A 286,019-nucleotide genomic window follows, 5' to 3' on the forward strand; every position below is an offset into this window, starting at 1 on the left:
TCACCATGTATCATGCAGTCTTGGGTTTCATCCTGTTTTGGGCACGGGGCCTCTCACCTTCCTCTGAATCAGGGTGCCTGGGTCTGAGCCTTTCTGACTCGTCCAGAGAGCAAACACGTCGACTCCCGCTGGTAGGAGGGGAACACTTGCTGTGAGGGTTAGAAAAATAGGCCAGGGAGGGGCGGGCGTCTGACAGCTCCTTCTACAGACTCCCAACCAAATCCACCAACATACAAGCATCCTTCCATTTCTCTCATTAAAAACACACCTCACTTCCACTCCCTTCCTCAGCTTCTGATCTCATCTCTTCCTTTTATTTACAGCAAAACTCATTGAAAGAATTGTCTTCTGCCCAGTATGGTAGCCACTGCCTGCATGTGGCTATTGAGCACATGTGGGCAGCCAGCCGAGATGGGAAGGTAAAATGCCCACCAGATTTCAAAGCCTTGGTATGACAAAGAACACAAAATATTTCCTTAATAATTTTCATGTTGATTCCATGTGGAAGTGGTAAAATCTTGTGCGTATTGGGTTAGGGAAAACCTTTTACTGAAATTGATCCCCCGTTTGTTTGTTTTTTCCCTGTTTTAAATGTGGCTGCCGAGAACTTCCTACGTAGCTTGCATTCTGTTTGCATTGGGCAGGGCTGGTCTGAACTCATGCTCCAATTTCTCCCTTCTTGTACCCTCTCGACCTCACTCCGCACTGGCCTCCACCTTGGCCATTCCACTGAAGCAGTTCTCTTACGGGTCACTGACCACTGCCAGGGCACTGACCCCCAGTTCTCGAACCACAGCGTGACCACAGCTTGCTTGTGACGCGAGCCACTTTCTTTCCTTGAACTCCAGGGCACCACAGTCTTCTGGTCTCCCTCCTACCCCTTAGACGGCCCTGCCCCGGCCCTTTGCCCAGCCCTCCACCTCCCCCACCTCTAGGTGCTGCCACACTCCAGAGCTTGGCCCCCGGTTTTCTTGTCTACCCATACGCATTCCCTTGGCGATCTCATCACTCTCACAGCTTTAAATACTACCTGTACATCACCGGGGCCACCAGCCTCGGCTTCTGCCAGCCCTCCCCACCCTGGCTTCCTTCCTCAGACCCTGGAGATGCAGGCCTGCCCCAGGGCCTTTGCATCTGCGGCTTGTTCCCTCTGGTGGAATACTCTGTCCTCAGCTTCCTGAATCACTCCTTCCCTTTCCTCAGACAAGGCTCTACTCACCTTCTTGGGGAGACCTCCCTAGCCACTCTGTCTAAAATCGCACCCCTCCGCATGCAGTACTTCCTATCTTTTCTGTCCCTCGCTTTCCTCCTGAGCTCTTCTTGCCGTCGGATACCCTGTTTCACCAACTCCGAGTCTGCCTCCCCAGCTAGAATGCAGGCTCCGTGAAAGCCCCGCTCCAGCACAGCCGACCTCGACTGGACTAACCCTCCTGCTCCAGCCCCGTCTTCCTTGCTTTCTGGAAAGCCGATGCCCCCACTCTCGGCACCTTTCTGGGGTGCTGCGCTGCGCTTCGGGGAGCTCATTGTTGGCAGGCAGCCCCTCTGCTGGCTCTCGCTGTTTGTCTCTTCCAGCCTTCCTCTCTCCTCATCCTCATTCCACTCCCAGCGCGTCCTGACATCTCTCATCTCCTCTCACATGTGCTTTGTGCTGGTGGGCTGATGTCCTTTCCCTGCCTTTTCCTTTAATGAGGTTTCAGAAGGAAGCAGAAATAAAAACATTTTTCAGCCGACCTCATTTAGCTGTTAAGTCCCAACGTACTATGGCGGGGGACACCTTTCTACCCTTGATTGTATAGGGTCTTTGTCCGTGTGCACATGTGCGTGTGCATATGTGTGTGTGTGTGTGTGTGTGTGTGTGTGTGTTTCCATTGTAATTGGCTGCATGGGACTCTGCTGTGTAGACAGACTATAACTTATTACACTAATTCCCAGCACTGGACTATTAAAGTTGTTTCTAATTTTTTTGTTATGATAAAATACTATAATTCACATTGTTATAATGTATCCCCTCCTATCTGTATGATTATTTAAATTCTCAGGAGTGGATTTTCAGAGGCCAAAAGGCATGTATATTTTTAAGCCTTCTGATACATGTTGCTAAATTACAATTCCAAAAAATATTCCAATTTACAGTCCTCCCAGCAACAATTGGGGAGGGGGAGGAGCCTGTTTCTCCCTGCCTACACCAGCAGTGGGTATTATCATTATTTTAAATCGTGAACAATGCGATAGGTGAGAATCTATCTCACTGTTATTGTAGTTTGTATTTTCCTTAATTCCTAGTAAGGCTGAGCATCTTTTCATAGCTATTTGCCTTTTATATTTCTTCATCTGTTCATGACATATTGTAAAAGATAAAAACAGGTTACAAAACATTATGTATGATGTGATCCTATGTTTGCAAAAAAAACCCAGTTTATCTGTGAGTAGAAAAATAAGACGGGCAAGAAATAAGCTAAATATGGACCATGAATGAGTTTTATTTTTCAAACTCTTGTGTATTTTCCAAATTTTACACAATGAATGTACATTATTTTTGTAACCAAAAAAAATGTGATTTTAAAAGTAGCCATTACAGTAATCACACTAAAGCAGCCCAAAGTTTTAAGAATAAAGTTGGGTAACCACAGCAGCCACGGGTTCATGCAAAAGCCCAGCAAAGCCCCAAGGACATCAAAGATGGGTTTCCTTACAACTGCAGAAACCGTGTGTGATCTATTCTGCCTCCAGAAAGGGCAAAGGTGGGCGGCTGGGGGCGGGGCAGCGGGCCCAGGATGTGGCCAGTGGATACCAGGCGCTCACAGGCATCAGTGGGTAATTACATCTCCTTTTAACGCATGCAAATTGTATCAGTATTATTTATATATTCAAAGCCACGGATGAATAATATATGCATTTATGCAGAGGTAATTGCCTTAGCCAGGTTCTTCCTGGGACTTTTATTGTCTCCCCAGACACTGAATATTCAGCTCCCCTCTCCTATCGTGGGGGTGGGGGGCGGGTGGGGGGGTGCAGTGATCATGTTCGCAGCCCCCACCTCTTCAGGGAAGGGGAGGAGGCTGAGCAGGGGAAGGAGACCCCGATTCGGTGTGTGGGGGCAGTGGAGGCCAGGGCGCTGGACTTCCCACTCCAGCTGATTCCTCTGCGGCACCTTTGGGAAGGGGATTCTGGGGCCGAGGGACAGGTCTTGGTTCTGAATCCCTGAACCTGGCCCCGGGGATGACACTCGGCTTCGTTCTTTGGTGCAAACTGTTAGTCCTGCAAGTGTCTTAGTGAACCCTGGACGTCAGCCCTGTCCGTGCAGCAGCTCCCTGTAAAAGGCCTCCGCCACGCTTGCTCTGTAGACAGTCATCTTTCTGAACCTCCAACCTTGACCTCTAGCCTGTGCCTTTTTCAGCCTACTCCAGCCAGACTGGGCGGGCTGGCTGGGACTGTCGAAGGCCTGTGGTCTCTGCCGGAGCCTCCTGGGTAAAGATCTCCCCGTCTTCTCTAGCCCCTGCACCCCTGGCCATTTCCTGAGGGGGTGCAGGAGGGAGCTCCGAGGCATCTTCAGTGAAGAAATGGGAAACCAAGTCAGGCTGCAGTGGGTGAAGGACATGGTAGACTGTCCGGATCCACGGTGGAGGGACAGACCCGTAAGCCGGGCGCCGCCCTGTGTCACCTTTTCTGCGCATCTCATGTCTGAGAAGGTGCCACGTTGGGAGAATAGGCTCAGGGGCTCACCTGTCCCCCTGGCCCCCCACCGCCCGACTTCCCTCCCTCATATGCCGGGACCAGGTGGCAAGCCCACGAGAGGATCTATGTGGACTATTTTAAGGGAACGGGCGGAGAAAGGATTGAGAGATTTGATGGAAAGAAAAATATGCTCAAGAAAATAACTTAAGCCGCGGCTGGTGTGGCTCAGTCGGTTGGAGCATCGAATGCACCAACGGAAAGCGGAGAGCCCTGTGTCCTTCTGAGGCAGGAGGGCCAGGGCGGGCGTGTGAGTGCCAGAGATGGTGCGGTTCGTCAGCTGGAAGCTGGGGAGCTGTGGTCTGGGGCCCTGTTCTGTCCACTAACACGAGACCAGATGGGCCCTTGAGCCAAAACCGGTTTGGCTCAGTGGATAGAGCGTCAGCCTGAGGACTGAAAGGTCCCAGGTTCGATTCCGGTCAAGGGCATGTACCTGGGTTGCGGGCACATCCCCAGTGGGGGATGTGCGGGAGGCAGCTGATCGATGTTTCTCTCTCATCGATGTTTCTGACTCTCTATCTCCCTTCCTCTCCGTAAAAAATCAATAAAATATATTTAAAAAAAAAAAAGATAGGCCCTTGAGAGCGGGTGAAGGGGTGAGGAGGGAGTAGACTGGGGAACATGGTAAAAAAAATTGCAATAACTTCTGAGGGAGCGGGAGAGGAGTCCCACATTCTCTCGCATTCGCCTTTGTCAGGAGCCATACTTTCAAAACTCATCCCGCGCCCTGGCCAGGTGGCTCAGTGGTTGGAGCGTCATCCTGTACACTGAGAGGTTGTGGTTTGATTCCTGGTCAGGGCACATACCTGTGTTGCGGGTTCCATCCCTGGTCGGGGCACGTGCGGGAGACAACCAATCAATGTTTCTCTCACATCAATGTTTCTCTCTCTCCCTCTCTCCCTTCCTCTTTCTGAAATCAACAAACATACCCTTGGCCCTGGCAGGTTTTCCAGTGGTTAGAGCGTCGGCCTGTGGACCCAAAGGTCACAGGTTCGATTCCTGGTCAAGGGCACACAGCTCGGTGGCAGGCTTGATCCCTGGCCCCGGTCAGGGTGAGTGTGGGAGGCAGCCAGTTGATGGTCTCTCTCACATTGCTGTTTCCCTCTTTCTCTTCCCCTCCTCCTCCCTTCCACTCTCTCTCTAAAGATCAACGGGGAACCCCCCCCCCCAATATTTGGGTGATCCGTGGATTAAAAGTACATACATACATACATACATACATGCATCCCAAAGCAGACCACCTCTGACGGCCTTCACTGCCACCACCCTGGTGCAAGCCCGCACCCTCTCTCACCTGGGTGGCACAGGAGCCTCCTCACCTGTCTGCTCCCGTCCAGCTTCCTCCAGGCAGTCCTCCGCAGCAGCCAGAGGCTCCTCCAGGGGTCTCACCTCACAATCCAGTAAGAGCCAGAGTCTTGCCAAGGCCTCTGACGCCCTACAAGATCAGCTCAGCACACCCCTCCCTGCCCACTTCTCTGCCATCGTCTCCGACAACCCCACCCCAGCTGTCCCTGCCTGGGGCTGGCCTGGGCCCTGCTTTGGGTTGTGGGTGGCAGCTGCTGTGGTTCAATCATCTTAACACTCATCTGAGGTGGTGTGGAAACCCACCTGCCAACACCACACCAGGAGAGGCCAGGACACGGCCAACTGCACAGCCAGGTCATGCTCCCACCGGGGCAGCGGCTGTTCGCCGGGCACAGGCCGTGGGGGTGTGGGGCAGCCGCTGGGGGCCCTGCAGATGGCAAAGGGGATGCCATGAGACAGGGAGCAGCAGGGGCCAAGCCCGGGCTTGGGGAAAATGATGGGGAAGAGGGGTGTTTCTAGGGTGTATTTAAAAAAATAAATTTATCATGAAAATATTCAAGCATTCTAAATTGCAAAGCATAATGAACACTCTGTACCCATCAACCATTTCCAATTATTATCAACTCATGGCCAGTTTTGTTTCATCTATATTGCCATTCACTCTTCCTCGGTCATTTTGAAGCCCATCCCAGACATGATCATAGTTGAACCTTAAATACCTTAGCAACATATGGGGTTTAAATTTCACCCAGAGCTGCCCCCTGGGCCAGGTAATCTCTTGCTTCTTCATTCTCGGGACCAGACTGGGCTCAGAGTCCAGGCCCCAGGCTGGGTTAGGGGTTCCTTGGACACCCCAGCCTTCCCCCTCTGGGCTAGGTTTGCAGTGAAGGACAGTGTCTGGGGTAGAACGCTGATCTTTCAGGAAATGATGTTGCCAAAGAGGGTGGTTGAGGGTGGCTGCTTGGAAACAGGGACTTCCAGTGCCACCCTGGAGCTCGGGCCACGCTGGCAGAGGGGGCTCAGAAGCAGGGGTGGGGACCAGGCAGCCTTCTGGGGCCCTTTCCAAAGTGGCCTACAGCAAAGCTCAGATCCTCCTCAAAATCCCAACCGGCTTTTCAGTTGAAATTGACAACTGGATTCTAAAACATTTATGGAAAAATAAAAGACCTATGATAGTCTGGCCAATCTTATAAAAGGAAAATAAAGTTGGAGAAATTATTCTACCTGATTTAAAAACTTACTATAAAGGTATAGTAATGAAGACAGCAAGATCCGGCATAAGGGTAAATCAGATGGGTCAACAGAACCAAATGGAGCCAAGAAACCACAATGAAATACCATCACACCACACACAGTCAGTTGGTTTTTTGTTTGTTTTTTACAAATATCTTTATTGTTGAAAGTATTACATTTGTCTCCTTTCCCCCTTCCCCCCCCATTGACTCCTTCTAGCCCTCACCCACCCCCCACCCCCACCCGAGACCTTCACCACACTATTGTCTGTCTCCATTGGTTATGCATATATGCATACAAGTTCTTTGGTTGGTCTCTTTCAATGTGAATAAGAAAAGCATTTTCAATAAATAATGCTGGAACAACTGGATAAAGTTATGGGGAACAAAAAAACCCCTTGACCCCTACCTCACACCACACACAAAGATTACGTCAAGACAGATCATAAAAGCTATAAATATAAAGGAAATACAGGAGAAATACATTTGTGACTTTAGCATAGGCAAAATTTATTAGAGAGGACACAGAAGAACTAAAAAAGAAAAAGTTGATAAATTGGACATTGTAAACATTGAAAACTTTTTATCAAGGGACACTTATGAAAATAAATGGGTAAGGCAGATTAAGAAATAATATTAGCGTTTATCTGGCAGAGGACTTGTATTCTTTCTAAATTTTTTCTTATTGGTTGATTTTAGAGTGAGAAGAAAGGAGGGAGAGAGGAAGGGAGGGATGGAGGGAGGGAGAGAGAGAGAGAGAAAGAGAGAGAGAGAGAGAGAGAGAAACACTGATTTGTTGTTTCACTTATTTATGCATTGGTAGCTTCTTGTTATGTGAGATCGAACCTCAACCTTGGTGTTTCTAGACAATGCTCTAACCAACTGAGCTACCCAGCCAGGGCCAGACTTGTATTCTTAGCATATAACTAATGTCCTACAAATCAGTAATAAAAAGGCAATCTAAATAAAATTGAGCAAAATACTTGGCCACTTCACAAAAGAAAATATGTAAGTGGCCAATAATCACATGAAAAGCTGATCAATAGCATTAGTCATAAGGAAATGCACATTAAAACCACAACGAAATACCATCACACGTCACAGAACAGAGAAAAGGTTTAGAAGTTGACAATATCAAATGTTGGCAAGGACATGGTGCAACCAGAAGACGATCTTTGCAGGTGAGAGTGTAAAATAGTACAGCCTTTTGGAAACAGTTTGAACGTTACTTAAAAAGTAAGAGACACTCGCTCTACTGAGCAATTTCCCTTCTAGGTATTTACCCAAGAGAAATGAAACGTATTTCCACACACACGTTTGTATACAAATGTTCACGGAAGCTACTTTTCATAAAAACCACACATTGGGAACAACTCAAGTGATTCTCAACAGGTAAATGTACCCGTCAGCGCACTGTTGTGTAGTCATGCCATGTGGTCTTACTCAGGATACAAAGGCACAACTTGCTGATGCAAATCACAGGAGAGCAGACTATCTGACTTCATGGACAGGAAGTTCAAGAACAACTCACGTATTTATGGCAAAAAAAAAAAAAATCAAACAGTGGGGCTAGGGGGAGAGAGTTGACTGCAGGGGAGGAAGACAAAATGTCACAGGAGAAGGCAAGTGTTCTGTGCCTTGGTTGGGATGGTGATCTCATGGGCAACACATTAGTCGGTATTTAGGATTGTACACTTCACATCTGTGCATTTCATTCTGTGCAATCCCTTTCTCCCACCCAAAGCTGGGAAACTTTCAGATGATTCCCCTCAATCCCTGAGACCCAGAGAAGGCAAGGCACCAGCCTAAGGCCACACAGCCAGTTGGGGCACAAGTAAGTGCTGGAACCCAGTCCGCCCCCCACCCCAACTCCCCCATTGTGTCCACCAATTGGGTCACCTCTGACTTCCCTGGCCTTCTGAGGTCTCCCGGGGAAAGAGCTGAGAGAAGAAAGAAAGAAGGATGGAGTGAAAGAGGGACACCCCCCACCTCAACCCCGCACGGCTTCCACAAAGCTGGGGAGAGGCTTCTGCCGGCCAGGCTTGGGCAGCCTGACTATCCTCTTATGTTAAGGAGAATCCGCAGTAATGAGAGGGTTACCAGGGCACCCACGGGTGGTGGGCACAGCCCTCCCCACCTTGCAAGGGCTGTGAGGATGCGCCTGCACAGTGCAGGCAGGGAGGGGGGCTAGGTGAGAGCGGGGGAGTACATGGGAGGGTCGGCAGGGGGGGGGGGAAGCCGTGCTCGGGAAGAGGCGGCCGAGCAGGAGCCTCCAAGGACTGGTTCGCCCCTAAATCACCGGCCCCATGAATAATAAATAAGGACCGCTCGGATCCTTAATAGTAGTCGCATGTCTTATTAAACTAATATTTCACAAACTTTTATTCTCCCTGTGGTTGGAGGTCAGGAACAAAGCTCCCCCCCACCCCCCCAACACACACACACGTGCGCACACACGCGCACTCACACACACACACACAGTGGGCGGGTGGCCTGCAGGGAGGACTGGAGGGCTGGAGGCAACTGGGGTGTCGGGATGTGCTTAATGAAATGCACACCCCAGCCTGCCCCCTCCCAGAGGGCCTGGAGGGGACCCATCAGTCTCCATCATTTGTTCATTCATTCAGTACATGACGGGGTTCCTTGTCAGTGCCAGGCCCGGTGCAGGGGACACGGAGATGGGTGAGGCCCCATTTCTGCTGTGAGGGGCTCCTGGGCGCAGCAAGGGGGTGACAGACCCCTAAGCAAACCTTTGTCCTTGGGAGTGAGCAGTGCCCGGCATGGAGGCCCGAGCTGCTTGGAGGAGGGACAGCGCGGAGGGACAGCCTGTGCAGGAGGTGGGAGGCTTTGCAGAGGACAGACCTGTCGCTGAGTCCTGGCTGCCAACCTCAGGACAAGGGGACACACGGCAGGCGGGGGAGCCGACCTGGTGTCAGCCCTGCTTCTGCCACCAGCCACGTGGCCTGGGGACTGTCTCCTTGCTGTCCGAGGGTCTAGAGAAGACAAGGGACAATCCCAGAGAGGCTGCTGTGCAGGGAGCCGGGGGGCCCCGGAGACCTGGGGGGCTCAGCCAGGAGTGGAAGGCAGGGACCCTGGGGAGCCCGAGGCCCAGGGTGGGGACCCAAGCGTGCCCCTACTTTCCTCTCCGCCAGGGATTGTTTTCCGTAAAGATCTGGGCTCCAATCCTGGCCTGTCACTCATCGGTACAAGCAGACTCCTAGTCCGCGTTCACCTTGTCTCGAGCAACTTGCAGGGTTGTTGAAGGAACAATTTGATATTAAAAGCACACAGTGGTGCCTAATCCATGTCTGTTCCCATCACTCCCCCTTGCAACCAGTCTTCTGTCCATCCCATCCACCCCCCCCCCCGCACCCCCCAGAGGCTCCAGTGGATGGGCTCTGGGTACCAAATCCAGGATAGCCCATCCCCACGGCACCGCTGACCATGGCTCTCCCTGCCCAGCCTGCTGACTGGCTTGCTCAGCCCCATCGCTGTCCCTGCTGGGGCCGGACCAGCCCCGCGCCAGGCCCTGTGTGAGCCGCGGGCTCTGGGCTGGGGGGAGACACAGACGTGCCCTGAGGAGCTCCCAGCCTTCCCCGTCTCCCTGGGAGGCAGCCGCCAAGGCCCACACCACCGCCCGGGGGAATGCAGGTCCTGCTGGCACCTTATTCCCTCTAGTGAATCTGGCCACCAACCCTGCGGTGCCAACCCCAGGTCTCTATTTCCAGCCCAGACCATTCTCCTGGGCATCAGGCCCTGTCTCCAAGGCCCCCCAGATGTGATGTCTCCCAGGTCCTTCCGACTGGACAGGGCCCACACTGAATTCCCCACCTGCCCCGCGGCCTTTACCCTTTACGAATGGCGGCATCACGCCTCCATGGATGGGGTTCCCCACCCCCAGCCCCATCCGGGCAACCGAAATCCAGCCAGTCCTGCCTCTGGGCGGACTCTCAGACCTCTCCTGCCCTCCCACCTGCTCCCACTGCCCCGGCACTGGCCTCTCCTCCCTGCCTCCCGCCTTCTTTCCCCAGACCCTCCGCAGTCTCCCTGCTTCCACTCTCCCCCAACCCCCTTCCTCTTACACCCACTGTCAGCTTAATCCACCAACCGCTCAGGTCGAACCTCAGCGAGAGTCCCTGGCTCTCCCCTGCCCGCACAATGACACTCAGGCTCAGGAACCTACATTCCCCACAAATAGCTGGTCCCGACCCGGTACTCTATAAACATACAGCGTGGGGCAGAGGTGGGTTTACAGTTGTGAGTACGCGAAACACAGTTTATTCTTGTATTATTAGTTATTAATTATTGTACTGTTTTCCATATGAGTAACTGTAACCCTCCTTTTACCATCCCTGTAGTTCCCTCTACACCCACGCCCCCAATAGACACACATGCGTGTGTGCGCGCGCGCGCACACACACACACACACACACACACACACTGGTCCAGTCACCCATTGTGAGCTATGTCCCTTGGATATATATATATATATATATATATATATATATATTTTTTTTTTTTTTAATGCAGAAGAAGAAGGAATTAGAATAGTATAGACCAGTGATGGCGAACCTATGACACTCATTTTTTTGGTTGATTTTTCTTTGTTAAATGGATTTAAATATCTACACTAATAAAAGAGAAAAATGGTAATTGGCGTACGACGATACCCTTTTCATTGGCTAATCAGGGCTATATGCAAATTAACTGCCAACTAAGATTGGCAGTTAACTGCCAACAAGATGGCAGTTAATTTGCATATGTAGGCACAATGCAGGGAAGCGAAAGGGAAAGCAGGAGGAAGCCCCCTGCCACTGACAGTGATCGGAAACCCGGGGGGGGGGGGGCGGGGGGCTAAGAGCTGGGGCCGCCTTTGCCCTGCCCCCCAGCCATGATCGGAGAATCAGGTGCCTTTTCCGCCCTGGCCAGTGATAGCAGGAAGTAGGGGTGGAGCCAGTGATGGGAGCTGGGCACGGTCGAAGCTGGCAGTCCCAGGAGCTAGGGGCCCCTTGCCTGGGCCTAAAGCGAAGCCCACGATAGTGAGGCCGCTGCAGCTGTGGGTCCCCGCTGCCTGGGCCGGACGCCTCAGCCAGAGGCATCCTGCAGAGGCAGGGGCGGAGCCCACGTGATCGCGGCGCCCCCCGCCCCCCTCCCGCTGCTACTGCAGGTCCCCGCTGCCGGGGCCGGACGCCTAGGCCAGAGGCGTCAGGCCTGGGAAAGGGGCCGATCCTGTGATTGGAGGGTGATGGGGGTCAATGCCTGAGGGCTCCCAGTGTGTGAGACGGGGGAGGCTGGGCTGAGGGACACTCCCCCCCCCCCCCCCACACACACACACAGTGCACGAATTTCATGCACCGGGCCCCTAGTATAAAATAAATATCAAAAATATAAGTCTTTGTTTTACTATGGTTGCAAATATCAAAAAATTTCTATATGTGACAGGCACCAGAGTTAAGTTAGGGTTTTTCAAAATGCTGACACGCCGAGCTCAAAAGGTTCGCCATCCCTGGTATAGACCAATAAATTGCATTTCTTGGAATGAGCTATTTAACCTTTCTGAGATTCCTCATCTATAAAGTGGGAAAGCAATGAACTATTATCAGTAACAACAGTATCATTGTATGAGTTGCAGTATCTCACTTAAGATTCTAGAGTGAAGTGTAAAGCGATGATCTGTGAGCACACACGAGGAGGAAGTGTGCCAGCCCAGGAGAGGGATGGGTTCTTAAGAAAAAGCCACCTCTGCCAAAACCGGTTTGGCTCAGTGGATAGAGCGTCGGCCTGTGGACTGAAGGGTCCCGGGTTCGGTTCCGGTCAAGGGCATGTACCTGGGTTGTGGGCACATCCCCAGTGGGAGATGTGCAGGAGGCAGCTGATCGATGTTTCTCTCTCATCGATGTTTCTAACTCTCTATCTCTCTCCCTTCCTCTCTCTGTAAAAAATCAATAAAATATATTTAAAAAAAAAAAAAGAAAAGAAAAAGCCACCTCTGAGTGGCCCGTGTTCGTGTCGACAGGGTGGCCACTCTAGCAGCTCAGAGAAGTGAGGCTGAGGGAAGGAAGCCAGGCTCCTGGGAGGTGGGACACACTGGTAGAAGCGACAGGAAATGTGGGATGGACAAAGAGTCAAGTGAGTAACCACCAATATGGCAGCCTCTGTGCACAGGGGGCTCTGGGGGAGGGCCCAGGCTCGGTCTACAGCTGTCTTCTCAGTTCCTGGCGCATGAAGGCGGAGGGAGCTCTGCTGGTCCCAAGGGGCTGGGAGCAGAGAGAGATGCTGGCTCCGAACCAGGGCAAAGAGAGATGAGCTCAGTCGCGTCAAGGCATGAACCAGGGACCCATGGGAGCTCTTCTGCTTGGAAATGACTTAAAGGAGAGAGTCCCAAGCTACCCCGTGTGCAGGGGGAAGCGGTGGTGGTGGGGAGGGTGATAATGACAGCCGCGGCCCCTGATGGGGCTTTCCCTCCGTTGTTCGCCCCTTATACTCACAGGCTCTATGATCCTAGAGCAGCGGTTCTCAACCTGTGGGTCGCGACCCCTTTGGCGGTCGAACGGCCCTTTCACAGGGGTCACCTGAGACCATCCTGCAGATCAGATATTTACATGACGATTCATAACAGTGATGAAGTAGCAACGAAAATAATGTTATGGTTGGGTCACAACATGAGGCACTGTATTTAAAGGGCCAGAAGGTTGAGAACCGCTGCCCTAGAGGAAACTGGGGCTCCAGCAGGTCAAAGGACTTGTGCAAGGTCACCTGGGCATTGAGTGTCGGGACCAGGACCCAACCTGGGACACACGGCGTTAGCACCTGCTGCCCGGAGCTGCCTCCCTTGGGGGGGGGCGGGCAGCCCCAACAGCCTGCACACCAGGGGTTTTCATGCTCTTGACAACGCGAAACAAATCACAGAAGAGATGAATGGGAGAGGACTCCGTGGCTCCCCGCCAAGAAGCCTCAGGGCCCCAGGGAGTACTCTGAACCCCGTGCATTGAGGGGAAAGAGGACGCGCGTTTCCTGGTAACTCAGAAGTCACAGTTTGCCCAGTTAATCGCGGCACGTACAATCGTCCCCCTCCGGCTTTCATGAAGAAAGCAAGAAGAATGGCTCAGCGAGGAACCTGGCATTCTGCTGGGTATATTTCCCCGGGACTAAGACAAGATCTTTTAAAGTGTAAAAAAGTTCAGAAAGAACCCCCTCCTCCCAATCTTCAAATAAGACGGATTTCAGGGGGGGGGGGCTGTTGGCTTTCTCTTGTGGTTTCATACATACCTGGCGCGTGACTCCGAGGGGCCCCGTCCTCTCGTCGGAGGAGCACAGTGCCAGGGAAAGAGGCTGGGGAACGTGTCCCAGAATATTGATTCCCGAGCCCACAGCACAGGACAGGGGCGTGTTGAACATGGTATTTACGGAGGGCCTTTCCTGGATGTTGTCTCCATGTATCAACAGATAAAAACGAGTGCCAATTCGGGGCCACTGTGGTCTGGGAACCACACATCTTTATTATTTTTTTTTAATATATTTTATTGAGTTTTTACAGAGAGGAAAGGAGAGAGATAGAGTTAGAAACATCGATGAGAGAGAAACATCGACCAGCTGCCTCCTGCACACTCCCCACTGGGGATGTGCCCGCAACCAAGGCACATGCCCTTGACCGGAATCGAACCTGGGACCCCTCAGTGCACAGGCTGACGCTCCATCCACTGAGCCAAACCGGTTTCGGTGGGAACCACACATCTTGCCACAACACGCTTGGAGGCTTTTATTGCATCTGCCTAGAAGGATATCGAGCCACAAACAACAACAAGACATTCATTCCCAACGACGGCACCTTTTGCACAGAAGGGGGCTGTGGCAATGGCAACTGGGTGGTGGCAGGTCAGTGTCCAGGATTTGGCGAAGTGAGAGGGCAGGGCCAGGACTGGTGTGATTTAAGGGAGGGACTCTGCTGTAAGAAAATTTGTTTTTGTTTTGTTAATCCTCACCTGAGGATATTTTTTTTCCATTGATTTTTAGAGTGGAAGGGAGGGAGGAATAGAGAGAGAGAGACATTGATTGGTTGCTTCCCGAATGTGGCCCAAGTGGGGTCAGGGATTGGACCTGCAGCCCAGGTACATGACCTTGACTGGGAATCAAACCTGAGACCCTTCAATGTGCAGGCTGACCACCGAGCAATACCAGACAGGGCATAGGAGTGAGATTTGGACATGGCCTGAGTATTAGTTCGTATTAGAGAATTATTGTTAATTTTATTAGCTGGGATAATGGTGGCATTTAGGATAATATTCTTATTTGGGGAGACACATGCTCAAGTATCTGGGATATTATGAAGTACCTTGTGTTGTTAGATCTGTAAAGTACTTTAAATGTAAATAATTGTTCATTCTTGGGTGTGGGTCTATGGGAGTTCAGTGTAATGTTCCTTTTAATTTTTAAAATACATTTTTATTGATTTCACAGAGGAAGGGAGAGGGAGAGAGAGATAGAAGCATCAATGATGAGAGAGAATCGTTGATTGGATGCCTCCTGCACACCCCACCCTGGGGATCAAGACTGCAACCCAGGCATGTGCCTTGACTGGGAATTGAACCATGGCTTCTTGGTTCATAGGTTGATGCTCAACCACTGAGCCATGTCTCTGGGCAGTAATGTTCCTTTTCCTGTTCTGTGTGTTTGAACATTTTCATAATAAATAACAAGGAGGGGCCTTCAGAGATGGTGTGTCATCTGCAGGTTCCTGGAACCCCAGATGGGCTGTTTGTTCTTGGGGTGACTGGCATGTACCAGCTTGTGCACATTGACCCCTAAGGTCCCAGGGGCTGGGCACCATGATGCTGGCTCCCGGGAGGTCAGAGTGCCGCTCCCATTAGAGCTGTGGATCCACCTCCCACAGGAATAAGTGAGGAGTGTAACTTTGGGAACCTCAGTAGCTTAGGGGTCAGTTTTCTGGGCATATGTTGGTCGAATACAATGGGGTGGGCAAAACCCTCCTAATTTTCAGTGGCCCCTGTATTATCTGACCTCTACTTACATCCTGCCATGATAGTATAGCTCTTTGGTTTTCTTAGAAAATCTTTGAATAGTAATGAAGAGAAAAGGCAGGAAGAGACTGCTGATTCTAAGATGGGTTTGTACAGACCTAATGGCTGCTTAAAAGCTTTATTATTTAAGGTTTCCAGGGAAAAGAAAGGGAGAGGAGAACATGGCATCTTCCTGACCAAGAACCACAGGTTCTGATGCTCTGATGCATTCTCCCTCTTGACCTGTACCGAGGTAAAGATCCCTCCAAGGGTCCATTTGATCTATTCTTGACACAAATGAGCACATTCCTTCAGAAAAGACATTTGTTCGATTCTGGTGAAGGGCACATGCCCAGGTTTGGGCTCGATCCCCAGTGTGGGGCATGCAGGAGGCAGCCGATCAGTAGTTCTCTCTCATCATTGATGTTCCTATCTCTCTCTCCCTCTCCCTTTCTCTCTGAAATCAATGGGGGTGGGAGTGGGGGGGGAAGGGAAGGCAGCAATTTTTTTTAAAAAGTACCAATTTAAAACAACTTTACAAGATGATGATCTGGTGTTCAGTTCATTCGATACACATTTCTCATGCTCTTCTGTGTGCTAAGGCTATGCTAGTGGGAGGTTAATTTCAGGATAAGGTATCAATGGTAGGTAAGCAAAGGGTGCTTACTGGAAGCCATAATCCACAGGGCACTTATCTTGGAGGTGGGAAAGAGAATGGGAAACTTACTGAGGACATGATACCTGAAATTGTTTTCAAGGTTGTGGAATTTGCCAGGAAAAAAAAGTTTTTAATATGTTTTATTGATTTTAGAGAGAAAGGAAGGGAGAGGGAGAGAGAGATAGAAACATGAGTGAGATACATCAATGGAGCCCGCAGCCCTGCCTGACTGGAAATTGAACTGGTGACCTTTTGGTGCATGGTCGACGCTCAGCCACTGAGCCACACCAGCTGGGAACCAGGAAAAACTTTTATAACTATGTCACTATAGTTCTCACGGATGTATTCTACTTTTAAAAAGATAGAAAAATGAAGAAACATTCATGCAAGGGTTAAATAGTTGTCAGCCTAATAAGAACCAATCCTCCTGGGAAAAAAATCTGATCTGGGCCCTGCTTCTATTTATTCTACTTCTTGTAATTATTTAGTGACCTTTCTTTTTTTTTTTTTTTTTAAAAAAAATTGAGTTATAATTCACATACCATAAAATTCGCCCTTTTGAAGTATACAGTTTAGTGGTTTTTAGTATATTCACAAAGTTGTACAACAATCATCACTATTGAATTTTATAACATCATCTCCCCTCAAAGAAGCCCCATGTCATTCATTCACAGGACCTTTCCTCTTGAGGTCTCCATTTATTGCTTGGCGAAAGCTGATGGATTACTTCTCTTGATATTGAGTGTCTTTCAGAATCACAGTTGCCACAGGCTGTGGATATTAGCTGGGGCAGAGGCTTAGCAAGTTTTGGGGTATCAGCAGTTAGCCACCGTTTGCCTGGAACCACAGGATGTGAGTCATAGCTCTAGAATTAGGAGGAATCCTGTGACCAGATGTTTCTCATACTTTGCAGAGTTCAGGTCAAATTCAGGAGCTGGTTGCAGGTAGCCTCTTTGGATGTCACCAAGGATGGATGACGAATGAGTGCAGGGGTTCTAGTTGTGGGGAACCTGCAGATGTTCTGACCCCCAGGGCGGCCCCCCTGAATGACTCCTGGGGATCATGGAAACTTTGCCATGTGCCACACCCTGGAGGGAGAAGCTCTGGGGCACTTCCAGGGTGAGGGTGCTTTGACTTGGGTGGGCCTAGAGTAAATAGAGAGAAATGAGACTGCTGTGGACATAAGGCCTGGGGCTGGCCTCTCCCAGCCAACGGGGCCTTAGGAAAGAACCTGGGGTATCCGTTTGCTGTCCATGGGCAGCGCCCCCCTCCCTCCCTCGCCTCTTCCTTCCCCCAGCGGCGCTCCCCCCTCCTCCCTCGCCTCTCTCTCTCTCTCTCTCTCTCTCTCTCTCTCTCTCTCTCTCTCTCTCTCTCGTCCTTGGCTGCATTCGAACCTCAGGCCCTTCAATCCCCAGGCCAATGCTCTATCCACTGAGCCAAACCAATCTGCACTCCTCTACCTCTCTTTTTTTTTTTTAGGGCCTAAGGTAGAGGGTTTCAATCACCTTCTTCTTTCTGGTAGACTCAACTAAGACCACTTGTTGAGGGTGAAGCACTCACATTTACCTCTTGTTGATCACTGAGAGAGAAAGAATTCTACAGGGCCCCTGTAGTTACATTGTGAAAACCCTACATGAGGAGAGAGAAAAGGAGAATATGTCATTTCTTTCCATGTCTCTAATATTCAGAAATATTCCCCCAAGAAAATTGGGGAGAACAGACAGGGAATAAGGTGATGTGTGCCTAGCTGCTGAGAAGCCTTCTCAAACCCTGAAAGAATAACAGGAGAACTCCCTGTGCACTAAAAGGCATCTCTGGTTCGCCTCGGTCTTAAAGAAAGTCTCGGCTTAATAGTCCTTTTCCAGAGAGCAGGTTGCCTAACTTAGTGAAGAAGTTGCACCATGGGTATGTTTTCCATCCAATTCCTCTGACCTCATCTTCTTGGATTTCTTCTCCGCAAAGCCAATTGAACAGTTGTATCTCAAACCTCTCGGATGAGTTGTCACACCTGGATACTACTCTCACCTCACCCTGGCATAACCATGTGTACATGTTTATCTACATTAAAAGATGGTGAGAACACCAAGAGAGAATATTGGGAGAGCTATGGGTATATTGACTACTTATTATCTCATCCTAATCTCTATTATTGCAGTTCTTCCAGAACACTAGTATTTTGCTGTGCTTTTCTCTGAAGTTTTCCCTGCCCCTTTGCTTCACCATGGACTGCACCCACTTTACAGGGACTGTCATGTGTTAAAAGTACAGTGTAACTAATAGAAATAAAGAGTGCAATGCCCCCTCCCCTGAGGTACTCCTTCTACATGGAGTCTCTCACGGATGGTCAAAGACAAACAGGGTAGATGCATGGTAGAGGGTTCAGTGGGAATGGGTAGCAATTGGAGAGACAAAACCTTAAAAGAATGGTTCTTTCTCTTGTTCTTTTCCCTTTCTCGCTTTGGAATGACCCACCTGTTGCAACTCCAGTGTGACTGGTTGAATGAGAAGGGACTGGGATCTTCTCTCACCTGTAAGAATGAGCTTCCCTTCTGAAATGCTCATCTACTAAGACTTTATGAAACGCTGATGGTGGGGTGGGAGGGAGAAGACTGCTTAGACCTGCCAGTAGGGAAGGGAAAACATGTTGAAAGGGAGAGGAAGGTGACATTATGTCCTTCTTGTGAAAAAGACAACCCTTAGATTCTGAGAATATGGGGTTCTCGTAACAGAAACAGGGTGGATGAACAGCTTGGAAAGAAAGGTTCTGAGTTGGATTATATATATGTTGATTTTATTGATATTTTTGCTGGACATAAGTAGGTGGATTGTTGGTTCCCAGGAAACTTCTCGTTGAAAATACCCTTCATAGCTCACCCCTTTCTCTGGGGAATCCTTTTTCTTTCCCCACCTTCCCCTCACACCTACACATAAAGCAAAAATGCAGTCATGTGATTTGTCTGGAAGCAGCCATTCTCTTACTTGACCCTGTCTTCTTGACTTTTATCATGGAATAAGAAGAGCACTTGACTCATGTGGGACCTCTCTTGGTCTCCACAGTGATTGGATCTGGGACTGACACATGACTCAGCCTGAACCTACGAAATAAGGGTGTCCCAAAATTCACGCAAGAAGTAATTTTGATAGAAAACACAGGTTTATAATTAAAAATTGTAAATTTTTTATTGATTCATAAAGTATACAGTATAGGGGTTATGTATGGAATAGCATATCAGGTAAATGGATTATCATGTTGCGATAGTGAGCACCATTAACTGTTATTGCCTGAGCAGCCGCATTAAAGGGTGACGGCATTAGGAAGGTTGAGAAGCACTGTAATTAGAAAAGAGGATCAGAGTGATTATTTCCATCCAATATGACTAGAACCATGACAGAGATAAGCACAGGCTAGCACTGGGCCCCAGGGGAGAGGACCTGGCACAGACAGGAAAAGGGAATTAGAAAGACTCTCCTGGAGTACATGCCCTTGACCAGAATCGAACCTGGGACCCTTGAGTCCACAGGCCGTCGCTTTATCCACTGAGCCAAACCACTCAGGGTTCTTCTCGCTTTATCCACTGAGCCAAACCACTCGGGGCTCTTCTCCTCTCTTCTTTTTCCCTAGAAGAAGGAAAGGAGAAAGGCAGAGGGTTTGAATCCGTACCAAAAGGAGGGAAAAAGAACTCTACATGGACACAGAGCAGTCCAAGTAAGACCCCAGAGGCTTGAAATAGTGTACAGCTTGGGCAATTAGGATGTGTTCCAACCGTAAAGTGAAAGAAAGGATGGAAGGAGATGAGGTTGGAGAAAGGGGGGGTCTCAGGCTGTCCTCACATGGAAGTCATTACAAAGCCTCTCTTTCCCACACTCCCTCCTCACTCTCTTTCTCCCTTTCACCAGGTTCACCTATTTGCTTTAAGATAACCCCTCAATTGAAAATTGAAAACAATTCAGGCCTTCGTCAGGATTTTCACCTTTATCCTGAGAACAACAGGAAACCATTTGGCAGACTTAATTACATGAGTGGTCAGAGCAGGTTTTCTTTTTAAGTTTATTCTCGTCGCTGCATTGAGAATGATCTGAGAAGGAATGGACAAGAAAGGTTTGCACAGAGCAGTCCGGTGGTGACAGGTAAGAGAGATCCTGGTGAACTGAAGTGGTGGGAGCAGTAAGATAGAAGGAGGATTGGGCAGGTGTGGAAGTATTTCCAAGGTAGAACTGATAGGTCTTGCTGATGGGTTGAATGATCTTTTACCCTCTCTGCCTCCACCCCCTCGGGCATTTAACTTTGACATGTCCTCTGCCTCTGTCTCTGGACTTGACCGTGTGCCTGGCTTTGGGTAAGAGAAGGAAGCAGAAGTGCAAGTATGGTGCTTCTAAGTCTACAACTCGAGAGGCCTTGCTCTTTCCTGTGTTTCTGTCATCTCCATGGGGACATTCCTGAGGTCGCCTCCTGGCATGGAACAGATACGTGGCAGAGACTTGAAGTGCCCAGTCAGCCCAGTTGAGACTCGTCTAGACTCTAGCCCAGCCGTGGGCAAACTACGGCCCGCGGGCCAGATCCGGCCCGTTTGAAATGAATAAAACTAAAAAAAAAAAAGACCGTACCCTTTTATGTAATGATGTTTACTTTGAATTTATATTAGTTCACACAAACACTCCATCCATGCTTTTGTTCCGGCCCTCTGGTCCAGTTTAAGAACCCATTGTGGCCCTCGAGTCAAAAAGTTTGCCCACCCCTGGTCTAGCCTGTCTGCCCTGCTCAGCATGAAGCAGGTCCCTGTTTCCGCCCTTGGAGGCCTGGCTGGCTGGAGCCGCTCGGGGAGTAGCCAGCACCGGGAGGGGCCTGGCTGGCCAGCCTGGGAGGAACACTTGGAGCAGCTGAGAGTGATGGCACCTGATTGTCAGGAAGTGGGAGGGGTGGGTGCTGTGACTAGCTCCCAGGTACAGGCATGAATGGGCAGGCCAAGGCGGGGAGTGAGAATGGGGGCAGCACATCAGTTCGATTTTAAGGAAGGACTTTGTCAAGTCAGAGTTCCTCAAGGATGGTAATGAGTTCTCCGTCCCTGGAGGTGGCCAAGTGAAGGCTGGGTGACATTCTGGGGAGATCAAGAGGGGATCCAGGTATTAGTGGATGCACTGGGCCTTCAAGGGTCCCTCCAACCTGGGAATTTCAGAGGGTTTCCCGTAGACCGAGCCTGCCACCGGAATGCCTGTCCTTCCAAACCCACCTCAAGGCCCACATCCAGCTCTGCCTCTTGCAGGGGGCGTCCCTGCCGCTGCCCGATCAGATCCCATCTCCTTTTCCCGGCTCATTCGTGGTGAACTAGATGCCCTATCAAAAGGGAAGAATCAAGTCAAATGGAATTGCGTGGAGCTGACCAGAGCCAGGCCCTACAGTCGCACCCACTCCGACAGCAAACGCTGGTGCAGGCCCAGCTCGCTCGCACGCTGTCTCAGCCTCTGGCTTTGTGCCTTTCCCCCTCTCCCTGCCCTGTCTCTCTGTCCTCACACCTGCCCCTCTCCCTGCCCTGTCTCTCTGTCCTCACACCTGCCCCTCTCCCTGCCCTGTCTCTCGCCGCGTCCCCGTCCCCTCCGTCCTCTGTAACTCCTGCCCCTCGCCCCGCAGAGCCGCCACAGGGCCCACTCCCCTGTCTTGCTGGTGCGTCTTGGTCTTCGTGGCCAGTCCGGGCCGCTCTCCCTCTCTCCCTCCATTTATGAGCCTGTGTGCGAGTGGACAGGGCAGTGGGCTGGAGGCCACTCGCTAGTGACCCGTCTCCGCGGTCACCTCATTATTTATCACCAGGGACGCCAGTGCTTCCATAAATTACCCCGGCCCGGAGCCGCCTGCGCCGGAATCAATAGTCGCCTCTCGACTAATATCCAATTATTAATAACCATGGGGAAGGGTGGCCAGCCGCGGCACTCTGGGTCCTGGCCTGGTGGGGAGGGGAGGGGAGGGGAGGGCTGGGTGGCGCTGGCACCCCTGTTGTGAAATACCTGTGCAGGGCACGAGGTGGCGACCAAGGTGCCCACATTCTCTCCAGGGCTGGGCGATAGAAGCTCAGACATGGTTTCACCCTGAGGTCAGAGGGCAGGAGGCAGAGCCCCATCTTCAAGCGCCTCCAGTCTGAGGGCGGAGACACGTCATGCCCTGAAGTCTGCTTGTTGAGGGCCTACCCGGGCCCGAGAAGAGGTGCAGCTTCCCCAGGGAGGGGAGCTGTGGCAGGACCTCACTCTGCAGGCACACCGGAGGCTGCTAGAGGCAGGGTGCTGGGGAGGGGGTGGGTTCCAGCAGGATAATGGGGTCAGCAGGGACTTGAGCCCTGCAGGTACAACTGGATAAATACCTGAGCCCTAGGGGAGGGGCGTCAGAGAGAAAGCTGTAAGGGCAGGGGAGGGACAGGGGTTCCCTGATGGGTAGAACCAGGGGCCGAGGGGTAGGAATCAGAGCAGCTGTCCATGCAGGTGATGGGGGGGCGGGGTAGAGGCCAGCGGAGGGGAGACTGGGTCTCAGAGGTCCCTAACCTTGAGATATCCAGCACCCAGACACACACCCCTCAACTACTGGCTCTCTCCTAACTGCACCCAGAGGCCCAGTGGGAAACACACCCTTAGATCAACACAGTCACAAAGAGAAGGCAGAGACACTAAAAAACAGAAGTGCAGAGAGGCAGAAAGAGATGACACAAAGTCAGATACGTGCCCTGCTAGGCACAAAGGCACACACACACACACACACACACACACTCAGAGACACACAGATAAACAGGGACACACAAACACACCCAAACACAGAAATGCTAACACACCCTGGTACCTACCCATGGAGGCATTTCCTCCCACACACACATGCCCACACGTGTGGACACAAGTGCACGCTCGCAGTCCGTCCCGCACAGCCCGCTTTGTGCACACACTGGGCACGTGCAGCAGCGAAGGCCTCTGAGGGCGTCTTGCAGGAGCCAGGATGAGGCTTCTGCTCCTCCGGAGCCCAGTTGGTGCCAACACTGCCACCGTGTGGCCGCAGGGGCACAGTGCAGGCCGCAAGGCAGGAATGCCAGGAAATGCCTGGCCAGGGGGACCAGGCTCAGAGGGACGCCACCTAGGCCTTGCCCCCAAACTTGGAACATTTCATCTACTGGCAGATGAGCCCAGTTTGGCCACCTCCCAGTGAGACCAGACGCGGTCTGGGAAAATGGGGGTCAGATCGCGTGGCAGCGGGGGCCGGCTACTGTAGACCGGTGCTGTCCACTCCGGAGGGCCTGGCCTGGGCGGCCCCCTCGGCTGGTGCCTGGGAAAACTGTGGTTGGTGCCAAGGGATAACCAGGCGGCACCCACGCTAGTGTAGACTGGGTGCCAGGTTGGCTAACCTCTCCCAGAGGGACGGGTTCAATCCCAACTTGCAACCTCATCATCCATTCACCAGAATGTATTGACGTTGTAGTCTGTGTGCAGGTACAGTGCTGGGGTGACACAATGGTGAGCCCTGTGTTAATGGTGAGCATTTCCTAAATGTCAGGGGCCCAACACTGAAGACGTAATACAGTAAATACTTACTAGGTTGATAACAGGAAACTGGCATGAGTGTGGGGCCAAATGGTCAATGATTGGCAATTACCTGTGATCCACCCTAACGACGATGGGTGTGTAACTATTACAGAACAAGACAGAGGCTTAACCTTAAGAAGGGGACCCTCAGCTGAATCTGGAAGGATTAGTAGAGGTTAAGGAGTTAACAGCAGTGGGAAAGCTGTGCAAAGGGAAGGCTTGAGGCTGGAGGAAACCAAGAGCTTAGAGCTGAGAACTAAGAGGTGAGGGGTGTGAGGGAAGCCGAGGGGTTTGGCGTGATCCTAAGTTTGCCATCTTCAGGACTGTGGACTCTTCCCCAAGGGCCCTGGGGAGACATGCAGAAGAGGGTCAGTCACAAGCAGAAGAATGTCACAGGCTGCCCGGTGCTTTGAAAAGCTCACGGTGGCTGCCGAGTGGAGCAGGACTCGGGGGGGGGGGGGGTGCAGGGAGTGGAGAGGAGGGGTGCTGGTGGGAGCAATGGGCGGAGTTGAGATCTTGGGCAGTCACGCTCTGAGTGCAAGCTTTGTCCTCTCTAAAGTGGGGCTGTAATTTCCACCTTTCAAGGAAGATGAAAAGAAAGCCCCGGCTGGGGTGGCTCCGTTGGCTGAAGGGTGGCCCCATACACCAAAAGGAGGCGTGTTCGAGTCCTGGTCGGGGCACACACCCAGGCTGCAGATTCGATCCCTGGTCGAGGCACAAGTGGGAGGCAACCGATTGATGTAAGAAAGCATTTAGTAGGTGCTCGGCAAATGGCCGCGATGCTGCCTCATCTTCTTGTCACTAGAAACCCAAAGGACCTCTCACTGTGGGTCCCGGTGGTTTGTGCCACTTGGGGCCAAGCTCACTTATGGGGCCCAGAGCCCACTGAGGCACAGATGTCCTTGCTCTGGTTCCCAGGTGCCCCCCCCCCACCTCCAGCTTCTACTCCAGATCTCCCCGCGGTGGCTCCCTAGGGAGAACAGTACCTTTCAGGACCAAGCCCAGGCTCCCCATCCTCTGAGATAGGGCAGTGCCAGGGCAGACACTCCGCCACACTGACCTATACGATCCCCCCCACCCCCCCTACAATAGGAAATGGAGGCCCCAGGAGATGGTCACACACGGCGTAAACCTCCCGCTGTTTTCATGTCTCATTGCAGACAGTTGCGTTATTCACACGTCTCAGTTCCAGGCAGGGCGTTCATGGGAGGTCAGCTACTCCCAGAGCCCCATGTGCAGCAGGCTCAGTGACAGGACCCCGAGCTGAGGACCCACAGGTGGCTCAGCAACGGTCCCTTCCTTAGGGAGAACATGCGTTTGCATAGCCAAGTCCTGGGCAAAGAGCTTTATCTCCCCCTCTCCCCCCACATGCTGATGGGAGGAATTTATCTTAAGGAAAATAAGGATGAGGGTGTATAAATGTGTTTGTATCAGAATGATAATAAAAAATGCATGCCCTTCAGTGAGGAATAAATGTACATCGTATATCAACGTGATGGAATACTATGCAGCCATTAAAATAGATGGTGTGGGTATTAATTTATTGATGCAGAAAGATGGCCAAGCTTTGCTGTTCAGATGTTTAAAAATTAGGCCATAAACAGTATTCATAGATTACCGTTTTGAAAAACAGATATACACTTACATTTTCTTGAATCTGAGGTGTACAAGTTTTCACATCTTAAATTTCTGAAATCAGGATGACCTTGCAATTAATATATATGTTTGATGCAATAGTTCTTTTCTCCCTGAAGACCGTGCAGTTAAACCAATGGTGCCTCCCAGAATCAGTGATGTCCTAGAATCAAGAAACACACACACACACACACACACACACACACACTTCCAGAAAGATATCAACCAAAAGGTTCAGCCATTCATTTTAGTTGCTTTACACTTTCTTTTTTTAAAGCTGAGCACCATTTATTTCTATAATGTTATCTTTAAAAAGTTTTTATTGATTTCAGAGAGAGGAAGGGAAAGGGTGAGAGATAGAAACATCGATCAGTTGCCTCGTGCACGCCCCCTACTGGGGATCGAGCCCGCAACCCGGGCATGTGCCCTGACCAGGAAATCAAACTGGTGACCTCCTGGTGCAGGGACCAATGCTCAAACAATGGGGCTGTAATGTTATTTTAATATTTTAAAAACCAATTTTTATGTTGGAAAGCAAAGGCACAGCTCAAACAGCCAAAGCTGTGCGTACACAGCAAGCCAGAGCAATTGCTAACCCGTCTCCAACATGAGCTGAGGGGTGCAGAGGAAGGAGGGGGGAAGCAGGCAGACTCGTGGAGAGGGGTGCCGGGGGAGCCGGGCCTCCTGAGACAGGAAGACCTGGGTGCATGGAGAGCAGGAGGGGAGACAGCCTAAGCAAAGGCCCGGGGGTCCAGAGCTGTCCGCCGTGCACCGAGGCAGGTGGGTGGTGTGGCCGCACAGATGACAGTGGTGGTGGCAGCACAGCGAGTGCAGCAGGAACACAGCTACCCCAGAGTGCTTGCTCAGGCGAGGCACTGCTCTAAGTATTTCATGTGCATTTACTTATTGTTACAGGCGGAACTGTATTCCCCCGGATTCAAAGGTTGAAGTCCTAACCCTCTGTACCTTAGAATGTAACTGTATTTAGAAATGGTTCTCTCCCCTCCCCAGTTTTTAAAAAACAAAACAAAAAACAGACATATTTTTTATTGATTTCAGAGAGGAAGGGAGATGGAGAGAGATAGAAACATCAATGATGAGAAAGAATCATTGATCAGCCGCCTCCTGCACACCCCCACACTGGGGATCGAGCCCACAACCCAGGCATGTGCCCTGACCGGGAATCGAACCATGACCTCCTGGCCCATAGGTCAATACTCAACTACTCAACTACCGACCCACATCGACCAGGCCCCTCCCCGGTTTCACTGAGATAGAATTGACATATGAGACAGGATCTTTAACGAGTCAATAAGTTAAAATGAGGTCGCTAGGGTGGGCCCTAACCCAGGATGACTGGCATCCTTGGGAGGAGAGGAATTAGGACACAGATGTATGAGGAGAGGGTTGGCCTCTAAAGCTAAGAGAGGTCTCAGAGGGAACCAAACCCGCAGACACCTTGATCTCAGACTTCCAGCTTCCAGAACTGTGCGAGAGTACGTTTCTGTCGTCTAAGCCACCCACCCGCTTGGTGGTATTTTGTTACAGCAGCCCTAGCAAACTGAGACACTTCCTTACCCCTCAGCCACCCTCCGTGAATAGGTGTTTCAGTTCCCTTCTGCTGCCAACACGCTGCCCCAGAATTTAGTGGCTTAAAACAACAGCTGCCACGTATTTTGCTCTAGGGCTTGGCAGGGTCCGCTCATCGAGGCTCCACGTGACATTGGCCGGGGCAGATGGCTTCAGGCTGGCCACTGGTGCCTGTCAGCCAGGACGTCCGCGTGGCTGCTTGGCTGTCTCACAGCGTGGCCGCAGGATTCCAGCAGTGAGTGCCCCGGGAGAACAAGATGGGAGAACCTGGCATTTCTACGATCTAGACTCAGGAGTCACGTACCCGTCAGGGCAGTGAGGAAGGCCCACCCACGTTCAAGGGGAGGGGACACTGTTCCCAGGATCCCCGGGGGAAGTCGGTGGTTCTTGTGGGAAGAGCTTATGGGCTGGGATACACATCACGGCTTTGGAAAACGCGTCTGCCGGAGGAGGCACTGTCATCGCCCCGTTTCACAGCGGAGGAGGCTCAGGCAGAGAGAAGCTTGAAGTGTCGGGCTAAGGTCAAGCTTGTCAGTGGGGGCACTGGGTAGGTTGGTGCTGGATCGTGAAAGGCCTTGAATGGCGAGTTCAAGGTTTAGGTTTCAAGCAGGTGGGCACTGGGGAGCCACTGAGGGTTTTGAAACAGAAGGTGAAGTATTGGATTCTGTGTCGAAGCAGAATCACTCGGGCTGCAGAACAGAAAGAAAGGGAGGAGGAGGGCCCGGGGGTGCCGAGGAGGCTGTGCCCACAGTTCCGTCCGGAGTAGATGTGGCCCAGCCCAGGGCAGCGCTGGGAAATGGAAGGGAGGGCCCAGCTGCTACTCCTGGCCTCAGGGGGGTGAACAGCACCCTTCCCACCCCTCCTTGGGCTGGCCAGGCTCCAGGCTCCCTGGGGTCTTCCAGGATCCACTGCCTCACAAGCTGTCTTGCAGGCGGCCCTGCCACCACCTTCAAGGCGCCTGGCCAGGTCCTCCCAGTCCCTTTCACTGGCTCTCACCACCCGCTGGTTTGATCTCACTGCACATAATCAGTCCTTAGTATTTGCTGAGTGAACAAATGAATGAGAGAATAAAGACACGAGTGCATGGGAGACAAGCCACACACAAAAATCCTAATAAACGATGGGACTAAAAGGGAAAATACGCTTTAAACATAACTTTGCACGGAATAGCGTATGGGGCGCTGCTACAGTGTTTTGGCCAGGATCAAGCCTCGGACTAATGAAAGGACAGGGTCCTCTCATGGCCACGTGCAAGTCCCAGCTGGAGGCCCGGGCCCTCCCAGCACAACTATAGCCAACAGCTGTGGTTCTAAGCTTGAACCTGTGGTCCAAGCACGTGGCCCCACGTGCCTTGTGCTAGAGTTCAGGTGCATGTAGTTGAGTGAGGTTGGAACTCACGAGAACGCTGTGAACAACGTGATCACGCCCCTACTTTGCCTTGTGGGCACTGTCTCCTCCTCAGGGAGCAGCGTCCCAGGGAGACCCAGCTTTCATCCTCTCATCTGTCTTTCCTTAATCCTTTCACACCCCCACTCAGTTTACCTTTGGCCGCAACAATAGCCGAGCTGGAGTTTCTCACTGGAAACCCCGCAGGAGTTTAAACCGCATCCAGAAACGAGCAGAGAAGAGAGACCTGAGCAGAAGCGGGGTGAGTTCTGATTGGATGCAGTGGCATCTTGGAACCAGAGAAAGATGGGGTACCCTCACCTAGGTCCCTCGCCCCAGGCACCTCTGCTTGGGCTCCTCCTGAGTTAGTCCCTATAGTTTCTCCAAAGAGCATTCCTTCTGGACTCAACCAGCCTGGACTGAGGGGGGAGGAGGGGCAAAGAAAAAGTAAATTTCTCTCCCGTGGGCCCGGAGGGGGGGGGGCAGCTGAGTGTCCCTGGCCCAGCCAGTGGGGGCAGTGGGTAGTGGAGACAGTGGCAGGCGGGTACCCTGGAGGATGGGCCAGGGGCGAGACCGTGCAGAGCGAACCCAAGAGAGGAAGGCCCAGAGGCCGGGCTGGTGCTCCTGGACCCCCATTCTCCCTGGGGCAGCTTTACCTCCAGTCCTGGAGCCCACCCCTCCGTGGCCCAGCCCTACCCTGGTGAGGCCCCCACATCACACGTTCCTGGGGCGGCTCTGGGCAGGACTTCAAGCGGAACTCATCCACCTCGTTAGCCTCATGCGGTCTTCTCCCACCTGGCATCCCATGGCCCCTCGGCCATCCTGATCCGGGCAGGAAGCTCAGCAATAGGCCCCAGAACTGGCCACGCTGCCTGAAGGCCATCAGCAGCCCCGCAGGCCCCAGCCTGGCCCGTGCCCTCTCCAGCTGGCTCAGCTCAAGGCCAGGCTCTTACAGCCCTTTGGACACGGGTTCAAACAGCTCCCCGTACAGCGGGCTGGCCCACAGCCAGGCCAGGTCCTGAGAGATGCTTCCTTGCCTCCCCCCGCCCAGCCCAGCTTGTCCAGAGCCCCCATGCCCCCCTGCTCCCAGAGCCTGCCTCCCCCACTGATTGCTGTTGGACTTGACATTCGCCCTGTGGCTCAGACTCTAGGACCCCCCGCCGCCCCGCCTGGGGACCCTGCCTGGGTTCCAGCTGGCTGGCGAGCCCAGCCAAGCGTCACGGCTCCCGCGACATCCCTGAGTGACAGGAAACAGCTCGCTCCTTCCAAGAGGCTCGGCTCTGACAAACACTCACTAGGAAATAATAAAGTGGCAAAATAATTCTGCATCGGACACACTTACCAGAGCAGAAAGCGTCTGTGGAGGAGACAACATCTTGTACCATCTATCTTCCTTAAATCCCCACGCTGTGACAAAGTGGAGGGCAAAATCATGATGAATGATCGGACACATTTAGCCAGTACCTGGGCTCTGTAACGCGCGCGGCCCGGGAAGGGCGCTAATGAAGATCTGTGCCCCCCGCCCCAAACCCGGCCTCGTCGGAAACAAGTCTCTATTACGACATTGGTGCCTGGTTCTCCTCCCACGGCGGGTGGAGGCCCGAGGTGTGACATGAATTAACGCCGGCACCTGCAGGGTCAGCCCAGCCCCCGACGGCGGTACAGAGACAAACGGGTTCAGCTCCCGCCACCACCCTGCGTCTGGTTGACAAGGCGCCAGTCGCCTTCCAATTGTGCGGGAACACGCCTGGGTTTTGTTCCTGCTCGGCCCCCCATCATTTATTCTGCTGCCTCATTTGAATATGATGAATACTGTAGTCCTTTATTTGTTCACAACAACCAAATAATTGTAGATCCGTGGGCTTCGGGGCAATTAATCACATTTTTCCCTCCACCAATCCACTATAAACATGACATTGAACAATAAAGTACATTAACCTCTGCTTTGCACAAAACTTTGCTTATTTAAACACTGCGAGGCTATTTGTTTTCCTTCTTGCCAGGCCCCTGCCTCCAGGGAAGGGTGGTGACAAGAGAGGGCCCGCCCCACACCAGCCAAGCCCCTCCAGCCCTCCCTGGCCCAGCTCGGCCATGCACGGGGGAAGGAGCGTGCAGCTGTGGCTGCAGGTGCTGGAGGAGGCATCTCCCGGGCAGGGCTTGCAGCTGTGAGCATGTGTGTGTGTGCACAGGTGTGCCTAGGTATGACGATGGGTGTACCTGTGTGAATGTTTCTGTATTAAATGTGTGTTGATATGCACATATGTGTTGGTCTAAGTCTGCTCTCAGAATAGAGGTTCTGAGGGCAAGGCCTAAGTGTGTGTATGCACACGTGTATGTTTACAGGTGTATATTGTGTGTATGTGTGTCATATATGTGTGTGCATGTGTGTGACCACTTTAAATATGAGTGTTACTTCCTTCACGTGTCTCCCATCAGGAGGTGGGTCCGTGTCCCCCGCCCCTTGGATCTGGGTGGAGCTGTGACTCTTAGACTAAATGAGAATGAAGGGCGTGATGCGATGTCACCTTGTTCACGGGACACTCACGCTTGGAGCCCTGAGCTGCCCTTTAAGAAGCCCGGCGACTCCCAGGCCACGGTGCTGGAGGGGCCGGGGAGAGGCCCCACGACCTCAAGGGAGGGGAGGCGCCTGATGAGCACCAGCCATTAGGCTGCCCGGCCCAGGCGGCAAACATGAGGGAAGACGCCTCCAGGCCTGAGTCTTCAGCGGAGGCCCCGGCTGTGGTGGGGCAGGGACCCGCCGTCCCCACAGAGCCATGAGCAAGTGAAGTGGCTGTGGCTTCCAGCCGCCATGTTTGGGTGGTTTGCCTGCAGCAGTAGATGACTGGAACTGTAGGTATGTGTTACATGCATGTGCGCATGTGTATGTACATGTGCGAGAACTGACCATGCATATGCATCAGTATGTCTCAGAATAGAGATTCCCAGGGCAGGGCCTGAAAGTCGAAGCATGTATGTAAAGGGCATGTACATGTGCGCCTCCGTATATGTGCAAATGGTATCTGTGAGCCTGCATGTTTGTTAGTGTGCATAGGTATGCCTGTGCATGTGTCTGCGTGCATTTTTGAATGCACGATGAGCTCAAATGGGTCTGTGTGCTTTTGGATATGTTTAGAGATAACACTTGTGTCTTTAAGAAGAGCCTGAGTGGGTATCTGTCTGTCTGTGCGTATCTGTGGAGGGACAGTGCTACAGAGGCCAGCCCCGGCCAAAGGGCTTGTGTTGGGTGAGTGGGGTGGAGGTGGGGTTCTCACAGGCAGGGCTGGGCCCACGGAGTTCATGGGAGCAGCATCCTGGGGCAGGGAGAACCCCTTCATCCAGGTCTCATGGAGAAGGAGGTGCTGGAAGTGATGGGCCTCCATGGGTGGGCCGGAGCGAGCGGCACAGGTGGTGTCCGCAGGCTGACAACAGGGCCTTGGCCAAATGGATTGGGCATCTCCAGGGAATGGAATGTGAGGTGGCCTCCTTAAAAAAATGGCAGCTTCCAGAAATAGTTTATTATTGGGAAAATTCTCCCCTAATACTGATAAAGGTAAAAGGCAGTTCTTCCAAAGAAAAGAGAAGCCATCAGATGCATACCCCCTCCACTGACAGCCACCCCATATGTTGGCTGTGGGGTCCCGTGCCTGCTGGCTGCTCTCCTCCTTCCCACCAGGCTGAGCAAGGACCTGCCCCTCCTCCCGAGGCCTCCCCTCTTCCCCCAAAGAACCTCATTCCGTCCGTCCGTCAATCACCATGGCCCTGATTGCAGTTGCCAGGTAGGGCACGGTGTCGTTGCTGGGGTGGGTTAATAAAGCCTCAGGTACGTGGTATGTGGCTATTGATTCGGTGAACTCATTCTTTTCTATTTTGATCAGAAAAGAGCATGTGAAACAGAGCAACCATAGTTATTTGTAGGTTTGCCCCAGGGCTATGTTAACTCTCCCATCCTCTGTCATAAAATAGCCCAGGGAGATCTGGACTTCATCCAGGTGGCACAGAAGAATTATGTTGATCTATTAACATCAACATGCTGATACGAGCGAGCAAAAGGAGGCCAGTTCGAACGCTGGAGGCTCGGGCAAGACCCACACACACCAGAGGGTGTGCATGCATTTACAGTTTACGTCAACGGCGTTGTGGAACGTTACCGTTCTTTTATTTTTTCAATTGTCACTCTGTTTTTAAGGTCTGTTTGTGTTATCTGTACGAAGGATCCTTGGCTTCATAAGAATAGTGTGGGCCAACCCAGATTGCTAATATCTCTCCTTCCTCCAACAAATCAATTTGTAGATTTCACTTTGCGTGCGCCTTAGAATTTCTTTGGGTCCCAGGGTCTGAGTGTGGTTAATTTGCATAAGTAGTTTGGGACCCGCTGTCCAAAAAGACTTTACTAAGTTGCGCTCCCAGGGGCCATGTGGGAGGGAGACGATCTTCATCACTTCTGCCATTAATTGGTATTACCCGGCATTCTGGTTTTTGCCTGTCGGAAGGTGTAAAGCGCGATCTCGCTTTAATTTGCATTTCTTTGACGACTAATGAGTTTGAGCACCACTTCGTGTGCTTATTAGCTTTTGGGGCTTCCTTTTCTGTAAATTGCCTGTCATATCACTTGCCCGTTTTGCTATTGGAGTTGATGTTTCTTCTTGTTGCTTTACAGAGTTCCTTGTATAGTCTAGATGTTAACCCCTTGTCAGTTTTAGACTTTGAAAAAAATCTCAACCCTATCATCTGACTCTTAATTGGCCCATGTTTTTTTTTTTTTTTAATTAAGCACAACTTCTTAATTTTGATGTCATGAAATTCAGTGAATCTGTGCATTATGGTTTGTGCTTTTAATGTCTTGTTAAATAGTAAGCCTCCTTGCCTTTCCCTAAGCCTAAAGATAATCTTCCCTTTTTTGTTTCTATTAAACCTATGATTTTTAACATTCACGTCGAGATCTTTAATTCACCTTCAGTCCCCCTTATACGTGAAGCTAAACAGGGATTCAGCAATAATTTTCTTAGTAGATTGAGCCCAGAGGTTTTACAACCAGAGAGACAGAAGTGCTGGTTCCTGAGACGGGGAAAAACAGGAAAAAGCAATTTGGGAGTTGAAATGCAGAACTGGGACTCGGTTTGGGGCACATGATGCTTAGATTCGGTTTGATCAGTGCAAGGAGTAAGGGTGCAGGGCAAGAGAGGGTGGGATGATGGAGGAGGGAGGTGGGCAGGTCCAGGTAACTCATCTCAGAGACCATGAATATTCTCGTGAGAGCGTTGGGAAGGAGTGTTAAGCAGGAGCTGGTCCTGGTTCATAATGAGTTCTAGGAACACCACCGACTCCAGTATGGAGAATGGGTTGTAGGAAGAGGGAGCAGAGAAAGGAGACAAGTTGGAAGGGACTGGCTTTACCAGACATGGGGCACCACCAGGGCCCTTCAAGCCAAAGGAGCTTACATTTGGCTTAATGCTTTGCTTTCTCTATCTTGACATTCTTAGTCATTTCGTCTTCCAATTTGTGCTTTGTAAGTCAGGTGCTATGGGACCAGGGAGCAGGTGCATGAACAAGGGAGATGTACACAGTATATGTATGCTTGCCACGATTCCTGGCTGCCCGTTTGTATATAGTGTGTGTGGTACTCCAGGAGCACAGAATTCCGATGGACCTACAGTCCAGGGCGTCTTACGTGTTCATTACTATTTGGTGGGTAGCCTTTAAGTTTGAACTTGCCTAAATGTAAAATCTTTGGCCCATTTCCCCACGTCTGCATTTTTCAAAGCATGGCTTCATTTCTAAAACATTAAAATGTTACTGTCTAGTATCTTGATGCCATTCTGATTTTCTTTTCCTCAGAAGTAAGTTGGACTTAACCTGAATGATGAAAGGATTTTTATTTTATCTCTAAGGAGCAGTAACATCACTAAGCTAAGTGTCAGTATTGATCAGTCTTGGTTTGTGCTCATGGGACAGAGTATGCCCTTTTAATACTTAGATTCAAGGCTTCTATTTTAGGAAATGGTTTTAATTCCATTTTTAAATGTTTATTCTGTTTCAGTGGGTAGGCTTTATTCTTTAGGACCCTCAATTATACATCGGTTGGATTTCCTTTAGCTACTTCTATATCACTTTCAAGTCCTTTTAATCTCTTTCATTTCTGCTTGATTTTCTTTACTTATCTGTTCTACATACTCCATATTCCTTACTGTTCCCATCAAGGTGTTTACCCTCCCTTGTGTTCCTTCTAAATTAATCTTATTTCTGGGTCGTTTCTCTCTCTCTCTCTCTCTCTCTCTCTCTCTCTCTCTCTCTCTCTCTTTCTTTCTCTCTCTCTCTCTCTTCCAATTTGATCCGATTGTTTGAAATTCCCCTGTATCCCAGCCATCTCGTTTCTGAGTGCTTTGATTCTGTATGTGCTGTTCTTTCACATTTTCTGAATTGCTTTCCACTCATTCAGCTTTGTGTCCACATATGTTCTCTTTGCCTACCAGGATAGTGTTTCATTTATTTCCATTTCCATCTTTTTATTTTCTTGTAAAAACCTTTGCTTGCAGTTATATTGTATTTTTCTTCATTTCCTGAATTTAAAAAGATGTTTATTCCTAGATTCTTGGGAGAAGGTTGCCACGGAAGGGGCAGAAATGGGCCAGGTGGCTTTCCCTGCGTTTTCTGTTGTTGCTGTGAAACGCTCAAATGGTGGTTTCTTATGTGTAACTGTTTTTTCGCTTCTCAGAACTGAACCTGAATCAAAAGGCTTCCTGCCTCCCTCCCTGGGTTTCCTATTGCTCTTTAAGGCCATGCTCTAATCTTTGCACTTTCCATGTCCAGTGAACTCGCCTGTAGCCACATGCGGCTACGGAGCCCTTGAAATATGTGTCATCTGAATTGAGGTGTAAAATACACACCAGATCCCCAAGACTTAGTATGTAAGAGTATGCCAGCTCATTAATCATTTTTATGTTGATTACATGTTGAACCAATATTTTGCGTATATTCAATTAAATCAAACATTAAAATTAATTTCACCTGCTTTCATTTACGTTTGAATGTGGCTACTAGGAAATACGACATGCGTGGCTTACACTTGTGGCTCAGACAGCTCCAGTAGACAGCTGAGCTTTAGGCTTTATATTTTGCTGTTATAAGACAGCAACATCGGCTTCCTATCAGTGACCTCCTCCCTGTTCTCCGAACCTCTTCGCTCACTGCCCCTGAGTGTTCCTTCCTTGTTCAATGAGTTTTCTGCTTCCAGCCGTTTTCTTCCAGGCTTTCCCTCTGGAAGTGAGTCTTTTCTGGAAATCTGTGACATCCCTGAGGACTCGGAGTCCCGTAGAGCCCACCCCTCTGCACCACCTTTGTGGACCCAGCTGCAACTTGCAGTTTGTGGGGGGGACATCCCAGCTTGGTTAGTGGTCCTCATGTCTGCTGGCCCAGAGCCCACTCAGGATGGAGTGTTTTCCCCTTGGGTGTGCGCATATTTCAGAGCTCTGGGGCGCCGTGGCCATCAGGAGTCCACTTTCAGTTCCTGGTGCTCCTGATTCGCGGCTGCGGCCCTGTCCATGCTTTCTGTCGCTCGGTCGATCTGCGACATCTGCCCGCACACTGGCCCGATGGAGACTCGTCATCACCTCGATTTGTGGGAGAGATTGTCTCTGGATTCTTTTACGTTTGCGGCTGTATTGATTTTGAGGAAATGTTTTGTGTTATTGAAAAGCTACACTGCTGCCAGTCTCACTCTGACTAGAATTCTCTTATTTTCCATATTCAGCTCTTTAATCTATCTGAGATTTAGTTTGATGAACAGTGTGAACTGGCTATCTTTCCCCCCATTTTTAAGCAGTTTCACCTTTTATTTTTATTTAAGTTAGATGTACATATTGAAGAAAACATGAATGAGCCAAAGGGGGGAAAAATGAATTATAATCCTGACACCTGGAGAGAACCATTTTAACATTTGATCTCTATGCTCCCAAGCATTTTAAGTCGGCTGACCTGGGGCAAATCACTTACCATCCTTGAGATTCAGCACTGTCATCTATGAGACAGGGAAATGACATATTCCATTAAATCTAATATGCCATCATTTGTAAGAATTACCTTTTTTGCCACTGAGAAAGAAAAAAACACACTGCCAATTAAACTATGACTCATAAGCAATCAATTTTAGGTATGTCAATATATAAAATTTAATCTTAGAGTCAATTCAAAATGGTAATAATGACCTTATGGGACTGTTATAGGAGCAAAATGATATAATGTGTGTAAAGTATAAGAAATTATAAGTGTTATCTCATTACATAAGGCAACATTTATAAATGTAACCTATTGTTCAACATGTAGGTTTTCTCAAGTTTTTAGCTATTATAAACATTAATAATTTATTAATAGCTAATGCAAATGATCAAAAAATCTTAAATCTTAACACTAAGAAATGCAAATCAAAATGGCAATGAAATACCATTTCACTTTTCAAATGAGTAGGATTCTTTCACTTTAAAGCAACATTAGGAAAACCTCAATACCTAGCAATACAATGTAACTAAATAATTGTGATTCAGTGGTATTCTCAGCCATAAAAAAAAGACAAAGGTGAACAATTTATGTTCAACTGCTGCAGTTCATAATGAAAGCACAGTTACGCATATCTGCGCACTGAGCAATAGGAGCTACAAGGAAAAACAGAGACAAATTAGCAGTAGTAGGCTTTAAGTCGCCTCGGCGTATGACATACATTAAAAAGTAATAATATAAAACACCTAAAAAGATAAAGAGTGAGTTAAGTCTAATATGTAACCACACTGACGAATCCTTAGAAACAGTGCTTCCACATGCCTTTCAAGTACTCCTGTTGGTTCACAAAATTGGCCACATGTTAATCCAAAAAGAAAACAAGGGTAAGAATGGTGGTACAATCTTCTCTCATCACCATGCAGTTAAAGTAAAAATAACAATACTCAAATGCAAAAAAAAAAAAAATTTTTTTCTGACTATCAAATTTAGAACTTTCAAACAATTCTTAGGTCAAGAAGAAATCAGACCCCAGACTTCAAAGTATTTAAAAAAGAGTGATAACAAAAATCCTAAATATTAGACCTATGAGATAGAGTTAGAACAGTGATCAGAGGAAAATTCATAGCCTTTGATTTGTATATTAATAATCAAGTAAGAATGAACAAAATGCATCATGTTTAACTCAAGCAATTAGAAAGAATAAACCTTTAAAAATCAGAAGGAATCATAAAGGGAAAAGCAGACACCAATAAAATAGAAAAGAGAAGAAGAAGAAGAAAAAGAACACTGCTGATTCTAGATGCCAGTTCTTTGCGATGGGAAACAAGTATTTCTGTGATCTGGTAAACTGATTAAACAAATGAGAAAGTAAAAACACACAAAGTAATCATGACAATTGTAAAGTAAATACAGAGGCAATTATAAGGATTGCGAGAGACATGTTGCTCAACTTTATGCAAATACATTTGACAACTAGAAGAAATCGATATTTTTATTAGGAAAAAATAATTTATCAATTTATCAAAACTGACTTCAGAAGAGAAAGAAATAATAAACAGACAAATTACCATAGAGGAAATAATAGAAAATGCTCTTAAAGATTTATCCGCTCTCTTGAAAAAGAATCTGTCCCAAACAGTTTTACAGGGGAATTCTACCAGTTTTCTGAGGGACAAATAATTGCAGTGCTACTAAAACTGTTTTAGTGCCTAAAAGTCTTTTTTTTTTCAGTTCAAATTGTTTTTGTGAAGCAAACAAAGATACATGGTCATACATATACATCACTTGTACATATATTTTTGTACATTGCCTCAAAGCCAAATTAAAACACTAGCAAACAAAATATAACCATGCTTATAAACAAAACTAATATACTATGACCAAGTCTTTACTACAGTCATACAAAAATGGCTCAATATTTTAAAATATAATTTAAGTCTGTTATGTGATAAAGCAAGGACAGTAACATGTTCATGGTAGAATGTAGGTGGTAGATATGTGCTTTTTGGTGTAACATTATTTCAACTTTGGTATGTTTGAAAAATTTCATAATAAAGTGGTGGCAAAATATTTATTAATATAATTCATCATATGAATAGGTCTAAGGAGAAAGATCCTAAGATCATCTTCATAAACACTGAAAAGGCATTTGACAAAATTCATTATCTATTCTTAATTTTTAAAACATTTCATAAAATAGGAAGATATAGTGATTTCTTTAACATATAAAGTAGATTCATCTTAACCCATAAGCCAGCATTATGCTTAATGGGGAAAACACTAAAAGCATTCCCGTTAAAGTCAAGATAAAACAAAAATGCCCAATATCATTATTGGACTATTATTTAGCATTGTCCTGGAAGAAATAACCAATGTAATTAAAGAAAGATATTAGAGGTATGAAAATAAGAAAGTGGGACATTAAATTATCTTTATTTGCAGTTGATAAGATAAGATGATATAATTATATAGCTGTAAAACCCAAGAGACTCAACTGAAAAACCATTATTAAAATAAGGTAGCTCAATAATGTGGTTGGGTACAAAATTAAAAGAAACATCAAGAGTGCATGTATATCGATACAACATACGCCATGAGTCTTAACACACTCAGTGTTTTGTCAAAATAAGAAAGGTGTTATATATATGTGAATAAAATTTTAAAATATTGAGGATCACAAGTGATAACTTGAAAATGAAAACTTATTTCATATTCTTGGGTAGAAGACAAAATAAAGATGCCAGGTTTTTTTTAAATTCATTTGTAGTGTAATGGAACCTTACTAAAATGCCAACAGAATTATTTAATGAAACCAGATGATTCTAAAGTTCAGATAAAAATGAGCAAACCAAATTAGGAAACCAGGTTTTTAAAATGTCAAGAAATTAGTGGGAAATAAGGCACCAAACCATAAAACATATTGCAAGGCTACAATAAGTAGAACCGTGCAGCGATAGTCCTTGCACATATAGGCAGATCAGTAGTACAGACTGAAAGTTCAGAATGGGACCCAACGGGTTAGTATAGCACAGAATTGGCATTTCATACCAATGCAAGAAAGATCGATATTTCAGTACTATGTCTTGAGATCATTGAAAAGTCATCTGGGGGGAAAAGTTGGATCCCCGATGTGGTGGTAAGAGAGAATTTTTATGAGTTTTTTTTTGAGTCAAACTGACAACAATTGCCAGGAAGCAAAACCTCAACAATGGAGAAAGTGCTCCAGAGAATGGCAGTTTTGCAGCTTAATTTATACATTAGAATCGAAAGAGGAGACGTAAGGAAAGTGGCATTCCGAAGGTATGTTCTTTTTGATGCAGAAAGGCAATGGACGGGCTCACTTCAGGGGAAGATCGGCCTTTGTCAGGGAGGCTACAGGCGGAGGCTGTGGCTGCCGTGACTCGCTTGCCGTGGGCGGTTTCTGTCTTCAGACCACCCGGGTGGTGGTTTTCCATCTCTGAGTGTGTAAGGCCCACACACCCGCCTCCTGCCAGGTTCAGAATGTGGCCCCTTTTCCGTCCACACTATAGTTTGCACCTTACACCAAAATACACTTCAGGTGGGTCAGAGATTTAAACCTGAAAATGGAAGCAGGAGCCACAAAACAATGTTTGGATAATTTTGGAATGGCAAAGGCCTATCGAAGTGACCAAAACCCAGAAGCCATAAAAAGATTGATTAATTCAACTACATTTTTAATTCAACTACAGGCAAAAACCCACCAGAAAGCTAAGTCCCAAGAAACTACCAACTGGGGGAGTTATTTGCAACTTCTATCACAAAGAGCCGGGTTCTCTTGCGTATGAAGCGTCCCTGAGAATGAAAAGAGCCAGAGCAGCAGCCCCATGGTGGAGAGTATGTGGAGGCTCTGAAGCGTGCTTTCTCTCCCAGCGGGTGCAACGTCGCCCCCAGCAGGGCACAAATCATTTCTTAAAGGGCAAACCCTTATGAATTATAATGCTTTGTGGCCCTCCAATGCTCAACTCTAAGGAATTAAATACTTTCTTCTTAGTATTTAATTTCTTTAGTTAAGAAAAAATTAAACTTGCCCTAGCTGGTTTGGCTCAGTGGATAGAGCCTGCAGAGTGAGGGGTCCCAGGTTCAATTATGGCCAAGGGCATGTGCCCAAGTTGTGGGCTCAGTGTCCAGTAGGGGGTGTGCGGGAGGCAGCCAATTAATGATTCACCATTGATGTTTCTATCTCTCTCTCCCTCTACCGTCCTCTCTGAAATCAATTAAAAATATGTTTTAAAAGAAGAAATTAAACTTAATGTTTTAATTGGTCATTTAAACAAATTTATTAATGATAATATAAATGAATATAATAATTTAATAATTCAAATAATCACCGGATTAATTTAATTTATTAATTAAATGAATTAAACGTTTCTCCTTATGGAGTTGATAATAAAAAAGGGTCTGCAAATATAGATCTAAACAAATGGTTGATAGAAAATGAAATACAGGCGGTTGATCATGTCATAGGCTCGCACAAAAAATGTACATAAATGATCGCAGCATGAATAGAAGCCACAAGCTGGAAACAGCTCAGATGTCTATCAACTGATGAATGAATAAGAAAATGCGATCTATTCACACAACAGAATATTACTCAGCCATGAAAAAGGAAATACCGGCACATGTTGCAACATGAATGAACCTTGACCACACCGTGCCAAGGGAAAGAAGCCAGTCGCAATGGGCCACTTACTGTATGATTTTATTACTATGAAATGTCCAGAAAAATCTATAGAGACAGAAAGTACGTGAGTGGTTGCTGAGGGCTGGTGATGATGGGTGTTTGGGGGATGATAGCCAAAGGGTATGGACTTCCATTTGGGGTAATGGCTGCACAACTCTGAGAATATATCAGAAGGCACTTATTTGTATATTTTATATATTTTTTATTGATTTCAGAGAGGAAGGGAGAAGGAGAGGGAGGGACAGAAACATCCATAAGGAGAGAGAATCATTGATCGGCTGCCTCCCGCATGCCCCACACTGGGGATCAAGCCCCCAACCCGAGCATGTGCCCCAGCCGGAAATCAAACCGTGACCTTCTGGTTCATAGGTCGATGCTCAACCGCTGAGCTATGCCGGCTGGCCCTTAGTTGTACATTTTAAATGGGTGCATTGTGTGGTATGTGAATTATATCCAGTAAAACTGTTGCAGAAGAAAAAAAGAAAAAGAAGGGATCAATCATAGAAGTTCTTAGTCTTTCTTTGGAATAGGTCACTGGGGGAACTCTTAAAAGCAATGATACTCCCCTAGAAAAATCACATGTGCAGAGATGTTTGCATTTAATTCCAGTGACTTTAAGGACCCCCCTAGACTCACTCGGAGTCCATGTGGCTCAGATTAAGAACTTCTGCTGCGAAATATTCAGTGATGTGGAAACCTATTAATTGTCATTAAGTATAAAGCACTGGTCTGTGAAGGTAGAATGGTAAGCGGGAGTCCCTTTCTGTGCTGTGTGTGTGCAGGCGTTGAGGAGAATAACCATCTGCAGAACATAGCTCTTCCCCTTCCTGAACATTCCTCCTTTATTCAGGTCCCCTGTTATGCGAGGTTTTATGGTTCTCTTCATATGTCTGCACATTTTTTTGGTTGTTTAATAATTTGGGTTGCTTTTTTGAATTGTATTTTTATTCCAATATTGCTTTATAGACTTTTATTGCTGCCACATTTATTTCATAAGCTGCTACCTTACCGAATGTTATTAGTTTTTTTTTGACTTTTTACCCCTCCATTTTATTTAATTTTCAAAATGAAAATATCATTATTGTTTTCTGAATATAAAAGTAATACATGTTCATCATTTTCAAATTCAAACCGTTGAAAAGATTAGAAAGTGAAAGTACCTCGATAATTCTCCCCCTAGGGATAGCCACTGTTTCTTATTAGCTTTGAGTATTTTTCAGTTAATTATCTGGGGTTTCCCAGATAGAAAGATCATATCATCCTTAGTGAATGTTTGACAAGGATAATGTTTTGAGGATATTAAACCAATGCATTTTCTTTAAAAAGGAATTTTAATTATGAAATATTTAAAACATACAAAAAAAGTATAGAAAATGATATAACAGATATCCATTTCATCATCATTGGAGTTTTGGAGTCTCTTCCCCCTCCCCCAATCGTTTCTTCCCCTCCTTCCCCCATTGACGAGTATCATTCCCATATGCTTACATTACAAGTATATATCCATAAGCGATACATAGAATCCTTTTGTGTGTTTTAAGTTTACATGAATGGTAGCACACTGTGCATACCTTTTTAAAACCTGGCCTTCCCTGACCTACTCTCTTAGCAACTTTCAAAGATACAGTACAGTATTGGTAACGATAGTCACGTGCTGTCCATCAGAGCCCAGAACACACCCATCTCCCTCTGGAAGCTTGTACCCTTCGGCCAACAAATAGTCCTTAGGAGATTCTGTGAACTCTTCTCTCTTTCCTAGATAACGTCTCATAGATGAGCATGCAGTGTGTGTGTGTGTGTGTGTGTGTGTGTGTGTGTGTGTGTGTGTTTATATTTTCATTGATTTCAGAGAGGAAGGGAGAGGAAGAGAGAGGCAGAAACATCAATGATGAGAGAGAATCATTGATCAGCTGCCTTCTGCATGCCCCACAATGGGCTTGGAGCCCGCAACCTGGGCACATGCCCTGACTGGGAATCGAACCATGGCCTCCTGGTTCATTGGTCGACGCTCAACCACTGAACCACCGTGGCTGGGCAAGCACGCGGTTTTATCACATGCTTTCCCCCTCATCTGTTGAGATGACAATATGGTTTTTCGCTTTTACTGTATCAGTGGGCTAATTACATTAATATTTTTAAATGCTACAGTATCTGTGCATTCCTCGTGTGTGTGAGTGTGTGTGTGTGTGTGTGTGTGTGTGTGTGTGTACTAAAGAGAGAAGGAGAGAGAGAATTGATGTCTGTATTTTGAAAATGTGGGATATTTTATGCAGGATTTCTTGGAAGGTTCCAGGTGACAGCAGAAGGGCTCCTCCAGCACCTCTGCCGGCTGTACTGAATGGTATCCAGACTGTTCAGGCATTTATGTACAGGAACTTAGGAAAAGAATCGTTTCTTTGGCTGTGGGTTTTTTAAAACCATATAAAGCATCATGTTGTGTGTTCTGCACCTTTCTTTCTTTGGTCGATCGTAAGCATCTTTTCCTGCCCATGTCTATACATCAAACTGATTCACTTTAACGACTGCAGTGTACTGCGTAGTATGGATTTAATATAGTTGGTCCAACCGCGTTCTGTTTGATGGGCATCTGGATTGTTTCCAGGTTGTGCTGTTACAGAGTGCTGCCGTCGACATCCTGCGCAAGCTGCCTTAGGAATGTGGGCCAGTGTTTCTCCCAGGGAGAAGCAAACATGTGGAATTGTCATCTCACAGAGCGTGCGTTTTTTCATTGTGGTCCCGTCCAAATGCCCTTCGAAGTGGAAATGCCATTGTATGTACATTTTCATAGACACTTTATATTTCCCCTCAAAATGTATGAATCTATTACCCCATCCTGCCAATACTTGTTATAGTCACACTTGAAAAAAAAAAGTTAAACTAATGAGTGAGAAACAGTATCTCTGTTTTACTTTGCAGTTAGTTCCCCGATGACTGGTGAAATAAACATCTTTTTTAAATCTGATTACTGACCATTTGTATTTTATCTTCTGTGAGTTGCCTGTTCATATCCTTTGTCCATTTTCTATTAGATTGTTCATCTTTTTCTTATGGACTTAATTTAATTCTGTATTTATTCTTGATCCTAATCCTTTGTCTTTTAGTAATAAATGGTCAATATTTTTAACATTTGTTATTTTTCAGAAACTTTTGTGGTTTCATTTTTTACACCACAATTAAAGCTTATAGTGTCGTCAAGTTTATTAAACTTTGCATTTATGGCTTTTGATGTCTGTGCTTTGTCTAAGAAACTGTCCATTCCTCAAGTTGACAACACAGCCCCCTCTATTTCTTCTGACACAGTTGTTTTGTGTTTTGCTTTTAGGACTTTGATCCATTGGAATTTTTTCCTTATGGATAGTGTGAGGTAAGGACCTAATTTTATATTTTCTCAGTGGGAGGCAGTTGTCCCAATATCACTTATTGAATGATACGCAATTTCTTCATGCTTTTGACATTGTATCTTATTTAGATTAATACATCAATGGACAGGATGTATCTGAACTCTCTACTCTGTGGTATTATCTATTAATTTAATAGTCTTTTCCTGCACCAATATCACACCATTTTAATGTCTATAATTTATAAAGTTATTAGTCTGATAGAATGAAAAATAGATTACGTTTAATATTTATCTGGTTGATTCATGCACATTTGCTCTTCCATATTAATCTTGGAATCAGCTTGTAAAATTCCATGAAAAATCCTATCGAGTTGCAACTGGTATTATATTGACTTTAGAAATTATTTGAGAGGAAATTTCTTTTCCAAATGCTTTGAGCTTTCCATTTGTTCGAACTTTCATTATAAATTTTTTATTTTATTGCATCTAAGTGAGGAAATACAGACTTCCTCCAACAATAATGTTTATTGAGCATCTACTTTGTAGCAGCAGCCATGCTAGGCACTAAGGATCAATGCTAACAAGTCAGACCTGTTCTCTGCCCCTGGTGAGGTATTAACATTTCCTTTGTGGGCTGGAAAATGTTTCATTTTTTAAAATGTTAAGTAAAATGTATTAAGATTGAGTATTCTATGTATGTAGATTACAGGATTTTAAATATACCTAGTAAATAACCTTATTAATGAAGTTATTCGTATCTTCCATATTTTTATTTCTTTTCCTACTTGATGTGACAAAGATAAAGCGATGCAATACTATTAAGGTATCCTATTAAGGTTTTGATTTTGCCAAATTCATCTTGGTATTTCTAATAGCTTTTGCTTTGTATATTGCTTTTTTTAAAAAAAATACTACTTATTAGATTTTTTAATAAAGAAGGTGTTAAAGAATATCCCATAATCCCACCCTCAACATAATACTCAACAGTTCCAAAACACACACACACACACACACACACACACACACACACACACAGGAAATTCAAATTGTACAGAAAACCAGAGAACAAAAACTCAGGTTTCCTGCTCCACTGTCCCTCTTCCTAAAGGTTGCCTCTCTTAACACTTTGGGGAATTTTGTCTGAAGTCACCTCCCTTCCCTGCAGCGTGGTTCCATGGAGCCTCATGTTTCAGGAACGCCCGTGGTGAACGGAATGGGAGCTCTCTCTCAGGACACAGCCCCGCGCACTTGAGCGGGTGTTTCCGGAGCGGGTGTGCCCCAGCTCCGGCTGCCAGTGCCTCCTGCTGTGGAACTGCTTAGGCCTAAGCCGCCTGCCCCCCAGAGCACTGCCTCTCAGACACGTCTGTCTGTCCCAGTGCCTGGAGATACGGACACAAAGCAGATGTTAATTCACTGGGTCTAAGGCAGTGGATCTCAACCTTCTGGCCCTTTAAATACAGTTCCTCATGTTGTGACCCAACCATAAAATTATTTTCGTGTTACTTCATAACTGTAATGTTGCTACTGTGATGAATCGTCATGTAAATATCTGATATGCAGGATGGTCTTAGGCGACCCCTGTGAAAGGGTCGTTCGACCACCAAAGGGGTTGCGACCCACAGGTTGAGAACCGTTGGTAAGATAAGCCCTGAGCTTCTGTATTGCTCATCAGCTCCCAGCTAATGCCCAGGCTGCTGGCTCATGGGTCACATTCTGAATAGCAAGGCCCTATTCTTAAACATGGCTACACTTTGGAATCCTCTGAGGTGTTTTAGGAAAATACGGATGTCTGGGTACCACCCCCAGAAATTCTGATATAATTGGATGTGTTGTGGCCTGGCCATTGTGGCTCAGTGGTTGATCACTGACCCCTGAACCTGAAGGTCACAGTTTGATTCCCGGTCAGGGCACATGCCTGGGTCGCAGGCTTGATCCTCGGTAGGGGCGTACAGGAGGCAGCCAATCAATGTTTCTCTCATTGATGTTTCTATCTCTCTGTTCCCTCTCCCTTCCTCTTTCTCTAAAATCAATTAAAAAAATAAAATATTAATTGGATGGGTCCTGGACCAGGTAATCCTAATGTGTAGCGAAATATGAGAACCACTGGTCTCAGGAAACTGCCTTCTCCATCACCACACCTACTTGGCTGCAGAGCTGCTCTCAGCAGATGCCTGAATGAAAGCTGTGATTGACGCTCCTGTAGCCTGTTCTGCCGGGATCTGGTGAGGACCAGGACCTTGACCGTGTGCTTTTCAGGCACAGACTTCACTTTGGACCTCAACGGAGACTTTCTACCTTGCCTTTTTCTGCAGTTATAGGCTATGTCCCTGCAGTTTCATGCCCCTGTGTGTTCCCTTTCTCCTTTCAGGAGGCATTGTTTTTACCTTGTGGTAGCTGAGAGAGAGAGAGAGAGAGAGGAGAGAGAGAGAGAGAGAGAGAGAGAGAGAGAGAGAGAGAGAGAGAGAGAATGAATGAGAATGAACTCAGAAAGTTCTGGCTGTGCTAAAGGCATTGGTTGAGCAAACCAATCTTGCCCATCTTCACCTCCTAAATGGGACAGTCCTGGCCAGATGTTGTCCATCAGCCAGTCCCTAACGTAGGCTTGCCTCCGTCTGTCCTTGTCCTGCTGGCCCCCATTGTTTGTCTCACCTTTGCAGGGCCTTCCCTTAGTAAAAGCGGTTCTCAACGTGGGGTGCATAGGCAGCAGTCTCAGCATCACCTGGGAAGTGCTTAGAAATTCAAAAATCTCAACCACCACCCCAACCCTATTGATCAGAGACTTTGAGGGTGGGACCTTGAAATCAGTGTTTTATCCAGCCCTCCAGGGGAGTATTATGCCCACTCAAGTTCAAGGACTCCCCCTCCCACATTGATCCACACCTGACCTTCAAAATTGTATGCCTTTGTGAAACTTGCAACACAGGAGGGTCCCTGCTGGGGTCCAGCCCCAGCAGGTCCAGGGGTCCCCAAAGGTGTGGACGGAGTCAGCGAAGAAGGAATGACACGGAGACAGCGTTCAGTTGATCAGCAGTCTAGCCAGGATCTCCAGCCAAGTTCTGGTCTGGATCTCCAGCGAAGTTCTGTTTAGGATCTCCAGCCAGGTTCTGTGTTCATGTTCTCTTGCTAGGTTCTCCAGGTTCTCCAGCCAGGTTCTGTAGCCATGTTCCCTCGCTAGGTTCTCCAGCCAGGTTCTGTGCCAGGTCGGTAATTTGGGAAGAGGGTCAGCCCAAAACATTGCAACTGGAAACAAAGTCTTGAGTTAGAAACACAGGTTTGACATTGCCACTCCCTTGGAGTCACTGAGGAAACCCTCTGTGCCTCCACGTTGCTCTTGGGAAAAGTTCCAGCCGTTGAAGGTGGCCCGTGTGGCCTTGCCGGGTCTGGTGACTGCTCATCTTGCTCGTCTCCTTTCAAGCCGCCTCCTGATTTCTTTTTCTTAAATTGAATTTTAAAATTCATACCAAAGTGCATGTACATGCTTTAAAAGAGTCCAATAGCAGCATAATGCTTACGATAAAAAACGGTGGTCCCTGCTAGAGCTTCAGTTTTCCCCTCCCACGAGACAACTTTCAACTCTCCAGCCATCTCTTCTGCTATTTAGCTTTGTACTATATGTCAAAACCACTTCTTATGCTGATGGTTCCACCTTTTTGAAGAACCATAAATTGACTTTCTAGTAAGAATGCTGAGGTCTTAGCTCTTTACATCACACTGAACATGCCCTCTTCACATCCTTCCAGCATAATTACATCACCATGTTTATTAGCTGAATACTCAATCTATATATATAAAGGCCAAGTGACCGTCCGACCGTCTGACCATCCGACCGGCCAGTAGGTATGACGTGCACTGACCACCAGGGGGCAGATGCTCAACGCAGGAGCTGCGGTGACTTGGCAGTGGCGGTTTTCGGGTGACGCACCCCAGAACCAGAGAGGAGGGAGCCTGATTCCTCGCGGGGCCTCCCAATTCCACCTCCGGCCATGGGTTATGTTGTTGCTGGGGTACTATTAGCCCCAAATCTGGTTTCCTGTTGAGCTGCAGTGACCGCAGACACCCTTCAGATGCACCCAGCCAGGGAGGGACCACAGGAGGTTGGCTCCATGTGTGTCCGGCCCTGTCTAGCCCAGTCCCACCCCCACCCCCACCTTCTAACTAATTTCCTTTCAATGTGCACAAATCCATGCACAAGGCCACTAGTGTTTATATAATTGGGGCTATGTAAATATTGGCCAAAGCTGAGCCATGCAGTATACTAGTCATACATTCTTTTTTGTACAACTTTCATTTTTCCCAGAGTTAACACTTGCCTTGTTTTTTTCACTTGCCTAGTTTTTGTGACTCTTTCACCACTTCAGCCTCAAACTTGCCAATGAACTCTAAAACGCCTCCCAATATGGTCAGACTCCTCGGGTAACCTATCATTGCTTTTTCTTCATTGGACTCAGCCCTCCTGCACCCTTCCAGGTTCCTGCCATCATCCGGGGTGGTTTGTCCCAAGGCTTGCCTGGTATACGACTTGTCATCCTGACACATTTCCTTCCCATTGTTTCAGGTTTTCCTTTTGCCTTTCTATTGGATTCCGTTCCCCATGCCTCATGCTTTCCTCTTTCTTGGTTTTCTCCCTCATTTAGCTATAGTATGTCTTCCAGTAGCACCCTGAGGAGAAACACAGAGGAGCTAAGATATTTGTTTAATCTTGCATGTCTGAAAATACCTTTATTTTTCTTTCACGGTTAATGGATGACTAGGTGAGGTTCAGAATTCTTGGTTGGAAATTATTTTCCTTTATAATTTGTAAATCTTTGCTTCATGTCTTCTGACTTCCAGGGTTGCTATTGGAAAGTTCAATAGTATTCTGGGTTCCAATTCTTTGTACACAACTTTCTTTCTTTCAGGAAGTTTCCAGGATCTCTCTTTATTCCAAGTGTTCGGAAACGTCACAATAACATGACTAATTGCAGGTCATTTTTTCAACGGGCTGGTTTGTTTGCTTTCAATCTACAAATTCGTGTCCTTTAATTATGGGAAAGTTTTTGGTAGTATTTCTTTGGTAACATTCTATTTTCTGTTTTCTCTTTTCTTTCTTCATTAAAAAATTATTTATTGATTTGAGCGATTTCAGGAGGGAGTGGAAGTGAACACACCCTCAGTCATCCATTTTGCCTGAAGTTCTAGATACCTTTCTCCATTACTGTCTCTGCTCGCTCTCTGACTCTTAAGCATCCTCAGTTCTTTCCTGCCTCTGGGCCTTTGCACATCCTGTGCCCCATCTCCTGACCCCTCTTCCCTTCTTTCACCTGCTCTTCACCTGGCTAACGGTGACTCGTCCTACATGTCTCAGCTTAAAAGTCACGCCCTCAGAGAGACGTCCCCGATCCTGGGCCTTCTATCTGCGTCAAGTACCTCCCGTGGCCACCTCTGCATGGGCCAGAGCTGCTTCCCTGATCTTCTAGGTCCTGCCTCCTCCTCTCAGACCCAGGGCTTTCAGAAAGATGAAGGAAGGAGGAGAGCTTCCTTCCCAGAGCCCCGAGCATCCCACTAGAAGGCCACGCAAGCCTGGCCACCGCCTCATCCCCCCTGTGACCATATGTCTGCTGAGCTGGTCCCTGGGATCCCTTCCAGCGGCCGGCCAAGAGCAAAAGGTCAGGAGAAACAAGGCCTTCCTTTTGTTCCCACGGCCTCGCCACACATCTGGGACATTTTCCTCCCACCCTGTTTTTCTTCGTCTCTGGCCTTCTCTCTCTCTGGGTCTCTCTTTGTCTCCACCTCAGGGTCCCTCCCCCTTTCTCTCTCTGGGCCCCTCTTCTCTCTGCACCTCCTCCCCTCCCACCTGCTCTCCTCCCGTTCGCTGCCCCCCCTTCCCGTCCACCCACCTCATTTTCCCTTTGTCTTTCTCCACATTCCTACTCTGGCTCTGGCTCTGGGCCCGAGAACACCTCTCTCTCCCAGGCACCCACACAGGGCTCCTCTGCGCCCTTCTCCTCCGGTGCATGGGAGCGGGGCTCTCCGGCAGCAGGGCCCCAGGTGTGGCGTGGCCTGGTGGCCGGCCGGACCGCCTGCTGTCTAACACTCTTGTAAGGTTACTATTTATCTAGTGCAACCAGAGTTGGCACACACATCTGGCGCCTGGTACTTAGTGCAATTATTTATGATTTCCACCAAGATTTAAAAGCTCATCGCCGGCCTTGTAATGCAGTAACTGATTGCGCTGCTAATGTAATTAAGAAAAGATTATGATGTCCACGTGGCGTACCAGATGGTGGCATTCATAGCAATCGGCGTGCACAACTGGCAGACAACTGCACAAGGGCAGCCGAGCGGAGGCAGCTGGAGACCAGCGTCTTCCTCCCGCCGCCACCGAGCAAGGATGGGAGGCTGCTGGGAGGGCCGGACAGTGCGGGGCGGGCAGGGGAGGGCGGGGACAGGAAGAGGGAGGCGTGAGGAGGCCTGGAGAGGAGAAGAGGGGCCCATCACCCCTGATCTGCTGCTCCTACGTGGGCCCCTTTTTATTGCTCCCCACCACACACACACACACACCAGGGTTTTGCTGTGCACATACGCACAGAGACACACAGACACCAATACTCAGACTGCCATAACTAAGGGACTTCCTCTACTAAACAGGGGTGAGTAAGCGACCAGTTGTGCTAAGCCCTGACTATGTCGACAAATAAAGCAGATGCGGTCCCCTTCCTCGTGGAGCTCAACAGACTAGAAAAGGAATAAACCTTGATTCGGTCAAGGGCTCGTATCTTGGTTGCAGGCTCCTCCCCAGCCCGGGCCCTGGTCTGGGCGCGTGCAGGAGGGAGGCAAGCAGTCGATGTGTTTCTCCCTGTCTTTCCCTCCCTCTTACACTCTCTCTAAAAATCCATGGGGAAATATCGCCGGGTGAGGACGAACAACAACAAAAAGTCAAGAGGAAGAAGGAGGAAGCGGCCGTGTGTCTGGAGCAGATCCAGGGAGAAGGAGCAGGACGAGGCTGGAGAGGAACCAAGCCAGGCCGGCAGGCCGTGTGCGGAGCGTGGGAACCACGGAAGGGCCTCAAACAAGTCGGTGGGAGTGGAGGGCTGAGAGGTGGTGACCTTTTTGCATTTCACGCAGATCAGCCTGGACCTTTGTTTAAAGATGGCTCATTTCCAGGTGTGCTCAGCTCCTTTCGCTGCTGAGATGCCACCCGAATGAATGGAAAGACATAAACGGGAGATAAACGTTCAGCGGTGAGAACAACCAGAAGAGATCTTGGGGGCCAAAAGCTGTCACTGAATTTCTGGAAGCCAGAGCGTGGAAGGGAGAGAGGGGCTGAGGCAGCGGCTCAGAGGGACCTGCAGCTCCAGTGCAGTGCGAGCGGCTGACGCTCTAACCACTGAGGAACCCGGCCGGGGCTAAAATAAAGCCTCTCATCCATCTCCCTAACCAGTGCATTATGAAAATTCATGTAAAAACTTGATATGAAAAATGGAAAATGTATATTACAATTTTGGATAAATTCTTTTTGGGAATATGAAAGTGGTTTTATTGGGGTGGGAAAAAATGGGGTAAAGGAAACCTCATCTTGGAAAAGACTATAACAGATCCACCAAAAGTTGGATGAATGAATGAATGAGGGAGGGACTAGGGCAGGGATAACCGAATGTATCAAGAGACAAAGTGGGAGGATGAAGAGCAGGCGTGTGAAATGCACTTGCTGGTTCTACAGTCTTGAGCTTGACGACCTTGTTTTTAAACCATATTTTAAGTCATTAATCTTTATTTTTTTTAATAAAAATGAGCCCTTAATTGAAACAGAAGTTAACGGTTAACTAAGGATGCAGGTGGATGGAAAAATCTTAATATAAAAATGTCCATTCTCCCAACACTAATGTATAAATTTTATATAATCCCAATTATAGTACCATTTTAATTGGATAAAATGATCATAAAGTTTATGTGGGAAAGTAAGTGTCTGAGAATGGCCAAAAAATATTTAAAGGAGTCCATCTCACCTGATAGATATTAAAATGTACTATAAAGCCACTAGAGACCAACAGTATAGTGTGGGAATAGGATTGTTGAATTGACAGAAAACTTTGGAACAGAACAAAGAGCCCAAAAATACATCCCAGTATATATGATAATTCAATACATAATAAATATTCCACCTCAGTAAAAAGAAAAGGTGAATTAATAAATAATGTGAGAGAAAAGCACCTTATCCATCTGTAAGACAGTGCAGTTGGAGCCTCACCTCACACCATATAAAATATTAAATCCCAATGGATTAATAGGACAAATGTAAAAATAAAATATAAAAACCTTAGGAGAGATTGCCAGTGAATATATGCAGAATCCAGGGATTAGAAGGGACATTTCTACCTGTGACAGGAAAACCTAAAGTCTATTTAAAAAAATAGAATCACTTTTTACTACATAAAATTTAATCTCATCCAGTTAATTTTTTATTTGATATTATACGTCTTGGCTGTAGAATTCCCATTTGCTTATTTTTATAGTCTATCTCTTTGCTGAGTTGTTCTATTTAAGCATTCATTACTGGCATATTTTCCTTCATGTCCTTCAAAGTTATGGTTCTGCTTGCTGCTTTAAAATGCTTGCTTCTTAATTCCAAGATCTGGGTCACCTTGAGGTTGGTCTCCACGATTGCCTTTTTTTCTTGAGTATGGGTCACATTGCATATTTCTTCTTATGGCTGGTAATTTTGGATTGACTCCTGGGCGCTATCCATGGTAAGTTGTAGGGACTCTGGATTCTGTGATGTCCTCTGGAAGATGGTTGATTTTCTTTTTTTCACTAGGCAGTGAACTTGGCTGAACTCCAACACCAAACTCGGTCTTCCCTGTGGTGGGCACCGCTGAAATCTCTGTTCAGACGGCACAGGGAGGCTTCTCAGAGTTTTTCCACTGAAGTCATAGTTCAGAAAAGACCTTGAAGTTTGGGCCAAGTTCATAAGCAGAATTTGAAACACCCGCTCCGTGGATGTCTCCTTTCTGGGGTTTCCTCCTTCACTTTCCAACTCCTATGGAAGCCCCAAAACTTGTCCTCTGGTTCCTCAACAGGTACAATGCAGGTTCCTATCCAGGTTTTAGCCGCTCATGTGGCGCTGCCTGGGGCCAGCCCGCCTTTGGGCACAAAGATGCAAAAATGAGAAACTCTTCCAAGTGTGAGTCTCCAGTTTCGGCCTGATTGTGATCCCGTTCAGAGCCGTAACATAGCCTTTTAAATATTTTTTAAAATATATTTTTACTAGAGGCCCAGTGCATGAAATTCCTGCACTGGGCGGGGGGGGGGGGGGGGGCGGTCCCTCAGCCTGGCCTGCACCCTCTTGCAGTCCAGGAGCCCTTGGGGTATGTTCCACTGAAGCCATCAGTCAGACATTCTTAGCGCTGCCCTGAGGCCAGCTTCTGCCTAAGCTGTGCTTACCCCGTGGGAGTGCACGGACTACCAGGTGCAGCTCTTGTGTTGAGTATCTGCCCCCTGGTGGTCAGTGCGTGTCATAGCAACCAGTTGTTCCACCATTCGGTTGATTTGCCTATTAGCCTTTTATTATATAGGAATTGATTTCAGAGAGGAAGGGAGAGGGAGAGAGAGATAGAAACATCAATGATGAGAGAGAATCATTGGTCGGCTGCTTCCTGCGTGCTCCCTACAGGGGATTGAGCCCACAACCTGGGCATGTGCCCTTGACTGGAATTGAACCTGGGACCCTTCAGTCTGCAGGCCAATGCTCTATCTACTGAGCCAAACCGGCTAGGGCCCTTTAAAATATCTTGTCCAGGGTTTAGCATTGTCATCTGTTGGGGAAATCACCTTTTCCAAGGTATTCTGTCATTGGAGGTGGAGCTCTCTGATGACATAAAATTTAAACTTTTTTTAATGGCTAAAGCAGCCGTGGGCAAACTACGGCCCGTGGGCTGGATCCGGCCTGTTTGAAATGAATAAAACTAAAAAAAAAAAAAGACCGTACCCTTTTATGGAATGATGTTTACTTTGAATTTATATTAGTTCACACAAACACTCCATCCGTGCTTTTGTTCCGGCCCTCCGGTCCAGTTTAAGAACCCATTGTGGCCCTCGAGTCAAAAAGTTTGCCCACCCCTGGGCTAGAGGTTTCCATAAACAAAATTAAGAGACAAATGCAAAGTCGGGAAAAATATATTTGCCTTGCATATGACAGATAAAGAGTTAATTCTGAGCTCTTACAGATTGTTCAGAAAAAGACAAAGCATCCAGTAGAAAAAGTCTCCAGGATATGAAAAGGCTCAAAGAACAGTAAACCCAAATGGCCAGTAAACATATGGCTCAACCTCCTCGTACTCAGGGAAATGCAAATTGAAGTAACTCCTTGCCCGTCAGATTGGCAACATGCCAAAAGAATGCTAACACCTACCACTGATGAGGTGAAAGGAAAAGTATATTTTCGTATGTGACTGGTGAAAAGGAGAATTGACATTGCCTTTTTGGAAAGCAATATGGGGGGAAATCTATTGAAAACATTCAAATGTACATTCCCTTCAGCCCAACCATCTCACTAATCAGAAGTTGCCCCGTGGAAGTAAACAGAAGCACTCAAATGCAGAATCTACAAAGGTGTTTAGTGCAGAAATACTTATAGTGTCCAAAGAACTAGAAAGAGTCCATAATTGGATAATATTGAAATCACAGAACATTTGTGCCATGGAATAAGATGTAGCCATGAAAAAAAAATAGATTCACACTTGCAAGAGTTTCCACAATATTATTAATTAAAAAACTAAAGAAATATATGCAATATGATCCATTTTGACAATGACTTGCAAGCTTCATGTATATATGAGTGCATGGGCACATAAGAGGGTATGAGAGGATTCAAATCAAATTTAACATTGGCTGTTGGAACATTAGGGAAGGACCAGGGAGATGGAAAAGGGGATAAGATAAAAAAAAAAAGTGTTTAAGCAGAGTTTTAAAAGTGTCCATAAAAGCACGTATGAATTGATCCATTAATGTACAAACAGGTGTGTGGAGGCAGAATAACAGGAAGTGTTTGAGGAATGATCATCAAAATGGGAGTGGTGAGGTTTGGGGAGTATTAATTCGTTCCTTCTATATGTCTGTTTTTTTTAAAAAAGTCTTTTTTAAAGTATATATAAATCACATAATGGAAAAATTAAAGCTGTTTTTTTAATCATGAAAATGATTTTAAAACTACAGAGGTTGACTTCAGCCCTAGATGGCGTCATCCAGCCCAGGGCTACCTGTATACTCATGCCTCTTGAATTTTCATCTCTACTTCTAACCACGGTCAAGGGCTACAGGTTCATAGACTAAGATATCTGTTTGACAACTCCACCTGTATGGGCATCTCACACTGGACAAAGCCAGGCAGCCTGGATGGCTTCATTGTCACTTTGTCAATGGGCTCTTGCTTCAACTTTTCCCTTCTTAGCAAATGTCACCAGCATTTAATTAGCTGATCAAGCCCCAGTCTGGAACGTCATCCCAATTCTTCTTGCTCTCTTCAGTCCCATGTTCAATCCAAGGGCAACCCCTGTCAGGTCTACGTTCAAAACGCGTCCTGTATCTCACCGTCTGCCATGCCAACGTAGATCCCTTGCTTCCGGTGGTGTCTGCCAGATTCTGCCTCTGCAAAGGAAACTTTTCTTACTTGAAATTGAAAAGTAATCTGTTCAGTGATACTTTGAAATGGTGTGAATGTCTTGTGTCCCCAACCTTTTATCCAACAACTCTGACATCCATTCGTGAGCCTTATTTGAATCAGTTCTTGCAGTGGTGATTGAAAAATGGTAATTTTTCTAATTGTATCATTTCTTCTGTTTTTAGTCTACATTGTTCTGTGAAGCATTTTCCCTCCTGTCCTCTCTTTGAGTACTGGTCTGGCTTCATGGGTTATTTTATAATTCAGTGTGCTGTCGTCCAGTATTGCCATTATTCTTTTGTACGCTCAAATTGTTCAAGGTTTGGCCATCATGTGTCCATTTGACACGTCCTTGCCATTCTTGCAAGACACCCTTGCTTTCTGACACAACAGAACTGGGATAATTGGGAAAATTTGACTAGAAACTTTATATGAGGTATTATTTTAGCGGATGTCAGACTCTTGGGTGTGATCATGGTATTGTGGCCGGGTAGGAGAAGGTCCTTGCCCGCTTAGAAGATACTCGGAAACCTCCTGGGGTGAAATGGTGTGATGTCTGCAACTAACTCCCAAGTACCAGTAGTTGGAAAGGGGATGAAACAAATGTTGTAAATTCTAAACGGTTGGTGAGGCTGGCTAGCGTTTATTAAAATGACACCTTTCTGTCAACTATTTCTTAGGGTTGGACTTTTTCAAAATAAAAGTTGTATAAACGATAGGTCCTGTCTTGGTCACTGGTGATCCACGCGCCCCCCCACCCCCCCGCCCGCTCCCCCCGCTGCCATAGTGACTCTCAGTGCCGTCCTCGCTGGCCTACACTCCTCGCTGGCCCTGGCTTCTTCCATCCCTACCGTCCATTTCCAGGGAGCTGCCAAAGGGAGTGTTTTCGGATTTAAATCGGAACTTGGCATTCCCTTGCTCAAAGCTGTCCCGGGCTCCTGAGACAAAATCTCAATTCCCTCCCGAGGACTCCAAGGCCCCCTGCCCCCTCGCTCTACTCCAGCCCCGGGGTCCAGGGCACCCCTGACACAGGGCGTCCCTGCCTTCTGAACACTCCCACCCGGGTTTGCACACGTGTTTCTTCGTTCCATTCACACTTTGAGCAGCCCTGTCTGCCCCTCTCACTTAAATCACCTCTCCGTTCCACCCAGTCATACCCTACCCTCAACCCACTTAATTTTCCCCGTAGTGCTAGTTTTCTGTCTGTCTTCCCTGCTGGACTCTAACGTGCTCAAAGCAGAGGCTTTGTCTATTCAATACGACATCCTTAGCATTGAGAACAAAGCCTCACACACAGGTGCACGATACATACTCACTGAGTAAAATGGTGCGGATGCTCACTGACACAGACGCACATATATAGATGTGCTTGCACAGAGGAACACACACAAATGCTATGAGGAACACGCAGAGAAACAAGGTCGTATACAAACTCCCGTGACCAGACATACAAGTATAGTTTCTATAATTCTCTCTCTCTCTCTCTCTCTCTCTCTCTCTCTCTCTCTTTCTCTCTCTCTCTCTCACACACACTCATACAGGACATACAAAACAGATACACTCACACAACGATACACACTTATCTTTAGACATATATCCACTAATCCATATACATTCAAGCATCGACTCATTGGTGTACACATTTTCACACACACGCACGCACACACACACACGCACACACACACGTGCGAGCATAGGGGCATACAGTGAACACCTGCCACCCTCTCGCACGTGTGCGGGTGCACACACTCGGCCTTTGCCTGACCTAACTAGGCCTTCACATCCTTGCTAAGCCTGGTTTGGGTGGGCACTGCCGGGCCACTCTGTCCCCCTTGGCCAGGAGCGCCCCAACCCGCCCTGCAGTGCTCCTGTCCCCGGGACAGGCCACCCGGGAGGGGTGGGAGCCGCTGGGTGGCACCCCCTGATTTGTGACTGCCCCAAGGCCACCGTTTGAGCAGCAATGTCACGGAGGGAGGCTGTTAGCTGCCTGGGCGGAGCCGTCAAACATGCCTGGCATGGCACCTGTACTCTGGGCACACTCACCTCTGCGCTCACCCTGCCCCATGGATGGTGCCTGAATGCCAAGGCAGCGGCCTCTCAGAGCCGCACACTCGGGAGACAGGGGCAGAGGGGAGTCCTCAGGACTCCCAGCTGCAGGGGTGACCCTCTGGGGTGGGGGTCAGAGGGTCATGGCCCTCAGCAGCTTGAGACAAACTGGTCTGTGCTCTGCCCTCAAACAGCTAGAGCAGCGGCTGGGTCGGGAGAGGCTTTGGCTGCCAGGAGAGGGTCCGAGAGGGCACCTGGCCCCCAAGATGCACACGGCTGGTGCCTGGAACTACCAGGGTACATTCAGTGCCAGGCACTGGGTAGCAGACCAGCCCCGGAACCAGTAGCTGGTGGCCCCACCCGTGGCTGAGGACATCCAGGCCATGGGCCCCGAGGGAATCTCCGTGGCCAGCCCCTCGTGGCCTCCTGTCCCTACAGGGCCTCTGGGGAACACCCTCTGCTGGACTCGGGAAGGGGAGGGGCGGGTCCGCTCAGGGTCCCACCCGTATGGAGGCTGGAGAGGACGGGGTGTCCCGGGACTCTGTGACACAGCCGTGAACGAGGGCCAGGGCCGCGGAGGGCCGGGTGGGGGCGGACCGGTGCACAGGACTCCCAGCGGGGCAGCTCACGTGCCTGACCTCCCCTGGGGACACACCCACCCCATTTTACAGACAAGACTGGGACTCCGGGAGTGAAGCCCCCTGCCCAAGTCCTCAGGGGGGCTCTAGCCGCAGGCAGAAAGGCCTCCGAGAGCACGAGTAAGCAGCCGAGGTCCTTCAAGGGTAATTTCCATCCTTGTCTTCATGCCCAGCGAGGTCCTGAAGTTCCCAGAAAGGATGAGACCCCGGGGAGTCGGACCAAGGGCCCGGCGCCGCCTCCCCCCAGCCCGTGATTAATGCCTGACAGTCCTTCCCCTCGCAGGGAACTCATCAGACTAATATTTCCTGATGTGAACTCCGCGTCGCCCTAGAATGAGAAATCCCAGCCCCCTCGCGTTCCCGGCCCCAGATAAATGGGCTCCCGTCCCGGGCCTGTGAGCGATGCGGCAGGAGCTGCAGAGGGAGGTCGATAAAGGCCCTTCATCAGCAGAACGCGGCCTCTCCGGGCGGGCACGCCGGCAGGCCCCACTCCGTCGCCCTGCTGATCCCCGGGGCTGGCCCCGACTGCCCCTCGGACATGGGGAGGCGAGGTCAGTGCCCAGCGATGGGCAGGGAGGACCGGGGAGGGGGGAGGGAGGGGCTGGCCTTCTCCAGTCCTGCCACAGAGTCAGGCCCTGGTGGGTGGGAGGGACGGGGAAGGGTCTGCTAACATTTTGCCTTGACTTTGAAGCTCTAATGAGCCCAAGGAGGCTTGAAGCTTGTAGTCCAAGGCTGTGAGCAAACGCCTGCTTAAGGCCAAGTAGGACCTCAAAGGCTGTGTGGAGGATGCTGGAACCAAGGGGATTCTAGGAATAGGAACACCGGTGGTTGTTGCCTTAGTAAGAGAAAAATAGGGATAATAACCAATACCATTAATTGAGTGCTCTTCCCATGTGCCAGGCATGACCCCAACATTGACATTCATTGTTGCGTTCAGTCCTCACAGAGCCCCATGGAGTAAGGTGGCATGACCCCATTTTACAGATGAGAAGAGTGAGGCTTACCGCAGTTAAATGATACTCTAGAGGTGTCAGGATTCAAGACTAGATTTCCTACCTTCACACCTGTGCTTTTAGCCATTCATCATCCAATCTTTCTACTATTTGGGCTTTTTGTTGTTGTTGTTGTTTTTTAATATATTTGATTGGTTTTTTTACAGAGAGGAAGAGAGAGGGATAGAGAGTTAAAACATCGATCAGCTGCCTCCTGCACAGTCCCTACTGGGGATGTGCCCGCAACCAAGGTACATGCCCTGACCAGAATCGAACCCGGGACCTTTCAGTCCACAGGCTGACACTCTATCCACTGAGCCAAACCGGTTAAGGCTCTACTGCTATTTGTAAAACGGCATCTTTGTGCCCATCATTGAGAGAGTTCTGGGGATACAGGAGTCAGGCAGCACCCTGCCCTCATGGAGCTTGCTGTCTCTTGGGAGACTGACATCAAACAAGGTGGCGGTGGTGCCTCATCGGGAGTGCGAGTGGGAACAGGGTGCTCAAGGCATTTCCTGCCAAGAGGAGGGGGAGTATCTCGTCTTGTCTCACACGGGGAGAAGCCAGTCCACTCCCGAGCGGGGGTCTTGAGGACAAGTCCCCTTGAGGTGGCCAAAGGTGGAAAGAATCCGGGGCTGAAGGTCACAGCGTTGGAAGCCGAAGCCAGAGCAAAGGGGGTGTCCCTCCAGGGTAGCCAGGATGCGGGTGCGGGTGGGAAGGAAGTGGCTGGAAGGGGCGTCCTGTACAGGAAGCAGCTGTCATGAGCTGAGCTCTTTGGTACCTGGCCGGGGGCAGGTTGGATTGGCTTGAAGGTGGATGTTGACAAGGACAACTGTCCACACCTGAAAGGATGTCTCCTCCTGAGGGTGTCCTCCAACAATAATAGGAGACACTCCGGGTCAGGTCACAGTGCCCGCGTGATAGGCTTATGGGTCGTCCCAGGCCAGCAGCCAGAAGCTCAGGGAGCAGCTGTGACTTTGGGGGTGGGAGCTGGCCTGGTTGTGCAGGGTGGGTTCAGGGCGGAGTCATGGTCCAGCAGGAGAGATGAGGCTGAGGGTGGTGGCCACACCCAAGCCCATCCAGAGCCAGAGCTCAGGGCAACAAGAGTAATACTGGACGCCACCTGCTGGTGGCGCTGGAGCCACCCACTTGCTCTCCAGATAGTCAGGATTGCGTAGGTGGGGAGCTCCAGGTGGGAGGGGCTGGGAGGCAGGGTCTCCCATGCCCAGGGCTGCCAGGGGCTGGGAAGATGGGGAGGGAAGGGACCTCAGCCCTGGCTGCAGAGGGCTTGTCCTTCTCTGCCCTTTGCTAGCGGTTTGTCCCCAGAACTTCAGCATCCTGCATCCTAAAGTCTGGGCCCATTAGACCCTCTCACCCGCTCCTTCCCTGAGCCCCTCCTACATGGTTCCACCCTGATTCTGACTGTGCCCTGAACCTGACCCCCAATTCATCCTTGACCCTTATCCTGTCCCTGTCCCCCATTCCTGAGCCCACTCCAACCCTGAAATTTCTTCCATCTCTGAGCCTCAGCTCCTCCCTGAACCTCCACCCCCCCTCATCCCACCCCAGTCTCCAGCTTCACCCCTCCCCCACTCAGTTACCCATCTTTGCCCCCGCCCCCCGCCCCCATCTCATACCAATCCCAGATTCTTTCTTTCCCCTCCTCCCTCACCCTGCCTCTGAATTGGGGCCAAAATTCCGTGGGAAGCTTGGGCGGAGAGACGAGAGTATCCGTTGCTCATATTCCTTGTACATTATTTTAAAAGTGAGAGGTTGCTGTTTTCTTTGGAGGCCAAAAGTCAGGTGGGAATTTCAAAATGCCCTCATTAAAATGCCACGTACAAAATCCACCCACAGCTGGAGACGGCAGACTAGGGGTCACCTTGGGGGGGGGTGGGGGAAGGGCATAGGGGCCATCTGGGGGAGTCTGTTCTGTTTCTTGACCTGGGTGTTGGGTACGCTGGTGTATTCCGTTGGCAAAGATCGATCAAGCGAGACGCTTATGATCTGGGCACTTTCCTGTAACCGTGTTATACTTCATAGGAAGTTTTTCCAAAAAATGCCCCATAGTCTGGGCATTTGGGGTCCTCGGGGGCAATGGAGCTGGCTGCAGGGTCCGCGTGTCGCCTGGTTCTCAGTGCTCTCCGGACAACCTTCATCCCAATGGGACGCTGACAACAAGCCCCCTCCCCCCCCCCCCCCCCGCAATACCCCACTGTCCACTGGGACTGCCTTGGTGCCAGCTGCCTTTCCTACCCTAACAGCTGTATTTTTCAGGTCCAATATGACAGGCTCAATCTATTCCCGTTATATATTTCCCAGTAAATGGACAAGGTGAACACAGTGTCAGTTCAAATCACTATCATGACACTTAATTCTGATTTACTGTACCTTTTGCTGCAATCTTGAAAGTGCCTGCGTCTGTGCCGAGCTGGATTGCCCAGGCAGGCCCTGGGGGTCGATGTTAAGATCAGCTTCAATAAAAGAATTTAGGGTAAGGCGGCCCCGGTGGGCAGGGGGCAAGCCGGGGCCCAGAGGACCAGCCAGCAGAGACACCGAGGCTGCTGCCCTCCCGCGCCTGCCTCCCAGAGACTCTTTGTCCCCAGCCCTGTGTCTGCAGCAGCTGGGAAATTTATGGAGGCTCCATAAACGGGTTTTACAGACAGCTGTTAGAGCGTGCCGAGCAAGGCTGGGTTGTCGGGGGACCTAGTCGCAGGCTTACAGCCAAGACACTTAAATATTATGGCCCCACATATATAAAAACTGTGCTGTGCACGTCCTCCACTCCCTCCCTCCTCCTGACCCAGGAGCAGGGGGTATGGCCAGAGAATAGCGGCTGCTTCCAGCTGCTGGGCTTGCCAGAGACAAAATGCCCACAACCCCTTGTTCCAGCCCCTGCAGCCGAGGCCAGGAGCCTCTGGCTGGGCTGGCAGCTCGGATGCAGCAGGGTGACTGGTCCAAACAGCCAGCGGTGCCAGGCATGCGCTGGCCTCCTCCCCCACCCTCCTGGCCCGCTGTGCTCAGGCTCAGCTTACCACCTCCTTGCAGCCTCAGGGCCTGGCTCCAGCTGTTTTCTCTGCCTTGAAAGCTCTCCCTTTCCCCCTCCACCCACCTTTTCTTGCCCTGGCCAGTTCCTGCCTCCCCTTCCAGAGCTCAGCTGGAATATTGCTTTCCCGGAGGCGTTGTCCCCATCCTCTCAAGTCAGGTCCCTTGTTGTAAATGCTCATATCCCCCCGGACTTCTTCATAACATTTATAACAATTGTAATTAAATAATTAGTGGTGTCATTATCTGTTTAATGTCTATCTTCCCCACTGGACAATAAACTCCGGGAAAGCAGAGATTCTATTTGAATGTATCCCTAGTGCTGTGCACAGGGCCTGGCACTCAGTAAATATTCAATGAATGAATGAATGAATGAATGGACGAATGAACAAATGAATGAACCAATGGAGATGCAGAGATGAATTCCACACAACCCTCAGACATAGCACAAGGCAAAATGCGCTCAGATCCTCTGAGCAGGAGAAAGGCTCAGTAAAGAAGCCACTTCGACAGGAGGGAATCAGTGGGGGCTTCCAGGAAGAGGTGCCATCAGACCTCCTGCTATATATATATAGTAAAATGCTTTCATTCAGAAGTACCAGCCGTGAAGCTTAAAATGTGAGTCAGAGGACTAATCCCTTAGTCTCACTGAATTTCAGCTTCCCCATCTTTAAAATCGGGCTAATGCCAGTGCCTATGTCACATGGTTGTTGTGAAGGTTAAATGTAATTAGCACAGCTCACATAATAAGAGTTCCTTAAGCTGTGTTACTACTGTAGCTAGAACTTGGTTATTCCCGGGGAAGGACACAGCATGTGTGCCGGTATTTATGAGGGACAAAAATCATTTCTCCCGGTGCTCTGTGGCCTCCAAGTCATGTTTTGTACCTCGTAACCTTAGCCTCCGCCACTTGACCTGGGAAAGTGTCTGACCCAATAAAAGCTAATCATACATTGGCTTGTAACCTACGGCCTGTGGCTGGGCCAATTAGATTACCTTTCATGGGTGTCTGATTGGAGACCTGGGAAGAATTGGCAGGAGAGCTGAAACTGGGAGTTCCATGTTGGAGATATCATTGCACAACAACGGGGACATTAATTAAGAACAAGGAATCTCTAGGCAGAAACTCTTAAGAGCGAGTTCATGGTTTGCCACACTCTTTCTTGCTGAAAAGATGACCACGACCAGCAATGTCCCAGAGGCGGCTCCAGAAGCTTCAGTCCTGGAAGAAAGGAAAAACATTGCCAAGCCATGGCCACCATGCCCTCGACATGGTAGCATGAGTGACAAATAGACTTTGGCAATTATAAGACCCTGGAATTTTGGAGTTGTTTGTTACTGCAGCATAGCCTGGCTTATCCTGACTAATAAGATGCTATGCAAATAGGTTAGCACAGAGTCTGGCTCAAAATAAATGCCATCATTTTTTCCCCTGTCTCTCTTTTAATTATTATTGATTTCAGAGAGGAAGGGTATGGGAGAGAGATAGAAACATCAATGATGAGAGAGAATCCTTAATCGGCTGCCTTCTGCACTCCCCCTACTGAGGAACGAGCCCACAACCCTGGCATGTGCCCTTGACCAGAATTGAACCCAGGACCCTTCAGTCCAGGGGCCGACGCTCTATCCTCGGAGCCAAACCGGCTAGGGCTTTTCCTGTTTCTTAAAAGCCAAAGGGTCATACCCAAAGGCAGAAAGTGTGACTTCGGTTTGGTAAAGAATTCAATGTAACTGGAGTGAAGGTTACATGAAGGGGAAGAGTTGACAATAAAGTTGAAAAAGGGAGGCCAGATCATAAAGAACTTGGACTAGAAGCCATATGTCTGGCTTACTCAGCATAGAGGGCATAACATCGTCACCTTTTAACATCCAGTGACTCTCAGACCTCCATCTCCCATCCAAGAGTGCCTTTCTTCTCTTTTCACAGCACCTGCTCCCTAAGTCTCCCCTCCTCACCCCGTGGTAAGCCGGAGATCCTCAGCAGGAGTCTGTTGAAGCCACAGCTGTCTCAGGGCGAGGAACAGAAAGTCCAATCTGTCCACCAGAGGGAGGGCCTATGTTCCGGCTGCTGCTTTCCCTGCCTCTCCGTATCACAGCCGAAACCGGCCAAAAGCAAGCAGTGCACAAGAAGCAGTTGATAGATCTCACTCTACTAAAATGTAAAACTCCTAAATGACAACAGATACCATAAACAAGCTAAACACAAGCAATAGCCTGGGAGAAAATATTTGCAATTTATATAGCAGAGAAGGGATTAGCATCCAAAATATATAAAGAATTCTAACAAATCAATAAGAAGAAGACAAATGGCCCAATAGAACACTCAGCAAATACTAAAATCAGTCGATTTATGGAAAAGGAAATTCAAATGGCCAATAAACTTGAAGAATGTTCGGTTTCACTAGTAATCAAGGAAATAAAACATTAAATTACCATGAACTATATGTCACTCATCAGATTGGCGCGCACACGGAAATTAAAGTTTGATGTTAAATGTTAGTGAGGGACCCTTGGATTCTGCTGGTGACGACGCAAATTGGCACAACCACTTTGAAGGACAACAAATCCACTTGCTAGCATCTCCCCCAGAGAAGACGTGTGTGCGTACGCACGAGGAGGCTTGTTTGTGCAAGCACATCTACTGCAATATTGTCCAGAGGAGTAAAAGGATGGAGCAAACCTGAATGCCCATCAGCTGAGGGTTAGCTACATAAACCATAGCATGGCCGTACTATGGAGCACCATGCAACTTAAAATTTAAAAGAATAAGGTAAATCCCTGCCATAACATGAAGAAGTATCGTTGCGTGAATAAAACAAGTGGCAGAAAGAACATAAAAACAGGACAACTTTTCATGAATAGACACAGAGAAACAGAAACACGCACTACACTTTTTAAAAATTTATAGGCACAAATGTAGCAAACTATTAGAAAGGATGATTCGAAGGGGAATCAGAGTAGCAACCTGTGAGGCTTGGAAAGGACCTGGTAGCCGGGAGGGAGTGGGAGAAGTGGTAGGTAAGTGGGAAAGTGGGAAGGAGTCAAAGAGGACTTAGCTTTATTGTTGTTATTTCTGTGTTGTTGTTTTTTCCAAAGGAGAGAAAGGAGAAGGTATTTAGGGACTGCTCGTGCCATAAAAAGTGAATTATTTATGAAGAGAAAAACAGGCTGTCTGGCTTATGACTCCCCTCCCCACTCTCAGACCAGGGGGGACCAGCAGCCCACACACATCCCACCGCCGATGGGCAATCATTCTTCAGGTGCAAGGCGGGCAGAGCCTGTGCTTTAGGATAAGCTAACAGCTCTACCTGTGAACGTGCCCTCGTGATGCCAGCATCCTGGCGTTAGGTCAGCGGGAAGGATGGACTTCTAGCCACTGCGCGCTCTCTGCCACGGGGCCCAGAGCTGGACCACCTGGCAGGGCGGGGAGGCCGAGGAAGAGGCCAGGGAGGGCCGTAGTCTTTCTGAGGAAGCAGCCAGGTCCCGGGAGGAGTTGCTGTGAGCAGAGGCTGTTGTGGGTGCGGGGACATGGCCTGGGCCTGCAGGGCCGATTCACGGGCAGGCGACTCTGTGGTCACACTCACACTCAGGAGAGCCATGAGCTTGGCTTAGGGCTTTGCCGTTGCCATTTTGAAACTCTGAATACGTTGTTTAGGTTGAGGTATAATCGGCATACAACGTTATGTTAGTATCAGGTGTGCAGCACGAGTCGATATTTGTGTCAATAATTCTATCTTTGAACTTGCGTTTTGTAGGTTAAGTCCAGCGGGTTGATGAAGCGTGCACGTGAGCAGAGGAGATGTGCGCAGTGTGCCAGCCCCTGCTCCTTGCCTCCCCTGTGGTGTATTGTGTTTGCCATGCCCCAGGAGCACGGAATTCCAGGGGATCCCCAATGCCTGGGAATCCAGTCAGACTCAAAGCAATTAGAAGGTAAGTGTGTCATTTTACCAGCTCAGTGGAGGTGCCCACAGCCCCAAGAGGCCACACTTTTCCTTCAAATAAGAATTTTCTTGGGCCCTAGCAGATTTCACTCAGTGGATAGAGTATTGGCCTGTGGACTGAAGGGTCCCAGGTTCAATTTCGGTCAAGGGCACATGCTGGGTTTTAGGCTCAATCCCCAGGAGGGGGCATGTAGGAGGAGCCAGTCAATGATTCTCTTTCATCATCGATGTTTCTATCTCTCTCCCTCTCCCTTCCTCTCTAAAATCGATAATATATATATATATATATATATATATATTTAAAAAATGGTTTTAAAAAAAGAATTTGCTTGGATAGAAGGCAAAAGTGTCCTCAGAAACATGAGCTACCAGCAACCCTATCATGTTCTTTCTTATTCATGCTACTTCCTGGGGTTAGCCAAGCACCCAAGCTGAAAGCCATGGCGCAGGAGGGAAGGAAAAGCCAGAGCAGCCAGAGTCCTTGCCCTCCAGCCCTTCCTTGCTCATCAGTCAGCTATGGGTGGACAGAGGAGGAGAAAGTGCGTATGTCAGGGAGTGAAATAGAATCAGCTGAGCTCGTTTTATGCAGCATTCCTACTGTTCTGGTAGGAATGAAATACGTGTCTAGCGGGTACAAAGTATGCGTGCTTTTTGGTGATTCCACCTACGAGCTAAATGCTCTTGTATTTGCATTTAAAAACTGGCATTGCAAAATATAAAGTAAAATTTATATTTACATTACTTCTTTACTTAGAGTGGCATTAAATAGCAAATAAGAATATTATGATAAGTAGAGAGGGAAGCCACTGAATAAAAGAAAAAACTTTCTATTTTAATATTTTTTATTGCATTTTCCCCCGAGTTTTGAACAAGAGGGCGTATGTTTTCATTTTGCACTGGGCCCCACAAATGCTGTTGCCAGCCCCTGCGTGCAGGGTTTTGCCTCGCACCTCAAGACCCAAGGAAATTCTGTGCCCGTGGAGAAGCATTTTGGCTCACTTTCTCCTGGACCAAGCGTTTGACCTCTTCTGCAGGTCGGCCCTGTCTCTGACCTGCTGGCAGATAGCTCCGTGGTTCAGAGCTAGGCTTGGGCCAGGCCGCCCTGATTCCAGCCTCAGCTCTGCTTTGGTTGGCGGTGTGATCTCAGGCAGGTCACTTGACCTCTCTCTACCCGGTTTCACCAGCTCTTGAACAGGGATTTTGCTAACAGTACTGACCTTGAAGGAGAAGGTTGAGAAGGGTAGATGGATTAGTGCCCGCCAAGTGTTTGGAGCAGCCCTGGGAACCTACAGCTGTGTGAGCCCTTCTCATTATAGCACTTTCCACGATGTCACTGTCCAGTCAGGAAGTCCCTGGGTGCCTTCTCCTCTTGCTGGGAGACTGGACAGGACTCAGTCTCTGGGAGGAGGAAGGTGCTGTGGGGAACGGGGTTCGCCAGCAGGCCCCGGGCTTCTGGCCTGTGCATGCGGGGGCTCAGTGCAAGGCTGGGAAGGAGGCGGTGGGTGGTGTCCCCAGGTCTGTCTGAGCCGGCAGGGCTGCCAGGCCAAGTACCACAGGTGGGGGCTTAAAAACAGAACTGTATTGTCCTCCCCGTTCTGGAGGCTGGAAGTCTGAGCTCAAGGTGTCAGCAGAGTTGACTTCTGCCAAGGCCTCTTCCCTCAGCATGGAGATGACCGTCTCCTGCCTGTGTCCTCACAGGGTCATCCCTGTGTGTGTCTGGGTCCTAAAAGGACACCCATCGTATTGGATTAGGGCCCAACCATGTGACCTTAATTTCCCCTTCAAAGGAAATTTGTCTCCAAATACAGTCACAGTCTGAGGTGTTGGGGGTTAGGCCTTCACCATGTGGGTTTCAGAAGGACACAGTCCAGCCCAGTATCTGTGAGCACATGCTGTTCTGTGGGTCCCTGTGAGCACATGATTGCACATCTGGGTTTCTGTGTCCGTGTCTCTGTTCTTCAGTGTCTGGCCTTTGGGGACTTTGTCCTTGTGAGGGACGCCTGGTCCTGGGAATCAGCGGGCCTGTGTTCATGAGACCCCCGCGGTGTTCTGTCGGCCTGATAGTGCCATGCGTCTAAGTGGGTCGGTAATCCAGGACGTCACAGTCTGGGAAGGGGGCAGGAGGCTGTAGGAACGGGATCTGCTCACCTCTGGGTCTCCGTGCACGTGGGTCCTCTGCTGGGTGTGTGTGTGTAGATCTGAAATCTGACCAGACCTGTGGCTGGAAGGCAGGATCTGAAAGGAGAGGGGACGGATCATGTTAACTTGAGACTTGAAAGAAGACAGTGTGTTTACAACAGCAGAAGGACAGCGAGTTAAACAGATGTTGGTGATGACGGCGAGAGGACGGCAGCTGAGGCGGGACTGGCTCCGGTGTGAATTCTGTGGCATGTTGGTGTCTTCAAAACTGTCACAAAACCAGATACAGGAGCAAAACAATGGGACTGAGCGGAATCTGCGGAGGGGGCAGGGAGAGGGGGAAGCCGCAGGGCTGGGAGGTGGCGGCATCCTGAAGGCCGCTGTGTCTCAGCCCCGTCGGAGCGCACAGAGCGCACAGCCCAGCCTCCAACTTCGTCTCACTCTCCACCCACTTCCCAGCTGAAACGAGCCCACACCCTGAGCCCTGGAACAGTGGGGTGGGGGTGGGGGTGCCTCTCACACACACAGCTCCGGCTCAGGCTGGCTCGGTGCTTCACGTGCATTTTCTTTATTCCTCCCTACAAGCCTGCAAGAAGGGAATCATTATCTCCACTGAGGTGAGACCATGGAGACTCAGAGAGACACAGGGCCTCGGTGAAGGCTGTCGCAGCTGGGATTGGAACGGAGGCCTGCTGACTTGCTCTTGGGATTCTTGGGATGGTGTTTGGTTAAAAAATAATGAATGAATGAATGAATGAATGAATGAACGAATGAACGAATGAATGAATGATACAATATTCCTGTGCTTTGAGGTAGAGTCTCTGCTCAGGCCCTAGTTGATACCCTGAAAAGTAGTAGGTGATCCTTACTTCCTCCTCCACACCTATCAGTTCTGCAAGATAGCGGTTGGTCACTTGGACTTATTTTTTTTGGAAAGTCAGTGGCAGTTGACAGACGGTGGACACTGGTGGCGTCTCATCCAGGGAGCAGACTTTTGCTTGGAAAACAAACAGGGATGGGATGGCCAGGACAGAGATTTCTTTGTCCCCCGCCGGTCCTCCGACATGCAGACCCGAGGTGCCCGCATTGGACTGGCTCAGCTGCGGACCTGGGTTCGAATATCGGCTCTGCCCCACACTGGCCGATTTTCCTTACACTCCTTGCCTTACGTGTCATTCCTCCTTTGATTTCATTGAACAGGTTGAAACGCACGGCTCTTTCTGGTTGTTCTTTTCTCTCGGGTCTTGGGGTACAAATGGCCCCTTGGATGTACCCACAGGGCCTTTGTCTTGGTGGCTTGTTTCCCTGAGTGCTTTGTCACTGTTGTCCCCAAACTCACACTAAGGAGCGCTTGTTCCCCTGGGAGTCCCTCGTGCCCAGGTCGGATCCACAGAGCAGTGGGAAGCTCGCCTCCACTGGGCATCCCAAGGCTCTCTGTGGTCCCAGGCGAGGTTGCTTATTAATTCTCCAGGGTCGATCTCCGTGGCTCCAGGCTTTACAAAGCTGGAGCAGGTGCAGCCCTGGATTCCTGTTTTCTTTTCTACTCTTGGCCCAGGCGAATGCCAAGTCTTTTGGCCTCTTTTGCAGACCAGTGGGCAGAATCCACCCCCCCCCCCCATAAATTTTGATGGGTAGATTTCTGCCTTTATTGCTAAGAATGGTACTTTCTAATTACCATGACGATGTCTTCTTGAACCTGCCAGAATCCAGAAATGTCCTTGTACGGGCTCCTTTTTCCCTTTCTGATTCCCCCGTTTGTGTTGTCCTAAGGAGTGCTGTGTAGCCTTATTTGCAGCCTGACTCTTCCGCACAGATTTTTTTTGAGGGTGAAAGTCCCTTGTAACCATGGCTTTGGCTCACAATCTACACGTTTTGATAAGGAGTGTGTTCCAACTCGAGCATCCTAATGACCCTTCATTGATTTACAAGTGCTTTGCTTACCTTCCGAGGTTTCCTTTTTCTTCTTTATCTTTTGTCAGAGCTAACAGACTTTTAGAGTGGATAGTAATGAGAAAGGACAACCCCGGGTGTCTAGAGATGGTTTGTTTAAGGTGCATGCTTAAACAAACGACAGTGCTGACGGTCAGCACAGCGGGAATCACGTGGCCAGGTCGGTCCCCTGCCCCAGGCCTGACTTAGTCGTGTCACTTGGATGTTCCAGCTCCGCTGAAGGTCATGGGGCCTCTGGCTGCTCATGGGGGATCGGTGGCAGGAGAAGCCTGGGCTGAGTTGTCCTGGTGCTGCTGTCTCTTAGCAAGCACTTCCCTGGGGCCCTGGCTTTGTGCACAAAGCTCAGTTCCAGCCCATTGCGTTCACAGGACCAGCTGCTCCCCAGCCCAGGCAGCTCCTCAACCTCGGGTCCTGCTCATCTCACCAACATCAAGTTGCCTCTTTATCTGGTACCTGGGGCATCTTCTTTCTTGGCTTTAAATTCGGCTATGCATTTACATTCTGAGGTTATATTTTATCTAGTATTTTAATGTGTTTAGAATAGGATATGGGATTTCCCATATTGGCATAATGTACCACATTAACTAGAAGTTTCTCTCTCTCTCTCTCTCTCTCTCTCTCTCTCTCTCTCTATATATATATATATATATATATATATATATATATATATATATATATATATTTGATTTTAGAAGGAAGGGAGAGAGAGAGAGAAACATTAATCAGCTGCCTCCTGCACAACCCCTCCTGGGGATTGAGCCTGCAATCTGGGCATGTGCTCTGACTGGAAATCTGACTGTGACCTCCTGGTTCATAGGTGGATGCTCAACCACTGAGCCACACCAGGTGGGCTAACTAGAAGTTTCTGGCATGATTAGCTATTATTTGAGCAAGATACTTAAACTTCTCTGAATCGGTTTCTTCATCTATAAAATAAGTAGGCCCTATGATAGGAACATCTACAGAATAGGTTGTTATAAGGATTATGTGAGACAGGTACACAAAGAATTGGGCATATATGGTGCCTGGGACAGAGTAGGTGTCCAATAAATGGTAGGTGTTATCATTTCTGATCCTATTTTGCATATAAAGTTTTGGGGCTCAGAGAGATTAAGTAACTTGCCTAAAGTCACACAGCTGATTGGTGGACTAAGACCCCTATGTTTTAGTCTTCCCAGTCCAGAGGCCAGACATGTGAGTGAGTAGGTCTTTAGAATAACCCAGGCCCTAGGCACCATCTGAATGTACGCTCATGAGACACCCCGAGTGAGAATTGTCTAGCAGAACTGAGTCAACCCCCAGCTTCATGAACAAAGTAAACAATTGCTCTCATTATAAGTCACTGTGGGAAGCAGTGGAGAGCAGGAACACTGTCCCATTGCTTACTAAGCACAGCTCACCCTTTGGGCAGACAGCAGAGACAGCGCTGTGTCATTTGTTCATTCATCCACTTACACAACAACCGTAGATCTTTTGAGCCTCAACTGTGCCCCCAGGCTCTTCACCAGGCACTGGGGACTCAGTGGTAAACAAGACAGGCAAGATGGGAAACAAACAAACAATTAAATTAAAAAAAGGAAATACCTGGTAGTGATAAACACCGGGATGAAAATAAAACATGATGAGACGGAGTGACAAATGGAGGCTTTTCAACCGGGGTGATGAAGGAAGGTTTCTCTGAGGCAGCTGAGATGAATGTCAAGATGGAGTAAGATCTGGCAGCAGAATTTGCAGGTAGAAAGAATCACCAGTGGAAATGCCCACGGTGTGAATGATCTCGGTGCGTTTGGGCCGCCTTCAGTGGCTGCTGTGCCTAGAACATAGTGAATGTGGGGACAAGGGACAGGAGAGGAATGCCGAGAGGTAGGCAGGGGCACAACCGGTAGGGCTTTGTAGGCCAAGGAAAGTATTTTGGATCTTTTTCTGAACGCATTGGGAAGGCACTGGTGGGTGTTTTAGCAAGGGTGTTTGTCAGTCAGAATAGGATAGGCTACACTGCAGTAACAAATAAGCACTCAAATCTCAGTGGCTTTCCACAAGAGAAGTTTATTTCACTCTTATGTCACAGCTTACTGTGTGTCTGGAGGATTTCCTCTAAAACAACTAAGGAACTCAGCCTGCCTCCATCGTGTAGCTCCATCATCTTGTAGCTTCAAGTTCACCCTGATGTTATCTCCCTGGGGACAGGTAGAAGGAAAGGAGAGAATGGGGAAGGCACACCAGATACTTATCCACCTGGAAGTAATACCCATCACTGTGCTCATATCCCATTGGTCAGAACTAGTCACATGGTCAACTAACCACAGAGGCAGCTGGGAAATGTAAATGGGCACACAGATACCTTGGTGAGCCCCAGCCGTCTCTACCATAGACAGTAAAAGAATCTGATTTATATTTCGAATTGGCACTCTGGTTACTGTGTGAAAAATGTGACTCATGGCAGCAGTGGGAATCCCAGCTGTGACTCGGCTCTGAAATTGTAACCCAACTCCTTCCCTTTGGATTTTGTCACTTGTGGCTTTATGTGTTTGTTTATTTATTTATTTAATGTGTTTTTATTGATTTCAGAAACAGGAAGGGAAAGAGAGAGAGGAATGGAAACATCAATGATGAGAGAGAATCACTAATTGGCTGCCTCCTGCATGCTCCCTATTAGGGATGGTGTCCACAACCTGGGCACGTGCTCTGACCAGGAATTGAATCGTGACCTCCTGGTTCATGGGTTGATGCTCAACCACTGAGCCACATTGGCCAGGCTCACTTGTGGCTTCAAATGTTATGCAAATTTTACCTCTTAGACCAAAAAACACAGAAAGTTGTATCCTGGAGGGACGCTCGGGCCAAAACTGGGGTCCAGAGTTCAGAACCAAAGTTTAATCAGGGAGGCCCTGATTCCCAGATTTTGGGATCTTGGATTGGTAAATTACAAAGTAATTTAGAAGCTAACAAAGAGCAATTTTTGTCTCAGAAGTCTATACTGTCATCGTCCTTTCACAAAATAAAGGAAATCTTAATATTTATAAGCCAGAAGGAAATAATAGCACAATAAAGAACATTTCTTGCCCTAACTGGTTTGGCTCAGTGGATAGAGCGTCAGCCTGCGGACTGAAAGGTCCCAGGTTCGATTCCGGTCAAGGGCATGTACCTTGGTTGCGGGCACATCCCCTGTAGGAGGTGTGCAGGAGGCAGCTGATCGATGTTTCTCTCTCATCAATGTTTCTAACTCTCTATCCCTCTCTCTTCCTCTCTGTAAAAAATCAATAAAATATATGTTTAAAAAAAAGGAACATTTCTTTCATAGAAAAGACAGTTGGCAGCTTTTCACCCACACAGACACATACACACACATGCACCAAGCACATGCATGACACATTAGTGGGTATACATGGATACTATACATTAATTGGCTTCCTGGAATTGCCCATAGAAGCTTTTATCATCATTAAGTAAGTACGCCTGTGCCATGACCCACTGTGGACCTGTTCAGAGTTGCATGGGTAAGAAGCTGCTTGAGGCAAACGACCACTTTTCATTCAAAGAACGCCTTCGAAAGTTTCAAGTTGGGAGTCACATTTAAAGTCACTGCTCATCTTCTTTTACTGTGACATGTTAATGCTCACATCATGTGGCCATGCCTGTAGCTCTCAATCGGCAGTCTCACAGGCCTCTTATTGTAATAACTGCTTACCTGTTTGGGGTGTCTTTCCCCTCCGGCCCCTAAAAATAAATGCTGGGCTCGCCATGTGGCTTACATTTTGAGCCAGAGCATTCCAGACACTCCCCACACATTCACTATGTCCCGCCATCTTCCTGTGAATGGGCAGCGTGCAGACGGAAATGCAATTCTGCTTCTACAATGCTACCTTGTCCTTGATTTTCTCATCTTCCTATCTGGAATTCCTGTCTCACTGACAAGGCCTGGCCCGTGGACTGGTACTTGGAGGCTACACGACTGGGTGGACAGCAGCAGCCAAGGTCCAGAGCCAAACACATAGGCTTAGGAACAAGGCTGCCGAGAGTCAAGGGCGCCCAAATGGGCAAAGGCTGGGAGTCTGGGGGAATGCTGGAGGAGCAGGCAATGCATTGGGAATTAGGGACAGGCCCTGGAGGGACCTGGAGAGAGAGCTGGGGGCAGGTACAGAACCCTGGTCAGGACCTGAGCAGCTGGCCAAATTCCACCCACTTCTCCAGCCTCACTTCACCCGGCCCCTCCAGTCAGGCTCACCTCCTTGTCATCTCCATGCAAGATCCCCTCCTATTTTTGGGCCCTTTGTGCTTGTCGTTTCCACCCTCCTTCCTGTGCCCAACCCCACCGTTTCCTGCCTGGCCCACTTGTATGCACCTCCCAATGGAGCATGCTCTGCCTTCTCCCACAGATCAAAATGAACTGGGCCCTCGGTAGAGGCACCTCCTTGACCATCCTGAGCCTTGAGGCTGACGTATTGGATGTGATGCATAAGAGAAAAAGGGGAGGCAAAGATGGCACCCAGGTGTTTGGCTGAGCAACTGGAAAGAATGTGTTTCTAGTAGATGAGACGGAGAAGACTGGGGGAGGAGCGGGTGTGGAAGCGATGCTCAGGAGCTGAATTCCAGATGTGTTTATACTGGAGATGCCCACTAGCAACCCAAGGGCATGTCAGGTAGACGATTGGATACACACGTTTGGAGTTCAGGGAAAATCCAGGCCAGGGACATAAATTTGGGAGTCACCAGTACAACTGCCATTGAGAACGGACACTGTTCATTCAAGAGAAAAGGAAACAGCTTTTCTTCAATGCCTTCATTTAAAAAAAAATATTTTTAATTGCAGTTGACATATAATATTGTATTTGTTTCAGGTGTACAACCCACTCATAGATATTCTAGAACATACTAAGTGATCATCCCTATAAATCTAGTGCCCACCTGATACCGTTCATAGTTATTACAATATTATTGCCTATACTCCCTGTGCTGTATTTTACATCCCTCTGACTATTCTATTACTATCAATTTGTATTTCTTAATCCCTTCACATTTTTCACCCAGCCCCCCAAGGCCCTCTCAACAGGAAACTGTCAGACTGATCTCTGAATCGATGAGTCTGTTTCCGTTCTGCTTGTTTATTTTTTTTTTAGATTCCACATAGACGTGAAATCATATGGCATTTGTCTTCCTCTGCCTCATTGCACTCAGCACAATACCTTCTAGGTCCAGCCATGGTGTTGCAGATGGCAAGATTTCATTCTTTTTTATGGCCGAGTCATATTCCATTGACTATATGCACCATTTCTTCTTTATCCACTCATCCTTTGATGGACACTTAGGTTGCTTCCATATCTTGGCTATTGTAAGCAATACTGCGGTGAACATATGGACATGTGTCTTCAATGCCTTCTTTGTGCCATCTCTCGGGTCAAGCTCCTCCTGATTAAGGAGGCTCTGGAAAGAATTACATTGTGGGTCTGTCATTATGTGGTGCCTCCTTGTGTAAGTTTAGGGTATGCAACATGATGATTTGATATTACACTATTGTGAAATGATCACCACAATAAGGTTAGTTAACACATCCATCACCTTACAGTTACATTTTTTAAAATTCTTTTGCGGTAATCCTGCACGTGGTTATGGTTTCTTAGTTTCAACAGCACCGTTTGTGGTTATTCTGTGCTTATTTTTCACATCCTTCCAGTCAACCTCTTGTGAAAAGGAGCCAGCCACATGTATACACCTGCCCCACAACACGTTCATCCCACCTGCTTGCCTCCTGCTCCCGCAAGCATCCGTGTTCAATCGGAGAGCGCAGATCAGATCAGAAACTCCTCAGACCACAGACAGGTTCTGTGTAGCTGGCAGGGCTGACAGCTGATGAAATTTTACTCTCGCTCTCCCAAGGCAGAGTCAGTCCGTTCTGGGTCCCACAGATCAATACCAGACACAACCCTCGGAGTAAGGATGGAGGGGGCCCTGAAGAAGGACAAAAGTGAGTGGTGGAGAGCTCGGGTTCAGGAAGCTGCCCGAGCTGGTCCTTGACCTGCGTGGGCGAGACCTAGTAAGCAGAGAGGACCTGCTCGCCAAACTGTGGCCACACCTACCTACTTCTCTTTCGGGACAAGGAGCTTGTGGCATTGAATACCTCCTGGGATCTCATCACGTCCGAAATACGTTTACATTTTTTTCCTGATTGTAAAAGTTATATATGTTCATTATTTTAAAATTTTTAAATCTTAACCTTCCTCCCTGATAAGGAAACAGTGATTTTTTTTTTTGAATCTTCTTTTTTTCAGCTTTATTAATATATATTTGACATACAGCATTGTGTAAGTTTAGGGTATGCAACATGATGATTTGATATTACACTGTTGTGAAATGGTTACCACAATAAGGTTAGTTAACACATCCATCACCTTCCAGTTACATTTTTTAAAATTCTTTTGCGGTAAGAACTTTTAAGATCTACTCTCTTAGCAACTTTCAAATATACAATATAGAACTGTTAACTCTAGTCACCATGCTGTACATTACACCCCCAGAACCTATTCATCTTATAATAGGAAACTTATACCCTCTGATTACCCTCACCCACCTCCCCATGCCCCTCACCCCGACTCCTGGCAACCGCCAATCTACTCTCTGTTGCTGTGAATTTGGTTTTTGTAGATTCCACATATAAGCGAGCTCACGCAGCATTTGTCTGTCTTTGTCTGGCTTATTTCAGCTTAGCATCATGTCCGCAAGGCTCACCCATGCTGTCACAGATAGCACGATGGCCTTGCTTCTTATGGCTGAACAATGTTCTGTTGCATCTATATCCCACATTTTCTTTGTTCATTCATCCGTCAACAGACACCCGGTTGTTCCCATGTCTGGGCTATTGTAAATAATGCCTCAGTGAACAGGGGAGGGCAAATATGCCCTCCGATATACACCCAGAAGAGGAACTGCTGGATCACAGGGAGTTCTGTTTTCAATTGTGTGAGGAACCTCCACATTATTGTCCAAGGGGACGGGGGTTTTTATTGGCCTGACAATATAACCAGCCTCAGGAGATGACCATCATCGATAAAGCCGATTTCCTAGCCTCCCTTGCAGTTAGGAGTGGCCATGTTACCCATTTCTGGCCCGTGTGAACTTAGCAGGTCTGCTGGGGAGTTTCTGGGAGAGATTTTGCTTCCCACCCAATCTCCTGCCATGGGAGAGGAGGCCATGACTCTGGAGCTGGAGGAGCCATCTGTGCCCATGAGGCAACAAACGCAAACATAAAACACAACCATCCCGAGGATGTCAGCAAAGGATGGAAGGCATGTTCCTAATGTCTTCATTCTCCTCCAACAAGAAGACTGAGGTAGATGACTGCTGGCCTGTCAAGTCAAGGCCTACTGTTCAAGCCACTGTTGTTGGGTGTTCTGTTACTTGCATCCAAATTTCTAAGCTATGTAGATATAGATATGCTGAAAGAGAAAATAAAGTCTCTATCTTCCCCACAGATATAGCTGCCATTAAACTGTTAATGTTGGTGTACATTTTCCCAAGTATTTTACACATAACCACAATTAAGTATAAAATTAATGGGCTGGTAGAATAAATACATTCTGTTCTATAGCCTGCCTCTTTTACTTAACAAAATACCATGGTATATTTCTATGTCATTTTTTTAATGACTCAGTCTTCTAGTGCTAGACCTTTAGGATATATTCAATATTTCACCATTATCAGCAATGCTGAAATAATTATCCCTGAACATACATTTGTGTGCACTTGCCTGATTGTTTACTTTGGATCATTATTGGACATGGGCAAAGGGTATGCACATATTAAGTGTTGACACATCTATCTTTTACTGAGGGGCTAGTCTGGGTGGCCCATTTATGCTTAACAGACAGATACCTTGGCGGAGCTTTTAGTCGGTGGGGAGACTGACAGTGGAACAGGTGAACAAACAGGAGGTGGTTACAAATTGTGATGAGTGATAAGCAGAGAATGAACTGATGGGGTATGAAAACATCAGGGACCTACTTAGATGACCAGTGAAGGCTTCCAAAGGAGGTGACATTGATGCTGAGAGTTAAGGATGAGAGGGCCCAGACGCTGTAAAGATGGAGAGGAGGAGCGCTCCAGGTGAAATCCCCAGGGAGGACAGAGCTTTGATATTTAAGGATCTCAAAGCAAACCCGTGGGTCTAGAGCAGCTGAGATGAAGGTGGAGGGTCAGGCAAGGTCCAGACACCATGAGCTCTTGTATGTCACGTTGGAGCATTTGAATGTTATGAAAAGCCATGGAGGGCTTTAAGCAAGTGAGTGACTTGTTGCATTTTATTATTTTTTTAACATGATCATTCTGGTTGCTATTTTCCATTGTTTGGCTGGAGGCAAAACCAGGAGACCAGTAAAGAAATTATTGAAGTGGTCTAGGCAAGAGAATATAGCTCGGAGTTGGGTATTAAGAGTACAGATATAGATCAGTGAATAAAAACAAAGCATTTATAAACAGGGAATTTGATATATGATAAAAGTGTGTATTTCTACACACAATACTGCTGTACCATATCAAAATGTAAATTTTACATTATATTTTGTATTCATTATTATTATTGTAGTGTTATCATAATAATAATATAATTGGTCAATTTCAAAAAAAATAATTCCTGGATTTCCCCCCATATTTATTTATCAAGATAAGTTTGAAAATAATTGTCATGTTCCATTGTACCCAAGCCCCCCGAATCATGTTGGTTCTTTGATTTGGATTAAATTTATGAATTGAGTGGGGAAGAGATGACATCTTTGCAATATTGAGACTTCCTGCACCGAGATTTGTTACACTTTTCCATTTATTAAGGACTTCTTGTATGTCCTTATGTAAGCTTTTATAGTTTCTTTCTGTGCCTTACTATTTCTTGCTAAGTTTATGCCTAGGTATTTTATAGTATTCATTGCTAATGCAAATATATATATATATAATATATATATAATATAATATATATATTATATATATATATATTGCTATACTTTTTGAGTAGAAATTACTGGTATTTAGTGTTTTATTTAGGGGTTCCTATAAGCAATACTTTGCTCTCTCCTTTTAGTTTGGAAGACACTGAGGCATAGTTACAGGAAAGAGACATAGGAAATGAAAATACTTCTTTTATTACTAATAAAGCTGACTGGAAACTATAGCATTTCAACTGTAGCTAAGTGGGGCTTTCTGTATTTCCCCCTGCACTGGATAGATTTACTTCTATAGTAGCAGGCATTACTGGACAACACTATCTCTCTACCCCAGGAACTTACTACACAGTGGAGAGTACATGAAAATATTTGCTTCATGCCATCAGACAATGCCAAAAAGAGAACTCAGAAGCATCTATTCTTGTCTGATTCCTTCTCCCAAACTCACGAATCAGACAATCATTCATCCTCCCCAGGGTGGAGAAAGGCGAAGTTCTTCAATACGGAGAAGAAGGCTTTTCCCTTAGTATTTAGGAAAGCCATTGATTTTGATGCTTACCTGATAACTGGCCACTTTACCAAAACCTCTAAAATTTTTAGTTAATTCTCTTCAATTTTTATGTATGCACTTACATCATGAAGAAATAATGACAATTTTGTCTCTTCCTTTCCAATATTTGTATTTCCTATTTAGTTTTCTTATTTTATTGCATTGGCTACAGTTTTTAGCAGTTACAGCAGGCATCCTTGTTTTGTTTTTTACTTAAATGAGAATACCTTTAGTGTTTCACCATTAGAATGTTTATTGATGGCTGTTGATAAATAAACTTTGTCATGCTAAGATGTTTAAATTTTCTCCCTAGTTTACTAAGAGGTTTTTAAAAATTTATAAGTAGTTGAAGTTTATTCAATATTTTTCAAGCATCTATCCTGTTGATAAGATCCTGTGATTTTTTTTTTCTTTAACAATGCGATGAATTTACAGATTTCCTAATATTGAATTATCCTTGTATTTTTGGAATAAATCTTGTTTCTTCTTGGTGGGTTCTTATTTGTTTTTCAGCAAGCTGGATTTGTAAAACTACTGAATAAAATTGCTAAAATTTTACTCAGTTTTACAACTACTATATACTGAAGTGGGTTGGTCTATAGCAGTGATTTACATATTGGAGACTGATCAATAAACTTCTGGTCCTGGCTCAGATGAGTTTAAGAAATGCCAGGTTAAACAGGTTTCTTCACTCCTGTGTCTCACATAGACCTTCATATACTAATTCTTATTGTGATTCTCCAAAAAGTAGACTATAAATGGTATGCACCATTTCCTCAAATTATTTGACTGCCAAAAATATATATTAGCCTCTCAGGGAGCTAGTGTTCTATATAGACCTGCCCTTCTCTTTCCTGGTGTTATCTCTCTTGGATTTGGGTATCGGGTTGTGCTGAACTTGAGAAATGGCATTGAAAACTTTTTTTTTCTTCCCTGTGTAACCGTTTAAATAACGGGTGGGCCAGGTGCCCCTGCAAGAGTCCACCGTGTGTTTGTGTGTGTGTTTGTGTGTGCATTTGTGTGTGCATTTGTGTGTGTATGTGTTTGTGTGTGCATTTGTGTGTGTGTTTGTGTGTGCATTTGTGTGTGTTTGTGTGTGCGTTTGTGTGCATGTGGGGGCGTGGGTGTGTGAACGGTTATCCAAGGCTCCAGGATAATAGCATAGGGATTGTCTGTCCGTGAATGGTTTGCTGGAATCTGCCGGTGAAACCCTCTGAACCAGTGCCATTGGAGCAACACAGACACCTGCACGGCTTCCCCACGGGACCTCTTCTTCCACAGCCAATTCTGCTTGGCACCCTTTTCTTTAGGATCAGACAGCTGTTTTGGAAAAGCCTAGAATGTGTGAAAATGGGACTTGATGCATTAGCAAATTGATGCAGGTCACTCCTGCATGGGCTCAGCTTCAGATATTCCAGCCTTGTGACCAGAGGGCTTTCAAGTAGCACCTGGCCCCTGCGTGGGGTGCCTTGCTGGGGCTGTGCAGGGCGTATTTGGCTTGTCCCTTTCCCCTAGTGCTGGAGGGTAGGCACCTCTGCTTACACCCCTCCTACTAGATCAGGGGTGGGGAACCTTTCTTCTGCCAAGGGCTATCTGGATATTTATAACATCCTTTGTGGGCCATGCAAAAATTATCACCTTAAAAATCAGCCTGCTATAGTTGGTCAAACATTTAACTAACTCACCCCTAATGCCTTGGCAGGGCCAGACCAAACGATTCCGTGGGCCTTATAGGAACCTGTTCGAGATGCTTCCCTGAGGCTGGCTCTGGGCCTGCGTGGGTAAATCATTTGCCCAGCATATGGGCATGTGGACAATTGCTAGGAGATGGGGGTCTGTTTGGAGGCCTGGGATGAACCGTGGGCTCTGGGGTCTGACGGAGCTTGCGTTGGGTCAGGTGGGGCGGTAGGGTGCCCGGGACTGGAGTGAGCTGAGCCAAGAACTGGCCTGGGTTTCTAAAGCCTAGAAGGGCTGGGTGGGCCAGGTGCCCCTGTGTGCGTGCATATTGTGTGTGTGTGTGCGTGTGTATGTGGGGGCGCGGGGTGTGGGGTGCGGGTGTGTGCGGTGTGTGCACGGTTCTCCCAGGCTCCCGGAGGCCGGGGCTCAGGGGGAGGAGGCAGCGCGCCGGCTGGTCTAGGGCACCGCCAGGCCTAGGGGCGCCCCGCGGCTGGGGGTCCGCGGCGAGGCCAGCGTGGGGGAGGGGCCGCCGGGTCCCGGGCTCCTGGGGGCCGGGGCTGCACGGGGCCGCCAGCAGGCGGGGGGCGGCCGGGCGGCGGGGAGGCGGGGTGGCGGCGCGGGCTCCGGACGCGAGTCCCCGGCTTCCCACTCCCCGCTCGCGCCCGAGCCAGCCTGGGGCGCCGCCGGGAGGCCCGCAGCCCGGCCCGCGCGGGGAGCGCCGCCGCCGTGGTCGCCGCCAGGCCGCGCCCCGCCCCCGCCGCTGCCGGGGAGGCTCGCGCTCGAGCTGCGGCGCCGGCCCCGCCGCCTGGGCCCCGGCCCGGCCCCTCCCGCGCCGCCCGGGCGATGAGAAGCTGCTTCTGCGTGAGACGGAGCCGGGACCCGCCGCCGCCCCAGCGGGGAACAGTTAAGTGAGGCCGCGCGGCCGGGCGGCGGGGGCTGGGCGAGCCGGCCCTGCGGCCCCGGCGGGCGGGCGGGCGGGCGGGCGGGCGGGCGCGGGCCCCGGGCCGAGGGGCGGGCGGGCGGGCGGAGCGACGCGCGGAGGCCTGCGGGCTCGGTGCCCGGCCCGCGCGGGGACAGGCCCTGCGGCCGCTGCCCGGCCCTGCGCCGCGGCTTCCCGTGCGCTCGGCCTTGCAGCGCGCAGGCGGCGGGAGCTCGGGACCGAGGGGCGCGGCGCCCAGGGCCGGGCAGGGCGCCTCCCGGGAGCCCGGCCGGCGGGAGGGAGGGGAGGCGGCTCACCTGTGCCCGGGCCCGGGCCCCGCCTGCGGACCGCGGTCTGTCCGGCCCGGCCTAGGGTCCAGCTCCCTGGAGTCACGTGGGTGCAGCCCTGCTTGCACCTGAGCCTCGGGCGGCGTCTGGGGTGTGGCCTCCTCTGACCCGGGCACCCGGGAGCCAGGGCACCTGTCTGCAAGATGAGCGCCGGGCCTGGGCGCCGGAGACCCGGGGTGCTCACCCGGATGAGCACCCACGGGCGCTCCAGCTCAAGTGAGGCTCGAGGGCAAGGGGATGGGACCAGAGCTATGGCCTAGCGGCAGGGGGGGAGGGGGGGACACCAGGTCCCCCAGACAGGCAGACCCCTGAGCATCTTTGTCCTCTTTGTTTCCAACACATCACTTTCCCCAAATCAGAGCGGTGACCCTGTGCTCCCTGCCCCTCGGCAGCCTCTTCAGCCGGGCGTGGGGCAGAAGGCAAATGGCCGTTGGTTGCCCCTTCTCCGCTCCCGCCCCCAGCAAGAAGCAGCGCCCACTCCGATTTTTCTGCCACAAAAGCAGACAGCAGGCCGGTGCCTCCTCAGCGGCCTTTGTCTCTGGTGGTTCCTTCTCAGTAGAATCTCATTGTGCATTTCCCGACAGCTGGCGGGGTCTCATCTCGTTTTAACGGGGCTGGGACATCTTATCAGCTGCACCAGAGAAGCCTGAGAAAAGTCAGGAGATAAGCCCCGTGGACGCCCAGACTAACCGGAAACCTCCGTGCGCCCGGGAGGGGAGCGCCCCGAGATGCGTGACACCTCTCCTGCCCTCCAGAAATCGTGCCGGGCGCGCTGGGACGCGGTGCCACACATAGAATATTTCAATGGGACCTCGGAGAGACAGGGCCTCTGCTGGGACCTGGGCCCCCGGACCCAGGTGACGCCGCTGACATGGCAATTACGGGTTCACTTGAGCCTAGAGTCGTCTCCGCTCGTCCACATGTTTCATTCCTTCCTTCCTTCCAGCTTCTTGGCCACACTCCTGATGGATGCTGAAGGCGTGTTCCCTGCCCCGCCTGCATCCAGCTGGTGCGCTCCCCCCACTCCAGCTGCAATAGTGCGCCGTGCATGTTAGGTGCAGGGTGCTGTTTTGAAATAGGCCCCGTTGGAAACCTTGGCTTTCCTACTCGCTGGGTGTTCTTGGGCAAATTCGTGAGCTTTTCTGAGCCGCAGTTGCCTCGCCTGTAGAGTGAGGCTGGCGATGCTCGTTCTCTCTCACAGGATTAGGGTGAGAATTAAATGAGATGAGACAAGAGTCGCGCTTAGCTTCATGCCTGCCGCAGGTCAATAAAAGTTAGTGGATATTATCAAGGGTTTGTTAACTGATTAATCAGAAGAGTAGCTTCATTTTTCTTTTTCTTTTTTGGAATGCCTTTCTAGTTGTTATTTAGCTCTTCTTAGGGCAACCTGGAAGGGATGGTAGAGTAGAAAGAATACTGGGCTTGAATTTAGGGGCTTGGATTTGGATTTCCCCGTACCTCCTGGAACTCAGGTGACCCTAGGCCAGTGGTTGGCAAACTCATTTAGTCAACAGAGCCAAATGTCAACAGTACAACAATTGAAATTTCTTTTGAGAGCCAAATTTTTTAAACTTAAACGATATAGGTAGGTATACTGTTATTAACTTAATTAGGGTACTCCTAAGGCTTAGGAAGAGCCACACTCAAGGGGCCAAAGAGCCGCATGTGGCTCGCGAGCTGCAGTTTGCCAATCACGGCTCTAGGCAAGTCATGGAACCTCTCTGAGTCCCTACTTCCTTATTTGATAAAGTGACTTAAGAATAATTCCTACCCCGCCAGGCTGAATGAGCTAATGTACGTGAGTCCATATGACGTTGTGGAGGATGTGCGGTCCTCGATAAATTTAAGTGGAATTTGGGGACAGACCCCAGTTTTGTGGGTCTGCCATTGAAACAATATGCATGTGGGGGGAGTGGCTGTAAGAAAAAGAAATACAAGACTATCTCCCTTTAGTACATTTGACAAAAACTGCATGATCATACGTATTGCGGGATCCCCTCTCAGGGTCTTGGAAGGGGTGGGGTTGGGGATGTGCTTTGATCTGGGTTTCACAGCAGATCAGCTTCTAGGGCAGTGATGGCGAACCTATGACACGCATGTCAGAGGTGACACGCGAACTCATTTTTTTGGTTGATTTTTCTTTGTTAAATGGCATTTAAATATATAAAATAAATATCAAAAATATAAATCTTTGTTTTACTATGGTTGCAAATATCAAAAAATTTCTGTATGTGACACGGCACCAGAATTAAGTTAGGGTTTTTCAAAATGCTGACACGCGAGCTCAGAAGGTTCGCCATCACTGTTCTAGGGCCTCCGAATCCAGACGTCCAGGCCCCTCCGCCCTCGCAGGTTGAAGTACTGCATGCTTCATGCCGAAAGAGCGTATCCTTGCCACACTGGAAAGTAATGATGGTGTTGGAGCCAACGTGGGAAGTGTCAGAGGTGCTATTATGATGACGAAGATCACAAATGACTACATGGCTGGACGTGGTGGGCTGGGACACTGTGTTTAGCGGGCTGCGGTTGAGCGAGCAGAGTCTCCTTTGCTCATGAGGCTGTGGGAGGGAGGCCTGGGTTCCTTGAGGAGCTGCCTCTCCCCCCGGCGGTTCTTGCTCATGGTTCTTGCTCACGCGGAGGCTCTCCCTGGCCGACGTTTCACTGGCCCCAGGGGCTCTCCTGGGCCTGTGCTTGCCGGGCTGCACGCGGGGGTTGTGGTTTCTCTGGATCGTCTGTGCTGTTGGCAGGGGGTTGCCCGCAGCAGATCTCTCCCCGGCTGCTTGGGAAGTAGAGGCACTCGCTGCAGGGTGTGCTTGCCACCAGCTCCTTGTTGGGGCCGTCGTGTGGCCATGTTGGTTTACAGGATACACTTGTGGGGAGATGCAGAGCTTGTCCAGGCTGAAATGGGAGAGGCCCGGGCACCTGGATCCCAGGGGTGACATACTGGAGCTTTGTGGGCCACACTTGCCTGAGGACTGGAGGGCCATCTTGCTGAGCCTGTGGCTAGAGCCAACAACACCAGGTCATCACACACACACACACACACACACACACACACACTTACTTAAAAAAAACAACAACCAGGATACTGATCAATAAAGCAAAGTGTTCAAAGAATATCCCTTGACCTTCAGGAGAGATATATAAATGAATACATAATGAGCTAAACAGCCATAGGATGTTTAGGAAAATGCAGATTCCAGGATGTCAAATCGAGACCCGGAATCAGAATACCTAGGATGGGGCCCCCAAATCTGCATGTTTGAAACAAAGTTCGGGTTGTACTGAGGCCTATTGACATTGAAAACCACAATTCATGATGTGTGTTTTTGTTTGACTTCTCACCTGAGGATATCTTTGTTTATATTTTTTAAGAGAGAGGGCAAGGGAGAGGAAGAAAAACATCGATGTGAGAGACACACATTGATTGGTTACCTCCTGCACACACCCCAACCTGGGATTGAACCCGCAACTGAGGTATATGCCCTGACCAAGAATCAAACCCGTAACCTTTCCATATCTGGGAAGATGCTCCAACCAACTGAGCACACCAGCCAGGGCTATAGATGCGTTTTTAAAAAAGTTGTAAAATATACATAACTTAAAATTTGCCATCCTAATCATTTTTTAAAAATCTTTTTTTCACAGTTTATTTATTTTTTAAATTGATTTCAGCAAGGAAGGGAGAGATAGAAACATCAATGATGAGAATCATTGATCCACACCGGGGATCGAGCCCGCAACTCAGACATGTGCCCCTGGCTGGAATCGAACTCAGGACCCTTTAATCCACAGGCCAACGCTCTATCCACTGAGCCAAACCAGCTAGGGCGATCTTAATCACTTTTAACTGTACAGATCAGTGGCATTAAGTACATTCATGTTGTGCAGCTAATCTCTGGAACTTTTTCATCTTGAGAAACTGAAACTCTATACTCTTGAAATAACTCTCATTTTCTCCTCCAGCCCCAGGCAACTACCATTCTACTTTCTATTTCTATGAATTTGACTACTGAATGCCTCATATAAGTATTTAAACTTTTGTGACTGGTTTATTTCACTTAACATAACGTCTTAAGGGTCATTCATATCGTAGCATGTCACAATTTCCTCTTTTAACACTGAATAAATACTGCATTGTATGGATATACCACATTTTGCTTATCCATTCCTTTGTCCTGGACACTTGGGTTGCTGTCACCTTTTTGCTCTTGTGAATAGTGTCACTAGGAACATGGATGTACAAATATCTCTTCGAGACCACGCTTTCAATTCTTTGGGTATATCCCCAGTGTAATTGCCAGATCATATAGAAATTCTATTAAAATTTTTTGAGGAATCACCATACTGTTTTCCCCAACAGCTGCATTTTCATTTCCACCAACAGTGTACCAGGGTTCTCATTTCTCCACATCCTTGCCAACACCGATTTGTTTGTTTTTGATACTAGCCATCCTTATTGATATGAGGAGATATCTCATTATGCCCTTGGTTTGCATTTCCCTACTGATTTGTGATGTTGGACATCCTTTCATGTGCTTGCTGGCCATTGTATGTCACCTTTGAAGAAATGTTTAGTCCGGTCCTTTGCCTGGTTTTTCATTTAATCATTTCAGGGTTTTTGTTGTTGTTGTTATTATTGTTGTTGAGTTATAGGAGTTCTTTGTAGATTTAGATTTTAATCCCTTATCAGATATATTGTTTGCAAATGTTTCTCCAATCTGTAAATTGTCTTTTTCACTGTGGATTGTGTGTATCTTTTATACAAGTTCTGCAAGTTCTTTATATATATTATAACGCTGCAGAGAAAATAGTATTATTTCATATCCCAGTTTTATAGGGATGGAAACTTAGGCCCAGTTTAGTTAGCTTGCCTGGGGCCACACAGCTGTAAGTGTCAGGGCTGGCATTCAAACTTGGGTCCCTCTGACTCCGAAGCTTGCAGCTTTTTCATTCCTCTCCTTTACCTCCCATGCTCCCACTGAGCTAATAGCATGAGGAGGCCGCGTGGGGGTCTGCAGGAAGTGGCATGGATTTGAGAAGCATTCAGTTACAAGAGAGGATGGACGGAAGACTTGGCAATTTTTCCTTTGGGCCATTGGGTACTCCTTCCTGTAGGCCTGTGTCATTGCTTAGACCTGAGAAAGAGCAGAGACGTGCAGACTGTTTTGTTTGTTGGTTGGTTTAAACATTTCATAGGCTTGTTTCAGAGCCCATCTGCTAGTCAGGGTTCCCCCAACCGTCCGCGTTTGCTCACACTGCTGCTGATGCCACGCCTTCTGCCTGTGGTCCCCTCTCTTCTCCACGTGCACGCTCCCTCTTCCAGGGAGGCCGCTGGAGTGGCAGCTCTTCCGTCGCGTCTCCGTGGCTCACCAGGCAGAAGCCAGTGTCCCCTCATTGGTAGTCCCTTTCTATTTGTCACTGTATCACCCAGCACCGTGGCACTGTCCAGTCTCGGCCCCAGACCAGTTAAATCAGAACCCAGGGGTTGGGATGGGCAGCTGTAGTCCTTACTCCATGGCGAGTCTGCTGTGCAGGCAGCCGGAGCTCCGCCGGCCACTGCCAGGCCCCGGTCCAGCGGCGTGAACTGAAACTGCAGAGAGTGCTGCCGGGCCTCCCTTCCGCTGCAGGTGGCCGTCCTGCAGTTGTGCTGTGTGTCCTGCATGGGCTGCTGGTGCCCTCCTTTACCCAGGGAAACATGGGTGATCTTGAGGGGATGGTAGGAACTTCATGCATCCACCTTCCTTCCATCTATCTATCCAAACCATTTATTGAGTACCCACTATGAGTCAGGCCCTGGTGAACATAGCACCTTGGAACAACTTACATTCTTCTAGGGCAGGGGTCCTCAAACTTTTTAAACAGGGGGCCAGTTCACTGTCCCTCAGACCGTTGGAGGGCCGGACTATAGTTTTTAAAAAAACTATGAACAAATTCCTATGCACACTGCACATATCTTATTTTGAAGTAAAAAAACAAAACGGGAACAAATACAATATTTGTATTTATATTTGCATGTGACCCGCGGGCCGTAGTTTGAGGACCCCTGTTCTAGGGAAAGTGTGTTATAACCTGAGTGACGAGGGTGTGTGTTCGCGTGTGCACATGTATGTGCACTGACCGTGTGCTTGGACTGCACCACAATGCTCAGGGACAGCACCTGTCTGGCTGGGCAGTTGGGGAAGTTTGGGGCTGAGTGGAAGGTGTGTCCCAGGTTTGGAATGGTGGGGGGAGTGTCATAGGGAAGGAATGAGGGGACCTGTGCTGCAGAGGGGGCGACGGGCTCTCGTTCTGAGGCTGTTCCTCAGGTGACCTTCAGGGCCTCTCCATTCATTTGTTCACTCATTCAGTCAGTCATCAAACACCCCATGAACACCTGCCATCTTCAGAGTTGTTATTGGCCAGCTGTGGGCCCGCTGTTTGAGCATCCCCGGGGCTTGTTAGAAATGCAGCTTCTCGGGCTCCCTCCTACACATGTTGACTCAGTACCTGGGAGTGGGTTCAAGACTCTGTTTTAACAAACCCCCCAGGTGACTCTTAGGCTCGTGTTTGGGGACTCCTGCTCCGGATTGCTGGGTTTCCCATCCTCATCAGTGCACACCCTCCCTCCATGCTCAGCGCCGAGGTGCTCCCTCCACATTTGTGGGCTGACTGCTTTGCATCGGGTCCTGATAGGTTCTGGGAGTGTGGGAGCCCCTCCAGGGGGAGGACGACAAGGCCCGTGAGTCTGAGGTACTCATGGGACAGGCAGTTGGTGACAGACACTAGATACACACCTAGCTTCGGGAGGTATTTTGGAAGTCACCAGCATACGGGTAGAATGATTAAATGCCCAAATGTATGCAAGGAAACTCTCAACATCCATGTGAAAGTTGGAGGGGGTGGTAGTGGTGATGGGCGGGCCTGGCGACCTGAAGCCATGTGTCCTGATGATTCTGGCCTGGGGGCCCATGTGCCTGGTGTTGAGATGAATTGGCATTATTTTTCTCTGCAGACACTGTAGCCTTCAGGGCAAGGGGTGACTCATGTCACTGAACATCAAGAGAGCATTGCTCTGGGGCCTCCTGGGATAGTTTCATGACCTGAAGGGAGTGCGCAGGACAACCCCCACTTGCAGTCATGTGGGCAAGTCGGTGCAGGGCTCAAGTGTTCTGGAGAATGCCACTCCCCCCACCAGCACCAGGAGCCCCGGTTTTGCAGAGTCAGGCTTGGGAGGGGCAGGACTTGGGCCACTGCAGTGCTGTAGAACTTGATCCCGGGTTTATTTTTGGAGTGAATTCCGGGATCTAGCACTGTACTGTACTGGGCTGCCGCAACCTGAACCCCCGGCCTGCCTCACGTGGTTTATAGGAAATCTGTTTGGTGATCAAGTGGTTAATGTAAATCTAATCATAGGTCAGATGGCGTGGATGTGTTTCTACACCAGATTCTTCTATTGGAAGCAGCAGACCTTTACTGGGGGAAAGGAAGTGCTTGCCATTGTTAGTGCCTGAGCTGGAAAATTCTTTGATCGAGGTATGCTTAGGAAAATATTTGCTTTCGTTTCCCAGTATCTTAGCAGCCTTCCCAGTAGCCTGTGGCTGTTGCCACCAGACCACACTCAACAGCACTTGTCAGAGTGACTTGGCTTCTGACTGGTCTCTAGATAAGTGGTCCAGACCAGAGTGCAGGAAGCACCAGGATGCCATCCTGAGTCCACAGTGACGCCCGTCAGCCTGTGCACCGTCTGCTGATAGCAGGCTGGCCACTCGCCGGGGTGCTGCATGGAGGTAGGTCTCTGCACCTTGGCTGTAAGGGAGGTGGCCCCGTGTGTGTGTTGAGGGGTGCATCGGTGAAGCCTGGCCATGGGCTCCCTCTCGTGGGGTGGGCAGTGTCCTTCTGCGCCCTGCTTAAGTTTACCAGCAGAAAGATACCCGTTATCCTGGGCGACAGACAGGGGCATGGATTCCTGCAGACCCCCACTGCCGCTGGGAAGCAGGCAAAGCTGGCAGTCTCTCAGTAGTGAGACCCTGCTCTCAGGCCATTTCCCACTGCGAGTAAAATACTTATACACTGCTCTTCCCGGCCCTGCAAGCTGGTCGCTGTGGGCAGACACTGGATGTCTTTTGTGCCCTTGACTTTGGATTTCAAACAAGCTGATCGCAATTTTGTCCTTCTGTGGGGACTTAATTAACCCACTGTTTTTGTCATTTCAATTACAGTAGCCCAATTTAACCGGCCTCCCGCCCCCCAAATAGTTTGAAATTACTCTCCTCAAAAGTTGTGTGCAAGTCACGCCTCAGCCTTGCGGGCAGTGCTGGCTGGCGCTGCTTCTGAGCTGCAGGGAAGCCACGTCGGGGTTCCTGCTGCTCCTCCTTTGAAGGCCCCGCTCCCGGCCCCCTGCAGTGTTGTCCCCCATCTTTAAACTCCTCGGTCTGCACCCCACCCCGCTGCTAAAGGGGCCTCAGTGGAGAGAGGTCTGAGCTCTGTTAGTTGGGGTTTGATTTCAGTACAGGAGTTGATAAAATGAGATAAACCCCAGGCTCACGGGGCCGGGGAAATTAAACAGAGATGATATCAAAGTTCCCCTGAGTTTTCAACTGTGATACAGTAGCTTAGTTTTCTCCCAGACTGGGGCCGGAGGCACGCCTTTGATTCTGAAACAATGTTCAGCATCAGTTAAGCCCAGCACTGCTGACTTTTAGGGATTAAGCAAACTGTTGTAGTGATTCTTTGATCAGCTACAAGGGAGCAGTGTGCTGTCTGTATGAAGGGGCTTTATAGTTAAAGTTCATTTCTCTGTGAACCTGGGATGACAGCATTGGCGAGGTGCTGCAGTGCTGGGAGCGGGGGCCTCCCCCAGGCACTGTTTGCAGCATTGCAGGCAGAAGCAGGAAGCGGTTTTCTTCTTCCGCCCTGTGTTGTCGCATCGTATCCATCCGGCATGGCATGGAAAGAATCCTCTGGCTTGGAAAACACACCTCACCCTAACGGGACCCCAGCTGGTCCTAGTATGTACATGCAAGGCATGTGTGCGCCCACGCACGCACACACACACACACACACACACACACACACATGCACACATGCACACACGCACTCCCACCTTGCAGAATACAGGAAGAGCTGCCCAGAGCCAAGCTCTGCAGCCCCCCAGACTCGCAAATGATCTAGCAGAGGCTGCCTGGGCGCTGACGGTAGAGATTGGGATGGGGATTGGGACCAGATGGCCCAGGAGGTTCAATTAGGAGGATAAGCTCAAGGTCAGTGTTGCCACCACACTCTCTCCACGCCCAAGAGCAGACCCAGCTCCCAGGTGCTGCCGCCACCTTCATCCTTACCTGGCATTTACTGAGAAACTACTTAGTTTCATGTCGGCTCCGTCCCGTGATGCTCAGTAATTTCAGCATCTGTTGCCATCTGAAGTTCTGGGTCCACCTTGGCTTTCGCTGTAGAGACCCGCCTTGCAGCCACAGCCAGGATGGTAGAAGTTTCTCAGATTGCTCCCTCCCCCCGTAGGTCTGCGATTGCAGCTGTAATGGAGCCCCTGTGTGCTGTCGATCGCTCGCTCCGCACCATGCGTCAGCCTCGTCCCTCTGTGCAGCGCTCGGATCTCCCTCATTAGGCCTCAATTTACCTCCGCCCTACACAAACATGGCCTTAGCTCATTTTTATTGTTGTAAATTATTTATGAGGGAGATGCTGAATCTTGAAACGAGGTCCGAGGGAAATTAATCCCACGTTACTTTTATCTTGCTGTACTTCTCTCCCCCTGCTTCACTTACTGGGCTATGGCCAGAGGAAGAAGGGCTTTCCATTTTTACTATAATTAGTGTCGAAACTGGTTTTCCAGTCGGATATGGGATGGGATGGCGGCGTCCCTCTGCACAGAGTCATGGGAAGCAGACCTGGCGGGGAAGGAGGGCAGAGGTCCTGTTAGGCTCTGCCTCTGCCAGCTGCATGGTGTCAGAACGCCAGGCCTCAGCTTGCCCTCCTGTACCATAGGGACAATGCAACCCAGCCACCCCCCGGTTTGGTGTGGGCATCGGTGGAGAAGCAGCCTGAGAAAGCTTCGTGAGGATCGCAGGGCTCTGTACACACATGCAGCAGGGGGGGGGGGTGTGTAGCAGGGGTGCGTGTGCAGCAGGGGTGTGTGTGTGCAGCAGGGGTGTGTGTGTGTGCAGCAGGGGTGTGTGTGTGTGCAGCAGGGGTGTGTGTGCAGCAGAGGGGGGTGTGTGCAGCAGGGGTGCGTGTGTGTGCAGCAGCAGGGGTGTGTGTGTGCAGCAGGGGGTGTGTGCAGCAGGGGTGTGTGTGTGTGTGTGTGCAGCAGGGGTGTGTGTGTGCAGCAGGGGTGTGTGTGTGCAGCAGGGGTGTGCGTGTGCAGCAGGGGTGCGTGTGCAGCAGAGGGGGGTGTGTGCAGCAGGGGTGCGTGTGTGTGCAGCAGGGGTGCGTGTGCAGCAGGGGGGGGTGTGTGCAGCAGTGGGGGTGTGTGTGTGCAGCAGGGGAGTGTGTGTGTGCAGCAGGGGTGTGTGTGTGTGCAGCAGGGGTGTGTGTGTGTGCAGCAGGGGTGTGTGTGCAGCAGGGATGTGTGTGTGCAGCAGGGATGTGTGTGTGCAGCAGAGGGGGTGTGTGCAGCAGGGGTGTGTGTGTGCAGCAGGGGAGTGTGTGCAGCAGGGGTGTGTGTGTGCAGCAGGGGTGTGTGTGTGCAGCAGGGGTGTGTGTGCAGCAGGGGTGTGTGTGCAGCAGGGGTGCATGTGTGTGCAGCAGGGGTGTGTGTGTGTGCAGCAGGGGTGTGTGTGTGCAGCAGGGGGGGTGTGCAGTTAGAGATGGAGGATGCAGGTGGGGAGCTGCTGAGGGCGAACCGGGAGTTGTGGCGAGTAGGCCCTGGGATCGTGCTCTAGACCAGCATGGCCTCTTGCAAGGCAGGTTCATGCTGGTTGTGAACACCCTGCGCGTCCTCGCCCTCCCCGGCAGATGTGCCCCCTCGCAGGGCATCCACGCCTCCCCCCCCCCCCCCCCCCCCCCCCCCGGCCTGGCCTGTGACCCCCCAGCTCCAGGCTCCACAGCCCGCAGACGCGAGCGCCGGTTAATAAATGGCCTTTTGTTAGGAGGTCAATTGAAGTGACGGTGGAGGCGCTGTTAAAAGTAATTTGCAGTCAGAAAATATGTAACTCAGGGCGGCCGCCGAGTGATGGGCTCCGCGTGGATGTCTTGGGCGTTTCTCATTAGCAGCTTCCGCCGCCGCCACCGCTGGTGCTCCCTCCGCCGCCCCGCTGGCCTCGGCCCGGCGCATTTGTCTGCGTTTCACAAAGGCTGCCCGGATCCCCGGGGTGAGCAGCCGGGAAGGAAAGCCGGCGGCGTGCGGGACGCCCCGCAGACACGGAGCAGCCTCCCTCCTGCGGGCTGGGCTGCGCCCGCGGCCGAGGCCCTTTGTCTGCCCGGCCGGGAGCGGCCATCTTGGACCCGCTGCGGGGCTGCGCGGTGCACTCTGGGAGCGCCTCCCCGCCACCGCGGTCCCCGCCCGCACCTGACAGCGGCGCCGAGCAGAGCGGAGCCATTGTCATCAGTGCCTCGTGCAGGATATTGGAACCCGAGGACGCGAATCTATCAGCAAATAGAATATTTCTTCTTTATTCCCAGGCTCACCTCCCCCTCCTGCTCTCTCAGATAGTAGTAGAGGCAGTACTATCTTAATAAAGAAAAAACTTACCTCGCATGTTCTTTATTAAATTCACAGCGTGATGTTTCAGCACTAGTAGAATTCGTACATTCTGTTAATGAGTTGTTAATTGCAAAGCATTTTGGTAACCAACAGCAGGTACCCATATTTTGCAAACTGCAGCATTGTTGTTGTTAGGTTACCGATAAGAGGGGATTTTCCAAGTGAAGATACTTTTTGATCAGTGTTTGCTTGGGATTGTGCTGGTGCAGATATTTAATGACAAACCTTCTCTTACTGGGGGCATGCGTGGGCGTTCATTCATTCAATAAATATATACTTTAAACCTCCTGTGTGCGGGGCGCACTAAGCCCGGTGCTTTATGCAGATAACCCTACCTGATAAATGACACTTTAAAAAGAGAAAATGATGCAGTGATGCAACGTGGTATCCTGGGCCCTGCCCTGGGCTCCCAGAAGCTTATTTTCAGCAGACTTAAGTAAAGCATAACTTGGTTTGCTTTTGTCACAAACAGACGCTGAGAGTGCAGCTGCTGCCAGGCTAGGAAACACCTTGATCGGAGATTGTGTTAAGTCTGTTTCCGGAGCCTTTTGTGGGGTCCTGGATGCTGATTACATGGGGGACTTGCATATAGCATTTTGGTTGTTCCTGTTTAGGAGGCAAACTCCTTTTTAATAGCCTCTGCCTTTTCTGATTCTCGGCTGAGAACTAAGAATATTCCTCCTGCCTGCCGAGTTAGGCAGGGTGTGCGGTTTGCTTTCGAAGCAGTAACCATCCTTGAGAGATCTGGCAGACCTGCAGCCAGTAGAACTTAATTGTTGCAGAAGGAGGTGGAATTTAACTTGCTCTTTTTCAAGGCTTGTCCTTTTAAAAGTCCTAAAAGTCATTTACATAAGGTGTTACCTTTTTTATTTGCTTTCTGGTGCACTGCCACTCAGCTGCCCAGACCCAGTGCTCTCTATATACTGCTTGTCTCCTCTGGTCACATCAAGGGGCGGTCAGCAGCAGAATAATAATTCCATTTCCCCTCCCTTTCTCCCCAAGTGCCCAGCAAGAACTGCGGCCATTGTTAGTGTTTAGCTTTGAGTAAATGCCCACGACCTGCAGGATTAAACACAAAAAAGGGACCTTCCAGTCCTCTTGGGAGTGATGCCTACCACGTTTCTGGTCAGTTACCCTGGGCATGTGCACCCCAAACCCCACCAGCCTCATCTGCTCTTAGTTGCGTGCCCACTGTGTGCAGGGACCACTCCAGGACCTTCCTGTACGTGACTCTTGGCTCTCACAGCAGCTCTGGGACTGTCAGTACCAAGACTCGGTGTCGCTCAGGCTGTGGAGCCTAGACTGGAACCATCCCTTTGCCGCCATGCCGGGAGACTTTCTTCCAGGCGTGTTTGCAAAGCTCTGTCCGCTGCGCGGCCCCGCTTGGCTGTGGCAGAGACTGTAGGTTTGGAAGTCTGCGCCTCCGTAGGAGCTAGTGCAAGGGAGGGAAATGCAAGGTGGGGTTAAGCCTAGTCACGTCTGACTTATCCGCAGAGAGGCTACTGGTGTCTGTTCAGAGGCAGGCAGCTGGGAGGGAGATTTGAGAATGGTTTGCCTTTGGGTCTGAGTTTAAATCACATGCATACTCAGCAGGGACAAGCCCTCATCAACTGTGTTAGCTCAGTGTTCAAGGCTAACCTGAGACAAGCGGAGGCCAGTGATGTTTTGAATTCTTGCTCCGAGGAAAGAATCTGGTGGGGTCAGGGCTCCGTTAGCTCTTTGAGGAAGTGGAGCTCAGCTCAGGATATTGGCCCCGCGAGTCCGGTTCTGTCTGTGTGAGACTTTTCATTGTTCACGTTCAGCGCTGAGTTTGAATCCTGTGCTTCCTTTTTCCTTTTCGGAACCAGGACAAGTCCACCATGCCTGAAGTCAGAGACCTTTCAGAAGCCTTGCCGGAGACGCCCATGGACCCCATCACAGGCGTGGGGGTGGTGGCTTCGCGGAACCGCGCCCCGACAGGCTACGATGTAGTAAGTCAGGACTCTGCTTTGTACCTTTTGTTCACGGATTCAACAGATGTTTACCGCCTGTGTTCAAGACCCTCTGAACCTTGTGTGTAAGATATGCTTCTTCCCTCTAGGAACTTAAGCAGGGACGGGGAGAGCACCAGTGGGCAGGCAGGGGAGTGTGCTGGACTGGGAGGCAGAGGGCCGGAGCCTGTCGGGGCTGTCCCTGGCCGAGTCCCTTGACCTCTGGGACGCTCACTTTCACCTCCTGTAAAATCCAAGGGCTGGATTCATTGATTTCCGGTCACTTCTCGTTGTGACATTGCATGAAAGGATCCAAGTGTCTGGAAGACCTTGGTGATTGTCACAGAGTGTCCCCCACGGACACACGTCACATACAATCGTACCGCTCTTACCGCGTCCAGAGCAGTGTCCTCCCAGCAGCTCATGGAGCTCACGGCTGCGCTGGGAGGGCCAGTGGCTGCATCTCTGCTGCTGAGGAGAACCCGGGCTCCGGGAGGTGAAGGACAGAGTCCGCGTCCTTGGGGGCAGTCAGGACCCGACCCCCCCCACCCCCAAGCCCAGCCTCTGACTGACCCACCACCGCTGGCAGGAACGTGCCGTGCGTTTCGGCAGGTGTCGGTGGCGGTCAGTAGACTGATGGCCGGAACTGGTTCTTCTGCTGTTTCCATAAATAAACTCCGACTTGGGTGGAGCTTTAAAAAATGCAGAGTAACATCAGGAGGGTGTAGTAGACACTGACCCTGGTCCTGGTTCTGATTCCGAAGTGGCCTCGCTTCCCTCTTGTTTCGGGCAGCGTTTTGTTCTTGTTCGTTGGGAGGGTGTACCAAGACTCGTGAAGAGGGAGGGCCTCAGCAGCCAGCACTGTGGACCTGCCGAGGTGATGAGATGAGTGTCTGGCTCCCAGGCGTGGGGATGCCAGGCCTGGCTCCGAAGGAGCCCTGCGGCGGCGTCTCTCAGCCTTGGCATGATGGGCGTTTTGGGCCTGACAGTCACATGCCTTTGTGCTGTGGGGCTGTCCTGTGGTCCTAGGATGTCTCGCCGCTTCCTTGGCCTCTACCTACCAGATGCCAGTGGCACCAACCCCCCAAATCGGACAACCAAAAACGTGTCCAGAAATTGCCAGGTGTCCCAAGGCTGAGGGGTGGGGGGGCAGGATCAGCCCCCGCTGAGAACGGTGCCGGGTGCAGGGGTCAGCGGCACTGGGTCCTGTGGGCGGGGAGCAGCCTGTTAAAATGCTCCGCGTTACTTTCCCAGCTGTTTGAAAGCTTATAAACATTTTAAACGTGAAGGGACGAGGGAATCTTTTTTTGACAAAGATTTGAGCCTTCCTGCTGCCTGACTTCAAAGCACTGTTTGAATGTATAACTTGTCATAAAATAGAATCATTAGGTATGGCTTCGTGCCATAAAACTCTTGAGGAAGCTAATAAAGCTGTTCCCGATTTGAGCAGCCAGTGTCTTTTGATGAATTAGATATGAAGCAGCACGCCGTGGTGGGGCAGGGCGAGCGCTCGCCATCTCTGGGGGGACTGGCCCTGGGTTGCCCTCCTGGGAGGGCTCCTGCTGGGCTCACCCCCTTGGCGCGGGTCTCCCACCTTCGTGCTCTGCCGTTTCGCTGATCTGTGTCCTTCACATTCTGCTGGTGCCTGTGGGGTCGTCTCGGATGCTTGCTGGTGGGCGGCAGGTGGCCTTTGATCGTCTGGTTTTCTGAAAGTCTTGGTAAGTTTGACAGGAGCAGAATCCATCCCTATCATTTTCTCCTAACATCGAGCTCAGGGCAGAGGGGCGCAGTGTCAAATGAGTGAAATTAATAAGCACGTCTCATGATTATGCCGCGCGTGCATTACAGTGGAAGGTGAGCAGGGCAAGGGGCGCCAGGGTCGGCCTGGCAATTACCCAGCCTCCGCGCCGGGACGAGCGCGGCCGAGCTCCTCCGGAAGCCCTTTCCGGGAGAGAGTTGGAATTGTCTCGCTGTGCTGACCTCTGGACTCTTCTAGATACACAGCTGGTTCCCAGAGGCCTGACCCCGAGTTCAAGGGCAATGAGGGGGTTTGCTTTTATCTGGAGTTTTGTGTGAAGTCAACATCCAAACCGGAATATAAGGTGTTTGACTGTGGCTGGGCCACGGAGGGGCTTGGAGCCGCTGCTTAGAGCCGCTGCGGGTGGTGGCGAGACTCGGCCTGTCCCACCCGCTGGGGAGCGATCTGTCCCTGCGCAGTCACACTGGGCACCGGGACAGCCACTTTCACATGGGCACAGGCCCTGGTGCTGCTTCAAGTAAACGATGCCCAGCGTTTGCTTATGAACATTTAATGTTATAACTCCTCTCCAGGTCAGGGGAAGCTGCCTCTTAGGCGAGGGGCTGAGGATTATTTGCTAAACTTCTTCATTTATTTTCCTGATTCCTGCATTCCTCTCTGAAATAATGCCCCCCCCACCCCCCCACCCCCCCACCGTTCCATGGCCTTGCTCTCTGGTCTTGGAGTGGCGGCTGCCGGCAGAGGGCGGGTGGGTCTCGTGATGTGTCCTTGTGATGCCACCGCACCTGTATAATGACTCTTTAGATGCCGGGTGTTTGCTGAGGGTAGTACATGCTGTTTTTTTTCATACGTGGATGCTTCAAAGTTGCCTAAAGGGTGAGTGAAATGAGACTGGAAGGTGGAGGTGGCTGTGAACTTGGTGCCAGGCCCATGAGCAAGATTGGAGTGGACTGACGAGCCCAGTGGAAGTGGGAGTGACGATGGGAGGCCGCGTGACGACGGCCTTTAAAGGAGGAGGATAGAGGGAAGTGGTCCCTAGAGGACGACGTGGGCTCATGGGTCTGTTTTTCTTTGTTTAACGGTGGAAGGTGTTGGGCACGTTCAGTTGCTGATGGGAAGGAACGGAACGGGCAGTGTGTGTGTGGCCGGGGGGGGGGGGGCAGTGTAGGACAGAGCTGCTGGCTGACAGGGCAGAGGACTGGCGTCCTGAGCTGCAGAGTGAAGCCAGGAAGTCATGTTTTCTAGCTCTTCTTCCTATGGCTGGGAAGCCAGCTGTGACCTGTGACCTCCGAGGGGGCCTCCCGGGGCTGTGCATGGGCCAGTCATCCGGAAGTCCCCGCTTTCATTCCTTCCTTTCTGCTTTCTCACTCCCTCCATCTCCCTTCCTCTCAGCACTCCTGTTCATTTCTGAAACCATTAGACCACAGAACATTTCTTAAAAACCATGGGCCTGTATAATTTGTATGTGCCCTAAATGTGTTTGGGAGTTTCTAAATAATTGGAAGGTTCAGTTGCTTGAACGGTCAAGTGTGAGGACTTTGGGGTACCAGGAGCGATCAGCTCCCCTCTGGACCAGTGGGCCCTGTCTAGGGGGCATAGAGAGGAATATCTTTAAAACCCTAAACCTGCAAGTAAGGTCCTACATTTTACTCACCAAAGTAGAAAAAGAAAAGAAAAATCTTGAAAGTGCTGATGCAGATTCAAGCAGGCTGGTGTTTTTATATCGTGCTCAAGATATTGTAAAGGTCGCACGAGAGCACGTGAAGGTGGCAACGATGTCTAATTAGAAACATGGGGTAGATAGCGAGCGAGTGGAGGCTGTCCCTCTGATCGCAGCTGCCACTGTTGCTCCAGAAGCCGCAGTTGGGGAGGAGGGCGAGCAGGGCAGGAAGCCACCTCTTCCTCCTGGCAGAGGACCGGTGGCCCACAGGCTCCAGGGCTGTCCTCCGGGAGCCCTGCCTCTGAGAAGCAGAAGCAGAAGCAAGGCCAGCAGCTTTTTCCTGCTGCCTCCAGTTCCCTCCCCACGTGGCTCTGCCGTCAGGGCTGCTCCCAATTCGGAAATAACCACAGGCTGAGTCCCACCTCACACGCTGGTTTATTTTCAGAACCAGAGCTTGTGCTGATAAAAGGTACCAGGTGTTCCTCCCTTTAGTTCTGTTAGAAAATACATTAAACTGAGATTTACTGGAAACACGGAAAGCGGTTTTATGACCAGCCCCTAGGCCTTTGTATAACTCTGGCATCTCCCCTGGCCATTGCGCTTTGCCCGGCAGAGCTCTGGCCTCGGGGCGTGGAGCGAGCCAGAGAGGAAGCACATGGGCTACTTGTGCCTGGCATCCAGGAGGTGGGCAAGAAGCAAACATTGGCCTTTGTTAGGATGAGTCGATCAGAAATAGTCCAGCCTGGGTGGCTCAGTGGTTGGGCTTTGGCCCAGGAACCAGGAGGTCAGGGTTCGATTCCTGGTCAGGGCATATGCCCAGGTTGCAGGCTCAATCCCCAGGAGGGGGCATGCAGGAGGCAGCCGATCAATGATGTTTCTCTCTTATGGATGTTTCTAGTTATCCCTCTCCCTTCCTCTCTCTCTCTAAAAATCAATGAAAACATATTTTAAAAAAGGAAGAGAGAAAGAGTGCCTTAAACTGCCTCCTTCTGAACTTTTCTCCCCGACCAACTAGGAACCTTGGTTTTTGACCCAAAGATTGCAATAATGACTTATTCCGTAGTGAAGGGGACCCCGGGGCACTTCCTCTGTTCACTGGAACTTCCTGTCCATTATTTAGAAAAGCTTCTAACAATGAAACCTCAGTTGGTTGGATTAATGGAAAAGATGAGGGACATGCTTTAATTTTCCTTTCATTGTTTTCAGTTAAACTTTCTATTTTGAGATCATTAGAATCCGCGTGGAGTCTTAAGAAGTAGGATGCAGAGATCTTGTTTACCCTTTCCCCAGCTTCCCCCAGTGTAACACCTTGCAAACTGTAGTACAATCTCCCAACCTGGATGTTGACACGCATATGGTCAAGACACGGAACATTGCTGTTTTTAAATGTACTGAGGACTTTCTCTTTATTCCGGTGTGGCAAGGCCCACAGATCAGGAGACAGCTGCCATCGAAAAGATGGTGTGTTCTCATGGACCCCAGGGGAGGGGCACACCACTCCACACAGGACCGCGAGGGAGGGAGGGAGGGGGTGGAGGCTCCAGGGCCGGTCAGGAGGCAGAGGAGCGAGGGGAAAGCTTGGGCAGGAGCCTTTGTGTGGTTCCGCAGGAGAGGCAGGAGAGGCAGGCTAAGCAGGCTGAGGACTGCCCAGCGTAAATGTTTCCAGTGGCTTTGGGCTGCAGAGATGGTCTCTAGTGGTCAGGTTCCTGGCCCTGGGTGGCTTAGGCGGGGAGAGTGTCCCAGACCAAAGGAGCCTGATGAAAGGAGGCGGATAGAGATAGGGACTCAGGATTAGTTGGTTTATGTTCAGAAGTGCTCATCGGTAGGTGGTTTACTGGTTCTAGGAACTAGCTAACCTCCTTTATAACCACCAATTCGTTCTCCATTTCTATAATTTTGTCATTTCAGAAATGTTTTAGAAACGGAATCATACAGCATGTAACCTTTGGAAATGCCCCCCCCCCCCCTCAAAAACAGCATAATTCTCAGGAAATTTATCTGGAGAATCTATTGCATGCAGCAATAGTTTGTTCCTTTTTATTCCTGGACAGTGTTCATTGACAAACCTGCACCATGATTTGTTTAACCGTGTACCCACCGAAGGACATCTTGTTTCATTTGGAGCCATCATGAATAAAACTGCTACCGATACTCATAACAGGTTTTATGTTAACCGAAGTTTTCATTCCTCTGGGATAAGTGTCCAGGAATACAATTACTGGTCATATGATAGTTGCATATTTCGTGTTTTGTTTTGTTTTATGAAAATGCCCAACCACTTTCCTTTGTGGCTGTAACATTTTACATTTCCACCAGAAATGTACCAATGATCCAGTTTCTCCCCATCCTTTCCAGCCCTTGTCATTGTCAGTATTTTTTGTGTTAGCCATTCTGATAGGTGTGTAGTGATAACTCACTTGGTTTTAATTTGTGTTACTCTAGTGGCTAATGATGTTCAACATCTTTTCATGTGCTTATTTGCCGTCTCTCTGTCCTCAATAAAATGCCACTTCACGTCTTCCTCATTTTCTAACTGAATTGTTTGTGTGTTTTTTTACTGTTGAGTTTTAAGAGGTCTTTGTATATTTGGGTATGAGTGTTTGGTTGATTATGTGATTTGCAAATATTTTCTTCTGGTCTGTACTCATCTTTGTATCTTAATAGGATCTTTTACAGAGCAAAAATTTTTAATTTTCATGAAGTCCAATTTGTCACTTTTTAAATTTATCAATCATGTCTTTGGTGTCAAATCTAAGAACTGGTAGCCTAGCCCTAGATCCTGAAGATTTCTCCTATCTTTTCTATAAGTTTGATAGTTTTGTATTTAACATTTAATTTAAGTCTGGTACATTTTGACTTCGTTTTATATAAGGTGTGAACTTAGGTTACAGTTCTTCTGCCCCCGCCGCCCTATAGATGAACAGCTGCACGGTACCATTTGTGAAAAGGCAATCTTTCCTTCTGAATTGCTTTTCAAACATAAAAAAAAAATCAATTGGGCATATTTGGGTGGCCCTCTCTTCAGTTCCATTCTGTGTGTCTAGCCCTCTGCCAGTGCCACACAGTATCGATTATTGGGGCTACACTGTACGTCTTGAAATTGGGTAGAATGACACCTCGCACTTGATTCTTCTTTTAAAAAATGTTATAGCTATTCAGGTTTCTTTGTGTTGTTCCATATAAATTTTAGAATAGTCTTGTCTACATCAGTAAAAATTTTGCTGGAATTTAGATGGTAAATATTTAAAAGGGAGTTTATACCCAGTTCCAACATGGGTCTAAATAAGCGGTATGTTCAACAGTTCTGACACTCGCTACCTGGAGACAGCGCCCGACTCCACAGGCTAAGGCTCAGCCCCATAGAACAACCCCTGCCTCACTTCACACGCCAACTGCAAGTCCCAGTTGTCCCCTGTGCTTCTGCCAGACCAGCTATGGATCAGAAGTTCAACGACCCCCTTCTCGGGTCTGACTAATTTGAGTGGCCCAGGACTCAGAGAAAGCTTTTCTTTACTAGATCACTGGTTTCTTGTAAAGGATACAACTCAGGAGCACGCAGATGGAAGACATGCATAGGGCACAGTATGTGGGAAGGACACAGAGCTTCCGTCCCTCTCTCCCAGCGTGTCACTCTCCCCAAATCTCCACTGTCATGATCCTGGAAGCTCTCCGTACTCCATCCTTTTGGGGTTTTCAGGAGGCTTCATTACATTGATTGAATTATTGACCACTGGTGATTGGTTTAAACACTACTCCTCTTCTCTCCCTGGAAATCAAGGGAAGGATTGTACTAAAAGTTCCAAATTTATGTGTAGAATTATTTGTAGCATTCTCTTATTATTTTGGTGTCTGCAGAGTCTATAATATTCTCTGATTCTGATATTGATCACTAGTATATTCTCTCTTTTTTCCTTGTCAGTCTTAGAAGTTTGTCAATTATATTAACGTTTTCAAAACAATCAACTCTTTGTTTCATTGTTTTTTACCCTATTTTCAATTTCATTGATTTCTGTTTTTATATTTATTATTTACTTCCTTCTGCTTGTTTTGGGTTTATTTTGCTCTTTTTCTAGGTTCTTAAGGTAGGAACTTAGATATTGCATTGAGACTTTTCTTCATTTCTAATATATACATTTAGTGCTATTAATTCCCCTCTCAGCACTACTTTAGCTATGTCCCACAAGGTTTCATATATTTTATCTTCATTTTAAGTCTGTTCAATATATTTTTAATTTTTCTTTAGATTTCTTCTTTGACCTATGGGTTATTTAGAATTGTGTTGTTTAGTTTTTAAGCATTTAGAGCAGTGGTTCTCAATCTTCTGGCCCTTTAAATACAGTTCCTCATGTTGTGACCCAACCATAAAATTATTTTCGTTGCTACTTCATAACTGTAATGTTGCTACTGTTATGAATCGTAATGTAAATATCTGATATCCAGGATGGTCTTAGGCGACCCCTGTGAAAGGGTCGTTCGACCGCCAAAGGGGTCACGACCCACAGGTTGAGAACCACTGATTTAGAGATTGTCCAATAATCTGTTATTGTTTTCTAGTTTGATTTCATTGTGTTTGGAGAACACACTCTTGTATGATTTCAATTTTTAAAAATTTGTTGAGGTTTGTATTATAGCCCATGAAATGGTCTGTTTTAGCATATGTTCCATGGTCACTTGAAAAGACTGTGTGCTCTGCTGTTATTGAGTGGAATTTTTAAAAAATACTGATTAGATCCTCTTGGTTGATAGTGCTGTTGTGTTCTTCTTTATCTTTGCTGATTTTCTGTCTAGTTATTCTCAGTTTTAGAGAGAGCGGTGAAGTTCCCAACTGTAATTTTGGAATTATTCTTTGTTCCTTTCATTTCATCAGTTTTTGCTTCACATGTTTTTCAGCAATGTTGTCTGATGCATGTACATTTAGGATTGCTATCTCCTTTTGGTGTGCTGACCATTTTATCATTATATAATGTCTCTTTCTGTCTTTTAATTATCTTAGCTTCCAATGTATGTTTTAGCTAATATCAGTATAGCTACTTCTGCTTCCTTTTAATTAATGTTTTTATGAGATATCTTTCTTTATACTTTTTCTTCCAATCTGCTTATACCGTTATATTGGAAATAAGTTTCTTGTAGATAGCATACAGTTAGATCATGTTTTTAAATCTATTCCTCTGCTAATTGGTGTATTTAGATCATTTATATTTAACATAATTATTGATATGTTTGGGCTTAAACCTGCCATTTTATTTTTTATTTTCTGTTTATTCTATGTTTTGTTTTGTTTTGTTTTGTTTTTAAATATATTTTATTGATTTTTTACAGAGAGGAGGGAGAGAGATAGAGAGCTAGAAACATCGATGAGAGAGGAACATCGATCAGCTGCCTCCTGCACATCTCCTACCGGGGATGTGCCCGCAACCCAGGTACATGCCCTTGACCGGAATCGAACCCGGGACCCCTCAGTCCGCAAGCCGACGCTCTATCCACCGAGCCAAACCGGTTTCGGCAATTCTATGTTTTTTATTGTTTCTGTATTCTTTTTCCAGCCTTCTTTTGGATTATTTGAAAATTTGTTAGAATTCACTTTGGCTTATTGAAATGTTTTTGAGTTTACTTTGTTGTATAGCATTTTTAGTGATTGCTTTAGGTAGTACATTATGTGCGTCAGTATCTATGTGTGTGTATCTGGTAACTTAATTTTACTAGTTCAAGTGAAGCACAGAACCCTTACTCTCCTTCATGTCCCCTTATGTTCCCTTACTTATAATATAATTGGCTTAAATATTTCCATACCAGACAGTGTTATAATATTTGCTTCTACCATCAAACATAATTTAGAAAATTCAAAAGGAGAAGTCTATTTATCCATGTTTTTATATACCATGTTTTTTATTTCCTTCCTGATGTTTCAAAGTTTCTTTTAAAAAAAAAATCATTTCTTTTCTGATTAGAGAACTTTTTTAGCAATTCTTTTAGAGTATGTCTGCTGGCGAAAAATTCTCTTAGTTTTCCTTTATCTGAGAATGTCTTTATTTCCTGTTCATTTCTGAAGGATATTTCACTGAATGTAGGATTCTGAGTTGACAGTTCTTTTAGCACTTGAAAAATGATGTGTTATTTCCCTCTGGCCACTGTGATTTCTAATGAGAAATCTGCCATCATTCGAATTGTTGTTCCCCTATAAGGAAAGTGTTGTTCCATTCTCAATTCTTCAAACATTTTTCTTTGTCCTAATTTTTCAAGAGTTTGGTTATGATGTGTCCTGGTGTGGATTTATTTGGATTTATCATCTTTAGAGACTGCTTACCTTCTTGACTCGGTAGAGTTATGCCTGTTGTTAAATTTAGGAAGTTTTTCGCCATTATTTCTTCAGGTACTTTTCCAGCCTCACCCTGTTCCTACTCTTCGGGAACTCTGATGAAAGGAGTGTTAGGTCTTTTGTTATAGTCCACAGTTCCCCGAGGCTCTGTTCATTTTTTGTTCAGTCTATTTTCTCTCCGTTGTTCATATTAGGTCATTTCTATTCTATCTCCCAGTTCACTGATTCTTTCTCTCTCTCTTCTATTCTGCGGCCGAGTCCATCCGTTAAGTTTATTTCAGTTATTGCATTTTTCAGTTCTAAAGTTTCAATTTGGTTCTTTATATTTTCTGTTTATTCACTGAGACTTTCTATTTCTTTGCTGAGATTGTCTACTTTTCATTTGTTTCAAGCATGTTCATAATTGTTCAGTGAAGCATTTTCCTGATGGCTGCTTTAAAGGTTTTTTTTGGCCTTTCCCCCCAGATAATTCAAACATCTCTGTTGCCCTGATTTGGGCTCTGTAGATTTGTCTTTTTAAATTCAATTTGAGATTGTTGTTTCTTGGTGCTTTGCTTTGATGAGTGGGTTTTGACTGGTACCTGAAAAGGTTGGGTGTGTATCATGAGACTCCAGATCTTATCTAAACCTTGTATTTTGCCTGCCTCCTTCTGACACTGCCCTAGCAGAAGGAGGACGCCATCTCTTTACTGCCAGGTAGGAGTAGAAGTTCAGTCTCCCCACTTGGCTTCTGTTGACACTCAAGGAGATGGGGCTCCTTGTTACTGCTGGAAGGTGATGGAGTTCTGACTCCCCACTAGGCCTCCGCTGATACCCCCTGGTGGGAGTGCCTCATTACAGCCCCCGGGTGGCCCCCACTGACATCACAGGGGTGAAAGTCCTGACTTTCCACAAGGTTTCTCCAGTATCACTCCACTGGGGAGAGAGGGAAGCCTCACTGCTGCCTGGTGGTGATGGGAGTCCTGGCTCTCTAGTGGGCCTGCCCTGACCCCATCTCATCAGAGACGTTGGGATGCCCCGTTAAAGCCCTGTGAGGGTGGGGGTCTAGTCCCCCTACTCTGGCTTTACTGGCAGGGTGGGGGTGGGCCACAGTGTTTTAGGTGGTGTTTGGCTGGAGTAGATCCGTTGTTGGCTAAATGACCTGTTACTGTCTAGAGAAAGCAGGCTTTTGTTAGGGCTTTTTGGTCTGTATCTGTTGCTGCTCCCGGTGTGGGATATGTGGGGCACAAGAAACCACAGGACTCACCACATTATTGCTCCTTGGGTCCCGAGGTCCCTGGCTGTCTGCCTTCTTCTCTCACCCTTTAGAGGCCACTTACGTTACTTTCATGTAATGTCCAGAATTTTTTGTTGTATTTAGTGGGAGGAATAGGAAAAGGTGTATCTTATTTCATATTCCTGGAAGGGGAAGTCCTGGATTGCTCTAGTTTTATGTTAATTTGGGGTTAACCAGAGAATCTGTTTATTTCTAAGCCGGTCAGAAATCTTTCCTAAACATTGATGTTCAGCCTTACGTACAGAGGCAAGAAAGGTGCTACTGCATTGTCTATAAAATACTTGCCAGTTATTCCTTAATGTCTACAAGATTGAAAATGCTTTAGGCCACCCTTCTCAATTTTATGGTCCACAGTGATAGTATTAAGAGACTGCTTGCGTGAGGGATGGTGCGTATGGGGAGGGGAGCTGGAGCTGGAGCTGAGAATTGCGGGAGGTGACTGTATTATTGAGAGATGGAGGTCACTGAAGGGGACAGACCTCCCTTACTGTGAGAGACCTCCAAGTAAGGAGATGAGCCTAGGAGGAAGAATCGGCTCTAGTTCTTGAAGTAGTCAGACATTCAGGGCATCTAGCAATCAGTTCTATTAATTAGTTGATTATTTGTTAAGTGATGTTTTGTTTTATTAATAGGTTAACAGTTTGGTCTATCTTTCCAATCCTTTTTCTATGATTATGCAAATACCTTTCCATACACACACACACACACACACACACACACACACATACATATGCACATACATACATACACAGGGTGGGTTAAAAGTAGGTTTACAGTTGTTCACATGGAAAATAATACAATAATTAATAAATAATAATATAAGAATAAACTTTTGTGTACTCACAACTGTAAACATACTTTTGCAGTGCTGTGATAAGTATCCCTGTACATATGGCTCTGGATGTGTGCTGATGGGTAAAAGGATGTGCGCATTTAAATTTTAGTAGCTACCACCCATAGCCTTTCAAAAATGCTTTACTAACTTATATATACTCCCAGTAAGTGGTATACAGCAGTTTCTATTTACCCTCATTCTCACCATCACTCTTTATTATCAGTCTTCTTACTTTCATTTTTTCCAAACTAGGAGCACATTGTGTGAATTTGGAGTTCTGTCATTGGTCAGGAGGTTGAGCATCTTTTCATGTTTATTGGCCATTTGTATTTTTTCTGTTAATTTCCTGTTTTTAAAGTTGACTCATTTGGTTGGCTTTTTCTTATTGACTGGTAGGATTCCCTGATATATTCCCTGATATAGTCAAAGAATAATGTTTATTCTTTGACTATTATATATGTTACATGTATTTTTCTCTCAGTCCATTATTGCCTTTTAACTTTGTTTATAGTATCAAAGTTTGTTGATTATTGTTCATCTTATCAAAGTTTTAGTTTTTACTAGTAGTCACATCTGTCAATTTCTTTTTGGTCTTAAAAGATATAGCTAGATGTTAAAGATACTAGGTAAAAGTATTATAAGAAGTGGTATATTTACATAGTCTCAAAGTATCTCTCACAAAATACTTAATTGAAAAGAATAAAATAAAGGTGGGGAACCAAACAGATATCTCTAGAGCCTGCGGGATATCCTCTTATTCATTCCTAATCATGATCACTGGTGTTATCAATTTATTGATCTTTTTAAAGATATTAACATTATAGGGAATCTGTGTAAAGGGTAGTACACAGGAATTCTTTGTTATTTTTTGTAGCTTACCTCTAAATCTTAAATAATTTCAAAATAACATGATATAGCTCTTCATTTATTTTAAGTCTTCTTCAGTTTCTCTCATCAGCCATTTTTAGTTTTTAGTGTATAAATTAAACAGATATTTTGCCAAATTTATCCTTAAGCATTTCATATTTTTTATGCTATTGTAAATGGTATTCAGTGTTACTTAAAAACATTTTTTTCTTTATTGATTAAGGTATTACATATGTGTCCTTATCCTCCCATTGCCCCCCACCCCACCCCCCACTCATGCCCTCACCGCCCTGGTGTCTGTGTCCATTGGTTAGGCTTATATGCATGCATACAAGTCCTTTGGTTGATCTCTCCCCCTTACCCCCACCACTTTTTAATGCCCAGTCTGTATGCCCTTTTATTTCTTTCTCTTGCCCTAGGGCACTAACTAGAACATTCAATACACTGTTAAGTTGAAGTTTGGAAGGCAGACATCCTTGCCTTATTCCAGATTGTAGGGGAAAATCACACAGTATTTCACCACTTAAATGTAATATTAGCTGTAGCTTTTCTTTCTGTCTTTTTTTTTCTGGAGACACTATTTAATAAGCTTACTAAGTACCCTTCCAGAGAGTTTTGATCATACATGGATGTTGAATTTTGTCAAATGCTTTATTGAGATAATCATATTGCTTTTCCTTTTTAGTCTCTTAGTATGATGAAATATCTGATTGATTTTTGATATTAAATCAAACTTAGATTTCTTGGATAAACCCCACAAGGACATAATACATTGCTCTTTTAATGTATTTTTAGATTTGATTTGCTAAGATGTTGTTGAGATATTTTATGATATGTAGTGAGAAATATTGATTGATCTGTGGTTTTCTTTTATTAGAATGTTTTTGTCTGGTTTTGGTATTAGGGTAATGCTGGTCTCATATAATAAATTGGGAAGTGGTTCTTTCTCATCTGTTTTCTAGAATATTTAATGTAAAACTGGTATTTTTTCTTTAAATGTTTGTAGAATTTACTAGTGAAACTATCTGGACCTGGACCTGGGTAAGTTTTTAGCAACATTTCAAGTTTTAAAATAGATATAATTCTATTCAAGTTTTTCCATTTAAGTTTTTCAGTGCCTGGGCATAAAGTTATTCATAATATCTTCTTATATTTTTAACTAGAGGCCCTGTGCACGAAATTCGTGCAAGAGTAGGCCTTCGCAGCCCTGGCTTCATCCAGAAGGGTCTCTGGACAGTCGTAATATGTCGATTTACATATTATGCTTTTATGATTACAGATATCTCTAGAACCTGTAGGATGTCCTCTTATTCATTCCTAATCATGATCATTGGTGTTATCTCTCTTTTTTCCTCCCCAGGCTGCCTAGATTTGTATCAATTTATTGATCTTTTCAAAGAACCAGCATTTGGTTTTATTTTCTTTATCATTTTTATGTATTCTGTTTTATTGTTTTCCCTTTATTATTTCCTTTCTTCTGCTTACTTTGGGTTTAATGTTCTAGTTTTTTAAGGGAAAGTTTTGATTATTGATTTGCAATCTCTCTTCATTTCTAATATAAGCATTTTAATGCTATGAATTTCCCTCTAAACTCTGCATTAGCTGTATCCCTGAATGTTATTATTTTGTGTTTAAATTTAATTCTATTCACAATACTGTTTAATTTCCTTTTGATTTTTCTTTGACCCATGGGTTATTTAGATGTGCGTTGTCTTGCTTCCATGAATTTGGGGATTTTCTATATATTTTTTTCTGTTATTGACATCTTATGTAATTCCATGTCATCAGAGAGAAAACTCAGTTTTATGGCCTAGAAAAGGAGTTTTCTGTAGAGGTCCAGATAGTAAATATGTTAAGCTTTGCAGGCCACATGTGGTCTCTATTGCATATTAATTTTTTAATTCTTAAAAATATAAAAACCATTTGCAATTCCTAGGCTGTGCACAAAGAAGCTACAGGCTGTAGTTGGTCTGTGGGCTGTAGTTTATCGACTCCAGTCTGGACTGTGATCTGTCCTGGTAAATGTCCCCTATACACCTGAGAAGAATGGATTTTCTGCTATTGTTGCAGTTGGAAATTTTCTGGGCATTATTAAAAGAGTTCTCCTTCACCTCTCTTTTTTTCTGAGGCTCTAATTACAGGTATATTTTCCCACAGCTCAAGAAACTAGAAAAAACACATGGAAGGAAATAATAAAGATAGAAGAGAAATCAGAAGCAAAAGGAGGGAGAATTGGTAATTGAGAATTGATCCTTTGTAAAAAGCACAATAGATAAACATTTTGGCAAATATGATAGTAAAAGGAAATAAATATAAGCAGAATTTAGATTGAGAACAGGGAAGTAAAAGTATAAGGAGATTTGAAAACTGTAAAAGACTATGATGAGTAGCTCCTTTGTGTAACCTTATGTGACTAAAATTGAAAATCTTGATGAGTTAGATCATTGCCACAGCTATTTAAGAAGAAGAAATCCAATAACAAACCTGTATCAAAGAAAGAAATTGCAAAAGTCATTAGAGAATTATTTCCAACAAAAGCACTAGGCCTAAATTGTTTTAAGGTAACATTCCCTAAAATTGTCAAGGAACCGGTAATTCCCACATTCTGCAAACGATATAAAAGCTTTGAAAAGGGATGGGAAGCTTCTGAGCTAGTATAGAGGAAAGCTTATTTTAAAAAAAATAGTAATTTTCTTTTGTCTAGCAACCTCATTGAATCTTTTATTGTTCCGAATTCCAACCTACCACTCACCCCCACCTGATTTCTGGGCTATTTCCTGACCCTTTGATCATGGTTTAAGCTGACGTGTTTGGAAGGTTTATGTGATAGGAAATTATGTGATTGCAGATTCCACTGTGTTTGTGGAGAGGACCAGACGAGAGGGCAAGAGTGTGAGAAGGGATTGATCCGTTGACTGAGGAAATATCCAGCAATTCTGTTCTCAATTTCCTTCCTTACAGCCACTGGAACTGTCCCCAGTGTGGCTCCCTAACTCCGTCCCAGCCTCACTTCCCTGTAGCATTGCCTGTGGGAACTGTCGGAAAAGCCGCACTACTCACCTGCTTAGAATTGCTCTCCAGCTTCCTATTTTTAGATTCAAAGGCAAATTCTTTGTTTTATTTATTTCTGAGTGTTCAGCAACTAGCACTCAGAAGGGGTTTATCAAACGGATGGACTTCTCTGGAACCTAAGACTTACTTTGATCTGCCCTTTGCCTTCTCGCCCTCATCCGATCCCCCCATGAACTCTGCGTAGTTTCTCAGCTGCGCTGTTCCCATGCCTGCCCGTGCCTTGGCGCATGCACGCCGTCCCTCTCCCCGTGGAATGACGTGGTAGCGCCTTGTGCTTTGATGGTGGGTGTGCTCTCCTCTATTGTGGCTCTTACCACTTTTTAACCACAGCTGTCGGCTGCTGTATACGTATCTCGGCATCGCAAGGCGTCTGCCATAGGGCTGCCCCTCCAGTACCCAGCCGTGCCTGGGTGCATACATATACCACCGGGCATGCAAAGGAGGTGTATTGAATGGAGTTAGCTGGCTCCTTTCTCTTTTGCCTTTCTATGTCTGGGATATTGGATGCCAACATCCAGCTAAGTTATGTTTGTGTTAAACATGAATTGAAATGCAATTACAGCTGGCCATGTGGTTTGAGAGCTGAGTAATAGAGTCAGCAGGAAGGGTGACTTAGTCACAAGTGCCAGTTCATCTCCTTCGCTTTCTTGCTCCTGTCATTGAGCATGACTCATGACTCACCAGTTCCACTCGTCTCCTCTTAATCCCATCACTTTAATTCTTCCTGTCCTCCTCGTCTTGCTGGGTCTCTTTCAGGGCCCCTTTGTTAAAACCAGCCAGCAGCCCAGAGCCCGGCCTTGCAGTCTGAATGGTTTCCTCTTATCCAGCAGGAACCTGTACCACCACTCCAGGTGGTCCATGCGGAGAGCGTGGGCAGGGGTGGAGCCAGCAGCGTCGGGCAGGGGATGTGGGGGAGGCTGGGCCAGTGCACAGATCCGTGTCCTTCCTCAAAGCCTCGGGGAGCCAGGAAGCATCACTGGATTTTCTGCGAATCCCAGGACCTCGAGTTTTCACTGTTTTCTTAACCATATCCTGCTAGGGCCCTGGCTACGGGAAAACGGTGCCATTTGTTAAAGGTGTTGCCTTCGTACCTTAGACCCACATTGTTTTCATAGGCGGACTGAACCGCATTCAGAAATGATGGCTTATAATTGGGCCGGCCTTGAGGGCTGGTGATTTGGTTTCATAGAAAACTCCCTTGTTCTTAAGAAGGCACTCAGATGTCCTGGAGTCTCAAAGCGGGGTCTGCAGGTCTTTCAGACTGTGCCGTGCTTGTTGGTGAGCACTCTCCGGCCCCCCCGCCCCGGCGGGCATGTCCTTTACACAAGCCCACTCTCCTGGGCTCGGAGGAGCTTTCCGTAAAGTCTGGAGATGGACGGAGCAGAAGAGGGGACACATGCATTCACCAGCAGGGCCTGTGCCTGGCACTGGGAACCGTGAATCAGAGGTGGTCCCTGTCTGCCCGTAATTTACAGACCCGTCAAGAGGGAGAAAGTGAGAAAGAGGTGACACCGGTGGAGCCCCCGTGGGCGGCCCTCTTCCTTCCCAAATGAATCCCCCAGGGGAGGTCTCATTGCTACTTCCTTCTGTCTCCGTTCTTGCTTGTTAATCCTCCTTGTGTAAATCCATTCATTCTGTCCGCATTCTCTACCCCTTCCCACACACACCTGCTGCTGTCCCCATTCCTAAAAACGAGGAGATGTTGCCACTGCCGCCATCCTGTCACCTCCCCAGCTTCCAGCCCTGTCTTTGTCAGTAAGCCCTGCCTGCCCAGGCCTCCTATTGCCATCTCTTTGTCATTATTTTCACTCGCCCCTTAGTTCCTAACTGTCTAACTCAGTAGTTTTTTGTTTGTTTGTTTGTTTTTTCTAATTCTTGGCCTCGTCTCAGCTTTGAATGCTATTGACCAATGTCTTCCTTCTGTAATGTGTTCATTTTCTGAATACAGAACTAACACATGCTCTTTGTAGACAATTGGGAAGACGCAGAAAAGTGCAAGACCGATAATAAAAGTTACAGAATCTTACCAACCAGAGGGAGAATGCTAATAACATTTTGACAGAGACGCGCATTCATTGCTTTTGCTAAAAAGTATTAGACATTTTCAACTGAAGCTCTGTGGCCAAGCTGAGCTCTCCATTCAGGATACAAAGTGATACGATGCAAACGAAATCAGAACCAGAAAAACACCTGGAGTTCTTCAACTCAGCACGAGCCAGGTCGAATGGCTCTTTCCCCTTCATGGTGTTTAGAAGCACCTGGGGCACCCCTCCTGTGGGATCCGAGGATGGCTGCGCGGCCCCTGCCTCCCTGTGCCTGCACTGCTCCGGTTGAGAGCTGACGTGGCTCCGTGGTTGGCCACTGACCGGGCCGACTGTGTTCCACAGTGCAGGCTCTCACACATCAAGGGCTCTTTGAACTCCATTCTTATACGTAGTGTCAGCCAGATATTTCCTTTGGAATGTCTGCAGAGTTTCCGGGCCCCTGTGATTGCTTTCTGTCTGCCAAGCACATCTTTGAACTGCGGGTGGGCTCTCGTAACACACCGGGGTGTGAACAGGTTGAGGAATCTGGTGGTTAGCTGTGGTCTTTCAGGAGCTTCTCTTGGGCAAAGTGCTGGCCTGGCCGGGGGCTCAGCTACACAGCTGCTCTACAGTGTTTCTCAGGCAGATCTTCATTTCTCCCCGCATCAAATGCAGTCTTTTAAATTGTTGGTTTTCTTATGATAAAAGTTAGATAGAGTCAAAAGGCATAAACTTCCAGTTGTAAAATAATCAGGTCATGGGGATGCAGTGTACAGCCTTGTCTGAGGCCTGTCATTTCTCCGTAGAAGTGTTAGCGGTGGTTTTCTAAATCCCAGATTTGGTGGGATTCTGTTATTCTGCTTCGGGTAGGACTTTTCCGTTCACTGTGGTGGACACTCAGGGTCGGCTACCCCCTCCCCTCCTGCCTTGCCTCCCGTTGGCCGGGGTCGGAGGGCATTACACATCTTTGCTTCATTGCAGGTGAGCTGTGGCCTCAGGGCAAGGCCTGGCCTTTGGTTTGGTTGTCCGTTTATAATGCTTCTCAGACTCGGTCCAGGTGGAGAAGGGGGACTCTGAGGACGGGCCGGCCTGTTGCCCTCACTCTGCTGCCCCGGCCTCTCCATCTTGTTCAAGTGTCTTCTCACTCAGACAAAGGGAAGTTCTGCCAGTGGCGGGAAGAGGGAATCGTCATTTCCTGGAAGCAGTAGCCTGGTGCCGTGCACACCCACTCCTCCGCCCCCCGTGGGAGCTGAGGACACAGCCTTCTTCCTTCTGGGGTAGCAGCCTGTGGCTCCTCAGACGTTGAGGGTTCTGCAGACTTGTTTTTAATGTATTAACAATAATGCATTTATTATAGAGAAACCAAATAGGTTTCAGGTGGCATGGAGTTTCTTTGTTCCTATACATTTTTTATTTTCACATTTTAGTGGTTCCGAAATTGGGATGCACCTAAAAATAGATTTGTACATTTTGATATGATACTATTTCTCTTTTTTTCTAAAGGGGTATTTCTTTAAATCTCTGAGTGATCCCCAAATGACTCCATCCTAGAATTTAGGAAATACAGTAAAAGTAGAGTTTGAGAAAAAAAAAATCTTTCAAAACATGGGATCCAAGGAAGAAAACACACCAAGAGGTCCTTGGCAGTGGCCAGTTGGGGCCACTGCGTTAACTCTCATGTTTTTCAAGAAACTTGATGTGTGACCGTCACGGGAAAGTGCTGATGAGGTCCCATCCCGAACTAGCATCTTTCTGTGGGGACGACATCGGTGGAGCGAGCGGTTCCTACATTATCCCCATACATTTCTTCCAGATTCCAGGCCACACATATTTGCATATTTAGCAGAAGTACCTTTGTCCATCTTTCCCTTCGTAGCATTTGCTAATTGACCATCGTTGGGTTTGAAAAAAGGCATTTTCCTCTGCCTGTGGGGCTGTGGGCTTTCCTGGGGCAGCCTCCGAGAATGGCTGTGGGGCTCCGGCACCCCCGCTGGTGCGTGCGACTGGGCCGCTGTCGGGGAGCTGCTCCCCTGTGGGGCTGACGCCAGCAGTGTCTGTGTGAAGGAAGGAGATGCTCTCAGTAGTTTGTCAGCACAGCCCAGAGGGCGTCAGATCAAGGACTGCAGCCCGAGGCTACGCCTCTCAGGGACGAGCAGGGAGACACCGAGTGCACCCCGGCAGGGATGCTGCTCCCTGAGCCTTCCTGGGGTCCCCCCCCCCCCGGGTGCTAGCTGAGGTGCTGGAGGCCGATGAATCCTCTGACAAGATGCTGGTAAGACTTGTGTTAGGCTGCTGAGCGGAGGCAGACCCAGCCCTGCCAGGCCCCCCGGAAGCATCTGGAGGTCCCTGTCCTCCTCAGCTCCTTCCCCCTTCCTCCCATCTCATCACAAGCCCTTCCCCCAACCTCCAGCCTTCACACCTGCCCCCACCCGCAGCCAGTGCACAGGTCCTGTGAGGCCCAAATCAAGGCTGGCTTCGTCCTTGAACTCTCCTTAGAGGAAAATGCCTGCATCTGTACACAAGCACACGGCTTCCTAGTGAGGCTGTAAGCCAGGAACTGGGTCTGCCTGGTTTTTCTAACATGATGCAGTTTCCGGCCTTGAATAGCACTCGCAGACCTGGTGCCCAGAAGATGCGCTGAGGAGCGGGTTTCCTGACACCTGCCCCGGCCCCAGTGGACCCCACTGACAAAGCACCTGGTGGGCCCCAGGGTCCTGGAGCAGGGCCGCGTCAGCCGCCCACAGCGGTGCCCTCTCAGGTGGCATTTCACACCCCATTGGACTTTTTCCTGCACCCCTACCGCGCCCCCCCCCCCAAGTGAGTGGTAATGAGCAACCTAATGTGCTGACTTCTCCAATCCCTCCTTGGTCCATTACAACAAAAGTTGCTCTTTTCTCATTAGAACCACTTTTGTCAGGGTGTCTTTAATCAATTGCTTCCCCGGGGACAGTATTTTTAGAAGTTGTGTTTTTCACACTCTCCCTTTTCCCCTTTTGGAAAATCTCTTCCCAGGGCCCAGTGAAATGAACTAATGAGATGCCAGGAGAGTTCCGGCCGGTGTTAATGGGCACAGGTACGAAGAAGCGGTGCGCGCTCCCGTTCCACCGCCTTACCTGCGGTCCTGTCTCTTTGGTGTAGGTCGCACAGACAGCAGATGGTGTGGACGCTGACCTCTGGAAAGACGGCTTGTTTAAATCCAAGGTTACCAGATACCTGTGCTTCACAAGATCATTTTCCAAAGAAAATGTAAGTCTTGTAGCGCCTTTCCGTCTGCTGAGTGAGCACAAGCCACGCGTGCTCCTGCCTGAATTTCCTCCCCTGTTTGTTGTGGTTGATCCTCATCACCATCTTCACGTCTCTGTGGTTTCAGTGAACTGGGTAGAATCGGCAGCTCGCGCTGCGCTTCACTGATGAAGAGTGTTATTGACCAGGTGCCCCGGTGAACCGTGAATCCCACTAAAATGTTCTCAGGGAAACCAGGAACTTCCTCAGCAGCTCCCCCGTGCCCACCTTCCCTCTGAGGAGCAAATCCCAGGTGGCGGGGACGGAGAACATTCCGGCGGAGCCGGATTGAAAGCTGCCCACACCTGGAGGCGCAGCTGGAAAGGCGCTGCATGGTCACCCCTTTCCACAGCTTCAGCCCTGGCCCCAGAATGAGTCTTCCCCCCGAGTCTCTGCGACGTGGGCATTCCATTGTGTCCGCAGGTCGGCACACACCAGTGCCCATTCCTGTTAGCTTTTCATACTCGGGCCCATAAATGGGGGAACTTTTGATGATACCTGTTCAAGCTTTTCCAATAGTGTTTCAATGGGCAGCTTTGGGAGAAGGAGCCCGCTTTCCTGAGTATGTCCCCTGCGTGGGGCCTGCCCTCATCTTCCTGCAAGTAACCCTCCCCGCTCCTGGGACAGCCACCTGGAGCCTTCGCCCTTTCCGGAGCTCAGCGTTTGGGGCTTCTCCAAGGTCACCTTCTTTCCTCGCCCTGAGAGGGAGCAGGTTTCCGTTCTCAGGGGAGCCTTTTTATTTTGGGCCTAAGTGTTCCTGTCTCTTTCCGATGCAAAGTTTTTTTGAAATATATTTTTAATTTATTTTTATAAATTTTATTATAACAGTAAGCTATGCTATGGTTTAAAAAGGAAATAAAAACGGGGCTCTAGCTGGTTTGGCTCAGTGTATAGAGTGTCGGCCTGCGGAATGAAGGGTCTTGGGTTTGATTCCAGTCCAGGGCACATGCCTGGGTTGCTGGCTCAATCCCCAGGAGAAGGTGTGCAGGAGGCAGCTGATCAATGAGTCTCTCTCATCACTGATGTTTCTATCTCTCTCTCTCTCTCTCCCTTCCTCTCTGAAATCAATAAAAATATGTGTTTTTTAAAAAAGAAAAAAAAAGAAAAACAACTTTAGACATCTTCATTCAGAAGCATGAGCGGGAAGAGAAATGGTCTTTCTCCCGTCACATAGCCCCACAGCCCACGGTCCGGGCCCGGGGTCCCGGCCTGTCCCTGCCGCGTTTTCTGGCTGGAGACAGTCACGTGGTTCTCTGGCCGCCACTCTTCCACCTAACATGCCTGTGCTTATGGCAAAGTCCTTGGAAGGAAGATTACTCATAGCATATGCAGGGCTGGGGAGAAGCCATTGCTTTAATTCCCCCCTTAATTATGAGGGTAACGTCTGCTTGTTGTGAAGTGCAGCTTCTAATGGAGGGGGCACAGTCCTGGTGCTACACTCCGACATCCTTCTCACCAGACAGGCCGGCAGGCGGCAGCTGCGCCGCAATGAGTCTGAGCAGGCCCCGGGGCTCACCGTGCCGCCGAGGACATGGAGGGCTGGTCTGCAGGCCAGGTTGACATCCCCCCTGCCCCCCCTTCCCTCTGGCATCGCATTCACACAGGGCATCCCCGCCCCTTTGTGCCGGAGTTACCTAAACCCTTTTCTGAAACTGTTCATGTGTTTAACTTTCGTCACCCCTCTTCTGTCCCTGGCCTCCCCTGTGTGCAGGGGTCAGCGTGCTCACTGCCGCTCGGGGCTGAGGACGGACTCTGAGGACGGACTCCGGGGACGCCCTCGCGCTGCTCAGTGGCTTCACGGTGTCATTTCTGATCCCTGCTCAGTCTTCCCCCATCGGGCCTGAGGAGGCTTCGGCTCAAAACGGTGGCCTCCCAGGACAGCCATGATCTCGTATACCACTTTTTATTGTTGGTTTGTTGTGTGTGTGTGTGTGTGTGTGTGTGTGTCTGTTGTGTGTGTCTGTGTGTCTGTGTGTGTGTGTCTGTGTGTGTGTCTGTGTGTGTGTATGTCTGTGTGTCTGTGTGTGTGTTGTGTGTGTGTCTCTGTGTGTGTGTCTGTGTGTCTGTCTGTGTGTGTGTCTGTGTGTGTCTGTGTGTGTGTCTGTGTGTGTGTGTTTTCTTGATTTCTGTCTTTGTTGTGTTTCCCCCGAAGGCTGTGGGTTCTTGGTACTCTAGGCCAGAGTCGTCCCCGACCCTTCGTGTGGGGACAGCGACAAGTCTGAAGATAGCAGATGAGTGGCCTGCGCGTGCTAGCTTAGGTGTCACGGTAGACCTTCTGCAGAGAATGCATGAGTTGGTCGCCCTTCGCTGAACACTGACAAGGTGCCCGTTGGGGGCTTCCTTTGTGTGTCTTCCTCCAGGAGGCCCAGGAGGCGGGTAGGGATGTGGGATGAGGACGAGGCCGTGGGGGACCTCTGCCGCCCCTTTGAAGCAGCGTAGGAAATAGGTGTGTTCTGGTTTCAGAAAAAGAACGAATGGGTCCTGTGGTGACATCCAGAGGGGCCCCCGGCCGGCCAGGAGTGGACAGGAATGAGGCATAGTTTAATCTGCCGCAGCCGTCCGGGCCGGCCCTGCTGTCAGGGAGGACTCGGCGTGGCATAATTTGTACGGCCGTGAAGGAGGGCCGGGGATCTCAGGCTGGACAGATTCTTAATTAGGTGACTTGAGACTCCCAATGTAGGAGTTTGGGGAGACTCCTTTGGAACTTAAATTTCCTTCCCCCAGTAATGCCATTAATACAGAAACCTGGCTTTGGAGTGACATTGCTTCCTGGGGAAGGATCGAGATTAATTGCACTTTTCATGCCCTGTACTTTCTGCATTACCTGTAATAATAATGTACATAGATTAGGTAGGGAGGATATTAAACAGAAGGATTTATGAACATTTGAATATTAAGTTGGTTATCTGTGGCTACCTTAAATGCAAGGTTGTCAAAAATAATTACAGTATACTAGCAACACTGGCTACCAGAGGCAATATAAATACCCTGAGTCAGTGCATATTGGGCCTTTGGCATGAATCATTTGCTCAACAAGGATTGGGAATACGTTCTTCATATTTATGAGGAGGAAATGAAAGGGAGCACGGGATGGGGGTGGGGGGGAGAGGGACACGCGAAATTAATGGTGTCGCAGACCCACTGTATTAAACCCGAGCGCGGAGGGGCCCCACGCGGGCTGCGGGGAGCTCTGCAGTGCAGCTCCCGTTCGGTAGGCATGCGAGGGTTTGTGATGCTTTTAAAACGGCCACACCACCCGTGTTCTGCTTTCAGGATCGGGGACATTTGTAGAGTGTGGAGGGTGCGGTCGCTAAGTGGTTTGCAGTTGACTTCCGTGAAACCCAGCTTGTCAAGCAGAAGACACCTGCAGAGGATATTGATGAACGCCCATCCATCTCCGGGGCAGGGACACATACCCAGTGTTAATTTCTCAATGCAGAAAGCAGTGATGACATGGAAACGCAGCTGCCATGAAAAAAAAAATGATGATCGATTAGATGAGGCAGCTCTGGAGGCAGCTCATGTCTGCGAGTTAGGCTAACAGTTCAAACCCTGCACACGGTCAGAGAAGTGGTCCGCGCCCATGAGGGTCCCCAGTCCGCCTGCCGCACTGCACTGGGCGCTGCTTCCCTGAGGCAGCCACTGAGGCAGACTAGTAGGAAGCAGTGGGCAAGCAGAGTTCTGTGAGAAGGAAATGGTTTTGTGACAACAGGCCCTGGTGTGCACGGATTCATGCACCAGTGGGGTCCCTCAGCCTGGCCTGTGCCCTCTGCAATCTGGGACCCCTAGGGGGATGTCGGAGAGCCAATTTTGGCCTGATTCCTGCAGGCCAGGCCGAGGGACCCCACCGGTGTACAAATCTGTGCACCAGGTCTCCAGTATGCATATAAGATCTTAATCTCTACCCACCCTCCCCACTCCCTCCCTCCCCTCTGAGATTCATCAGTCTATTCCATGTTTCCATGCCTGTGCATTGACCATCTGCCCCCTGGTGGTCAGTGTGCATCATAGCTACCAGTTGAACAGTCAGTCACTTAGGCTTTTATATATATGTAAATTTAATATATATATATTAAATATACTTTTAATGTTTTTACTGGTAGAGTTTAGATCAGCCCTGGGCAAACTACGGCCCGCGGGCCGGATCCGGCCCGTTTGAAATGAATAAAACTAAAAAAAAAAAAAAGACCGTACCCTTTTATGTAATGATGTTTACTTTGAATTTATATTAGTTCACACAAACACTCCATCCATGCTTTTGTTCCGGCCCTCCGGTCCAGTTTAAGAACCCATTGTGGCCCTCGAGTCAAAAAGTTTGCCCACCCCTGGTTTAGATTCATCATCCCAGCAAACCCAATCTGATTTCTGACTTTGAGCAGCCCACCCAGTTGAAAATGTACCAAAAAACATTAATTTTTTTCACCAAATAATGACTGACCACCTATTGTGTGCCAAGAACTGTGCTGGGCTTGGATTTACAGCAGTGACAGATAGTTTTGGTCCTGGTAGTTCTTAAACTCTAGGAGACAGATGTTAAATAACCTTGAAAATGTGCCATTATAAATTGATACGAAGGAAAATAGTGCCAAGAGAGAAGAGAGCGGAGAGTGTAGATGGAAAGAACTCCCTGAGTGGCCTTCAGAGAGCGTGTTCGCTGGCATTGGGCAGAGGGCAGGGGTTGGCGCCCATGCGCAGAGACAGACACAGGCCTGAGGAGGTGCTGTGGAGGCCAGAGTGACGGCTGGCCATCTGGGTGCTTGTCCTAACACAGAGCAAGAGCCCGAGCGTGCTTACGCGGGCGAGGTGCTTCTGGGAAATGGGCACGCAGAGTGCGTGGCTGGCATCCTGACTGGGGAGATGGGGATCAGCAGCCATCCGTCTCTCCTTAACTGGCTCTACCGGAGCGGGGGCAGTAACTGCAGATTACGCGGAAGGCTTTAATGACGTCTTCGGGGTAGCCCCAGTATTGAAGTTGTAGGGTAGCTATCTTTAGAGCTCGTTTCCAGTGCGTTCACTGATAATTCTCTCTCGCAGTTACAGGGGGTGGGAGCCGTCTTCGGAAGACGTTTTTGCACTGGTTACAGCAACTGCGCACCATGGACCCCATATACCACCACTAAATAGAAGCTTTAAGAGGCCCTGGTGCGTGTCATTCTGGAAGATGTGTAATAGTGAGGCAGCAGGGCTTTTCACGCTGTATTTTATGATTCTTGGGATTTTACAGAATGTATCTAGCAGCCGAAATGTGTGTCGATATGCACACTTAGGAGTGTGGTTGGTTCTCTGTTCGGTTTAGACACAGCTCCCCGCTCACCCCCCCCCCCCCCCACGGCTGCCCCAGGGATTTGCTCTCTCTAACCTGCTGGGCCTGAGAGCTGGTCCCAGGACGTGTGCACAGCTGCCCTCTTCTGGTTATGTCTCCGGCATCTCCTGGCTGCTCGTCCACCTAGCCAAGGCGTGCCATGCCTGAGTGAGTGCCTTTGAGGTTCTGCAGATGAAACTCCTTCCCGGGCCACCGAGTCCCCGTGTGACCGCTGGGGAACAGTAAGTGGCACCCACCCTAACTAACCTGCTGTCGTCAAGCTGCAGGAGTCACGGTGTAAATATGCATCTCGAAGCCAAAACAGCAAACCCACCACAGGCGTGTTTGGATTAATCGTCTGTCTCTCTCCTCTTTCCTCCCAAGAGTCATTTAGGGAACGTGTTGGTGGACATGAAGCTCATTGACATCAAGGACACTCTGCCTGTGGGCTTCATCCCGATCCAGGAGACGGTGGACACACGTGAGTGCCCCTTTAGTACCGCTCATCGCAATGCCGGTTTCCTTCCGCCAGGTATATTTTTAGGTATTTTTTGTAAGCATTTTTCTTTGGAAATATTTTAGGAGTCCCTACTGCTTGCCCAGGAATAAACTCGTGTCTGACTCAGTTCTCCCAGGAGTTCGTAGCGTTCCGGTTAGCACCCTGTAAGTGGGCCGATGCCCTTTTCCCCCAGAGCGGGCTTCCTGCTGAGCCGGTCGCTCAGGAATGGATGGAGAGGCGGGTGGTAGTTCGTCCTCAGTGCGTCCTCGGCGCTGCTGAAGCCAAGCTTGGCACAGACCCAGGTGCAAAAGGGAAAAACCAGAAGATTCCCAGCGAATACAAGTGCACTACTGTCCCCATTTGGGGCTCTGGGAGCTCACAAGAAAGGCCAGAACCAGGAAGACTGCCCATCAGAGGACACAGGATTCCGTGTGAGCGCTGAGCAGAACTGAGCAGAAGTCACTGACAAGTCAGAAGCTTCTTCAGGGTCCGTCATGCACATGAGCTGTCATGCAGCGCCGGGAAAGTACTCATTTTGATGTGAAATAACTTGTTTCATTTTTAATTACTCTTACCAGCTAAGTTTAGGATGCCCACACCGTGAAGCAGTAAAATAAAAATGAACACAGAGACTCCTTTCTTTATGACACGTGATTTCTCTGTGAAGTTCTGTGTCTCATTCTGCGTCATACATATTTGAGTTTTCCATATTTAGCCCCACTGGGACCCACTATTTTTGCTGGGTTTTTACTAGCATTTCATGTAGACCAGACTTTTCATATCTGCAGAGGCCAACTGTATATTAAAATGTTCTTACAACTCAGTTAAACAAAGACAACCACTGCGTAGCATATTTTCATTTTCTTAATAGTCTCCTCACTTTTGGACATTTTGTTATTACTTGCTTGTAATTATATGCATTAGTTAATAATTATAATAGCTGATATTTAGTATGTATTTTCTGTATGCTAACCCCTGTGATAAATGCTCTACATACCTGATATCATTGAATCTTCAGAGACCTCTCTTTGGAAATGGACATTATTGAACCCAGTTCACATCTGTGATAAGTGAGACTCAGTAACTGCTTAGGGGTTAAAGAATTTACCCAAGGTCACGCCCCTCGGAGTGGGGAGTAACCAGACACACACGAGTCTGACACCAGCCACCCTTCTAACCACAGTGCCACTCGGCAAAAGCATGTGTTTAAGCACCTTTTACAAAAAGGTTTTATATATTTATGTATCGGGGGGTTTGGTAACGCTTTAGTGGATATACCAGTAGTTCAACACACCATACAGTTTACCCATTAAAGTATACAGTTTAGAGGTTTTTAGTCTATTCACAGGGTTTGCAAGCATTGCCATCAGTTTTAGAATATTTCATCCCTTCCCCAAGAATCCCAGCCCCATTAGCAGTCACTCTCCGCTTCTCTCCACCCCTCACCTTTGCACCGGCGCTAGCCCCAGGCAGTCACCCACCTGCTTGGTAGATGTGCCTGTCCAGGACATTTCATGTAAGTGGAATCGTGCAGTCTGTGGTCTTTCGTGATCAGCTCCTTTTACTGAGCATATGTTTTCAAGGTTCCTCCGTGTTGCAGCATCTATCAGTACCTCATTCCTTTTTATCGCCAAATAATCCGCCATTTATATGGATATGCTACACTTTAAATATCCATCCAATTGATGGATGTTTGGGTGGTTTCTGCTTTTGGCTGTTGTGAATAATGCTGCTATGAGCACTCGTGTACAAGTTTTTGTGTGGACATATGTTTTCATTTCTCTTAGGTGTCTACTAGGCATGGAATGGCTGGTCCTATTCTAATTCTGTGTTTAATTTTCTGAGGAACCGCCACACTGTTTCTAAAGGAGCAGCACTGTTTTACCTTCCCACCAGCAGTGCGCGGTTCCGGTTTTGGCACAGCTTCCCCAGCACGTGTCACTGTCCTTGATTCCAGGCGTCTCCGTGGGTTCGAAGGGGTCTCCCGTTGTGGTTTCGGTGTGTGTTTCCCTGTTAGTTAATGATGCTGGGCATCTTTGCATGTGCTTGTTGGCCGTGGGTGTGTCTTCTCTGGAGAAAAGTCTCTTCTGATCCTTTCCCATTTTAAAGTGGGTTGTCTTTGTTTAACTGAGTTATAAGAATATTTTAATATACAGTTGACCCTTGAACAACATGGGTTTGGACTGGGTGGGTCCAGTTATACACAGATTTTTTTTTTTCCAGTAAATACTGTAACCATATTTTCTTAACATTTTCTTTTCTCTAGCTTACTTTATTGTAAGGATACAGTGTACAATACATATAACATACAAAATATGTATTAATTGACTGTATATGTTATTGGCAAGGCTTCCAGTCAACAGTAAGCTATTAGTAGTTATATTTTGGGGGAGTCAAAAGTTATACCCGGATTTTTTATTATGAGGGGGATTGGTGCCCCTATTCCCTGGGTTTTTCAGGGTTTAACCATATTCTAGATGTAAGGTTTGCAATATTTTCTCCCATTTTGTGGGGGTTTTTTTTCCACTTTCTTATTGTCCTTCAAAAAGTTTTTTATTTTGATGGAATCCATTTACCTTTTTTTTTTTTTTTTTGGCTTATGCTTTTGGTAACATACCCAAGAAGTCATTGCTAAATCAAGGGCACCAAGATTCGTGCCTATGTTTTCTCCCAAGAGATTTGTAGTTTTAACTCTTACATTTATGTCTTTAATCCATTTTGAGTTAATTTTTGTGAATGGTGTGAGATAGAGGTCCAGCTTCATTCCTGTGCATGTGAATTTCCGGTTGAATAACCGTTCTTCCTCCACTGGCTTGTCTCAGCGTCCTTGTTGAACGTCAGTTGACCATAACTGCGCAAGTTTGTTTCTGGATCCTGAGTTCTTTCATCGATCTATACGTCTTTCCTTATGCCAGTCGTGATTGATTACTGTAGCTTTGTAGCAGGTTTTGAAACTATGAGTCCTCCAACTTTGTTCTTCTTTTTCAAGATGACCTGACTATTCTGGGTCCCTGGAATTTTCATATAAATTTTAGGATTTGTCGGTTTCTGCAAAGAAGCCAGCTGGGATTTTGATAGGAATGACGTTGAGTCTGTAGGTCAGTTTGGGTATGTACAGATTTTGAATAATTTCCTTGTGATAGGTTCCCAAGTACTTGAGCCTGCTGGGTCCTCGGCCTCTGTGGTCTGCCCAGCCTTCCTCCACAAGGTGTTCCTCATATTCAAACACCCTCTGCTTCACCCAAACCGAGCCACGTGCTGTGCGCTCTGCAGGCTCCTTTCCTTGCTGACTACGTATTTGCTACTGTTTTCCTTGCCTGAAATGCCTCTTCCCTCAACTCAGAATGCCCACACCCCAGATCTTTCTGGCTGAGCCAAAGTCCTCCCACCTGCATCAGGCAGTCTGTGGTCCCTACACACCATTGTGGAGCAAGCTCTCTCCTCTCCACAGTCAGCAAAGCTTAGTGGGTGCCTGTGGCATTGCAGGCTTCGGGATGTGAAGGTGACGATGATATGGCCCTTTCCACAGGGACCTTAGTCTAGTGGGTGACCTGCGTGTGGCAACAAGAAGCTGCGTCAGCACACACTGAGCCAGGGCTAACCAGTCAGAGGTCAGGTCCCCGTCTGCCTTCTCAGTGCACACACTCACTGAAGGGCAGGAGGGGAGTAAGCCGTGCAAGTCAGTGTGGGAAGCCCAAGGGCGTGATTCTGCCTCTGAATTCCCATCGTTACCTCCACGAGGACGAAGTGCAGGGTGGCCTGTGGAGAACTTGGGCTGTGGAGTCGAGTCGCCTGGTATTGAGCCTGGCTTTGCACTTACAACGATAGGACTTCACCCTCCTGGGCCCCAGTTTCCTCATCTGTAAAATGGGGAGGGGGGCTTTATTTACCTCATAATAATGTTTCTAGCTGCATTTTAGCCATTGATGTGTTTGCTTCATGTCTTTGCTACTTATCTCTTTCTTTGAGGGCAAGATCCGTGTTTAATTCATCTTTGAATTGCCTAAGGCAGCGGTTGCCAACCGCTGGTGGTCCATGAGGTCCGAAAGGTTGGCGACTCCTGGCCTAAGGTACCCATTGCGCACAGTGCCATGCTCGGAGGATGGGCTCAATAAAGATAAGCGCTATTACTCTCTGTTGCCAAAGTAACTTCCAGAAACACCAATTCACGGTGCCACTAATGACACAGGTTTGTACCTGTTCTCCACAGACCTGCCAGCATAGGCTTTAAATTTTTTACTTAGTTTTGCTATCCCATTTTATTGAATTTTCATCTCGTTATTTATTAGCAAGACTGAACATTTCACAAGTGTGTGCTTGCTACCTTTGCTTATTGTTAAATGGCTTCTCTGCTTGAGAACTAAAATTGCCTGTAGACTTGCGTTAATTTTCCACTCCCCCCCTGCTTTTCTTCGTTTTAGAATTGGTGTTCATTTTTGACAACTAATTGACTTACCGTGTCTTTATGTTGATACTGCAGAGCCACAAGGGATTTCCCATGCTGCACTTTCCTCTCGTTGAACCAGTTCAGCGAGGAAGCCCAGGTTGGGGGCCTGCCTGGGCCACAGGCGGTGTGGCTGCCGTGGGGTGAGCCTGGGCCGTGATCCGGGCTGGGCAGCCTCTCCCCGTGACGGGGGTGCAGTTGTTGTGCCGTGGACTTTCTGAGGTTGTCCAGGCCTCTCCACCAGGTGTCTTATCTCACGAGGTGGGTGGGATCGGGGTAGCCTCTTCATTTCAGGTCACACGGCCATTTCCTGGAGACTTTACCAGGGGACAGGTGCATTTTGGGTGCATGTAAGGCCCTGATTTTAGAAAGTCAGCCGAAAGGAGGAGACTCCTGTAATCAATTTAAAATACAGTTTGTTGCAATCCACATAGTGCTTAGACACTGGAAGGCTGTTTGTTTTAGTAAAGTGCTGTGTCCTCTCTGTGTTCATTAGCATGGCTGAACACATTTCTATTGACTCTGCATAATATATTTACTTAAAACCAGGCCCGCTGAAGCGTGTGTAATTAGTGGCTCCATGCTGTAGGGGGAGGAAGGGAGCAGAGAGCAGCGGCAAGAGCAAGTGAAATACCTGCATTCTCACCTGCGGTGCGGGATCTTCCAGGGTGCGTGGCTGCTGTTGGGGTCGGGATTCAGGGCCTTGTTACTCTCGGTTGTAGGTCCCATCCAGCCCTCGGTGTCCTCACCAAGGAAGAGAACCCACAGTTTCTGAGTGCCATCTGGCTCTTACCACCCCCCCAAACAACAACACAGCACCCAGCACCTCTGATCCTTGGTAAAGCCCAGACGGCCGCAGGCCTGCCCTGCCCTCCTCATGCTGCTCCCTGATTTGATGCCTATTTCTGACCCGAATGGAAAGGTCTTGAAAGTCAGGGCTGAGCCCTCACTTAAACCGTGTGCTGGAGGCTTCCTTGATGGCGATAACGTTCATGCTGTTCCTTATTGAGCTCGTGCGTGTGCCAGGCACGGGCTAAGGGAAGCCTATGCCACCCCACTTCATCCACCGGCCACCCTCCGGGTGGGGTTTCATTCGCCCCCTTTTACAGACAGCGGGGCAGAGCTCGGAGCGATTAAAGTCACGGTGTTGGGAAGTGGCGGAGGTGGGGTTTCAACCCAGGTCTGTCTGACTCATGTCTGAGTGATGCAGTTAATTGAAACTCGTGTTTAAAAACCACGGAGGAGCAAGCAAACACCTGGCTGGGCACCGCGGGCGGGGGCTGCGAGGGCACAGACTCATCATGAAGACTTGATAAAGAATCACGTATTTATCTTGTTTTCTATACAACATATTTCAGAGAGACCAAGTAATTGAAGAAAAGTTTTTTTATATAGAAGAATTCCAGCTAAAAATGGGGAAGGATGACAGATTTAGAAAATCGCCACTTTGAAACCTTTAATGCAGTGGTTCTCAACCCTCCTAATGCCTCGACCCTTTAATACAGCTCCTCATGTTGTGGTGACCCCCAACCATAAAATTATTTTCGTTGCTACTTCATAACTGTAATTTTGCTACTGTTTGAATCGTCATGTAAATATCTGGTATGCAGGATGTATTTTCATTGTTACAAATTGAACATAATTAAAGCATAGTGATTAATCACAAAAACAATATGTAATTATATATGTGTTTTCTGGTCTTAGGCGACCCCTGTGAAAGGGTCGTTCGACCCCCAAAGGGGTCGCGACCCACAGGTTGAGAACCGCTGCTTTAATGAAATGATGGATCTAAGCAGCAGTCGTCAGGGGAGGTGAATACTCAGAGAGTAGCTCCTGGGGACTTCATCACGGGGGACAGGCCGACACCCCCAGAAGCCGAGGGGGTGAGCTGTCACTGCAGGATGTACCTGCACCACCAGGGAAGTGTTATTGCCTAAAGAACCCTAACTTGCCTCTTACTGGGCCTTTAGCTGTAGCTGCCAGTTCGTAGGTACAGGGGAGTGACCCAGTTTCTCCAGCACCAGCGCCCCGAAGACAGGGAAGGGGAGAGGCTGAAACAGAATAAAAGGGACTTGAGAGCCCTGACAGCCAGTCAGACACGCCAGCAGTGAAATGACATTCTTGAGATAATGAAGGGAACTTGAATACAGACTATTTATTGGATGATATTAGGAATTGTTGTTCATTTTCTTAAGGATGATCATGGCATGGTGATTGTGTTAAAAAAGATTGTCTGCCCCAGATGCCTACTGAGCTATCGACAGGTGACAAGACACGGTGTTAGGAATTCATCTTAAATCCTCCAGCCAGGCCACGCGGGATGAAACCAGCCTGTCCACTGGGGGCAGCGTTGGAACTAGATGACAGGAACATGTGGGGTCATGCGCTTCTGGGAATGTTTGAAAATTTCTACGATGAAAAGGAAAAAATGGAAACAGTCCGTGCAGTAACGTGTGTTCACGCGCAGGTGTCCGTGTGCCTGTGTCTGAAGGCTGCTGCAGTGAGCAGGTGCGGCGTCTCCTCGCAGAGGGGGCGCACCCCAGGAGCCCCTCTCCGCGGGGACAGGCTGCGCTCCGGCCGCACACCCGGCTGCCCGCTGTGGGCCCGGGGAGGGCAGGAGGCGCAGGGCCAGCCCTTCTGTCGGGCGCTTGGATGAACAGCCCCTTCCGCCACCAGAAAGGGAACGTTACGGGAGACCTGATGCTCCCTCCGTATAGAGCAGCGGTTCTCAACCTTCCTAACGCCGCGACCCTTTAATACAGGTCCTCATGTTGTGACCCCCAATTTCATTGTTACAAACTGAACATAATTAAAGCATAGTGATGAATCACAAAACAATATGTAATTATATATGTGTTTTCCGATGGTCTTAGGCGACCCTGTGACGATCCCCAAAGGGGTCGCGACCCACAGGTTGAGAACCGCTGGTATAGAGACTCACACCTTTCCTTGTTCTTTCCTGCAGAGGAAGTGGCTTTTAGAAAGAAGAGGCTGTGCATTAAATTCATCCCCCGGGATTCCACGGAGGCGGCGATCTGTGACATCCGGATCATGGGCCGGACCAAGCAGGCCCCCCCGCAGTACACGTTCATTGGGTGAGTCCATAGCCAGGCCCCGCCTCCTCTCCCTGTGCGAGCTGCAGCCGGTCCAGACCACCACGCTGTCCACCCCCGCGCTGTCCACCCCCGCGCCTCAGCTCGTGCCCCTCGCCGCTCTCGGGGCCTTCCGTGCCCTTGTCCTGGTGTTTATCCTTGACGCTCTGTGGGCCTTTCCAGGCGCCCCCAAGCCCAGGGGTTCTCTCCTTTGGGACCCCTGAGCCTCGGCTCTCGGCAGTTTATTCACCCCCTGAGTTCACGGCACCTTCGTTCCACGGCCAGAGACCCTGGCAGGTGGCGACTGAGGCAAACGAAGAGCCTGCTCTCAGAGTTGTGTTCTGACAGGAGAGGCGAGCAACAAACAGGACATTAATGATGGTATCATTTTAGGGAGCAACAAAAATGAGACACTACAGTGAACCAGCGGCCCCTTCAGCGAGGGGGTCAGGTGGGGAGGCTTGAGCAGAGACCTCCAGCGTGAGAAGAAGCTGCCCTGCAGAGTGTGAGAGGCAGGGCCTCCGACAGAGGAGGGGACGCCCCGTGGGAACGGGCGTGGCATGTCCGGGAGCAGCGTGGCTGGCTGGGCGAGCGAGAGGGAGTCGGGAGAGGGGAGGGGAGCGGCCACCAGGACCTCGTGGGACATGATCGTGGTGTGGATTTTCTCCCAGTGCACCAGATGCCAGTGGGGGGCTCTGAGTCGAGAAAAACGTGCTATTTCATGACCACATGGTAATTCCTTGTGCAGTTTTCTGGCTGCACGTTCGTCTTCCCTGATGAGCAGAGGGCTGGTTCACCGGTGGCCTTAGTATCGGCACAGGCCTGGCTCTGAAGCCATTTCATAAGCACGAACGAAGTACAAGGAATCTCAGGTTTCACTCTGGGCTCTTTTGACTGTGGGTGAGAGGGAACCCAGACCAGGCTGGCGAAGTGTGGCCCGAAGTAGGTGCTCGGAGGACATCACTAGGATGTAGTTTCTCCCTCTCTCCTCCTGGCTCTGATTCTAGGGGACCCCATCCCTATACATGTTCTCCCCAGTGGGGGAATGGTGGCCCGTTTGGTTCGCCTACTTTTCCTCCAGGCTCAAGTCCCGAGGCAAAGAGCAAGTCTGTGTTCTCAGTCATTCAAACAGAAGTGCCAGAACTCAGTCTCATTGGTCTTGATGGACGCCCCTGGGGTCCTGTGCACCCCGGCCCTGTCACTGCTGCCTGGGAAATGTCGTTCTCTCTCCCAGGCCCGAGCCATTGGAACTCAGGGACCAACAATGAGGGGTGGCTGCCCCCAGATGCAGAGGGGAGATAAAAAGTCAGACTGGGGAGTGAATGGATGCTGGGTGTCCTAAAGACAATAAGTGTTCATTGTACTCAGTCACCCGAGACCCAGGATTTCATCGTGGGGTAGATGGTTGTCGGCCCTCGGCCGCGTGCCTCTCTCCCTGGCTGGCTCTGCAGGCATCTCGCTGGACCCCGTGGGGCCCCACAGATAAGTTCTCCTGTTGGCTTTTGAGATTGCCTCCTGGATCTGGGTCATGTTCTGTTTCTCTTCTTGTTCATTTAATCAGACCCTCCTCTTTCCCCTGAAAGCCAGGCCTGTGCCCATCGGCCTGGCACAAGCTGGGTGACAGGCAAGCTGTGGTGTTTGCTTGACGTGCGAGGGGAGCCGGTATCACTGAACTAGAAGTGGGGCTTGAAGTGGATCGTCATGTAAACACCCACAATTAAATGACAAAATGAAAAAAAGTTTAAAGACTGAGAACCAAGGAAAGTGCAGTAGGAAGGCAGGAAGGCCAGCTCCGGACTGTGACACCCAGGGCCCAAGGGGGTGATGTGACCAGCCTGTGGACAACAGTTCCCTGGTGTTTGAGGCTGCGATTCTTTTAAAGGAGTTGGTTTGCCTTGTCGCTCAGGTAAATGCTTTGTGCTAAACTGCGCCATGAAGTTTTCTCTTTTCTCCTACAGGGAACTGAACAGCATGGGGATCTGGTACCGAATGGGCAGAGTTCCGAGAAACCATGACTCATCTCAACCCACAACACCTTCCCAGTCGTCAGCTGCTTCCACCCCAGCCCCCAGCCTTCCCAGGTGAGGCCTGGTCCTGGCATCTCGTGCTGCGATGCATGTTACAGTCACGTGGTCTTGGGCTCCAGGGCACATGTTTCAGAACCCCTCCACTCAGTATCTGCTGAAATCGTGCAGAAGCAATCTACCTTTGGAGGATGTTTTAAAATCCAATTAGAAATCTTTGCATTACTTGAATGTAAAGGCCATTGTGTATTCTGTCCTGCACACGTTCTGAAGGCCCCTAAAGTAGCAGAGCATGCAGCTGGAAGGGCTGGTGGCTGCACGCAGGCAGGGCCCGCAGCCCCGTGGCTGGAGCCTGACTGGAAGAAGTTTCAGCTCCTTCTCTGCCTGGGCCAGCCACTCATTTAAAACCCAGGAGGGTTGGTAAGTAATTGTGTTCATTTTCACATTGTTCCTTTTCCCAATGAGTAGAACTAAGACATGAGCAGTCTGGGTTTGAGAGAATAGTGAGAAGTTTTTCAGGAGATGTTAGTTTTAATCATTGTTTCCACAAAGAAATTCCGGAGAGCAACCTGGGCACTCTGCAGCTGATTTCAGTCGGAATCGAGGTGGACACGGTCTCCACTTTCTGCAAGACGGGGGTGGGAAAGGAATCCTGTCTCTAAAGAAACCTCGAATCACTAGGAGGAAGTTATTTGAGGACAAGGAACAACAAACAGTGATGATGGATTAAGTTTGAGACGGGGATTACAAAAGTAAATAAAACAAGAAAGGTTTGGCAGGGCAGTGTCATTGGGGATTGATGTAACATAAATGAGAATGGATCTAGAAGCTTCCGTGTGGGCCAATAGAGATGAACACAATCTGTCAGGATCAGGGCAAAATGGTCACTAGCGGGCTCCCCCTCCTGATCCACGATCCACGCCTTGCCCGTGGAGGTGCAGGGGTGGCGAGGCTGCACTGGTCTCTGAGCGTCCGCCTCTCGGAAGAAGCCAGCAGCTCCGAGGGCTCCGTCCTTCAGCTCATCCTCCATAAAGACAGTCTGGGCTTTCTCCTGACAGACCCACAACCAAGAGTGGTCCTTCAGCTTAACTACCCCTGGAACCGCCTGAGGCTTCAGAAGCGGTTTTCCAGTTCACTTCGATGGGAAAAGACACAGCGAGTGAGTAGCCAGAGGGCAGGTGGAGCAGCTGAGCGTCTCTGTCTGGTTTAGGACAGGGGTGGGGAACGGCCAGCCATGGGCCGTATAAGGCCTTCGAAATCGTTTGGTCTGGCCCTGCCAAGTTGTTAGGGGAGTTAATGAATTAAATGTTTGCCCAAATACAGCAGGCTACTTTTAAGTTGATAATTGCTATGGCCTTCGAATGATGTTGTAAATTTCCAGTGGCCCTTGGCAGAAAAAAGGTTCCCCACCCCTGGGTTAGGCGCTCGAGGCTAATGCAGCTCAGTTCAGCGCTTGCTCACTATGCAGGGCACGGTCAGAGGTACAGTTACCATGGTCACCTGTGCTCAGGGCAGCTCAGGCCCATCACCTGTGGGCGGGTTCATTTAGGCTCATCCCTGGGGTAGTTACAGCTGCTCCCTGTTGACATCATATGGCTTGGAAGGACCTAGAAACGGGCACAACCTCAGGGCAGGTTCTACCTTTCTGTTGGGTAAAGAAAGTGCTGCTTCTCCCAGGGAGTTAAAGCAGAAGGCTGCCGGTCAGTGGTGGAGCACGGTTGCTGGCACTGAGGTGAGAGGGCCCGAGACACCCGGGGCGGCACCGGGCGGAACTGCAGGTGGTGTTTATAAGGCTTATATATTTTATAACCTCTTGTTGTATAGTTTATGGTTTACAGTGGTTGTAAGGAAATTGGATCAGTTTTGTTTTACTTGCCAAATAAAACAAATGTCAAAATAGTCAATATAAAATGTATCCTAATTTGGCTGAGTTAAGTCAGCCAGTAGGCAGTAGGATAACTGAATGTTACAGTAGTGCTTCCCAGTCAGAACCACTGTCTCTCCCAGCTCTCCGCTGCCGCTGGGCGGCGGGCTACAGGCGCCTGCGCACCTGCCGAGCCTCCCGAGTCATAGGGCTTCTGTGCCTTTGGTTTCTGTGTTGTTTTCTTATCCAGCGTCTTTGATAATTTTTAAAGATGAAATGCTGATCACTTACTCAAGTTTTCCATTGAAGATTGATGAACGGATGAGTGCGTTACTTTACCCCTTGAGGCTTCAGGTCTCTCTGACCTCCCAGCAGAGGAATCTGGCAGCTTCTGCTCTCCCCTCCCCAAGCCTCAGACCTTACGCTGGCCTGGCAGCCATCTTCTTCCCTTCCTGTTTCCTGCGTCTGCGTCTTTGCTCATGTGACACCTGTGCTATCAGCTCCATGCCCCCTCTCCCATTAAGCCTTCCCTGAACACCAGGGGCTGGGCCTGGGTCTTGGCTTTCTGTTCTGAGCGCCTGTCGGCTGTTAAGCGTTCACTCTGTGCTGTGCTCATGTTGGGACCTCCTCGAGGCAGGGCTGTGTCCACTCCGGGATCTCCCAGCGCTCAGCGCAGGTCCAGGCAAGTACTCAGTTTTGCAGAAATGCTTCTCCATCAGCCTAGGGACCTCGTGCTGCTCTCATCCACCGCCTCCCTCCCCCCCCAAAACTCCCGAGCCCCTGAACAATCTTGGGGATTTTCTGATTATGAGAGTAAGACAGACTTGTTGAAAATTGCCAGAATACAGAAATAACAAACACACAGAAACCCCATTTCCGTGAGCAAAGGTGCATCATTGTCATTTTCCTGTGCACTTTTTACACAGGTGATATCACATCATAGCAGGTTTGTGTTTTGCTGCTTCTTACTCCTGTAGTATTGAACCACAAGCATAAGAACAACTCCCTCAAGCCGGGTCTTTGTGTGAACCAAGGATCAGGTTGCAAGGCCTGGGCTGGAGTGAGAGTGTGGTGATGCAGCGCCCTCTACCGGCCAGACGTGGAGGCGGCGGCGGCAGCGCGGAGGCCTGGCCGGCTGGTTCCTGAGCACTGGGCATCAGCCGTTTCCCCAGCAAATCCCTTGTGGGGCCTGGAAGGGAACGAGGGAGCAGGGCCAGGAGCAGACCTCACTGCTTTCTTGAGCTCCAGGCTTTGTCTCAAAAGTTAAAATTGTGTTGCTCTACCCGTTTCTATGTTGTCACTCATGTTTAAAAGAATTCCCTGCCGTTTTTTGGTGAGCTCTGATCTCCAGCTTCATTCAGACAGAAGGGGCAGTTGGTGGACCTCTCCAGGAAGAGGGGGTCATCACCGGAGGGCCTCGTGCTCCCAGCAGAGCTGCCTTCTCGCTCCGGAGGCCGGGGCTGCCCAGGATGGGTGCTTTCTGCCCGCGTCCTTCCTGTGGCTACCACAGTGCCAGTCCTGGGCCGGAGACCACGCTGTCCTTTCACGGTGGGCCTGCTGGAGACCGGAGACGAGGCTGCCCCCGGCTGTGTCCACTGAGCTGGACACAGTGTTTGGTGACGTTTGTGGCAAAAGGCGGGATTCGGTCTTGGCAGAGCTGCCCTTCCTCATTCAGCGACTCTCTCGCACTCATCTCCACACACGTTTCTGAGCTTCCAAATGGAGAAGGTGATGTCGCCTCTCCCAGGAGCTCGGAGCCTCTGTTTCCTCTCTGGGCATCAGCCCCCCCCCCCCCCCCCCCCCCGCGCAGGTCGGCTGCAGGATGGCGCTGGCCGTGGGCTGGGGCCCTGACACCTCCCCTCCTCTTCTGGGCAGGCCAGGCCTGAGCTCTCCAAGTCCGCTGGTGCAGGCCTTTCCGGTTCTCTTCCGTGCTGCTGCCTGGGGGCTGGTGCAGATGGGGAAGCACCTTCCAGCTTCAACCGGGTCAGCCCTCCACTCCTCTCACACACGGGGTCTCACCCGCGATTCTGCTGAGAGAAGGTGCCGCCGCTGCCGGCACCAAGGTGTGGAGACGTTCTGGGAGGCGGGTGCATTCACCGTGATGGGGTCCCGCAGCCCTGGGGTGTGGGTGAGGGGATGGTCTGTGTCGTCCCAGCAGGGCCCTGGTGCGCTGCACCGCCCGGCGGCTCAGCTGCAGAGCCAGTGGCTTGATCAGACCTCAGAAGCCTGTGGATCAAATGTGCAGATGACAGAGTTGTTGGGGAGCTGAAGTTCTGAGTGCCAGAGCCGATCCTCCACCACTCGCTCCTCCCCTGGGAGGGTCACCTCACCTGCACGCACACCTCGGGAGGCCACCGCCTCCAGCACTGCCTGAGTGTGAGGCCTCGCTGCGTTCAGACCTGGTGGAGGGAGACACGGCAGCTGGCTGCGGGGGTTTGCATGGTCGTCATGTGGGAGGTTTAAACATGGAGGAGATGTCAGTGGTGTTTCCAGGTGGGGAGGGGTCATTGAAAGCCCCGGAGGCAAAATTAGATCAGGAAGTTAGAAGGCGGTAGATCTGGGCTTAACATTTTAAAAAATGAGCAAAGAAAACCTCCCCAAAGTAAAAACTGCTTGGCCTCGGAGAAGCCATCTTAAGGGGGGGGAGTTCCCAGCTGCTGGCGTCAGTCAGACAGCCTCTGGATTCCGCAGACGTTATGCGATGTCATATTCCCTGCCCCACGCTCAGAAGTTCAGGCTCAGGAGACCATGTTAGGGCCGCACGCACTTTGCCAAGGGGCCCTGGGAGCTCCATGGGCGGGGAGGGTGCCGAGCAGTAGGTGTCTGTCCCCGAGGTCTGCTCACCCGACTTGTAGCTGTCACCTTCTGAGGTCCCAGAGCCGGTGTCAGAGGAGGCCAGGATGACCGCAGAGTGACTGCCTGACCCTCACCACGGCCCGGCCCAGCCTTGGCACCGTGAGCTTGTCCCTTTCCGAGTCCATCTGAAATATGCAGTCCGGACTCGAACGCTGGAATTCTCAGGACACCTCCTGTTTATGTGGTTGTTGGGCTCGGGGTATCCTGGAGAATGTGGTTCCAGTAGCTCCACCCCGCCCTTCCCGCCGGCCTGGGGCGCTGAGACTTGTCCATCCTGCTCCACAGAGACCTCAGGCCGTGGGCTGGGCCTATGACCCTCCTGACACTGTCCCTCCCCTGGAGAAAGTGCCACCCTCCCGCCCAGAGCCACAGAGCAGCCTGTACCTGCGCGGCGCCCCGGGGCCTCTCCCAGGGGCCGGCCAGGGAGCTCCCTGCAGAGGGTGTGTGGCGCCCCTGAGCTGTTCACAATCTCCCGGTGATCTGTCAGCTCCCAGCGAGATGTCAGTCACCGGTGCCGAAGTATGTTTCTAGTGACAGACATAATTGTACTTAACTTTGTGCGTGGATGTTATCAATCTGTGACAGGTACTCTGGGAAATGGGGCATTTTGATTGCAGAGGATCTGTCGCATGCACTTACTCTTCCTCTCAGGGACACCCGGGTTCAGTCACAACTTTTGCATGTCGATGTCAGGTTTTGAGAACATAGATCCTTGCTGACCTCAAAAACCGTTCCGTCATTCCCACCCCAGGGCTGTCTTCTGAAAGGTTAATGGCTCCTCCTGAAGGAGAGAGAACCAGGCCGCGGTGATCTGAATTCAGGCCACGCGCCCAGGCCTGTCCCCGTCGGCCCATTGTCAGAGCCCATGAGCTGCGGTGTGTCCAGCCTCGCCGGCCCACCTGCCGAATAAGCCAGTGACGGGCGGAGCCTTAGCTCAGGGCGGGCGTCCTGCTGTCCATGCTGACAGCCCCAAATCCTCAGGCTGCCTATTGTCAGTGACAGTGATAAGATGCTCTTTGTGCCACAGGTGACACCTCACCTGCTGTTGCTGCCGGACTTGAACGAGAGGCCCCAAGTGGCGCAGATCGGGGGCTGTGTCCTCCTTTTCCTGTCCAGGTATTTGCCACCCGACCCGAGTGGCAGTGGGTTTGGCGAACCTTGACCATCTGCAGGGCTTGTCCAGGCGTAGTAGCCGTGTCTGGCTTCACTTGGAATAATTCGCCCTGCTTTTCCTTCACAAAGAAACCACACACATGTTTATTGCTTTGTTTAACCGAAGAGGACACACATTTTCCCATTCTTCCTCGATGTGACGCCTCTTGCAGATTTCTTCTTTGTTTTTGCACAGGGACACAGGCGGGCATCGTGCATTGCGCATGTGACCTGTCCTCTCTCTGAAGTGCCACCTCCCACCGACTCCAGGCGAAAGTACCGACAGCCGGGGTGTCTCACAGAGCACCCTCGAGGGTGGGGATTCCAGGGGCTCAGGTGTCATGGAACGGCCCACGTGGACTCTCCCGTAACCTTAAAGTCCCAGGCCTCCTGCCATCCTGGTGGGCTTTTCACACGCACAGGTTCCCTTTCTGTGTGGAACCTTCCCTGGCTTCCTGTTGTCTGACGTGTCTCCCACATCGACTCACGTTAACGGGGAGTCGCCTCTCGCCCCTGAGCACGGCATGCTCATTCCGGAAGCCTCTCCGCTCCGGCCAGTGCTTATGCCTCGCCTCTGCCGCACCTGCCCTCCTGCGAGGCCGGCTGGACCCCCGCGTGCCGAGCCTGGCCTGCCCGCCCCACACCTGGGGTGCCCTCGCCTCGTCTGGGAAGCCCGCGCGCTCTCGCTTCCCTTCCTCTCCTGCCGTCACCGGGCACAGTGTGGCCTGCACGGGCCTGTCTCGCTGCCTGCCTGTGTTTGTCTTACGGCTACACTGGCGGGCTTGGTGATGACAGGGATTCTCATGCTCCTCCTTCCCTTTAGAGCAGCGGTTCTCAACCTTCTGGCCCTTTAAATACAGCTCCTCAGGTTGTGACCCAACCATAACATTATTTTCGTTGCTACTTCATCACTGTCATGTTGCTACTGTTATGAATCGTCATGTACATATCTGATATGCAGGATGGTCGTGGGCGACCCCTGTGAAAGGGTCGTTCGGCCGCCAAAGGGGTCGCGACCCACAGGTTGGGAGCCGCTGCTTTAAAGCCCCGGGAAAGGCTAGTGGCACAGAAAGAGCAGCGATGGCAGCACCGCATCCTGTGCCCCCAAACTCAGCGGTACTTTCTTCAACTGTCGTTTCATTGGATGCTCACGGCAAGTGCTCAGGGAGGAATGTGTGGCCTGGAAATATTCATTACACATACACAGTGCGCTGGCTTAGACACATGAGACGGGGGCTCACATACTAGTATTTATACGTGGCTCCTTTCACCTGTTCTTCCGTCCCATCAGCAGACTTACTTGCACTTCTTCGGTGTCAGGCCCTGTTCCAGGTGCTTGATGAGCAATAACTCACTTCACCCCAATACAGCGCCGTGGGCCCGGTACTGTTATCACCTCTGTTCTGAGATGAGGAAACGGGGGTCAAGGAGGTTGAATGCCTTTCCCGGGGTCACACAGCTGAGTGTTGAGGTGGGATCTGAACCCAGGCAGATGAGCTCCCTTGGGGTTACACACTGTCCCTGCGCCCTGATGCTGACGGTCGCTGGTCGTCCCTGGTTGTGAATCACTTCATCAGGGGCCGGTGGTGGGTGCAGCCACTCCAGTGCGTGTCCCAGCCGTCTTCACACGTGGCGTCCCCGGGCTCCTGCCCAGCAACTGGGAGACAGGACTGCCCGGCGCGTGCCCGTGGGGGTGGGGGGCTCACCCGCTTCCCTGTCTGCGTCCCCACCTTTTGGGAGACGAGCAAACGCCGGCTGGGGTCCGGTCCCCTTGAGGTTTAGATGGTGACCGAGGGAACAGGCACAGGCCTACACACCAGGGTCCCGGCGTTGGGTCCTAGGGCCCTTGGGTGGCTCCCGAGTCCTTGATGAAGCGAGGCTACAGCCGTTGGATTTGTTCTGGTGATCAGCAGCATGGTGGGCAGAGACCTACAGGGGAAGGCTCTCCGAGGGTCTTTCCAGCGCTGTCACAGGATCCCACTTAGTGGTGGAGTCACAAGACCGTTGAAGGCGCGATTTCACCCGAATGCAGGTTGGTTTTGTTAGACAGGAATGATGAGCTCAGGCTGAGCGATACCCTTTTTATATCAGTGTTTCCTGTGGCTTCTTGGGAAGCCAGAGCTTCTGTTTAAGGAAGAATGGACTATTGGTCTGTGCAGCGCCCCCAGAGCTGGCCTTCTCGGCCCCCCTCGCACCTCCAGTTCTGACCAGGCACTTGCTGCCTGGGAGTGTGTTCTCTCTGTCACGTCTGTGACTGTCCGTGGTTTTTCTTGGTGGCTCTGGTGGTGATGTGTGCCCCGTTGTCCTGAGAACAGGGCTGCAGACGTGGGATGGCTTTCTCCCGTGCTGGTTCTCCGTGCGCCGGAGCGCCGTGTGCAGTGGGGCTGAGCCGGGGCTGGGAGAAAGGCCTTCCTCAGGTTATGAAAATAGTTCTCCGTGTGTCAGGACACATTTGTCAGTTCCCTTCAGGGTCGGTTTTGTGAGCCGGAGCATTTAGAGGCGCACATTTTGCCTTTTATCAGAGTGGAGGCTGACAGTCTATTTGCAGGTAGCTAGTCTGTGGAATATTTCACCTCGTCTCTCGGTGTGAATTTAGCTGCCAAACAAAGTAAAAATGGGTGTTAAACAAGCAATATTTCCCAGGACTTTACCACCCTCCCCCCCCACCACCACCACCACCTTGCCGTTCTATTTCAAGACAGGGTTTCAATTATTGGATATTTAACAAAATCCTTGCTTGCAGTAATTTTTCTAAGGCCCTTCTGATTGATTTGGGGTGGGCTTCTGCCCACGGGGAGGGCAGCATTGAACTTGAGCAGCAGGTGTTTCATTTCCAGTTGAATAATAATACTAATTATTATTATGAGAATAAACACAGTTATCATCATTATTATTTCAGCTACAATTTTTTGAGCATCGTGTGTCAGGCACCATGTAAACATTTGGTGTGTGTTGTTTTAATCTTCATAACTGGGCTGTGAGGTGAGTCACAGGTCCTCCTCTTAACAAGGGAGGAGACTGAAGCTTGCAGAGGTGGAGACTGACTTACCCAAGGGCAGAGCGTTAGGATTAGAGGAGGCAGGATCGGAACCCAGGTCCCACCATTGCATCTCCCCGCCTTCCAGGAGCCTCAAGGCTCCCTGAGTTTGGGGACTCTCTGCCTCAGAGTGCGCTGCACCCAGTGGGCACCGCCGGGCACCAGACGTGGCCACGAACTGTTCCAGACCGTGGCCAACATCCCCCCCATTAGTCATGGCTGTACTTTGCTCAGCACATTGTCTTCTCCCGATCTGGGGACTGGGCAAGGACGGGGCGAACGTTGCCGGAGGTTCTTTGTTACGGTCTGGTGTTTTCTGTGGGCTGTTCACCGCCTGCCCTGCGCTCTCACGCTCGCGGCCTTTTATGAATCTGAGTTTGGCAGCCTCACTCCTCTTGGAGTTTGGAAAGGGGATATTTTAGAAGGCTGGAAGGAGATGAAAAGCTAGCTGTGTCCATATGTTCCTTGTTTTTAAAAGTAGGGTCAGTGAGGTTTAGAGACTCCTTAAATATTTCAGTTTTTAAGATTAGACCCGATCATCTGGAGTGGACGTGCGGTGCCCGCGGCCCCAGACGGGCTTTTTTCTTCATTTCTTTTATATGGGAGGTAGGTGTCTGGGCATCGCAGGGTTCAGTGTAATAAAACTGAAACGCGGTGAATAAATGCCATGATTCGGAGCTGCTGCAGCTATGAAGCTCCGTTTCCTTTTTTTTTTTTTTAGTAATCAGTGACTTGAAAAATAGCAGATTGGTACAAGGATGATAATTTAAAGAACCGAAAACTCCAAGCTTCAAAGGAGTACAGTCCTGGGCGTTTTTCTAAGGAAGCATTTTCCTCGCTCACTCAGGTTTTCCCCGTTGAGATTAGACATCCATTCTGAAATGTGAATGGTTCAAATTCAACATGTTAGTTAAGACAGAGCGGTTGTGTGCCCCCTTTTCTCCTGAGTTATGAGTGGGAAATGACATGGCTGTTTTTCTTGATCCCAAGATCCTTATAGAAGCCCAGAATCAGAGTGACCGTCGGGCCAACCCTGAGACTCCAGTGGGGACCTGGGCAGAGGCCTGCTGGCCACACTCGGGGAGAGGCATAGCGGGCCCGGCCCGGCCGCCGTCCTGTGCACCTGGCACTTACACGCTCCACCCTGAGGTGAGACCAGAGCGATCTCACTGCCCGTGGCCACCGCATGCGCGACCTGCTGGAGCCAGAGCCTGGGGTGGGTGGCCGTGGTCACACCCTTGGCCTTGACTGCCTCCCAGGGCCCTGCCCCTCTCCCACACAGAGGAAGCGGAGCGCTCTGCCCGCTGGCATCCTGTCAGGTTCTGTTCACTCTTCATACCTCTTCCATCCTCAATTTCAGATGTGATTTGTCAGTTTAGAGGAGGGAGTCATTAATAACCATTATTTAGAACTGTCGAGTCTTCCTCTCTGTGTGTGAGCGTCTGAGTTAAGCATCCAAAAAATTGGCCTTGTTGGTGGCAAACGGGGCCTCCACGGGGACAGGGCCGACCGCCCCGCCCCCACCCGCCTTTCTCGCGTGCCAGTTGCTCCAAGTCTGTCTTTAATCACCGAGGGGCAGCGACCGAGTGGCTAAAGCACGTCCTCCTGGAATTCATTAGTGTTATTACCAAGGACCGTGCTGTAAATTGTTGATTTTTTTTAACTGCTTGGAAAAAATTTCTCCTTAACTGTTTCATTTTAATGTGCTTCAAGAAAGGAAAGTTTTTTCTTGTCAAACATTTGAGACAAAATTGTTCAGAAACCCTGACTTCAGTTTCCACTGGGCATGGGCTCGGAGCCGTTGTCCGAAACGAAGCCGGTGCCCTGTCATCACCGTCAGGCTCGGGGGCTGCGGAAGAACCCCCAAACCTTCCGACGGTGGTTAAGGAATCGGCATTCAGTGTATCTGTTAATGCACGTTGTTATTCTTTAACATTAAAATTCCACTAAAGTACTAATAATTACTGTTAATATCTTCCCGTGGAAACTTACAGCAAAGGAGCAATAGTAGAAACAGTATTTAAGGGAGAGCTGCCGGCATGATAAGAATGCAAATAAGTGTTATTAGCCTAATGATTTTGTCGTCGCCATGGCTGTGCGGCGGCAGTGTTGTGAATATGTCATCCGGCACCCGTGAATTTGGAAAGTGTGTCAAAACACAACTTCAATTAGTTTGCTCTAATTATGGCTCTGGAGAGTTTGTAACTACATCACTCCTCATTAAAAGAGATTTTCTTCTATGGATTAATGCAATATACAAAGGAAAGTTTCAAAGTTCTCGACGCCATTTGCTCCCGCCAGGAGCAGGCTTGGAGCAGGGCTGACGGATGCTGGGTGCCCCCTGCCAGCCTGGCGGGGTGTCGGGGTCGAGCCCAGGGCAGCGTGGGCCGCTCATTCCTCTGTCCCACGATCAGCTTCCTGCTCAAAGTGGCCATCGCAAATGGAGCCTCCACAATTTCCAAAAGAGGGTAATTGAACCCATCTCCAGCTTTTAAGGAAAATTTGCTAATCTGAAATGATTGGCATGCCCCTCATCGTGAGCTTCTCAGGGGGGCGTGGGGACCTTCAGACCTGCCATTTCCAAGTGCCGCGCGCAGTCAGCCTTGGTCCTGTCCTGGGGGCCGGGAGGAGGCTGCGTGGGAAAGTGTGTTGTTCTTGGTCACGCAGAATCGCATGGCGTCTATGGAATGTCAGTAAAAGTGTTCATATAGTGAAAAAGAGGACTTTAAGGAAATGTTAATCTCTTGTCTAAACTGATAGTTATAAATGCTATTGTTGAGCTGTTACCATTTGGAGAAGAGAAAAATAAATTCACACTTTCTTGTCCTGTTACCGACGTTCCCCTCCCCTTGGACACCAGCGGTGTTCCCACCGTGCCCGCCTCTGCGAGGGTGTGGATGGCGTCTGTGTCATGGGGGCTGGACCAGGCTGGACCTGGAGCCGCTGCCTCTCCTCACCCCACACCACCCTGTGACTCCACTACATGGGCAGCGCAGGGTGCATTTTTAATCCAAGTGTTAAACTTTAGGGTGCTGGCTGAGGCGGCCTGGGTTTTGGTTGCCCCCCATCCAATTTATTTGTGCAGTGCCAAATATCCACAAGACAGCTGTGAGTACGTTTTTGTTGACTTTAAGTGCTCTCGTTGTCATTATTTTTGGTGAGCACAAGGGGTGTGTGAGATGAGTGACTCGGCCACCTTTACAGCACCGTCCCTGTTACCGCCTCAGTTTCCTCTTCTGTAAAATGGGGATGAGAACCCCTTCTTTGCAGGGTTGTCGTGAGAACTAAGTGCCCCTCCAGGCACACAGTGGGCACTCACACATATGCTTTCCGCCCAGAGTTCCTTCCGGAGCTGAGTCCCGGCACAGGCAGCCCACGCCCTCAGGCCTTGCTGTTGCCACCGTTGGCTCCTTTCTGCTCCGGGGTAGCGTCAGTCACCAGCACTCTGAGCGTCACAGGCCAGCCTGTGGGCGCAGGCCTTCTCCCCTGCAGAGCGGGGGCAAGAATCTGTGCTCACGGAGAGCAGCTGGTAAGGGGTTAAGATAGTAATTGTGTAAGTCTTCCAGGCTTTCTCCCAGTTCTGCGATAATTTGATGAAGAACTTCACCCTAATTAAATATTCAAATTAGGAATAAGTGTCAATATGGCTTCCCATTGCCTGGAATGATGATTTATTGTATTCGAAACTCTAGTGGCTCACTGTAATCTAAGCCGAACCGTGGCTCTTGATTATTTCTGCACCACACTTGCCATGCCTGTGTTTTAAGATTTAAACTAGTAATTGATTTGCCATATGCTATCGAGCTCCGCGCGGAGGAACTCGGGGAGTTTGGAATTGTGATTTCCTCCGTCTTCCAGGGGCAGCTTTTCTTCCTGGTCCGTGCGGGGCGGTGTGTTTGGGGGTGCGTGCGTCTGTGTTGCCCAGGAGGAAAGCTCATTACACAGCCCGGTTGGCAGTTTGAAGTTATACTGACCCTGGCCAGTGGGTTGCTCGAATGGAAAGTGAGCGAGCCTGCGTTTGTGCTTCCTTCGTGCTGGCGCCACCTCGCAGCGGAGCATGGCATGGGGGCAAACGCGTACGCCCACCTGCGCGGCCCGTCTCCTTCGCTGTGTGACCGTGGGCACGTTTCCTACCCTCTGAACCTCCTTTCCCCGCCTGTAGAATGAAGCTGACCTGCTGGGTTGGGAAGGTTAGAGGTGAGTGTGGAGCGTGAGGAATAGTGCAGGTGCTCAGTGAGTGGTTGCTGTCATAGACCCCCGGGTGGCTTCAGGGGCAGGGCCTTCAGCCCCCTCCCCCCACCTTGTCCTGCAGAAAGCCACTCCCGACCTTCCGATCAGAGGTCCTCTCGCATTGGCCATGCAGAATCACATGCTGTCATGGTCCCCCGGGTGGCTACGTGGGAACCTCCATGCCCATGTCTTACTTTGTGGCAGCGCTTGGGTCTGTCTGGACCCTGGCGTTTCCTGCCACACTGTGCTCTCTCCTCCCGGCCGGGGAGCCGGCTGCCGTGTCCCTGGGCGCTTCGCAGGGCCTGGTGCAGTGTCTGCGGTCGGTGCTCAGTAGATGTGCTCCTTTTGTTTTACAATGAAAGCATGTAGCCGAAACCGGTTTGGCTCAGTGGATAGAGCGTCGGCCTGCGGACTGAGAGGTCCCGGGTTCGATTCCGGTCAGGGGCATGTACCTGGGTTGCGGGCACATTCCCAGTGGGGGTATGCAGGAGGCAGCTGATCGATGTTTCTCTCTCATCGATGTTTCTAACTCTCTATCTCTCTCCCTTCCTCTCTGTAAAAAATCAATAAAATACATATAAAAAAAAATTTTTCTTTTTAAAAAAATGAAAGCATGTAACCTATAGTCCTTTATTTGCATATCGTCCGACATTTAGAGCTTTTTACCTCCGAATTTAGGGATTTGTATATGTTTCGATTTAATTTCCTAAAGGGGGAAAGCCATGGGTCTCATTTGTTTTTGTTTTCATTTTTTTTAGTTTTGTTGTTTTTTATTTTTGTTTTCATGTTTTGTTCTTTTAGAGAAGTTTTAGGTTTACATCAAAATTGAGCGGAAGGTACAGAGATGTTGCATATGCCTCCAACCCCATTATCAACGTCACTCACCAGATGGTACTTTTTTTTTCACTCAAGGACGAACCTGTATTGACACGTCATAATCCCCCAAAGCCCATCGTTACCTCAGGGCGCACATTGGTGCTGCACATCCTATGGGTTTGGACAAATGTGTAGCGACATGCCTGCCATTATAGCGTCACACAGGGCATCTTCACGGCCCTAAAGCCCTCTGTGTACTGCCCCTCCTCTTCTCCCGCAACCCCCGCTGGCAGCCACTGATCTTTTCACTGTCTCTATAGTTTTGCTTTTTCCAGAAGGTCATGTAGTTGGAATCATACAGTGTGTAGCCTTTCAGCTGGCTTCTTTCTCTTAGTAATATACACTTATCATTTGGTTTTTTAAAGTGTCTCAGTGCCAAACACAGTGCTTGGCATATAGCAGGAGCACAGCGTCTAATTAGAGCCGCCTGTGCGCCTGTCTACACCAGGCTCAGTCTCCCCTGGAAGGGCATTGTTTCATTGGGTGTATTTGGAATTAAGTTTCGGGTCTGGGCATAGAACTTTATGAATATAATTGTAGAGGAAATAGGTCTGTTTTACGTTTTGCAAAACCTCACTTGATTTTCTTGGTATCATTACAAAACAAAAACAATGTTTCATCAGACCATGAGAAATGATAGTAAACTTTGCACACGGAGATTTCTCTCTGAGGTTGGCTCCAAAATCAATAAGGGAAAATAAAGAAAGCCACACCTAAAAATATTTTAGGGCCTACAATCATGAAAATCACAGCATTTCTGGCCCGGCCGGTGTGGCTCAGAGGTTGAGCATTGACCTATGAACCAAGAGGTCACGTTTCGATTCCCGGTCAGGGCACATGCCCGGGTTTCGGGCTCGATCCCCAGTGTGGGGCGTGCGGGAGGCAGCTGATCGGTGACTCTCTCTCATCATTGATGTTTCTGTCTCCCTCTCCCTACCTCTCTTAAATCAATAAAAATATATATTTTTAAAAATCATAGCATTTCTGTTTTAGTGGAACCAAGTTATAAGAAAAAATTTGCAAGATTTTCTCCATCTCTGGGTCTTTAGAGATCTGAATCCTAACTCGGAATCTCAGTGTGGAAGCCAAGGGACCTGGAGCGGGAATCCAGGCTGTGAGGTCTTTGAGGGGGTGCTGGTCAGGCCCTTTTGGCGGAAAATGATTCATTTTAATTACCTTCCAGGGTGATCGGTACCTGAGCATATGGTCCTTAAGAAATAAGTTCCCTGAACTGTCAGCGAGTGTGGGCAGCGGGCAGGAACCTGGTCTGACACCGCTGACCAGCCTTGGAGAGTGGATGCTGGAAAGGTGCTTATTAAAATGCCAGCAGGTGTGGCTGCGGCCCCCGCCTGTGGCTCCCGCACGCTGCCTGTGCCAGGTGTTTTATAAGAGCCTTTTTCTTCATTAAATGGCATTCATTAAGCACGTCCTTACACCTGGCACGGAAGCTGCGCGTCACAGATGACTTCTTCCCAGTGGTGTTTGCAGGAATAAAGTGGAATTTCATTTAGCCATTTGCTCTGTTCTTGCTCCCCCTGACCACCGTAACTCAATTAGTGTGGCTTTTGCATGTTCCTCCCCCAACCCCAGTCTGTGACTTTCCTCTGCACATTCCCGCTGGTCCTCGCCCACCAGCAGACGTGAAGCTAGAAAACCAGATGTGGCTTGAGCAGCAAGAGCTGCGTGCTGTCCTGTACAAGCCCATCTAACGCTCCCAACACGTGAGAATAGCTCTCCTACTTTTGCCATCTCCTTTTCCCAATAAATAGAAAAGATAGTTCTCATTGGAAAAGAAAGAGAGAAAGAAAGAAAGAAAGAAAGAAAGAAAGAAAGAAAGAAAGAAAGAAAGAGCTCGTAAGAGAATGCAGAATCACACTCCCGTCTCAGAGACTTCTGCTGGCCACAGTGCGAGCACCGTTCCTGGTCACAGCCCTGCCTGCAGCAGGGCCACCCCTGCTGAGGTGGCAGAGCCTTCCCACCTCATGGCATGTATGTAGATGTGTAACCACAGAAAAATATTGTACGTGTGGTATTTACATACTACATGTCATTCTGCAACTTGGTGTGGTTTTTCCCCCTTTTTTGACCTAACATGTGTTCTTTGAGATTTGGTCTTGTTGAAATAGAAATGTCTGGCTCATTCTTTCTCCTTGTTCTGTCCTAGTTTAGTGTTACATGAACATTTCACCAATTCGTTGCTCTTCACGAATGCTGCCCAAGGACCCAGTTCCTACCTCTTCTGCCCAGATCGCCCTCCCCACTTGGTCTGCACCCCGATCCCTCTCTCAGAGCCATGGCATAAGCACCCTCCGTCAGTCCTACCCAGAACACCTGTAAACATCACTTCATGGCTGCCGGCTACTCTGAATCGGACATAATGTTGTTTCCGGTATTTGAGTAGAGCATCATAATTCGGAGCTGAACTTTGTCCCTTTCCCCATCAGGGTTCACATCCAAGCTGTGCGCCTTGGGCAAGCTGCGGGACCTCTCTGAGGCCGTCTGTCAGAGACTTCTCAGCGCCCCCAGGGATTGCCTGTGCGGTGAAGGGTGCCCCTCCACGGTGCCAGCGGGTGGTTTTATCGTTACTTCCTCAGGCTGGGTTCCCCCGGGAAAGAGTCAGTGCCGGTCCTTTGGTCTCACCTCCTCCGCATCCTGAAGTCTTAATTCTGAATCACCAGAGCCTGTTAAACGAATTCCTTTCAGAGAAAGGGCCATGAGTGGTCTTTCTGTGTTGTCGCCTTCACATGCGAGGGACAACTTGGAGGAGGAGATTTCTGACTCGCGACTTCCTTTCCCGCCCACATGCTGAGGCTCCACCATCCTCAGCTGGTCTGAGGGGTCATCTCTCCCTGGCTCTCTCTTCCCTCCCTTTTCTGCAGTACGGTGGGCCCTATGGCTTCTTTACTTAGGGTGTATCTTCCCATTTCTTTAGCGCAGGAAAGCATTTACTGAAGTGTACTCAGTGTAAAGTGTAAGTTGGTGCTCTCTCCTGGGAGCATGTCCACACCACAACTTTTCATTCCTCCTTTCCTTCCCCCAGAGGCCTGCATCTCCTAAGCTCTAAGGGACCCCACAAGGCTTGCAACCAGAGAGCAGTGGACAGCAGCAGCTCGTCCCGGGCCAACCCCCTGTCCCCGTCCCCAAGACCCCCTTTTCTCCAACTTCTTAGTGAGCCAGAGCGGCCAGCCTGGGCTCCCTTCCCACCTAGCTCCTCTCCTGCTGCTTCTATCCTAGGCCCTTCCTTGTGTCACTGTCTCCAGCTTCAGTGAACGTCCTCTAAAAATCCCCTGGACTGTCTTGTGTGGGGGGTGAAACAGGGCCGCGTTCAGCAACCTCCGTACTTGAGTTCTGGCCAGGAAAGAATTCAGAACCAGGACTCAAACGATAAGAGAACATTTATTTGTAAAACCACAGAGGTAATTCGTAGAGGAAATGGGCTGAGGAAGCAAGTTTTGGAGGCAAAGGAAAGGGCCTTGGAGCGTGGCAGTGAGGAAGGTAATGGTAATGCACCTGGTGGGGGGAGCAGGAGAGGAAGGCACGGAGCACTCAGTCCTCGGGGTTTTAAGGGTGGCGATTTAGGGGAGGTTCCAGGGAAGATCTTAATAGAATATTCAGCCACGTTCCAGGTGTGTCCTTTCAGGGTCTAGGTCTCCAACGATTGATTGGTCAGCACCAGGGCCGGGGTCATTATGCCATGCCGCTGCTCCTGAGGTCAGCCTTGTCTGGGTTTGCTGCTTTTCTGGGCCTGGAGCTGAAGTACAATTGAGGCCTAGACATTATCTCTAGGGAGGAAAGGTCAAGGGGCCCAGACTGCATGGCCAGTGATGTGCTGGAGGAGGAAAGGTCACCCTGGGGAGAGGAAAAAAAGAAGCATAATTTGATGCGCTTGTCTAGTTTGTGCTTTTTTGTTCCTATTGAAGACGTCTTTGCCAAACCTGAGGGCACAAAGACAATCTCTCGTGGTTCTTCTAGAAGAGCTCATGCTGTTCTTGTTAAATCGAGATGCATTTAAATAGAGTAGCAAGCCCTCGGCCTCCTGGACTTCATCATTTATTCCTTCCCTTTCCTCTTTTCCAGAATAGCCCCATGAATCTCTTAGGTAATTTTTAATATGTGTGTGTGTGTATGGGGTGAGGCAAGCATCAAGGTTTGTTTGTTGTTTTAACATGTGGTTATCCAGTTGTTCCAGCATCATTTACTGAGAAGATCACCCTTTCCCCATTGAGTGGTCTTGGCACCTTTGTTGAAATTCAATTGATCACATATGTGTGGCTCTGTTTGGACGCCGTTCTGTTCCATTGATCTGTGTGTCTATCTTTATGCCAACGCCACCCTGTCTTGATTACTGTAACTTTACACTAAGTCTTGAAATCAGGATTGATTTAGTCATGAGTCACTTTATTGATTTTGTTTGGAATGTTGGAAGCCCTATCAGCTTCTATATTTAGTTGTTTTATTTTTAATTCAGCAAGCTTTAAACTTTTTAAGTTGTTACTTCTCTTAATTGTTCTGATTTCTTTCTAACACCTAGAATATTTAGGTTGGTCTATTTTCTCCATATCTATCATGGTTTTCTCATCATTGTCATTTCTGGGCTCTTTCTCTGCATTCTGAAAAATCGTGGTGGGCTTATCCTACTATGCTACTAATTTAGATTTTTGAAATTTTATTTCTGCACAATTTCTAATGCAGATCATCTTTCTACACCCAACAGTAAGTTGTTTTCCCAGAGGAAATGTTCTTTTCATCTTGTCATGTGACACTTTTTAAAAAATATATTTTTATTGCTTTCAGAGAGGAAGGGAGAGGGAGAGAGAGAAACATCAATGATGAGAGAGAATCATTGACTGCATGTCCCCAACCGGGGACTAAGCCCGCAACCCAGGCACATGCCCTTGACCAGAATCGAACCTGGGATCCTTCAGTCCACAGGCTGACACTCTGTCCGCTGAGCAACACTGGCCAGGGCTCGTGTGGCACGTTTTGGGTGCCTTCACGATGATGTATCCCCAGATGGGTGTTGGCCAAAAGGCAGGCTGTGTAATTCTTCCTCTGCTCCCTCATCTCACTTGGGTGCTCATTATTGGTAGATGATCTTCTGAATCTTCATTATCTTTCTCTGTTCTCATCAATTTTGTTGTTGTTTTGTGTGTGTGTGTGTGTGTTTTTGTTTTGTTAATCCTCACCTGATTTTTTTTTTATTGACTTTAGAGATAGTGGAAGGCAGGAAGGGGGAGAGAGGGAGAGAGAGACATACATCAATGGGAGAGAGAGACACAGATTAGTTGCCTCCCCTGGGGCAACTAATATCTCGTGTCCCACCCCCTACACACTAATATCTTGTCTTGCTTATTTTGTCTCATAAACACAGTTGTGCTCTCTGATGGGTACAACCCAGGTACATGTCCTTGGTTGGGAATCGAACCCATGACCCTTCAGTGCTCCGGGCCGATGCTCTAACCATTGAGCACACTGGCCAGGGCTCTCATTCATTTTTGTAGAACCTGGGTGACAGGCTGGCCCTACAAATCACAGAGACCTGGTTTCTTTTTAAGGCATGTAGCACTTTATCCTCCTAATTTGAACTTTTTCAGTCTTTTAAATATTTTCAACTATTGATCCTTTATACCAGTGGTTGTCAACCTATGGGTCACAACCCCTTTGGCGGTCGAACGACCCTTTCACAGGGGTCGCCTAAGACCATCCTGCACATCAGATATTTACATTACGATTCAAAACAGTAGCAACATTACAGTTATGAAGTAGCAACGAAAATAATTTTATGGTTGGGTCACAACATGAGGAACTGTATTTAAAGGGCCAGAAGGTTGAGAACCACTGCTTTATACCATTGAAAGTGAATAAACTAAATGTAATTCTTCGTTACTTGGGGAGATGCTGTTTAAATATCTTGTCTTGCTTATTTTGTCTCATAAACACAAGTGTGCTCTCTGAGGGGTCCATCACTGCCACTAAGAAAAGGGATCCCCTGGCTGTTTGGGGACTCGAAGGTGACTTGTATGAGGAGCAGCAGGATCCAGGGTGAGCACCACATCTGGCTCCTCCTCACTGGCTGTGATTTTCCAATCGAGATGTATTTAAACAGAAGCACCAAACCCTGGGCCTGGATGTATTGCTTTCACTCCTTGGCTTTCCTCTTCTCTAGAACAGGCTCAGGAGTCTCCCGGGTCATTTTACATTGTTAGTCCTGCTCTGCCTTTCGCCCTTGCACAGGTTCAGGCACATGAACAGCCGGGAAAAGCAAAACCCTCACATGTCTCGGGCTTCACAACCCAGGCTTTTGCAGAGTCACATTCAACACATTGTCCTACAGCAGTGGCTTTCAAACTCTTTGGTGTAGGAATTTTATAGTCTTTAAAATTGAGGATTCCAAGGAATTTGTGTTTGTGTGGGTTATGTTTATCCATATTTACCTTATTAGAACTGAAATTTACTTCAGAACAATGACACCATCATGTCACGTAGCTTCGGGAACATTCTGTCTGATGGGAGAGGATGAGAGTGAAAGGCGGGTGATGTCTTGGTATTTTCATAAAAAGGCTGTGGCCTTCTGGACTCTGAGTCTGGGGAGCCCTCAGGGGTCCGTGGAGCACCCACTGAAAGCTGCCCCAAAAGGAGCATTATATAGGGTGTCCCAAGATTCACGCAAGAAGTAATTTTGATAGAAAACACAGGTTTATAATTAAAAATTGTAAATTTTTTATTGATTCATAAAGTATATAGTATAGGGCAGGGGTCCTCAAACTTTTTAAACAGGGGGCCAGTTCACTGTCCCTCAGACCGTTGGAGGGCCGGACTATAGTTTAAAAAAGAACTATGAACAAATACCTATGCACACTGCACATACCTTATTTTGAAGTAAAAGAACAAAACGGGAACAAATACAATATTTGTATTTGCATGTGGCCCGCGGGCCGTAGTTTGAGGACCCCTGGTATAGGGTTATGTATGGAATAGCACATCGGGTAAATGGCCTCCACGGCTTTGCTGGCACATACGCAAAGCCGTGGTCTTCATTGGTCTTCATTGTCCCTGCTCCTGGGCCATAATTGGTACTTGGTAATGCTTATCAAATTGAAGGGATTGAAATCAAAGGGCAACAGATATTAGAATCTGATTCAATAAACCAAGTCAAATTAGGCTTTGTTGTTGTTGTTAATGCTCACGCAAAATTCAAATCTTGCATGAATTTTGGGACACCCTATACAACACTCAAGCCCAGAAACAGGACGGGAGCTGTAATTTCATGTCTCAGAGTTTGTTTTGGCTGCGTGTGTGTGTGTGTGTGTGTCTGTATGTGCATGCATGCATGTGTGTGCAGGCGCGTGTGTGTTGGGGTGGGAGATAACAGTGACATTTGTCTCTGTGAGTGGCCGCTGTCCTCTGACAATCTGAGAGAACAGAGGCGTCTCCGGTGCCTGGGCAGAGCCATCTTCCTTATACGTGGCCACTGGGTCCGGAAGATTAATGGTCACATTTTAAAAATTCACACAGACCTGGAATCAGCACTAGAAAATACAGATTTAAATTAACAAGGAAAAAGCAGAATCCCATCAAAGGAAATAAATCGTGCTGGCAACTATTGTCACATAATAAAATGTATTCTGGAACTGAAGGGCTTTCATATGGAGCTGTCTGCAGCTTCGTGGCCATGTTAATTGAATAAGGTGCCTGACTGGGGGGAGGCAGGGAATGAAATTTCCCTCAGCATCTGCTCAGCCGAGCCGTTGGCAGCCGCGTGTGGGATGCTGACCTGTTTGTCACGGGACAGCCCTCGCTCCTGCAGGGAGGTGGCGGCTCAGCAGGGGCGGCTCCCTGGGTGGGGGACAGAGAACGCTCAGTAACGTGCCCGAGCACTTGGGGGTGCTCTAGTTAGAATCCTCCCGTTACCAAGCGGGTGTTAGAATATTAATTCATCATTTGAGTCGAGTGGCAGAAATCGTTGGCCTCTGACGGCCTGCCCCTTCTTCCAACCGCCCAGGGCCTGCGGGGAGGTCCCAGAGGCCTTCATCTCGGCGCCACGCCAGGGAGAGCCGGTTTCCTGGCGGCTTCTCCCTTCTGTTCAGTAAATGTAATTATTCCCACCTTAGAAGGTTGCTGAGAGGATGAGGCAAGGTGATGTGTGTGAAGGAACCTAGCCCCATGCCTGGCAGGTGGGTCCCCACCAGACACAGGGGACTAGAATGTCACTTCGCTGAGACTCAGCTGACTGCGGAGCTCCCCTGACCCTGGTAGGCTCATCCGACAGGCGGAGCCCGGGCCATTCTCCTTCGGCAGGTGACTTCCATTCAGCTTAACCACAGGTGATCGGTCCCTCGGCCCAACCTGTTCCTTCTCATTAACAGGAGGCCTGATTGCCTTCTTCCCCACCTCCCCTCCTTTCTGGGCCCCGGAACAGCAGAAGCAGCTTTTGCAGCGTAGGAACTCTTCTCCCCGGTGCTGCGGGCCGAGGCCTGACCATTCTGCTCTCTGAGAGCTGCCCACCCCCACACTGCTGCATCAGCCGCTATAGCTGGAGTTTCTGGCAGCTTGATTTCAATTCAACCAATACCTATTGAGCAATTACTCTATAAAAGAGAGAGAGAGAGAGAGATGTGAGAGAGGCACATCGATTGATTGCCTCCCACACACCCCACTGGGACCAGGGATCGAACATGCAATCCAGGTATGTGCCCTTGACTAGAAATTGAACCCATGACCCTTCATGCATTGGGATGATGCTCTAACCACTTACCCACACTGCCAGGGTTTGAATCATCTTTTGATTTTATTTTTTTTATTTTATTTTTTTCATCTTTTGATTTTACATTTACCGTATCACCAGACATTGCCTGTGGCATGAGATCAGAAATGTCCCCCCCGCCCCCCTTGTAAATTCCTGGCTGCTGCCGCCACTGACTTCTTGTTACATTATGCCTGTTTTCCTCCATAGCAAAGAGGAGTGGGGTGCACGGTATAATGGATCTCCCAGAGTCCTTGAATCTAACTGGGGAACACACACATGCAGAAATGAAATAATAGAGGCTCACAGCACTTCATGTCCAAGAAGGGCCCCGGGGGTTTTCATGGAGTAGGTACAACACTGGATTTGGTTGACAAATATTCAGTAATCTAAGGCAGACATTGCCCTAGAAAATGGGGTACAAAAGCGATGAGATTTGGCCCTGCTCTTGAGGAGGTCACAGTCATAGTAGGGAGATAGGCTTATATCAAACTAGAGGCCCGGTGCACAAAAATTTGTGCACTCGGCAGGGAGAGGAGGTCCCTCAGCCCGGCCTGTGCCCTCTCGCAGTCTGGGACCCCTCGGGAGATAACAACCTGCTGGCTTAGGCCTGCTCCCGGGTGGCAGAGGGCAGGCCCAATCCCTAGGTGCAGCCCCTGGTCGGGCTCAGAGCAGGGCCAATTGGGGAGTTGGGGTGCCGCCCCCTGTCATGCACAGAGCAGGGCGGATCAGGAGGTTACAATGTCACCCCTAGTCACGCTCAGGGTAGGGCCGATTGGGGGGTTGGGGCACCGCCCCCTGTCACACTCAAGGCAGGGTCGATGGGGAGGTTGCAGCGCCACCCCCTGTCTCGCACAGAGCAGGGCCAATCAGGGGGTTGGGGCGCTGCCCCCTGTCACACACACAGCAGGGCCCATCAGGGGGTTGGGGAGCTCACCCCTGTCACGCACAGAGCAAGGCTGATCAGGGGGTTGAGGAGCTCCCCCCTGTCAGGAACAGAGCAGGGCGGATAGGGAGGTTGTGGCCATGCCCCCTGTCACACACAGAGCCACAGGGCAATCAGGGGGTTTGGTTGCTGCCCTCTGTCACGCTGATCCCGGTGCTGGGAGGCATATTACCCTTTTACTATATAGGATAGAAGCCTGGTACACGGGTGGGGGCTGGCTGGTTTGCCCTGAAGGGTGTCCTGGATCAGGGTGGGGGTCCTGCTTGGGTGCCTGGCCAGCCTGGGTGAGGGGATGATGGCTGTTTGCAGCTGGTCACACACCCTTTAGGGTGGGGGTCCCCACTGGGGTGCCTGGCCAGCCTGGGTGAGGGGCTGAGGGCCATTTTCAGGCTGGCGGGTGACTGAAGCTCCCAACCTGTCCTTTTTTCCTTTTTTTTTATTCTGGGCCAGCTTTAGCTCTGAGGCTCGGCTCCAGCTATGAGACCTCCACTGCTGAAAGCAGGTTTCTGGCCTTTGTTTACCCTTCTGTATTTGAAACAATGTTGCGGTCTTGCTGGCTGAAGCCCCGGGTTTTGTTTAGCTTCTATATTTGTTACAATGTTGCTTAGAGTGCAGCTGAGAGGCCGGCAAGGCAGGCGGGGAAGCTTGGCTCCCTCCGTCACTGAAGCAAGCAAGCCTCCCTGTTCGCATCAGCTGCCTGGCTGCCGGCCACCATCTTGGCTGGCAGTTAATTTGCATATCTCCCTGATTAGCCAATGGGAAGGGTAGCGGTCGTACGCCAATTACCATGTTTCTCTTTTATTAGATAGGATGGTTAAGTATATTGGGGTACCTGGAGTGGGAGAGGTCATTCAGGCATCCAGCCCAGCCTGGAGCAAGCCCAGGGCCGGCCCTACCGAAGAGTGGGTGCCTAGAGGGGGTCTTGAAGGATAAGTAGGAGTTTGGAGAGTCCATAAGGAATGGCGGCGATTCTAGGAAGGGGGAGCAGCGTGAATAAAGAATCAGGCTAAGGCATGAAAAAGCCATGGCATCGGCACAGACTCACAAGACTTCCCTTCCTGTCAGAGGGAGACACAGGCTGGCGAGCTGGGCAGGTGTGTGAAAACGGCTAGAACCAGGGTGTGGGTGTGGATGTGGGTGTCGGTGTGGGTATGGGTGTGGGAGCCCAGGGCAGGTGTGTGGAGTGAGAAGGGAGCTAAACCAGAACCCTTGGAAACAGCAACCTTGAAAAGGTGGGAGGAGGAGCCAGAAAGGACCACCTGCAAGGAAGAAAGAGAACCAGGCCCCGGGGTGGGGGTGGGGAGGGTGGGAAGGGTGCGGTCAGCCAGGCGGGATCCGGTGGCCAGGAGAGGCAGCGGAGGTCAGATGACGTTGGGTCCAGGGCAGCTAAGGAGCGAGTCCCCTGTGCCATAGAATGATCCCAAAACTATTTGCTTAGAGGGTGGCAGCAGGTCATTTTGGCAGGAACTGTTGAGGGTCTGTAAACTATAGGTGCTGAATAATTGTTTGCAGTTTCATGGTCATCTCCATCATAATTTGCTGCTCCATTTCCACCCCTCAGGGCAAGGCAGGTTTTTGCCCTCACGTTCCCACAGGCAGGCAATCTTTTAAAATTGCAAATTGGGTCTTGTCACATCTCTGCTTAAAATCCTTCTGGATAAAGTCAGAGCTCTGGCTGGGCCCTGAGGGCCTCCAGCCCGGAGTGGCTCCTGCTCTGCACAGGTGTCTGTCCTTAGTTAGAGCAGATGTGTCTTTTGGGGGCTTTCAAAGCTCAGAAATCTCAGGGTGTGGCAGCCCCGAAGCACACCTCTTCCCTGGCAATCCCCTCATTGGTACAGTCACTATGCTATAGTGCAGGGGTCCTCAAACTTTTTAAACAGGGGGCCAGTTCACTGTCCCTCAGACCGTTGGAGGGCCGGACTACAGTTTAAAAATAAACTATGAACAAATTCCTATGCACACAGCGGCGGCAAAAACACCCGGCGGGCCGGATAAATGTTTTCGGCGGGCCGCATGTGGCCCGCGGGCCGCAGTTTGAGGACCCCTGCTATAGTGGGCGCAGCAACAGCACCTGTCTGGCCAGCTTCATGGTGTGCAGCCGGGGCAGTCCCCCGGCGCCTGTGCTCAGAAGGGCCTCACGCTTGCTGGATGCCCTGCTGTCACCGTCTTGAATTCCTAATGATGTTTGGACCGAGCCCTGCCCGTCGCAGAGCTGGCCCCGTGTCCGCCTCGGGGGGCGGTGTGAGGAGCCATAGGGAACTTGGGAGACCCGCACACCCCAGGGCCCGGCGCATGGCAGGCCCTCGCTGCAGGGTCACCTGTCATCATTTCAGCTCTGCTCAACCACAACCGCAGCCAATCATTCATTCTCGTGTTTGCTCAGCCTCATTGACTAAGTGCTGTGGTCAGAGGCATTGATCAACTGCTTAAACCCCCTGCAGCTGCTCCTCACCTCCGGTTTCCCAAACCTGGCCAGGCCCAGTCTCTGCGGAGCTGGTTAAGAATAGATGCCTGTGGCCTGCACCCTAGGCCCCCTGAACCGGCTCCCAGGGTCTGGGCTGTGAATCTGAATCGTTAGCAAGTTCCCAGGTGACTCTAATGCCTTCGTCTGTGCCGTGATGGGCAGGACAGAGCTGGGAACCTGCATCTTCGGGCGGAGAACCCAAACCCCTTTCCTCTCTGGCCCTGGCTGAGAAGGTGTCGCAAGAAGCTCTGGCCCCTTTGTCCGCGTGTGCTGTTCCTTCCTTCGGGGCTCGCTCGGCACCCAGTTTGTATTCTCCTCCGAGCGGGTCATGTTGAAGGTACTTGTTCCTGCGCCTCTATCCCCGGCGGCCTGAGGGCTCCTCGGGGCTCGCCTGCACCCTCCGTTAGCATCGCGCACATTCACTGCCCACGGCAGAGCGCCCAGTGGCCACATGTCCATCGTTATGCTGCTGCTTCCCCTGCAGCCCCGGGCGCACCCTCCGTGCTCAGTGAGGCCCCTCAGCTGGGTCAGCTGGTTGGCGTCACCGCCTTCAGTGCTCCCTCCACAACCGGCAAACCAAACGCCTTCACAGCAGGCGTGTCAGACGCGCGCCCGCGGGCCGCATGCCTCATTTGTTTGGCCCGTGTTAGCCTTTGCGTTTGACATGCGTGCTTTACAGCCTCGGCGCCGGGTCCTCCTGGGAGGCCCCTGCTCGCTCCTAGTCCGTGGGAACAGGCCTCCCCGGAGAAGCCTTCCTCCCAGGAGCCCCTGCGTACCAGTCGTTCTAGGACATCCCCCACGTGTGATGTGGAAAAGGCAGCGTGTGAAACGTAAAGCTTCCTTACGTCGGAGATGCTCCTCCCTTTTGGAAAGGGCTGAGTGTGTCCGGAGCTCAGGCACTGGGCTACGTCCGCGCCCTCCAGCCCCCGGCGTGCCGAGAAGAGGGAGAGTTGTCGTCCCCTCAGACCTATGGGGTTTGAAATGCTTCTCCTGTTGTTTTCGTCCTGCTTTTCTGCATTTGCTAAAGGCAGCTGACAACCACACCAAATGGGTTATCGGCTTTGGTTGGATACTCGTAGCTTTAATGGCCAACACCTGTGCCACAAAAGACATGCTGGCCAATCGAGGGTGCTTTCCTAGCACCTGCTGTGTGCTCCCACCAGAGGGGACTCACGGACTAGCAGTTCAGAGGAGCAGGCCATGCCCATCCTCCAATCGACGGTGCTTTCCTGAGCTCCTGCTGTGTGCTCCCACCAGAGGGGACTCACCGACAAGCAGTTCAGAGGAGCAGGCCATGCCCATGCTCCGTGGTCCTCAGTTTCCCGGACTCACGGGGTATCCGTGCCCAGCACCTTATTCACAAAGCGCTTCCTGAGCTGCTGTCCCAGCTGCCCTGCAGGGCAGGTGTGGAAGCCGAGGGCTGGAAAATGGGACCAAGACACAGAATAGCCGAGGCTCATGTCCAGAGCCTGAGGTTCTGGGCCCGTTGGTGTGTTTTACCTGCTGGGCAGAGACCTGGACGGAGCTGCCCACCTCCTTGAAGCCCTGGGCGTGCCGTGGGCTGGGAAACCCTTTCTTCCTCTCAGATGCCCTTCCGTGTGGCAAGGTGGCTGCTGATGTCGGGAAACTTCTGAATTCCTCCGGGAACTCGGGCTGGTGGAGGAGGCCTGCTCGCCAGGAGCGCCCACTCCGCGCCACGCTGCTGGGGGCCGCCGATGGCCCCGGTGCGTTCCGCGCCCCGGGAACACTTCCTGCACCTGTAACCTCCTGTCTCCCCGTCTCTCCCCAGGCACATCTCCCTGACGCTGCCCGCCACCTTCCGGGGCAGGAGCAGCACGCGGGCTGACTACGAGTACCAGCACTCCAACCTGTACGCCATCTCAGGTACGTGGGCCCCGCCAGCGGCAGCTACCGACGGTCCCGCGCCCCCTCCCTCGCCGTTTCCAGGCTTCTGGTGGCATCCGTCCTGCCTCCTTCTCCCTACAAGGGGCCTGTTCCCAGCAGCGACCAGGCCTCCCTTTCCTTTGTGCCACCGCAGCACTCAGAGGAGGGCCAGATACGCAGCATGTTTTGAAACTAATGATGAAAAACAATGTGTGGGTTTCACAAGCTTGAAGGGAAGTTTCCAGAGAATAGTCACCACATTGTTCACCTGCCAGGTCCAGGGCAGGTTTCCCAGGGGGCCCGCGGCAGCGCAGAGCTGGGGCCTGGCCCCTCCGCCCGCATCCAGGGCTGTCCGCCTCTCATCTCTCACAGCCAGGTCTGTGGCCAGAGGGTCTGCGGGCGGCCTCCCCCTCACCCCCACATATGAGTCTGTGATTTCTGAACTCGGCCTTGAAATTGATAGTGTTACCTTGGCAGGAACTTCATCAGTCCTGGTTTTCCTTTCCCCTTCGCCAGGGAGGGGAGCTCACAGCCTTGTTACAGAATTGAGATTCATTAGGTGCCTGGCGGGCGGGTGACTTGCTAAGAGCTTCGGAAACCCACAAGCTCCCCTCGATTATACTGGGCCTCCGGTCCAGGGTCTGTCTGAGGGGGAAGTGGCAAATCAGTGCCACTTCCCAGCGCACGCCCTTAATGGTGAGTGGCATTTCGAACACGGGAACATGGCATTCACTCATGTACCGTAATGAATCGGTTATTTAAGAGGTAATCTTTTCTCTAAAAATCGCAACTTCGGGTTACTAAGTAGACGAAATAGAACAATGGTGTAATTCGTGTCAGTATTAGTTTTTCTTGTTATGATCACTCCCTAATAGGTTTGGAAGTAAAAGCTAAAGCCAGTTGTTCCATTTCTGGGTGGCACACCTGCAGGGAGAGGCGAGGACAGGGGTGTCCCTGAGCCCAGGGCCTGGCTGCACTCCCGGAGCCAGGTGCCCGGAGGTGGGGGGACGCGTCTGAGAACAGCATCTCCAGGGAGAGCTGCGCTTGTGCGGCGGCTGGTTCGGCAGAGTCGACGAGGAGCATAACAAGGGTGGAAAGATGGCCTGTTCTGTGGAAGAGCTAACCGTGTCCCCAGGTGCCACGGGCAGAGCAGCTCTGAAATCCAGCGGGAGCTCGTTCGGAGGCACATGTGGAGGCTCAGGAAAGCAGGGACTGTTCCCTCCAGCTCGCAAATCTTCAGCAGCGAGTGCGCTGCCCCCTGGCCGGGTTCTCTGATGGCTTTCCCAGCTGTTGGCGCTCCTGCGGAAAAGGGCCCACAGAGCGCAGCCTCCCGGTCTGGCAGGAGCGCCTGTGCCTCGGACCGCTGCTTCCTCGCCCGGCCTTGATGAGGTGTTGTCTGGGTTCCTTTCAGCTGTTAGCTTAGCAACACCGAGGTAACAGCCTCAAGACACGGGGGAAGCCATTCGGCAGCTTCCTGTTACATTTATGTAAATGGCAGGCGGTTGGGTTTTATCTTCCAAGCAGAGGTAGTTGAGGCTGCAGCCCAGAGCAGCAGGCAGCTCGGCCTCGGCGGCTGCAGGCACCAAATCGCTCTGCCAGGGTCCAGGAATGCTTTGTTGTGATGCTGCCAGAAATACCCCGCAGAACCCGCTGGCTCCAGAAGCCTGCAAGCTCAGCACCGGGCAGCCATGGTGCGGCTGGCAAGCCTGCCCGCCGACCCCGGCAGCCTGCCTGCGGCGTGCTGGCTGGAAGGGGCAGAGAACGCCCTCCCCCATATGAGCAGGATTTGGCACCAAGTGGCACTTCTCAGTTTGGTATCGTGAAGTTAAGGTTTCAGTGGTTTATTCCAAAAACAGTCAAGGCAGAGTGTGCCCTAGGCCTTAGCCCTTGCCCGTTGCCTGATGCCATGGTAGCTGGAGCTCCGCACACGCTCACTGCCCGCTTCAGGGCCTGAGTCTTTGGTGCAAAATCCTGGTGGGCTGGTTCGTGCCTGAGAATATATGATTAGTTTGCAGTCCTTCCTAAGATAAGTAGATTTCCAAACAGTGTAACTAGAATTTGCAAAAGCAGCCCACATTTGATTTGAATGTGTGGTTATTGAAGTAATATTTACTTAGAAATGTTTTCCCAAGGGCATGCCTGAATTTCACTAAGACATCTATCCATGCCACCTGCAAAAGGAAGACACTGCTCAGAGGAGCTCTGTCCCCAGCACCAGAGGTGCTCATGAAATGTTTAGGGAGGGAGGGAGGCATCTAGCCAGCGTCCGCCTTGCCCAGGAACGCCCTCTGTGACCTCAGGGCAGATGGTCATCCTGATTTGCTGCTCAAGCGTCTGCAGCCTCTGGGGCTGCCACCTCCCGTGAGCTCACTCATGTCTGCAAGGTCCTCCCTGTTCGGCTGGGCTCTGCCGTCCTCGGTGCATATCCCGCCGGCCTTTTGGGGTCCTGTGCATTGTCTGCCAGAACGTGTCAGCTGTGCCGTGTGGTCCAGCCGGCGGCTTTCTCTTGCGCTCAGAGGTGGTGAGGAGCTTCGGATCCTGCTGAAATCCTGAGAAGCTAGGCCTTGCGGCCACCCTGCACCCTGGTCAGAATGGCATGAAGATGCCATCGGTCCTCACACCTCCTCCCCTGGGAACTGCTCCTCGAATGTCACAGTGTGCAAAGAGACTTACGCATAGGATGGGCACTGCTGCTTTTAAATAATAAACGCCTCAAAGAGGTGTGGGGTGGACTCTCAGTGGTTGCTAGTGTTCTTTTTACAAATATCTTACCTCTCCTGAAAAGTCTTCTATTTTTGTCCCAAATGATAGCATTCTACCTTTTCTTAGAGTTTTTTCAGATGCTTAGATGTCTGAACATTTATTCATATCTATTTCATCTGTTCCAGGAAGATTTAAGGTAGCTCCAAAAATACATGTAACAAAATAAAAATGGGAGTGAAAAGATAAGAGTGAACGAAACCTGGGCCAGGAGTGTAGGGCACCGCTGCAGGTGGAGGGGAGCCTGGGTCCGGGGCTGGGCCAGGGCAGCTTCCCTACGGGCAGCAAGAAACAAGCTGCTGCTCAGGAAGAGACTGACTGTCCTTTCACTGAACCCTCCCCATCAGGGGGCCCCTAAGGGGCAGTGAGTAGCAAAACTACTGCTTTTCAGTGAGTTTAAAAGGTCCACCTGAACCTGGCCGGTGTGGCTCAGTGGTTGAGCATCAACCTATAAACCAGAAGGTTGTGGTTTAATTCCCGGTCAGGGTGCAGGCCCAGGTTTCTGGCTCGATCCCCAGTGTGGGGCGTGCAGGAGGCAGCCAATCAATGATTCTCTCTCATCACTGATGTTTCTATCTCTCCTTTGCCATTCCTCTCTGAAATCAATAAAAATATATATATTTTTAAAAAGGTCCACCTGAATGATCATGTAGGGGGATCCGTTCAGGTGAACCCCAGAAATGTTTGGAAGTTGAGTAAGGGGTTTCCTTGTGCAGAGCGTCCCATACCTTGGGGACTTGAGACCTCGGGGGCCTTCAGGGAGGAGGCGCTCCCCTCCTGTCCAACCTGAGGGACATCCTGTGCCAGGCACCCTGCAGCACAGGCTTCTGCCTTTCACCGAGGACTGCCTCTGTCCGTCCATGACCGGTTTCACCTCGTAAGCTGGTGACTGGGGTGGTTGTTGTAAACTGATTTATATTCCCAACTGAAGAATTTTTGCAAAAGAAAACCTGTTTTTCTCCCTTTTGAAAAATTGACATGGGAGCTTAAAATAGTAAAATTAAGCAAATGCATATTAAAACAGGCAGGTAATCAAACTGAAAATCTCACATACCCCACGGATTCAGGAGGCTCCGCCGAGCAAAATTCCCTGACGCCTCACAGTGCGGGGAGCCGCGGGGCTCCGTGTCCTTCCCTGTTAGCCGGGGGCAGACCCCCATGCTGACATCTTCATTTATCCATCAGCGTTAGGCTGACCACATACTCATTAACCACGTCGTCACATTGGAGAGTGAAAAGCGCACAGTGGCCCCAGACGGCAGCCATCACCTGGAACCGACCGGGTGGGCGTGTGTGTGTGTGTATGTGTGTGTGTGTGTATTTTTTTTTCTCGATTTCCTTTCTGATTGCTGGAAAAGCCAGCTTATTGCCTTCTCCAGCTGTTCCCTCTTAAAAACCAGTCCCCATTCAAGATGCTGACGCCAGGATCATGCGAGCGTGGGCAAGTCTGAGTCCATCAGCCCATCCGTTTGGCCCGCGGCTCGCGTACGGAGTGGAGGAGGGTTTTATCTGAAACAGAACCCTGTATGAGCCATGTAACCGACATCAGACCAGGAAAGCGCAAAGCAATTAAAAATAATTAATGATTTCTGAATATCGGCCTTCTCCATGCAGTTTTAATCTAGTCCTCATTTAAATGGGAAGATGGACATTTAATTATCAGTATTATGAAATTCATGATTTATATATTTCATCCAATGGGATAAAATTTCTGCCACCAGCTCTTCATCTTATTATGAGGAGAATCTGTATATTTTAAGATATGATCCTTTAAAAACGCACCCGCAGCATACTGGGCAGCTGTAAGCGTCTTTTCCTTTCACTTGTAGTGATTACGTTATTTCTACCTTTTAATTAGGGGAGAACAGTCTCACCTGGAAAATCAAATATAAGCTTAAGACTTTAATGTTCATAAAGCGTTGCCGGGTGGGACGCGAAGGCCGGCAGACGGAAACAGCAGCGTGCCTGAGGAATGCTGTTTTTTTCCGTGGAATCTAACCCATCTGCCCCGTGTGTGATGTGCACGTGTCATGCTGCAGAGCTTGCGCCCATGCTCTGTGTGCTCGTGCCTGTGGCTCCCCTCCCCGTGTATCGGGGGTCAGCTCGTGGGTGGGGTAAGCACCTGTGAGGTCGACAACCACCAGTGAGGGAAAGCCCTTCTTCTGGTGGAAGCCTGAGTCATCCGGCACCTTCTGCATTCGCAGTGTCCCTCTGGCCTTTGTCTGTAGCAGACACATCCATGGGGTCCTGTGGCCTTGTGTTTCAGACCCCTCTTCCCTGCATCCTTCGCTGAGGATTTTCGGAATCGCCCGAGGCTGGTGGGAGAGGCGGTGGGGAGTGTGGGGGAGGGTGGCAAGGACCCAAGAGAGGGACAGCGTGTTGACGCAGCCACAGATAATAGGCTAAGAGGAAAATTCCTGAATGAAGTGCAAAACATATTTATAACGGTGCTCAAATCAAGGAGGGAATAAGTCATTTTAAAGGCGTATAAATTTTTATCATCACCTCTAGCAGTCATTCCGTCCCTTGTCTATCCATCTATTCTTGCCCTGACTGACAACAAAATCGAGCACAAAGAAAAATATAATAAGAAAAAGAAGAAATGGATCGGAGCGAATGGGGAATTGATCACACGGTGTATTTGTATATCCTGATGTAAAAGGTGCGCTTGACAGGTGGCCAGGTTTGCTCTGTACACAGCCATGTGTGTGCTGTCAGGCGCACGCACGCTGCCTTGTTTCGATTGATGAATTGCCTGCTTTCTTGATTAAACCTTCCGTCACTTAAGAAACAAAAAGCCTGTGTTTAGATGGCAGAGTGGGACATGTCAAAAAAATCTGTCTCCTTTACCTTTGTGCAGATGTTGGGCACAGACTGTAACATGTATTATTAAAATGAATGTGGCATTTACTGTGCATTATTCCTTTCCTGGGAGAAAGGACTGTAAATTATATGCTAATAATAAGCTTTAACCCTTTCGAAATGCAAAAGATTTAAGAGTGCAAATATTCACGTAGGCCTGGCTAATTGGATGTGCTTTTATATGTCTGCTGCGTGGCTGTGTCGCCGACGCTAATGAACATTGTGCGTGGCACATGCGGGCACCGGGGGCTCGCCTCCTGGAGGTGTCCACTCTGCGCGTCCCTCCTTGGGGTTTCACAGAGAGATCCCGGGACCCTGCGCCGGGCTCTGGGTGGTGTTGCTCAGGATGAGTCGACAGCCACGTCCAGGTCCCCCAGCGCGTCTCCTGTCCTGGGGGACCCTCTCTTCACCCTCCTGTGTTCTGTTCCCACTTACAGGGCTGGGCCCACGGGGCTGGCTGGGCTCAGGCCTGCAGGTACCAGGTATTGGTGCCGCCCACTTGGCTGTCTTCCTCAGCCCGGCTTTTCCATCCTCAGTCCAGTAGCCGAGGTGGCAGACTTATCTTTCCAAAGCGGGCTCCTCGGATCAGACCTCCATGCCCTGTCCCAGCCCACTGCCTGCTGCGTTCATTCAGACCACACTGCCCATGGCAGGGCCCGTCTCCCCCTGTCCTTGTCTCCTCCCCTGCGCCCACCAGCCGGGGCTGTCCGTGTCTCACCTTTGTGTCTGTGCGTTTGCCCTGCCACTCGCTGGCTCAGGCTGCCCCACCGCCTCTTCTCTGTTGACCCTCTTGGAAGGCCAGTCCCCACACGACCGCTGGCCCGCAGCTCCTCTGCGTGCCCTCCCGCCGGGGGTGCTGGCTCCGCCTGCTCCGTGTGGCAGAGATGTCGGCTGTGAGCACTGGAGGAGGCGGAGGCTGGTGTAGAGGCTGGAGGCCCCTCCGATCCCTTCAGAATCAAGGAGGGTGTGGTTAGACAAAGGCAAGGAGATGACAAAGGCTGTTGACCCCCCTGGTCCTCAGCAGACAGAGCCGCCGTGTGGCCAGGCCCGCGTTCCCTCCCGGGGGCAGCAGGGCGTCTGTGGAAGAAGACGCAGCACGTGACTGATGGGCATTGGGGGTCAGAAGCCCGTGAGGCCGTCACAGAGCTGCTGCACAGCGTATGCGAACGGCACCTGGTAGGCTGCCAGGGCCCTGCGTGGTGTTACCTCCATGCCCTTAGAACAGCTCAGTGTCGCCCACACTCTCCCAGGGTCGCTGCGAGGATCCGGGACGTAGGAACACTTTGTAACTGGGAAGCAGGTCAGGAATGTCACTTCCCTCCCCACCCACCTCCCCTGCAGGGCTGCCATCAGAGCGGGAGCCCAAAGATTTGCCGAGAATCATGGCTCGGGACCCACCGCTCGTGCCCAGCACGGCCTTCCTCTTCCTGCACTGTGCTCCTTCGGTGGCTTTACATAGAAGGTTCCGTCTCAGGAAGCAGTGTGTGCGGGTGCTCGGGGAAAATTTCTCCCTTCGCCCAGAGAAGCTCGCAGCAGGCTCTCTGGCATGGCTCCGCTCGGCACCCCGTGGAGACCAAGACATTCCGTCACGCATGGCCCTTAGAGGTGGGCTATTTTCCGTGGCAAGCAGCCCAGGAGCCTTTCTCAGGAAGGGGCAGAGCGATGGCTTGGGGGCTGGAAGGAGAGGGTGCCTGGCAGAATGAGCCGCCGCGCCTATAAAATCTTCCCATGTGCCTTTCTTTGCTTTTTTGGAGGAAAGTGCTTGGGGGCTGCTTTCTGCTCCAGGCTTCATTTCTGCTTTTCCTGTGCTGCGTGGGTAGGAAAAAGTTAAGCCTTTTTCCAGTTTCGTCATCATGAAAAATAAAAACATTATTAGGTGACAGATACTTCAGTGCTCTTAAAAGGGTGGGCACGCTCCTGCTGTGCTTTCATTCTCTCTCTGGTTTTTAAGCATGTCAGAGTGTAGGTGACATTGGTTTAATGGGCCACATCCCCCTCTTAAATCAGAGAGCGAGGCGGGGGTGGGGGTGGGGGGAACCGTGGCGGGAGCCGGAGAAGCCAGGTTCTCGGCAGGCCCAGCACCAAGCCCTCCTGACTCTAAATTCCCACATGGCCCTGCATCGGTAATTGCAATAACAGCATCAGTGGTTTAAACATAGTTCAGCTAATATTTATTGGAAGCTCCTATGTATCCGGCATCTAAGGCAGCAGGGATGACACCCACCGTCCAGGGCCGAGGATACAGGGAAGGAGTGTGGTTTGCAGATTGGGTTCCGCAATGTCACCAGCAAAAGTGCGTTGTTGCCTCCGGACTGTGCGGGCATTCCATCCGAACGCTGCCTGATTGCGAAGAGCACGGGCAACTGGAGAATCCCAGCTTCCGGACGCTTCTCCCTGTGGGTTTATCTTCTTTGTCTGGTTTTCAAATCAGAGATACGTCCCCGTTTCCCCAGCATAATTCCTTCCTGGCAGGCTCCGTGTGTGAGGGTGGGCAGCACAGGGCCTTTCTGACGGCCTCGCCCGGGAGCGCGGGGAGCACACTCAGTCCCCGCTCTTCCCTGCTCTTAGCACTTCCTGAGAGGTTTGCTCTGGGCTGAACAAGGTCTGGTTCACCACACGCTCCTGCCCGGGGCAGCTTATGTCAGATTCGCCTTTTCTTCTTTATCTGTCTCTGTCTCTCTCAAAATAATAGACTAGCAACTGAGAGAAAAATGATGTAATTAAGGCAACTTCTTTAATTTAAATACATTTAGGGAGCTGAAGTTGTTTTTGCCTTTATTAAAATGGATCGTGTTAATTTATTTTAATAATACCTAACCTTCCTTTAGCACTTACCATGTACAAGACTCGATAGTAAGCAGTTTCCATGCATTTTACCATTGAGTCCCAATAAATCCTTACCCAGAAAACCTTACGGCTTTGTGCTATCACTCTTATCGTCTGTATTTTATAGACACGGCACAGCTGCCAGTGTTGCTGCACTCCCGTGCTCCAGCCTTGTAAAATAAACATCTCTAATAAATATACTTTATCGTTATAAATATTTTACAGGTGGGAAAAACCGAGGTTTTGAGAGGTTGTGATTTGCCCAAAGTTACGCTGCTCGTAAGTGGGAGGCTGAGATTCGAACCCAGCCTCTGACTCCATCCTAAGCTCCGGCTCCCGGTGCTGAGGGTGCAGCCCTTGTCAAACTCAAGGTGGAACGGCACACACACCTGGAGTGAATACGCTGGGACAAAGTTGGTGTGTGAGGCCTCAGCGTTACTTAAATCCCAAATGACTCCTGGCCCGTCATCTCCGGGGCCTCATCAGAGTGAGGCCTCTGGTGCTTGACTGATGGCCGTCCCTAGTCTGTGGGATGTCTTGAGTAGTGGCCATGGCTCCCACTGGCTGTTGCTGGGCAGAGCACTGAGAGTGAGCACAGAGCCCCCTCGCTCAATGCTGAGTGACCTCAGGCAAGGAGCGTAACCTTTCTGTGCCTCCGTCTCCTTATCTGTTAAATGGGTGGCAGTGGTTTATGGTGAGGGTTAGAGTTGTGCCTGGTCGTAGCAAGTGCTGTAATGTGTGACTGTGGCTGTAACAGTTCCAATGCTCCTCCCTCCCACCCCTTGCCAGATCTTTTGCCGACCTGGAAAGGGAATATTCCAGGAACCTCAGGAGCCGCCTCTCCCTCAGTAGGTGGGGCTGTCACCGCTCTTGCTGTTGGACCTTTGTCTGGGGAGCTCTAGGCACCTGGCTGTCCCCGGCCGTGGCCTTCTCTTAGTCCTATGCCCACATTTTCCTTTATTAGGACTGAACTCCATGTGCCCCCCTCCCCCACCCCGGCCCTCCTGGACCCTGGCAACAGCAAGGCTCTTGTTTGAATGACAGCCACCTTAGTGCCTCCCCTTCTTTGAAGCTTCATTTTCTAAATTGGGCCTCCTAAGATGCCAGGCCAGGCTGACACCAAGCCCAAGGCTGCTGAGCCATGTCAGGCCCTGTGCGTCCCACCAGCTCCAGCCCCACTTCCCCTCCTGTCATCCCAGCTCTGTGAGCCCCCCCCCCCCCTGCCCCTGCGGGCGGCCCAGCCGACATGACAGTGGTCACCAGTGTCAGATTCCAGGTCAGCACGTTTAAACCTCCGGTGACTCAGTGAGCAGAGTGGGCGTTGGCAGAACCTGGGAGAAGTTGGACCAGCAACCCAAGATCCTGAGAGGAGAGGAAACTCATCCTTTGTCCGTTAAATGACATAAGCGCTTCCCTTTTGTGCCAGAATGAATGCATTTAGCTGCCAACATCAGGACCGAATAAACTCGGGCCTGTTTCAGAACAACAAAGCCCCCTTCCTGTGGATGATGCCTGGATCCATCCCTTGTCACACGCGTGCATTTGTGTCCTGAATACCCAGTGCTTCCCCCCCCCCCCTTGTTATGAATGACCAGTGATAGGTTTTTTAAAAACATAAACAGGATGGTGCCCCATTTATGTTTAAAAAAAAAATCTTCAGTGCCCCAGCCTGGAATTTGGATGGAACCTGTCACCCATCCCAAGAACGAGACTCCTCGTGCTCGTATTTGTCTTCGATCGTCTCGGAGACGATGAGTGATGCGCAGCTCTCAGCCCAGGTGAGGTCCTTTGTGAGGGAGCAGCTCCTCATGCCGACCCGCTGGCAAGGCAACATCCATAATTTTGAATGAGTGAGAAAAGCCTTCCTCGCCGGCCCCCAGCAGCGCTCCTGGTGACACACTTAGAAGCACTTAATCGCTTGCTACCTGGAGGCAGAAAACACACCCATCTTTATGTCCCATGGCCTCGTGCGTTTTCCTTAAACACGCCCGTGCCAGCAGAACGCCGGGCCGCTCCTGCCAGGAGCGCCTCTGTCTCATGGATTACACAGGTGTCACTCATCCTTCTGCCAAAGGTGGTTGTACCTTTTTAGGCCCCAGATGGGCAGCTTCTTTGGCCATAAGCCTCTTGGCTATTTATGCTTCTTGTGAAACACTGGCCCTCTGATTGGTTTTCCAGTTCTAAGGACGTCGATTTGTCTCTGGTTATAGCGTCCCGTTTGGAGCCCAGTTCCCTGCTGGAGTTCAGGGTCCCTCTGGGAGGGCGGGACGGTGGAGCCCCATTCACTGGTGTGGGCCTGGCCCCCAGGGCTCAGGGCTGTTTGTTCCGTTGATTTTTGAGATCCACCCTTTTGCACCTGCCTTTTCCCGCCGCATGACTGGATAGTTTACATAACATTTCAGCCCATTTTGTCTTCCAGAATTTTGAGGGTTAGAGATAATGGACGTGAAGTTCCTAGTCCTGAGGGGCACCCCAGAACTGGTCACTGGCATGACCGTCACAAATACTGTTATTCCAGTGAAGTGCTTCCTGTGATTCCAGGAGGCTCGGGTCTTACTCTCTCTACAGTTTGCATCTAAAGATGCAGTCGGGTGAGGGGCCGCTAGCTGGTCCACTGAGGCAGGGCCAGGAGGGAGCCCACCTGGAGGGGCCCCGCCCGGCTCAGGGGACCCTGTGCCCTAACACAAAGCAAACCCTCCTTTCGAGTTCAGAAATCAGTGATTGCTTGAGATCTCAATGTGCTGCTGGGTAACATGCATCTAAAGAGAACTTCTCAGCCGTGAGTCGGCCCGATGTCCCCTTCTCGCCGGATCAGCTCTGATGAAAAAAGGATCTATCTGTGCTCAAGGATCTGAATGGTTTGACTTCTTTCTCCTTTGCCTTTTGGTTCGTGGCTCTTTCCTGTCCCCTTGTCCCTCCCATCGCAGGACCCGTTAGCAAACCAAACCAAAACAAAAACCCTTTCCTTGTCCCAGAATCCTTACCTAGCTGTGAGCAAGGCTTGGTTAAGGGTACAGGGAAGTCACATCATGAAGTCCCTGCTCCGGGCCCAGGGTCCCCGGACTCAAAGGCCTGCGCCAAGACTGGCCCGGCGGCCACAGGACGCACCGTGCGTTCAAGGCGTCCTTTCTCAGGGTTCCAGAGAGTAAACTAAACAACTTCCGTAGATGTCCGTCTCATGGGAGGGTGCTGGGCTGTCTGTCCATGCTGGGGGGGTCGCTCCTTCGTCAGGCTCCGTTTTTTAAAAAGATATTGTACCTTTTATTTGGATGTAATGAGGGCAGACATTTTAATCAGAGGTTAGTCATTTATTTTTGCAAACTATTGTTTTGATTCATCATTTTTGCAGATAATTAAATGGTTCAGTTGGCACAGTGTGTCTACTTATTAAAACAGGTGATTTTGGGGGGGAAAAAAAGATGCTGTTTTTTGGATCACTGCACATGAATTGTTTTTATCTTCATCTTTGAGCATAGTTTCTGGTTGTTTTGCCAGATGCTTTCTCGTGTTCCAGAATTTGGTGTCCTCTCTAGGTGGGGGGCGGGGTGTAGCAGGGAGCTTGCCCTTGGATGATTGGGGTGTTGGCCACCACGCCCTCTGAAAGCGGAGACTAAGTGAACTGCGCTGTTGCCTTTCAGGACTCTGGTTTAATTGGACTGGGGAGAGAGCCTACAAGTTATGAACCTCACAGCAGTTCTTATGCTAAAAACAGATTAATTGTAGCCCTCCCAGTGGGTGGAGTTTAAAAGTCAATTACTGCTTGTCCTATTGTAATTTACACACCTAGGATCTGAAAAAGTCTGTCACTTCGTGTAAAAATGAAAAGGTTACGTGCCCTAGTTGGAGTATGCTTACAACTTTCCATTTGTAAATGCCTCGGCTACATGTGTTTGTATGTGTGCAACTGTAACTCCACCTGGGAGCACGGTCCCTTCTGAAGAGGAACCGTCAGGGTTTCGTCTTTAAATCCACAAAGGCTTAGAATGCAGCCCTTTGTCAGTTTAATCCACTTGTAGGCTCTGTGGCCAGCGCCTGCAGAGCCGTGGGACCACTCCACTCCCGGGTCATGAACCAGTAGAGAAATGGCCCTTCAGGGGTCAATTTTTTTAAAAACAAATTGCTCATGAGATTTGCCTTCTTTGATTTTTCCATGTTTGCGTCCTGAATCAGTTCGTTTACTCATTAAAAGGATTTATTTTAGGTGGACCAATTAAAACTTTGGAAGCTAATTTTTTGCTGAGCAGTGCAGACCTCTGAAAATGCAATTTATAACATGGCTTCTGCCCTTTTCCACCGAGAGCGGATGATGGAGCTGCAGCCGCTGGCTCTGGAAGTCGAGAACTGCTGTTCTTTGTCCTCCCGTCCGCCACGGCCGCAGCATCGGTCGGTTTCTGCCACCTCCATTGTTTTAAGGTGAACAGGCAAGTCTGGGACGTCCGGCCCGCCCGGCCCGGGAGTGGCACGCCGGATTTGTTTGCTTGCACAAACCCCATGGTTTAATTTTTTTAATAGGAAGCTGCTGTGCAGTTTGGATATTTAAACAGTTATTAACCGAATGACAATTAACAGATTGCATAGACAGATTTTCTTTTGAAAACCTCTGAAATTGAGTACAGTTTGCAAAACTATCACGGCATAGTAATGACAATGAATTTTGATTTCCCGGAACTGATATTAGACTCCTTATTAAACTATGTGCATCTGCTTTTAATTTACTCCAAATAATTGGAAAATGCAATGAAGCTTTCCAATTAAAGCACGGCTTTATGCTGTTTAATAATACCCCCATAATATTATAGCTTATGAAGTGACAGGTGAGTTGGTATATGAATAAAACATAAAGGCAGCAATAAGGGACAGAAAACCGGAGACAGTTGTGGGGATTTTAAATGCTGGATGTAATTTGCATATATTAATCTCTTCTTTTCAGCCTTATCAGGCATTCTTCAGTATTTGAAGTTAAAATAGCGTTGACAGGCGGGAGTACGCTTAGTTTTTTCAAGGATTTATTACTTGTATAATTTCTGATCTTTAATAAGCAGATATGACTGATCCTCATAGTTCTATAGAAATCGGTTAATTGTTCCAGATGGCGTGTACTGATTATGCAAAATTACTTTTCACACCATTTTTTTTGTGATGGAGTTTGGAGTAAAATTAAATTTTTTATAGCCTTCTTATCATGCTGTTTTACAGTGGTTTTTCCACAGAAGTTGAATTTAATCTACTATATTACATTGACCAGCACAGTTATTCTAATGTAGCATTTTGTGATTTGACAAAGAATAATAGAACACATTGCTCATTGTTCATTACTGTGTTCCTAATAAAAAGGAGCTCCTGTGTATAGCACATAGCTGTTATTTATGAAGAATGCCTAATTCATGCCGTGAAAAATGCGAAATTGTACTATGAAGTAGCTCCTTTTGGGGAGAGACTATCTGGGAGAAGCAAATGGAAATGGGCTTGTTGCTACCGATTTTACATGCTAAAGGAGGGGTCTTCTTTTAATGACCAGAGTGTTGAAATTGTGCTACTTCCTTCTTCTTTGAAGGGGGGAAAAAAAGGCTAGCTAATCTCATTCTATTAGGAGAGGTGTCACCGGTTGAGTCGTCTTGATTTCCATAATCCCAGAAGCCTTTCATAATTGAATAGCATTTATAAAAGGTGGTTACACTTTGGTGTAAAGTATAAAAAAAAAAAAAAAAGCTTCAGTGATTGTTCATCTCTAACGCTGTCCGAAGTGTCGGTTTTTACAAAGCACATGGTGCTGGTGCTGGTGCTGGTGCTGGTGCAGGTCCACGCCCAGCCTGTGGCTGCTGCTGGGCGGCACTGATCCAGGTCCTCCTGTCCAGGTCTCTGCGGCTCCGTCCATGTGGGATGTGAGGACTCGGCAGAGTCACCCCAGAATGGGATTGTGGGCTGTTCCCTTGATGCAGGGGAGATGCAGTTTCAAGGGGGAGGGAGTGGCTTTTGTTGCTGTTGTTGCATCAAAACTCCTGGCTGGGTGTATAGTATTTTAAATGCATGGGTGTTTTGTTTGTGTGTGTGTGTTTTTTATATATTTTTTATTGATTTCAGAGAGGAAAGGAGAGGGAGAGAGAGAAACATCAATGATGAGAATCATTGATCGGCTGCCTCCTGCATGCCCCACACTGGGGATCGAGCCCACAACCCAGGCATCTGTCCACGACTCTCTGGTTCATAGGTCAGCGCTCAACCACTGACCCACACCAGCCAGGCAAGGGTATGTAGTATTTTAAATAGAGTGAATAACTATAAAGAAAAATATGTACGTGTATATAATCTGAAGTTTGACCTGTTTTCCAAAAAGACCGCTGTGTATTAAGTCTCATCGGGATTTCATAGGCCCGGGAATATATTCCTATTTTAAATGGAGTAGATCCCCGTGTGCAGAGAGACTCCCCTCTTCCTGTGGCTGGACTGCTTACTTCCAGTAGCTCATCCTACCCTGCAGCCCCTTCCCGCCCATGTCTGCCATCCCGAAGGCCTTCCTTGTTTGAACAGACTGGAGCCAGATTTGGGTCTGTTTAAAGGCTTCAGTTCCCGTAGCCCTAGGGGAATCAGACTTTTTTTTTTAATATCCTTCCTCCAGCAGCACCGATTGCGCTCTCAGTGTCCCTGGGTGGGAGCAGGGCTCCGTGGGGCCTCCGCGGCCGGCTGTAGGGGAACAGACAAACCGGCCACAGACCTGGAACTAAGAGGAAGTCTGTCTGTCTGTGTCTGCTGGGGGGAGGGCGGGTATGGGGTTGGGGAGGGATGGGGCGCCGCGTCAGGGTGGAGGTTCCTCTCTGGGGCCGCGTACATTGCTCCGCACCCTGGTGTTCAGAATGTTTTGGTCGAGTTCTGTTTTGGGTCTGGTCCGGTTCTGAAGGAAGGTGATGGTGAGGTCGGCATGCTTGGCTGCCGGCAGCACGAGGGACTAACTAACCTCACGGCGTGACTGGCGGCCGGAGCACTTGCCGCGAGCAGCACCCACTCGTTCTGTTTGCTTCGCTGCCGTGTGCCTCGGACGTCTGAATCCTTTCACACACCCTTTTTGTAAACTCAAAACGTATTTTTTGTGAAAATGAAAATTCTGTGAAAAGGAGAATGCGTAAATCAGACATGATTAAAAATATTTGTTCTAATGCAGTAATAATTTGGTAGTAATGCTTTCATCAGTATAGCTTAAGGCTACATTAAGTGGACAGACTTTATATGGATTCTCTCATTTTCATCTTCAAAATGCTATCTAATGTCTCATTAAGACTTGCATATAATGTATCTTAAGTACAGTCATTAAATATAGTTTAGGGAGATTTATGTTCAGATTTTGCTTAAAGATGTTTTAATAGGCCCATTTACTCCGATGATATTAATGAGCTCTTACTACAGACTAAGCTTCTAAAACTAGTGGTAAGGACTCCAGCCTGAGCACAACGTGGGATCCGTGCCTGGTTTGGCCGAGAGCCCGCAGGTTAGGTCCGCTGACCCCCAGGGTCAGTACCAGCCCCTCCGTGAGCCCAGACTTTCGGCGAAGGGCCGCCTCTGACCCGGTCCGGCGGCTACCCCAGAGGATTCCGCTTTCCTGCAAGACTGAGCACAGTCCTCCTTCTTGCCCAAAGCCCTGCACAGGACACGTGCGGTGTGGCCACACTGTGCATCTCCAAGGCCCTTTGAGTGGCGCCGACGCTCTTGGCACCGGGCACGGAGGGTTAAAGAAGGCTGTTGCCAGGCATCTCGAGGGAGCATCTGCCCGGAAGGTGTGCGTGACCTGTGGAGGCCGCAGGGGTGCGCGTCCCCGCCCAGGCACTGGCAGCGGCTGAGTGTCCGTGATACGGCGGCCCTGCACACCCACAGCAGGAATCGGCGTGCCCCGCGCCAGCCGGCTCTCTCCAGGCCTCACTTTTAACCGCGTGGCCGGAGGTCTCCGTGCTGGTATTTCCTTCTCTTTCAGAGAAATGCTGAAAAACAGATTTTTTTGTTTCAGTTATTTTAAGGGAGAGGGGATGTGGGGGGAAGAACCTGTGAGTTCAAAGACTTTTCTAATCACTAAATTGGTTTGTTATAAAAAGATAATAGCAAATTTCTTGGTTCCGTAATTGGACATTTCTTCCCCGTGGGCTGATGCCGGCTCAGCCCGTGCATGCACAATAAGTCGTGCTTTTGAAAAGCCGTAACTGGCTAATAACAGCTACCGTGTCATCAGAGAGTAATGGTGTGCTGATTAGCATAATTAATGACAAATGGTGGTGCGGATTGGTGGATTGGTTTAGCGGATGATGAATGCGGCCGGCCGGGCTGGGGCCTGCCAACGAGGCCTCGCTGGCTGTCAGCCCTTCTGTTCTCGCCGAGGCAGCCCTCATTAGTCACCATGGGAGGTGCCAGTTTGTATTCTGTTTGGAACACAGAAAACTTAATAATCCAAGCGAATGTGGCTCTCCCTCTCCCTCTGTATTTACTCACAAAAATCCCTTCTCGCGCATCCCCATTGTGGCTGAGCCTTGGAGACGCGGCTATTGCTGGAGGCGCCCGTGGTGACTGAAAGGGACAAAAGGCACCAGGATAGAGACACACGGAGTGCAACGCGCTCCTCGGACCAGGGACGAGTTACTCCGCTAGGAAGACCTCCGCTCGTGAACTGTCTGAGTGTTTATAAGCCGCACATTCTGTCCTGAAGTAAGACTAGCACATTTATCTTCGACCTGGTTAATCGGACCTAATTTGCATTCTCAAATGAGACTGATAAAAATGGATTTACCTTCTAACCTTTAGAGTGGGAAAGTATTTCTCTGCAAGATTTCTGGGGCTATCTTCCCTTAACTGATAAGAAGCAACTCCTTTATCAATAAAGATGAAAATCCTTAATTTGCATTAGTGAATGAGACTAATTATTATATAGTTAATTAGCATCTGGAAATGAGGATTATCTTAATTACAAAGCACAATTTCCCTAATAGCTACAAAACTGTAAGTTTGATCCGTGTGGAAACTGGTAACTATTATTACATAATTAGTGATAACATTAATAGTACAGAGTATTTAGGCATAATTTGCATATGCAAATGTAATTTACCTAAGCCAAACAAGTGGACCATTAATGACTGGAGCACGATAGAGCTGACAGAAAGTTCTATATAGCTGCACGGTACCCACGTTACACCGGTACCTACGTTAGTAAGCGGTAGAGGAGGTAGGATCTTTTATATTGAGGTGGTCAGGGCGGAGTGTGTTTGAAGAGGGAAAAGCTGTCGGTTAAGTAATGGAGCCACTGTTTAGGGAAGCAGCGGCCACGCAGTCACCTCCTTGACTTTGCTTTCCTGTTGCTTCCCAGTCACCCTGGAGTCTCAGGGTCCTCCCCCAGCACATGTTAGCATCTCTGAACGGGGACCTGTCTTACAATGAAGTGCACTTTTAAAGCAGTCACACACACACACACACACACACACACACACGTGAGCACAGCCAATTATGAAGCTGACGGTGTAGTTTCAGCTCTTGGGGGTCGGGGGAAGCCAGAACTTTCTGGACTTAGTCCATCTGGCCCCAGAGTCTCCTTCCTTCGGAGCTGCTCCTTTCTCTGCATCTTGTCTGGTGCCGCCTGCTCTCCCTCCAGGCTCCAGTGGTGTTTCCCAAAACACGTGTGCCGTGAGGAAATGGGAGATGTGGACGGCCAATGCAATTGTGTCATTTCCCACCGCAGCGTCAGAGGATAGCCTCGTTCGCGTGGGAGTGAAGGGGGCGTGCCCATGGTCCGGCTGGTCCTGCGGCAGTGGCACATGGCCTCCCAAGTGGCAGCGGCGGACAAGACCGCCGTCTGTGTGCCACTCAGGTCCCAAGTAAGTGACGGCGGAGTGGTGGGGTCCTGGCTCCTGGTCTGGGGTGCAGGCTGAGGGAGCAGCCCCTTACCTGCAACGGAAGCCCACACACCTGGGAGCCTCCGGTCACATGTGGCAAGGCCAGCCCAGCCAGCAGGCGCAGAGCATGGCCCCACCTTCCCCAGGAGGCCCCCCCGCCTTCCCCAGGAGGCCCCCCCGCCTCCCCCCAGGAGGCCCCACCTTCCCCAGGAGGCCCCCGCCTTCCCCAGGAGCCCCCCGCCTTCCCCAGGAGCCCCCCGCCTTCCCCAGGAGGCCCCCGCCTTCCCCAGGAGCCCCCCGCCTTCCCCAGGAGCCCCCCGCCTTCCCCAGGAGGCCCCGCCTTCCCCAGGAGGCCCCCCCCCCCGCCTTCCCCAGGAGGCCCCCGCCTTCCCCAGGAGGCCCCCCCCCCGCCTTCCCCAGGAGGCCCCCGCCTTCCCCAGGAGGCCCCGCCTTCCCCAGGAGGCCCCCCCCCCGCCTTCCCCAGGAGGCCCCCCCTCCCCCCACCGCCTTCCCCAGGAGGCCCCCCCCCCGCCTTCCCCAGGAGGCCCCCCCTCCCCCCCCCGCCTTCCCCAGGAGGCCCCCTCCCGCCTTCCCCAGGAGGCCCCCCCTCCCCCCCCCCGCCTTCCCCAGGAGGCCCCGCCTTCCCCAGGAGGCCCCCCCCCCGCCTTCCCCAGGAGGCCCCCCCTCCCCCCCCCCGCCTTCCCCAGGAGGCCCCGCCTTCCCCAGGAGGCCCCCGCCTTCCCATGGCAGTGCATGACGTCAGGCTCTCACAGGTGTGGTAGTTTTGAGTTTTAAAAAGTGAGTCTCAGTTGTAAAGAAAAGTATAAAGTCAGCAATTATACTGGAAAAAAAACAAGTGAAGCTGGGCTGCGGCACTGTCCTAAGTGCGGGAAACGCTGACCTGTGGTGTCTGTAGCTTATCTCTGTTATCCGGAGCTGGACTTCCCCTGGACAGTAGGGGTCACCTCGGGGGTTTCAGGGGTGCTCCCTCCGGGGTTTAAGGCTCCTTTGATCACCTCCAAACTCAAGAAAGTCACCGCCTTGCCCTGGAACTCGGTTTTCTCAGCTGCAAAAGGAAACTGTTGGGCTGTGCTGCCCTCGCCGCCCTCTGAGCACCTGCTGGGAGCCAGGCCCCCTGCGGGGCCCCTCGCTGGGCCCCTCACTGGGCACCCTGCTGAGCACCTCGCTGGGCCCCTCGCTGGGCACCCTCACTGGGCACCCTGCTGAGCACCTCGCTGGGCCCCTCGCTGGGCCCCTCACTGGGCACCCTGCTGAGCACCTCGCTGGGCCCCTCGCTGGGCCCCTCACTGGGCACCCTGCTGAGCACCTCGCTGGGCCCCTCGCTGGGCCCCTCACTGGGCACCCTGCTGAGGACCTTGCTGGGCCCCTCGCTGGGCACCCAGCTGGTGGAACGAGAGCTCCAGAAAGCTCTGCCCAGGCTCCTAGGACTCAGCGGTTCCTATAGAACAGTGATGGCGAACCTTTTGAGCTCGGCGTGCCAGCATTTTGAAAAACCCTAACTTAACTCTGGGGCCGTGTCACATATAGAAATTTTTTGATATTTGCAACCATAGTAAAACAAAGACTTATATTTTTGATATTTATTTTATATATTTCAATGCCATTTAACAAAGAAAAATCAACCAAAAAAATGAGTTCGCGTGTCACCTCTGACACGCGTGTCATAGGTTTGCCATCACTGCTATAGAACCTTTAAAACAAGTTTTGCTAGACAGAACAATACATTGCTATATTTTTCTTTATCAAAAACAGACACAAACTTTTCTGAGTTATAAAAGAAACATATTCATTGTAGAAAAATTGGAAAATACATCAAAGTATAGAGAAGAAAATTAATATCATTCTCAATCCCATTACCTCTAGAGAAACAGTATTTTAAGGTAATCGTTTCAACTTTTTTCTATACCATATATATTTATATGTAAAAGTATATTCCTACCAAATCATCCATCTGTCAGATTTATTGAGGTGTAATTTACACACAATCAAATTCATCCTTTTAATGTGTGTAGTGCAATGAATTTTGTTAATGCCGAATTACATGATAAATGTCATGTATCCCCCACCAGAAGTCAGACACGGAGTTTTCCCATCGCCCCAAGCATTCTTTTCTGCTTCCAGCCATTTCCAGTCCTGCCCCGTCCCTGGCGGCCAGTTGGGTTTCATGTCTCATGAGTGGACTCACCTGGCGTGCAGCCTGTGTGTCCCTCAGCACAGCGGCTTTGAGATTCGTCCATGTTGTTGCGTGTATGGAACTTGCTCCTTTTTGTCCCTGAGAATGTAATTCTGTTTTGAGACCTGGTGACACTGCTTTCTTCTTGTCATTCAAGTCTTGGGGTGGGGGGCGGGTTAAGGGTTAGGGTTAGGGAATTCAGTGTTTGTATAATCTTCCTCACGGATACAATGTACTTTATCTAACCAGTCCTCTGTGGATACTTACATTATCATCACTTCTAAATGTCATACACTGCTGACCATTCCTTTAGGTAAACCTTTGTTCCTTAGGATAAGTGTGAATTTTTAAGCATTTTGATATAAAATAACAAACTGATCACCAAAATGGTTGAATCCGTTTACACTTCCACATAAGCAAAAGGGGTTTCTCCTGTAAAATACTTGATCTTTCCATACTAACTTACTGTTATTCTGTAAAATCCTTGTCCATCGGGAAGATGAGATGTTAGTTCACATCCCTTGACTACACTGAGGCCCACTTCCCCGCGGTGGGCCACTCGCACCCTCTCCCTGCGCCTCCATGAGTCTGGCTTTTTTATGGCAGCTCCTTACGGAAAGGGGCTGCTTTTGTTCTCAAGTTACTGCTCTTTGCCAGTTTGTAGTTCGGCCTTTAATTTTGCTTTTCTTTCTGTTTTGTGCCTTTGCCATCGCATTTTAGAAAGGTCTCCTCTATCTCATGGCATATTCTGGAATCTTATTTTTCCTGTTTTTAACATTTTAATCTAAAATTCATCTGTAATTTGTTTGGATGTATAACATAAGGATCTGTTTTTCCAAATTATTTTTTTATTGTCCCAGCACCACTTACTACATAATCTTTCCTTTGAAAACATTATTATTAGCCGCCTATTATCTGCGATGATATATTTTGTGATGTGTGTCCTGTTCCTTTGACTTAAATGCATATTCTAGTGGGAGGAGTACTTTTAATTTTGATATCCGGTCTTACTATTCTTTATAGTTGTTTTTCAAAATGTTTCTGATAATTCTAGTTCAATTGTTTACCCAGTTGATATTTAGAATCACTCTAAGTTTCACGGAAAATACTTTCAAAATTTTGAGAAATTATTGAAGTTATAACTTAATTTGGGGAGAATGGTCATCTTTAAAATACTTGGTCTTTCCTTCTAGAAATGTAAAATGACTCTCCATTTATTCAAATGTCCCTCTTTATCATTCAGTAAAATATTATTCATTCCTAGATTTAAATGTTTTTCCTTTTTCTTTGTCTATTCTTTTTAACTTGGAATTGTGTATGTATGTAATTGTATATAAATGCATATATATAGTTGGATTTTGAATATTCATGTTGTAAGTGGCCACCTCTCTGCATTTGCTATTTCCAGTAGCTTCCAATTGATTTACTTGCGTTTTCTCAGTAGACAACAATGCCACCTGCAAATACAGTTTTATCTCTTTGATAGCAGTGGACATCGTTTCTTTTTCCTGCTTTATAGACAAAGCAGCAAACGGTAGTGGCAGTAGCTTGCATTCTTATCTGGTTCGTGACTTCAGTGGGATGTTCCTGGTGTCCTGCAGTCAGGTCTGAGGTAGGCTGGTAACTGAGAACGGAGAGTCTGGTCATGCTAAAGAAAGTATTCCCCTGCTCCTATTTCCTGGGAGTCTTTTAAAAATTAAACTCAGGCACTGCTTGTAATTAATTAACTAAATAATTTTTATTTATTTTTATTTTATTTTTTCCATCACCATTTATCCCCTCTATTCCCTCTGCCTCCTCCTTGCCCTCCCTCAGGGACCACACTGTTGTCCATGACCAGGAGTTCTCTCCTCATCTCATACAAAAATAACTTCAGCGTCTTGTATTCTTTCTTACTTAGCCTATTAATACGAAACATTTTATTTTGATAATTTAGCACTTAGAAATTTATTGTTATACTTATGAAATAAATCCTACTTTACTCTGGCACATTATTCTTTAAATTAAGTACTTGATTTTAAGCTGCTGTAAAGTTAGGTGTTTTATATAAGTGAAACTGGGCTTAATGCTTATCGAGATATTATTTTTGACAGATCTAAGAATCAGAGGTTTTTCTTTCAAATGTAAGGACATTTTTGAAGTATTGTCATTTCTATTCCTTGGAGGGGAAAGAAAATGAAAATACGTCCCTGTGAAAGCTGAGCCCTGGGAGCAGGTGGAGCTGGCGGACTCCGGGAGAGGGACAGGAGCGTCCGTTTCTTTCTCAGTGGCCGGTTTTCTTTCAGGCTTTCTGCTTTTTCTTGAGTCAATTTTGTCATTTTTTTTTGAAAGAAAAGTCAGCCTTTTCATTTAAATTTTAAACTTTAGTGGTATAAAATTATGTCTAAGAGTTTTTAATTTTAAAATTAATATACCTATGGTCAAATATACCCCTAATGTTATTGTTTTTTCCTCCTTTTTCTTGGTTATCCTTGCTAAGGATTTGTTTTATTTATCTTTTCAAATGACCAGTTTTTTATTTATGTATAAAGGCATTAGGCTTTTGTTCTATATTTCATTATTTAATTCTATCTTTAGTTCCTTTTTTCTAACTTGGTTTTGTTTATTTTGTTTTTAAACCTACTTGGGTTGAGTGGTCACCTCATTTGTTTTCAAGTTTTTTTGCTTTTGGATACAAGTATTTAAAGCTACATATATACACATATATATTTGTGTATTTTTATGTATTCTTATATATAGGACTCACATTTATAAAATGTAGTAATTTTAGTATTGATTGTCTCTCTGGCTCAAGTGTTAAAAATACTTTTTCCGAGTGATTGAGATAGATTTTATTTAACCTTTTCTTATTAATTTTTAATGTTATTACTTGGTGGTCAGAGAATGTGACCTGTATAATTTTTTATTTTTTAAAAATGTATTTAGACTTTCATTGTCTACTATGTGATCAGTTTTTGTCAATGTTCCCTTGACCCGGAAAATATTTCTTCTTTCTGGAAGGTATAATGTTTGAGACACACACACACTCACTCTACCATTCTTTGATCAAGTAGGATCGAAGAGTATATTTATGTTCATATCCATACTAGAGGCCCAGCACGTAATTGAAATTGCTCAAGGAGGCGCCCTGCCTCCCGCCGTGCGAGGAGGCACCCCTGTCTCTGTCTCCGCTCCGGGCCTTACCTGCACGCACGCACGCACGCACGCACGCAACCTCCTCCTGTCCTGGCCTAATTTGCATATTACCTCTTTAGATAGATAGATAGATAGATAGATAGGTAGATAGATATGCATTTATTCATCATACTTGACCAAAGAATGGCAGCTCTTACTGGTTTGTCAATTTCTTCTAATGTCATTATCATTTCTGAGCATCGGTGTTGTTTGTTTCAGTGTAGTGTTAGGCCGTGAAGGTGTATGACTGTATTTTACTCTGCCTCAAGGTGAAATGCCCCCTTTTGGTCCAGGTTGTGTTTTGGGCCTTAAGTTCTATAATGTTCTGGTCCCATGGCTCTCGGGCACTTGGCAGGGCCGCGGGGCCCCAGCTGAGGGAGGAGCGGCAAGCATTTCACCACAGTAAGTCATGGCAGTGGCCCCTGGGCGCCTGCGTTGTGCCTTCCACAGAATTCCACCGTCGCCGCTCACATGGTCTGCTCCTGCTGTAAGTTTCTCCCACCTCCCTAGACTGTACGCTCCCGAGGGAAGGGCTGGCCCCATCAGCCTGCGCCCCAGCATCCTACTGTGAATCAGGGATGACTCTCAGGGCTCTGCCGTCAAGTTCATATCACCTGATCTCTCCTCTGGGACCGCGGGGCCACCACGCGGCTGCGGAGAAGCAGGGGCAGGGAGGCTCGCCGGGCGATGCACACTGCTGGCTCCCGCACTGTGTAGAGCAAAGGCCCCGGCCACCCTGGGAAGGAAGGCCTGGCTCCCAGGGAGGCGGGGGGCGCAGCCCATTTCCTCTCATTAGACAGCCTAACTGATGGCCGGCTGAGCTTGCAGATCTGTCCGGGGCCGGGTGGACCTGCCCTGGCCCCCTCGGCAGCCTGGGAAGCCAGCCCCCGCGCGCGGCACAGATGGCAAGCCCCAGCGACAGAGTAAACTCCAATATGTCTCGGCGACACGTCAGCCTGCAGCTTATTTGTCATGTCACAGCCTCCTGATTCAGGGCCACCTCCCTCCCAGTCCCACCCCCACCCTGGGGAGGATTATGTACAGGAAATTGCTGAGTATAGGGTTGGGGGGTGGGGGCAGGGCAGAGACAGGGTTTCCAGACGCACATTGGTCATTTCTATTATGTTAATAACAAAACAAATGCGAAGCATTTATAGTCTCAGCGCGTTCTAGCTCTTCACGCAAACCATCCCTTCTACTCAACACCCCCAAGAGTGTAGGCAGCATCAACCCCAGCTTGCAGGTGCGGATGAAAGCACAGAGAGCTCAGTTCATTTACCCAGAGGCACACAGCTCAGGCAGCTGGCCCAGCATCTGCCCTTGACCTCCGCGGCCTGTGGTCCAGTGTGTGGGCCAGGCTGAGGGCACTTGTCCCTTGCCCGAGCAGGAGAAATGGCACCTGGGGTCAAGGGGGGTAGGGCAGCTGAGGGGTTCCCGGGGCATCCTGTGGGCCTTGTGGGTGAAGACCAGCTGCGCCCCTCAGCCTGGAACGGGGAGCACTAAGGCAGGTGCGTCTCAACGCTCTGGCCTCCTCCCACGGATGACAAGGCCCCAGGCGACAGTGGGGCACCGCTGGGCAGAAAGGCCTTCGTCTGCGCTCGGGTGCAGCTGGCTCCTCACTGGTGACATCTTTGCGTCTCCGGAAGGGCGGAGCTTAGAAAAGGAACCAGAGGACCGGAAGCTGAGTGTCCTCCCTCTGCCTTTCACCCCAGACCTGATCAGGAGCCAGGCCCTTCACCGTCTGGGTCTTGCTTTCCTCGGTTGTGGAAATAAATGGAGGCGGGAAAGCTGGAAGGTACAGTGAAGTTCAGGGGGGTGAGGCTGCAGTGGCCGGGCCCATGGAAGGTGTCCCGCTGCACAGCGTGGGCTGGGAGCAGCCAGGGGGACACCCCCCTCTGCCACCTCCGGTGAGCCTGCTGAGGGGGGTCCTGAGAGCCAGCGGCACCTCCGTCCCTTGGTGCTGCCCGGAGGACCCTGGAGCTCCAGCAGAGCAAGGCTCTGTGAAGAGTGGGTTCAACCAAGCCTGTCCCCCAGCCCCATGGGTAGTGGGCATTCAAACTCTCTGAGGGCAGGAGGCAGAGAAAGGAGCAAAGGCCCCGGGGAGCTGTGGGGTGGGTCAGGCCTCGGCCCGCGCCTCCCACGGGTGGGAAGAGAGGACACAGGAGCCCTGGGCTGGGCGCCCAAGACGCGTGTCCTGTGAAAGGGTTTATTTATCTTTTGATTTGGCTGGAAGATGCGCAGGAACTCAGCCTGTGGTCAGGGGTAGACCGTGGAAAGCCCGGTGGCATACGAAGAGCAGATGAGGTGAGTCTGCACTGGATCCCGCTGTTGGCCGAGTCCCGGGTAAATTCCGTGCAGCTTGGCCGATTGAGGACACCTGGATGCGGGTTTGGCTGTGAGGAAAGTCACGGTTTCGTTCCTCAGCCCTCCTACTAGTTATGTGGGTCTGTATGGAAAACCCATTCCCAGCAGCGCCCAGCACGAGTGGGAGGCAGGGTCAGCCCCTCAAGCCTCGTCAGGGGCGTGGCCAGCAGAGGGGAGGGGTTACCAAGTGCCCTGGAGGACCTTCATTTCCTGTGTGCGCATACACATGCATGTACACCCGTGTGGCCGCACACGCATGCCGGCCACACATGGACACACAGCCAGGGCCCCAAGTAGAGCAAGCATTGTAAACATGGAAGCCAGCACGGCCTTTCAGCCAGTCCTTTGTTCGCCCTGCTCCTGGCTGGTCCTCTGGGTGGTTCTGGGCCACAAAAGGCAAAGACAGGCCCTGCCCTTGGCCGTGGGAGTGCTTTCCCTCAGGCATCTCCTCGCCAGCACTCGCTGCGCGTGTGGCCCATGGCCCTGGGCGCACAGTCTGCTCGGTGGTTTGGGGCAGCTGGCTGTCCTGGAAATGCGTTATGTCCCGAATGTTGCACCCGGCCCCGCGGTGCAGCCTCCTGTGCGGTTAGTGAGGGAAAGTGTTCCAGCCGGTCCCCTGCCTGTGCTCTGCCGGGTGTGTTTGCGTGTGGGGTGCAGGGCGGGGGGGAGGGGGTGAATAGGGTTTGGGTGAGCTTCTTGGCTGAAGTAATTGGAACAGTAATTGGAATACCTTGGGGGGAGGGAGAAGGGAAGTTCAAGGGTAATTGCTAACTGATGCCAAAAAGAAAAGAGCTGCGAAGGGCTCAGCCAGTTCACAGGCCGCTCTTTTCCAGCCGCTTCTGCACATTGCAGGACAGGCCTTTGTCGGGGACCCGTGTCCTGCTAACATCGGGGTGTGGCTGTAGGACAATGTGGCTTCATTCTAAATGCACTGGAGTCAAGTCCCAGGTCTCCCCTAAGACAAGCCACTCCCCTCCTTTGAGCCTCCGGTTAGCCTCTGTCAGGCGGGGCTGTGGGGAAGACTCCTAAGGAAACGACGCCAGAGTGCCTTGTTGGGTGAGATGCGTGAGGATGACAGTCCCATGTCTTCAACTCAGCGCGATCCCATTGAGCATCGGTTCTGTCTGTGCTGGTGTCATACGCACAAACCCCAGCAGAGAGCCGCCTCTGCGTTCCCAGGCCGGGAGCTCTATCTGCAGCCTTGAGGTTGGACACTGCAGTGGCTGTTTCCGCCCTGCCTGCTCGGGCGTTGAAAGAACCCCATTCCCCACTGGGCCTCGCGTCCCAGGTTCGGTGGGGGAGCTGGCCGGTCACACAGGCTTGGCCCCTGCTCACCTGCAAGGCTCCTGTGGTTTCTTTCTTGTTGCTGTGCCACCTATTCACACATCATGTGTGCACCCATCACACACGTGCACACATGGCAAAGTGCACACATCACATGTGCCTACACCACACACAAGTCAACGTGCACACATCACACGCATGCATGCATTACACACGTGCCCATGCGCACATCAGACACACACACACAGCTCCCCTTCTCTCTGAATTGTCATTGACAAACTTGGTTTCCACCCAGGCCCGGGTGAGGGTTCATCGGGCGCTGGCAGGGCAAAGGGCCCCGAGAGAGAAAAGGAATAGCTCCTGAACCGTCGGGAGAACCTGAGAGCACGAGTGGGACCTCAGAGCCCATCCCCCCACGCGGGGCCACTTACGCCCATTAGCGCCTTCCTTTGCCCCTTCAGCAGTTTGAAACCTTCTCTCTACTGAGAAACAGCCTTCCTGCTTTAATTTTCAAACTTCAAAGATTACTTTCGAAATAACGTTTTTCCAGTGAAATTCCAGAGGCTTTACACATGTGTGAAAGGAGGGGCTTGGCTGTTAAAATGTGTTTGCTCTGCCCCTCGGTCCCTCAACTACAAAGGTTCCACGGCCGCCTGCACTTTGTTCTCTTAAATATTACACCAGCTTGCCGCTCCGCAAGTTGCTGCAGCCTCTTCCTCCACCCCCCGCCCCCCCACCCCGCCCCGCCTCCCCAGGTGAAAGCCCAGTGGGGCAAAGTAGATGTTTTTCCCTTGGCAGAAATGTCCCTGTTTGGGCACTTTTCCCAACCCCACAGCTGCTCTCTGGCCCCCAGTCTCTGTAACGGCGAGAGCCGTGGTGGCCCGGGACTGGCCACTGGACTGGTCGCAGCCAAAGGAATTTTTTTTAATTTTTCGGTTACAGTTTGCATTCAACCCTTTTTTTATATTAGTTTCAGGTGTGCCAAAGGGCTTTCAGAGCACGGATGTTTGCAGTGGCTGGGGATGTAGGCGGGGTTGGTTTCCACCGTCATCCCACAGAACCCGGCTGAATAATTGGGGACGGGGTGGGGGGGAATGTTGAGCCTCTAATGCTCCATGTTATGGGCTTTGCTGTGGTGAGAGATTTTAGAACAACGAGCTTTGATAAGCCGTCTTGAGAATCTCTTCCCAAGCCGGTCATGGGCCATAAATGTTTCCGTAGGATAATTCCCCAAGATAGTCCCAAAGGCCCAGATTTTAAAACGGCTCTTTAGCACATATTTCTCCCACAAAAATGTGGTAATATAAAAGTGAAACATTTTGATGAACTTGTAGAACTAATGATCTATAAATAAAAATCAACGTCATGTATAAGTTATTTAAATGAATTTTGTCACTAGAATAAATTCCTCCGCGTTTACATCGGTTAATAATTTTAACGGTGAGTTTGTTCATGTAAAAGGGAATTGGGCGGAGACCAGGGTTCCTCTCATCAGGCTGTGGGCACACTTGGCCCGGCTCCAGGTTTGCCCCTCCCGATCCCCACCTCGGGAGGCTCCGCACATTGGCAGGAGCGGCTGAGAGCCGGGGAGGAACAGGACCTGAGGCTCCGAGGCCACCACAGCTCGGCTCGGAGGTTCCTCTCCTCCCGGGAACTGAGGTTTGCAGAGGCACCATCTCGCCTCCCGGCAGAAGCCGTTTCATCTGCACCGAACCCCAGCCTGCGCCCCTGTTCCTCCCGCTCCTGGGGCTGTCGGTGCCGCCGCACCTGCAGTGCATGGGCTCGCGCCTCTCAGCACCCCCTTGTGCAAATGGGGAAAAGGCCTGCAGATTCTCTAACCACCTTCCCTCCTGGAAGTGGCCCCGGCTCCCCGCTTCTCCTGAACCAGAGAGAGCCCCGTCCTCCTGCCTCCGTCCTCACACAGTCCGCCAGCTCTTCCCAGAGGAGCCGACCGTCTGGCTGCCCCACGCCGCGCGTCCCCACTCGCGATGCCACGCTGGCCGGGCTCACCCCCACGCAGAGCAGCGTCCAGCCGCTCCGGCCACATTCCACCTGTCACTGATCCCAGACTCCTCCGCACCCTCCTGGCCACCCCTGCCTTCTCTCGGGCCTCTGTGACTCCCGCCCCTCCCAGCACCGGCGGGTGGCTCTTTGGTGGGGTCAGGTTTTTACAGAAATAGTCACTTTGAGACAGTTACTGCTTTTATAGGAGGAAAGCGGGGAGTAGCCCATTCGGGCTGAACTTCGGGTGCTGTGTCTGTTGGGCTTGCTGGCCGACCAGACGCCCCGCTCTCGGCTTCCCGGTTTCACTGATGACAAAACGACAGATTAAGCCACGTCATGACCTTCAGGGTTTCATTCTCAAGAACCAAGAACAGCCTGTTTTAGGCATAAGGACACGGCTCCCTCTGGTCCTGCCTCCTCTGCATCTCATCCTCAGACACCCCTGGGAAGAGGAGGGGCTGGAGCAGCACCGGTTTAGGGGAACCTGGAGGCCGCCTGTGTTCCCGCAGCCTCAGGTGAAAGTGGAAGCACGACTTGGCACTTGCCAGCCTGTGGGAGGGAGTGAGCGGAGAGCCCGGGCATCAGGCTGGCCCCACCACCCCACCCCCACCACCGAAACAACAGTTTACCCGAAAGGGCGCGCTCTCAGAGTGTGCCTGTCGAAGACAGCTTGGAAATTCTTCTGCAGGGAAGCCGGGCTGCTGCTAAGGACCCGTGTCCCCCGAGACCCCGGGCCAGCAGCTCTGAGCGTCCTCTCGCCGAGCAGCAGCCTTGGACTTGGGGTTCTGGGGTCCCGTCCCCGCCCCGACGGCTTTTCCACTGACCCAGTAAACGATGACATGGCATTTATGTCAATAGGGGAGCCCCGTATTCCACACCCGGTTCTGTTGGTGGCCCGCCTGGTCCCGTTGGGCAAGCAGTAAACCTCTGCTGGTGTCGTCAGTTTGAAACTGGAACAGGGTCGGCCCCACGGGCACAGGTAGAAGCGAGGACCCAGGAGGTGACGGGTGTTGGCCACGTGGGAGAGCTACGAGGCTCCCCAGGGCTCACCACGTGGTGGTTCTTACAAATCTCGTTGCTAAGCTGCTGCATGCTGGCTGCCTGCGGGGTTTGCTCCCCTGAAGGCTGGGCTTTTGTTTTGGGGTATTTGTTTATTTGCTGATGTAATAGTCCCTGGGGCATTAAAGGAAGCGTTTTTAAGAAGAGGCCTCTGGACAGTACCCCGCACTCTTTCTTTCCAACTTGCCGGGCAGGATGGCTCCCGCAAAGAAGGGTGGCGAGAAGAAGGGCCGCTCTGCCCTCAGTGAGGTGGTGACCGGGAGCACCACCTACATTCATAAGCGCATCCACCCTGTGGGGTTCAGGAAGCGCGCCCCTCGGGCACTCAAGGAGACCCGGAAAGTCGCCATGAAGAGATGGGGACTCCGGACGTGCGCATGGACACCAGGCTCAACAGAGCAGGCCGGGCCAAAGGCGTAAGGAATGTCCCATATCGTGTCTGGGTACGTTTGTCCAGAAAACTAATGAGGATGAAGACTCACCAAGCAAGCTGTATGCGTTGGTCACCACCTTCAGAAATCTACAGGCCGTTCATGTGGACGAGAACTAATGCTGATGGTCCAGTAAAGTTATACAACTGCCTTGGGGGCTGGGGGAGAGGAGGCCTCTGGTTTCCTTCGGGGCCTTGCGCTTCCCGAAGGCCCCCATCCTGATTCTGGCCGGCGGTGCATCGTTCCTCGTGCTGTAGCCCCAAAAGCCTCACGTGGAGAAACCACTCTCCGTGTCTTTTTAAGCTGCCAGGCTCCACTGAGCGTGTCCTCTTGTTCTGACAAAAGGGTCCCTTTCAATAATCCAGGGCAGATTTCCAGTGGCTGGAAGTCATTCCTCGGAAGCGCAGGGCTGGCGGAGGAAGTCAGGACCCGCGCAGGCGGGAGGCGTGCTCCTCAGCCCCGGGCAGGGCGGGCTCCGGCTCGACGCGAGTCAGAGAGAGACCGTGCCTTCTGTCGGATTCCAGAAAAGACGGTCGTGAGGTGCCTGAACGTGTTACCTTTTCCCTGCTATTGGAGGTGAAGCCACAGAAACCCAGAGCATGCGAGTGTTCGGAAAACACTGTAGAGCAATGGTTCTCAGCCTTCTGGCCCTTTAAATACAGCTCCTCATGTGGTGACCCAGCCATGAAATTATTTTCGTTGCTACTTCATAACTGTCATGTTGCTGCTGTGATGAATCGTAATGTAAATATCTGATCTGCAGGATGGTCTTAGGCGACCCCTGTGAAAGGGCCGTTCGACCGCCAAAGGGGTCGCAACCCACAGGTTGAGAACCGCTGCCGAGAGAGCCAGACAGACCAGGGTTCCTCTCCTCCTGTGAGTCCTAGAGGCTCAGCCCACAAAAGGCGTGGACCGAAGAGACACCGGGGTCAGGGGACATAATAAGTGATCAATAGCCAGTGAGCCGAGTGCCCCTGTGCTGGGCCCTGGTGTTTCCCAACATCTGGTCTGCGGTGGCGGAGGAGCCCCAAGAGTCTGCCTCTGAGCTACACAGACACGCCCCCTGCTGGCCTCCGTCTGCCTGGAAACTGCCCCCTCGCAGGGTGGTGGCGCCGGAAGTGCTGTGGGTTACGGGCGTCCTGTGGGGATGGAGAGTCCTGTTGGTGCAGGACAGCTTCATGGAACTGGACCCAGGAGACTTGGACCATGAGACCCTCTGACGCCAGGCAGAGCGCACCGCTGGGCAGTGCTCCTCAGCGGAGTCTCGAGGTGTGGGGCTAGTGGTTTGCATTTTTAACGAGCACCCAGGCCATTCTGACTCATCTGGGAGTTCAAGAACCTGTGGTTCGGGAAGAGAGGCTGCATCTCCCGGGGTGTGGGCCAGCGTTGGGGATCCATCCTTAAGGCACTAACCAAGGCCAAGCCCACTCGCACGCCGTGTCCCACGGCCCCTCTCCCACAGGGGAGCCCGTCACCCTCGGGACAGTGCTCTCCCGCGAGAGGGCTCAGGTCAGATGGTTCTCGGTGGGCTGGCCTCCGGAGAGGGGTGGCCCTGGCTGAGCAGCCGCGCCCCTGCGGGTTGGGTGTCTGCCCGGCTGCTCCCTGCGGGGCTCCCTGAAACCAGTGTTTTCCCTGCCTATGCATCTGCAGTCCCTGCCCTGGGGCTCAGCTGCCCTGGTGCCCACCTGTCTCTCTGAGGAGCCCCCAGCACTCTCCCCGATGAATCTGTGATACACCCCATGGCCTCTAGGCTTGGCACAGTTCCTCCCGGTCGCGTTGCTGAGGCTGCCCGCTGTGCGGGGACCAGCACGCCTTGCCCGGGGCAGACCCTGGGCTGCCACTCGCTGGAGCTGTCCCTGTGAGAGTCATGGCAGTGGGCCCAGTGTCTCCCGCATAAGGAAGGCAGTCCCCAAAGAGGCCCCAGACCGGCCCATGTCCTTTGACTATTTATCCTCGGGCTTCTAACCCCCACGGCCACTGCATCACGTGTGTGTCCTCAGCTGTGCCAGCGCAGGCCAGGCGTCCACTGTGCTGCACCTTGCTGTGGCAGCAGCTGCGGGCACCCATTTCTTCCCAGGTCCTCCTCTCCGTGGGCGGCCTCGGGAACGGGCAGAGGCGTGTGCACCAGGAGCAGCGGCAGCCGTGTCAGGGCCGGGCAGGGGGCGGGGGGACAGGCTCCGGGGAGATCTCTGGACAGAATCAGGCACCGCAGTCGCAGGCAGGAGTGGATCCCGGGGTTTGATTCTGCCTCTGCTTCCTGTGGCTGTGTGTACGGGGAGCTCGCGTGACCGCGGTTTGCCGAGTGTCGTGTGTAAAATCGGGATGATGATGATGATGATGATGATGATGATGATACATCCCTCCCCACCCCACCCCCATGGGATTATCATGTCAACACACAGAAAGCACCCAGACCAGGGGCAACACAGAGTAGGAGCTCACACAAGTGAGCTGCCGCCACCACCCTCTGGGACTTGGGGCCTGGTGGCCAGCGAGGTGTGGGGACAGGTCCCTCCCTGTTGCTGCAGGTCCCTGCTTGACCGTCTGAGTGGCTGACAGCAACGCTCTGCGATCGGGAGGACAGACACAGGAAGCGCGTGAGGGAAGAGAAGCCCACCTTCCTCTCCGGAGAGGGCGGAGCAAGGCCTCCCCGCCTTTCCCGCTGCCCCGGCCCCTGCCCCATGGGCTTGTGCTCAGCAGCCCGCTGCCCGCGGGCAGAGCTGCACTCGGCTCCTCAGGTCGTGTCTTTGTCTTAGAACGACACTGCCAGGGAGCAGTTTGTCTAGATTCCCAAGTTTGTAATTAAAACAATTGAGAAACAATTTTCACTATGAAAAAAAAGGAATAGCTGAACAGGAAGTCTCCTTTAAGCAGATGTTGTGCTGTGAGCCGTGTAGAAATACCATTTTGTCATCAACCCAGCACAGTTATCTCAAGGCTTAAAAGAAACGAAGGGAACATCTTTTCTCCTACCCCAGCGTTTTTAGCACCTAATATCATTTCACATTTAAAGGTGACAGCAATATCTTTAACGTTTTTCTATTGGATTAATAACGTTTAATGTTCAAAGCAATAAAGCGAAATGTTTTCGTGAAGGTGCTTTATATCACTGGTGGAAAATTCAAGTAAAAAAAAAAAGAAAGAAAGAAAGACCACACGCACAAAGTAATAGACATCGAGAGCCATAAACTCAAGGGAGCCGGGGCGTGGAGGTGGTTTTGTGGAGCCGCGGGTGTGCGAGGCCTGAGCCCGCTGGAGGGGCTGCGCGCCCCTGGCAGCGGGCTCACGGGCCCTCGCCCACGCCCCCCGCCATTCATCTCCACCCAGCAGTGGAATATGACAATGTTAGCATTTTTCATTTCCCTGACGTTACCATTAATAAAGCAATGATCCAAAAGGGGCTTTGCTGAGTCTGTTCTTTATGCTCCCATCACTCACGACGAGATAATTTCACACAGGATCGTTTTAAAATTAAACGGCGATAAAAGCGCTCTGCTGTTCTGTGTTCACCAGTTCATAGAAGTCTATCAAGTCATTAACGTGTCATGACAGACTGCTCGATGGCTACAAGAGTAATTAATTATTTGAATAAATAACAAGTTGAACTTGGGGCTTTGAACCACCCTGACACCCGCATCCCATTAGGGGCGTCCGGAACCTCGCAGGGCACCGGTGCGCGGAGTCAAAACGCAGGCCAGGGCGCCGGGGCTGATGGGAAACAATTTCGTAAACACGGGGCGACACTGCCGGGGAGAGAGCCAAAGTGTCACGTCCCCACGCCCACGTGGAGTTCGGTGCGAGAGGTTCCCTGGCAGCGGCCATTTCAAGACACCCTCGATCAGTGATGCTCTCGGAACAATGACACAGATTTTCATAATCACCATTAATCTCTGCATGTTTTCCAAGATAATTGCAGCAATTATTAGCTGGATTTCTTTTTTCTGTGCCCATTGTGGAGGGGAACAAGTACTTATTATCCTGGGTGGTTCAGAGAGCCCCGGCTGAACCGCTGTCATCTGCGAGCACGTCCTTTCAGCTCCTGAAAGTTCATCGGCGCCGGAAGCGAGGGTGGCATCAGCAGGCGCTATTGTTACCCCTTCAGGCTGCGCGGCGAGGCGGTTAGAGTGGACGGCTGAATTGTTCGTCGGTGGGACTGCTGGGCTCGGTTGGAATTACTGTCAGGTGGCGGGCGATGCCGTGACAGGTGCAGGCAGACGGGCGGCAGCTCACCCCGTTTCCACCGCGGACTTGCACAGCGAGCTGAAGACCAGTGTTTAGAGAATGCATTTTTGTGACATGCCCTTTAAAGGTTAATATTCAACCTGAAATCTGGGTAATGTGCGGCATTGCACTTCATAGACACAGCAACTAGTCAGAAGGACGCACGCGCCGGTTTTCCCAAATCGGGAGGGCGTCGGCCGGACGTCAGTTCTGCCTCGAGCCGCCCCTGCTCCCCGTATCCCCGTGGGCCGGAGAGTGTGTCCATGGAGCTGGGTTTTGGGAGGTGACACCCTGCTCCCAGGAGAAGCCATTTCCACAGGGAAGCGTTTCTTGAAAACCCTGTGGTTTGGCACTGGACCTGCGCGTACCTGTGTGTCCGGTGTAGGGACTCCTGCGCCCCATCGAGAAAGGGTGCGCAGGCCGGGCAGCTGGGTCCGCAGGTGGGAGCAGGGCGTGGGGGGCAGGTAGGCGGGGAGCGGGCCACAGCCTGCCGGCAGCCGGTGAGGGCCTGGCTGCGGCTTCGGACGTCACCTGGAAGCTTCGGGCAGCGGTGGAAGTTTTTAAGGGAAGGAGGGAGACCTGTACTTGAAAGCGAGTGAACCCCCAAGGTCCCTGCGGCGGGCACACCGTCTTGGCCACGCGGGTGTCTCCCTGGTCGCAGGATGGCTCCTTCACTTCTTCAGGCCCAGTGGCTGCCGTTCACCCCCTCAGCCTCCTGGTTCCGCCGTCCGCTTCCACCTGCAGGTGGCTTCTTCGTGTCGTGTAGGGCGCTGTTCCCACCATGTGCTTCCCTTACCCCGAGCACAATGCACTTGGTCTCTGCCAGGCCATTCAGTACTTAGGGAGTTTTCAAAAGCGTTTCTGTGGCCGGGAATGTTCCTGTTCGTGCACTTGGAGTTCCTCGTGGGCGTTGAGTGTGGGGCCCTGCTCGGCCCTGCTCACTGGACTCCCGCCCTCCTGCTCCTCCTGCAGCTCAGAGGCCCACAGAGCCTCCCCCTGCCCCCAGGCTGCTCTGAGGGGCGGACGGCCCTCAGACCCCCCTCAGGACGCGGGACTGTGGGAGGGGGTTACTGGCAGGCATTTTGTGTAGAGATGGGGGACTGAGGAAGGGGGGACGTGAAAGGGGGGGCTCCCTAACTGCCAGCTAGAAGCTCGGAGAACCTTCCTTGGTGGTGTGAAGGCACCTTTATCTTAAAGAGCCTGGCCCTTCCAACCGACCTGGCAAATCACTCCTGACTCCCGTTTATTCACTTTGCATTGGGGCTCGTTTCCAGGGCACGTCAGGCAGCCTGGGCCCGCCAGGCAGCCTGGGCCCGCCTGGGGCTGCTCCTGCTCCACGGGGATGGCAGGTGCCAGGGGAGAGCTGGTCCGGCACCCAGCAGGTCCCCCGGGCAGGCCTTGCTTCCGCGCCTCCAGGTGCCTTTCGGTTGGGACTCACAGCCCATAGGCTACATAATTTAACGTGGCTGCACTTAGGTTTCTATGTAAAAGAAGGTGAAAAAGGAAAGGTCTGCTACCTCAGAAAGGCACTGTCCTCTAGTGCAGTCGTATAATAATGATGGCGATGATGACAGTTACTGAGCAGTTAGTTCATACCTGGGCCTTGTGTTGTTAGCTCATCTAAATGTCACAGCAACCCAGATATTCCCTTCCTTCCTTCCACAGTCGAGGAAAGAGAGGCTCGAAGATTAAACATGTGTCCTAAGTCAAAGGGGGCGGAAGAGCTGGTCGAATTCAGGCACTGGCCGCGAGCGCTAAGGCTCGGCTGTGGCTGCCGCGTGTCGGTGCCTGCGCGGGGCGGGCTGTGCTGGCCTCTCAGGGGCGGCTCACCCGGCAGAACGGCAGAGGGCCCTGCACGTGAAACTCAGGCTAAGCACTCACCCAGAGCCCACGCGTGGCCGAGCTCACGCGTGTCTGACCCGTGCCCATTCCCTCCTCCCCCGGGGGCCGCCTCCCATGTGTGGGGCTCCCTCGGCTGACAAGTCACTCCTCTGGGCTTATGAGTGACATGACAACGCCGATCGCCGTGGGCCTAGAAGGAAGTCGTTGGCCTGTGTAGACTCAATTGGAATGTCAGCGAGCAGACAGCTCTGGAGGCGTCTACAAATATCTCCCAGAGAGAACCCCCAGCGTGAAGTCACCAAGGATGCAGAGCGCGCGGCGTTCTGGTTTGCAAGTGCGTTTTGAGAAATGGCCTTGAGATCTTGAGTCGTTGGCATTTTGCCGCACAAATTCTGAAGGACTGGAACGGGGCAGGCAAGGGGAGAGGGGCCGGTGGCTGGTTATTTACCCCCGAGCCCGGCAGCTCACAGACCCACAGGCCCCACCTCCCAGCGGCGTGGTTTTACGCTGAGGACTGCCTGCCAGGGCCACGTGCTCCCGCCGCCTCGCAGGCACTGTGACCCGAGCTCACTTCACCCCCTCGGCAACGGAGCAGACAACGACCCAGGAGCTGGAAATGGAGTCTTTTTTTTTTAATTTTACATTTCCTACCACATGATTTTGTGACTGTCAGGCATGTTGAAATTAATGCTGTGTTGCTTGGAGGTTTTGTGGTGGTGGAGACACCAGTGAGGAAAGGGGTTGGCGGCCCTGGGCAAAGGTGGGTGCCCAAGGCGATGGGGTGGCCCTGGGCTGGAGCCCGTGGCAGTTGGTGAGCTGGGCTCGGGTGCCCGCAGCCGTCCCCGGTGTGTGCTGGCGGGAAGTTCAGGGGCGGCTGGGGGGCTGCCTGGGCAAGTAGCGTGATCGTTCCCCTCGGAAGGAAGACGCAGGGGCTGTCACCCCATCCCGTTGCCCGGCAAAGTCCCCGCGGGGCATGGCCCAGCTGCCTGTGCGAGCAGGAGCCCGAGTTCATGTCCAACAGACGCCCGTGCAGGCAGCCACTTCTCCGCGCACAGCACCCGGTGTTCGGGGCGGTTGGGAAGGAAATCCCCCACCTTTTCCTTCTGCGACGTTGGGGGTGGCATCCCTGCAGGAGCAGCTTCGAGCTTTATTTGTTTAAACCTCGCAGGTCCCGGGAGCACTCCCAGGCCTCTGCACTCGGGTGCCTGGCTGAAAAGAGAACAGTTGCATGAGCTCATTGTTTCCTGTTTTTTTCTTTAATGTATTTTACAAACACTCCGGTGACAGGCCTGACACGCTGATTCCTATGTAGGCGCACTTCAGTTGGGGATTACAGCATTAATAACAGCGTTCCATGCATCACGCCATCTTTAAGCATGATCGTTATGATAAAGGGCATACTCTTAATTACAGGCCTGCTTAATTACAGCTCTGCCGAAGCGTTTGTTTAGGAGAATGCTAATTGTGCTACGGAGCCCGCGGCACTTCCTCGCTTTCATCTGCTGTAGGTCGCTCGCTCGGTGTGGGTGCGCGGATCAGCGTTTTGTTCAAACTGCCACCAAAAACAAATTTGAAAAGCAAAATTAGGAAACACTGTGCTGGTACTCGAAGGAAACTGGCCTGGCATGCGCCCCTCACCGCACCAGGCGCTCCGCCGCCTGTCCGTCACGTTTCCTCTCTCCCCACAGCAGCCCTGAGAGAGTGCTGTATTGTCCCCACTTTACAGACAGGCTCACCAAGGCTCTGAGAGCTGAGGCACCTGCTGGCCGCACATCTGCCACCTGCTCACTTGGACTTAAGGCCCCGGTCTGTTGACCCCCAGCCCATCCTCCCCATCACCTCCCCAGCATGCGCCCCACCCCCCCCAAGCTGGCCTCGGGCTCGAATCCTGGCTCCATAATTGCTCTGAGACTCAGTTTCCCTAATAACCTGCAAGTGACTGTGTTGAGGGTTATCTCGTCTGGGATCAGTAGAACGGGGCTGGGGACAGGCAGGTTACCTCTGAGCTTAGCGGAAGTGGGGGGGGGGGGTGGGCGGTGGCCTTTGCTGTGTCACAGGGGAGTCGAGGGACTGCCCTGTGCCTGGGAAGGCTGCTTTGGCCCGTGAGGGAAGGACAGGCTCTGTCCCTGCCTCTGGGTCGTGACCACTCAGTCAGGCCTGTCAGGTGAGAGCCTCCTGGGAACCCCAGGCCGCCTGGAGGGCAGGTTGGAGAGGAAGATGCAGCCCCGGACAGTGGCTCCCTGAGGGCAGGGACCTTGCTCGGCTGTCTCCCCTCCCCACCCCTCACCCCTACCCCCACCCCCACCCCCGCCCATCCCGTGTCATCCTGAGAGGACTCAGCAGTAGACAATGTAGAACACGCATCAGCCTCTGTGCACAGAGCAGTGAAGACAAAATACTGGCTTCAGCTGGGAAGGAGGGAGGACGGGAGGGAGGGAGGGAGGGAGGGAGGGAGGGGAGGCCTGGCTCCCCCACAAGGAGCCAGGATGGGGGTGATTGATGAACGTGCGTTTGGAGCACATGAAAAACGCGTGCCGTTGATTTTAAGGATTATGTTTGGCAAACCTCTAGATATTTTAAAACATGAGGAAAAGGCTGCCCAGATAAGGAGTCGAAATGAGCGTTATAGAATTAGAAGGGGATTTAGCGGCCCCACAGGTTAGCTTTGTACCCCACACAGAACACCCCCCCCCAGCTCCCCGACACATGGCCGCCTGCCTGGCGCTCCCACCCAGCTCTGCTGGCCCTTCCTCGGGTCCCCCCAGAGGAGGGCAGCTCCCCTCTGCACCTCACCCCACCTCTCTGCCGCTCCCCCTGTGGCAGCGCTGAGAATACATGTGGTCACCTTCCAGCCTCCTCTTCCAGGGCCAGGGCCCCATCTGCTGACCTTCTGTGTGCTGGCCCAGCGCTGGGACCCAGTGGGGCCACAGTGAACAAGAGTGGACAGGATCGGCCTCCCTGGAGCATCAGGCCTGACAGCGTCCTCTCCTCTCCTCACTGGTCTGGCTTCGGGTTCCCCACCGTCTTGGGCCCCCTTAGAGCTGCCAGTAACGCTCAGAAGATTCGGCCCCGCACTGAGCTCCGGCCGACACGGCGACCGCCTGGCTCTGGTGGCAGGACTCAGCCTGTGCCTCACCATGGCATCCCTGCCCCTTTCACGTGGTGAAGTCACATTATTGTTCATCTCTTCTGCTGTGACTCCACATCTCTTTCATTCCACCTAATACCATCGGCTTGGGGCCTAAAGTACCAACTGGACTTAATGACCTTTAGTAAGTTCAACCCATCCGTTAAGTGTAGCCCATGATCCCAACTTTTTGAGATCTTTCTTGGATTTCTCTCTGTTACCAGTTTATAAACTGCCCTCCCTGATTCCCCGTCAGCCACATCCTGTATAATAAAAGGGTAATATGTAAATCAACCGAACAGTGGAATTACCGTCGCTATGATGCGCACCAGGGGGCAGACGCTCAACGCAGGAGCTGCCCCCTGGTGGTCAGTGCGCTCCCACAGGGGGAGCACCGCTCAGCCACAAGCCGGGCTGATGGCTGGTGAGCGCAGCGGTAGTGGCGCAGCAACGCTAAGGATGTCCACGGAGCAGGCCTAAGCTGTCAGTCGGACATCCCCCAAGGGCTCCCAGACTGCTAAAGGGTGCAGGCTGGGCTGAGGGACCCAGCTCCCCACTTGCCCCCAGTGCACGAATGATCGTGCACCAGGCCTCTATATATATAAAAGGCTAATATGCTAAGTGTCCGACCTTCCGATTGGTCGCTATGACGTGCACTAACCACCAGGGGGCAAATGCTCAACGCAGGAGCTGCCGACCTGCAGTGATTTGGCAGCAGCGGTTATCAGGTGACACACCCTGAAACCAGAGAGGAGGAGCCCGATTCCTCGCGGGGCCGTATGATTCCACCTTCGGCCGTGGGTTATGTTGTTGCTGGGGCACTGTCAGCCCAAATCTGGTTTACTGCACACTTGCATTCCCCACCCTGTACAAAGCAACTTTGCAGAGTGCCCTCTCGCACTCCGGGACCCCTTGGGGGATGTCAGAGAGCCGGTTTCGCCCCATCCTCTCAGGCCAGGCTGAGTGACCTCACCTGCTGGAGGGACCCCGCTCACTCCGTAGACGCCCTTTGAGCCACGGCGCCACCCCAGGTGCAGCCAGCCAGGGAGGGACTGCAGAGGTTGGCTCCAGGGCGTGTCCAGCCCGTTTTGCCCAGTCCCACCCTGCTGGCCACCTTCTAATTAATTTCCTTTCAATGTGCACGAATCCATGCACCGGGTCACTAGTATTACATAAGCATTCTATGCACATCTTCACTGAAGTCATTGATAACACCCTGGGCAACCAGAGAGATTGCTCAAGGTCAACATCAATCTGTTAATCAGCTGCTTGGGCATCTAGTCCAGCCAGTGAGGGATTCTCCCCCTTCACATTGTCAGCGTATTTATCTGTCTTATCCACATGGCTAACATGAGATGTTTTGTCAAATGCTTTGCAAAATCCACATTCCTTCCTCCTACCATAATCTTTGACATTTAGATTTTTTAAATAAGTGAAGTTTGGCAGGCAGATTCTCTGTTTGGCAAGCTTTCGCTGGCGCCTGGGGACTCTGCCCCCGTGTGAGGAGCTCCACCCATGGGTGGAAGTGTCTAGAGCGAGTTCCGTTGCCATCCCAGCCACAGCGTCCCGGCCACTCGCTTTCCTTCCTTCTGAGTGTGTTCTCCCGTTTTCTAGAAGACTGACGAGCATCTGGCTGAGCCTCTTTCTATCCTGAACTCTAAGAGAAAGTGGTGCTTTGTCCCAGACGTCCTCCTTCTCTCCGCACGGCTGCCTCGGGGCCCACCGGGCATCGCTCTGGCCTCTCTCTCCAGCCTCCTCAGGGCTCCCCTGAGGACAGGTGTGCCTCAGCCCGACACCTGGATGGCCCACTTGGCGGTTAGCCCTCGCTCGGTCCCAACAACCCCCACCGTGGCCCGGGTTCTCCAGGTGTGGAGCGGGGACCTCTCCCTGGACGGCGGGTGGGGAAGGCCTGCTGGGGGGGGGCGGGGGGCACTGTCTCCCTGCCCCCTTCAGTCTCTTAGAAGCTAAGAGCAGGCCTTGGAAAATGCTACATATGTGGGCACATGTATGTATACGTGTGTATATAGATGTATAATGTAAGACGTATGTTGCCTATTACCTGCGTATGCTATAAGATAGACATGACACATTATACAGGGGCGGCAGAAGTGGGTTTATATCTGATCATATGGAAACACATGCAGGTTATTATTGCAGCAGCTTTATTAACAAAAGGTCACAATGCAACTATACATGGATTCACATAAAAATGCTACTGTTGCTAATATACAAGTTTTGCAAGTTACTTTTTTCTGGGTCTTTTTCTCCTCGGTTTGTATTTACATCCTTCCGAGTCCAATCAGCCAACCTGGGCAAGGGCCCTTCCCTGTCCATCACAGCTAGCGCAGCAGGAGCTGACAAACAGCCCAGGGACCACCACGGCCCAGAACGCAGTCATGTTTCTAGATCTTTCTTCTGAAATACGTGACTGTCAGTTGGAAGGAGGGATAAAAACCCGATCCAGGGCCCTGCTAAGGGCCCCACAGCCTGGATGTGACCCTCAGCTGAGAGCATGTCTAACGCGCCTGCTGTGCTCTCAGCCTTGGGCACCCCGTCCTGCTGGCAGCCCCTCCCTGGCTCCTGCCACTCACAGGCCAGAGGCCAGGCTCCGGGGCGGGTGCCAGGGCCGCTCTGCTCTCACCGCTCTTGTCTACACAGCTGTCTGCTCTTCCGGGGACTTGGGGGTGTCTGCCTCCCGCACCAGGGGCGTCCCAGGAGCAGGGATGGTGCCTGTGTGCACACCCCTGGGCCTCACGCTCCTGCGTGCAGGTTGGCTGGCTCCAGCCGCTGACTGGCTTGTGCTGTCGATGCTGATGTCTCAATTCTTTGACATGGATGGTGTCTACAATGCCCTTTCCTCTCTCTTCTTTTGCAGCAATGGATGGTGTGCCTTTTATGATTTCAGAGAAGTTTTCTTGTGTTCCAGAAAGTGTAAGTGTCGTGCATGATTTCCCTTCCCTCCCCGACCCCCGGCCTGAGCGCCCTCTGCCCCGTGGCGCGATGGCATGCAGGGCTCTCCTGGTGACCCTCACACCCCCGCCCCATTCGGGTCATTTCTGCTAACCCCCCTGCAAAACCCCCCCTCCCCGCTGGTCGGAAGCTCAGCCCTGCAGACAGCGACAGGCTGAGGGGGAGGGGCTCAGGCCCCTCTGAGCCTGGCAGCCAGTGCTGCCCAGTGAGGTCCTTGAGAACGAATGAAAGGAGGGCGCCAGAGGGACTAGCAAACTCAGAGGCAGCCAAGCCTTTTTGCTTCAAATGTGATGGTTAATTGGACTGAACTTCACTTGGTTTCCAAGTTCAGCTTCATTTGGGTTTTTTATTTAACGATGATGATGTTCTACAAAAATGGAGGCTGCCTCGCTTTCCCATTTTAATTGCTACACTCGGTGATTCCCGTTCTCCGCTCTCGCCGGCAGTCCCCGTGGGCTGGGCTGGCCCGGCACGCAGTGTCAGGCCGCGGTGGGTTTCCATGTACCGCCGGCCTCGCCACCGGCCAGCACGGACACCCTCCACACGGGAGCCCCCCAAGGCCCGCGGGGGCACTGAGTGGGCTGCCTGGGCCTGAAGGCGGAGCTCAGACCTGAAAGGCAGGCGCCCACCACCGGGCGTTGGCGGCTGTGGGCTGGGCCACAGGCCCTGCCTGGCACCCCAGGCCTCTCTCCTGCTGCCTGCCCCCCGGGTGGCAGTGGCCCTCCCTCCGCTGTGCAGGCCTGGCCCAGGCTGGCTGCATAGCCTGGTTCCCGGGATTTTTTGTCCTTTCCGAAGAAGTTTGCTTTAAGCAGCTAAGAAACGTGAAGGCCCTGGTGGGGGGCACCAGCTAAAGAATCCGTCAGTGTTTTTCTTGGATCTGACTTAAAACCACCCGGCTTGCCATGTGACCTGCTCTGGAGTCTCCATTTTCATGAAATATAATAGGCCTCCTCTGAACCCTTCTGGTAAGCAGCTTAATCTTGAAAAATGCTCCTGACGTGACACGCGGAGCATGAGTAACTTCAGCCGACTCCACTCGGCCGTGTTGCCATGGCGACGCTGGCGCCTCTCCCGCCGGCTCCTGGGAGAGGCAGCTCTGTCCTGCGCACCAGCTCCGGCCGGGAAGTTTAGTGGGGCAGTTAGAGCCTAATGATACAACAGCTGGACCTCAGCTGGATCCCGGGCAGCCGGGCAGGCGGCCCATGTGCGCCGCACGGCCTGGCAGCAGGCGAGAGCCAAACTGCTTTCTGGCTACGGGCAGCGCAGCCCGGAGCCCCGTGCCTAATCTGGTGGCCCTGCCCCAAGATCGCCCTCACTAATGGGCTGCTACCCAGGCGCTGCCGACTCAGCAAGTGCCCAAGGCGCGCGCTCAGGCCAAGCCCGGTGCCAAGAGCTTCCCTGCTTCCCTCACTTCACCCTCCCAGCAGCCTGGCCTGGAGGCCCAGCTGCTCTCCGGCAGGAGAGGAAATGATGGAGTGATGGAACCGGAGGCCGGTTTCGAGTCCCGGGCCTTGGACTTGGAAGTGGCCTCTCCCTACCTGTCTCACAGGAGACCCCGGCCCAGCTCAGGCCCCGCCCCCTCGGGCTGCAGTTCGGAACCAGAAAGGCCCTGGGCTCAGGGGGCGGGGCCGGTGCCCTTGGGGGACTGGAGAAGGCCCATATGCCCAGAGGGGGCCAGACGGGCTCAGAGTCTGCCCTCTGCCCTCTCACCATGCACTCAGCCCCCGCTTCTCTGGGCCTCCTGCTGACTCTTGGAGCCACATGTGTTTGACTTTGCATGCCGTCTGTTGAAAAGCCAGCATCTTTTATTAAAAGGTCCCCCATATTCATGATATTATAGAAACACCCATCAAAACGCGGTATTATTTTTCACCACCTTTCGTTTCGCAAATGACCATTAGTAGGCAGTGATTTCGTTCACCTTGCATTTTCAAAGCCCTGGAGTTCCCCCAGCTCCTCCCCGGACACCTGAGTCCGGGAGGAGAGACTCGCTACCTGCCTCCTGGAACGACTCAGCCCCACGCCCCGCAGTGGCCTGGCGGCCTCCGGGGAAGGCGGGGCAGCTCCAGCCCCACAGCCGTGGAAAGAAAGCAAACGGCTTCTCCCGTGGGCAGGGGACGGGGAGCTGGGAGTTACTGATGACAGTCACTGCCTTTCCAGACGGCGTGACCCGCCCGGGTGCTGAAGGCAGATGACTAAGCAGTGGTCCCTACACAGGGCACTTTCTGGAAGCGCCCTCACTAATCCCTGCAGGGTCCCCCAGGTTCCGCGGGGAGGGTGGAGGAAACACTGGGTCACACGGGGGCGGAGGTCACGCTCTGTGCACGGCCGCCCGTGTGGGGGAGCAGTGCCAGCCCTGAAGGGCGCTGTGGTCTGTGCTTTCAGATGCAGCCCTTTGACCTGCTGGGAATCACCATCAAGTCTCTGGCGGAGATAGAGAAAGAGGTAAGCCGGGCCCGGCGGGAGGGGCTGGCCGGCTCGCGCCCTGGCTCTCTCCGGTCAGGGATCTGCTCCGGAGCAGGAAGGACCGGGGTTGGGGTGCCCTTTGCCGAAAGCCACCCCCATGTCACTCACATGTGTCGCTTGGAAATGGAGCCCACTTTTCATGTTTATTACCCCAGTCCAGCGTGCCAGCCCTCCCCGTCCTCCTCGCTCAGAAGGCTGTAAGAGACGGAGGGAACAGTTGTGCTTTATTTTTCTCTCAATGTCTCAGCTTAAAGAAGGTGGGGGTTCGGGGAGGGGCTGCGTGTGCCGAGCCACCAGGAGGGGCGTGGGCCGGGTCCCGCCTCTGTGACTTAGAGGCCCGGGTGCTCCGCTGTGCGTGGTAAGCCAGACCCCGTGGGGCAGCCTGGTTCAAACAGTTTGGATGTTTCTCTGCTAAAAGGAAAGACACCCCAGCTGGGGGCACATGTGGCAGCTCTGACGAGAGGGCGTCGAGATCATGGAGTGAGATGGGGTCGGACGTGCTCCCGCTCCCAGGACAGCGTGGCGTGCGCGTCTTTGTGTGGAGCGGGTTGCGGAGCGTCACGTGCTTGCAGCGGCCCCGCTGAGGGGAACATTTGTCTCGGAGATGGAAGTGCGAGGACCATTTCCATATCCCCGCTCCTCTGGGCTTTCTCTGCTGTGCCAGCGAGCGGAAGGGGCTGCATTATTGAAAGATGGCTGAAATCAAGGAAAATGGAATCAATGTAGTACAACAGATTCCTAAACCTGTCACAGCAAAAACAAGACGGGAAAGCCCCCCTTGTCTTTGCCTTCCAGTAAATCATAAAACCAACCTGATTGTCATCTGTAGACCGGGGGGCGGGCGGGGGGTGCTTTTCTGTCTGTAAACTTCGGGGAAAGACAGGCCGCTGCCACGCTGGGGAGGCGCCTAGGACCCCGTCAGCCCTTCTCAGGTCCAGGAGCCGATGGCCCTGCTCAGCCCGGCCTCGGCGCATGGTCCTCGGGGGTGGCGCCCGGTGTGCGTGGGAAGGGGAGGCCTCGAGGGTGGCCTGCTCTGGCTGCAGGTGGTGCCGCAGGGCACAGCCTGGGACCGTTCAGGATGGTGAAGTTCAGACGGACGGGTCTGGCCCACACTGACTGGGGGCAAGTCACACCCGCTCTCTGTTTAAAGCAGGGCTCTCCGTAGACCGATCCCACGGGGTTTTTCGTGAATACTTGGCAGACAGGTGCCCGTCGCCGTGGCTGGGTGCTGTGAGGTGGCACGTGCTGGCGATGGGGCAGCCCCCAGCGTGGCCTTTGCGCCCCTGGGTCCCCGAGTGTTTAAGCACCTGCTGTGTGCTCAGCGCGGGCTCCCGGCTCCACCTGCCGCCTCCCCGGCCCTCGCCCACGCTGACTGGGGGGTGTCGTTCCTCCCATGTCGTGGGCAGAAATGGAGGCTCAGAGAGTGGGGAAAAGATTGAGGCCCAGTGTGTCACACCCCAAATCCTCTCCCCATGACTCGAAGTCTGTGGCTCCGCGGGCCTGCGAGGGGCTGGTGAGGAGTGTGGGGGGCGGGGGCCGGGGGACCTGGGTCCTGACCCTGGCCTTCGGGTCACGGGGAGCACACGAGGGGGATGTGGGAGAGGCCGGTGCAGGGCCGTGCCTGTGGTGGAACCGCTGTAAACCTCAGTTCTCCTCCCGCTCTCAGGACTGGCGTCCGGACCAGACGTGTCGAGCTGGGCTGTCTTGTCTTGAGGTCAGAGGCTCTGAGCGGAGCTGGTGGGCAGACAGGCTCTGCAGTCCGCGGCCCTGGGCCTTTCCCAGTTTCCTCATCTGCAAACTGGGGCAGTAATGAAAACGCTGCCCCTGCAACACCTGTGGGGTTTGACTGGGCGCCGTGTGACTGGCTGAGAGCAGGGCCTGCGCTGGCTCCCGCTCCGTGGCTGCCGTGGCTGCCGTGGCTGCCGTGGCCGAGGCCGCCTCCTTGTCCACAGGAGGGCGTGAACGGCCGAGCCCAGCCCGCGGCACGCGCTGCTCGGGCCGTGGCTGAGCGGTGGCATCGGGGGACCCAGCCGAGCTCTAGTTCTTGTTTCTAGCGACGGGCTAATCATACACGTCCGTCCTCTGTTGAAGGAAGCTGAAGCCGCGTTGGAAATGTGGGGAAACGGGAAGAGGCTGGAGACGGCAAATGGGGTGTGAAGCCGCCGCGAACACCCCGCTGTCAGAAGCTGTGGAGTTTTGCCTCTAATCTGAGGATTGACACGTGACACCAGCCGTCCGCGTGCATGTAGTGGTGACCAGTATGTTGATATCCGTACACTTTGGTGAACAGCTCCATCTTCTGCAGCCACGTGTGAGGGTTTTCTCCATAAATACACCTGAGCGTGCTCCTTCTAGGCCCTGAGCCCAGCCTTGCAGGGGTGGCTGAGGCCTGGGAGAGGCTGCGCCCACAGCCCCCGGCCTGGTCTGGCCCCCGGGGCCGGCCCTGGGCAGCGGCTGTCTCCTCCATGGGATGATGGTCCCCTTTTTATCCCCAGCAGGTCTGGCTGCTCTTGGTGGGGAGGGGTGGGGCCCAGGGCAGGGGGAGCTCTGCTGGCAGCTTCCCTGCTCCCTCTAAACGAGCGGTTCTCAACCTGTGGGTAGCGACCCCTTTGGCGGTCGAACGACCCTTTCACAGGGTTGCCTAAGACCATCCTGCATATCAGATATTTACATGACGAGTCATAACAGTAGCAACATGACAGTTATGACGTAGCAACGAAAATAATTTTATGGTTGGGTCACAACATGAGGAGCTGTATTTATAGGCCCAGAAGGTTGAGAACCACTGCTGTAAATTGTTTCATCCCATTAAGCCAAGCCCCCCCAAAGGCGGGAGACTGCCTATGGGTCAGGGGCACAGATGCCAAGACCCACCTGGGCCCCGTGCCTATGGGGGCTCCTCCCTGGTCCCCCCTGGCTCCCTGCTCCCTGCTCACGGGGCTGAGGAAGGAGAGGGCCGCCCGGGGGACCGTGATGCTTACATCCGGACCCGGAGGTGCGCTTTCCTTACTCGCGCTGCCTGGGGTGTTTCTGAATGTGAGCCTGCGCCTGTCACTACCATTTGGCCCTGGGACAGGTCACTCCATGACTGAACCCCATTAACCTGTCAGCCTTGAGCTTGGGGGTTCGGGACCGAAGGAGCACTCCAGCAGTGCCCAGCAGAGCTGCCCCGGTGCACCCACCACAGCAGGGGGCCCTGGCCTGCCACTGAGTAACAGATGGAAAGAGACGAGGTGTACCCCGGTCGTGGGTGGGCCCCACAGAACCCCAGTGAGCTCGGGGGACAGTGTGAGCTAGGACGAGGCTCTGCCCGTGGCACCTGGGTGTTTGCAGGACGTGTGTGGCTGTGGAGGCAGTGGAGGCAGCGTGGTGCAGGGAGAGGACAGTTAGTCCCATGCCAGGGTAGCATGCCAAATCTGCCCCCCCCCCCGGGTTTGACCCTGGGGCAGTCTCCTGATGACCCCGCCCCCAGGTCTGAGCCGTGGTCAGCGGTCAGGACCTCCCCAGGGCTGTGGCTGAGGCAGGACTTGATCACGTTTTATGAAAGACACGCACAGGAGGTCATGTCCTAAGGTCATGATTAAAATCAGTGCACATGCTACCGCGCAGATTTCAAAGGAAAAATCATTGGGAAGGCACAGCCTTTCAGCCCAGAAGCTCGCTCAGGCCCCGTGGGTGGGTTGTTGGAAACGAAGCCATGGTCACCAAAAACACTAAAATCTGACCGCTCCTGGCCCTCGGCCGTGGCACCGCCCCGGTTCTCCCGGCCCCTCTTCCTGCGGCCACGGCCTGCCACCCGCATCCGTCCACGGCTCAGAGCAGGGGCTTTGCCAAGTAAATGGGTCCCAGGCTTGAGAGTGAGATTTTGTTCCTCTCCCCTCAGCCCGGGAGGTGGCCAGGGGGTGACCAGTGGCAGGAGTGGCAGCACCGGGAGGTCTTCTGGCCCAGCCTGGCCCCTCCCCAGGGGCCTGGGGCCGTGTCCCCTGCAGGCCTCCTTGTCCTCCCGCTGCCAAACAAAAGGCTCTCCCCTGGGAGTCGGGGTGTAATTTTGCAGCCAGCCCCTGTGATGAAGCGTCTTCCCTCCAAGCAAGCTGGGCATATAAATGCTCGTTATTTCCCTCGGAAGCAATCGCCCTTTCTCCATCCGTTGTATTTCCGTCCAGGCAGCAGCTTCCCCTGTCGGTCACCTGAACCGGAGCCTGTGTGCTCCTCCCCCACGGCCCCACCCTGCCTCCCTCACAGGCCAGTCTGTCCCTTGTCTCGGGGAATGATGGCCAGGAGAGAGTGGCCTTGATGGTGGTAGATTTCACGCTGCGTGCATGACGACCGGCGAGCCTTTTAAAAATAGGAGCTGGCGATTCCTGTGATGGACGGGCATCCGGATGCCGGGCAGCTCCACACACAGCCATCTCCCCGCCTGCTGCCCGCCTCCCACGGAAACCGTGGGCTCCCCGCCCTTCAGGGGCACCGCACTCAGCAAGGGACGTGCTGGTCGCCACCGGCTTCCTGGTGGAGCAAACAGCCTCCATTTTCACGGATCTAAAGCCTAAAGACAAGGGAGAGTCTAATTAGTAAAGGGACGATCTCGTATTAATCACTCCCTTAAAATTGACAAGGGAGGCAGCCCGTTTAACCACTTAATTGCTGCAGGTTTTTATGGGCTGCTGTTTGCAGGCGTATTTAATGAAGAAGTTATAAATCCAAGGGAGCTTAAAATTTTAATTTTATACCTAAATATTTTCCTTGTTCTCGTGTTTGTAGTCAATCCTCAAGAGTGTAGTCACGTGGAATGTTCTTTAAATGAACATATTTGCTAACTGGCATGATTTCAGTTTTTAAAACATTGGTTCCAGCAATTAGGCATTTTTTTTTTCAGTTCCCAAATGACTAGAGAAATTCGTCTTGATTATAATTGCTCTTAGCCACGCATATCTAATTTGTGTCTTTTTAAGCGTTAATTAGTAAACAGCCTGAGCTGACATCTTTATGTGTTTGTATGTTGAAAAATGGGGCTTATTGCTTATTTAGCTTGGGCCCACTCCACGAGCAGCGACGGCACGACATGGAGGTGAAATTAACGGGACACATGTGGCAGCTCGAGGTAAAAGGAATTTTTGAATTCAACTTTTGGACATTCGGTTTTCATGGGCTTCTGCTGGCCCCTTCAAACAGCTGAGATTCAGGGTGGATTTGGAACCTGCATAGGCGGGCAGAAAGTGAAACAGAAGATTTTTGTATCAGTAATGAAATGGCAGAGTCCCAATTTTATAAAAGCAAAACGTTCATATCCCAGCACAATTGCTCATTCTCTCGACTCTGGAAAGCTTTCATTGTGCTTATTAACGCGGAAGAATTCTGTGCGGGGAGAGGGCGCAGAATGTGTGGTCCCTTTGCACCATCTAGTGGTCAGGTCTTAAACTGCAACAGGAAATAAGCTGCCTTCTCTCCACCTGTGAGATTTAACCTCTTCACCACCGAGAATCCTTTTTCTTTTTTTATATTTCAGTAAGGACGCTGATATTTTGGGGGGAATGTGCTACTTTATTAAATAAAGGTTAGTTAAGTAAATAGGCGTTAACCTGTCCCTCCCCCCCCCTTTTTTATATTGCTCACCGACAGCTGCACCAGATGCTACAGTGCTGTCGCAGAGTGGAGATCACCCCGGCCCAAAACAAAGTGACCTGATGCCGTCCAGTGGATGGCCCTTCCGAAGGCACAAAAGAAGTGTTGTCCTTACTGTGAAATGTGGGAAGCAGCTTGGGGACCACGTCAGGAGCCTGGCCACCGTTTCGGGACCAGTTTGAGGCCCGAGACAAGACCAGTTCTCTCCCCATAAATCCCGGCAGGTCTCCTGGGCAGTTTATCCTCTTAAGCAGCTCCCCTGCCAATCAAAATCGGCTTTTAACATTTAGTGTTTTCCCCCTGAGTTCACAGGTTTTACATGTTTATAAAAATGCAAACATTTCAGACACATAAACTTCCCCCATATTCCACTCCGGGGATACACACATACACACACGTAAACATTACACAGGCTCACAAGACACACAGTATTCTGTGCCTTGTTGCACACTCACCATGCACCTTGCACATCCTGCCATGTCAGTGCGCACAGATCTGCTCCCCCCTTTCCGCGACTGCATGTTTCCTCTGTGATACTTCCGCAACCTCTGCGGACTGCCTTTTGAGCTGTTCCGGTCATCTGCTGTCAGGCTGCTGCAGTGTACTTCCTTGTACGTGTGTCCTTGCTCCCCTGGGCCTTCTTACAATATGTTCCCATCCTGCCTTCCCAGGAGGAGGGGTGTGCCTTCATGACTCTACCGTCAGCATGGGAGGGTGCCCGCTTCCCACATCCGCTCTGGCTACACTTCCCTGGTATTTAAAAGTGAACATCTTTTCATGTTTATTGCTCATTTGTATGTCTTTTATGAATGTCTCCTGTTTGTACCCTTTGCCTAATGTCCTCTATTGACTTCTTTAGCTTTTCTCGTTCATTTTTAAAGAGTTCTTTATGCTCTTTATAACAACCTTCTCTCTATTCTGGGTACACACACACACACACACACACACACACACACACACACCACTCTCACCAGCGGCTTCTCACCTTGTTAATAATGTGTTCTAAATTTTTTCATGGGCAGATTAATTTTTGGCTTCAGAGCATACTTAGAAGATTATAAAAATATTCACTCCTATTTTCTCTACCCTTTTGTACTTTAATATATTAAAATATTAAATGCTTCTCAACTCCTTAACCCACCTGAAATGTATTAGAAGATGAGGGCTAGAACCAGATTTACTTCATCTTAAAGTGTTAGCCAGTTTTCTCAGCATTGATTATTTTCTTCAGGGAATTGTAAATACTACCTTCATCATACACAGTCATGCACCGCGTGTACCAGTGGTCCCATAGACTGTAACGGAGCTGGGAAATTCCTAGCGCCTAGTGACATCGTAGCCGTCCTAACGCCATAGCACAACACGTGACCCACCTGTCTGGGTGGTGCTGTCTGTGGCTTGTACCACCTGCTCGCCAGTTGTACACAGTGTGGCAGGCACATTATGCAGAGTACGTCAGACTTGATAATGATGATAATTGACTGTGTTACTGGTCTCTGTACTTACATACTCTTCATTGTTATTTTAGAGTGTGCTCTTTCTACGTATAACAACTGTTTGCCCTGGAACAGAAGCCGATGTCTCGTGCTCCCCGCACCTCTCGTGCTTGATTTTCTCTCCTGTTGCTCCGCACAGTGGCGTGCTGTCCAGGCGCGTGGCTCGGGGCGTGGGCTGTGCCGTGCAGGTTTGTCTAAGTGCGCGATGATGATCGTACAACAAAGTCTCCGACAGCACGTGCATCCCCTCATCTAAGTGGCACGTGCCTGTCTAGTTCCCCATGTAAGTTCATTAATGGACATTTTCCTTGACTCTTCTTCTGATCGATTACCACGCTGTTTTGAATCTTACAGCTCTGTGACAAGCCTTAATACGTGATAGGGCTAGTTCTTCTTCCCCCCAAAAGAATCCTAATTATAGTCACATGACTATTCTTCCAGCTGAACCTCAGAATCGTTTGGGGCCAGGGGGTCCAGAAGCTCCATTTCCGGTTTATTGTAACTGGAGGACATGGTGATGGGGCTGGCATTTCCGGGGAGGCGCCTCCCTCGGGCCTTTGCTTGCCTCACTCGGGGAGTAGAATGGAGTTCTTTGCAGAGTTCCTGCACTTCCTTCCAGGCTGTTCCTAGGTGTTGCATGTGTCTGTGGCTCTTGTAAATGGGGTTTTTGCTCCGTTAGCTCTTCTGTTACTCGTGTATCCACAAGCTGTCGGCTTCGCATTGCGTGTCTGGAGTTGGCTCACTTTCCTGGCGGTTCCTCGGTCGCTTTGCGCAGGCGGGCAGTTCTGTCACCTGCAAACCCGACCCCAGCCCCCCCCTTCCCAGGGTTTGCCCCTCGCCGGTGCCTTCGCCCGGCCGGCGGTCGGTCACTGGGCCGCCGTGTCTTCATGTTTTTGATGCAGGTTTCTAGTTTCAGAATTCATCCCGGGTTCCATTTTGGCTTGTCAGATGTATGGGCGTGTCCCTTTTCTCTTGTGTTAAAGAATTAGCCATCTATTTTTATTTTCCTAAATGTTTTTATTAGAAATGGATGGTGGCTTTTGATAAATGTCTTTTAATCATCTCTTGAGATGCTCATTTTTTTCTCCACGAGCATATTAATATGGTAGATGATATTAATAGAGTTCCTAATTCTGAGAGTCTCGGGCTCCCTCCTCCCCGCTCTGTGGTCCTATGGCCCGAGCGGCAGCCCCCACAGTTGCTCCCACAGTGGCCCCGGCATTCAGCACACACATGAGCGAGCCAGGCCGGGCGTGGGAATGGCTGAGGCAGCGATGACGCCTGGCGGACAGAATCGCCCGCCTGGCACTGTCCTGGGTGGTATTCCTGCTCGTGCAAAACTAGAGTCAAGATGATGCAAGTCCTTCATAGAAGGGTGTTTCTCTTCTTACGGTTTGGGGCTCTTTCATCCCCCGACGTTTAAAGTACTAGCCCCTCACATTGAACTTGTGGAAGGCTACCTGCACGTAGGTATGACATGAGTACAAAGGAGCTGAGGAGGGGGAAACACCTTCCCAGCGTGACCACAGCTTCTCCTCACCCCAAACCAGGGCCAAAAAGCAGGGTCGTTTCAAACATTTTCTGCAAATAACCCAGGAAAGGAGAAATGCAGACGTCTGCTTCAGGTGATACTCAGGTAAACTCTGAAATGCTGGCGCAGTGACGGGGGACCCGGCTGTTTGTGGACACAGAAGTGGTGTTTATTCGCAGGGGTGAGGAGGGCTCGGGGCTCTGCCCCAGGGTGGGGACGTAGGCGTCACCAACCCCTCCTGTGCGTCCCAGGTTTGGAGCAGAACGGGGTGACTGATAAGGAGGGATGAAGTGACCGGAGGCCTCAGAGCAGGCGGCGGCCAGGCTGAACCAGCGCCTCACCGAGCCGTTCTCAGGCAGCCCTAAGCCCACAGACATGGTTCCTGCTCCCGGAGCAGATGGGCCTGGGGGGGCCTTGTCCACCCCCTCCCCTAGGGCGACCCGCGGTGGGACGGGCTCCCGATCCCGGGGTTGCTCGGGAAGCCACCTGGGAGCCAGCGCAGGGACGGGCTGTGATGGTCAGAGGCCCTCCAGCGTGTCCCCGGCCCTGGTGGCCTGGGTCAGCCTCTCTGAGCCCCGGGTTGCTCACTGTTGTGGGAAGAGCAGTACCAGCCCCACGGGGCGTGAGGATTTGGTCCCAACACTCACTCTGGACCCGGCAGCCCCTGCCGCCCTGTCACCTGTGGAGCCATAACCCAGGAGCCCTGAGCGGCCGCCCTTCCTTGAGGGAGGTGCCAGGCGTGCTCCCTGCTCTGGGGATTCTGGGACCTCCCCCCCACCCCCGAGGGGAGGGCAGGCCTGGCTTCCCCGCAGCCCAAGCCTCTGCAGTGTCCAGCCCCGAGGCGTCCCCTTTCCCAGCTTTGGGACGTCCCTGAGGTGACGCCGTCCAAGGACGAACAGGCCTCCCGCAGGGCAGGAGCCGACAGGACAGGCCGGAGGAGGCCGGCTGCCCAGGCCACCTGCCCCGGCTGAGTCCCCGCAGCCCGGCTTCCAGAGGAGCGAGGGGAGGACACTGCCCATCGCCCCGAGGGGCTGAGCCGTGGGCGGGGAGCACAGCAGGTCGGGGCCTGGGCTGTGCAGCCAAGGCAGGTGCCCAGGGCCCTGCCCGCCTCCCTCTGGCTGTGCAGGGACCTCCATGCCTTCCGGAGCCTGCCCTTCACTGGGCCGACCCCTGCACCGGACTCCTCTCCTTGGCCTGAGTCTTGCCCCTTTACCTCCCCTCCCCCTGTGCTCCCCTGGCCGGGCCTTCCAGGCCCCTCTCACCGAAGTGCCCTCCGTGTTGGCGCCCATCAGTTCTACCCCCACCTCCGGATTGCCTCCCATGAGGAAGTGGGTGCAGACACGTGCCAGCTGCTGGGCCTGTCCCCCTGCCCCCGCTCGGTCTGTGACCCTGTGCAGCGCGGCGCTTCCCGCAGCTTCCACAGCTGGGCCCACCCCGAGCGCCGCCCTTTCTGCCGCTGGACCCAGGGAGGGAAGAGGGGGGATGTGCCTTTCTCTGGGGGAGCTGGTAAATGTTTGCAGGCAAATGCTGGTGCCTGCCCCATCCCGGCCAGGCCCAGCGCCCTGGTGCTGGCGAAGCCTTTGGTCCTGAGGCACGGAGGACGCGCTCCACACGAATCATCGCCGCGCCCGTGAGTGGGCCGGTGGGTGGGATGGTCGCCACCTTTGGCCAGTGGCCCGGCAGTGAAACGCCAGCTCCAGGTGCCCTGGAAGCTGTGGTCTGCACCTCCCACTGCCGGATGCCGCCTCGCCGCGACAACAGGACAACAGCCGTGGGGAAGGTGGGAGTGGTGCGCGGTGAGGCCTGATGCTCCGTTGCAGGGCCCCAGGCCGCTGGGAAGCCCCAGGCGGGGCCCTGACAGTGATGTCTCTTTCCTGGAGAGGCCGCCCAGGCCGGGCTGCTGCTGCTGCTGCTGCGATGGCGGCCTGTGCCCACCAGAGGGCGCCAAGGCCTGGCGCCGCTCCGCTGAGCTGGCTCTGCAAACCCAAATTCTTTTTAATTGAAAATTTTTTTAATTCAAAAAGGATTTGCTGTTTGTAGGCGAGTGCAGGTTTTCCTTATGTGGGAGACTAATGTCTTGAGTAAACAGATCTGGGCCCAAATCCACCTTCAAAGGTGCTCGCTGTTTGCCCAGGGGAGAGAGGGGCTTCCAGAGGCGGCCCTAGTCTCTTGGGCAAACACTTTGGGGCCGCAATCCCGCCGAGGACAGCGTCTGTGGGAAGGGTTATCCGCAGCCTAAGGGGGATTATGTCAGGGGACATATGTTGAAATTTCATTTGGGGAGTTAGAGAACACAAGGGGGGGAGTCTCCTTTCTCTCCAGCCAATATAACCTAAAAAGGGAAAATCCCAAGGGCAGAGGTGGGGGACCGCAATCTGTGCTGCGCCCGGATCCAGGCGGGGGGTGAGGGGAGGGCTGTGTACTTGGGCTGTGAGTCAGGAAAGGGCTCTGTGTGCTCTCCCCCTGCCCCTGCCCCAGACATGAGAGGAGGAGGATTTAGCAGTTCATCCTGGAAGGCCCATCTGTGCCTCCTTCCTAGGGACCCTGCCCCTACTCCTGGCCACAAAGACTGGCCTCAGGACTCCCTCAGCCCAGGCCAGCACTTGCTTTCCCAGGCTGGGAGTGTCGCGATCCCGCTCTGGCCCCCACCTTTTCTGGGGCCACCCCTGCTGGCACCCAGTCAGCAGAGGGCTCAGGCCTCTGGCTCTGGACATCTGGGAGCTACTGCCTCTGCCTCCACCTCCCTTCATGGGCTCTCTGTGCTGAGCAGCCCCCACAGATGCAGGCCTGACCGCCCCCGTGTCCCCACCACCCCGGAACCGGAGCCGGCACAAAGCCTGCCCAGCAGGGCCCCGCAAAGCCTCCCAAAGGAGGGCCTGGCCACTGGCACTGGCGCCTCCTCATTTGAGAGGTGCCTCGCCCCTGCTGCCCCAGGCAGGCGTTCCCAGCTGGTCTCAGAGCAGCCGAAGTGAAGCCCCCGGCCTCCTGCACCCCCTCAGCCCAAGCGCTGGGCCCGGCCTCTTCCCTCCCCACCTTGAAACATCTTCACACCCGAGTCCAGCTCCCCGGGCCCCAAGTGCTCCCACTCCCCCCCGACCCCCAGTTCCACGTCTCCCCAGAATGCTCCTTGGCCACTGGCAGCAAAGCTCTCGTGCTCTCTCCCCGGCCTTGTCTCCTGTGCGCCCATTTGGCCCCCAGCGCCCAGCACTGGGTGGATGCGGTGGATTAGCTCAGGCAGCCCGGGAAGGAACGCTTACTGCTGTGATGCACCTGAGCAGCCTCCAGGTGGCGGTATTGTCCCAGACTTCGCCCGGAGTCCACCGCCTCCTGCTGCAGGTCTGCCAGCCGCCTGGGAGCTGAACCCCAAGGTCCTGGCCTGGCCCCTCGTCCCTAGAGAGCAGAAGAGTGACCGGGCTCGTCACCAACGTACCCGGAGGCCAGGGGAGGTCAAAGGCACAAACCTCATCCCACCCGCAGCGCAGCCCTGGGAGGGCCGATTGTGACTCCACTCCATTGAGGTGTAATTGACATAAAACATTGTGTTCGTTTCAGAGGTGCAACATAAGGCTTCACTGTTTGTATGTATCTCAGAAAGATCAGTCCCGTTAACATCCATCACCACAGTTACAGAATCTTTTTCCCGTGATGAGAACTTCTAAGATTTACTCTTAGCAGCTTTCAAATATGCAAAACAGCATCAGCCATCGTCACCACGCTGCCCTCCACTTCCCGAGACTCCTTAGAACCGGAAGTTTGTACCTTTGACTCCCCCCCCTCCCTCCCCGCCACCAATCTGCTCTCTGACTTGGTTGGGGTTTTTTGTTTTGTTTTTTAGATTCCACACGTAAGTGAGATCATGTGGTACTTTTCCTCCGTCTGACTTATGTCACTTAGCATAATGCGTCACCAACAGCAAGACTTCACTCTTCTCAGGCCGAATAATATTCCACTGTGTGTACAGGGCTGGCCGAAGCTTGCCGCTGCCTGTGCCGTTCTGTTGAGTTACTGAAGCTGCTGTAACAGTCACACCCGCACGTCTTCCCATGCGAGCAGCTGTACTGTGCGCCACGCTTCCGCTATCCCTGAGCCGGTGAGGGCGCTTGGGGTGTGCTCTGCCCGGCTCATGTGAGGGAGCTGCGGGGGGCAGACAGCTCCTCGTTTGTCTCTTCACTTCCTTGGGCTCAGAGCCGGCAGGGGGACTGCTGGGTCGCGTGGTGGTTCTGTTTTTAGTTTTTAAAGGGTCTCCAAGCTGCTTTCCTTGCGGCGGCAGCAGTTGACATTCCCAGCAATGCACGCAGGTTCCCTTTTCTCCGTGTCCTCACCAACCCTTGTCACTTCCTGGGGACCCCACTGCAGAGGTGAGCTTACCGAGGTCCCGAGAGGAGCAGAGACCTGCCCGAGGTGCCCCGCGACGTGAGTGCCTCTCCCACCCTCTGCCCTCGGAGACAGGCTGTCTGTAGGGTCCCCATCCTTCCCCCACCGGGGCCTGTGGCTCCGCACCTCCACCTTCGCACAGGGACGGTCAGCCGGGCCTCCCCCAGCCCACATCTGTGTCTGTCTGTCTGTCCTGGGCCAGTGCTGTGGGACTGCCAGGCAGGGGGGTTGAGGACACTATCAAACCTGAAACCTTTCAACTTCCAGCTGCTCTCACTCAGCGTGGCCCCAGAAGTGCCTCCTGGCTGCAGGGGTGCAGGGGTGCTGGGGCAGGGGTGCTGGGCAGGTTCTGCCAGGTGCCTGGTGGGAGCAGAGCGTCCGGAGCCCTCCCTGTGGGGGTGCCCGGGGGATGCCCCCCTGCTGCCAGGGCTCCACCCCATCTTCCTACCAGCCTCCCAGTGTCCCCGCAGAGGTTGCGGCGGGCACTGCTTTAAGTAGGCGAGCCCTTTTCTGGTGATTCCAGCTGCTGAAAAGGTTTCAATTGTATTTTAAACGCTTGACAACCACTGACCTAGTGTAAGCTCCTCATTCCCAAAACCTGTAGGAGCACCTGGCCTTCAAGGTGACCCTCAGGTCCCCTGGCCCCACAGTAAAGGCGCTGCCCTCAGCCCAGGATCTGCCGGGTGCGCTCGGGGGCCAGTGGGTGCAGCCCTAGAGGGTCCTCGGCAGCTCATGAGGCCACTCGCACCCCTGCAGGGAGCGGGCACGGGCAGGGTGTGTCCGTCACCAGCAGTGCTCGAGGGCACGTACGCGGAGCGGCAAGTGGGGTCCCCTGGGCCTGGGGGCTGCACTGCCCTTGGTCAGGCTTGGGACGGAGACCCAGATCTGCCCTTGCCAGTGTGGGACCGTCTGCAGGGTGGGAGGCGGAGGGCGCCGGCGTGCAGCCTGGCACGCGGTCAGCTGGCGCGTTTGCCGCTGGCGTCGTGGCTCAGGCACTGCCGGAGCTGAGGTCTCACCTCGCGGGCGTGGGGCAGGGACTGTGAGAGGTACCAGCCCTCAGAGACCAGCAGGCACAGCAGCCCCACGGGCGGGTCTGCAGGCACATGCTCACACCCACAGCCCGTGTGCACGCACAGGGCCCGGCGCCCCGGGTCCCCCACACTGACGCTCTCTGTCCGTCCCCCCGCAGTACGAGTACAGCTTCCGCACCGAGCAGAGCGCCGCCGCCAGGCTCCCGCCCAGCCCCACGCGCTGCCAGCAGATCCCGCAGTCCTGAGGGCCCAGCTGCCTCCTGCCTCCTGCGGGGAGAAGACCATCGCCCGGTGCCCGAGTGCCCGCCTCACCCGCCCCCTCCGCCGCCCTCCACTGCCCCACCGGCTCGGCGGGGCGACTCGGGCAGCTGAGCTCTCCATCCCGGTCATCAGCTTGCCTGACATGACGCCCCCCTCCCTGGGGACATTCATAACCTCGACTAACCTGTGTGTGCCGTAGCGACGGCTCCTGACGTGTCCGTGTGAGGAGCAGTCGTCCTTAAACAGCCCTGCACCCGGGGCCACCAGTGACTCCCTTCCCTCCCGTCGCTGCCGCCAGCCACTGCCCCTCCTGGGAGACCCGGGCGGCTCCCATCACCCGCCCGGCGGCTGGAGCAAGGCCCTCAGCCCCACTGCATCAGGTGCCCCAGCGCCTCACGACGCTCTGCCCGAGGAGGAAGAGCCGGTGGCCCAGGTGGACCGCGCCTGGCTCCCCACCCGCTGTGAGCATCTGAGCTGGGACTCAGCACTGGATCCACACGGACGCCCTGAGGTCAGGGGCAGCGTGCCCGGCGCTCCCTGCCCAGGACGCTGTGCTCACCACCTCACACCCACGTCCCCCCAAAGGGCTCGTCTCTGCAGTGCCCACGTGCCATCAGCAGTGCCAACTGCCTCTGCCCGGTGCCTGACCCGGGACCACAGCCACTGGCCTCCCAGGTCGTCGAGGAAAGAGGCTCTGAGCAGGGCCCGCCGCGTCCCACCCACCTCCGCTCACAGGAACAGTCGGGAGCAGTCCGTCTGACCCTGTCGTCGAACCGGGACCAGCACTGACCTTTCTGCCACGAGTGGCCAGTGGACCCAGCGCCGCTGCGGAGTCCACCTCGACGCGCATCTGCCGTGAGCACGGGGTCCGCTGTGCCTGGAGCAGTGAGGTGCCCACCAGGACAGCAGCAGGTGGGGGGGGGGGCACCAGGACGGCAGCACGGGTGGGGGGGGGGCCCACCAGGGACAGACCTTCTTCCCTGCGGCCCCGGGAGGGCACGGGGTGACGGTGCCACAGGAGCCAGCCCCGTTAGGAAGCAGGGCCGGCGAAAAATACCTCACGCACCTGTCCCCCGCCACCCCCAGGCCCTCGCCGCCTGCCCCTGGGCCACCCCCTGGGTCTTCATTGTAATACCTCCTGCTTTCTGGGCATTGGGGTGTGGTCGCCTGGCCTCCCCAAAACCTGAGGACACCCCTGGTGAGACCGGCCTTCCCGGGCCTCCCTCGCGGCCAGGTGGCAGGAGACGCAGTGCGTGGAGCCCGCAGGGCCCCGGGGCTTTGGGATTGGTGCTTACCCAGGGCCCGAGAGCTGCCGGGGCTCAGTGTGCCGCAGGCACGAGCTCGTTGCGTTTCTGAGGAGTTAGGGGAGCCCCAGGCCCGGAAAACGTGTGTCTGCTGCTGCTTTGTGGTGGCGGCTGGTTCAGAACCAGGTGACCTGTGTAACTTGAAGGCCGACAGACGGTGGCGTCCAGCAGGCGGGGGGCAGAGGGTGGGGGGGAGGCAGAGCCCCGATTCCTCCTGTGGCTCCCGTGGTCAGTGCGCTCTGGCCTTCGACCTTTCTCACGCCCTGGTTGGGAGACTATCTCGACCAGGAGCACCCGGCAGCCCCTCTCCCTTGACTGACATCTCAGCCGCTCTGCTGGGACCTGGGTGAGGGCAGCCATCGGTGGAAGGGGAGGGGTGACCACAGCTCCCTGACCACGCCCCTGGGGGCCACCTGGCAGAGGCGAGACGAGAGCCCTCCCCGCATCGCAGACCTGGTCTAGGGCGTGGCCTCGCCTGAGCATCGTGATAAACGTGGCCTAGACCTCAAGGGTGACTGTTAGTAGCTGGTGGTGGCTTCCAGGCTGCTCCTAACCCTGCTGCTTTGCCTCATGAGGGGGTGAGGATGAGCAAGTGTGGGGGTGACAAGGCTCGGAACCGGGCTCTGGCTCACACCTACCAGCTTCTTCCTGGAGGGCACTCTTCTCAAGAAACCCGCTGCCCAGGGCGAGGGGGCGGGAGGGGGAGGCTCCCTTGGAAAGGTGAAGGCAGCGGCCCTCCCTCCGCCCCGGCCCCTCCGTCCCTCTGAGAAGACTGAGCGGAGCACAGCGCCCCCTTCCTTCTCTTCCCTCTGACATTCCGGCTCTCTCCACGGCCTTGGAGGTGGCACATGACGAGGAGGAAGTACCTGCTGCAGGTTCTCTTGTAAATTTATAAGCAGCTTCTACCCGACCCAAGTCCAAGAGCTGATCTTGGCCACGACCCTCCTCCACTTGGTGAGGGAGGAACCCGCCTGCGGAAGAAATAGCAGGTTAGACCCCAGGCTCCCGGCTGCGTCTCGTCCCCCCACCCCTGCCCGGGTGGTTGGTGGTGAGGAGCCGCGGGGTTGGGTGGGGACTGGCCCGTCCTTCAGGGAGGGGCGGGCGCAGGGCGACACGTGGAACTCATGTGCACTAAGCCCACCCTCCTTGCCAGGCCTCAGGCCGGCACCTTAAGCACATTTCTCCCCGTCATTCCCCCTCGAAAAGCAAACACCCAGACGTGGGCACTGTTCGCTCCGTCAGATGGAGGAGCCGAGACTTGTCCAAGGGCACAAGGCTGGTGAGTGGCAGAGACGGGTTTGGAGCCGTGTCGTTGGCCCCAGAGCCGCGGTGCCAGCCCTCCCACCATAAGCACACGCCTCGGAGCCGGGCCAGGGCGCGAGCTGGCTACCCCTCACTTGCCATTTGTGGGGAAGCCCAGCCCGCAGCTCCTCGGAGGCCAGGGACCCTGAGGGCGAGGGCAGAGGGGCCTGCAAGTCGCACAGGCTGAGCGGTTCGAAGGCTCCCTGCCTGCTGTGCCCGGAGGCCTGCAGGCGCCCGGGGGTCAGCCAGCTTTCTTCGCCTGTTGTAAACGTGGCCTCGGCCGCCAGGGCTGTCACCCCCTGAGCCGGGCCTGCCCTCCCAGCGAAGGCGCGAACTCGCCGCAGGACCTGTTCTCGCCGCGTGTATTTATTCGAGGCGACTCCTGCGGTTGACAAAGGGAAGTTTCACTGTGTGATCGTCTGTCTCTTAATATAATTTGTTAAATAAATGTTTTAACCTTTTCCCGGCTCGCTGCTGTCTCTGAAGCCACCCGCTGGTCCCGGATGCCACCCCCTGGCCTCCCAGCCTAGAAGGAGCTGGGGCTGCTTTGCCCGGTTTCGGTTTCGCTTAGACGGGCTGGTCCGCGCAGGGGGATCAGGAGGCCGGGCCCGGCCTGCGCTCGCTGGCACCGGCTCAGGCGTGGCTCCTGGAGCGGGAGTCCCGTTGCCCACGAGCAGGCGAACGTGCGCTCCGCTCCGCGGGTCACAGCGAGGAATGCAGGCCTTTCCTCTGCGCCTGCCCCGCGCCCTGTCTGCGGAGGCTGGCCCGTGGGGGACGCGCAGCCGCGGTGTCGGTCCGGCCCCACGGCTCACCTGCGTGAGACGCCCTCCCAGCGCCGGGAAGGGCGGCAGGCCCCGGACAGCGGCTCCCTGTGAGGCCGGCAGTTCAGGGCTCACCATCAAAGCGCTCTGCCGTGACGGTGACCTTGCATGTTCGGGCTCCACAGCGTGGTCGGGGCCTGCACAGCCGCCAGCCCTGCTCCTGCTGGACTCCGGCGGGACGGGGTGCCCCGGGGGTCCCCACATGTGGCAGGCCTCCAGCCCGGGCCCCGCCTTGGGCATCCCTCAGCAGGAGGAGAGGAAAACCCCGGAAACTAATTTCATGAGGAGTCCGAAGAGCTAGGCTCACGTCTGGCTCTGCTACATCCTTCAGCTGGTGGCCCACCCGTCAGGATGGGGGCCGGGCCTCCCTCAGTGGCCTGGCGCACCTTGGGAAGGCGGACCGAGGACGTTCGCAGGGCGTGTAGCATGAGCAGAGCCCGAGCGACACGCGGGCCTCGTCTGGGCCTGGGTTCTGTGGTGCCGTCCATAGCGTGTGCCGAGTCCTGCCCAGGGCGGGTCACCAGCAAGTGCAAGTGGTGGCCTTCGGCATCCAGGACCCAGAGTCTGACTGCGAGAGGCCTCAGGGGAAGGCAGGTGGACGGGTGCTCAGAGCCCCGGGAGAGGCACCTCACACACTGGCCGGGGGGGGGGGGGGGGGCGAATAGCAAAAAACTGAGATCCACACACAGCGGCCAAGGCCAAGGCAGGGTTAGCAGCCAGACCCAGGGGACACTCTGCCCAAAGCAGGGCCTGGCCAAGCCTCAGAGAGGCCAGAGCCAGGGAACACCTGCTTCTCCTGTGTTGCCCACGCCACCTCGTCTGCACACCAGCATTCTTGGCACATACAAGTGGGTGTACACACAGTCAGCCAAGTTTACACATGCTCATTCAGAAGATCCAGAGGCAAGAGTCCCAGGTCAGACTCTGATTGGCCAGCCTGGGTCAGGTGACCCCTTCTATTCCTGGTAGCTCTGGCCCAGGTGGGAGGGGGGATATGTGATCACAGATTATCTGGAGCCAGTTTAGGTTTGGGTCCTATAGAGGCATCTGCTACAGAGGAAGGCAGGACTGTGGGCAGAGGGGTGGGAGACCTTCCCAGGAAGACAGAAAAGCACCCCACCAGGACACCCAGGTGGCTGCTGGGAACTGTGAGGTGGGTGACGCATCATTCATCCTTCCATCCGTCCATCTAGCCATCCAAGTTACGTGTGAGCACCTTCCAGATGCAGGCCCTGAGCCGGGCACTGGGATTCAGCAGTCGCATCCCTGTCTTCATAAAGCTGATGGTCTGGCCCAGTGGTCGGCAAACTGTGGCTCGCGAGCCACATGTGGCTCTTTGGCCCCTTCAGTGTGGCTCTTCCACAAAATACTGACTTCTGCGCATGGGCCATGAAGTTTCAATCGCACTGTACCTGTGCACCCGCACGTGGCATTTTGTGGAAGAGCCACACTGAAGGGGCCAAAGAGCCGCATGTGGCTCGCGAGCTGCGGTTTGCCGACCACGGGTCTAGCCCATCTCACTCCACAGTGTGTACACACCCCAGCCATATCTCTCCTACTTCTTCCCCTGCTCTGCCTATTTTTTCCAGACAAACTGGCTCATCCCTAAAACTTGGGGGCGTCCCTGAGCCCCACCCTTGCCTTTCTCTCCCACTTCTACATCCTCCCAGCAGCCGGGAGCAGCCCGTGTCTTTATGCTTAGCTCTGTCACGGGCCCATCTCCCTGAGCTCCAGCCACACAGTCCCAGCAGCCACCCGGATGTCCCACCCTGACCCCAGCGTATCCCAAGCTGAATGTTCCATCTTCCTCCTCACCCCGCAGGGCTCCCCTTCCGACAGCTACACCTCCCGCAGAGTCACCCACACCACCCCCGGAGCCATCTGGGGTCACCCCATCGCCAGCTCATCTAAATTTGCTTTCAAACTCGGCCCCTGTTTTCTCTTCTTGCTGCTCCTGTTTTAGTTCTGGCCCTCAACTCTCCTCGCCTGGACTCCCGCCATTCCTCTGCCTCCAGGGCCTTCCCCTCTGGGCCATTTCCCACACAGCCAAGGTCCATCTAACAGGACGTACAGGGCTTTGCCCTCACCCTCAGAGTGAAGTCCCAGTCCCTCTGGTTTCTGCCCACCACCATCCTCTGACCTCCACCTCCCAGGCCAGCCTCCGCTCCCACTAATCTCCCTGCTGTATTTCTGGTTCCCTAACTCGGTGCTGCTTTGCCTTTGCCGATGCTATTCCCTCTGCCGAGAAAGCATTTTCCTGATTTCCTGCCTGACAAACTCCTACTTGTCCTTCAAAGCCCCGCTCATACACCTCCTCCGTGATGTCCTTCTAGGCCCCTTGGAGGTAATGGGCACCCCACCCCGAGCCACGCCATGCAGCGCACGTGAGAGCCGTGGCTCCATTGGTGGCCTTGGAGCCATCTGATCCACTCATGAGAGTACTTGCTCCTGGAGGAAGGGGGACGTGTCTCGCTATCATACTGCCCTCCCCAGCCACAGAGATGCTCCATCTGAGCAGCAGCACAGGCCCAGAAAAGCAGCAGGCAAATACTCTGAATAAATTTCCTGAAGCCGGCGGGGAGACCGATTCAATTGCTGAGAAGCTCAAGAATGGACCCCAGTGGCACTTGCTGTGAGGCTTGTGACCAGTCCAGGGACCGTGATGACCGATGGCCAGCCTCCCTGGCGCGTCCTGATGCTGGCCCCAACGACGCCAGAGATGAGAGTGAGCCCTGGGCACTCATCCAGCTCGTCTCTGAAGCCACAGTGCCCAACACGTCCCATGATGGTGGGTGGGGCAGGAAGATGAACTGCCTCAGAGGGCTGGTTCTCTCCCTCAACCCCAACTCAGAGATGCCAGAGAAAGAGAGAAGATCGATGGATCACAGGACCCAACACTACAGCCAGGAGGGCCGGGGTCTTGGAGTGAGGAACAGCAGCAGGCAGAGGGGAAGATGGCCAAGGACACGGGTGAGAGATGGCGTGGGGGGGGGGCAGTTTTCTGGCTGTGCTCATCATTTCTGCCTCGTTCCCTCCAGTTCATCCTTTTACCACCAAAACAGCAGCTGGGCCCCCTCTTCCCCTCTCACCATACCTTGGACCAGGTAGGGTGCAACCAGAGACACAGGCCTTGGGGAAGGCAGGGGTCTTGGATGTCCTCCTGAGGGTCTGGATCTCCTGATATGGGAGGACAAAGTTGGCACAGGTTGGCACATCTGAGGTACATTCACCCCCCACCTTCTCTGGGTGGTGGGGGTGGGGGGCACAGGGTTCGCAACCTGGACTGCACATTAGAACTTCCTGTGCCAGGCCACACCTGGGTCACTGAACTCAGAATCTTCAGATGATGGACCCAGGACTCAGTCATTTGTCAAGCTCCCCAGTGACGTCAATGTGCAGCCACAGTTAAGAACCCCTGGCATGGTACCAGCCCGTGGAGCTGAGAGTCCCAAAGAACAGTGAGTTCACAGGAAAAACATACAGGAAGAGCTAAACAAGAAGCTGACACCAGAAACACTGAGAGACCAGACAGAACATGAGTTTGATATACATTTAAAAACAGCTCCCAAGAGATAAAGGGGACACTGGAAACATTAGGCAGAAGCAAGTTGCTTTGAATACAAGTCTATTGGTTTTAAAATACTGAGACTAAAGACGAAAAGAAACCGATAAATCAGCAATTGCACTTGAAGATTTTACTACATTTTTCCCAGTAACTATGGCCAAGTTGATAAAATATGAGCAAATATACAAGGCCAGCATTGTCCTGATACCAAAACCAGATAAAGATACTACGTGAAAAGAAAATTATAGGCCAAATATCCCCGATGGACAGATGTAAAAATCCTCGACAAAACAGGAGCAAACTAAATTCAACAATACATGAAAAAGGATCACATGCCGTGATCACGTGGAATTTATTGCAATGATGCAAGGATGGTTCAACATCTGCAAATCAACCAATGTTATACACCACATGAACAAATGAGGGATAAAAATCATACAATCATCTCAATTGCAGAAAAAGTATTTGACAAACTCCAACATCCATTTATCATAAAAATTTTCAAAAAAAGCAGGTACAGAAGAAACATACCTCAACATAATAAAGGCAATATATGACAACTAACATCACACGTGATGGTGAAAAGCGAAAAACTTTCTTCAAGATCAGGAAAAAGATAAGAATACCCATTCTCACTACTTTTATTTAACCTAGTGTTGGAAGCCCTAGCCACAGCAATTGGGGGGGTGGGGGAGAAAAGTCACCCAAATTGGAAAGGAGAAAGTAAAATTGTCACTATTTGCAGATGACATGATATTATATATTGAAAACCCCAAAGACTCCACACACACACAAAAAAAAACTGTGAATAAATGAATTCATAAATTTGCAGGATACAAAACCAATATACAGAAATATGTTACTTTCCTGTACACTAATAATGAACTCTCAGAAAGATAAATTAAGAAAACAATTGCATTTACAATTGCATCAAAAAGAATAAAATTTATCTAGGAATAAATTTAACCAAGGACATGAAAATGGAAGACATGTACACTGAAAACTATAAGGCATTGATGAAAGAAACCAAAAATGACACAAATAAATGGAAAGATTTTTTTAATGTTCATAGGTGGTTAGAATAAATAACTGGAAGAATTAATGTTGTTAAAAAGTCCATGCTACCCGAAGCCATCTACAGATTCAATGCAATCCCTATCAAAATTCCAATGGCATTTTTCACAGAAATAGAACAAAACAATCCTAATTTTGTATGGAACCACAAAAGACCCCAAATAGCCAAAGCAATCTTGGGGGGTGGGGGGAGGAGAAGAAGAAAGCTTGGAGGTATCATGCTCCCTGGTTTCAAACTGTATTACAAAGCTACAGTAAATAATCAAAAATATATGACAGCACAGTATTGGCACACAGACACATAGAGCAATGGCACAATTAATTTATGACAAAGGAGCCAAGATTATACAATGGGGTAAAGACAGTCTCTTCAATAAATGATGTTGTGGAAACTAGGCAGCCACATGCAAAAAAATGAGACTGGACCACTGTGTTACACCATGTTATTAAACTGAACTCAAAATGGATTGAAGGCTTCGATGTAAGACCTGAAGCCATAGACCTCCTAGAAAAAAACATAGGAAGCTCCTTGACATTGGTCTCAGCAATGAGTTTTTGGATCTGACTCCCAAAGCAAAAATAAACAAGTGGGCCTACATCAAAAGAAAAAGTTTCTGCTCAGCAAAGGAAATCAATACAATGAAAAAGCAACCTATGGAAGGAAGAAAATGTTTGCATATCATATATCTGACAAGGTATTAATATCCAACTATATAAAGAACTCATACAACTCAATCGCAAAACAAACAACCGATTAAAAAATTGGCAGAGGATCTGAGCAGACATTTTTCCAAAGAAGACATTCAGATGGCCAACAGGTACGTGAACACATGCTCACCATCACTAATCATCAGAGAAATGCAAATCAAAACCACAGCAAGCTGTCACCTCACGCCTGTCAGAATGGCTCCTATCAAAAAGGCAAGAAATTACAAGTGTTGGCGAGGGTGTGGGAAAGGGAACCCTCGCTCACTCGTTGGTGAGAAGGTAAGTGGGCGCAGCCACTGTGGAAAACAGTATGGAGGTGCCTCAGAAAATCAAGCACAGAACTACCACAGGATCCAGCAATTCCACTTCTGGGTATTTATCCAAAGAAAACCAAAACACTAATTCAAAAAGATATATGCACCCCCGTGTTCCTTGAAGCACTGCTTTCCATTGCACACAACCTTCGTGTGCATCAGTGGATGAAGAAGATGTGCTGTACACACAATAGAATGCTGTTCAGCCATAAGAAAGAATGGGATCTTGCCATTTGCAGCAGCAGGGAGGAATCGTGAGGGCATTCTGCTAAGTGAAAAAAGTCAGACAGAAAGATAAATACTGTACGATCTCACTTACGTGTGGATTTTTTTTTTTTAAAAAAAAACTACAATAAAAAACCAAGCTCGTGGATACAGAGAACAGAGTGGTGGTTGCCTGAGCCAGCGGGTGGAAGGGAGGCAAAACGGATTTAGGGGATCAAAAGGCACAAACTGCTGGTTACACAAGTCAGTCATCGGGCTGTAATACACCTCATGGTGCCCATAACTAATGATGCGGATCTGAGAGTGGCTAAGTATGGTGACCCAGGTTAACTAGGCTTCCGGTGACCATCGCACCATATTTGCAAATACTGAATCATCGTTGTACGCCTGAAACTGATGTTGCATGTCAATTATTCTTCAATAAAAAATGATTTTTACATTTGAAAAGTCACTAATAAACAAGAGTCCAATTATTAATATTTTCCTTTAAAAATGGCTCTTATACCCGCAGTACCCTCTGGTGGAGAGCAGTCCCGGAAGATGAGGTGGAGGGGTTCGTGGAGGAGACAACGCCTGCTGAGCTCTAGGGGTACTGGGTTGGCGGGTAAATCAATGGCGGGGGAGCCCTGCCTCCTCACTGGGCACCGACAAGCACTCACGGAGGACAAGGGCAGTGCATCTTGTGCGCTACCACCAGTCCCGCACTGAGGGGCCCACCTCCCCATTTAGCAGACGTGGAAACAGACTCCCGAGAGCTCCGAAGCTCACAGCCAAGTATGCAGCTTCCGTGCTGGGCCTGGAGGCAGCCCGAGTTACGTCCACCCGGAGGAAGTGTCCTGTCTGCTGTGGTCCCTCCTGAGGTCAGAGGGGCCCCGCTCGGCCCCCTCCCCGGTCTGTGACCCTGAGGCTCTGGGTTCACAGCAACCAGCCACCAGGGCTTCCCAGAGAAGACACTGAGCTCAGTCCCCCCATGCACTTGGCTCAGGGTGCAGCTCAGTGTCGGGGGACACCCAGCAAAGGGCATTTGGCCTTGGGGAGGCCCCCTAAGGCCCCTTCAATGTGGGCAGGAAGGGATACAGGTGCCAGGTGCCCTGTCCACCCAGGATGGGAGCCCTTGGCCTAGCGCATGCTAGTGTTTCATTCACGTGCCTTGGCAGGAATTTGCCAGAAAATGCAAGTGCTCCAGGCTCGTACCAGCCCCACTGCGCCCATCACTGCATCCTGCTGGGGTCGGGGCCGCCTGGGCTAAGAGCTGCAGGGCTGGGCCGCCGCACCCCCCCGCACTGACCGGCAGGGCTCCCAAGGGTGGCCCTCTTGCAACCCCCAGGGAGGAGGCACTTTGCAGGGAGCAGACTCCCTTTAAGTCCCGGCCGGGGAAACCGGAGGGCATTGGCCCTTTTCTCTTGCCTGTTTTCTCCTCTGAAATGGGGGCCGTCCTGCGGATCAGGCCCGAGGCCCCACTCTGCCCACAGCCCCGGGCCACCGCATGGGGTGGGGGGGGGGCTCGCTCTTCTGAGCCAGGCCAGGCCCTGGCTCTGCGGGGACCCCAGAGCATCCTGGCGGTTCTCGCGCCTTGCAAAAAGCCAGCAGAGCCCAGCCAGCTCCTCCGGCGGTCGGGAAATAAATCCACGGCTCCACGCTGTGGACGTTGGTTTGGACCGCGTCCAGCCTGCACCCAGGGCCCTCCAGGACCCTCGTGGGTTCCACCCCTGCTGCACCCACTGGCTGGCGGGCAGAGGCCCGAGAGGACGATGGAGTCCCGGGGGGGGGGGGGGGAGGACAGGCCGGCCCAGCCTCGCGGTGATCTGGGATCCTGATCCGCTGAAGAGCCTGAGCCTGGGGACCCCCAGCTCTCGGCTTGGACAAGTCACATCAGCTCTAAGCCTCAACTTCCACATCCATAAAATGGGGACATCCACAGTCCCTGCTTTGAAAAGTCGCTGAGGTTAAAGGAGACAGCGCTGTTGTCCAGTGTCCCGGCCTGTGGCAAGTGACCTCCCGGAGCCTCGTTTCCCCAGCCCTGTAATGCGATGGCGAAGTCCTTACTCCCAGGGCCCCAGGGGCAGCATCCCCAGGAGACTGCAGCGGCTGCCGCTCCCCCTGCGCTGTCAGCAAACAGCCACTGGGGCCAGGAAAGCTCAGCCGAGGCCCCCAGGCCGCAGCCACAGCCTGTGGCCCAGCACCCACCACGGCCCTTTGGGGACCCAGGCCACCCCATTTGGCGGCTGCTGGCTGAGAGCACAGCTGGTGCGCCCCCTGGTTCCTGGCTGGAATGGGGCTCCGTGTGTAGCCCACAGCAGCTGGGAGGGGAGTGAGAGGGGAGGCAGTGCCCCCCGCCCCCCGCCCCCCATCCCCACCCCCACGCCCCACTGGCCTGCAGGGCCGCTCTGGTTGAGTCACCTGGCAAACGCTCTCAGCTTTTGACACCATCCAGAAAATGAAAATGTCCCAGGCGTCTAATCCTTCCCTTCCTTTTGGCAACTTAAGCCGCCCTGAAACATAACCAAGGCAGCGAGCGAGCAGGGTGAGCCTCCACGCGGGGGTGGCGCCTCCTGAAACGCCCGCCTCAGGGACCCGGGAAGCAAAGCCAGGCCTGGAGGCAGACCCAGGCTCAGCAGGGATGGGGTGACCCTGACCCCCCCAGCCCCCACCACAATGTGCCTCCAAACCAGCCAGCCTGAGGGGCACCCTGCAAACCCTGACTTTATTCCCAACCAGGGCTGCTGCCTTCCCTCATCTCCCTGCCCCCCCGACCCCCCCCCCCCAAAAAAAAGATCTGAAATGGTCTTTGACTGAAGCGAGATTAATCCTCGCTGCTGACAGTGTCCTTGGGCATGTGTTTTTATAACCTCCCTTTCAAATGAGAACCATTTGTCGCAGAGAAGCCGGGGCGGCCTGGCCCCACGGCGGGGCAGACATCACCGGCACCTGATTGAATGTCAAGGACAGTGCGAGGGGCCAGGGCCGAGGCGAGAGCCGGATGTAGGCAGCGATAACCTGTCTTTTCCTGGTCGCTGCTTGGTCCTCAGCTCCAGCCAGTGGTGTAAGCGGGAGGATCCTGACTCCAACCCTGACTCCCCCCGACACCAGCCGTACACCTGGGACCGCGACTCTGCCTCTCTGAGCCTCAGTCTCCTCATCTGTAAAATGGGAGCGATGGTGGCCCTACGCCAGGTGATGTGCCGGCCCAGTGTCTGGAAGACAGTAGACCCTGCATGTTTGTTAAAGGGGTTTTTAAACACAGTCTCGGCTCCCTTGGAACTCCTGGTCGAAGGGCAAACTACCCCTGGCTGGGGCCCTCCAGACAGCTGCCAATGTCCATCCTGAATGCGGCCCCGTCCCCCCCTCCCAGGTCACCCCTCGGGGAGAGGCTATCCCTGCACAGAACTTGAGCTGCTGGCGCTTTCATATGGAGAGGGCTGAACTGAGTTTATAGGCCTACAATGCAGTTTCTTTAATTAACTTGGAGCCCTCTGTCGGTGGCCTCTCCCCCAGCACAATCCCCCCCACCCCCCACCCCCAGGTCCTGTTTGAAGTTTGCAAACCCCCCTTTCCTGCCGCCTCTGCTGCTGAACCAACTGCAGACCCTTCGGGCTCAGCTGGGAGGATTTAGTGGAGAATTGCAATCATGGGCTCCCGGCTCGAACTTGCTGCTTCCCCCAAGATCTCCCCAGAAGTTCGATACTGAGGCTTGAAGGAGGGTCTCGGAGGATCTCCGGACTCAGAATTGTACCTGGGCCTGGGGAGAGGGGGCGTTCACGGCCCCCAACACGGAGGAAGGGAGCCCAGACGGCAGGAAAGAGGCGGGTTCCTGAGACGAGGCGGCGGCACCGGATCCTTCGCTTTCAAGAAGCTGCTTAGAAACCGTTTTCCCGCCGTCACCACCGCCTCCCGCAGCCGCAGCCGGCCTCGTCTGTGCAGGTGTCTGATCTCCGGGTGTAAGCCCCGGCGGGCCCCGGGCTGGGAGCGCGTGGGAGCCCGAGTCGAGGCCCTGACGGTGGGATGGGACACCGGAGGCGCAGGAGGTGCCATGTACACCGTTTCCTGCGGCCACGCGGCTCGCCTCCCCAAAGGCGTTCCCGTGGCAGCTCTCAGACCACGGAGCCCACGCCCTCCCACGGAGCCGAGCCAAGAAGGTCCCGGGGCGGAGGCCCTGAGTGCGCTCATCTCTCTCCCCCTCTGGGCGGGCTGGTCCCCCCGACCCCCGTTTCTCGGAGAGGTCTCTGCCGTGATGGATAGGCCGTGGGCCCCACTGCCGGGCCCTGGGGAGCAAAAACATCTTTTGCAGTTTTGCGTAAAGCCTCCCACTTCTTGCTTAATAAGTGCTGAAAGCGGCACAAACAGAAAGGCCCCGGCTCTCCGTGACTAACAAGATGACCACATCAGGCAGCCCTGCCTGGTCCCCGCTGGGGAGCGAGGTGTCCAATTCCCTCCCGGACCTCAGCAGCCGCGCTTTGAAGCCGGGGGGCCAGGCCGCCGCGGAGCGGGGAGCGCGGAGCTGGAGCCAGAGGAGCCGAGGGGCGAGGGCCGCCCCCCTCCCCGCTCGGTCGCTGGGCACTGGTCGCCCTCAGAAAAGAACCGCAGCTTCACCCGGCCTGTGCTGATCCGCTTCTTTCAAAAGCCCTCTCAGATGGTTTCACTTCTCTGCCCGCTTTTGTTGAAAGATGTAAAAATTTCCAACCACCGCAAAGTAAACATTTCAAAGCTCCCTCTTTTCAGAATCCATCACATTTTCAAAAATCCCTTGAATTCCATCTCTCCATTCCCACCCGTCTCTCTCCCCCACCCCCGCTCTGCACCCCATCTTTTGCTGTCCTTGGACTCGAGTGTTTTTCATTAATTTCGAAGCAGTCCAGGTAAAGCTGGTGTTTTCGAGCCGTGTTTTACGGGCGGGAAGTAGCTTTGTTATTTAGGAGATGTATTAGATAAGTCGATGTCTTGTCAAAATCGGGCAGGTTTTCTTTATTAGGGTGAAATCGTAATGAACTCATCTGCTTCTAATATTTATAAAGAGAAGAGAGGCCATTAATTCTACTGCTTGTGAATAAAACCATCTGTGATTTCTTTCCATTTGATGGGCTTTGGTTTTAATATACATTTTTCACAAATAAGCGCAGAGATTTTTTGGCGAAAATGTCACATTCAGGATCTCATAAAGGAAGAATGCAAAGGGAGGAGAACGAAATGTTTTGTTAGCTAAGTCATTTCTCACCTTCAGAGTGGGAACATTCGAGCCAACGTTAGCACATTAGGTGATAGAATCGCCCGCTCGCCGCTAATGCGATCCATGACATGTTACAAGGCGGCCACGTCCGTTTTGAAGTTTGTTTTCCTTCGGGAATTACACAGTTCGTTTAACCTAATCTGTCCTGACACTTGAATTATAATATTATGAGCTTCTTCGGGGAAGTAAAACAGTAGTTGCCTGCTTAAAAGCAAAGCAGAAGTTAATAAAGTGGGCAAAATGTCAGGGGAAGGAGGCTGATCGAATCACGGTGTCATTCTCTAGGGAAAACACGGTCAACTAGCATTTTTTTCTCCAGTGGAAATCTGGGATGCCTGATGACACATTTCTATCCGGGAAGAAATTTGAACTCTGAGACCCAACTTGATTAAACCCCAGACTGCACAGCCTTGCCCCCTGGGACCACTCGGGGACTTTGACTTCTGGGTGTCAGAGCTTAATTAAAATATCCGTCCAGCTGCTCTCCCCTCGCCAAGCGAACCCGGAGGAACCAAACCAATAAGCTTAATTCTATTAGTTCACCTGCCTGTGTGCACGGGGATGTGGTTCAGGAAAGCATCATCCGACCCACCCTGCAACCCCAGCGCGGCCGCCCCTGCGTGGGCGCACGGGTCCCCCAGACCGAGTCCCCCGTGACACTCGGCACCGCAGCTCCCCACCCTCAGCACACGCAGCTATTTTTAATCTGTCGTCCAAGAGAGCGAAAATGCCCCACGAGTCATCAGGATTTATGTGTGTGATGACTTATGCGTCATTTTTCATAAAACAATATGGACCGCGTTCTCTGTGACTCTATGCTGAGCCTTCCCCATTCCTGTCTCCAGGAAATCGTCACGTCCACTCTATGAAGTAAACCCCCTTACACCCCACTTGACAGATGAGAAACTGAGGCTCCGTGAGGGGGAACGAGCGGAAACCCAGAATTCTCAGGCCGGAGTCTGAGCTCTTCACCCCTAGCATGAGCGCTTCACTGATGGCCGACATTTTAATTAACTTACTTTATATCAGCCCTACACACAGAGTATACGATTCGGAAGGTGCAGAGGCTGCAAGGGGAGGGGGTTTATACCCTTCCTTGGCCCCTGTTCCCCTCCCCAAGGCGGCCACTTTGGACGAGGTCTGGCGTCTCCCTCCAGAGCCAGGCTGATACCAGCAAATCCGTGTCTGTTGCCTTTCCTACGAGCACACGTGGAACGTAAGAGGTACGCTGTCTGCAGCCCGCTTTCTCCATTTCATAATGTATCTTGGCGCGTTCTCCATCTCATTCCTGTAAGGACTGCATGCCATGCCACTCCATCGATGGAGTTGAACCACGAGATTGTCGATATCCAACCATTTCTGACCAATAAAAATGCCAACTTCATGCCGTTTACCTGACCTCCTGTGTCGGACATGGAGGTGGTTTCCCCGCTTTCGCACCTACAACAGTGCTGTGCTGAGTGTCCCCTCTCACCCGGAGAGCGGGGACCGATTCCAAAAAGGGCCCCTGCCTGCGACATGGGTGCGAGGACCGATTCCAAAAAGGACCCCTGCCTGCGACATGGGTGAGGCGAGTCCCTTCCCGGGGGCCCGTGTCCTCGGGTCGCAGCGGGGGCCTGGGATGTTTCTGAAGCCCCTCGGGCTCTATTGTTCTGCACACTGTCATCCCCACGTTTGTAATTCCGTCTCAGAGCCCGAGATCACCCACCACCACCACCTCGTAAGCATAACCTCAGCTCCGGCTCCGGGTCCCCCAAATCACTGTGGAAACAAAGGTCTCCACCCAACACGACTCCCTCCCTGCCGGCTGGGTCTGTCGGCCAGAAAATGAGGCATCCCCCACCCCCCACCCCCACCCCCACCCCCGCTCCCGGTGATCAATACAGACGGAACAGAGCTCCGTCCTGGGCGGCAGCAGCAAGTCTCGGCTTTTTAATAAGGGATCTCAGAGGATATTGCATTCCTATGACAACGGCCCACAGGCCTTGAGTTTCAGTGTCAGAACCTGTTTCCTGTAAAGGTCTGCGCGGGGGGGCCTGGCTGGCCGCTGGGTGGGGGTCTCCGGCGGCAGCCAGGCTGGTGGTTGCCGAAAGGCCGCTGCAGAAACCAGCCCGCGGCCCCGGCCCACCACCCGGCCACGGCCCCTGCGGGCCACCTGTTCCCACGGCGGCCACCTCGGCCAGCTGGCCTGCGGGAGCCCGCGGATCTGCCGCACAGACCTGGTTATTTACGGCTTGCCCGGGTCCCCGGCGAGCCGGCATCTCCGGATGACGGCAATTCGCCTTAAACAGGACCAGGTACCTGGGCAGAGGGGGCGGCCAGTGTGAGCGGCCATACAGGCGGCCTCTCTCCTCGCTGGAAATAATCTGATGAGAGCGGCTCAAAGAAACACCCTGCGCTGGTTCCTGTTTGAGAGACGGAGAGAAGGGCCAGCTACGAACTGTCGGGACAAGCCGGGAGGTTCTGGAAACACGATTCTCGCCCAAACAGCCTGGATGCCTCTGGGTTCCGTCTCTTGAGTCTTCTGCCTCCCCCCCCCCCCCCAAATGATCTGCTGATACAGAGCAGGGCTGAGAGCGACGGCCGAAACAGAAAAACAGCTGGCGTGGAAGCAGATAGGATCGCGGTGATTTATTCCCAGGGATTTGATATTTTAAGTTATTGTTGTTGTTATGTGTGGGCAATAAATCATTGTTTAAAGTATCTGTTAATAGAGTGTTTTATTCTTAAAAAATAATAACTCTTTTTTTTTCTTCTCTCTTTCAAGTGGATGGGTTGTTTCTCGAAGCCGAACCCTCGGGTTTTATTAAGAGACGGGACAATAAATAAGAACATGTCACTACGTCCCTCCACTGGGAAATCTCTGTGCCCGATCTTCTCATCGGGAAGCGTCGGTCCTTCCCGGGGTTAGCAGGGGGAGGGAGGGGGCTTCGAGGCGATCGCTTAGCGTCCTGTGTTTGGATGTAGGGAAGTGTCTTTATTCCTCTGGCTTTTTAACTAGTGGGTTCATGTCTAGGAATTTTAAACACCGTGATGGGTTCTCTCAAAAGGCGGCGCTTAAAATTGCACCCCCCAAAGCCCTTCAAGTCAGGCCCAGAAGCCCCCGGAGCCCAGCCGGGTCTCGAGGGGTGATTACAGCGTTCCTTTGTGTGACAGCAGCCCTGCGTGGGCGCTCTCCCACCCTCTGCTGAAAGTAACTGACTGGGCTGCGGCTTAAAACTAATCTTGTCCTTGGCTCCCCGGCAAGAGGTCAGGAGGGGAGCCCCTCAAACACCGTCTCCGGCGAGATCTGAAGGCGCCGAGACTATAACGCCTCGGACAGGGCAGGGGGGCGGAGGGAGAGGAAGGAAAAGAATAAAAACAAAATTAAATTTTTACAATTAAGCGTATTCCTTCTTTTTTTTTCATTTAGTTAATTTCCAGCCGCTCACGTTTATTGCACATTAATTATGCATACAGCTTCTGTGCGACTTAAAAAGTGAAGAATGTGATCCTTATTCCGTCTGGAGGGCCCGGCTGCCGCTGGAGAGGCCTCGGGTCAGGAGGGGCAGGGGCTGCCCCCCCAGCGGTGCGGAGGGAGGGGGGACAGGGACGCCCCACGCCCCCACCCCGAGCTCTCAGATCTGGCCACCTCGGCTGACTGAAAAGCATTTCCTTCGGCCGGGGTGGTGACCGCGGGCCCTGGACGGTTGGCTGGATGTGTTTCTGGGCCAAATCTAAGAAAAAGACCTCACACCAGCCCAGCGGTTCTCAACCCTGGCTGCACATTAGAATCACCTGGGAATCTTTTTAAAATCCTGATTTCTGGGCCTCATCCTCCGGAAATTCTGTGTCTTTGTTCCTAATGTTGTGGCCCCACCCCATAACAAAGAAACAGAATTTCCGGAGGATGAGGCCCAGGAATCGGGATTTTAAAAAGATTCCCAGGCGATTCCAATGTGCAGCCCAGGTTGAGAACCACTGCACTAGCCCCTGACCAGCGCCCCCATCAGCTTGTCTTGGCCAATGTCTGTGTTCAAACCCACTGGCCCAGGCCTGGGCGCTCAAGCAGGCCCCTGGGGTGGGGGACATTTCCTTCCACCCCGCCCTCCCCTCCATGCCAAAGGAGGCCGAGGAGGTGGAGCCCGAGGGGAGAGCAGTCAGAGGTGGGAGAGCCTTCTTCCAATCCCACCCAACCCGGCACAGGGACCCCCGGTGCCCCCACAATGGCCTCGGTGGGAAGGGCAGGTGGCCTCTGCCAGCTGCTGTGTGACACAGGCCAGGCCTCGTCTCTCTGTCCTCCTCTCAAACCGGCTGGAAATCCCAGGCTGGGCCCCGAGCTGGGCTCCCTGCTTGGCAGAGGCCTGCGTTTCCCCTTCAGTCCCGAGACCCGGTGTCAGGGCAGCTGGCGGGTACCGAGTGCCCATCCTGAGCCGGCAGCCGCCGTATTCCCTGCACAGGTTCCGAGCAGACAGACCCAGGACCCAAGCCCAGAGCCGCCCTCCCAGCACGGCGATTTGGGCCGCAGGGCTCCACACTCTGACCCCCGGTTCCTCACCTCAGACAAGGCTCCACACAGGCTCGTCCTGGGGTTCGACTGCCTCCAGCCCGGGGTGAGCACCCAGGACAGGGGAGCTCACAACAGCCCCGAGAGAGGGGTGGGGACACCTCATTTTACAGCTGAGGAAACTGAGGCTGTGGGAGGGAAGACGCCTGGCCCAGCCTGGACACAGCAGGGCCAGCTGGGGGGCAGCTCCCAGTGCCCCCCTGGGTCCCACCACCCTCAGCTCATGAGGGGCTGGAACCTGACCCCTTTTCTCCATCCAGTGAGGGTCATGCCATGGGTCCCTCTCTGCTTGCGATCGCTTTGTGGCAGGAAGGGGGGCCTGGCACATGGACTCTTGGTCCCTTGGTCTCCCTCCATGTGCAACCACAAACCAGTGATGTGGGTCTCAGCCGGGGAACAAAGACTGTGGAGCCGACACACCGCCAAGGGGCTCAGCAAGCTGGGGCCTGCGCGGCCAGCGGCACCCACGGCAGGCAGCCACCAGGGGCGGCACGGGGGGGCGGGCGGGGGGCCCGGACGGCCCACACCCCACACTAACCCTCCCCAATGGGCCACGGGCCGGAGCTTTGGGCCTGGCGGCCCTTTCTGTTCGGTGGTTTTCATAAAAACTGCCCTCCCAGTAGCTCTGCCGGGATAAACCATGAAATCTCTCTCCCTTCTCTTCTGGATCCCCCACCCTTTCTGCAGTGACGCCATGGCGAACTTTAAAATAAAATCGTCATCATAGAGAAGTCACCCGCGCCTCCTCATAAACAACATGTTTCACATTTCTTACCTTGCCTTCTGACAAACTAAAATGTGAGAATACGCCAAAATTCGGGTTTCATAAAACAAATGTTCGTCAAGTCCTTTCCTTTGACGAAATGCCTCCGCTTAGTCCCGGGCCGGTGGGACTCACTTCGCGGCCGCAGCCTGTCCAGAGCCGGGCTGGGGGCTGAGGTCCCCGAGGTCTGGGCTCCGTCGGTCACTCTCTGTGACTGACAGGTGCTGGCTTTCCCCGCGAGCCGCCGAGCAGCCCTTCCCCCGACGAGGGGACACCATCCCTCTGAAAGGGGCCTCACAGGCCAGTCACGGGCCCCAAGATCCGGTAAAATGCACATCATGTGAAACGGACCATCTTAACCATTTTAAGTGTCTGACTCAATGGCCTTAAGTACATGTACGCCGCTGTGCAGCCATCACCGCCACCCACCCACAGAACTCTTTCCGTCTTGCAAAACCTCCATCCTACTTCCTGTCCCTGTGAACCTGACCCTCTGGGCACCTCCTGTGAGAGACAGCGAGCAGTCTTTGTCTGAATCTGGCGGATTTCGCTTAGCTGAAGTCCTCCTGGTTCACCATGTAGTAGCCTGTGTCAGGATTCCTTCCTGCTTAAGGCTGAATACTGTTCCTCTGGCCCAGACGCTACTTCTAACAGGTACAGGATCACATACTCAAATGCACATCAAAATACTTCCCCCCCACCGCTCACCCACAGCCCAGCTGAGTTTGGATGGTCGAGGGGAGCTGGAGACTGGGGGGTCCCCCACTCTCCCCACATGCTCCTTTCCCCTGGGCAGGGGCAGAGCTGAAGAACAGGAGCATGAAGGACCCAGGGGTGGGCTCTGGCCTTAGATGCGTTCCGTCAACAGACACCTACTGTGCGCAGGCGCTCTGCCGCCGCAGAACCCACGGACTTTGTGACCGAGCACCCCTCCACCTCCTCCAGCTGTCCCGAGTGGAGACTGTACCCGAAGGCAGCCTGGCTCAGAGTGTTCCGTCCGCCGTTTGTTTTCGAGCGGAGGTGCTGGTGCTTCTGTCTTAACTAATTATCAAAAACCCTGCCTCTCGAATTACTGTGAACTTTCTTCAAGGGGTAGTGGTGTCCTGTCTGTGCAGGAGAACAGCCTTGTTTGTAGAAAACGCGCCCTGAGATGTTGTGGGATGGCACCTGAAACATCCTTTCAAACTCACAGCAAAGATACTTAGAGCAGTGAGTGCCTCCGTAAGCAAGCGGGGGGGACCAGGCTGGGCATGGGGGCGGGCATCGTGTCCTCTGCTCTCAACTCTGCGGGGAGCTTGAATGTTTTCATAGTGAAAGCTTGGGGGGAGCCTTGGATCTCAGCATGCCCCTCCCTTTATTGCGCTCTCTCTCTGCGCGGACGTGGCCAGAGGTCCAAGGGGCCGTGTCAACGAGGAGACGTGGAAAGGACATTCTGCCGGGGACACGAGCAGGAGCGTCATGTGGCGCTGCCCACAGTGGCTGGCACAGCCAGTTCAGAGGGGAGCATGAAGGTGCTCCAATATCCCCACCCCCAGGGACACCCCAACCCCAGGGACACCCCCTCCCCAGGACATCCCATCCCCAGGGACACCCCCTCCCCAGGGACACCCCCTCTCCAGGGACACCCCCTCCCCAGGGACACCCCCTCCCCAGGGACCCATTAGGACCACAGGCAGGGCTGTCCCCAGACACCAAGTGGGGGATCTATCCCCGACCTCCCTCAGAGCAGGGCCACGCTGGGACGCCCCAATCAGCGGTGAGGCACGTGTCGCAGAATCCATCGCTAATCAGAATCAGAAACCCCTCCACAAGCCCAGGAACCACATCCGTCTTGCCCGCTTCTGTCTCCCAGGTGCCAGCCCAGGGCCTGGCACAGAGCGGGCGCCTGATGGAGCGAATTAGAGCTTACAATCCAGTCTCTTCTCCCAGGTTAGAAGGAAGGTGAGGTCCTTCCTCCTGGCCCAGCTGACCACAGGGCCCGGGGCTGAATGGCTGGTGGTGATGTGTGACGGGCACACCTGCTCCCTGCCTTTCTGGGCGGCAGCCGCTGGGGGTGAGCAGCCTGAGGAGCCCATGGGGATGAGGGCAGGAGGAGGCAGCTGGGCCAGAAGGTAGGGGTGGGGGTCAGGGAGGGGGCGGGCAGGCCACTAGGTCAGGAACAAGACTGCCCTGGTCAGAGCCCGGGATCCAGGTGAGCCTCTCCGCGGCCGGTGGCCTTTGAACCAAAACCTCTCCCGTGGGAAGGCCGGCGTGGGATGTTCCGTGTCCACTGGCCACAAAGGGGCCTCTCTGATGAGAGGAGGAGGCACCACCTGAGAGGGTGTTTTGTTTTCCTCATCAGAGATCAAAGGCAAGTCCCACTGGGCTGGGAATCCTCGGGTCCCAGGAGCCAGCGGGCAGCCAAGACGGACTGCTGGAGGCACCAGGCCCTTCCCTGTCCGCCTGCCCCACGGGCTGGGCTCCGTGCCCCTCCCTTCCAGACGGCTCCCCAGGGCAGCCAGGGCTTGGGGACCTCAGCTCTGGAGTCTGGCTGGCTTGGTGGCTGTGGCCTCACAGAAGGCCCAGGCTCAGGTATCCGCAGAAGTGAGGGAGGATGTGCGGTGACGTGGGGCTGAAAGACAGGTGTGCCCCAGGGCCTGAGGGCCAGCGGAGGCCCGGCCCTGGGAAGGCCAGTGGTTAGGGGCTGGGCCGTGGATGACAGAGCCAGGCCCATCCTGTCTCTGACCCCCGGCCACCTAACTCTCCAGGCCTGCACCTCACTCCTGTATGCAGGGCTCGCTTTTTTACGTAGTGTCTGCTGCACCGCGGTCCTTGTCAGACACCGGGCTCGGTGCCCGGCCACCATCACCCTCGCGGCTGCGAGAGGCCTGCGTGTGCCCACGGGCGTTCCGGCTGATAGGGACACTGGGGGCCGTGGACCCGGGGCGACTGGCAAGCAGGTCCGAATCTGGAACTCGCGAAGCCCCCTCCTCACCCGTCGCCCGCGGCCAGGGCCCGCCCCCCATCTCCCCACCCCCGGGGGTGAGGTGGCCCGTGGCCCCCAAGGACAGAGGCCAGAGACCTTGGCCCTCTCCGTTTGCCATGAAAGAGCAAAACCACCGCAGGGTTCAAAAGAAACCAGAGGAAAACCTGGTAACTCGTCCCAGACGGTCCGTCCGCTCTATCAAAGCTGATCCCGGGGAGCAGCGTTCCCACCAGGGGGGGCGCAGCCTCATTAGGGAGCTCTGGGAACGATGAAAAAGCCGCCGCCACGCACATCCCGGACAATTAGGCCTTGTCCCTCTGCCTTCAAAGGCAGCCTTGCTGTGCGTGTGCGCGTGTGCGTGCGTGTGCATGTTTGTGTGCGTGTGTGCGCGTGTGTGTACGTGTGTGTGCGTGTGTGCGTCTGTGTGCGTGTGCGTGTGTGCGTGTGTGTGTGCGCGCACATGTGTGTATGTGTGTGTGTGTACACGGAAAGCCTCTGTGTGCGTCTCTTCTTTCTCTGTCTTCTTGGCTCTTTGCTGCTGTCTCTCTCTCTCCTTTCCGTCTACTCTTTCCCCCTCTCAGCGTCTCTGATGATCCCTCTTCTGCCTGCGGGACCCACAGACGTCCCAGACCAGACAAACACCGCCCCCGGAAACCCGGCTTCATGTCCTTGGAGCAGGTTCTAAGACATTGCCCCCCGCAACCCCCCACCCCGACACTCAGCTTGGCCAAAAGATGGGACGGTGCAATCGCTCGGCCAAGTCCTCCGAACTCCAGTTCTGCCATCACGAGTGCAGAATGCGAACTATTCCCCCAGAGCAGGCGCCGGCTCTGGTTTCCGGATGCCGCCCTTGGATGCCGCCGGCTCAGCCCAGATTCTTCCCCGCATCCCGGCGAGCACCGCCCGCCCCTCCCCGCGGAATGCTTCTCACCCAGTCGGGAGTCCGAAGCCGGGCAGGAACACCCCTCTGCACCCTTGTGTGCGGCTGGGGCCTTACTTTGACAGGCGCCCTGCTCTCCGGGGACACGGACTCATTTCGGGAGTGGCACCCAAAACAGACCCAGGCCCCATGCGCAGCACGGGCCTGCCCAGTCCTGCCGCTGCCGCCTGCCCGTCGCCCGGCCCCTGGCACCGGGGATGTTTCCTGGAACCGACACCACCCCTTCTGAGACGCAGATTCCGACATCAGGCAACTATTGGAGGGGGCCAGCATGTTGCTTTAAGTGAGAAGGCAAATTCTAGATACTTCTTTTTGTCCTAACACCAGAGGAAGCAGGCCCAATATTTGCAAAATTAGAAACAGCCTGGGTCTCAGCCCTTGGCTGATGGCACGCGGGTATTAATCCATTAAGGCAATCAAAAGAGCTTAAATAAAAGCCTGCAGCCTGCAATATACATGTCCATGAACAAGCGGTAAAACTTCCTGAAAAGGTGATTTCAAAGCCATATTGCCCACGCTTGGCAAATTGCATATTTAATTATTTTGTCAGTCCTTCTTTCTCCTCTAATCTTCGGGGAAAATGCCTTGGGACATACGAAACCAGTTAGGATAATTAAGGTTCGATGGAATTAGGTGTCGGCTGATTTCTGGGAGAGATGGCATCCTCTAACCTGGTCTGAGATGTGTGCAGACCCCAAAAGGCAGGAACGTCTGTAATGTCTGCCTTTCTAGAGAAAGATCAAAGGTCTTTTGTCCCTTTCAAGATGTTTGTAGAATTTGTTTCCCAATTATCCCACATTTGCGCACTGGGACATCCTAGTTAACTCTTTGATGGCACCTCTGGAATTGGGCCGTAATTGACATCAAGCCGCACCTCCCCACGCCCGGCTCGAGGCCACGCTTCCCATCTGGGGTCTGTGCTCCGAGAGGGGAGAGGTCAGATGGGAGAGAGGCGGAGGGTCCAGGCTGCGGTCTGGGTGCCTTGGGCTTCAGCCAGGCTCTCCGCCCAGCGACACGGGACACGGGACACGGGACACGGAACTCTCTCCATCACCCAGCCTGGTCTGAACCTTGGTAAACTCCGCCCTCTCGTTGTGGTGTGGCTCGGGGCTAGGGTTTTGCCTTTGCAAAGTTTTGCAATCGTAAGATCAGAACCCCACTGCCTTGGAATATCATTCTAGAAAGGAAGTACACAGAAGACATGATTTTCCCATGTTGGAATATTTCTCCTGGTCCACAAGATGTGAGGAAGGAAGGAGGAAGGAAGGAAGGAAGGAAGGAAGGAAGGAAGGAAGGAAGGAAGGAAGGAAGGAAAAGAAAAGAAAGATTACATTTTAAATATTTGGAAGTGGGGGGGGAAAGCCATCAAGATTTAAAGTTTTAATTGCGAAATTGTGAGACTGCGATTAGGAAAGCACGCCAAGGTATAAAGTCAAGTGTCAAAACTTTTTATCTGACATAAAGACTTGGTCTAGTGTGTGTTTTATTTATTTTTGATCTGTTTCCTTTTCTCCTGCTCCATCCATCTTTTTTTCCTGATTGCTTAGCTCAAACAATTTGTCTGTAACAACTTTGTCTTGCCTTAAGCAGAAGAGAGGGAGAAAGACACAAAAAGAAACACCTTTCTTAGTCTCTTCCTGTGCAAAATGCAACGACCGGCCCTTTAGGAACTATTTTTGGGGAAAGCCCGCCACCATCTGCATAACGAAGTAGCGCCGATTTAAGGAATCCTACTCCCGGAGTCGCCCCAAGAACTTTCGCTTGTCACGTTGTCTGTTTCTTTCCTTGCACTTTGCCCCTTAAAACCCCCCTGTGTCCTGACAAGTTTTACACTGAGGAGAGGGGAAAGTTTCCCTTACGCGTCAGCTGTTTCAGAAACTCTCCCAGGGACACCAGAGGTCAGGGGCAGCCTGCTGGCCGCTGTGTCCTCTACTACAAACAACCGGCTCAGAACCGCCGCACGTCCCCGGTAAAAAGTCCCCCTCGCGAGGGAACGCCCAGGCCCCTCCAAAAACATATCCCGAAAGAACAATGTCACCAGCAAATGCATTTTCTAACTCTGCGACAGTCGAGGGGTGACCACAGAACCTCTGGATGCTGAGGCAATGCCTGCACCCCGAGGCCCTCCTGCCAGAGAGAAGCCTGGGCGCCCCCCACCTCCGGGCAGGGAGCAGGCACCCCCAACCGGGACAGGAGCCCAGACTTAACAAAAAAATACACAGGCTGCACCATTCAACTGGAATTTCAGGGAAACAAGGAATAATTTTATTTTTTAGTGTAAGTATGTCCCCAATATTACAGTGAACACACTTATACTAAAAATTTATTCCCGGGGACCTCCAATACCACTGACTGGAGCGTCCTGTATTTCCTCCTGGGTTCTGCATGGGGTGGAGAACGCTGAGCGGGCACACCCTTCCTTGTCCTTCCAGAAGCAGAATCGAGTCCATCGAGCAAAAGGTGCTCCGGGAAGGCAGGAGGCTCTCAGGCCCTCCCCCTCTCCTCCCCCACGGCCCCCAGGTCAGGGACCCCAGGCCGAGGCAGCAGCGAGCAGCCGGAGCCTGTGCTGAGGGCACCGAGGGCTGGATGGGGATGGACGCCTGGAGATGCTGGCTGGATTGTCTGGAAGCCCCTAAGTATTCATCGTGGGGAGAACGGCGACCCTGCCCGCCTTCCTCACGCTCGCTTTACAGTTCAGTGCCATTTATTCTGATGAGCAACAGGCACCAGGACAGCTTAGGGGCTTTGTCGCTGACTCTGGTCTGGCTGTCCCCATCCTGCCTGGGTCCAGCCCCCGGGTGCTCGGCGAGCTTGGGGAGCAGGCCTCAGAGGCTCCTGTCCGAGCTTGAGGCCTCGCCCCGCGGGCCCTGCTGGGGTGGAGGGGCCTTCGGGAGGCGGGGTGAGGGTGGTGAATGAGTCCATCAGGATTGCCGAGGGAGAGGGTTGCTCCTCAAGGCTCACTTCCCAAGGTCCCTCTCGCTGACCCCTGCCCCACCTCCCCCCAAATCAGGAGCTGTGGCCCTGCTTCTCACAGCTCCTCAGAGGCCGGCTCCCCTACTCTTCCCACCCAGCCACTCCCTCAGCCAGTTCCTCCTCCTGTCCCCCCTAACTCCCTCCTGCTGTAGAAGTCCTTCTGGGCCTGCTGGGCCTCCAGGGAGACAGGGAACAGCTGGTCAGCATCTGGCTCGCCATTAGCCAGGGCCCCTGCCCCTGGGCCTTCCGCTCCCCCGGGCGGAATAATCCCGCTTCCTCTAACCTTTCGCTGGGTCCCGTGCTCCGGGCTTTCATCATGTCCCCCGGCCGCTGAGGCCGCTCCAGGCTCCCTGGCCCTCCCATGGTTTCTGCCGGGCCAGGCCAGGCCGAGCGGCAGGGGTGGGGGCAGGGGGTGACTGACCCCTCTCTCCTCCCAGCCAGAGAAGCGGGGGTGAGGGCAGCCGCGACTAGGAAAGGAGGCAGCTGTCAGGGCCACGCCGGCCCCCACTGCCAGGTGAGCCTCCTCTTGTCACCGGGAAACGGGGCGCCTGTGCCCTCCCTGGAAGGTTTGCCCGGAGGCGATGGGGTAGGGCCCTCTGCCTCTGGCCCAGGTCATCCTGAACTCCCCTTCCTCGGCCGGGCGACCTTGAGCCTGTGACCTCATCCCTACACCCAAGCTTCTCCCCTATAAAGGGGCAGTTAGGAAGACCCCGGAGACAGGCCCTAAGGTGCCAGGCCCTGCCCCACGGGGAGCGCTCAGGACGGTATTATCAGAGGTGCTGTACCCACCTACGGCCTCATTATTATTAATTCTCACCCCAGACTAGGAGTGCATGCTTCCCAGCGGCTCAGCTGCCCAGGCCCGCTCCCCCGCCCGCGCCCCCCTCCAGCCCTCCACGGCCCGGATCCGGCCCGCCACTGGGTTCTGCTGGGAAGGAAGGGGCCTGCGGACGCAGCCGAGCTCCATTTTTCCTCCTCTGTGCTTCCAGAAAGATTTGGGGAACCTCCCCTTTCCGGAGGCTCTGTGGCCCCAGTGCAGGGCTGACGACAGGGGCCCTCTCCCTCGCTTGAGCGGCCTCCCCGGGGCGGAGTGTGCGTGTCCCCAAGCCGGCCAGGGCCCCAAGCAGGCCAGGCCCGGGCAGCTGAACTCCAGCGCTCAGCGCTCACAGATCTGAACAAAAGCCACCCTCACAGACACTTCCCGCCGCCGCACGGACCCTGGGTCAGGTCCCTCAGAGACACGCCAGGGGAAGGGTCCAGGAGCAGCATGGCTGTGTTTGGTTTGGAACAGCGGTTCTCAACCTGTGGGTCGCGACCCCTTTGGGGGTCGACAACCCTTTCACAGGGGTCGCCTAAGACCATCAGAAAACACATATATAATTACATATTGTTTTTGTGATTAATCACTATGCTTTAATTATGTTCAATTTGTAACAATGAAAATACATCCTGCATATCAGATATTTACATGACGACTCATAACAGTAACAACATCACAGTTATGAAGTAGCAACGCAAATAATTTTATGGTTGGGGGTCACCACAACATGAGGAACTGTCTTAAAGGGTCGCGGCATTAGGAAGGTTGAGAACCACTGGTTTAGCAGATGAGCACACCACCCCAACCTTTGGTTCTTAGCGGCCCTGGTCCTGGGAGGGGCTGCAGAGCCAGGTGAGTTCGCCGCCTCCCTCCCCTGGGACTCTGAACCCCAGCAGCCGGGGCCTGCTCCTCCAAAGAGCCCTCGGTGGCGTCCCCAGCTCCCCCTGCCACATGTCATCGTCTCTGCAAACAGACACCCAGCACACGGCCTCACCATTAATTCCCACAACTTGGAAAGCATCCCGGAGACTAGAGCGATATTTATTAAATGCAAACTTCTAATTACTTTGCGGAATGCTGATGAAAACGGCTCCTTAAGTAATCTCTTTCCTGGTGACGGAGCTCCAACGTATTTTTCTAGCAATTATTTTTAACGTCCCGAAAATTGCCCCGCAGATATGCAAAACACATTTCCTAGGAATCGCACTTAAGAGGCGCGCGCTCTTCGCCCTCCGTCTCCGTTATTAAGAAAATGGGAAGTCAAATTTGTCGCTAATCACGTTTCCGCAGCAGAGCCTAATGGGGGTGACTCCCCCGCCGCGAACAAGGGAAGGAAACCAAGGGATGAAGTCGACAACGCGCCTGCCCGCTGCCGTGGTGTGTTTGCCATTCCCGCCAAGGTGTGCGGGCCCGGGCGGGCGGGATGTCCCTGGCGCGCCCACCCTCGCCCAGTGGGTCCCGTGGAGCCGAGAGCCGCAAGAACTTACCTGCGGGCGTCCCGAGGGGCAGGCAGGTCTCCGGAGCCGACCGTGCCAGGGCCAGGCCGGGAGGGTGGAGGTGTGGCGTGCGGAGCGCGTGTGGGGACAGGTGCACGGGCCCATCCCTCTCCGAGGCGCTACCTGCGGTTTACTGGACGTTTATTAGAAGCCCACGCAATATCATGAAGCACCTGCAGGCAATAAAGCCCTTACATGTGTGAGGCCTTGAGGAAATTAACGGCCCCTCCCCGGGGGTGCATATTTTGTGAAGATGTTTATTACAGACGAAGTGCTCCCGGGGCGGACCATTAACAAGTTGTAGAGTGATAAAAGGGTTTTTATCCTTTTTCAGTGACAGAAGTAGGAAGAAGGCTTTCACGGAATCTATAAAAGGCCCACTTCCTAATGAATTTTCTTAACTCTTTATTAATAGGGTTGGCTGAGTGAAGTCGGGGGCCCTTGGACTGCTGGACCATGAGACAAGGGGGACAGAGCAGAATGGGGGGGTGGGGCGCGGGGAGGCGGGGGCCTGGATGCTGGGCAGACAACACACCAGCAGGGCTGGGTTCGAATCCTAGGCCTGGGAGGCCCGTTGAGCGTCTGGGCGCCTGATGCATTCATTCTGCCCCCAGGACACTCATTTGCAGACCCCTCCAGGTGATGGGGTGAGTCAGGCCAAGAGGCAGGTTCCAAGCCCCTCTTTTTAACCCCCTGCTCCCCACTCCGGCCTGCAGGCCATTACCGAGATGAAAGCCCAGAGAATGCCTTTGGACCATGCCTGTGGAATCTAATTGAATTATATGAACGCAGTTAAACGTCTGCTTCAGAGAGGCATGGCTCACTTTCAAGACTGGATGCTTCAGGAGTTAATGGGCTATTTGAACAATATAGGCCGAGAGCCGAACACAGGTGGGCTGTGTTAATAACTTTATTTAGACCTGCTTTTTTCCCCCTTTGAGGCGCACAAGCCTTCCATTAATGCATTCATTAGAGTTTATGGCCGGGCTCTGGTTTTCTCCTAATGACACTGTCCAGACCCGGCTCCCCAGCTAATTGAGGCCAGCTGCCCAGCTGCCCCTCCCCGGCCTTGGACCCCGTGTCACCAGGATTAGCTGCTGGAGCTGGAGCTGGGCCTGGGCCTGGGCAGGGCTGGGGACAATGGCAGTGTGGGGAGGGGGCCTGCTGTTCTCCCCGACCCCAGTAGCTGTAGGAGAGGAGAGGTCAGGGAGCCTGTTATTTGGACACCCCGGCCCCACCCAGGCACTAGTAAGGAGCCCCGCTGGGTGGACTTCCATCACCCCCATCTCCATGGCCAATAGCACCTCCATCCTGCCCCCTCCTGGCGCTCCTCCCCACTGCAGTCACACTGATGCCCCAAGATTCCACTCTGACGCCGTCAGACCCTGCTGAGCAGCCCGCTGTGGCTCCCCATGTCCCCGAGGGAGGTTCAGACTTGGTCTTGTTGCCTCCGGCCTCATCTCTCACCTTCATGCATCCTGGGTCCCTCCTCTGCTTGTTGTGCACCATCAGCCAGAAATGTCTCACCCGAACCCCCAAGAGACCGCCCCCCGCCTGCTCCCAAACCTGCCAGACCCAGTTCAGAGGCCGCCTCTTCCAGGAAGCCTTCCTCTCCTGCCTGGACTGGAATCCTATGCATGTGTTTATGTCTTATCATTGGCCCCTTCCATCCACTAGGCCAGGCATACCTTGAAGGCAGGATCCATGTTTGATATTATTATTAAAATAACCATAACACACTAGTGGTTCCCATATATCAAGCATGCCAGGTGCGTCACAGGCATTAGCTCATTAAATCTCCGCAGCACCCCGGGACGTGTTTTATTGTCCCCATTTTACAGATGAGGAAACTGAGGCTCAAAGACAAGGTAGCTACTTGTTCCAGCCTACCCAGCTCTCCCACCCTGAGGACAGTGCCTACTTCAGGGGAGGGTAGCCGGTTGGGCTCGAATTGGTTTCGACCGGCTCAGCTCACAAGAGCTGCCTATTAAACTTTCAGGAATTAATTTTGTGAGCCGGCTGTTAAAACAGCCCTTGTTTAAAATTAAGTTACATAAACTTATCATTAAATAAATGGCATTATACTTAAAGGGAATAAATGCTCCAAACTCATCGGTTCCTATGAGTTCACATCACTTGCTGTCACCAATGCCCTTGAGGTCGTCGGCGTCCATCGTAGCTGTGTGGTGGGAACCCGTTTGGTGGTGTGCTCCTGGGCATCTCTAAATCCAGGGCCCCTCCTCCAGGAAGCCCTCCGGTCACCCTGTCCGGGTTGAGTCAGGTGGCCTTACCAGTGCTCCCACCATGCCCATCCATATCCCCTCACTGCCATTACCTCACTGTTCACGAGGTCCTTTACTCACCTGCCTACCCAAGGGCCAAACAGCAGCTCGAGCATGGGGTGGGGGTTCTTCCTCCCCAGGCCCCCATGTGGCCACACACCAAGGAGATGCTCGGGGGACATGTGTTGACATGAACTAAAACATACAACAATATGTATTTTTTTTTACATATTTTATTGATCTTTTACAGAGAGGAAGGGAGGGATAGAGAGTTAGAAACATCGATGAGAGAGAAACATCAATCAGCTGCCTCCTGCACACTCCCCACTGGGGATGTTCCCCCAACCAAGGTACATGCCCTTGACCGGAATCGAACCTGGGACCCTTCAGTCCGCAGGCCGACGCTCTATCCACTGAGCCAAACCGGATAGGGCAATATGTATTTTTCAAACAACAGAATTGTATTTCCTCACAATTCTGGAGGGTAGAAGTCCAAGGTCAAAATGTTGGCAGGTTTGGTTTTGCCTGAGGCCCCTCTCCTTGGCTTGCAGATGGCCATCTTCTCGCTGTGTGCTCGCATGGTTTCTCCTCGGTGTCTCTTTTTTTCATGTTTTTAATTTTTAATTATTTTAATTTTTATTGAGTTTATTGGGGTGACTTTGGTTAATAAAATTATATAGGTTTCACGTGTACAATTCTATAACACATCATCGAAGATACAACAATATTAATGCAGGGGATGCCATTCTACAAGAATTCAGAGAATACCTGTGAAAGGGGAGTTCTCCAGGGTGCCGGACTCCACACGGAGCAAAACAAACCTGAGCCTCCCAGCCGAGGGTGTGGGGAAGTTCCAGAAGTTACGTGAGCCAGAGGATAAGCGAGGAGGACAGTGGCGAGAGCTGAGGCAGTTAAATAATCCTGTGCCCTGAATGTCAGAGGATGTGCCCCTGATCCGCCATCCATGCACAGCTGCTGAAAGCATGCGGCAGTGAAATGACAGTTCTAAAAAGATGACCCTAAAATGGCATCAGGCCCAGATGGTTTTATGAGTGCTCACAGAGAAGCGATCATTCACATTTCCAGAGAATAAGAAAAGATGGGAAATTTTGCTTGCAATGAGAAAAAAAAAAATGGAAAGTTTCACTTAGAGTTCTGTGGAGCTGGTACCAATCTAATGCCACATAACCCAGTAATGATGGCACCATAGCCCCTCTAGACCGAGCTCACCTGAAATATTGACGGGGAAATAGGAAGGCCAGCACCACCAGAGAGCAGCTAACAGAACATTGAAAGGATCCGACACTGTGATGAGATGACATCTGTCCCAGGAGTGCAGGTCCAAGAACGCATGGCCAACGTGAAGAAAAGCTACTTACCTAGGCCTTTACGTTCAATGCCCTTTTTCGATTAAAATAGTATGCAGACTCGACCTGACTGGTTTGGCTCAGTGGATAGAGCGTCAGCCTGTGGACTCCAGGGTCCTGGGTCGATTCCGGTCAAGGGCATGTACCTTGGTTGCGGGCACATCCCCAGTAAAGGGTGTTCAGGAGGCAGCTGATCGATGTCTCTCTCCCATGGATGTTTCTAACTCTCTATCCCTCTCCCTTCCTCTCTGTAAAAAATCAATAAAACATATTTTTTAAAAAATAGTGTGCCGACTTTGTACTTCGAGTGAAACACCCAGCCGCAAACTCTTGTTCTCCAGAGCGTTTGAGATCTTGTTCCCCAACGTATGTGGTCAGTTTGGCTCAAATGAACTCTGACAGAAATTCAAAAGCAAAAGAAAAGAAAGAGCAGTGCCGGGAGCCAGTCCATGCTTGCTGTTTCAAGGGACCTGGCATATATGGCATACTGTTCTTAATATGTTTGCTCACCTTCTTGGCACTATGTGTTTTAACCAAGGTCTCTGAGAAAGGTTGTTTCCCCAGGTAGGGATTTTCCCCTGAAGTTAGGGAGGGAATAAAACCTCTTAACTAAGTGCCAGGTGGGAAATTAATCACTTTATCTACAAACAATCATGCTTAAGCTACATAATCTTTACTCCCTGGAATGGAGATAAGAAACGCCCTAACCTTTGAAATAGAGATTGATAGGATTGGAATCAACTGGTATAAATACAGATGTAAGAAGACAGAACCGAGAGAGACAGAACCTAGGCACAGAACCTACACAGAACGTTCTCTAGAGACAGAAGAACTTTGCTGGAGAGAACATGGCAAAAGATCCTGGACAGAAACTGGCCTCAGAACCTAGAGACAGAACCTAACGAGGGAACATGGCTACAGAACCTGGCTGGAGATCCTAGGCAGAACCTCTCTGGAGATCCAGACCAGAACTTGGCTGGAGATCCTGGCTGGAGATCCTGGCTAGGCTGCTGATCAACTGAACACTGTCTCCGTGTCCTTCCTTCTTCGCCGACTCCGTCTACGCCTTTGGGAACCCCTGGACCGGCTGGGGTTGGACCCCGGCAGAGCAGGACACCAGCAATAGACATGGACCAGCCGGGTCGGACAAGGAGGCACATTCCTGGCTCTGCTGGCTCTGCTGGCTCTGCCGGCTCCGGAGTCCTCCTCCTGCTGTTCATGGCACGGGCACACGTCCGCACGCCCTTCTTCTCGTGGTCACTCCCAGCGTGGCAGGTGGTGGCCGGTGTTACTGAGTGGTTCCCGACTCGCAGACCACAACCCACCCGCTCCAAAGAATCCCGACATACCGCTGAGCGGCGGGGAAGAGTAAACACTGAGAAATTCTCACCATTTTCAAATGAAGATACTGTTTGCCTATAAAATGCAACACAAGCAAGTAAAAAATTATTAGAGCTAAAAAGAGCGTTTGCTAAATGCCTAGTGGTTAGATATGTAGGAAGAAATAACGTCTACATTTCAATAGCTAGTGTTAGAAAATCTAATGGGGAAAAAATCCATTTATAAAAGCTGTAAAAAAAAAAAGTACCAAATGCCTAAAAGTAAACAGAACCAGAAATGTGTGGAATCTCTAAAACCAAAAAACTTGATTGAGGAACACAAAGAGCTTTTAAATAACTGGGAGGTAAGGCATTTTACTGGATGGGAAGATGGACTACTGTAAAAATCTTTTTTAAATACACCTGTTTAAAAAATATATTTTTATTGATTTCAGAGAGGAAGAAAGAGGAAGAGAGAGATAGAAACATCAATGATGAGAGAGAATCATTGATTGGCTGCCTTGTGCACACCCCACACTGGGGATCAAGCCCACAACCTAGGCATGTGCCCTCTCCAGGGAATCGAACCATGACCTCCTGGTTCATAGGTTGATACTCAACCACTTGAGCCACGCTGACCGGGCTAAAGATGCCTATCTTTACCAAAGTAATCTGCAAATTTAAACAAGTACCATCAAAAAAGATCAGTGAACTTTTATTTTTAATTAAATACTTCTGAAGTTCATCTGGAAATACAAACATTTTAGAATTACCATGAAACTTTTTAAAAGAAAGATTAATGAGGAGGGTTTGCTCATAAGATAACAAAACATATTATAAAACTATAGTAATTAAATCAGGGAGATACTGGCAGAAGGAGAGACAAGCATGTCAGTGAGAGAGAGCCACGGGAGAATTAAGTGCAGCAAAAAATAGACTTCAAATCAATAAGGAAATAATGGAATTTTAATAAATGATGTGGAGATATTAGGGGAACCACTGAGAATAAAATAAAGTTGGATTCCTACTTTATGTGAAAATAAACTCCAGATAGATTAAATATTTAACTTTTTAGAAGGGAATTATTTTTTAATTATTAGAAGAAAATATTGGTATTTTTATAATCTTGAGTGTGGGGAAGATCTTTCTAATGTGACTCCAAACACACGAAAAATGTTCATTGCTATATTTAACTACATAAAAGTATAAAATATTTGATGTAGCAAAATATTCCAAATGAGCAAAATATAAAAGACACACTCTACATTGGAGGGAGGAGAGATATCTTCTAGGTACATGTCAGAAGTGAGTATATATCATATAAGTATCTCTTACAAACCTAAAAACATGAGACAATCCTCAAAAGGATAAAAATGGTCCATATGAATTAGAAAAGGTATCCAAAATTACCAATACTAAAAAAAGGCAAATTAACACAACATCAGGATAGCACATGTGCTTATCAGATTGGTCAAGATTCAAAAGAATGATAGCTCACACCGGTGCTGACAGGATGCGGACGGAGGCAGCCTCCTGCACTGCGGTGGATTGTCCAGTGGCGCAGCCTCCCGGAGGCGGCAATGCTGATTAACAGCCTTTCACGTATCTGTAACCTGGGCCCTGGCCAGTGTGGCTCAGCTGGTTGGGCATCAGCCTGTGCACTGAAAGGTTGCCAGTTTGATTCCTGATCAGGGCACATGCCTGGGTTGGGGGCTTGACCCCCAGAAGGGGGCGTGCAGGAGGCAGCCAATCAGTGCTGTGTATATAGATACATAACCTTTTACCCAGCATTTCTGTTTCTAGGACTTAATCATGTAGAAATAGACAAGTTCCATACACAAGAGTATTCAAATGAGGCACTGTTTACATCCCTGCGACAAAACTGGTTACAAGCTGAAGTTTAGGGAAATGGCTACATGAATTGTGCTTCCATCCTAAGCAGCACGAGGAAGAGCGAGGGAGATCTTTGTGTGCTGAGATGGAATGTCTCTGGGACGGTGGTTAAGTAAGAAAAGCAAACGCCAAGCAGTGGATACGGTATATTGGTAGTTGTGGGAAAACTATGTTTACATCTCTATGCATAAAAATTCTGAAGAGATACCCCCCAAAAACTATGAGGGGGGTATAGCTAATTGTACTTTTAAATTTTTTATCTTGTCTTTTTTTTTTAATTAAAAAAATGAGAAAGATATGCTAAATATGTGCATGTATATTTTCACATGGAAACGCTGTCAAAGTTATCAGGTTACTATATAGCACAAATAACATGATACCATCTTTTAAAAAAAGAAGTGTGTGTGAGTGTGTGTGTGTGTGTGTGTGTGTGTGGTCTGCATCTGGCTTATCGGTGTTCCTTCATCTCACTGCTGAGCTTAATAAACATTTGCTGGATAAATATATCTTCCAAGATATTCCTGGAAGATATATGTTACTATCTGAAAGGGTGCCAGTCCCTAGGTGATAGAATTATGAATGGTTTTGATTTGATTTGATTTGTCACGTTTCCCTAAAGTATTTTTAAATGAATAGGTATTGTATTACTTTCATAACTTTTTCAATTAAAAGAAATAGAAGCCAAAATGCGTGACTAAGGGGCTGGTCAATGGGCCCAGTGGTTGGGGTCTGGATGGGAGGACCCAGACGCCCTGGGGGGGGCGCTAAGCGTGGGCTGTGTCATGCTGGGTGCACCGGGGAGCGCCTCTCGGGCCCCTGCTGTGGGGTGACTGGAGGGTGGGACGGAGGGTGATAAACTGGCAGGGACCACACCCCTTCCCGGGCAGGGGGACTACCTTCCTGGTGTGCAGGGGAGGAAACTGGAGCAGAAAAGGCATTTGCCGCCAGGTTCCTGGCCTGGTAATGAATCCAACTGGTAGAGGAGCCCCAGTGCCAAGTTCAGGCTTACACGTCTACACCATTCATTCATTCATTCATTCATTCATTCATCCCTTTGGTCAATCGCCATGCATTCCTTGAGTCCCTGCTTTCTGCCGGGACTGGGTGCCAGGGACTCGTATGTAAACCAGAGGAGGGCAGGAGGGACACCTCGGGCAGGGCTTGAAGGTGCAAGTCGGAATCCAAATGGGAAGGCTGGGCAGAGGGACCAGCCAGCAAAGGCTGAGAGGTGGGAGGGGTGCCTGGCCTCACCCCCTCCACTCCCCTGGATGCAGGCTCAGAGCAGAGCGGAGACCTGCCCATTCCCGGAACACCGACATGTGGGCACCCCAGCCTCCATGCAGGTACAGTAGGGCAGCGGCAAGAGACAGGTGCGGGCCGGGCAGCCGGACTGGGGCAGTGGTGTGAGTGCCAGGCAGAGGGCTCAGCCAGGAACAGAGCAGCCCTGGTGGGGAGAGGGGGGACACCGAACGGGAGGGCTCGTTCTTTGAGGGGGAGTGGCAGCTGCCTCCCTGGCCGCCAGCCCCCTCTGGCAGGGCGATGGGCAGGGCTGATAGCAGCGACGCGGGGCCAGCCGAGGGCCACACTGTGTCCTCCCCCCAAGTTCTTTATCGGCAGGATGCGCCGTTGCCAGGGAGCCCGCTTCAGGCCCTGCTCCCGCCCGCCCGCCGTTGCTGGGAGGATTATCAGAAAGATTGGAGTCTTTTTAATTAAATCCGAGCCGAATGCAATTGCTCGCCCGCCTGCTCGGAGAAGCCCATTCAGCATCCTGTCGATGTCTCGATAGCTTTGTCTCGCAGGCCCTGCTATCAGGCCATCTATCTGGTTGAGAGGCAGACACCCTGCCCCCAGCCCCACCGCGGTGGGCACCTGGGGAGTAAACAGGCGGGGCGGGCGGTGGCTGGGTGCAGGCCTGAGGCTCTCCAGGCAAACTTTGCCCAGAGCCAGGCCAGAAAACCAGGCCTGGGACCCCTCCACTCGGCCGAAACGTCATTCTCACGGGCCATTTGAGCTTTCACTCGGGGCCAGCTATTGTGGCCGGCCCGTGAGTCCCTCAGGCTGCCACCTGAAAAGGAAGGAAGACCGCATCCTTCCCACTTTACAGATGAGAAAACAGCCCAGAGGCGGGAAGTGGCTCCAGCTGGGAAGTGGCAGGGTCAGGATTCACCCCTGGGTCCTCTGCCTGAGAGTCTCCGCTCGGAACTGCTGCCTCTGCGACCAAGAGCCCAGCCTCCCTCTCGCCGAGCCCCCTGGGCTCTGTCCAGAAGCTCCCAGCACTAGCGGCCACGGCACTGACAAGGTAACAGCCTGTCTGAGCGCTGGCTGAGCGCCTCCTCCTGGCCTCCTCCGGCCTCCAGGGCAGCGTCAGCTTCTGCCCCTTTTCTCGGTGCAGAAACAGGACCCAGGAGGGGTGAGTCACTTGCCCGAGACCTCAGAGCCAGGCAGAGCCCCGCCAGGGTCCCTCTCGTGTGCAGCCCGCATCCGCGGCCTCGCTCCTCCCCAGAGGAGCCAGCGTGTGCCCGGCACAGCCCGGGAGGCGAGTCAGGGTCGGGGCGGGGGCTCCGAGTTGGTTCACGCTACGGCCAGAGGATGAAATTAACTCGATAAATAACGTGAGCGCGCGAGGGCGGGGGCGTGCTTTTTAGAAAACCCGGCAGCTCGGGGCACCCACGCCTGTGCGCTGACTTTATAGAGCCAAGTTTTAATTGCAAGCCCCACACCCTGGCTGCAGCCGCCCAGGAGGAGGACGTGCGTCCGTTTTAATTAAATCTGTCTGTTATCACAGCCTATTGTTATGAAGGGTGGCCCATTAGCTGCTGCTGGGGAACGGACACCCGGGCTGGAAATCCCAGGGGCCAGCGTCCCTGACCCTCCCCTGTCCAGGCTGCAGCACCGGGAGGAGCCGGACAGGCCCCTCACATGGAGCCCTACTACGCTCCAGGCAGGCACCTGCCGCCCAGGGCTCTTGCTGAGCGTGGGAACCCCTCACGCTAGGACCTAGGGTCAGAGACGCCTGGGGGTGGGGGGTCCTAGCTCAGCCACTTGTTTGCTGTGTGACCCTAGGAACAAACTTCACCTCTGTTGGTGATGTTGGGCAGCTCACATATGCCGGCCCATCCTGGTGGGTAAGCTGTGAGCTTTTTGTGCACAATCCTATTGACCTCACACAGCACCCCAAGAAGGAGGGACTGTTGTCATCCCCATTTTACAGATAGGAAAATGAGGCTCAGAAACTACTTACTGCGGGACCCACCGATTATTTCATGGCTGAGCTAGGGTTTGAATGGACCACCCCTGCCTCCGTTTCCCCACCTGGGAAATGGAGATCACGGTCCTCAACAGGGAATGGGGGGCCGCCGAACAGGACAGTGAAGAGCACGCGTGAGCCTCAATAAACGACAGCTGCTTTCATGTGAACGTTGCATTTTTAGTACAGGAGAGGCTATGAGCACGATTTTCTAGGTGAGGACATTGAGGCTCTGGCCCCCGCTGCCCTTGGACACACACCCCTGTGGCATCATCCCACACCCGGACATCCCAGCAGCCCCCTCGCCAGATTTCCAGCCCTGACCTGCCGTCCGGTCCTGCCTCCTCTAAGCACTCAGAGCGGTCGCTCGGTCTCTCACTAAAACAGCATGTATTTGATTATAAAATAAAATGAGGATAAACGTGTATAGAATACAGGTATAAAAGGAAAATTGAAATCACCTATAAGCCCATCTCTGTGGGTTCATTTTTTCTGCCATTTTCCTACTCCCTCCCTCACTCACTCACTCAGTATTTAGTGAGCCCTTCCTCGGGGCTGAGCCTTGTGCAAGGTGCTGGGGAAACAGTGGTGAACGAGACCAACCTGGCGCCGCCTTCAGGGAGCTCAGCGCCACGGGAGGAGATGGATAGGAACGAGGCAAGCACATCTATGGTATTGAACCTCACGTGGAAAATGTACAGCACCACATATTTAAAGGATCGCACACCATAACCAAGTGGGATTTATTCCTGGAATGCATGGATAATGGAACATATGAACATTGATCGATGTAATGCACCACATTAACAGAGTAAAGAGGGGGGGCGGGGGGAACCACAGGGTCATCTCAATTGATGCAGAAAAGCATTTGACAAATGTCAACACACTCTCCTGATTAAAAAACACTCAACAAACTGGCAATGGACGGTAACTACTTCAAGATAATGAAAAGCCCACAGCAAACACCATGCTCCGTCGAGGAAAAACGAAAGCCCCTCCTCTGAGAGCAGAGGCGAGGCCCGGAAAGCCGCCTCTGCCTCTTCTGTCCAGCACGGTCCTGGCTGTGCCAGCAAGAGCAGGAGGCAAGAGACACAGTGAAGGCATCCAACTGGACTGTCAGGGGTAAAATCATCTCTGCTCACGGATAAGACGAACTTACGGGAAGAAAGGCCCTGAAATGCCACGGTTAGAATTAATCATCACGCTCGGCAACGTAGCAGGACCCAAAGTCAACACACGGAAATCAGTTATTGTTCTGAACACTCACAGCGAACAATGTAAAAAAGAAATGGAGAAAAATTCATTTACAATGGCATCCAAGAGAATAAAATACTCAGGAGTTCATTAACCAAGGAGGCGAGAGGCTTACCAAATAAAAACTACAACACATTTCTGAAAAGCAATTAAAGACAAATAAATGAGAAAGCATCACACTTTCATGAATTGGAGGAATTGGTGTTTCTAACATGTCAATACTTCCCAAGACAATCTGCATACTTCATGCAACCCCTATCAAAATCGCAATGATTTTTTTTTTTTTTTTGCAGAAATAAAAAGCATCTGAAAAGTCATATGGAACCTCAGGGGACACCAAATAGCCAAAACAATAAGAACAAAGTTGGATTCACACTTCCTGAATTCAGCACTTACTACAAACTTACTATATTAATCAAAAGAATGTGGTGCTGGCGTAGACAGAGACATAGAGACAGATGGAATAGAATAGAGTGTGCGGGAATAAGTTCTCACACGTATGATCACATGGTTTCTACAAGATTGCCGAGACCCGTCACTGGAGAAGAGACAGTCTTCTCCAGCAGCGATGCTGGGAAAACTGGAAATCCACGTACAAAAGAATGAAGTCGGCCCCTTACCTAACACATTGTGCAAAAATTAATTCAAAATGGATCCAGGCCCAAAATGTACAGCCTAAAACTATAAAAGTTTGAGAGGAACCCATAAGACAAGAGCTTCACAATATCGGGCTTGGCAGTGATTTCTTGGCTATGACCTCAAAGACACAGGCAACAACAACAACAAAATAGGCAAATCGGACTTCATCAAAATTAAAAATGCTTGTGCACCAAAAGACACCCTCAGGAGAGTAATAAAAGGCGACCCACAGAATGGAAGGGAATATTTACAAATCAATTCTCTGATAAAGGATTAATATCCAAAACATATAGAGAACTCCTGAAACTCAATGACAATAAAAACATACAAACAACCCAACTCAACAATGGACCAAAGACTTGAATTAAAATTTCTCCAAAGATATACAAATGGCCAATAAACACATGAAAAGATTCTCACCATCATTTATCATTAGAGAAATGCAAATCAAAACTACACTTCATACCATTTATTTTTTTAAATATTTTTATTGATTTCAGAGAGGAAGGGAGAGGGAAAGAGAGAGATAGAAACATCATTGATGAGAGAGAACCATTGATCGGCTGCCTCCTGCATGCCCCCCACTGGGAATTGAGCCCGCAACCCAGGCATGTGCCCTTGACCAGAATCGAACCCAGGGCCTTTCAGTCCGCAGGCAGATGTTCTATCCACTGAGCCAAACCGGCTAGGGAACACTTCACACCATTTAGATGACTATTATAAAAATAACATCAACAACAGAAAACAAGTGTTGGTGAGGATGTGGAGAAACTGGGACCCTTGTGCACTGTTGGTGGGAATGGAAGGTGGTACAGCCACTGTGGGCAACAGCATGGCAATTCCTCAAAAACTGAAAATGGAATTACCACATGATCCGGCAATTCCACTTCTGAGGAGATGCTGAAATCAGGAGGCACCATGAACAACAGGAGAGGGAAAGGAAGGCATGATTTTCCAAGGTATCTTATTTTACACCACTTTGGAATTTTTTCCCATATGCCTTTAGAACTGATTTTTTTAAACATACATTTTTATTGATGTCAGAGAGGAAGGGAGAGGGAGAGAGGGATAGAAACATCCACGGTGAGAGAGAATCATTGATCAGCCGCCTCCTGCATGCCCCCTACTGGGGATCGAGCCTGTGACTGGGACATGCTCCCTGACTGAGAATTGAACCGTGACCTCCTGGTTCATGGGTCAATACTCAACCACTGTGCCACACCAGCCGGGCTTATAACTGATTTTTTAAAAAATAGATAATATTCAATAAATTAAAAATACGTTTGTCAAACATTATGGTTCTCCATGTTTCTTTGTGGCAGAGCTTCAAAGTGTTATCTGTGTGTGTTATCTGTTCCCCTGGGTTCAAATCCTAACGCCCTCACCTGCTGACTGTGTGCTCCCGGCAGGAGTGGGCGTGCATCTCGGAGGCCCAGATTCCCCATCTTCACGCTGCAGATGGGAGCAACCCTGCGAGGCATGCGAACAAGGCGCACAGTGGGTGCTCAGCTCTTCACAGCTGGGCTGGACCAGGTCCTCACACGCAGGTCCGCCTGGGCCCCTGATGCCCGGCCCCGCCAGGACCACCTCGAGCTCTGGCTTCAGCCGGGATCCTCTCTCCCCCGGGGGATGGCCCTGACCAGCTCTGGCCCAAAGCTGGGCCAGGAAGACTTGAAAGGGTGGCCCCCAAGGTAAGGGGTCCCCCTCGGGGGCGCGATCCCTGCGGCCCCCATCCATCTCCTGCCAGCTGGCCAGCGCATCTGAGGCCCATGTGTGTGCTCTGCCGGCCAGGGGTTTGGGCTCCTTGTTTTATGGCTTCCTAATCCTCACTTGGCAGAAAGGAAGTGGTGGGTCCGCCGGCCGCGTGGAGAGTGGCCGGAGGATCCGGAAAGGAAAGGAAGATTCATGGACCATCAAACGGGACTTGTGCCTCGGAGGCCGCCCCAGCCACTCGCAGCGATAAATCACTGCCCGAAAGGGGAGATAAAAGGTGCAGGGACGCAGGGTCCTGTCTCATGAGAAGAAACGTGCTGAGGGGGACTTTCCCCCTGGCCTCCTGCAGAGCTGGGCTGGTGACCTCCCAGGGGCTCCCAAGATCTGTCCCTCACGCGTCTTCCCCAGACCCCCGGGGACCGGCTTCCTGGCCCCGCAGCCTGCGCAGTCCCACAGCACCTTGCACGGAGAGGGGTCCTGCACTTGGCTTAATGCTCTGCTGTCACCATCTTTGAATTCTTCATGTTGGAGCAGAGGCCCTCCACGTTCTTGGAGCCTGGGCCCTGGCTAGGGGTGGCTTTGGGCCCCCTCTCTGGCCGGCGATTATTTGTCACCGCTTGCATACCTCCAGAGACGAGGAGCTCACCTCCTCCTGGGGGGGCCCACAGAGTCCGCTAAGAGATGACTGCAGCTCAGAGGGCCCTGTCTATGTGAGCAGGGGCATGTTATTGCGCCTCCGCTTGCTTGTCTGAGAAGGAGGGTAACAACAGGGCTACTGTGAGGATTCAGTGACACGTGCTGCTTTTATCATCAGAGATCATTGTTGTTATGCACTATTGGTAAAGGCTTCCTTCTGTCCAGCTGGACCTCAGGCCTGAACTATGGTTAGCGGGCAGAGGTAGAAGAAGGCGTATGTGCGCGCGCGAACACACACACACACACACACGCGCACACACACACACGCACACGCACACACACACACGCACGCACGCACTCACACACACATGCACACGCGCACACACGCACTTACACACACTCACTGCCAGAAGCTGCCTTCTAAGGGCAAACCTGCGCCTTCACCTGGGCTCCACCCATCAGGTACCTTGTTCTCTGCTGCCATCTTCTGGCGGCGGTAGGGCACTGCATCGCAGCTGAGGCAGCTGGACACCGAGCTTCCTTCCTTCCTCCAGGCATTAGGAGGTAATGGAATCATGGGACGGCTGTTTACAGGGACCTGCTTTGTGCAGGCACCGGGGACTTTGCAGTGGACATAAAGACCAAGTCCCTGCCCCCCTGGAACTGACATTCTCGAGGGAGAAATGGATAATAAACAAGAAAAACAATCATTTGATTTCCGCTGCTGATAAGTACAACAAAAAAGAAAATAACGCCGAGGGTGGGGAATGGGGGCTGTGGGCTCTCGGTGGAGCCAGAAGGACAAAGTCCGGTCTGAGGCGGGGTCAGGGGTCAGGCTGAAAGGCTGTCAGGCAGGGAGACCGGCGAGCAACTTCCTGTTGAGCTGTGGGCAACTTCCTCCCTCACCTCCTCCTCAGTGTCCTCATCTGGAGAATGGGCAGAATCACAGCCACGCTCCCCATTAGTGCTGCCGTGGGGGGCCAATGGGACCCTGGGGGGGACGGTGTGTTGTGGGTTGTATCCTTCTGCGGCTAGCTAACGTCTGCTACACGGTCCCAGAGCAGGAACTCGGCTCGGCGCTTTTAGACATCGCCTCACTGAATTCTTAGAAGAACGCTGCTAGGTGGGTGATTACTCCCCTTTCCCAGATGAGGAAATTGAGGCTCAGGCGATAGCGTGACTTGCCGAAGGACACACAGCACAGAGGCAGCCCCGGGGTTGGGATGAATGAGAGTTGGGGACCAAGGCCTGTCTCCTGCCGGCAGGAAGGCGGGAGCACAGCCTGCCTGCTCCCTCCCCAGCCGGCCCACCTCCACCCACCCTGGGGGGAGATGGCGAGAGTAGAGCCGAGGGGAGGGCTTCCCTCGGGCCAGCAGACCTGGGCTCCGGCCACCACTCAGGAAAACACTGTTGAACACGACTTCCTATGACACGCCGCCCTCCAGACACAGTCCCTGTATCCATGGAGCTTAGTCTGTCACGCGAAGCTGGTCCTGTGCCCACCCTGCCAGGCCCCAGACATGCTGTCTGTTCTCTCTGGCCTCGTTTTCTCGTCTTTAAAGTCGGAGAATAGGCAGGCCCCTGGGGAGGTTGTGAAGTCACAACTCGGGGAGCGGTGTGAGTGCAGCCTCCTCCGCACCTGCCACCAAAACTGTGAAGGGCCATGCACACAGCCAGCCAGCCCTGCTCCTCGCCAAGCACCACGCTGAGTCCTTCTCAAGCATTTTCTCTTTTCAGCCTCAGAATAACCCTGTAAGTGACCAGCTGGCCCTGGTTTGCCTGGAACTTTCCAGGTGTTAGCACTGCAAGCCCCACAACCCAAGAACTCGCTCTGTTCTGGGCAAACCTGGAAGATGGAGCACGCTTTCTCCATTTTCCAGGGGAGGAAACAGGCTCTGAGTAGATATGCACCTGCCCAGGTCCCACAGCCAGGAGGTGGCCCAGGTCTGCGGGCTCCAGACCTGTGCTCTGGCTAAGACCCCTGGCTGGTCCCTGTGGACAGTGGGAGCCATGGAAGGTTCAGGCAGCGGCAGGCTCGTGCCCAGGAGCTCACTGCCCACCCAGGCAGGCCTGTGCCAGGTAGCCATTGGGGTGTAGCCAATGATACAATTCAGAGGAAGACAAACCGAATGAACAGCAAAATGCCCTGTTACCCTCCTTTCCTTGTTTAGGTTTTGAATTTGAAGACACAAGCGCCTCAAATAAGTTCAACATGGGCTCGTGGCCCAAGAGACTCAGGCCCCAATTGCTTCCAAATGGAGCTGTAGACCTCACCTCCCAGAACCCGTGGCTGATGTGCACGCGGTTTCAGACACCTGAGCGTCTTTGGCGGCACAGGAAGAGGCCAGGTGCGCTCCGGGAAGGTGGGGCCACAGGTGGAGGAGAAGGCTCAGGCTCAGGCTCGACAGGTCTGGAGCTAACCCCAGCCCCAGCTTCTATTGTCAGCCACCGTTCACTGAGTGATCGCTGAGGGAGCCTCTAGAAGTCTCTGAACTGTCAGGGCAGCACAGTGGGGAAGGCCTGTTATTGTCCCCATTTTACAGACGGATAAGCTAAGGCGGAGAGGGAGCATGACTTGCCCTAGATCACCCAATGGGAAGTACCTGAACTGCAGAAGACCAAGATCCTACAGCCCCAGAGCCCCCTATTGGCTCCTTAAGTCCTGCATATTGGGGCGTGGCCTGGGCGGATAGCTGCCCTCTGCGTCTTGGTCGGCTCACCTGGGAGATGGAGTGAGCGTCCACACCTCCACGCATGTTAGAGGACTCAGAGGTGCAGTTGTAAAGCGCTCGAGAGGGACCGGGACCGTGGCAGCAAACGTGAGTGATAACCGTTATATTGATATCCAGTGAGTGTCATGTTCACATACATGATTTAGTCCCATCTTGTGGTTGCCACGGTGCCCACAACGCCTGGGAGCGGGGAGTAGAGCACGTGTACTGGCGGGCGACACCGGTGCGAGGCCTGAAGGAGGGCCGGAGGCAGACTTGTGGAGAACCGGGGATAGCGTACCTGCTCCCCAGCCTCAGTTTCCCCGTCTGCAAAGAGTGCAGGGTGGAGTCCCTGCCCTCAAGGAGGTCACAGGCTGAAGTGGAGGCAGAAACCCAGCAGCTGTGACCCATGTGATGCAGGAAACAGCCAAGGCACACGCTGGGCGGGGCCGGCTCAGAGAGGGGAGGGTCAGGAAGGCTGCCTGGAGGAGGGGCCCTGGGCGCGGGCCCTCAGGTTGCCCGAGGGGTTGACCAGATGCCTGAGGGGCCCAAGAGGCGGTGGCCTGCCTCTCTAGGGGCAGGAAGAAGGACCAGTGCCTGTCTGGGCTCCAGGCCCCAGGCATGCAGGAGGCAGGTCCTAACCCCCAGCTCTGAAACCTCCCCCTGGAGGGGAGAGCAGGGCTGGAGCTGGACCAGGCTGATAGGACCGGACAGGACGGGGGAGGAGGCAGTGGCCATCGGGCGGGGAGAGCGGGGAGGAGGGGATGCAGATGGGAAGCAGGTGGGGGGTGGGTGGGAGGCAGGAGACAGATGAGGCCTGGACAGGGAGGAAACGGCGAACAAGATGGGAGATAAGATTTCAAAGGCGCGTCGGACGGTGGCAACGGCTGTGGCTATGGCGCAGGAGGAGCAGTGCCTGGCCCTGGGCCAGGAGGGCTGGGCAGGACAGGGCAGGGCTGGGGTGGGGTGGGCTGGGCTGGACAGGACAGGGCAGGGCTGGGGGGGGGGGTGGGCTGGGCTGGGCTGGGCTGGGGTGGGGTGGGCTGGGCTGGACAGGACAGGGCAGGGCTGGGGGGGGTGGGCTGGGCTGGGCAGGGCTGGGGTGGGGTGGGCTGGGCTGGACAGGACAGGGCAGGGCTGGGGGGGGTGGGCTGGGCTGGGCAGGGCTGGGGTGGGGTGGGCTGGGCTGGACAGGACAGGGCAGGGCTGGGGTGGCCTGGGCTGGGCTGGGCTGGGGGGGTGGGATGGGTTGGGATGGGCTGGGGGTGGGGGGAGGCTAGGGCTGAGAGATCTGAGGCAGGGAGGGGACCAGAGGGCCAGGGACAGCTCTAGGTCAGGCTCCTCAGAGCCCTGTCCACACCACTGTGTCCCCAAGGACTGTCCCACTGCATCTCCAGTCCGGTCCTGCTGACCCAACCACAGTCCGCTGTGTCCCTGACTCTGTCTACCTGGGGCTCAGGCCCGCTGTTCAGGGGTGTGCCTAGTACTGGCCCCCGCGTCCCAGCCACTCTGATCCCAACTTCTGTCTGTGTCCCTGCAGGACACTGGCCACGCCCGCACAGCCCTGCCCTGGCCCCGGGAGGGCGCTCACGCTCCGAGGGGCCAGCGTCCTGTGCAGTGGAAGGGGACATCCAAGCCCTTCCCAGCCCTGGGAGCCCCCACATTTCAGCAGATGGAACGCGAAGGGGAGGGCTGGAGGAGCCCATGCAAAGTCGAGCCGCGGGAGCATCCGGAAGGTCCCGGATGAGGTGATCATAGCTCCACCCCACCCCACCTCTGGTCGCACATCCTAGGTGGCCTGAGGGCGGCTCTGGGGACAGGGGCCGTGCAGATGCTGCGGCAGCCCCTCACCCGCAGACACCAGCCCATAGCCAGCCCCACCTTGCAGCAGGCGCTGGCACAGGCAGCCGGTTCACGCCCAGCCCCCCTCGCCATGGGGCAAGTTGTCCAGCTCTCGGTAGCTCAGGGTGGATGGGTCCATGCTGGCGCCTGCATCCCATGGGCTGATGTCAGAAGCCAGTGAGGGCACAGCACACAGTAGGCCCTTGCTGAGTTAGCATATGCCCCCTCCCCTCACCCCTGCCATCTCCATGGAGTCATGGAAACAAAGGCCTCAACCAGAGGTCAGGCCTGAGGTGGCCCAGCCGCCCAGTGACATCAGGCAGTGTCCGAAGCCAGGGTGGTCCTGGCCTGTGTCCTGAGCTCGGGGACAAGTGTCCAAATACAGCTCCGCCTCCACTGACCATTGTGCCAACTTGCATGGACCAGTGCAGAGTCCCTGGGCGAATGGACACCGGCTAAAGAGAGCCCACATCCAGGCGTGCTGACCATGACGCTGCTGCCGGAAGTGAGCCCAGTGCAGGGGGAGGTGAGGTCCTAAATCCTGGCCAGTGAGCTCAGCCTGGGTCCCGAGTTCCGCCCCTGCAGCAGGTAGAACTGTGCCTGCGCTGGAGGCGGGCCTCCGGGAACACTTCCTGCCCTGCCCGCAGCAGAAGGCGCTGTCCTGTGGGCAGCACAGCCAGGCCCTGCACGCAGGCACCCCTGTCCTGGGGAACCAGGGGCAGGCACGGGGCAAAATGAGTAAGAGAACGACATGCTAGGCGAGGGCTCCAGACGGAAAGAGAGCGGGAAGGCGGGGAAGGCGGGTGGGCTGGACGGCCAAGAGCAAGTGCTGCGGAGGAGACATTTGAGCAAGCACCTGAGGGAGGTGAGGAGGGGCCACATGGACAGCTGGGGGAGGGGGTTTCGGGCAGAGGCACAGCACGTGCAAAGGCCCTGCGGAGGGCGAGAGCCGGGGGGTGAGGAAGGAGGGCCGAGCAGAGCGGGCTTGGACAGGAGCAGGAAAGAACAGGTCCTGGCCGCATTGTGAGGGCCGTGCCCTGTGCCCCGGGTCAGCCCGTAGAGGCAGGACACGAGGTGACTGGGGTTGTGAGTAGAGGCAGGACACGAGGTGACTCGAGCTCTAAGAGGACCTCGCCGCCAATGTGCAGCGAAGCACAGGGAGCGAAGGGCGGGCCAGGAAAGTCACTGTCGCAGGCAGAAGGCGCAGGGCCGAGCGGGAGGCGGGGAGGGGGTCAGAGTGGAGATGCACTGGGAACAGAGCCGGGCTTCCTGATGGCTGGGCTGGAGGGGTGAGAGGCGGAAGGAAGGAAGGAAGGAAATCCCTTCATAGAGGTGGGAGGCTGAGGGAGGACTGCAGGCGGTGCAGTGGAGGACAGAGTGGTGTCTGAGTGCGGGCAGCATGGGCAGCGCCTCACAGCAGAGACTGGACCCCCCCACACCCCGGGCACGGGCACAGGGCGAGCCGCTCCTGGCTCAGCTGGTGCTGGGAGGGGTCGCCCAGAGGAGCAGGGGTGACAGGGGTGAAGCAGAGGCTGGGCCGGTGGGTGGAGCCAGGGGGGCAGGTAAGGAGGGACAGCGGCGAACTCAGAGTCCTGGGACCCATCAGGCCAACGTGGTGTCTGTGGCCGCCTCGGACATCAGGGCGAACGGCAGCACTGTCCGAACCAGGAGCTGACAGGCCCGGGTTTGAGTCCAGCCCCTTTGCTTCCCAGCGGGGAGCCCAGGCTCAGCGTCGCCGAGAGGAAGGCTCCGCTCAGGGACTGAACTGGGGTCAGAAACCAGCTACGCTCACGGCCGCTCGGCCCGAGTCTCCCCGAAGTCATGACCAATAAAAGCCACGGCTGGTGTTCTTTCTGGAAGGTTTCCTCCCAGGGAGCCCAGGGGGCCGGGCACAAGGCGGTTCCTTCTCTTCTCAGGACCCAGCCAGTGTCACCTCCTCGGAGAGGCTGCTTTGGACCCTCCTGAGCACTTCAGATGCCATCACGGCCCCACGCAGGGGCAGGGGACAGCGCCGCGCTCAGGCTGGCCACGCCCTGTGCGCCTGCTGCCTGGGGGCTTCTCGGGGGACGTGGCACAGGGGAGACCCGCCTGGAGCTCCGGCATTTGCCACCCAAAGGTTTGGGAAGATCTAATCCCAGATCATCACCATCCTCCTCCACACTGGCCACCAAAAATGAGAAATTCGGCAACAAAGGCTGACCAACGGGGGACCGATGCCAGTGGGCAAGCACCAGCCCCATCTTGCCCATGGACAGCCCTGAGGCACGTGTCACGCGACACCTCCCCCGTCCTATGGGATTGAGCAGACATCGTCCCTGGAGGGCAGCAGCCGACTTCGTGTCACACCCGCACTCCGGCTCCTCCCCTCCGAGCCTCAGCTGCCGGACTCTACCATGGGGAAGATGACACCCACCGCTTTGGGGTGACACCGCGGCTCTGAGGATAATATATACCAAGTGAGATAATATATACCACGTTTACATTAGTTCTCCTCAAAGAGCTCTCGGGAATGGGGGCTGTCCTGGGCTGAACAGGGTCCCCCAAATTCACATCCAGGCAGAATCTCAGACTGTGACTTTATTTGAAAATAAGTCTTTGCAGCTGTGATCAGTTAGGCTGAGATGAGGGCACACTGGCTTAGAGTGGGTCCTGAGTCCAATGGCTGGTATCCTTGTCAAAAAAGGAGAGGGACGCTGAGGCCCAGGCACAGAGGGGACCCACGCGGGGAGAGGTGGAGGCCGAGACGGAGCGATGCATCTACAGGCCCAGAAGCCAGGAGGGGGGCGGGCTCCCCCGGGGCCTCAGGAGGAGCCATCCCTGCTCACACCGTGGTTTCGGATTGATGGCCTCCGGAAACTGTCAGGGAATAGATACATGCCTGTTACTTTAAGCCAGTTTGTGGTGCTTGTTCGCTAGCAAGGAGAGCCAGGCTGTGGGCACACGGTGCGCGTCGTCTCGATGGCCTAAGACACACGAGGGGATGGATCCGGGCTCAGGGGCCTCTGTGCAGGACCTGCACACGTTTGCTCGCTAGCGTGGGGCTCGCAACTCCAGTTCACCTGTGTGCACACCCCAGGGGCGTCCAGAGTGGCCACCGAGCCCCGAGCCGTGAGCGTACTGACCAGCTCCCCACCTGGGCCTAAGGGCAGGTGAGCCCATCAGCAGGACCCGGAGCCCACAGCCTCCATCGCACGTGTGTAACGGCGAGGACACCGGGGGTGACCACAGACTGCACCGCAGGCAACCAGACAGCATTCACGCGCGGAGCAGGCGCGCGGCCCCGGGCGCACGGACAGGGCGCCGTGCATACCCGGCCGGGAGGATGTCGGCCGCAGGGGCGGCTCTGAGGAACGCGGAGTGAGGAGCAGTGGCACAGGGAAAGCAGAGAAGGAGGAAAATCCATTTGGGGCCAAGAGCCCTGTCTGAACTTTGTCCTTTTCTCAAGCAAAAGAAAATATTATTTCACCCTCTAAAGAACCACACATAATAACAGGCGAAATGTCAAGACCAATGTTGATCTAAACCCCCAAGGAAAACAAACATCTCCGTACCTTCTCCGCGGCCTCGCCACCTCACCCTGCCCGGCTAGTTTAAACAGATCTAGCGGTGGGCAGAGGGGCGGCGAGGGGCGGGGGGCAGGCTGCCGGCGGGAGCTGGGAGGGAGGCTGGGCCTCTCCGGGGCCAGGAGCCGTCTGGGCAGCCTGGCCGGGGGTGGACACACAGATCAGGCCGGCCATGAAGAGCTCGGTCTGATTTCCAGTCCCAATGTCACTCCCTGGCTCTGTGACCTTGGGCAGGTAGCCTGACCTCTCTGAGCCTGCGTTTCCTTGTTGGCACATCAGGAGGATGGCATGGGATAATGCAGAGAGGGCACCAAGCACAGTGCCTGGCACAAGTGTTAAATAAAAGTAACTACTGCTCGGCTGGCGTGGCTCAGTGGTTGAGCATTGACCTGTGAACCAGGAGGTCACGGTTCGATTCCCAGACCTGGGTTGTGGGCTCAATCCCAGGGTGGGGTGTGCAGGAGACAGCTGATCAATGATGCTCTCTCATCATTGATGTTTCTATCTCTCTCTCCCTCTCTTTTCCTCTCTGAAATCAATTTTTCTTTTAAATTTTTTAAAGTGACTGCTCTTACGGGCCCAGCCAGGTCACCCAGTGGGAAGATTTAAAACCAGGCCCATCCTGCTCCAAAAGCCCCCAACAAGGGTGACTCCCCGGCCCCCCCAGGAAGCTGGCCCCAGAGTCCCTGGGGCTCTCTGCACCTTGGAAGTGCATTGGGAGATGTTAGCTTGCACTGCCCAAGAGACTCCCAAGTTTGGCTCTGGCTCGAAGCCTCAATTGACCAGCCCCTGGCTATTGGTTCTCCCAGCCCCACCCAGGGATCCTCCAAACTTTCAGTCCAGTTTTTTGGGATTTTTTTCTGAATTGAAAACAACCCAACAAATATTTGTGGAGCCCCCTCTCTGTGCCAGGCCCTGGGCTGAGCCAAGAGGCCTAGGTTAAATCCTCTTCAAGTCCAACCCTCAAGAAAGTCCCAATCAAAGCGGGGGGGGGGGGGGGGGGAGCATGTTCTGGAGGGAGAAACAGATGGAACAAGACTATTAATATCATGAATAGCTGCTCTCGTGGGGCCTGGAAAAGCCCCAGTAGGAAGGAGGTTAGGAAAAGGGGCACCTGAGACTTCGGGGGACTTGGAAGGGGGTGACGTTTGAGTGAAGACTTGGAGATGAGCAGTGGTTTGCCTGGAGGAGGGAGAGGAAGGACTCGCTCTTGTAAAAGCAGGGGTGCTGGGGTCCAACCCCAGCAGGTCCAGGGGTCCCCAAAGGTGTGGACGGAGTCGGCGAAGAAGGAATGACACGGAGACAGCATTCAGTTGATCAGCAGCCTAGCCAGGATCTCCAGCGAAGTTCTGGTTAGGATCTCCAGCCAGGTTCTGTGTCCATGTTCTCTTGCTAGGTTCTCCAGCCAGGTTCTGTCCAGGTTCTCCAGCCAGGTTCAGTCACCAGGTTCTAATCAGGTTCTCTTGCCATGTTCTATCCAGGTTCTGTAGCCAGGTTCTGTCTCTAGGTTCTTCAGCCAGGTTCTCTCGCTAGGTTCTGTGTCTAGGTTCTGTAGCCAGTTTCTGTCCAGGATCTTTTGCCATGTTCTCTTGCTAGGTTCTGTCTCTAGGTTCTGTGGCCAGTTTCTGTCCAGGATCTTTTGCCATGTTCTCTCCAGCGAAGTTCTTCTGTCTCTAGGTTCTGTGTAGGTTCTGTGTCTAGGTTCTGTGTCTAGGTTCTGTGTAGGTTCTGTGTCTAGGTTCTGTGTCTAGGTTCTGTGTAGGTTCTGTGTCTAGGTTCTGTCTCCAGTTTCTGTCCAGGATCTTTTGCCATGTTCTCTCCAGCGAAGTTCTTCTGTCTCTAGGTTCTGTGTCTAGGTTCTGTGTCCTGTTGTCTTGTTACATCTGTATTTATACCAGTTGATTCCAATCCTATCAATCTCTATTCCAAAGGTTAGGGCGTTTCTTATCTCCATTCCAGGGAGTAAAGATTATGTAGCTTAAGCATGATTGTTCGTAGTTAAAGTGATTAATTACCCGCCTGGCACTTAGTTAAGGGCTTTTATTCCCTCCCTAACTTCAGGGGAAAATCCCTACCTGGGGAAACAACCTTTCTCAGAGAGGTGACCTTGGTTAAAACACATAGTGCCAAGAAGGTGAGCAAACATATTAAGAACAGTATGCCATATATGCCAGGTCCCTTGAAACAGCAAGGATGGACCGGCTCCCGGCACAGGGGGGCAGGGGCGCCTGAGTGGTGGCCATCGACATGTAGTTCATTGCCGTGGAGTGTGGGAGGTTGGCAGAGAGGTTCGTGAACTGATCCAAGATCCCACAACGAGAGAGTAGGACGGAGGCGCTGGCAGGGGCCACGTCGGGACAGGTTTGACGGAGGTGGGTTTACACTGAGACCAGGGGGGCCGTGGGAGCGACAGGCCAGTGGTGTCGCAGGGAGAATACCGGCGAGGGGGCTGAGAATACGGCAGCTGAGCGAGGGCAGTGGCCTGAGGGATGCCGAAGGGAGAGGGCGCCCAGGATGTGCACGCGCAGAACCGGAGGGCTTGGTGCCCGACGTGGAGCAGGAGGAGGGAGGATGGAGAAGCAGGAGAAGCCTACAGGCTGCGCCGATGTCACACCTGTAGGGGCTGAGCGTGGTGCGTCCGTGAGATGGCAGCCTGGGAGGGGGTCCTCCTGGATGAGGCGTTCCTGGGGGGCCTGAGGTGTCCCAGCGAAGACACCAGAGGCAGTGGGCTGTGTGGGTCGGGAGAAAAGGCGGAGGTGGGTGCGGGTTTGCTTATCACCCTGTGGTCCTGGTGGCTGAGGTGGTGGTGAAGCAGAGAAAAGAACCGTTCAGGATGCCAGGCGACCAAACACCTGACAATGGACCAGACCACGTGAAGGGCAGAGGTGGCCTCGCCAGGAGCCTTTTCAGGGCTGGGGGCGCAGAGGGCGAGCGGAGAGCTGAGGGCTGGAGGAGGTGAGGAGGTGGGCAAGGACAGGGGCCACACACCCGTCTTTTGAAAGCTTGGCAGGAAGTGGAAGGAGAGAGAGAAGATGGTCCCTAGCGGGAGACTCAAGGTCAAGGGAAGGTCTGTATTTCCAAACGGAAAACTTAAAAGCTGCTGGCGATTCAGTTCAAGTCACAGGAGCCGATGGGTTGCTGGAGACAAGGAGGTTCCTGGGGAGGACACTGAGACAGGGGGAGGGGGGGCAGGGTGGTGGGCTGGGGAGGGGGGGGTCAAGCCAGGGAGAGCAATGTGGCAGGAGGGGCGGGGGTGGGGGACGTCAGCGCCAGGCCCTGGGCTCAAGGGCAGGCTGAGGACCCCAGCGTGCGGCCGCGGTGGCCAGGCACGGGCTCCGGAGTCAGGCTGACCTGGGCTTGCATCCCAGCTCCGCCATCCCCAGCTGCGTGACCCTGCCGTCCCCCACATGGCTGCGCCCCCATCCCTGAGACCTGCCCCCCGGGAACCAGTGCACGCAAGGCATCCAGTGCAGGGCCCGGCCGCGGAGGACCTGGATAAATGTTAGCGAATAAGAATAATAAATAATGAGGAGCGATCGAAGGGTTTTGAAGCCGGGAAGTGACAAGGTCAAATCTGTATTGTGGAAAGAGCCTGCTGGAGGAGGAGGTAGCCTTGGGGAGAAACTAAAAGGTCGTGCACTTCTCGAGGTATGTCTCTGAAGTCTGTGGGAAGTTTGTAGTGTCAGGTTAAAGACTTGATTGGTTCCATGTTTGGTTTTGATTCGGCGGTTTCCTCGGGTCCTGCCGCGTCGGATGCCCGTCTTGCTGGTTGGCCCGGGGAGCGGGGTCTGCTTGGGGCTTCGCCGTGTGTTTCAGAAATGAAATAAACTGGTGGGGAAAGTAAATACAGAAAAATAAATAAATACCGTGGGGGTGGGTTTGGGGGAATGCTGGGCAGGGCTGGCAGGGGGTGGGTGGTCTGGTGGCCCCGTGAGGAGGATATGGGGGGCAGCCAGGGAGGAGTGCGGGGAGGGGGGGGGGTGATTCCTTGTGAAATCTCCAGTGTGTTCCTCAGGGAAGGCCAGCAGCGGGTTCCAGACGCGGTCAGCCCCCCTCACACCCTCTCGGCCTCGGCAGTAATAACGATGTTAGCCATGGCTAATCCTGAGCTCTCCCTCCTCATCCATCGGCACAGCGCCCGGGGGGGGGGGGGGGCAGACATTGGCATTAGCCCCATTACGCAGAGGAGGAGAGTGAGGCTCAGGGAGTTACGCCGCTTGGCCAAGGCCTTGACGTAGAGCCCCTTGGAAAACACTCCCACACTCTTATCCATCCTGCTCCGGGGGCCCTGGCTCGTGGGGAGCCCTTGGCAACACTTCCTCCAGGAGACCCAGGGAGACCAGTTCCTCTGACCGTGACTCAGCCACAAAGTAGAAGGAGCCCCGGGGAGCAGGTGGCCTTCCCTTCCCACTGTCCACTCACGTGCCGTGTGACCTTGGGCCGGTAGCTTCCCCTCTCTGAACCTTGACTGCCTCCTCCTCAGTCTCGTGCAGTTGCACTGCTGTCTGATCCCTGGATTTCATTGGCTCCCGCCGACCTTAGGCCCAGCACATAGTGGGTGCTCCGTGGAGGCCACGCCCTACCCCAGGGCGCCCCTGTCAGGGATGATGATCTCCATGGAATCCACGCTATGAAAATAAACATGAACTCAAGTGGCCCCAGTCTCCGTGGCAGCCAAGGGGAAGCTGGGTCCCCAGCCTGTGTCTGTTCTGGGCAAGAACAAAAGTTTCCCTGTGAAGTTGCCCGCCCCCCCACTCCCCACCCCCTGCTTCCCTTCTGGAGCCAGCTGGGGTGGGAGGCGGGGAGAGGGCCAGGCCTGCAGCCTCGTGAGCTCAGCTGCCTGTCAAACCCAGCCTCCCTCCAGGCCAGACCCATCCCAACACCACCCGCCTGCCCCCAGGCCAAGGCAGGTGAGGGGCCTCCAAATCAGGTGCCCCAGGGTCAGGAAGCTTGGATTGCAGTAGGATTCCGGGCGGGAAGGTGGCCCGGGACACGGTGTGCCAGGACTAGGTTCCAGGGACACGGAGGGGGGAAGCCACCGGGTTATCCCTGCAGCGCACCGTGCGTCACTCACTCACACCCCTTCCACCACCCGCCTCTCTGATCTGAGCCTCTCAGATTGCGCGTTTCGGGAGCCGCTGAGAAATGGGCCTCGAGGACACGGCAGAACCAGCACAGAAATTCTGGTCCATCCTGACTTGCCATTGGGCAGGTCAAGTCCCCTTCGAACCTCTGTCTCTGCGTCACAGATGGACCGTCCAGCTGGGCCAAGGGGCAGCCACGTCCAAGTTCAGCAACAAGCGTCTGCTCAGCAGCTCTGTGCACCCCTGAGGACGGGCAGTGTCCTGGGGCAGGTGTGCGAGGCACCCACAGCAGGTTCCCACATGTGACAGCCTCGGGGGCCCGGCGAGCTGGGGCGATGGGGACAGGGTTTCGGGGAGGAGCTGTAGCCTCTGAGAGAAGAGAGCCAGAATCGGCACAGAGGACAGGCTGTGGCCGCTCTGGGCGGCAGCGTGGCAGCCCCCACGCCAGTGTGGACACGGCTCTCCTGGCAAGGGGATCGCTCCCTGGGGGGCGAGGGGTCTTGTGGAAGGAAGCCCCACTTCACGCAGCTCCAGCTCTTCACGTGCCCAAGCAGCTCTGCTGTGGGGCCCCTGGCCAAGCAGAAGCCGGAGGAGTGACCCCACCTTCCCCTCCAAGGTCATCAAAGCACAGGAAGTGCAGCGGGAGGGTCAGCTCTGCATGACAGTGGCCTCGGTGGTGAACTCTGTCCGCAGCGCAGTGTCCAGTGACCTTCGGGATGTATGCGAACTGCATCTCAATAACGCAGCTGAAGAAGATGCCGTTTATGATTGCTGGAACTCAGAAATACAGTTGGATTTTGATCTTGTACCTTGCAATTTTATTAAACTCCTTTATTCCTGTGAGTAGGTTTTCTGTAGATTATATTGGGTTTTCCACATAATCATGTCCTCTGCATACAAATGCAACTTACTTCTTCCTTCAAAATAAAATGGCAACCAGGACTTACCTGGAGGTACTCGCTACACTCCCCTCCCGGCCGGCGCCCCCTGAAACACCCAGAAGAGGGGGGCTCTGCGAGGCGCTCGGCTCGGCCTCCCAGTGAAGAGGCCGGTGCTCAGAGCCAGCCAGACCCTCTTATAGAGAACCACTCACCCCACGTAAGGAGGGGATGGTCCGATGTGACATGTAAGGTTCTGTCCAACTTTGAAAATCTCTTTATCCACAGAAAGTTTGTGTTTTTGTGTAAATGTATATATACATGTCATAGGTATGTTCCTTTTAAATTTGATATAAAATTCCTTACAGTAAATTTTTTAAAATTTCCAGCTTATTGTGGTGGTCGGCTGATGACATCAGAGTAATGGTGATCACGGTCCCTTCCCTTTGGGGGATCGTGAGAACTCACGACATCCAAGCCGTAGAAGTATCTGACGCACAGCAAAACTTAGAGCCACCGAACCGGGCTTTTTTTTTTTTTTTTTGTCTGGAAGAGACATTTAAATATTTTTTCATGTATTTTTATTGATTCCAGAGAGGAAGGGAGTGGGAGAGAGAGATAGGATCAATGATGAGAGAGAATCATTGGTCGACTGCCTCCTGCATACCCAAAACTGGGGATCGAGCCCACAATCCAGACATGTGCCCTGACTGGGAATCAAACCGTGACCTCCTGGTTCTTAGGTTGACACTCAACCACTGAGCCACGCCAGCTAAGCAAGACATTTAAATATTTAATAATGTGTTGCTATGTGTCTGCCCAAAATGTATATATTGAAGCCTAATCCCCAATGTGATCATGTTAGGCGGTGGGGCCTTGGGGAGGTGATGAGGTCATGAGGGTGGAGCCCTCATGAATAGGATTAGCACCCCTAATCAAAGAGACCGTGTACTAACCGGTTTGGCTCAGTGGATAGAGCGTCCTCGTGCAGACTGAAAGGTCCCAGGTTCGATTCCAGTCAAGGGCATGTACCTTGGTTGCAGGCACATCCCCAGTAGGAGGCGTGCAGGAAGCAGCTGATTGATGTTTCTCTCTAATCGATATTTCTAACTCTCTATCCCTCTCTCTTTCTCTGTAAAAAATCAATAAAATATATTTAGAAAAAACAAACAAAAAACAACAACAAAGAGACCATAAAACACAGTGAGAAGGGGCTGTCTGTGAACGAGGAAGTGAGTCCTCCCTAACACTGACGCCGAAACTTCCAGCACCCTGACCTTGGACTTTCAGCCTCCACTGTTGTAAACGACAAGTTTCTGTTGTTTAAAAGCCACTCAGTCTCTGGTGTTCTGTTAGAGCAGCCTAAAGGGATAAAGACATGTATTTTACTCAAAATTTAAACATTTCCAATAAAATTACAATGTAGGTTTTTTTAAATCTGTAAAACTCTTTGATTCTGCAGCTCTAGTCTTCAAAACTGATCATTAGATAAGCATGAAATGCGCAAATGTACAGGTCAATTGATTGATAGATAATAGAGAACATTACATTATTTATCATTTATACAAAATAACTTGGAGAGAACCTGCATATCCAACAAAAGCATGGAGTGCTATGCAGCCACGATGAATGGCTGTGCTGTGCAGATATATCTTTACAGTGTGTTTGATTTCTGAGGGAAGCAGGTATGATGCAGTATTAGAGAATAATCTCATTTGGGTTTTTATAAATACACTAGAGGCCCGGTGCATGAATTTGTGTACATTGAAAGGAAATTAATTGGAAGAAATATTTTAATGTCGCTATTCGCCCTTTCTCTATAATAGAAGTGTCAACCAAATTCATGATCGACAATGACAGATGGAAGAACACATGTGCGATTGGTGCCAGCGAGAGCTTTATAGATATATACTAGAGGCCTGTTGCAGGAAGATTCCTGCAAGAATAGAGCTTCCTCGGTCCTATTCCTGCAAGAATAGGGCTTCCTGCAGTCGGAGCTCCCATCTCCACTGCCCTGCTTGCTTCCCTCCTGTCTCCGCCACCTTGCTTGCTTCTCCGCAGCTTTGCTCCCTTCTGCAGTGCTTGGTTTCCTTCTACATTGTCTTCAGTCTTCGCTCCGCGCCTGCGTCTGCAAACTAACTGCCATCTTTGTTGGGTTAATTTGCATACTCACTCTGATTGGCTGGTGGGCGTAGTGGAGGGATGGTCAGTTTGCATGTTTCTCTTTTATTAGTGTGGCTAAATAAACTTGCTTAATTAGACCTGCTTTCTGATTTAGCTAAACTTTTTCCAGCCCAATGAAGCACCCAACTTCTCTTTCAGGTAATTGTCAGCAACACAGCAGTAAATATCAATATGAAGAAGATTATTATTGTAGACCACACAGGGAGAACAAAGGATGAAATATTTAACTGTAGCAGTGTTTGACTATATTCTGTGCAGTGAGAAAGCCTGAAGTCATTTCTTACTTTTTTTCCAGTCGGGTCAAGTTTCTAAACTTTCCAAAATCTCTGTTTTCTGGCTAATGAAAAGAAAATAGAATTCTACCGAATCTCCTATCTACCTACTCTAGGACTTCTGTGAGGATCAAACGAGATGAGCATGGGAAAATGCTTCACAGACAGTTGGTTAAAGTGTAAAATGTTTTCACCTGGCTATAAAGCCAGTTGTGTTCCTGGGCTGAAGAAACTCTAAGGAAGCTAGTCGCTAGGGAGAGGAAGCTCAGCATTGCTACATGATGTCATTACCCGGCTCCCACAGCCACTGTTTCCAGATTGAGCTGGACTGCGGGCCGCATTTTGCACCACGGGGTCTTGGCAGCGTTGGCTGCGATTTGGTGGGCTGTCACTCCGGGGTGGTGGTGGGGTCTGTGTCCCACTTGGGGGAAGCCGAGTGTTGCTTTGTGGGCACCAGGTCTGTGGTGCCGTTTCTCTGTAAATGGCCAGTACACGTCACACTTAGCATATTAGCCTTTTATATATCTATAATAATAAAAGCATAATATGCTAATTAGACTGGACAGCCGAACCACCTTCCCGGTGACCTCTGGACGAAGCTGGGGCTGCGAGGGCCGAGCCCCTTTCATGAATTTTGTGCATCGGGCCTTTAGTATATAGATAGAGAGCATCCCCCAAAAAATGTAAACACACTAAACAGCTGATAGCTCAACTGATGTTTCTCTTCTTTTCTTTTTTCTTTTTCAGAATGAACTCTTTGGAATTAATAATTATTGAAAGTGTGTATACATTTTTTGGGATACCCTGTATATATACTAAAATGTCTGGAAGAAGAACAGCTCAAAATATTGGCCTGATTACCCCTAAGAGGTGAAGTTAGGAATAATGTGTGCTTTTCCCCCTGATTTTCTGTTTGTTTTATCTACATTTTCTTGCTTTTCTACAGTTAAAATTATAACAATACAAACAATGTATTAAGCACTTACTTTGTACCAAGCAATGTGTTGAGAGCTTTCTATACGTTTCCTTATCGAATCCATACAAGGACTCTGGGAGACGGGTACTATTGACTAAAGACTCAGGCAGGAGTTTTTCCATTGAAAGTGACAGAATATCCAACTCCAGCTGGCTTAAGCCAAGAAGAGAGGATTAATTAGCTCTTGTCAACGGAAAATCAAGATTGGCTTCATGCACGGGGCTCAAAAGTTGTCCCCCACAATGGGTTTCTGTTGACGCCCATTCTCAGACAACCAATCCCATCTGGGAGCAAGATGGCTTTGTGGCAGGGCCCAGTCATACCCTCAGGACCGCACGGCTATGGGAAAGAAGTGGTTCCAGCAAAACCTTAAAAGACTCTCCATTGGAGAGCTTGGGTCACGTGACTACCCGTGAATCAGTCTCTGTTGTCCAGGGTCACGTGCCACAGTCATGGAGCCAAGGAGTGAAATCATAGCTCAGACTGGGAGAAGCAGAAGCAAAAGCTGGTAATGGATGCTGTGTGGGCGGACACCCACAGGCGAGCACCACCATGATCCCCAATTTACTGAAGCAGCAGGAGCTCAGAGCGGGAAAGTCGTCTGTCCCAAGTCACCCAGAGAGTAAGCAAGGCAGCGGTTCTCAACCTGTGGGTCGCGACCCCTTTGGGGGTCAAACGACCCTTTCACAGGGGTCGCCTAAGACCATCGGAAAACACATATGTAATTACATATTGTTTTTGTGATTAATCACTATGCTTTAATGATGTTCAATTTGTGACAATGAAAATACATCCTGCATATCAGATATTTACATGACGATTCATAACAGTAGCAAAATTACAGTTATGAAGTAGCAACAAAAATAATTTTATGAAAAAAAAATAATAATAATTTTATGGTTGGGGGTCACCACAACATGAGGAACTGCATTAAAGGGTCACGCATTAGGAAGGCTGAGAACCACTGAAGTAAGTGGTTGGGGATGTGAACCTCATCTTCTAACTCCGAAGACCGGAAGCTTATTTATTAGACAATATTGCCTCCTGTGTGTCCTTGGATAGTATTTTGATTCATTTAGAAACAAAATACGATCATAAGCTCCCGTCAGTGGGTTTGGGGTGCCCGGCTGCCTGAGATGCAGGTGGGGTCAGGGCACACCTGTGACCCTTGTGCCCAACGCATCCTTCCAAGAGGGTGACCATCCTGTTGTTTGGTATCTTTCCATCAACACAAGCTGCTGAGAGCAGCCCTGACACCAGCCAATGGCCAGTGCAGCTCAGAAAAAGAAGACGCTCCAAACACACAGGTTATAATAACAATATCTGGCATTTATTGGCGGCTTAGCGTGTGCCGGGTATGGTGCTATGGATTCCTCGTGACCGCCTGTGGAGGTGGGGACAGGTGCTGCCCTGTGCTACAGGTGAGGAGACCGAAGCACAGAGAGGTGGCGCTCCTTGCCAAGGTCACACGGCATCTCAGGTGGAGCGGGATGTGGGTTGCGTCTGACTCCAGAGGCAGCCCTTAGTCGCACCCGCTGATGCCCGAGAGGATTGGAGTGGTCCCGACAGAGATCAGACCCGTAGGAAGCGAAGGTGCTCACACTGTAACTGAGTATTCGAGGAGGCAGGGAAAGCTGACGCTGCGGGCTGCGTCCCCCTGGCATTGCCCCGGGCAGGCATTTGCTGGGGACGGACGCAATTGGGGCGGAGGCACAGCCTAGAAACTGGCTCAATATTCTTCCTGTGGCGATTTCCATCTTCCTCTGGAGTTTATACTTATTTTACATGGATGTCATCACTGGTGAAAATGAATCCAGCCTCTAAGTAGACACAGGTTTAAAGGATATTCAATAAGAAGAATATTCATGACACCGTGTTAGTGATTTTTAATGCAAACTATATATATATATCATGATTCAAGTGTTGTTTCTTAAAAATATATATGTCCATACATTTAAAAAAAAAAACACAAAGGAATAAACAAAAGGTTCTGGGGGCTAGTATTTTGGATTATTTTCATTTTTCTCTTGTTCTTTTCTATACTTTCCAAATTTTCTATAATAAAGTATAGTATATCCATAATTTACAAGTTAATACATTTTACAAGTTAATTCATTTTAAAATTTAAGCCCGGCCAGCGTTGCTCAGGGGTTGAGGGTCGACCTGTGAGCCAGGAGGTTGACGCTCGATTCCTGGTCAAGGCATATGCCCGGGTTGCGGGCTCGGATCATTCTCTCTCATCATTGATGTTTCTCTCTCTCCCACTCCCTTCCTCTCTGAAGTAAAAGATATATTTAAAAAACTCAATGCCCCCTCTTTTCCTAGCTACGTGGGAATGTACTCTACACACTCTTGTCCAAAACTTAAACCCGGTTTATTCCTCGTCAAGCTCCAGTCGACCCGATTTGAGACTCATTATTTCTATTCTTTGCAGACCAGGAATTGAACGTCAACCTCCTGGCTCACAGGTCGACCCTCAACCCCTGAGCAACGCCGGCCGGGCTTAAATTTTAAAATGAATTTACAAGTTAATACATAATTTACAAGTTAATACAAAGGTTTTCATGTATAAAAAACATAAGACTTCCATAACAACCTCAGCTTTGTTTTTCTCTTAACCTTCTTTCTTCATTTATTTATTCATTCATTCAACACACACCCGCTCCCTGTGCTGGGCAGGGCTCTTGCTCAGAGGGGACCCGGTGCAGATCCGTGAGGGCCTCCCTCTGCAGCGGGTGGATCATACTCGTCTGCTCAGACAGGAACGACCCCCCCCGCCCCCCCGCCATGTGAGCCCTGTAAGGATGGGGCCGTGTCTGCTTCACCCCTGTTCCCCAGTCCCTGCGATGGGGCCGGAAACAGGTGCTCCGGAAACACTTACAAATGAGTGACATCAGGGAGGCCCGAGTCCAGGTCCAGCTCCTGACTTCCAGTTTCCACGTCTGCAAAACGGGGAGAAAGACCCAGCTCGCGGGGTTGCTTGAAAGTCGTTTACACAATGCGTGGAAGTGGTCGTAGACCTTCAACAAAGAATAGAAATAATGAATCTCAAATTGGGTAGACTGGAGCTTGACAAGGAATAAACTGGGTTTAAGTTTTGGACAAGAGTGTGTAGAGTACATTCCCACGTAGCTAGGAAAAGAGGAGGCATTGAGTTTTTTAAATATATCTTTTACTTCAGAGAGGAAGGGAGTGGGAGAGAGAGAAACATCAATGATGAGAGAGAATGATTCGAGCCCGCAACCCGGGCATATGCCTTGACCAGGAATCGAGCGTCAACCTCCTGGCTCACAGGTCGACCCTCAAGCCCTGAGCAAAGCCGGCCGGGCTTAAATTTTAAAATGAAAAGACAAACCAAAAAGTGGAAGCAGCAAAAGTCACCAAAAGGGAGAGAGGAAGGGAGCAGGGTAGAGGGGCAGAGACAGAAGTAGGCCGACTTGGAAACCAGGCCAGCGTTTCACGTCATCCTAGAACAATGTCAACTGTTTCAACAAGAAATGCCAGACGTCGAAAGAGCAAAGCCAACAGCAAGCTGACTTCGGGCAAGTGGTGGTGGCCACATGGAGAGGAAATCAGTCCAAGTGACGGTCTGTCCCCAGCAAGATGCTCCCTGAAGGCGAAGCAGAAATAAACTGCGAAAGAACAAAAGCAATGATCCCACGGATGGTACTGGGACTCTCGCCTGGGAGCGCCACGTGGAAGTGGGACTCGGCGAAGGAGGGCGTCTTCCCTGGGAGCTGGGGAGAAAGGGGACACAGGGGTCGGTGGCTGAGGCTGTGATCCTGAATTTAGACCAGAAGTGCCCATATGAACTCATGATGTGTTTGTAACAGAGTAATATACGTTCTTTTGTGAGCAGTTTTAGGTTTGTAGAAAAAATGAGCAGAGGACAGCCTGAATCGGATCGAGCCTCTAGATCTGATCACACGAAATACAGAGGACCGCGTTAAAGGGCCTCACAGGGGTACAAGCAGCACAACCCAGACTCGGGGGAACTTCCTCTACAGGACAAGCAACCAGGTTCCTTCAACAAATGGCAAGGATGGAGAGGTGGGGAGGGAGGGTGAGAGAGAGACAGAAGCAGGGAGATGGCCGGAAGGGGGGTCGGGGGGGGGGGGGGGCAGGGGAAGAGGAGTATAGACTTTAAAAGATTTAAGAGACATGTATGGCCCTGGCCGGGCAGCTCAGTTGGTTAGAGCATTGTCCCAAAACACCAAGATTGTGGGTTTAATCCCCAGTCAGGGC

The 286,019-nt window shown here is 51.7% G+C and overlaps 1 protein-coding gene, 1 long non-coding RNA gene and 1 pseudogene across 3 annotated transcripts; 2 read left to right on the plus strand and 1 right to left on the minus strand.

Annotated features, from left to right (window-relative positions):
* Positions 1–54,706: 54,706 nt before the first annotated feature.
* On the minus strand, positions 54,707–83,344 carry LOC308528315. The gene is made up of 4 exons (XR_013996688.1): positions 82,911–83,344; positions 68,580–68,666; positions 63,487–63,712; positions 54,707–55,756 (listed from the first exon to the last, which is right to left on the minus strand). It is a non-coding gene; the product is annotated as an uncharacterized lncRNA (long non-coding RNA).
* MVB12B (multivesicular body subunit 12B) lies at positions 82,440–223,941 on the plus strand. Its single transcript, XM_081103898.1, has 10 exons — positions 82,440–82,577; positions 96,489–96,611; positions 117,559–117,666; positions 123,389–123,485; positions 130,913–131,042; positions 132,998–133,120; positions 161,021–161,115; positions 203,999–204,054; positions 206,479–206,538; positions 220,772–223,941. The coding sequence occupies exons 1-10, from the start codon at positions 82,518–82,520 to the stop codon at positions 220,856–220,858; spliced, it is 939 nt and encodes a 312-aa protein (XP_080960024.1). The 5' UTR covers positions 82,440–82,517; the 3' UTR covers positions 220,859–223,941.
* Positions 191,670–192,052, plus strand: LOC308528313 (large ribosomal subunit protein eL31-like; annotated as a pseudogene). The gene has a single exon. The product of its transcript is annotated as a large ribosomal subunit protein eL31-like (transcript).
* Positions 223,942–286,019: the final 62,078 nt, after the last annotated feature.

The sequence above is a fragment of the Myotis nattereri genome, assembly GCF_964212035.1.
Source record: "Myotis nattereri genome assembly, chromosome: 12".
NCBI classification, from domain to species: Eukaryota; Metazoa; Chordata; class Mammalia; order Chiroptera; family Vespertilionidae; genus Myotis; species Myotis nattereri.

What these genes read in the sequence shown, in the direction of transcription:
- MVB12B (XM_081103898.1), top strand. Translation starts at nt 82,518, where the DNA reads ATGAGAAGCTGCTTCTGCGTGAGACGGAGCCGGGACCCGCCGCCGCCC. An exon ending in CAACCTGTACGCCATCTCAG is followed by an intron (nt 161,116 to 203,998) that starts GTACGTGGGCCC and finishes CTTCTTTTGCAG; the next exon opens with CAATGGATGGTGTGCCTTTT. An exon ending in TGGCGGAGATAGAGAAAGAG is followed by an intron (nt 206,539 to 220,771) that starts GTAAGCCGGGCC and finishes GTCCCCCCGCAG; the next exon opens with TACGAGTACAGCTTCCGCAC.